The 280042-nt window shown below is 29.1% G+C and overlaps 8 protein-coding genes and 1 long non-coding RNA gene across 16 annotated transcripts; 2 read left to right on the forward strand and 7 right to left on the reverse strand.

Annotated features, from left to right (window-relative positions):
- Nucleotides 1-7559: 7559 nt before the first annotated feature.
- On the reverse strand, nt 7560-26400 carry LOC129958986 (actin-related protein 2/3 complex subunit 5-A-like). Its single transcript, XM_056071751.1, has 4 exons — nt 26145-26400; nt 19135-19207; nt 9471-9647; nt 7560-7906 (listed from the first exon to the last, which is right to left on the reverse strand). The coding sequence occupies exons 1-4, from the start codon at nt 26288-26290 to the stop codon at nt 7844-7846; spliced, it is 459 nt and encodes a 152-aa protein (XP_055927726.1). The 5' UTR covers nt 26291-26400; the 3' UTR covers nt 7560-7843.
- A 366-nt stretch (nt 26401-26766) lies between these two features.
- LOC129958240 (cyclin-Y-like protein 1) lies at nt 26767-78427 on the forward strand. Its single transcript, XM_056070540.1, has 9 exons — nt 26767-26974; nt 32920-33139; nt 46466-46540; nt 55467-55498; nt 57167-57355; nt 57614-57733; nt 60103-60269; nt 68390-68552; nt 72546-78427. The coding sequence occupies exons 2-9, from the start codon at nt 32992-32994 to the stop codon at nt 72660-72662; spliced, it is 1011 nt and encodes a 336-aa protein (XP_055926515.1). The 5' UTR covers nt 26767-26974; nt 32920-32991; the 3' UTR covers nt 72663-78427.
- A 1337-nt stretch (nt 78428-79764) lies between these two features.
- LOC129958237 (gamma-butyrobetaine dioxygenase-like) lies at nt 79765-133039 on the reverse strand. Of its 2 annotated transcripts, none has more exons than XM_056070534.1 (10): nt 132904-133039; nt 103877-104014; nt 95819-95955; nt 95058-95230; nt 94512-94711; nt 90073-90258; nt 87518-87693; nt 87294-87430; nt 82594-82725; nt 79765-79976 (listed from the first exon to the last, which is right to left on the reverse strand). In XM_056070534.1, exons 1-10 carry the CDS (start codon nt 132917-132919, stop codon nt 79895-79897), a joined length of 1377 nt encoding a protein of 458 aa, XP_055926509.1. In that variant the 5' UTR covers nt 132920-133039; the 3' UTR covers nt 79765-79894. The 2 variants fall into 2 exon arrangements, with proteins under 2 accessions (XP_055926509.1, XP_055926510.1); XM_056070535.1 differs by lacking the exon at nt 132904-133039 and adding an exon at nt 106233-106340.
- Nucleotides 133040-158912: 25873 nt separating this feature from the next.
- Nucleotides 158913-174755, reverse strand: LOC129958238 (guanine nucleotide exchange factor C9orf72-like). 4 transcript variants are annotated; one of them, XM_056070536.1, is made up of 8 exons: nt 174036-174755; nt 170562-170660; nt 169827-169952; nt 166823-166939; nt 164995-165125; nt 164843-164900; nt 163729-163838; nt 158913-159918 (listed from the first exon to the last, which is right to left on the reverse strand). In XM_056070536.1, exons 1-8 carry the CDS (start codon nt 174510-174512, stop codon nt 159780-159782), a joined length of 1257 nt encoding a protein of 418 aa, XP_055926511.1. In that variant the 5' UTR covers nt 174513-174755; the 3' UTR covers nt 158913-159779. The 4 variants fall into 4 exon arrangements, with proteins under 4 accessions (XP_055926511.1, XP_055926513.1, XP_055926512.1 ...); XM_056070538.1 differs by lacking the exon at nt 169827-169952; XM_056070537.1 differs by lacking the exon at nt 166823-166939.
- A 589-nt stretch (nt 174756-175344) lies between these two features.
- On the forward strand, nt 175345-204178 carry LOC129958604 (BTB/POZ domain-containing protein KCTD3-like). Its single transcript, XM_056071202.1, has 18 exons — nt 175345-175624; nt 176915-176968; nt 178966-179011; nt 180839-180912; nt 182676-182734; nt 184651-184731; nt 184873-185253; nt 186664-186760; nt 187955-188148; nt 189439-189554; nt 189640-189727; nt 191092-191208; nt 195287-195457; nt 196678-196833; nt 198061-198157; nt 198297-198429; nt 200737-200788; nt 202358-204178. Exons 1-18 carry the CDS (start codon nt 175569-175571, stop codon nt 202588-202590), a joined length of 2205 nt encoding a protein of 734 aa, XP_055927177.1. The 5' UTR covers nt 175345-175568; the 3' UTR covers nt 202591-204178.
- Nucleotides 204179-205655: 1477 nt separating this feature from the next.
- Nucleotides 205656-219068, reverse strand: LOC129959099 (uncharacterized). Its single transcript, XR_008783398.1, has 3 exons — nt 218797-219068; nt 210813-211000; nt 205656-206199 (listed from the first exon to the last, which is right to left on the reverse strand). It is a non-coding gene; the product is annotated as an uncharacterized LOC129959099 (long non-coding RNA).
- Nucleotides 219069-221676: 2608 nt separating this feature from the next.
- LOC129958884 (uncharacterized) lies at nt 221677-223239 on the reverse strand. 2 transcript variants are annotated; one of them, XM_056071607.1, is made up of 3 exons: nt 223112-223239; nt 222401-222899; nt 221679-221925 (listed from the first exon to the last, which is right to left on the reverse strand). In XM_056071607.1, exons 2-3 carry the CDS (start codon nt 222877-222879, stop codon nt 221757-221759), a joined length of 648 nt encoding a protein of 215 aa, XP_055927582.1. In that variant the 5' UTR covers nt 222880-222899; nt 223112-223239; the 3' UTR covers nt 221679-221756. The 2 variants fall into 2 exon arrangements, with proteins under 2 accessions (XP_055927581.1, XP_055927582.1); XM_056071606.1 differs by lacking the exon at nt 223112-223239 and having other exon boundaries at nt 221677-221925.
- An 8356-nt stretch (nt 223240-231595) lies between these two features.
- Nucleotides 231596-236244, reverse strand: LOC129958778 (uncharacterized). Its single transcript, XM_056071454.1, has 4 exons — nt 236135-236244; nt 235428-235763; nt 234271-234662; nt 231596-231852 (listed from the first exon to the last, which is right to left on the reverse strand). The coding sequence occupies exons 2-4, from the start codon at nt 235755-235757 to the stop codon at nt 231681-231683; spliced, it is 894 nt and encodes a 297-aa protein (XP_055927429.1). The 5' UTR covers nt 235758-235763; nt 236135-236244; the 3' UTR covers nt 231596-231680.
- Nucleotides 236245-244601: 8357 nt separating this feature from the next.
- Nucleotides 244602-263786, reverse strand: LOC129958489 (acidic fibroblast growth factor intracellular-binding protein-like). 3 transcript variants are annotated; one of them, XM_056070999.1, is made up of 9 exons: nt 263482-263786; nt 261090-261285; nt 259657-259783; nt 258269-258369; nt 255989-256122; nt 254101-254276; nt 252918-253004; nt 247343-247443; nt 244602-244703 (listed from the first exon to the last, which is right to left on the reverse strand). In XM_056070999.1, the coding sequence occupies exons 2-9, from the start codon at nt 261266-261268 to the stop codon at nt 244625-244627; spliced, it is 984 nt and encodes a 327-aa protein (XP_055926974.1). In that variant the 5' UTR covers nt 261269-261285; nt 263482-263786; the 3' UTR covers nt 244602-244624. The 3 variants fall into 3 exon arrangements, with proteins under 3 accessions (XP_055926974.1, XP_055926973.1, XP_055926972.1); XM_056070998.1 differs by having other exon boundaries at nt 247285-247443; nt 263205-263786; XM_056070997.1 differs by having other exon boundaries at nt 263205-263783.
- Nucleotides 263787-280042: the final 16256 nt, after the last annotated feature.

A 280042-nucleotide genomic window follows, 5' to 3' on the forward strand; every position in this document is an offset into this window, starting at 1 on the left:
CTTCATGCAGCAGTTTCATTCTGAAGATAGCAGCTATCTAGTTTAGGAATAAAATAAATTTTCAATATTTTTTTTTAAGCATATGGAACAACAATTTTCTTTTTAATAAATAACTACGTTCTTCAGTTTAGATATTGAAAAATGGCTACATAGATAGGCAGTAATAATTATTCATGAAAATGAAGTTTAGTTTTGATTTATCTGTTCCTCAAAGTTTTTTAAAAAAAGTGTTGATATTTTAATTCATGTGTTGTGTACCTTAAAGTTATGCAATAGTAATGTGCACTTATTTTAATTGTCTGGAATTAGATAAATATTTTAAACATTATATTTGGATAGTAACAACACAGTAGTTGGCATGTTAATATCAAAAAGTTATGCTATTGATATCTTTTGCATTCCAAGAGGGGGCCCCAAAAACTCATCTATATATTTTCATTTAATGCTGCTTCTGACTTTCATCAATTTACCCTATGCCATCCTCTGAACTATATTAAAGCCCTAAAAATAATTAATTTTTTAGCAGGAAACAAATTTTTGTCATATGTTTATACATATAATTATATCCTGCTTTTATTAAATATTAAAATGTTGATATTAGCAGGAAACATTTTTTAATACTCTATAATTAGCAAATTGGGAATAAGAAAAATGCAACTACCAACCTTTGTTATAAGGAAAGAAAGCATAATGAAAATATAATTTGAATACTTTTATCTCCTGTGAGAATAAAGCAGCTATTAAAGATATAGATGCTCTACATGACATTGAACTACAACATGACATTAAAAAGTTATCAGAAACATTGAAAAAGTTATTGATAACATTACACATTGACGTCATTTTATCCTATTAAACTTGCAGTGACAATGCTGAAATGTATTTTTTGTATGAGTGTGTGTTGATGAACTTATGCCTTGACATGGTATTCATGCATGCATTCTAATCTTTTAAAGTAATTTCTTCCGTTACCTTCTTTTTTATTCTATTTTTAATATGGTGAATTTTTTTTATTTCAAATTTCTTTGAAGAACTGTTTTATTTTTTCTTTCAAATTTCTGATAGAATACTGTGTACTATCTAGATAAGATTTCAGAAAATTTTCCATATTTTCTTTTTTTTTATTGTACAAATATTAGCTACTTATACAGCTGATTCTAAAATTATAGAAGAAACTTTAAGGGTAGTGCTGGCACACAAAAACAAGTTATTTTAACAGTAAGATATAAAGTGCCAAATATAAAGTAGAGCTGCTACAAGAACTTTTTTTTATAGAATTTATTGAAAGAAATGTATAATCAAATATAGTTTAAAACACAAGCAAGTCTAAAATAATGGAATGAGCTTTGAAGACTGGAATTCACTGTTACAGACACATTTTGTACAAGAATATATAGGTGGAAATGATATATTGTGAAAGAAATAATAATAAAAAAAGACATGAAAGATGATTTTTTTTTGACAATATATTTACAAAAATCTTTTTTTATGCTTCGATTTTTCAACAACAAAAAACCAACTTTTCTCTTTGACTGCTCTATTAACTTCTTAGTAGTAAATTGAATTAACACTTAATCAGTAAATGGCATTTAGAAGTTATAATAAAGTAAACAAGACATTTTTTTTCTAAATTCATGAGTTACTTATTTCATAATAAAATGGATTTAAAAAGAAAAAATCTTTGTTTTGATTTAAAAATATAATTTTTACATGAATATATAATGGAAAAGGAATTATTTATTTCATAAGAAAAATAACTAAAATAAAACTACATGCAATTAAATTTACTGTGAGTTATTAATATAATTATACACTAAAGAATTTTTTAAAAAAATGTTTTTTTTTCCAGCTATAATGACTGTAAATGGATGCACATAAACTTCTTACTAAAACAATTATACTGAAAATAATTGAGTTTTTCTTTCATTCTTTCTAGAAAATCTTTGTTCTGATTAAAAAATATTATTTTTACTAGAATGCATAATGGAAAAGGGACAACTGCCATTTATTTAAATAAGAAAAGTAACTATGATAAAACTGCACCCAATTTAATGGATTTATAAGTTATTGATATATTTATCTACTGAAGGATTTTCGTATTATTTTTCCAGTTAAAATGATTAAATGGATGCACATAAAATTCCACTAAAACAATGCCACTAAAAGTAATTGAATTCTATCTAGTTAATTATTAAAATACATTAGTAAAAATATCAGAAAGTATTAAGAGAAATTCCGTATTTCAAAAGGCAACAGATAATTGAACTTGATTTCCTGCTCATTATTTTTAGAAAATAAACCAATAATAATCATATTTTTTCTGCATATGTTTAAGTGCCAATAGAAATGCTCAAAGGCTTAAATCTTTTACTTTTTTTCATGATGAAAATTTTCTGTGCATACAGATTGAATTCCATCAGATTTTCATGGCTCAAGTGTTCTCGAAATTTGATAATTTCAAGAATAAGATGATGATACCATTGATATCATCCTGATCATACCTTTAAATATTACATGGGTTATTTTGAATAATTCATTATGTAGCCTTTAAGAGGCATATTTATTTTCAATTATTTGATTGAGTTATTTTGAAAGAAAAACTTTATTATTATTAAGAATGTTTCGTTTTTCAAAGAAAGAGGAGTTGAATAAATTATTTATTTACAAGAGATCAAAACAGATCTCTAAAAGTAGGGCTTTCAACATGTAAAATATTAAATTTAACAAAGGTCATTATATGATAAAACACACAACAAGTCATTATATGATAAAAATTAATTTCATAACAATGCAGCTCTATCAAGAGGAGCGCAACCAATTTATTGGACCAATGAAAATTGGGCCTTCCTTCTTATGGCCCATTGCCATAAGAAGAGGAAATAAACTGGAATTGTCAATGATAGGGTTGATGCAACATTATGAATGAAATACGGATAGGATCTTTTTAACATGTATGATTCAACTGGTACTTTGTAAATAAATTAACATTAAAAAGTTGGTGAAATTCTTCAAATATGTTATTCACAACTGTACTGTTCCAAAACTGAGTGTTTAATTTTCTCATTCATTTAAGCACAAATTTTCTTTACAGAGAATTCTGCCAAGAAATAATAATACTTCATTATTGCTTATGCTATTTTGATTAAGAATTCAACAGAAAAACTCAGCCTTTACCTAAAATTTGTTATAATGCAAAATAGATAAAATTTTATCAGCTTGAAGTACATAAGAACCCTATACTTAATAAACCATCCTTTTCCCTTTTGGGAAAAAAGATGCATAAAAGGATAATGGTATTATCAGGCAACTTTCAGTATTTTGTGTCTATAAACACAGGTTTTAGATTAATTCTAAGAATTGTCTTTATTACAAGAGAACTGAGCAATGGATGTTTTGATGACTCAGGTCATTTTGCATTGTCACTCATTTGAGATATGCAGTCAAGAGAATTTCCCAATTCAAAACTTATTATTTCGTCTTTAAATGTTTATGTTCTCTTTCCTCAGGCTAAAATTGTGAGGATGTCCAAGTAAGAGATGTGTTTCTACACAGCATATAAAAACTACCTTCTTTGTTATTATTCTTGACTGAATTCTTCAATGAAAAGTTCTAGATAAAGACAAAAAATATCTTTTTTTTTTTTTTTTTTGAGAAGGAGGGAAGAAGGAAGATAATTTTTAACAGCTTGCTTAAAAAACGTTTTGCATGTAATTTTGGTATTGACAGAATTAATTATACATACATTTTTTTAAAATCTTAAATTTAAGATAAAGAGAAACGATCCCTAATCAAAATAAATATTTAGATAGTCAGCATATTGAGTCTGTAAATTAACTAAATGTCATCAAAACTAAAAATAGAGCATTTTTGAAATTTTCATGATTCTTGGTTATCATATAAACATAGATATTTAGTATAAATCTGAAAACAGTTTTATTTATATTAATGGAATTTTTTAAAATATTAATCAGTTATTATGAATAGGAAATAGATTCATTCATAATAATAAGATTAAAACATGAAACTTTTTTTTAAAATACGAGTTGAATATACCTTTGATTATTTCATTTTGTGCTGGTACGAACAGAATTTCTTTTTTGCAAAACTGGTATGAAAATATTTTAACATTTTTTTCTTTAATTTTAATTTAACATGAGACTATTGTACACATGTAAATCTAATCACATTTGTTTCCAAGAAAGACATCTTATTTCTAATGACAAATAAGGGGGAAATATGTGTTTAAATCAATTTTACAAATTTGGCCATATTCTGATCCAACAATCATGCTTCAAAAGTAATGTTGCTCAGTATTTGGTTAATTCATTCCTGATATATCAATATTTGACACAATGCAAAGGAAAGGAGATTAAATACAGAGGCCTGCCTCATTTATATTCAATCAGTAATAATGTTAGATATTGGCACATTACAGTTTAACAGTAATAATTGATTTTATTTTTACTTTTTTATTATTGTGACTACATTAATGTGGTCACAATATTTATCCCTATTTTTTTGTGGTTTCTCAATTTATTAAGAGATACAGTGCTAATCAGAAGTCTTACTGGTGGCATTAATGAATTGATAAATTTGGTGCTTATTATATTTCCCATGGTTTTAAAAAGGATTAACTATGTACAAATTACACATAGGTACAGATAAAAACATTTTTTGTCGTTTCATTTTAAATAAATAACCAACTGTTACAGTTGATAAAGAAGATACTCTCAGAAACCAAAAAATTTTAAAAAATCATTGCATTAGAATTAATGAGGATTCAAAAGTGTAAACTGCTTCGATAATAAACTCTTCAGAATTGTCTTGGTGAAGGAATAGGAATAAGAAGCATTCAATAATCATCATTTTATAATTAAAATATTGCTTCAAATTTGTACAATTACTTTAAAGTGAACAAATCATTTTATCTAAATGCATATGGGCTTTTATATTTTCCCTTCAATTGGAATAGAAACTGTTTTATCAAATTATAAATTCGCTTGGTTTATAATGTAGTGTAATTTGCGATAAATATCTTTACGTAAGTAAACACAATACATAGCTCATATTTCATTTGAGGAGTTTATTATCTGCAAGTCCAAGAAGATGCATTATTTTATTACCTTTGCTTGAATACATATTCGGTATCCTACTTATCCATACTCACTATCTATTTAGACTAATTAAGTATTTTGAAAGAGCATAATCAAATTAAAAATCTACTGTTATGGATTTATAATACCATTTTCATGTTATATTAGCCTTATGATAAAAGAGTTTTAGAGATTTTTAATGGATGGCAAACCAATAAATTTCTGACCTTGGTAACAAAAATGAAAAGCAAAGTAGAAATGAAAGGATTATGGTCCTATCCTTCTTAAGGACCAAGATCTGAAGAATTTAATGTGATATCATGCTCTGTTGGAAAACTTCATAAACCCATAGAGCTCAATCTCTAGTTAATTTCTCAAGAGTTTTTTTCCCCTACCCCATACAGCATACTGATAAGTTGTTTATGTGTGCTATTACTGTTATTTAATCAGTTATTTACTATCTGCTTGTGCTAAATTCTACAAGTGCTGTTCTTTGAATGCATTTTTGTAATATTTTTATAATCTATGCTTTATGTTTTCATGGAATAAAACATCATTTCCCATTATCTAGTTAGTTGGACTGCAGGATGATTTTTGTAACACTATCTGGAATTTTAAAAATCGCCAAGTTAAAATCAGATGTTATAATATTTCAGATGTTCAAGCCAATAGATGAATTCAACAATTTGCAGGTAAAAATTCAAAACTGTAACACCATCAGAATAATATGAAGTTTAAAATATGGTTTGAATTGAGGAAAAATAAATAATCAAATTTAGTAATTTATCCAATTTTGCTATTTTGATCTTTTGTTTATTTTTATAGTTTCAGCTTTGAAACTACACTCAAACCTCTTTTAACGAAATCCTTGCATAATGAGTAAAACAAAATGTAAAATGTAATTGCTTAGCAAGCAATGTTTTGCAGAGCAAGTGACGAGAATACACCATAATATTGACTTGTATCAGTCTGTACTGAGTGTTTGTTTGGAGAACCTTTATATCTACATGGAAAAAGTTTTGATCAATAGCATTGTCGAACACAACTTTGAGGGCATATGGAGTTTCAATCCACAAGATTTTGACTCTGGCTAAGATTATGGTGATAGAGGTGGATAGCAATGGCATTGATGAGCTGGTAGAAGAATACAGCCAGTACTACTGAAGAGCTCATGAAGTTGCATTGTGTGTCACAGATAAAAACTGTAGAGATTTGGTTAGGACAGGAAGAAATAATAGATACATCAGAACAACAACCTTCCAGTGAAATAAGTAATATGTTGAGAGCATGCAAAATTATAGTATATGTTGAGAACCATCAACCTGATTAAGTAGTAGATATGTATGCTACAAATTTATTTAAGGACAATGCTATTTCATATTTTTGCCAAATTTGGAAGCATAGCCAGACATGTATATATAAAAAAAAGCATGCATCTTAAACAATAAACTATATAATTATAAATTTTTTGAGTATTTTTTTCAGAATGAAATGCACTATCCTATTTTACACAGATCTGTATGGGGAAAAAATGGTTTTGCTTAACGAGTGTTACATATTACAAGTAAGATTTAGGATCGAATTAATCTCATTATGTGAGGTTTCACTGTAATTAGTTTCTAAACTGAAAAAGAATGATTTACAGATATCAGTTAAAAAGATTTAATTAATTGAAATATTAATTTTCTTAAGTTCCTAAAAATATGCTGTTCAAAAAGATAGAACACTGAATTTTGGGCCATTTATTCATTAGCTTATTAATATTTTATTGCAATACTTCTATAGACACAAATTCAGATATTTTTATTTTGTTTCTACTGAAATAATTTATTTTAGAATAGAAAACAACCCAAATTAGACAGTAATAAGTTACATTATTCTCATTACATTAAATAATGAAAGCTGATGAGCAGCAAGTGACATCTTGGATTTACAAATTAAGATCTCCATAAATATATCAGGATTCAGTTCACAGTTTGGTTTTTCCATGATATATGACAGTATCAAGTATTATTAATCAATTTAGTACACAACATTTTTTCCTATAAAGCTGGAGCTTGCCTTTTCTTCCTAATACTGATAGGATTCTTTTAAGTCTTAAAATTTAAATACACCCAAAAAATAAAACTAAATTTTTAAAAAATGGATCATGCTTTGTCTTATTATGTCCCATTACTTATGTATTTCACATCAATTTTTTTTTTTTTTATTACAAGAACTGAATTAGAAATGACTTATTAAAAAGAGTGAATGCTATGGTTGATATCATGCATATTTTCATTCCAAATCATGGCAAAATAAGTTCACATGATTTATAATTCAAAAGAATGATTTGAATGTGATATCTGAAGGAGGGGGGGGGGAGGAGTTTGAATTTCTGAATCAAGCATTTCTCACTTTGGCTGCATATGCAGTGATTACTGGAAAAATTATTTCACACAAACTAAAATTAAAAGGCATCTTCCATTCATGCAAATATTTTTATTAATTTATTTTTTGCAAATAATATTTAGTTTCATTGTTACATAAGATATAAGAATGCATTTAAAAATTTCATTTCAACGATACAAAACTTCCTATCAAACACAACAAAATAAACATTTATACATATTACATTTTCTTTATACATTACTTTAATAAAAAATATGGTATTCAAAAACATAAATTAACAAGAAACTGACATGAAACATCATCTGTTTGAACATAAAGTTCATAGAAAATTTTCTCATCACTGTTGAAATGCGTCACAATCAAACACGTTTTTTATCAGTTAACACTCTTACAATACTTCCAATTCCACCAGCAGCAAAAACCTAAAGCAAAATTAAAAACATTTATTCATTACAAAATTTGATGGATATAAATTTTCTTAACCCCCCCCCCACATCGTTACATATTAAACTTAAAATTCTAATGAAATATATCTTTATAAAATATGTAAATAAAACTACCATGAAGGAGAACATTTTAAGCAATAAAATATAGGAACAACTAAGCTCTTTTCTCAATAAACTATTCAAAATTTATACATTTGTACCAACATCTTCCCCCCAAAAAATCCACAATTAAATTGCCATATTTTAAATATTTAATCAGAGGCATTAATATTCTTATTTAAAGATAATTCTTTATATTTCATCAACTCATAATTGAACTAAGATGTCAACATTAAAGACATTTAGACAAAATTAAGACATTCTATTTAAAACATTCATTCAGAGATTTAACTATAAAAGCATTGTTATACTACTACTTTTACTTAGAAAAAGAGGCACAAATAATGTTTCTGGTTCCTTGAATTAAAATATAACTTAATTCACAGTAAAAAGTCACAAATTAAAATGTGTGAAGTATGCTTACATGACTTGAAACTGAATCAAAATAGAACATAAAACTCTGAAATACAACCCAAGAGCAGTTGTCCACCTAATACTAATTTATACAATTAGACAGTTTATCAAACTGACTGTATTGCCACTTTCATTTGGACACCTATTATAAATTGCATATGTATATGAATATTGGCTGCATTTTAAATGCCTGGCTAAATATGAAGATAAAAATGAAGGCATGCTTAGAAAAAGTACATATAAAAGTGAAAATTTGATGTCATAAACTTGGGTGCAAAATACATTTTCTACAGAAAATGCTTACATTTTTTTCATTCTTTTATTCGGTTCCTATTCTATGTCAATCTATATCTAAAATACTGGTCTTAACTTTCTATTTTGTGGATGAAAATGATCTAATAGGTATAGTTATAAAGAATTTAAATATTTTGACAGACCACAGATTAAAAACTTTCAAACAATACCCAATCATGACACATTTGATTCCTTGTGGAAACAGACTAAATTCTTTAAATATTAAAATCATTCACACTATATTTATTAAATTTCTTTCAAATTCCAGCCTGATACTTTCTATTATTAATAAATAATAAAATAACATAAAAACATTATTTTAGATATACAACTCTACTTCAAAATTCCAAGTAAATATAAAAATAAATATTCAAACTTAGTTCACTTAATTTTATTTTTTTAAAATGTAAAATGTTTAAGAGACATTTTGCATAGTTGGAAAACCATATTCCCCATAAGTAATGCTTTTTAAACATAATTCTATTCCCTTAAATCATAAAACTACTAACATCCTTCTATATACATGAATAATACACCATAGCACTCTCAATTTGATTTTAATAAGTAATTAAACTTTCCCGAGATCTTCAAAGAAACACAAACTTCTATGAAACTCAAATAATTTTAAAGTATCTCCAGGTTTATTCCTGTGTCATATTAATGGTAAAAAAGAGAAAACTAATACTAATACTTTAGAAACTGATTACATAAAGATATTTTTGAAAAAAATTACTTTTTCATGCCAAGCCAACAGCTGTGCACTTCTGCCTTCCGATGGGTTTTCAAATCCTCTATAGATATATTTCATCAACATATCTATTTGGTCTCTGTCCAATTGGGAAACAGTTTTTTCAATATCACTTGTTTTTATTGATAGAATGACTCTTAATACCAAGTTAAATGCAGTATCCTGAAACGTAAAAAGATAGCTTGATACATAGAAAAGGGTGCATAGTGAGGAACTGCTGCAAAATTTAAGTACTTTAAAGCACCTTAACCCCAAAAATTATGCATCTTTGTTTAAGTATGCATACATAAACTGCATATTTTCTAAGCATAGTATTTTTTTTCTATTTTATTATAATGCACAGTTTTTATTGAAAAAAAAATTATTACAAATTAATTTTAAATATTTATTTTTTAAACTTAAATATTTATTTCTGTATTTGCACAACATTTTCTATTGTAAAACTATGTCCTTTTGGATTTGACAAAAATATAGAAAATATCATAAAAATGAAGGAAAAAAAAACTATTAATACCAAAAAATTAAATCAATTTTTAAAAGATTAATAATAAAGATTTGTGAGCTTCTTCAACATTTCTTAAAATTAAAATAAAATATCAGATGGATACAACATTTCTGAAAATGTCAAAAGTGATGTAGAAGCTCAGCATGACCAAAAACTTTGTATTTGATTTTTATATAAGAAACAATAATTAAGATCCAACATGGCTGGGATGGAAAGAGTAAATTCCACCCTACATTGATTCATTCTATTAAGTAATTTTGTTTGCAATCTTATACAACAAAGAACTAAAGTACTCCTATTGCTATCATCATACGACTGGCAAAACTGCCATGTAATTGATGATAGAACAATGCCATGCTCTAAATAAGTTTTTAAAATCATTTTTTTTATACAAAATAATAGTAGCGTTCACAAATGATAAAACTAAAAAGAAATTGTCTTATCGCCTCTTATTTCTAAAAGTGTAGAAAAAATCTTTTTTGAACATTTAAGGTTCCTAAAATTTAATGCAAATCTGCTTTTTAACCTATAAGTAATTATTACTAAAAAAAATTACAGAAAAAACATTATATATATTTTATGAAGAAATGAAAATTAACAAGTCCTAGTTTTCATAAACAACAGAAACAAATGCATAAAGTAAAAAACAGCTTTGCAGTTAGGAGTAAAACAGAAATAAATCAGCCAGAAGGTCTCCCCAGAACTTTCTCGCATATTGCCAGGAAATGCCTTGTGTGGCATTGAGGTACAGTAGTTACGGAATATTAACACTAGGCGTGAAATAAATATTTTTACTGATTCTATTGTGTGAACGTTGGCAAGTGTTTTGGGATTAATTTCTGGCGTGCGTGTTTGAAAGTATCCGAAAAGAGAATCTGGGTTTTAGGCGCATTCTTCTTAATTTATTAAAACAAAAATTTGACTCAAAACTACACTTACAGTTACAAAATTACATACCAAATTTGATATATTTAAGTCACTACATTTTTGAGTTATCGCGTTTACATATTTCTGAAAGTACAGACCGACATGCGGTGAAACCCTTGTTGGATTTGGCTCAAAACTGGAGAGATGTTTATACAATACATATTAAATCTGTGTACCAAATTTTAACTATTTAGACCTCTTCGTTTTGTAGTTATCATAACTTATATCTGAACAGTCGGACAGACAAACAGATTTCCTCTGTTTTATTTCTTCAAGTACATAAAAAAAAATCATTTGAAAAGATAAATGGATTTTCAAAGGAAATTAGATGCCACTTGTCAAATATTTTCTTCTTAAAAAATAGGTAAATTTTGTAATCAAAATTCATTAAAACATTTTAATCACATATTTACATCGAATGTTAAAACACTACCGTTGCTAAGCTTATATGCCTTACACTATATACATTTCCCCATGGAGGACACGTCAAAAATAGGGATGAGAAACTTCTGGCATAGTGATTGATTCTTATCCCCTTGGAGAATATAGAAAGGGTGTGAGGTTGTATACCTCCTACTGATGATGGGACATGCTTCCTATAGAAGGGATTGTACCGTGACCAATGACTGGCCATTAAGACTCAACCATAGTTTCCTCCAATGCTGTCATGGTATTCCATTTATTCAGATTTTTCCAACTGCCTTTAAGGCTGCATAAAGTAAACTTTTGTAGTTATAACTCCAGATATGTCTGACTTTCTTTACAAAGATATGAATTTTATTAAACTTTCTGAGAACTTTCAAATAGTTGAAAATTGTTTGCAGAATTGTATGCAAATCAAAAACATACTTCTTTACATTATAAAGCAGCCTTTAATCTAGCTGAATGTTTTAGGAATGGATTTTGCAATATGGGATCAATAGTCAGTTTGTGTGATATAATTGGGAAGTATTGTAGCTTTTAATTCCCTATGGAGTAATACATGTTTAAAAAAAAAAAAAACTTTTAGAATAACACAGTGTGCGTAGTATAAAACTGCTGCAAAAATGAAGGTATCCGAACACGTTAAAAAGGTCGATTTTCGCTAAAAGTGACATTTTTAAAAAATATTTTATTGGATAGACCAGTCTTTGAGCTATCCAAAACGGGTTTATTTTTGTCTCTAAGTTAATTACAAGTCAAAATATTAATATTTTCGTAATGATCGTAAACCGGAAGTGGACATTTAAATAACCGGAAGCACAGATTTTAAGGGCCAAAAACATGTTAAAAATTTGTATAAACACAAATTTAATTTAAAATACAATTTTAGTAAACTTTTAATGAAGTAATTAAACTAATGCCACTTTTGGAAATTATGTGGCAATGAAAATTACTGATGTTTTTATTGACAAACTAGAAAATTACTGCGGTATTGCAATTCATAGTAATGTGAACAATTTGCAAGAAATGTAAAGCGCAGTGATTGCGCCCTTTTTTCATTGCTTCTGAAATGCAAAACAGCCTTTGCATGGTCAATGCGCAACTGGACCCAACAGCTGGTGCAAATTTCAAAGAGCTGTGTGTAATAAATTATATTATAGCGACAAGTCAAAGGGACTCCCTCAAAATATTTTGAATGTTGTAAAACTAGAATACCTGAAATTATGTGATATAAAACAGTTAGCCCCGAACCCTCAGATTAGGGGCATTTATGTCTGCAACACATTTTAACGAAGGTTTTATAGGATTACTGAATATCCTTAAGGGTACTGGAGTGTATCCTAGGGCAGTTAGAGCATTTGCTGAGCTCGACAAAGTCAGAATAAATGAATACAGGCGGCATTCACCGCCAAATGCAAAAATTGACAGAAAAAATAAAATGATTAAAAAAGAAAAATTACTAAAAGATGAGAAGGAAAAAGGTAAAACCTATAAATGCGGTGAATCTTAAGTATGTACATACATAATTTATCATTAAAACATGTTACTGTACGCTTTAAATGCATTTTTCTCAAAATTGATTTTTACTTATTTTTTACTAACTTCAAATCAAATAACTCAAAATATAATTATCATATTACTATGAAACTTTGTGGACTTCACACTATTTTCTAGAGAATGAACTAAAATAATTTAGATTGAGCGAATATTTTTTTAATTTACAGCCTATTGTTTGAATAATAACGTCATAAATTTACTAAAAATTTTATGATAAATCTTCGACTGGCTCTACAATTTTTATTTATTATTATTATACCCATATGCTTGTATTTCATTCCCTAGAAAAAAATTGTGTAGTTTATTTTGATACAAAAAGTTTAAACATACAAGTTTTGTTCGGATGAGAGTAATAGTTTTTGGGGTAGCCAAGTTTTTTAAGAATTTGCTTAAATTTATGCTATTAAAGTATGTATTTTTAAAAATTATTAATATTTATTTCAAATATTGACATTTTATTGCTACTCTTTAATTGTCTTAAACCCAGAAATATGGTTAAAGTATGTCTATACACCATGTTTTTTTAAAAAAGTGCTCCGAACGTGTTCGGATCTTAAGGACTTTTTAAGCATTTTAACCAAAAAAAATTAAAGATTTTGTATAAGTAATCGTACGTAAACTGCGTATTTTCTAAGCATAGGATTTTTTTCCCTGTTTTATAATAATACATAGTTTTCACGGAAAAAAAAAATTAACAATTAATTTGAAATACCTATTCTTTGCATTTTAATATTTATTTCTGTACCTGAACAACGTTTTTTATTCTAAAATTAAGCTTTTTTTTAGATTTGACAAAAACATAAAAATGAAAAACTCTATCAATAACAAAAAATTAAATCAACTTTTATAAAATTAACAATAAAGATCTTTGACCTTTTTTAACATTTCTTAAAATTAATAAGTTACCAATTCATTTCGATAGATAAAATATTTCTGAAAATGCCGGTATTAACGTAGAAGTATAGCATATTCGAAAATTTTGTATTTGATTTTTATATAATCAACGACAAAATGATTCAACATGATTAGGATGGAAAGAGTAAATTTCTTTCTGCACTAACTCATTCTATTTAAATATTTTCTTTGCAATCTCATAAAGCTAAGAGCTAAAGCATTTCTATGGCTATCAACATACGACTGGCAAAACTGTCATGAAGTTGATGATAGAACAATGTCATGTTCTAAATAAGTCTTTCAGATAATTTTTAATAGAAAAAAATAGCAACGTTCATAAATGATCAGACTAAAAAGAAATTTTCTAATCGCCTCTTGCTTCTAAAGTTTTAATAAAAGCCCCCCCCCCCCTTTTTTAAACCTTTAACGCTCCTAAAGTTTAATGAAAACCGGCCTTTTAAACTATAAGTAAAAATTCTTTAAAAAAACTACAGAAGAAATGTTATATATATTTTACGAAGAAATAAAAATACTTTAGCAAGCCGTATTTTTCATAAATAACGGGGGGGGGGATTCATGAAGTAAAAAAAAGGGGGGGGGGACGTTCTGTAGTTAGAAATCAGATGCCAGAAAATGCTTTGCATTCCATTGACATACAATAGTTACGAAATATTAACCTTAGCAGTGAATAAAACATTTTTACTGATTCGGTCGTGTGATCCTTGGCAAATGTTTTGGCGATTAATCCCTGATATGCGGTTAAAAATACCCGAAACGCAAATTTGATTTTGGACGTACTCTTCTTAACTGATTAAAACAAAAATTTAACACAAAACTACACTTTTAGTCACAAAATTACACACCAAACTTGCATTAAGACAATGCATTTTTGAGTTATCGCGTTTACAGGTTTCTGAAAGTACAGACCGACAGACGATGAACCCCTCAAAACCTGATACATGTCTATACTCTGAATGTCAAATCTGTGTACCGAATTTTATCTATCTAGTTCTCTTCGTTTTGTAGTTATCATGCTAAATTATATTCGATTATATAGCCGCACAGATAAACAGACTTCCTCTAAACAGATGTTGCTCAAACTTGGAATAGAAATTTGCAAATTTGGTGTAAAGACCGTATACCAAATTTCATCCGTCTAACTGAAAGTGTTTTGGTGTTATCTTTCTCACAGACAGACAGACATTTCCGAAAATATGTTTTTCGAATTCAAGGAGGTTTGAAACGTGGGGATTCGTCATTTTTTTTAAAAGTATTTATTTTTAAGTCATTGCTTCAAAATTTAACAAAACTCATGAAATGAAGAATTTCATTCAATGAACTTCTTTAAAATTTTCCGTTTAAATAAAAGCAAAGAAAGCGTTCTTCTTTCTTTTATCTCAATTTTAACAGCTGCAGAATAAAGTGATTCAACGATTCGATGTAGCAAGGATATTATTTTGAATTCCATTATAATAGCCAGGGGGAAAGGTTTCTCTAAATCTTTCTCGCATATTCTTTCATAAATTTGTGATAGCAGAGAACGTCTTACATGGCACTGGTCTACAATAGTTACAAAATATTAACTTTTGGAATGAATTTAGCAACTTTACTAAATATATCTTGTCATCCTTGGCGAGTTATTTGGAGGTTAGTCCTAGACATGGGATTAATAGTATCCGAAAATCGAATGTGTTTTAGACACGTTTTTTTCAAATGATTGAAACAAAGATTTGAACAAAGCTGCATTTCTAGTCACAAAGTCTCATAACAGATTTGATATATTTAAGTCACTGCGCTTTTGAATTATTGCGTTTGCATGTTTAGTCCTGTCCTGAAAGCACAGACAAGCAGACAATCATGGTTGGATTTGGTTCAAGATTTGATAATTCCTACACTATACATGCTAAATTCGTGTACCAAATTTAATCTATCTAGCTCTCTTTTGTAATTACTGTGTTAACTAATATTCGAACAGCCGGACTTCCTCTGAACAGATTTTACTCAAAATTTGATAGAAATCTACAATTTTGGTGTAAAGACTGTTCACCAAATTTCAGCCGGCTAGCTCAAGGTGTCTTTTTTTTATTTTTGTTACAGACAGATGACATATACATGCATTTTCCAAAAATGTGTTTTTCGAACTCGGAGAGGTCTAACACGTAAAGATTCGTCAAAATCTTGAGTTCGAATTTTTTGTCGATAACTATATTTTCTTTATACTACCTATATGTATAAACTGTGTCCAAAACCGATTTCTCAAAAATTATTAAAACTAAAGAAAAATTCCATTGATTCAAACAAAATTTTTATAATTGAAAAGCTAAGTTTGTAGCCTTTAAACGGCGTAAAAATAATTTTTGTGCAATAATATGCTTTGATGCTGCGGTGAAAATACACTAAAACTCTGTTTTAATTTTTTAAATTAAACTTCGAATTAAAAGTTTGAGAAATCCGTTTTTAGTGAACTTCTAATGCCCTCGAAATAACTTCCCGAATTTCATGCTCCTAACTTCAAAGGCATATGTTGCGTGTTGCTGAGGGTAAACCTTTATATATTAAAAGAGGTGTAAATGGGGGGGGGGAAAGCCCTATAAGAATTATAGAAAGGGGGGGGGGAATCGTTGTAAAAGGATAGGATCTAAGCCCCGGAAAATAAAGTTTTCGAAGAACCTTTTTTTTTATTTCTTAAAATTTTTTTACCAAATACCGCAGGTCCCCCCCCCCACTTAGTGAAAACTAAAATTTGGCGAAATTGGTCCAACAAATAAAAATTTTCAAATCGATGGGAACATTAAAAAAACACCATGAAAGATAAGAATTATAGAAGGGGGGGGGGGAATCGTTGTAAAAGGATAGGATCTAAGCCCCGGAAAATAAAGTTTTCGAAGAACCTTTTTTTTTTATTTCTTAAAATTTTTTTACCAAATACCGCAGGTCCCCCCCCCCCACTTAGTGAAAACTAAAATTTGGCAAAATTGGTCCAACAAATAAAAATTTTCAAATCGATGGGAACATTAAAAAAACACCATGAAAGATATCAGAATCATTGAAAATTTAATGCTTCAAGTTAAAATTTTATCATACAAAATTTTACACGATTGATTAACATAATTACATACTGTAATTAATTACAATTAAATAGAGTGCAGATGAATACCTGTAACAAGTCGTACATGCGATTGTTCCAAAACGTCATATTAATTGAGAATGATCATAGAATGTGTAAGCATTTTTAGAATAGCTGCTCTCATGTTCAATATATCTTTTGGGCATACCAAATTCATCTTTCAGTTTTCTTATTTTACTCTAATCGGACCAATTTGCATATTCTTCTTTAACACATTAACGTTTAAATACTTACTTACCAAGCATAACTTAAATAAATTCTTCAACATTTAAAACATTAAAAATTGAAGTTCGAGCGTTTTTTGAATCGCAACAAATAAGACACAGTACTACGTATTTCCTACTGCCCTTTCCGGATAACTATTCTAGTATTTTAATAAATTGCAGTGTACATTGTTGAAGAAAAAGGGAGCAAAAAAAAAAAAAAAAAAAAAAGAATCATTAAGCGTTATCTTAATATTTGCTGGATACCCTGGGATTCCTTCTCCGAATTCCACCTGATTTGCGATTTTTATTGAAAAACGTTACCTGCGACCCTATGTGTTCTGGTAATTTTTCATCTACTTTACGCTTATTATCCTTGCTCTGAATTTGTCATTCGAATTTGACAACGTTCTTTGCGAACATCGGTAATAATATTGTTTTTTGGTTCCCATTTTAGTTTATCTTGAGTATCTTTAAAACTCCCCTGTTCTCATACTACACGCTTATATCAAATTATAGAATATAAAATTTCTTACAATTTCAAGCTTTTATTTTTCTTCCAAGTTTTAATATTTTTGGAAATATGGGTTCTAAAGTAATTTTTAGTTGTCAGTAATCCTCTAGATTACCCCTAGATAATTTCCCCTAGATCATCAATTCCGCATGTTAACAGCATAAAAAGAAACCTTTAAAAATGTTCACTTAAATGTTTCACTTAAAAAAATTCGTAGTTCAAACAGCATTTTATTTTTTTTAATTAATTTTTTACAGTTTCCAACAGTTTCATATATTTTCACCTACTAAATGTCGTTTGGGACCCCATGTTATATGGTGATTCTTTATCCTCTTGATGCCTGCTATCACCCCTCTGAATTTGTCGATCGAATTCGGCAACACCCTGTATGTATATAACTAATCAGAAGCGTTTGTTATTTTTTTTAAAAAAAATATTGCTCTAGATAAATTTAATTAAAATTATGTATAATTTTCTTCATATATAAAAATAGGAATTATAAATTAAAAACTTTTTAATTAGATCATACTGGATGTTTTATTAAAAATTGCATCAACTGTGCTAGACAATATCTTAATGTTGAATATACTAAAACTGACTGGTGAACCACCCTTCAGTGATGTACAATATTCAGAAAGAATTTGAAAGAATAAGCATAATGTTTACAGCACCAAAAATTATCATCAAGAGATTCATATTAATCTGCTAAATAGTTTGGTTTTGTGGCTGCCATGATTGCCAGCCTGACTCCTGCAGATTTTTTGCCATAAAAACTTTTGAAAAAATTTGTTCAGTTAAATTCAATTACTACAATACAAAACTTAGTTATTAACCTTTGTGGATGCACATCTGCAAGTAGTAAGCATATATATCTTAGTAATTCTAATGAAGCTTCTTTTTCATGTACTAGATGTTTTTGAAATTTCTTGAAAACTATGTGTTGTAGAAACGATGAAAATGAGCTTTATAGGAAAGGCAAGCTTACATATTTTTTTTCTTCTATAGGCAATTTTTACGTATTAAAAGAGAGGATTCTAACTCTTCACTACATATACAATCTTGGTATGGTACCTTATGTTTTTCTTCTGATTTCACAATTATGTTGTTTTTAAAACAGAAGTAGGGATACAAAAGTTCTATAACTAAAAAGTTAGTTAATTTTATATAATGAATGGAAAATATTTGTGTTATTAACAATCAAAGGGAGTCTCTAGAAGATATATGACATGTAAATTAAGTTAAGAAAAATAAATCAATACCAAAAAATTTAACAAGGAATATGGAAAGGTTAAAGGCAAGATTAAAAACAATGCTACATAGCAAAACAAACTATGAAATACTTATTTGAAATCAGAACAAAAATAGGTGATGTTATACAGAGTCACACAAAAAGTTCTTCTTGGACAATAGAATTTCATAAGTTAATCAAATAAATGAATTCTGATTCTTTTTTCAATAAAAACTTGAAAATTTTGATTTAAAAAGAAATTGAAGCTAACCTTTATACTTTGATTTTTAGTTGCTATGGGAGCAGAACGTAGTAAAATTTTCAGGGCATCAACATGCTTTCCTCTAGATTATAGTTAATGAAAATAATTTTACCATTGTTATTGAAAATACAAGTTACAAACATAATACACAATAAGTAAAAATTGAAAAATGCAAACATTATAAATCCCACAAAATATCAATGAAATGGCAGACACATATAAAAGAATGCATAGTCTAGAATAATAGTTACTATATATATATATACCATTCAAAATATGAGGATGAAATTAATTATTATGTATCTCAATTATAACATTTCATAAACTTTTAAACATAGTTTTCAATTTTTTCTGAAATGAAATCATCTTAAAATTGGAAATCCATCTAGGAATAAAAAAATTATTAGGAACAAAATAAAATAATATAATATACAACACAGCATGCAGAATACAACCATTTCCTACTAATGTAGCAAAAATGAGTATTAAAACATTACACCATTTTGTTATCTAGATATTTATTACCAGGGTGCATAGTTAGAAACCACTGCAATAATTAAGAATTTTTAAGCAGCTTAGAGCCCCCCACAAAAAAATTAAGCAAAATTTGTACATGCATACTTGTACAATGACACACATATTTTTTAAATATAAGATGTTTCCAGTTTTATAATAATAGAGTCATTATTAAAATTACACATATATTTTAGAAATTTTAATATTTATTTTATATAACATCTTCTATTATAAAATAGAGGATGCTTTTTTGTGTGACAAAAATAAATAAAAATGATATTGCAAATTGTCCTTATCAAAACATTAAGGTAATTTTTATGATTAACAATAAAAATTTGTTACCTTTATCAAAATGACGACACTGTAGTAGCAGCATAGAATATCCAATAACTTTTAGAAATGACGACAAAAATGTTTTAATCATGCTTATATCAAAAATGAATAAAAAGTAAGAGGATGCATTTGGAAAAAAAAAAAAAAAAAAAAAAAAAATTAATATTGTGTCCTATATTAAAAATGTCTTTTTCAATGTTTAACATCACCAAACTCTAATACAAACTGCTTTTTTAATCCATATATGCAAAACTAAATAAAATTTTTATACTTAAGGTTCTAAAATTACAGAAACTTGATTAAAAATTTTAAACAGAATTAAAATGATTTAACCATTTCTGACTTTAATAAATAGAGAAAAATTCATGAAGTTAGAAAGAGGCTATCTCTGTGAGAAAGGCTATCTCTTGAGTAGCTTATTAGTACTGTAGTTAGATACAAAATGGGGGGGGGGGGATATCTATTGCCAAATTCTGAAGAATATTTTTAATGCCGTGCAAGACAATATATTGCATTGCCTAATTTCATGGCATTCATTAAGTGAAGAATCTTATTCAATGAACTAAATACTTTAAGTTTTTGGATCTAAAGGAAGCATTTCTTTTTAATCATGATATAATAGAGCAAAATTAGGCGATTCAAAAATTTGATGAAGCAATGATATTATTTTGAATTTCATTACAAGAAACATTATTGCTACAAATTTTTTCCAAAACTAATTTTAAAAAATTACTAATACTACAAAGAAAAAATACAATCATTTAAATAAAATTGATAACATTTTCAGTTGATAACACAGACAGCTTTTTGTAAAATAATATGCTTTTATGTTATGGCATAAACATGTTAAAATACTGTTGATTTTTTAATTTAACTTCTAAATAAACTTTTGCAATATCAGTACTAATAATCCAATCTCTGCCAAATTTCATGTTCCTAACCATAGTGATTTCGGCTGTGTATTGCTCCGTCAGTTAAGACAAACAATTATATATATATATACAGAGAGAGAGAGAGAGAGAGAAGGGGGGGGGGGAGATTTGTAGGAGAAACCAATAAAAATTATACAACAGTTATAAGAAGTGAAAAGCAAAAACCATTAAAAAATGATAAAATCTGAACTTTGAAGAATAAAATTTCTATAAAACATTTCTTTTAAATTTCAAGTATCAGATCCCATAGTCTTTTTTTCTTCTTTATTGTAAAAACTAAAATTTGACAAGATTGCTAAAGCAAATAATCATTTTCAAAAGGCTGAGAATATTTAAAAAGTGCACCATGAAAGAAACCAAGACTGTTGAAAATTTATGGCTTGAAATTAAATTTCATCACACTGGATTTTATGCAATTGACTGCTGTAATTATGCATTACAATACAATACAGTAAAACCCCTTTGGAAGGTCGTTCAAGGGACTTATTAATGAGAACAATGATTTTATATGCACTATACAAAAAAGGCTTCATCGTAATAAGAATAAAAGCCTTTATTGTAATAAGTGTCATACATAACTTCCAGGTATATTTTAGAAGTCTCTCCCATACTTGCCATATCTATTTCTTTTGTATATCAAATACATATTTATTCTTATTTTCCACTGATTTGGAGCCAATTTGTGTATTTTTCTTAAAAAACCCCTAAAGGGTTAAACACAAAATTTCATCAGGCACTACTAAAATTAATTCTTCACCAACAAACATGCTAAAAATAAAAGAAACTTGAACATTTTCCGAGTCATAATTTTGTTGCAGTCTGTATTTTGTACTATACCTTAAAGATAACCATTTCAATATTTAAGTAGAAAGCAATGCACATTGTTGGAAAAAAAGGGGAGAGATTTTTTTTTTTTTTTAAAAAAAAAAGGTCATTAAGCATTATGTTGCTGACAACCCAGGATTTCTCCCCAGAATTCTTAATTTTCATCGGTTTACTTTCATAATACATCCAGTAAACAAAGTGTTAAGACTAGGCTTTCAGTTCATTGTATTCAATATCTGGATGGAAGGAACAGAAAGAAAAGGGGAAGGGGGAAAAATATTTCCTTTGCACTTCTTGAGAAAATTAAGCACCTTTGTAAAAAATTAGGCACTTTTAAGATGTTTAAAAATTATTTTCAAATGTAAGCACTTTTCATAACACTATGCATTAGCTGGCTAAACTGCCTATTTGCCCAACAGAAAGTAGGCCCCCAGGATGGTGTATGAAAGAAAGAGAATGCTAGAAAGGGAATAACTTGCTCTACCAGAGATTTTCTATAATTTCTATAGAAACTAAGTAAACAAAATAGCAAGAAATTACTTTTTGGTACAAACATGTAACCTCTTCTGAGGTGTTGCCATAATGATCTCTTAAGATTTTTCTGACAGTTCACTTTCCGTGTCAAGATAGAAGGGATGCTACCCCTCTTTTGCTGGAAGTAAGTTGTCCTTATAAAGTGCGATTAAACAGCATGCATTTTTTCTCTTTTATTTTTTTTTACAATTGCATGTTACTGTCATAAAACTGATGAAAAAGTTGACTGGCCTTTCTGAAGTAAAAGAAAATCTTATTCCGACTACTAAAATCTTTACAAGAGGCCCGAAAAACAACATATCTGATGACTAAAACGACATTTGGGGAAAAGACAACATACACTTTTCTAAAATTTATGTGTTTAGGGGCATTTATTTGATCATGTTTACAGCATTATTGGAAAGGCAAAATGGCCTCAAATAGTGATGAATAGATTTTTCGATATTCTTTCAGGAAAAACGTATGTGTAAATGTGGTATTTCTGTTTTTCCCACAAAATGTGGTATTTCTATTTTAGTGCGCAGGGAAAGATATGTATATCTTGCAAGAGACTGGATTTTTTCTTTTTTTCTGAAAAAGTCAACTGAAATGTTTGTTTCTCTATCTTTGCTTTTTAAACACTGGCCACCTTCAGCAATGAGCTAAGTCACATATTTTTATTATTTTGAATAATTTAATTATAACAATCAACTTTAAATTTACTGATTTAATATAACCTTAGATCAAAGTATTAATTATTACAAAAGACAAGAAATGAATCAACTACACACACATAATGAAAAAAAAATTTAAACCCATCCTAATGTACAAAAGCGTGGAGGGATTTAGAATTCATTAACAAACAGTACGTGTGTATGTGTTGTCACTCTGCAGGACATATCATTAGGGTATAATTTCTAAATGGAGGGCAGCAATGCTCTCCACTGGGCACAGGAGCTTTTGATGGGAGCAGCAGTGAGTCCAAAGACAATAATATTTTAATATTTCCAATGGTTATCTGCAGGACATCCTTAGGTATAAATTAATATATATTAAAAGTGTGTCGAAAAGCTAAATCTATCAAAATAACATAGGTGTACTATCAAAAAAGTACATTTATTTAAAGAATTGAAGCAAAAAAAAAAAAAAAAAAATTGTTCTCAAAAACTAAAGAAATAATGAAAAATGTGCTGTACTTTATTACAACAAAAGGAATTTTTATATTGAAAGAATTAAAACAGATTTTGCACTTCCGTTTTTAACAGAAGTGTAACATTAGAATTAATGATTTGATGGAAAGAGTGATTTGATTTTAATTATTGTAGAAAATTATGCATAAAACATATTTTTTTTTAAATATTGCCAAAATCAAGATTAAAACTGCAAGGTAATTATACAGTCATCATTTGAAATACTGATGAGAACTTAATGGATACTCATTGCAATAACTTTAAAAATTGCAGTGTTAAAGATTTTAGCATCAAATTGGCTTCATGATGAAACATATAGCAAACTTTATAAAGTTGTCTACACCCTATTAGTGAATAAACATTTTCAAAGATGAAGATTCTTAAGAATATATCAAGAAATTCATCATTTGAGGAGAATTTGGAATTCTATGCATTATTTTCAATTGGAAGATAATTATTAGAGGACTTGAAAGCAGAAGTAATTATTGATAGAATTGCACAATCATCTAGAAAACTAAAATGCTTATTAGTTTGTCCTTAAAGTGGTAAAACAGATATAATATAATTGTGTACATTTTAGCTGTTAATCTTTGACAATAAGAAATATTCTTTAAAAATATTAAAATTAGTAGTTAGTTTGCACTCTGTTTTAAGCTAGGTTATAAGAAATTCTCAAAATATCAATATAGTTCCAAAATATCAGTAATACATGTATCAAAAACTAACTAAAATCTAAATATTAATTTGCATGTATTTGATATCTCTTACTTTCTTTAGTATGTATGTATAATAAATTAATGTTGTAATTAGAAATACATCTAAAAAAATTTTTTTGGAATAAATTAATTTATCAATTTTAATTTTATAAATATCTGTGCATATAAGAGTGAATGATGCCTCTGTGGCTGTCTGGCATCCACTAATTTCAGATCCAGACCATCACCGATGCTATACACCCTGATACGATCACAATTATACTGAATCAGCACAAATATTCAGCCCAATGTTAGCTGATCCATTACAAGTAACAAATTTTTAAATAAAAACGGCCTAAGTGAAGATTAGTGTGCACCAGCCGATTGTCGCCAATATTGCAACCCATCGGATCCCTCTTATAGCAACCGTACTGTTGTTTTGTTTACTACTTTTTGCAATGGTTGAGTTGTACTTAAACTACAATTACATTATGAAAAATGCTAAATTAAAAATATTAAAAAAATACCGATTAAAGATTTTACTTTTGTTCTTCATTATAATTAAAATTTATTAAATAAAGAAATTTAAGCTTATAATTAAAAGTTATTTTCTTCTTTCTTTTTTTAATGTGAATACGAACAGAAAATATTTATTCTTTTGCAATTTTTAATTGTCAGTATTCGCTTTAAAAAAATCGTCTGCATTCTCACTTTCAAAGACAGCTGCAAATGGAATTCTTCGTAGTTCTTGTAATTCTTTTGGTGTTATAACGGTTGGTTCCCTTCATAATTTGTTATGTCGGGATTATTTCGAACCTGTAGAATGGATGAAGGGCGAGTTAAATATGCATACATATATATTTTACGAGTTAATGAAATTAGGAAAGGATGCTTGTTTGAAATTTTGTATTGAGAATGGTTTGATATCGAACCGGCAGAATGGATGGAGGGTGAGTGGAATATATTTTTTTACAAGTTGATGAAGGTGGGGAAAGTATGTTTGTTTGAAATTTTGTATGGAGAATGTTCCGATTGCTTATTTCTCCGTTTTTTCTTGGTTATGTACTGTTTCTGTTTTCCACACAGTCTTTATGTTCAATGTGCTAGCGAAGCTACTAGGTTCCCGCTCCTGCTGCTAGCGAAGCCGTAGGATGTTTTTTTAAGTTAAAAAATCCTGCCCGGTGCCTTCTACAGATGCTGAAGGCATCTGTAGAAGGCACCGGGCAGGATTCCCTTTGAAATCCGTTCGTACAACATCCTTCATTCTTTCTTTTCAATTGATTATGTACAATTCATGTTATCCACAGTCCTTATGTTCAATGTGCTAGCGAAGCTACTAGGTTCCCGCTGCTAGCGAAGCCGTAGGATGTTTTTTTTTAAGTTAAAAAATTCTGCCCGGTGCCTTTTTACTGAAACTTATCAGTAAAAAGTTCTAATTAGATGGCGGGAAATAGTAACCGTAACTGTTCCGCGGAAGTATTTGTTTATTTTGTCCGCCATCTTTATTGGCGACTTGGCATTGTTGGCGCAGCTGGGTGCACACTAAAATTCACTTTTACCATAAAAACTAACATCTCAAATAAATTATAAAGAAAAATGCATTCTTTTTTAAAAGGTACTTGAAAAAGCTTTCAATGAAAAATTTTTAGCATTAAAGCCAGCTTGCAGCTTTTTACATTAGGAGAAATCCCAAAAATATAATTCAGGGCTTATGCTGGATATATAAGCAGTATTTTATTTATATTACAGGAAATATCCTCCAAGTTTTAAAAACACGGTAGCAAATTTTACAAATTGTATTATTATTCGAGCACTTTATCATTTTTCTTTGCGATGCAAAATCTTTCACTGATGTTAAACTGAAAATATTTTTATTCTCGCCATTGTTGCCTGGGGCCGGAAACCGGATGAACCAATGATATTATACCAATATGAACCAATGATTTTCTATACCAAGATATAGAAAAATTGTGAAATGTAACAAATGTCACACTCATTATAATTAAAAAGGATACTGGTTAACCAAATTTACGATTTCTTGCTCATCAGGACCAGTAGGAGGCGAATGAGGTTCACTTGCTTCTTCTTCTTTATAACAATCATCGTTATACTGATCAACATCAATTTTTCTAAATGCTGACGATATAGTATTTTTAGCCATAATGAATTACTCAAAATATATGAAAAGTTATTTAAATAATATTTGAAATAGATGACACTTCTTGTAGACTTCAAATAAGATAACAATAAACAAAAACAGATAGAAGTGGAATCTTCAATTCATTTCATTTTGATGCTTAATCATAATTAATTAACTTCTATTAATAAAAAGAGTTAACATTAATCCTTTTTTAATTTCCTCTTGTATAGCTGTTTTTTAAAAACGATTAATAAAATACCTGGAATCCACGAATTTGATTTCACACATATACTTTCTTTATTCATTAAAATTTTTTCAGACAGCAGTTTAATTATTAACAATCATCTTTTATTGATTTGATTTAGCAATTAAATATTTTAATGAAAAAGTTATATATAATTTCACTATTCATTTAGGTTAAATTTCTTTTTTTTTTAAAAAACCTACGCTATTAAAATGATTATTAGGCAACATCAATATAGTAGTCGGCATTCGGCAACAGCACAGCAATGAGTGCTTTACGGAAATTTCATAATTTTAGTTTCTCTTAAAATTTTTTTTATTGGAGGAAAATGGGTAGATATTATAATCGCTGTCTTGTATTTACCTGCATCGCTTCAATATTGAAAAAAAGAACTATTTTTATAATATCTCGCTATGAGATATGTTCGAAAGTTAATTAAATAAAAGTTGTAACTAGCTCTGGTGTGTATAATTTAATGTTATAAAATTCCTTTTATGCTATTTATATTTTATTTAATTGCTTAATATATGACCATATGAAGTTTAATTTGCATTTTATTATCATTCACGTCTTGATTTTGTTTTATTTTTCTTGCTACCCAGATCTGTTTTCTATGTTTCCTTATAGCTTAGTATAGATGATCTTAAGTAATATTTAATGTTTATCCTTTTTATTTTATCTAAACTTTATTTAATTATGTATATCAAAATCGATGTATAGAGAAAGATAAATCGAAAGATTTATATCAGCACTAGAAAAAAATTGGAAACTGTAGAAATTAATGGCTTATCTTATTTGTTTATAAAATTTGCTACTGTTAAATCGCCGGTGTCAAGGCTAATCATTTTGCGGGCGCTTTTTCCGTGTTCCTGATTCTATTTCATATTATATTGTCTAAAACATTTTTGCTTTATCAAAATTTTGTCTACTTATTATTAATTGAATTATTAATATGTATTTGTTTATTCAGCTAAGAATTAACATTGGGGTTATAATCACTTCTTACACACATATAATTTAAAATATTGCCAGCTATATTTAACAATTCAGTTTTATTTTTTATAGTTATGGTACTAAAGTTTTTATCTCTTAAATTGTCTTCTTATATCTTTTATCTTTCTTTTTTCAGTCTAAGCTTTATAATTAGGTTTATAAAATTAATTCTTATATTTGTAATAATCAGGCTGCATACTGGATACATTCATAGTGTTATATGCCTGAGAATTTAAATTTTCAATACAGTGGTATGTTTTTAAAAGTCATTAATAATACAGCTTTGCATAAAATTTGATGTTTTATGTTGCTTGGTTGGTTTTATGATGCTAGTGTTAATAAAATTAAGCAGTAAATAAACAGTGTCTATATAGTGTATTTTAATACATACACTTTTGACTGTAAATCTTTTTAAATGTTAATTGTTTTTATATAATTGAAATAGAATAAAGTAATTTGTAAGGGATATGGTATTTAAAGTACAATTATGGCTGTAAAAAAATTGGTTTTACTGACGTGTATAACTTATTTTTTGACCTGACTGTTTGAAATTTCGTTTGAATACAGCATTAAAGTTCTTTGATTTAGATAATACATTAAACCGATGTACTTTTAAAATTATATTATGAATTAAAGTTTCCATGTTATTTAAACCTGTAGTTTTATTGTTATTGCTTATTTTTGAGAACATGTTTCGAATCAATTGTTAAGTCTCTCTCTCTCTCTCTTTTTTTTTTTGTTACCAAAAGAGAGCGCAATTTTATTATAATTCTTGCTATTAATTTTTTGAACCTTTCCATTAAATGATATTATATTTTTAATTGTCTTTAAACAAAATGTGGCAGTAATTTGATAATTTCTATTAACGAATGTTCTAATTTTGATATATGTACTTCATTGCGTATTTGTATCTTTTCTTCTGTTTATTTATTTATATTATTTTTTTTATTTTATTTTTGATTAATAATAAGCAAAATGTGATAAATTATATACATTTATAATTATTTTTGATTAGTTGGAGAAGAAAGATATTGAGTAGGATGATAAGAAATTCTTTCATTTGTATTTCTAAATTTCTTTGTGTAATGCAGAGTTTCAAAAAGTTTGTCTTATGATTTTGTTTTAAATGGGGAAAAATTCTTTTGTGTCTCTTTAACCATTAGAAAATTTTTTGCCACAATCCCATATTTGGAAAATTAAAAAAGAATTGAGTATTAATTAATACTAACTGGAGACAATAAAATTAAAAGCCATTTTAAATCATAACTCCTTTTCTTATGAATATAAAACAGTAAATAATGAATTTTATTATGAATATGAAACAGTAGAAAATTCTGCAAGAGATTAGAAATTTAACTTAACCAATGTTTTAATTTTGAGATATGTGCTTCACTGCTTATTTGTATCTTTCTTTTTTATTGATTCATTTATATTATTTATTTATCTATAATTTTTCCCCCTTATTATTAAGCAAAATGTGAAGAACTCTACCTAGAATTTCATTTGAAGTTTAAAAAACTTGAAATAAAGCAATAATTAAATATTATTGATAGTTTTGTAGTTATAATTTCAGTTGAGAAGTTAATTTTTTAAATGTTTAATACAAATAGAATTTTCATTTCTATTACTATTGTTTTGCTTTATTTTTTTTTATTGGTACGAAATAATTTCTTATATGGAAAAAGCATTATTATAATTGTTTTATCGATATGTAAATACTTGAGGAGAAACCAGATATTCAGGATTAAAGAAATAGTATTAAGGAAATTAGGAAGTTTAATTGCAGTTTTGTGAGCATTTTTACATTTATTATATAAAAAAATAAACTTGTGGCTGTAATAAATAGTCGTGGAATTAAAATTATTTTATTTTATTATAGTATTATTTTGCCATCTTAGAAATTGTAACTACAATCCTAAATCAGAGTAAACTTTTTTTTAAAAAATTCAACTATAGTATATAAATATATATTTAGAATTATTGAGTTACATTACATTGAGAAGGGGTTTTGTATTCATTTCTGCGCTCATGTTTTTCAGGCAAAAATGTTTGCTTGTCCAGCTAGAAAAATGAAATGATAGTTAATGGTTAATAAAGAATTGAATGACTAATTTTATGATTAAATTTTAATTTTTTAAAAATAATTTTGTTATTTTGTCAACAAATTTAATATGTTTAAGTATCTATAAGGTACTAAAAAAAATTCAGCAGCCCAATATTGTGGAATTATTTAGGAGCTATGCCTATGGTTGAAGAAACTGATATAGAATAATAATGGCAATGGTTTGAAAAAAAGCTGCTTCTTAATCTTCTAAGCAACTAATTATGTTGATTTAATATCTGTAAAGTTAATGTGAATGGACCTAACCTTTTAGTAATTAATCAAACTTGAAGCCTAAAGAATATTTTATGCATAAAATTAAAAAAAAAAAATTCTGTTCATGAACTATGTGTATTTAAGCATGAAAAAGGAGAAAAAGTTAATTTAACTTCTTAGAACAGGGATACCTAACCTGTGATGCGAGGAATAGTGGAAAACTCAAAATATAAGGAATTAAAATGAGAAAAAGGTTAGAACATTTTGATTCCCCAAATTGAGAAATGTTGGAGTTATGCTAATCTGAAAGATTGTTTGGTATCAGTAATAAGAATTCAGTTTTAGAGAATAAAATATTTTGTACTTTTCAAAAAATACCTGTTTTTTGTATTATTAATAACAAATCTCACAATAAATTTGATACAGCTTCAAACATGAGATTTTTTCAGTCTTCATTTCAACCTAATTGTATAAAAATGTTATTTAATAAAATAAAGAATTTATTGAAATTACCTTCCATTTTAGTAGTTGTTTATCTTGATGAGTAACTGTTAGCCTTTATCGTAAATTGATATGAAATTATTCCAATGCTATTTTCACTTGTTACAATGTAAAACAAACTTTAATTAAAAAAATGGAGTGATATGCAAAATCAAAACTGTTACTGATGCATTCAGTGCAGTCTTAAAAGTGTTATTAATTCGAGCCTTCTAATTAAGCTAACTTATGTCCTTAATAATGATAAAAATTTCTTTGTGTGAAGGCAGGGTATGACATTAGGGGAGGGGGTACGAAAAGAGACTAATCAAGCACTACATGAGGAAATAAATATTGAGAACTGCTAACTGAAAATATTAATGAATATTTAAGACAGTATTAATATTCATCACAGTACAAAATATAATGCATTAAATTAGCAACTCTTTTCCTTTTGGGTATTAATATAATCACATTAGAGCTTAAAATTGAATTTCAATAGCAAAATCATTTGAAAAGATTCTAAAAAGCTATAAATTTGAATAGATAATATGCTCTTATAGTGATTTTAATATATTAAGCATTTTTTTTTTTATTAGCTACTACTACTATCAGGTGAAAAAGATTTATCTTTTTGATCTAAGCAGTATGTATGGATTTAATTTTTCCTATCAAAATTTTGTTTGGAAATAAATAAAATTTCTTCCAAATGTATTTATTTCATCCTTGTATTTTACAAACCTTTTATTGTTCAATTGCTTCGGTGAAAATCTTGCAGAAAAAATAAAATGCGAATTAAATTTTTTTTAATTGACTAAATTAGAAAAAGTTCTCTCTCTCTCTCTCTCTCTCTCTATATATATATATATATACTAATTAGTAATAAATACCAAGTTAAAAGGAAAAACAGAATCAAAATTAAACCAAATTTTTTTGGTTTAATTGATTCTATTTTTCCTTTTAACTTGGTATTTATTACTAATTAGTCTAGAGTCATCTGTGTTTTAGTAGTAGCTGCATTTGCGCTCTCTAAATGCAATAGTGCTTTTTGTGTTTTTTAATTTTTGTAGTTTTTTAGTTTGATTCCGAAATAATTTTTTAGTTTTGATCCCGAAATAATTTTAATTTTAGATTGTTTCAGAAATAGGTTTTAATTTCATTATGCTTATATTTTTGATTACTTATATATATAATGTCTTTTGATCCAAAGGCTGATTCAAGAGTTAGACTTTAAAAAGGCAAAAGTATAAATGGTGTAAATACGTATTACTGCATACTTCATGATTTGAAGATATAAAAATAATATGAGCAACTGTTGCAAGAAATATATATATTAATTGCTTTTAGTTAATTTTAAAACAAAAATAATTGATAGAAAAAATATAGAGATCAAACGTATTTTTTGAAAAATGCATGCTTCTTTGGTAATATTTTTGGAAAACATAAAAAAAAAAATTATTACATTTTTTTTTTTTTTTTTGTAAATCTCTTTTTTATGTGAAATCTAACATTTATCCGATTTGAAATCCTTATGTCAGTTATATCCCTTAGTACAGATGATGCCTTAATTAATTTTTAGGCATCATCTGTATTAGTGCTACAAAATTTTATATTTATAAAAATATTTATTTCTAAGAAATTCTAAAAATGTGAGATGACTGAAGCTTTTTGTTCATTTAGTTTCTTTGTAAAGCTCTGAACTAGCACTATGAGTTCATTTCTAATGTCTGGGATTGTGTATCATCTTGTTTTAGTCCCTCAAATCAAAATTTTAACTTGTTATATTTTATAACCCGTTAAAAAGGTAGCTTTTTCTTTGAGAAAGCATTTAGTATTTTTATTAATAAAGTTAAAAGACTAACTTTGTTTAGCTTTATTGGTGGTATAAACTTAAAGTTTATGTCACCAGTTTTGAAATTTATCATAGAGTGTGGCATTTATAATTTTGTATTCTGCAAATGATTGTAATTTGTTTTGTGTGCAGTTTTATTCATTTCATTTGGTTGATAATAAATACAGTACATTTTATAAAGATTTGATTTTATACTCTCTTTTTGCTTACTCTTTCTGTTACTCTAAAAAGTGTTTGAGACTTTATAATTTTAATTATACTGTATTTCAATTAACAATTTTCTTATTTTATTTGCAAGTGTTTTTAAAGGCGTCTTTTAGATTTCATTATTTATTATATGAGCAATAAGATATGCAAGATAATATTACTTTCTACATCAAAAAAGTCTATATTCCCCCCCCCTCCTATAAATCCTTACAGCTTTTAGTAGTTGTACTATTGATTTTGCAAAATAAAATTAGACGAGAACTTTTTTTTTCTTTTCTAAAATTGCTTTATATATATATATATATATAAAAAAAATGAGATGTGAAAAAAAGAGATAGTGCACCAAACACTTCCCATTTTTAACTGTTTTATGTATTATTCTTTTTTAATCATAGATATTATATTAAGTATATACACATATTACTTCTGTTAGATAATTTTTGGTTAGTAATTTTTTTTTAATTGCCCAGGTACTGCATTTGAAACCTGGAAAGTAAATTAATGATCTTATTACTTCTGATTACATATGTTTGATTTTGAATTAAAACATTGTATTTTAGATCATTCCTCATGGAGATAGTGGGTGAGAAAGAAGTTTTCGAATTTAGGAGTTATTAAAATTTCATCTTATCATGGGTAATAGGATAACATGTTGTTCTTCAGACAGTCCTACTATCAACAGAAAATTTGGGTCTATATATCTAGATCCAGACTTATCATGTCCTTATCCAAATGAGAGTATTTCTAATCTTCAGCATATTAGTGAAAGAGAACCAGAAGGTGAGTGTTATAACCTTTTTTTAATACCATTTAATAATTTGTCACATGTAAATTATTTTTCTATAAAATTTCTTTAACATATCTTTTTATATTATAACAGCTATGGAAAATTGAGGAACTATCTGTTTCTCTGTCCATTTATTAGTTAAGTTGTATCCATTTTGCACTGGATAAGGCATAGGGTCATTAAATACTTGTAATTTGATAGTATTTTGATGAATCATTATAATGAGGGTTTTATATACAGTTTATAATTTTACTTGTCAATTTTTTTAACATGCAAAAACATTTAACTATATTTTAAATTCTAGAAATAATTTAATTATGTGTTTTACCAATTTAAAAATTAGTTTTAAACGATTTAAAACACATTAAGTTTTTAAATATATTTTGATCAGTAGAGATAATGTTAAGCATTATCTCTACTGATGATAAATTATGTGTTTGTTTGTGTGTGTGTGTATGTGTTGAGACTCTACAGACCAGATCATTTGACCTGGAGCTATCAAACATAGCACATATATACTTTGGTGGTCGTAAATATGCACCTTTTGTGTTTTCTTTTCTTTTCTTTTTAATTTCAAGTATAGGTTTTATGAACTAAAAATTAAGTGAGATTTTAGTATTCTTCCATAATAACTTCCAAACTATTGCACAAAAATGATTTTTACATCATTTTAAAGTTTAAAAAATTATCTTCAGTAATGCTAATTAAGTTGCCATAATTTTTTTTCTCTGGATTTACTTAGCTTTTAAAGAGGCTTTTAAGCATCTTTAACCACAGTATTTTCATTGTTAAAAATAATCCAAATAATTTTTGTTGCTACTATCAGTACTTCTATTTCTTTCCTCTATTTTGATGATCAATGTATATATGATACATTTTTTTACTTCTTCATATTGAATAGGTTTCTGTTTAAAGTAGGCTTAAAATTTTTTTTAAAATTGTTGTGGCTATTGCAGCTAACTTTTAATTTCAGAATTAAACAACAATGAACATTTTTTAAAGTTTGCTCATTTTTAAATACCTCTATACTCTCTTTTATCGTGACATTTCTCTTTCATGCGATAGCGTACTAAATTTTTTATTAAATAATCCACTGATATATTATGTAAATCATGAAATATATTCTCTCTTATGTACAATTTTTAATATGGAATGATTCTTCTTTTTGTACTTATGTATGTTTCTACTTTCTGTACTTATTTTTATGAAAATACTTTTCAACTTAGCAAATATGTTATTACATTAAAGTTTAATTGAATCCTGTTTAAAAATAAACTAAAAATTTTAGGTAGAATGACAGAAAATTAAGGAAGCATATAGTATAATGTACTTAACCATATAAGGCTAAATAGTTTGAGCTTCATGTCTATAAAAATTTAAAAATACTTTGTTAAAAAAACTATTAAGACTGAGTACAATAAAGATGTACAAAAGATTCAGTTAAAATTTTATGCAACTGGTAATCCTGGTGAACCAACTGGTTGTTAAAGGTGGCTAATAGATATTTATATATATTAATGTAACAAATTTTTATCATATCCTGTTAAAAAAAAAATAAGAACAGTAGGCTTTAGTAATTTTGTATTATTTAATATTTTACTAGTGCACTGTAAGTTACATTGACAAACTAAGAGTTATCTTTTCAAATTGCTTTATGTGCTTGCCTTATAAAAAAATCTATATAATCTTAATATTATAATTTTGACTGCAATTATGTCAACTTACATTGGTTTTGATAAGTTCTTTTAAGTGTGAAATTCCCCGAGAAATGGCAACAGATTGAGCACAAAATTAGAGAATTTTTGTGAGAATTGTAGCATGTAGCAATTTAACTGTTTAGTATGTGTGTGCATTGCTTGCTAGATGATGTCTGCTCTAATGTCTCTTGCAGCTTGATATCTACTCTATTGTGTCCTCATTTTTTATTTGTTTGATATAAGTTTTTGAAGTGTATCTTTTAGCTTTGAATTTATTAAAATTATGTTTATTTACTTATTGATTTAGAAATGGGAATTATAGTTCAGACTAGAATTCATATTGTGTCCCATTATTGTCAATCCAATTCTTCATCACATAAAAATAATTGCTTTGATAAAAAGAGGAAGAAAAAAATCTGTATTTTATTAAATGTTTCTAATAGAAATGTTTCTTCAAGTTTACTAAATAGAATCCAGCCCTCAAAGAAGAAACTGTTTCTGTATGCAAATGCATGGACTTTAAATTTTACTGATGTGAGAAATAATGGAAAAGGTCACTATAAAGAAAACAATTTATAGCTGACCAGAAATTTCGGAAAGCAATGATTTTTGATACTGTTGATTGACAAACCATTCAACTGCTTTCCGAAATTACTGTAAGCAAGGAGAAAAACTAAATTTGTGATTAAATGGACATTGAAAAATATCAAATTAAAGAGCTGTTATTATTTGTAGCAGATTTAAGAGAAAATAGCAGGAGAGGAAGATATCAAAGTGTGTAACAGTATAGATATTGCTATTTCTAAAAATATTTCAACATATTTTGCTTCTTAAATGAGCTTACAACAATTGCAAGAACATGCAGGTGATATGGAGTTGCACATCAACCCATCTGTTGTTCTTGCTTCAGAATTATTTTACAATCTTAACTGTGGAAAAAAGTTGAAAATATTTAAATAATTATTGACAGAAATAAAGTTTAAAGAGAGAGATGGGAATTAAAGTGTAACCTTCGTAAACAATTATAAGGTAATGGTACTAATTGTTCCAGATATTTACTTTGATGGTCAAAAATATAAATCTGCTCTGATGGAAAAGATGCAAGATTATCATCTCTACCACCATTACAAACTTGAAGAACTCATTTCAGTTTTTCAAGAACCTGGGAACTTGTATTTTTATTACTTTGTTTTACAACTTACTGGATCGGCATAGAATATCAAAATTGCATTATTAGATTTCTTCACCAAACAGAACATTGACTAATCTAAACTTGTTGCAGTTTAGTACATTTGCCTGCTATTAGTACTCAGAACATAGTGCAGAGTCCTCACAAGCTTTAAAAAGGCCCTAAATATCAAAATCCTTTTACTGGCTCCTAAAAAGGCCATAATTTTCGTTTCAGGTCCCATAAAAAAAGACTTTTTATTATTTTTTTCTGAGGCATTAATTTCCTCCTACTTAAGCAAGCTATTTTATTCCCAACACAAAAAGTTATGAAAGTTAATATTTATTTATCTTTGGTACAAATTCAAAAAAATTGGGGCTAATTTTGAACTTTGCAGTGACTGCTGAATATGCAGGAAATAATGAATTTGATAATAAATAAAGCTATCAGAGAGATCATTTATCGTGTTCTGGGATGGGCATTTGGAGGTCTTGATGAGGCATAGCGAGTATTGAAATGAATGTTTATTGGCTTGTAAGAAAGAAGACCGGTTTTGGCATCACTGAAATGATGGGTGTTCATCAAATCATGCTTAAACCTGTACATGTTAGAATGAAGCATTAAATTTTGCTGATTGCAAATTTCTTTCTGCGCTGTGTTTTAAAGTTCAGATAAAACTAAAGAAAATATGCATATTTTTCACAGCTTCTGCCAAGCTATTTATTCCAGGTATTAACTAAAGAATACAGTGAGATTTGCTATATTTGGAAATTTATTACCTTTGAAAGATTACAATTCTTCTTTTTGTACCAAATTCATTAGCCAATAAGTGTATAATATATTTTTATATAATACTTCATCTTAAAAATTCTCAACTTCCAATTTTTTAGTTTTGAAACTTTTTTTTTTTTTTTTTTTTCAAAATTAAGAATTAAGATTCATCCCCTTCCTTGTGATAAATTACCAAATGATCATTAAGATGTACCATTTTTATCTGTCTTTAAGCAAATGCTTGCAATATGTATATTTCATTTGCTTTGAAATTGCTCTATTTTAAAGAGAATAAAATAAACAGCTGGCTGTATTAGTGAGATTCTGGAACTCAAATGCCCCAAAGATTGAAAAAAGGTATTTTATCTCAATTTTTATGGATCATTCTACAGCAGAAGACACTTTAAAATTGTTTGTCATAAATAAATAGATCTGAGGAAGGTAATACTAATTCCAATGGATGGACCTGCATTTGACTGGAAATTCTTCCACATGATCCAGGAACATATCAGAGATGAATTCCATATTGAGTTGTTAAATATAGGCTTTGTGATTTGCATATTTTAAATAATGTGTTTAAAATAGGGAATAGAACTGAATGGAATTTGGATTGTCCATTTACATCTTGTTATTTATTATTTAAAACATTCCCTATCACATAAAGGAAACTATATTAAAATTTGTCCCAAAAGAAAAAGAAAAGCAAAACAAATTTACTTCAAATATAACTGAATATTTTTCAATTTTGACCAAATATGATTGAAAAATTGACAAATAACTGAAAGAACATTTTGGAATATATGAAAAATTATCTCCAGAGTGTTGAAAAGGGGAAGTTACCAAAACCGGTTGCAAATCGTGTTTTATAGCATTACAGGCTGTTAAAAATAATTTTATATCTGCTAAAATAAATTCTTTTAGCCAAAATGATAGTGCTGTTTTTAATTCTTTATCACTTTAGTGAACCTGTTGTGCCATTATTTGCTGTAGATTTAAAATATCAAAAACTGGAACATTTAATGCTGTGGGGGGGGGGAAAGTCTGCAAACATTATGAATAGCATTTATAAATTATCGAAATTTAATTACAAATACAACTATGTTCTTGCCGTTTCTATGATAAACCTTAGATTCACTGGTGACAATATTTTAAAACACTTAATATTCCTGAAAAGGATATTTTTTTTATTTAAAATTGCAAAACAAAACATTTATTTTAAAGATGCTAAGAAATATTTTAAGAAAAATCACCAATTTCAGAATTTTTAGATCCTATGTTGGATTGATCCAAGAAAATTGGCTTCTGATATCTATGACTGTTATAACGAATTAAAAAATGTATTTTCTCCTTCAGGAAAACTATTGTGTGTTAAAAATAGATGTAATTATGTACTAATTGGGTTTAATTCTTTACTAAGTAAATTTGCAACAGAAACATTAGTATTGACAGGGTTTTTTTTTGTGTTAGTATTTAGGAAAAATTAAAAACTCAAATTATGGAAAATAATATAATGCAATTTAATATTTTCTCATGGGATATATATATATATATATATATATATATATATATATATATATATATATATATATATATATATATATATATATATATATATATATATATACACACACACACACACACATTATAGCACAGTGAAATATAATCGATTCTTTGAAATATTTTGAAAATTTAAATTGCAGAGAAATCGCAAAGAAGGCTGTTTGCAAAAGGTGCAAGACAAAAAATATTTGATTTACCTTGAAAATCAAAAGACATTGAACGAAAAAGAAATTCAACTCTAAAAAAACGAAATGCTTTTTTTCATGATTTAAATGAACAAAAAATATGAAAATATGATTATAAAGTGCAGTTGAAAAATCAGAAATTTTTTTTTGAAAAATTAACTTAGAAAACCTTGTTAACAAATGATATAAAACATTTATTAATCTAAAAGTTTTTGCCGTTCAGCAAAAGAGAAAAAATCAGAATTAGAAAGTATTGAAAAAAAGGTTAAATACAATGCATAAAGAGTTCAAAGAACATTAATTTTGTATGATGTTTTCTGTGCCTAGTGCATTTCTATATATTCAGATATAAAAATTTTATGAATCCTGAATTTTTTGCTCTTCATGTTGATATGAAAAGTGCAGTTGTGATGAAAACATAAATGATGTTCAGTATTTTGAAAAATTATTCATAATTAATAAATTTTCGAAATATTAAATTGTATATTTTTCTATATAATTTATTTATTGATTTCTTTGATTATTTATCAAAGCAAACTCCATGTGGTATTATAATTTAGATAGAAATTTCGTGTTCAAATGTTTTTGTAACAAATTTGTTAAGTTAATTGTTAATAGAGCATCAAATCACTACATACCACATTTCCTTTTTATGCAGGGAAAGAGTGGGAACCCTGTAGTGTTAATTCAAGTTTTACGTCTCAAAACGGTGATTGCCAGGCCTTTCAATGGATGATTTGGGAAATTCATTCTAATGAAATCTCACTAATAAAATTGACAGAACCTTTAAATGGACCAACAACTGATCCGTAAGGATTATCTGAATCTGGTGACAAAATATTAATTATCTGCTAGCATTTGCAAATTAATGAAACTTTCCAACTTCTGAAAAAAATCATCAACAATAATTGTAGTATGGGCCAAAAGTACCTGTGGGATATTGATGTGGCTGTTTCTTCAGGTCTCTGTTCCAAGCTTAGCTAATATATGTCTTAGAAAATGGTCGCTTTCTAGATGGCTTGCAACTGCCAATTGACTGCTTTGATTTTTTTACACTAGTACAAAAGAACCGTCTAAAAATTTAAAAAGATTGCTAGGTTCATAATAAAAAATTATGCATTCATCAGGGTTGCCACGCCACCGGGAAAACACAAAGTTTAAAAATCGACAAAAAAAAAAAAAAGAACATTTTCATAAAAACTGAGAAAATACAGGGAATTTTAAGTTTCTTAGTTATTTTTTTCCCCGTCTAGAAAATGCCGTTCTCTAACGATATCATGAATAAAAGATAGTTGTCACAGCTTCTGAAATCGAAACAATACCATTCGCGATTGTGTAATGCGGAAACTGGCCAATTTTCTACTTTCACCCCCCTTTTTTTTCTTTATAGATCAATTCAGCTTCTATTTGCGAGACAGTTCTTTTTCCATTAGATTCCTGAATTGTAGCTAATGAGCATGCGCGAGACTTTAGTAATTGTGTGAAAGATTAGAATACAGCAGATTCAATCTGCAGAAGCAGCGCGGTGGTGTTAAGTCACCCATATTTGAGTTTTTTAATAGTTTGTTTATTATTTGAGAAACTTAGCTTATTCAAAGTATATTAAAGAATTTATTTAAAACAATGAGCAGCTCAAAATCCGTATTTAATGCGAATTGGACGGATAAAAATATCCTGTCTTTGCTGAATGGGTTCGAGAAGTTCTGCAAAATTCATTTGTGCGTGCTTCTCGCTTTGTAAAAAGCTAGTAAGCCTAAAGTAATAATGAAAGACAGGCACTTATTAGTTATGTATACCAAAAGAGGAAAATATACAAGACTTCATGCCAGTTCAAAACAGTCATCATTGATGTTAGTATTTAAAAGGAATACAGAAGAAGATGACACGTCAGATCCGAAAAAGTCAAATTTAATGTCCGAAAATAAGGCGATTTAGAAATTTTTTTAAATTTAGGAATAATAATTTATTAGATGCAATCAAACTGTAATGAAAGCTCCATTCATCTACACTGAAATATCTCATGATACCTAAGCAATAACTGAAACAGATTATGGATATTACCATTTCGTGAGAAGGTTTCTTTGTACAGAAAGTATATTTATTGCTAAGCCTTCTAAACAATCACATATTTGGCAACTAGGTATGCCTGCTACAATGACTAGAAAATCACAATAAACATTTTATTCATAAGTTTTGAATTATCAAAAATTTATATCTGTGCTTAAGATTAATATATACCTAATAAACTGGCAACAAAGTGAAATAACAGAGTCACCCTTGACATGAAATTTAAATCTGAAGATTTGTGTGCTCATATAGAGGAAGGTTTGCCTTTTCTACTTATTTGAGTTTTCTGCCATACCTAGGCTGTGGAAAAGTGTATGAAAGCATTCATTGAGACTTCTGATGTGTGGAAGTTCTGTTTGAGAAATCTTTGTCTAAACATTAATTGTTGGCAGGACATCATGCCATTTTTTGAGACTAATGCAGATTGCAAGCCTAATATTTATGATAAGTAGATGCAACTAGTGCATCTAAGTAGGAATGGTGCAGGCAAAACATAGTATTCGTCCACCTCATTGTGGCACATTTTGAAAGCCTCTGGAAATCAGCAAGGAATTACATATAATAGTTATAAAGGAACTTGGTATTTTATGGCAATATACAGGGTGCGGCAAAAAAACTCGGACAAAGTTATTGCATCATAGAAGTTAACTAATTTCTTTTTGTCTAAGGCTTCAGTTATAAAATATTTTATAATATATTTCTTAGTTTACGTATCGTTTTTTTTTCCCTTCCTTTTTTTCTTTTTTTTTTACAATGTTAAGCAAAAGTTCTGCTATTTTAGATTTGTTTAAGCAAGGAAAACGACAGTGTGAAATCATTCGTTTGCTTAATGTGCCTCGTCAAACAGTGTCTGATGCAGTCTGTCGTTTCATAGATCATGGCAATGATGGCCGACGTCCAGGGAGTGGACGAAAATGTGCGGTGAGCACTTTCAATAGCCATCCAAAAGCGAGTTAAACGAAATCCGAAGGTTTCCATAAAAAAGATCGCTCGTGAAATGGGAAGAAGATACTGCAAACTTTTGAGACTTGCCGCAGATCAGCGCTGGGAGAGATTCCTTTTCACTAATAAGCAGCTCTTCCCTTTCGCCAATGATCAGCTTCTTGTATGGAGACGCTCCAAACACCTCGACTATTGTTGAACATCGCCAACATCCAAAGTCGGTCATGGTCTGCAGCGGAATTTGCCCCTACTGCAAAACATATCTGGTCTTTGTGGATGAGGGCGTTAAAATAAATCAAAAAGTGTATTAGCTTGACATTCTAGAAGCTGTTGTACTTCCTTGGGCTTAAAAGCATTTTGGCAAAGTAAACAGGACGTTTCAACAAGATTCCACACCAGCTCAATAGGCGAAAAGACACAAAAGTGGTACAAGATGCATTTTCCGGATGCGATATCATCTGGAGAGTGGGTACAATACTCGCTGGATGTCAATCCCATGGATTGCAATGTATTGTTTATTTAGAGTCTAGGGCCTGCACTAAACTAAACAAAAAGTTGGACTCTAAAGCAATTCTTTCGTCAGAAATGGGATAGATTAAAGATAGACTTGTGGTTAGGGATTGCAATACCGGAGCAAAATTTTAATACCGGTATTCGGTATTTTTTAAATCTTAATACCGGTATTAGAAATTTTGGAAAAAGAAAGAAAACACAGGTGTTTCTTTTTTTTATTTGCCAGTTATGTTAGAGATTGGAAATATCACAAAAAATAATTTGTAACTTATAAATTATAACAGTATATAATCACAAAAAAGTAAAGAAACATCTTATTTATTTAAATCACAAAAAAAGTGCAAATATCACTATTCAGTTTGGGGTGCTATTACAAATTTTTGAAATATGATCTAAAAAAACATAATGCATCAATTGTACTGTCATCAAGCCTGAAAAGTAATTTTGTGTAAAAATTACCAGCTGTCGAAAACGCTCTTTCGGCATCTACGCTAGTTGGTGATACTGTTAGCAATGCGCGATATACTTTTTCCGAGTATTTACCTCTAAATCCCTCATTTTCAAATAAATGGATTTCTCGTCGGATGGTTTTGGATATAGCTGATTTCTGTATTGTATTTTGGTTTATTCATTTTTTTTTTCTTTATTTATCGCTAGTTCAATTTTTATTCAAGAGACAATTCCTTTTCACTATCGACATTAGTGTCATCATAATCTTCGATAACTGAACCGAATTCTTCTGAATGTGGATAGGTTTGTGGGTAAAAAATTTTAAGAAACTTTACTCTCTAACTTAATCAGATTTGAACTGGTTATTTTCTTTTCTTCTTTTCATTTTCATTTTTAAAATCATTAGAATTATGTAAATGCCATAAGACATTTTCTATTTCGGTGTGCCTTTCTTCTGTGCGATTTTTCAATGTAATATATAATTCTTCTGATACTAATGTGTGCTATTCTTTCAGTGACTGCAACATAAAATTTATTGTTGCATTAGCTGTTAATAAATTAGAATCTCTCCGACATAATGCCTCAATAGTCAGTTTTATTGGAAGTAGAGATGATATAGTTCTGGATATTAAGTCGAATTCACTATCTGAAAAATTAATTTACAGGTTTAAGTCGATTATTGCTTTTTGGATTGGATTTCTCAGTTTCAAAAATCGTTCCATCATTAGGAGTAAACTGTTCTAACGTGTTTTAGATTCTAATATTAACATATATTCTGTTTTATTTTCAGTTAGTGTATATTTTAGTAATATATCCTTTTTATAGGGGAGCGTTTAAATATTTTAACAATTTTTCGAACTTTATAAATTATAGGAAGCAATTCTTGATAGGTTAATATTTCATCCTCATTAGCAATATCTTCTTCAACAATTACATTGTCATTATCTTCATTGACAATATCACTCTCTTACTATTTTCAAAGTTGGAATCCGAAGTTTCTATATCCACAGTATTTGGATTCTTCTGTTCTTTATATTTTTGGTATAATACATCTGTTACTCCTAATTGAATTCCATGTGCATAGCACAACTGCTGATTTACACCAATCAACTTTCCAACTTTTTTCATAATTGTTGCTCCATCAGTCGTTATGGATACAATATTTTCTTTCAGGGATAATCCATGTTTCGCTAATTTAGATTTAAGCAATTAATTAAGCCATTAATTAGCTAATTAATTTCGCCCGTTAGGGAGACATAATAACAAAAACGTATACTATATTGCTATGTTCGCGATACCTGAACATATAGTGAAGACAATTTTAAAGATTTCTAGTAAATACCGAAAAACCGGTATTTAAACTTGTGAATACCGGTATTACAAAATTGTACAAATGGCTCAAAATACCGGTATTCCGGTATTGCAATCCCTACTTGTGGTCCATTGCTGAAAATTTCAGTAAATGTTTGTGCCTCTGCATCACTGCAAAAGATGAACACTTAGAAACTAATTAAATTTATTTATTAGTAAATGTCTACTTTCATTATTATTTGTTATATTTTGTTTATTTATTTTTAATAAGGTTATATTAAAAATTATTTGTCCGTGTTTTTCCGCCGCATCCTGTAGTTAATGTTAGGAAGTAAGGCAATGTGTCACAAATGGAATTAGAGATCATTACCCCTTAAACTATAATGATAAAATACATAAAAAAAATTTGTGGTAAGTAAAATTTTGAATTTGTTTTTGGGAATAGAAACATTCTGAAGAAACTCAGCAAAATTGTACTAGCTCTTTTGACACCTAATAATTTGATCAAATAGGATTTTTTTTTAATCAGTTCTTTTTTCTGCCCATTCTAGTGTACAATTAAACTTAGTTTAATTTTATTTTCTACTAGCCGCCTTTGGCGACCAGCCGGTTCGCCAATCTTAATGTTAGTTTAAATTTTAATAATTAACTATTTTACGCAATTCCTACTTTAATAGATTCTTCATCAAAATATTTTAAAACTTCAAATTTTGATATATAATTCACTCATAATATTATAAAGGCCTTCAGTCATAACGTAATATGTATCTCTCTCATTTTCTGTTAGCTCTCGTAGAATTTATGCTTTAAATTAAAGTGTAAATAATTAATCTGCAATTAATATAATAATATTTTTTTACTGAAACAAAGCATTTTTTTATAATATTATTATTGATAACAGAGTCATTGAGTGTTTAAACTTTATGGGCACTAAAGAATATCTTTCTTAATTTATGTAATATCTCAAGAATATGTCAACAAAATTTTCTCAAATTCATCATGAACAGATCGATTAATTAACAATGTTTGATTTTAAATTCATCAAACACTAAGAAAATAAAATGAATTGTTTAAAATAACGGTCGAAAACAGGTTTAAAAAAACTTCTTAAAAAACGATGTGCTTAAAACTATAAGCATATACAAAAAACATATAACTAACATAAATACAATTTAATTACAAAAGCATGCAACTAACCTAAAAATAATTTCAATCAAGAATTATCCGTTGATAATATTGTCGACAATCAGAACACAATGCGCATGCGAGAATTTTCAACGCCAGTTACGGTAACGCAAATGCGTGAATTTTTCTACGCCAGTTGGGGTAACGCTATGCAGATTAGAAATTTTGAATTTCCTTTATTCTGTGTTATTTTAATTCAAAAGTACTTCAGAATGAATCAGAAAGATTAATTAACAATGTTTAATTTTAAATGCATAAAACATTAAGAAAATAAACAGAATCGTTTGAAATAATCGGCCGAAAAATGTTAACCCTAGCCTCATTACTGTTGGGAAAAAAAACAAAAAAACTGAAGCCTTACTGATTTGGCGGTAGGGAAAATGGAAGATTTTTTTTGGCGGGAAAGTTAGTTTTTAATTAATAATTAAAATTCTAATTAAAAATTCAAAAAAGGGACCCCAGGTGCACATTCCCGACCTCTAAGGTATACATGTACCAAATTTGGTAGCTGTAGGTCAAACGGTCTGGCCTGTAGAGTGCCAACACACACACACACACACACACACATTGAGCTTTATATAATGTAGATATATTTTAAAATATCTACTTCCCTTCCCGAGTTTCATCATAATTAAATTCCTTTTGGATAGGTTAAATAATTTCTGAAATGTTATTCTATTTTGTAATTAAAATGTAAAGCATCTCTAGTTTTGTCTACTAAAAATGTTAGATGGTTAGCTTCATTTTCTGTTTAAATTAAATTTTAGAAAAGGAGGGTATTAAATAAGTAATTTCAAAATTTTTTGAAGAAATTTCTATGAGAGCTGCAGCTCTATATGTACCCAATTTCTGCTGAAGAATGATTTTTGCATGCTTGACAGGTATTTCTTTAAATTTATTTTTGAAATGCATTTATAGAATGTATGGTGAAATGCTGAGAATTTTAGGTTTGTGATTCCCATTTTAAATGGAATCTGGAGGTAAACTTTTTTTTTGGGGGGGGGGGATAAATGATATCCTGAATGGATATTAAATGATTCTTTTCTGTACTCATTTTGTCTGAGGTGAAAATTTAAAATATAGTTACAACAACAAATTAACAGTTGTCTTTGTAGAATGATACTATGTATGAATAAGTAAGATCATTACAAAGAAATTCATCAAAATATGTTAATAATTCTATCCATGAAAATCAACAAATTCTCAGCTGATTGGTGTTAATATTTTTGGATAAATTGTTTCAGTTTTAATTATTGACTTAATATATGAAATGAATCTGTACTTTGAAACCCAACAAAAGAAAATTTGTAGTTTTTGTGATTCAGATATTTGATTCAAGAGATTTAACTAAACATTAAAATTTTCTTAATATTTATGTCTGATATTATTATTATTATTTGTAAATAATTGCTATAAAGAAAAACCGCTTAAATTTACTTACTATTTAACTGTGTGCATAATTTTTTCCAGACTTTGATGCAGATCCATCTACTCATCCAACTGCTGGGCCAATATTTATGCAAAGGTCTAAGAGCGATATGAGATGTAAGAAATTATGTTATCTTGAACTGTTTATTATTTAAAACTATGTGATAATTATGAAATGTTTCTTGAAAATGGCAAATGATTTTAATCAATGAATTCAAGCATACATTACATTCAAAAGAGAATGGATTTCTTATTTCTATTTTAGTCTATTTCTGATTACATCTGTCTAGTATGCTCAAAATCCCTATCTTTTTGAGGGAAAAAAAATGTCATATTGATAAAATAAAAATTTATGATTTTTTGATAAAAACATTGCATTTGTTTTGAAATGCATTTGTATATAAGTAAAGTTTTTGAAATCCAGCTGAAACTGAAAAGTTGACCATTGTTAAAATATTGCTTCAATTTCAGGTTTTTTATTACATTTGATTTTATTGTCCTAAATCAAACTTGTTTCACTTTCATTCTAATTTCTTTTAAAAACATATTACAAAATATGGCAAAAAAGTAAAATGTGAAACTATAATGCAATATTATATAGTTTGTTATTCTCTTTTTATAAATTTGAATCAATTTGCAATGTTTGATATTATTTTCTATTCAGTTTAAATGTTACAACTAGCTATTGATAAAAGTAACATAGATTTTTACTTCAACTAGTTACAAAGTGCTCTCAGGCCATATCAGTCTTTGGCTTGGCTAACTTCATTACTTTGAAAAAACAGTGTATTGTGCAACATTTTTAAGGGTGTTTTTGACACTTTTAATTTTAAGTTTTTATGGAAAGTTTGTAATGTTTTCTTTTAGGTTTCTTATAAAGCTATAACTTTTGTTGCAAATAGATTATTTACATATAATTTAATCAAAGGGTTACTAAGCATATTCATATTAGCAGTAAACATCTGTGGGGTGCTGTAGGTTTCTTATATATATATGTAATGATATTTTAACTCTTAATTTCAATTTAATTAATTTTCAAGGTTCTATCTTAATTTAGCCCATAGTAACTTCATTCTAAAATATTCTCTTATTTCGTGATCCAATTCCACTGTCGCTACTTAATTAATTCAAGAGAAGCTTTGTTAAATTGTTGAATCAGCTAAAATCTAACTTTCCCACACTACGCGTGAAGAGATAACATACCGCTGATCAAGCAAATTATTTTATAAAATCTCCCTGTGTTTCCCCTACCTTGTCCACCCGTGTAACGAAAATCCCTATCGAAATCTCATAATACATTAGCACTGTAAAGAAATATATTCCCTATCAAAATCATTGGTTATATAAGACCAGGGATAAGATGTCCAAGAGCTTTTTCCTCATTCCTTTCTGTGTCGTTCTGTGTGCTCGTCGCTTGTACATATGCTTGCTTCTTCAAAATGAAATAAAACGATGTCGCGAAATTTAAAGTATCTTCATTGCCTTCAAACTGCATCATGCTTCACCACAAATAATATTACATATTAAAAAGTCGACAGGATAGTTTCCTGTGGAAAATTATGAAATGAACTAAAAGAATTAAAATTAAATCCGCTGGCCAGGCCATCGCCGCGCTCCAAAGATGATTGCTTCGGTCCAGGTTCGCCAGCTGTGATGTTACCGTGGCGAAGCTCTTTCATCGCCGTCACCTTCGGCTGCCTCCGGCCACATCGTTTCATGCAAACCGTAGTCCAGGGTCCGGTCCAATTCCCGTTGAATCCCCTGTATTCCGTCATGTTACCGCATCGTCGATGGTACCGTGCCTAACCTGTGACTTCGTCCGACACTGCTGCTTAATACCCTTGTGCTTGTGCTCCATATCGTCATGTGCGTGCTTCTTATATCTTCAAAGAGTTGGGGCTCCTTGTCATCATAAAAAAATTTCTGGCTCCTTACCTGTGCTGAATAATCAAGATCTCGACGTAATTTCCTTTTTATATCATCACCACAATATAATACTCGCCAGTGGTCTCCAATGCCAGATTGAATCACCCAAATTTCGAAAATATCACTTGTGTGTTACATTATCAACTCAATAGAAAAATATCTTTCCGTCACCTGCCGTAGTCTCCATTTCCAGTGCTCAAAATTGCATTTTTGTGATTAATTAAAAAATTGATAATTCATCAAGAAAGTGTTTAGTGTTTCCCGACTCAACGGTGAAAATCAAGATTTACGTATATTGTGTGTTTTTCTTTTCTTTTGATTTTCATTTTTGAATTTTAGAATTATTGCAAGTTATATTTTTATAGTATTATTTAAAATATTGAATTTTTAGTCTTTTATCAAGTTTATTTTTAAAAATTTTATGCATAAATTTATAATGTTTTTTATTTGAAGTATACTTTAATGTTATTAAGATCTGGAAAAATGACTGACCAAGATAAATCAAATGTGTCGAATTCTCAAGGTTCAGAAACTAAAATTGATAAAATAGAAAATGAACAAATAGCCCAAGAACCCTCCATAATCCCTTTTGATCCCAAAAATGGGATGAAGATGGATTTATGGTTGGATATTTTAACAAAATTTGTCAAGAAAATAACAAAAATTATTTGTGGAAAATTAAAAATATTGTTAAATTTCTAAAAGGGTCAGCTTCAACACATTATATAAATAGTTGTTTAAATATTGATAATTTTGATGATTTATGTTGTATATTAACTGAACAATTTATTCAACCCAATATTGTTAATTTTTCTGACTTTTCACAGATGAAATTTGATTCAAAAAATGGTAAATTAGTTGATTATTTTCATCAAAAATTAAATTATGGCAGACAGTTAGGCCTTAATCCACAACTGATTTTAGAAGGTCTGACTGATGGACTGCCAACTCAACTAAAACAATTAGTTAGCATAAAAGCTCCTAATACCCCTACAGAATGGCTTACAATAACTACTAAATTATTAAAAATGGAAGAATCTTCAGAACCAAACCCAGGCATGTGTAATGAAACTAGAATCAGAATACAGCAACCAGCAACTTTTACACCTAGGCATAACTTAAATTATAGATTTCAAAATTCTTTTATTCCTCGAGCTCACAATAATATTAGACAAAATTTTCATAATTCAATATGGCCACGTCTCAATAATTACAATAACTATAATCATAATTTGCGTTTTCAACAAAGATTACCACCTTCTCCCTGTAGAATTTGCACTCAAAAAGGGATTCCAAATGCTTATCATTGGACCCAAGTATGTCCTTTTCAACAACCCCAATGTATGACAAATGTTCCAATAACAGCCAATTCGACTTCCCCGTGCACAGAAGTTCCTCTTGGCTGTTCTCAACATCCTGGAACATGACAAAATTCTCCTTATGAGGCCCCTGGCCCAGCACGTTGACAATTATTAGTGTCCGGACACATCTCAACTTTACCAAGTCTAGCTAACTTGGACAATGTTTATAACCCTTATAGTAATATAAATATTGTTATTGACACAGGATCCACTCTTTCAATTATATCTGCAGATATTGTAAAAAAACTTAACTTGAAAAGAAAAAATGTAAACTCTATTAGAGTCAAACAAGCTCATGGAACGTTCCAATTAACCCAAATTTGTGACATATATTTAAAAATTGGCCAAATAAATAAGAAAATCAAGTTATATATTATGGATAATCCTTTACCATATATCATTTTAGGACTGCCAGATTGTAGTTTATATAAATTAATTATAGATTGTGACAAAAATAAAATATTTCAAAATGGAAAAATTATTACCAATTTGCATACCAATAATAATTATATGTCTTTACATATTGTGGAAAATAATAACACTAGTGATAATAAGGTCAGGGTAGTGAATACCTCAGAGGAAATTTTCCCACCTCTGACTGTAAATAAACTATCTGAACCTGTATTATCTCTGGTGTCAGAATATTCTCATGTGTTTGCAAAAAATAAATATGATGTTGGTAAAATAAGAATGGAACCCTCTAGAATAAATTTAACATCTGATTTACCAGTTTCACAAAGGGCTTATAGAACCTCTGCTACTGATGAAATTGAAATAAATAAGCAAATTAAAAATTTGTTAGATGCAGGTTTAATAAAAGAATCTACTAGTAATTATTTCTCCCCTGTAACATTAGCATATAAAAGAGATGAAAATAGAAAAAGCCGTATTTGTATTGATTATCGTAAAATTAATTCCCTTTGTAAATCTGAGGCAGAGCCTCTCCCTAGAATAGATACCTTGTTAGATAAATTAAGTGCTGCTAAAGTTTTTTCAGCTTTGGATCTTGCATCTGGATATTGGCACATACCCTTGCATGAACAAGATAAACATAAATTGGCATTTGTAATTACTGAAGGTTTATATGAATTTCAAGTCCTACCTTTTGGCTTTAAAAATGCACCTGCAATATTCAATAGAACTATTTGTAGAGTTTTAAATAAACATAAATTTTCCAATTTTGCATGTCACTATTTTGATGACATAGTAGTTTTCTCTAACTCATTAGAGGAACACTATGATCATTTAAAACAGATTTTTCAAATGTGTGAAAAAGAAAACATTAAATTAAAATTTTCTAAATGTGTGTTTGCTCAAGATAAAATTAATTTCTTGGGGTATGAAGTCAAAGAAGGATGCATTTCTCCTGATAATCATAATATTGAAAGTATTAAAAAATTACAACCTCCAAAAAATGTCAAGCAACTTCAAGGTTTTTTTGGCTCTGTAAATGTTTATAATAAGTTTATTGATTCTTATGCTAAAATTAGAGAACCCTTAAATAACCTTCTTAAAAAAGATACATCATGGCAATGGACAGAAGACTGTCAAAAAGCTTTTGAAATGTTAAAAAATAAATTGATAGCTAAACCAGTGCTACAACTATATAACCCTAATTTACCTCTTCATGTTTTTTGTGATGCATCTCAGGTAGCCATTGGAGCTGTTGTAAAACAGCCTGACTGTTCTGGTAAATTACATCCTGTATCTTATCATTCAAGAACTTTACGATCTTATGAAAAAAATTATTGTATAACTGAGTTGGAATGTTTAGCAACAGTAGATGCTTTTGATAAATTTTATTACTATTTACATGGGAAAAAATTCATAATTCATACTGATCATGCTGCTCTTGTTTGGCTTAAAAATGTAAAAAATTTAAGGGGAAGATTATTTCGTTGGTCTTTAAAACCAAGCATGTTTGATTATGAAGTTAAATATTTAAAGGGAACAGCTAATGTTGAAGCTGATATGTTATCAAGGCATCCTACTGCTCAATATCTCCAACATTCTGTGCATTTAATGGAATTAGATGAGATAAAACACTATCAAAATTTAGACAATTTAGATGATACTAAATATAAAAATATTAATGATGTACTTGTAGTTAAAAAGAAAAATTTATTTAAAATAGTTGTACCTTTTTCTCTTAGGAGAAAAGTTTTGCAAACAGCTCATGAACAATTTGGGCATCCAGGCACTCAAAAAATGATATTACTAAAGATATTGCACTTTTTGTTAAATATTGTGATATTTGTCAATTAAATAAAAATAAAAAGCAAAAAAGATTTGGCCTTTTACAGGTTGTGCCCCCCCCCACAGATCGTCCTTTTGAATGTCTTTCTGTCGATACTGTTGGTGGATTTAACTATTACAATTCAACTAAAAAATTTCTTCATATAGTAATTGATCATGCGACTAGATATGTTTGGGCCTTTCCTTCCAAAAATGAAAATTCTGAAACTTATATTAATATATTAAAACAAGTTTTTCAAATTCAGGTTCTTTCCAAATTATTAACTGATAGAAATGGTGCTTTTACCTCATCTAAATTCAAACATTTCCTCAGAAATTACAGTGTCACACATCTGTTAACATCTTCACATCATCCACAAACTAATGGGAAATGTGAAAGAGTTAACCAGTCAATAAATTAAAATGTAAGGTCAATTCTTCTCTTACTAAAATACCTTGGACTAGACTTTTAGAATGAGTAATCAATGAATATAATTTGACACCCCATTCAGTTACAAAATTTCCTCCTGCATATTTGTTATTTGGCACTTTACCTTATCCTCCTCCCTTAACTCAAAATCAATTCTATCCTCCAGTAGAAGAAGCCAGAAAATTAGCTAAAGATAATACAATAAAATATCATGATAAAAATAAAGTAAGATATGATGCTAGATTTATAGATTCTTCATTCAAACCTGGTGACTTTGTAATGTATGAGGAATTTAATTATCCAAATCGTAGAAAATTATCTCCAGTATTTTCAGGTCCATATGAAATAGTAACTAAAATTTCAGATGTAAATTATGAAATAACTAAACCAAATGCATTAACAAACAAAGCTACTGATATTGTCCATGTATCAAAATTAAGAACATATTATCCACCAGAAAAATTAAAATTAAGTCATGAATAATAATTTAAATTAAAAAAAAATACCCCTTTTATTTCCCATGTTTCTGCCACATAAAAACCCCACTTTGGTTGGCCCGTTGTCTCCACTCGTAAGAGTTAGTTTTCTTTTTTTCATGATGATGATGTGATAGGCGCCATCACAACATAAGTTCAAATACCTCAGTCTTATTGAGATGTGAGTATAGGGTCAACCTCACAATTAATTTCTATCTCTATTTTTATCCTGGATATGTTGTTCTCCACTTTGGAAATAAATATTCCTGGATGAGAGTAGAGAGAGAATAAGAATTACGTCCCCTTTTCTTGATGTCCTACTTTTGGGTCATTAAGTTTCACCCACTACTAGAAATTGGTGGACAAGGTTTTACTATTCACCACTAATTGACTAACTAGTGGGTTAAAGTTTTTCTTTCACAAATACACATTTTTATGTCATTTGTTTTAAATATTTATATTATAAGAGTATTTTGAATCTCATATTATTTTCAGATTCAAGTGTTATATACAAAAATTAGAACTGTTTTGATATATTACTATTATATAAATTCAATTTGTTATTCCAATATTTTACATTCAATTTGATAATTTTGGTGAGCCTTCTACTATTTAAAGACACTGTATACAAACATTCTTTAGAGACATTCCTCATCAAATAGAGACAATCTTACAGATTGAGAGACAATAGACTGAGTTTCTGCAGAAAATCATTTGTATATTGCTTATTTTAATATTATTATTTTTGGTGTTGTTGAATATTTATCCAATATATTCACAGATATCATATTATCTTTTTTGTGCTTTATATAATCTTGTTAAAAATCATTTTTATATTGTAAAGGTAAGGGAAACTCGGGTATCACTTTTAATATGCTTTTAAATTTTAGTTTCTTACTTGACCACCACTGTAAGGTAAGGCTGTATGTCGAGGGCCCCGACATACTTCCGCGTCTTGCAGTGGGGGGAAAATTGTAATGATATTTTAACTCTTAATTTCAATTTAATTAATTTTTTAAATTCTATCTTAATTTAGCCCATAGTAACTTCATTCTAAAATATTCTCTTATTTCGTGATCCAATTCCACTGTCGCTACTTAATTAATTCAAGAGAAGCTTTGTTAAATTGTTGAATCAGCTAAAATCTAACTTTCCCACACTACGCGTGAAGAGATAACATACCGCTGATCAAGCAAATTATTTTTTAAAATCTCCCTGTGTTTCCCCTACCTTATCCACCCGTGTAACGAAAATCCCTATCGAAATCTCATAATACATTAGCACTGTAAAGAAATATTTTCCCTATCAAAATCATAGGTTATATAAGACCAGGGATAAAATGTCCAAGAGCTTTTTCCTCATTCCTTTCTGTTTCGTTCTGTGTGCTCGTCGCTTGTACATATGCTTGCTTCTTCAAAATGAAATAAAACGACGTCACGAAATTAAAAGTATCTTCATTGCCTTCAAACTGCATCATGCTTCACCACAAATAATATTACATATATATATTCTCATCTTCTGATGAGCAGCCACTGCTGAAATAAATGATGGTTAAGGAATGAATATGCTTTCCTCAAGAACTGGCTCAAAATTTGTGTTTAGTATATAAAACTGATATCTAGAAATCATTTCAGTTAATGGTGACTATATTTCTTATTAAGTGATATATGTTTGCTATTATTGCTTATAGTCAACCATCACTTTTTAATAGTTATCTTTCAATAGTATTTTTTTTCTTTTGTTTCAGTGTATGTGGTATCTGTATGTTTCATTTTCTTTGTAGTATTTTTTTAAATGTAATGTTTTGGTATGCAGTGATGTAATGATAATTTTATTTCCAATGTGCGATTTTCCTTCAGGATATTTAGCTAAAGCCAATCCACTCCTAAGCTTTACATATTAGTGTGTTATGGAAAATTCAGTGCCCGAAAAATTGCAAAATCAGGGTGTTCATTGTAGTGAGTATGCAGTAAAATAGGCCAATGGGCTTAATAACAAAGAAGAGTTTATTCAACACACTCACATAAATAACAAAACATAACCAGAGTGTTCACAAGAACTGCACTTAACTGTAAATAGCAATGCACAAGCAACAAATTGATAGTAAGCTACCATATCAGCAAAAAATGTTAAAAAAAAAAAAAACTCAATTGAAGAGAGACTTCACACGACTATTCATGCCTCTCCAGTGTCTGCTGTTCTTCATTATTTACTCACTTGAACTCTTTATTAACACAATGCTCGGCTCACTATTAACACAGCGCTTGACTCAATATTCGACTTGCTGCTGAGCACACAACTCATTGTTGCCTCAATATTTCATTGGCTTAAGCTCTGTCTTCCTAGATCTTTGAAGTTTTCATGACGTTACAAAGGTGTTAGAAAGATTATCATAATTCCCTTTCGAATGGACTGTCACCGAAATTCCTGTAAATTCTGGAATCCTATTTTATTGCCAAGGTCAGAGATCATCGATCCTCCATCGATCCTGAAACCTACTGCACTGGGAAGCAACATTACAAATTCAGTATTATTGCAGGCCGCTATATTTGTGATGTTAAGAAGTATTAATCTTTGATATTTTTGTATCACTAATAATATTAAATTTATTGCAGATTTTCGTGAGAAAAGGAGAAGCCAAAGTAATGTGAGTAGGATGTTTTATTGCTTTTAAGTCTTGTTCTCCAATTATTTGCATGTTTTGTGTTTGATTGTTCCATCAGTTAAAAAAGGTTCCTTACTAGTTGTATTCCTTATAATATTATATAAGTTCGTTTCAAAGAGAATATTTTTGAAAATCACTATTGAGGCATAATTTTTTTTATCTAAAATTAATTTTTTAAAAATTCATCTGATTGGAATGTAGAAACATTGATCCCAAATTTTATAAATTAGATTTAGCAAAATTGCTAATTAGCAGAGGAAGCACATAATGAACATAGAAGCATTATGATTTTTATTAGTATTAGAAATGTGAAATGTGTATTTAGACTATCTTTCGTTTCGTTGTTTCCTTTCTGTTATAATCTAAATAAGCTTTCTTTCTCAAGAAAGTTTACTTAATTTTAATATTTTTTTTGAACATGTAAACGTCGTAAGTTTTGTCAAAAATGTTAATGTATTTTCTTGACTAATGATTTGAATGAAGATGATATCAGTAAAATATTTGAACTTGGTTCATTTTTAGTTAAATCTGTTTTGATAGATAATTTTAAATTAACTTTTTTACTGTGTATGTAATTGTGTTTAAAATGTTTCAGTCCCCTCAAAATAATTCATGCTATGTTTGTAGAATGCTTAGTTGTAGTTGATTAAAACAGGAAAGGAGGAAGAGGATGACTGAAGTTTTTTAGTTGTATTTTCATTATTTATAAATTATATCAAACCTTTTTTTAAACTTACACTTGATAGTTTGGTTAAAATTTGTGCATGTCAGAATTTATTTTAATCTAGGTATTATATAAAATATTGATTGATGATGAGAGTCGCTATATTCTAGTTTGAAAGGCACTGTTTAAGGATATTATGTGATCATCTATATTTTTGAGAATTATACTGAGAACTGTTCTTGATGTAAATGAATATTTTAATATCTCATTTACTTTATAAGCATAAATTAGAAATCCAATTATACTTAGAATAGTTTATACCTCAATTTCTATGATAAGTAGTTGAAGTATTTTTAATAATATTGCTAAACTATCTGTTTTTTTCATTTAATAATATTATAATGTTTAAATTGTGATAAATATATGAAAGTCTACTATATAATTGTTCTTAAGGGTACTGAGTACTTAAGTATTTACCCATTATGTATTGAATACATTTGTGAAATATGATTAAATGATTTAAAGATTTATGGCATTTCACCTACTTGAAGCTAATGTATCATCTTCAGAAAATGCTTCTACTTTTAAATAAAAGTTATATGTTAAAATTGTTGAAAATTGGTCATGCATTCTTAGACATGAAATCATGTATAAATTATAATATTAAAATCATTTGACTAAAATTTGTTTTGAAAATTATTTAATGCTTGTTGTCATACCATGCTAAGGATTAGTTGGTTTCCATGCTGGAATTAATGAGTTGGGAAAATTCAGAGCCATGGACTTAGAATCAGATAGTTTATTTATTATTTAATTGCTCTGCTAAAATGCTATTTATGATGAATCCTATTGTCTCTCAGATTGTTCATTGTGTTGTCCACTTTTCATACTGATTGTCAATGGTCTGTACTTTTAATTTATTGCTTCATATAAAATACAAGTTCTAATGTAATTGTTTTTTGTTAAGAATACTTTTTTCTCTTCAGTTACTGGAAACCAGACCTTTGAAGAAGTCAAGTTCATGCTCGACAATTTTTCTAGATGATAGTACTGTTAGTCAACCTAATTTAAAGAATACCATCAAATGTGTTACTTTAGCAATATATTACCATATTCGGAATCGCACTTCCAATAGAACTCTGGATATTTTTGATGAACGAATTCATCCGTTATCTGTAAGTATTATGCCAGTATGTAACAAAATATTTTGTATTTTTCTAAATTTTTCTTATATACATAATAGTTTTGTTTCTGAGTAATGTTTAATTGTTGTTAACTTAAGGAAATATTCTGAATTATTAAACTGATTTAAAATTATTTAATGTAATCCGTTATAATGAGTTTTTGATTTTGTCTATAGGTAAAAAAATTTCAGTTCTATACCAAATTGCTGATATTCTTTTAAAATGATTTTTTGTTTGTTTGTTTGTTAGAAGGATAAAATACAAGACGACTGTGATCAAAAGGATCCAGATCACCGCACTATATACAGGTTCGTTAGGACATTATTTAATGCAGCTCAGCTCACTGCAGAATGTGCCATAATTACTCTTGTAAGTACTGAAAGAAACAAATATGTGTGTATCCTATTTTTTACCATATTCTCTCATTTGTGCATGTTACCCAATGATTTATAAAATGTAACATTGAATAAGAAAAATGCTAATTCTACAGTCAAAAATGGTAACTATAGTAGATCGTTTAGGAATGTTGACATTTTTGTATACTCTATATAAATAATCACAAATACATGGCAAATTTATACACAGTTGCATTTTTTTACCCCTGTATATTTTCATTTCTTATATTTTTGAATTCTTACCAGACGTAAATCTGGTAGGAATTTAAAAATATACTGTAAAAATATTCTGATAAGAATTTAATATAAAAGTATACTTTTTTATAATATATATTATGATAAATGTTATAATTTTTGTTTTAATTTGTTATAATTTTGGTGTAACAGTTGAGTAAAAGTTGTTAAAAAATAATTATAAAATGTCATATTTCAGAAATATTTTCTATGTTTGGCTGATTTTAATTTGATAATTATTGGTAGTACATAGTCTTTTTCAAGTTTAAGAAGAAAGCACGTTTTCATAATATAAAGTTAATAGTCAAATTTTTGCCCAATTATTTTTTAATAGTCATTTTCATTAAGTTTTGGGTATTTTTTTAATAGCTTTAACTTTTTACACTCTGACTAAATTTTTGGAGAATTTTTACCATCAATTTTTTATATTTTATTCTGAAAGAAATTTTGTACATGTAGTTAAGAACTGTTCAATTGATGTTTAGTGAATTCTATCCTTTTAAATGTCAATTCTGTTGTACTTCTTTTGGATTATCAAGATGTTATTCTCAATATGTTAAAAAACACATTCTGAGCTTGGTCTTGAAGAGCTTCTTGCATTGTTTGATAATGGTATAATAATTCGGTTTTGTTCTTCTAATTAATGATATTAGAGACATATGAAATGTAATGTAATGATAGAATTTGTGCGATGTATGAAGTTGCTATTTCAGAATAATAATAATTCCTAATCGATTTTTAATAAAATGCTGTTTAATTGTGTGTAGGGATTGTAATATTAGACCAAAAGTTCAATACCAGTATTCGGTATTTTTTAGATCTTAATACCGGTAGTAGAAATTTTAGAAAAAGAAAGAAAACACTGGTGTTTCTTTGTTTTATTTGCCAGTTTTATTAGAGAATGTAAATATCACAAAAAATAATTTGTAACTTATAATTTATAACAGTATATAAAGAATCGCAAAAAAGTAAAGGAACATTTTATTTATTTAAATCACAAAAAAAGTGTAAATGTCACTATTCAGTCTGTGGTACTATTACGAATTTTTGAAATGTGATCTGAAAAACATAATACATCAATTGTACTGTCATTAAGCTTGAAAAGTAATTTTGTGCAAAACTTACCAGCTGTTGAAAACGCTCTTTCGGCATCTACGCTAGTTGGTGATACTGTTAGCAATGCGCGATATACTTTTTCCAAGTATTTACCTCTAAATCCCTGATTTTCAAATAAATGGATTTCTCGTCGGATGGTTTTGGATATAGCTGATTTCTGTATTGTATTTTGGTTTATTCATTTTTTTTTTAATTTATTTATCGCTAGTTCAATTTTTATTCAAGAGACAATTCCTTTTCATTATCGACATTAGTGTCATCATAATCTTCGATAACTGAACCGAATTCTTCTGAATGTGGATAGGTTTGTGGGTAAAAAATTTTAAGAACATTTTCTATAAACTTGATCAGATTTGAATTGGTTAGTCTTCTTTTTCATTTTCATTTTTAAAATCATTACTTTTAAAATTATTCTGTACTGAGACACAGGTAGTAAACACACAGCCAAAATATGTACAAAAACAAAACTTTTAGAAATTAACTCTACACAGTCATCGGATCAACCGCATAAAGCGCTGAAAGAGAACTTGCTGGGGATAAACATTCCAATATGGTAATTTGCCGGACTGTTTCTGCTTTCTTGATCCTTCTAGCCTCAGCTCTGTTTCTTTGATTTTTATAGTTTACATGACAGGGCTTAAGAAGCTTTTAGAATACCGTATCTTTTCTCCTAATTGAGAAATCGCCAAAATTCTAGTAGTTCCGGGATTTTTTTTCCCCCCTCGTCTTCAAGACCAGAGAATCATTACCTGATATCCATTCAGTAGTCATTAAAATATCTGTAAAGCTCTTCCTTGCCTTGAAACTGTGCAGACAGACAAAATTACAGATTTGTAACAATATTGTGGAATTCTGCATGCTCTTGATTAATTTTCTATAATACATTAATTTGAAGCTTTATGTATTACAATATTTATACTTTAGTGTAGTTGTATATATAAAATTGCATAGATTCGTGTGTATATACATTTTTCTTTCTTTTTTTTTTTTCAGGTTTATTTGGAAAGGCTTTTAACTTACGCTGAAATAGATATTGTTCCTAGTACATGGAAACGGATAGTTCTAGGTGCAATACTTTTGGCTTCAAAAGTTTGGGATGACCAAGCAGTTTGGAATGTAGACTACTGTCAGATTCTTAAAGATATTTCAGTTGAGGACATGTAAGTTATTGTTATGCCATATAAATTTATAAAGATTTTATTTTCATGTTGTAGTTTTTTCAGTGAAACATTTATAGTATTGGATTTTAATCCATTTTTTATTCTTGTCTTTATAATTTAGATTGTTCATTGCATAAACACATTTTTACCAATGAATAATTTACATGCACTTTAAAAAGGTTTATTCGGTTTACTATAAAAAAACCTTAAAGGTACTGTTTTCAAATGTAAACTGTATTTACATTTGAAAATAGTAACTGTTGGATGGATAATTGCTTAAAATATCTCATTGACAGAACATTTTCCCTACCCCTTCAAATTATATCATTCTAAATCATATTTAAAGAACTTCATCAAACATTAATAATAATAGAATTGATTTTCAGATATTTTCGTATCTTTCAATCAGTAAAGAAAATAACTTGGAACTTTTATATAACATTGGTTATTTCGTTGATTATCAAATTTCCATTTCATTGTAATCTCTAAACATGAATAAGTTGTTTTAAGAAAATATACCGCATGAAAAATAGAAGTGGGTTGCCTTGGCACTGAAAAATTCGGAAAACACTGGGAATTTAAAAATCTTCTGCCAAATCGGGAATATGCTGGGAATTTTGAAAATTTCGTTAAAATCCGAGAAAGTACTGGGAATTTAAATTCTTTTTTTTTTTTCTCCAGATCTCTTTAAACATTACAAGAATAAAAGGTTGTCACCATAGCTCTAAAAATCAAATAAAGCCATTCACGCCTGTCGAATTGCGGAAGCACACCAATTTTCTTCTACATAGATGAGTCCAATTTCCATGACTGACAGAAAAAAAAATGCAAATATTGAAATAGTGATTACAGCTACTTAAATATTAGTGAAGCTACTGAAATCGGACACTCTCTCCTCTGCACTTTTTAACAGAGTGTTTTATATTTATTAGGAATACCACTATATACATACGAGGGGTGACCCAAAAAAACGTTTGCAAGCAGCAGCATTTGGAAAGTAGAAATTGTGGATGAGAATATTGTTACCCAGAGTGGAGACAGATGGCCCTACTTGTCTTAGACCGGTCGTTTGAGCAGAGAGTGTTAATGCTGAGACCTGAAACAGCGACAATAATGGCAGGACGTCTAGGGAAGTGGTCTCGCACAGAGGTACGAGCCTTGATACGATTTCTATGGACCAAGAATGTGTCCCCATCGAACATTCATAGATAAATCGCATTTTCTCACACTTCGAGTAAAAGGATAAAAATTCCTAACACCCACACATATTTTTCAAAGATGCCTAAGATTCCTTTCTCTATGTCTAAACGTATCAAAGAAATCCAAATTAGATTCTCTTAGTAAAATCATTGATGGGGAAAATTGTCTCTTTGCTCATTTACCTCGATGTAAACAGGTGTTTTTTTTATCATCGTCTCTCCTTTTTACAAATTATGACTTCGGGTAAAATAAATTGATTCTAATTTCAAAAGTTTCTTCTTTTTGTCGATGCATCTGAAAACTATATATATAAATTTCAAACTGTATCAAAATTTTACTATTTTAAAAGCTATATCTTGTTGACATCCTCGTTTATTGAAAAGCACTGCAATAATATGTGAAAAGCGAATGTTCAATTTGCTTCAACTTCTTTATTCCAAAGCATAACTTTCCTTTGTATGTTCAGAACATGCAAAAATTCAATTTGAAATTTTCCTGAAGAAACTAAAAATTAAGAAAGTAGTTACAAAGAACAGCTTGATTCATTTAATGGAAGAAAAAAAAAACATTAAGTAATTTCTGTTCTAATATTTTGAAGTCCAAAGAATTTGCTGTTTTGGGGGTAGTCGTGAAAATAATTCTTGTATCCTCATATGGTAGTATGGCTGAGGAAAGTGGATTTATTATCATAAAGGATATGCTATAAACTTTGGAGGTGTCTGAAATGTTCCGATCTCAGGAGATTTGCTACAGTATACAAAATTAGCGCATGTGAGATATTATAAAGCTTTAGAAAAGCAGAAAAAGTTCGGGGGGGGGGAGAGTAAAAGAAATGTTGCAAAAGAAAAAAAAAATGAAGCTGGTGACTAAAAAATATACAGAAATCGGTACAGTGATAATATATAAATTTCAAAAAATAAATAAATAAACCTTAATTTTATGTTAAATAATCATTAAATGATTTATATCATAATAGTAAAAATGTTATTTGGTTTTTTTGTTTCGCCCAAGTTCTTAGTTTTGGATGATTTTAAATTATAGATCATGGGGAATGAATATCTTTTGAATTTGTCTTGCTAAATTGTAGGCAATAATAAAGAAAAATTGTTTCTTTTTCCATACGTAAATATAAACATTCATTTCATATACTATTATTTCAGGTAATGTTGATTTGTTGCTTACTTCCCTTTCCTTTTATCATGGATAAAAACTTTGAATGGGGTATTCTTATTCTTTTATAACTAACATATGAGTGCTAAGAACACGTTTTCTCTTATATTGTTTCCACTTCATCGGCAGTTTTGAGTCTTTCATAGTTGATTTTTTTCCAAACAATAATAGTTGATTCTCAGTGAAAAGTATCCTCTTAGAAAGGAATTTCTTCGGTTTTCCTTTGGATTCAGAGCCTATTTGTATTGGAACAAGTTGGTCATGTTCCAATATTCTCTTTTCTGAGTACTTTGTTGCTATTTGATGCACTTCTTACAAAACTGGCATTGTTTCTTATCGTTTATGCAAAAACGTTTGATTCATTTGTTTTTAGTTTTCAACTGAAATTTTAAGTTATTTTCATCATTCAGAATTGATTTTACACTTTCAAAAACAAGGTAGTAATGCATATCTTATTTTACACGTTATTTGCTAAATTGTAACACAGATAATTTTCTGTCTTTGTTATATATATCCTATTTTGTATGCAATACTATAAAGTAATGAAAGCTAAATGGCTATTGCAATGAAGAAAAATTACCTCAGGAGTTTTATTAAGCTCTCTTTTGATGGTCATTTAATTGTATGTTGTCCCCCCCCCCTCAAAAAAAGGGGGGGGGAGTTCAAGAGTTTGGAAAATGATTCAAATTGTCATTTTGAAGAAGTTGTAAAGCTTTTCATAGCTATTAATCTTATGATTTGACATTGCATTCCAAGACAGTTTCTTTTTTTTCATGCCTGTCTTTCTTTATCTAGTTTGTTTTTAAAAAAATAAGATTTCTGGTTCTACAAATCTCAAAAACAGGCGTTTTGGATACACTCCTTTTTGTGGTGTGACATTTCACAAGTTAGTAGGTAGGCTGTTATTAGAGAAATGAAAGGTTGAATGGTAAATGTGAAAAACCGAATTTACACTGTGACTTCTAGTGCAGATTCATTAATCACTGCATGTGACATCCAACTTGTCAATATTGTCTTTAGTTGTTAGCTGAGTAGATGGCAAACACATGTGTTTATACTCTTTTAACTTTTTAAAATGCTTACAATAGAACTATTGTGTATACCTCTGAAGAATAAAGAACATTTTATGTGCATTTTGAATATTTGATATAGAGTGCAGGAATAAGTATAATGTGATAATATGTATAAAAATGTAGTCACTTTTGAAATTACAGAAGCATTGTGTTGCAAATAAAACATTACAGTTCAAGGTCCCGTTTTGCAGAATACATGTACTTGGAATATGTAATGGAATTAAAGGGGGTGAGGAGAGAAGATAGATAGAATTTAGAAGGCATATTATTACTTCTTTTATGTTCAAATAGAGTTAGAACAGTTGATATTTAATACTGGTATATGATCTGTTTCCTGCTATGTAAAAAAAAAAAAAAAAAAAAAGCGAAATCATTATTTTTTTTCATTTTAAAATTGCCTTGAAATATTTAGTGCTGAATAATAAATGAAAATAATAAATGAAAATATTAAAACCACAATGTTTTATATAACTTTTCGAAACTTTTTAAGGCCCTAGAAAAAAATTTAAAGGTGGAATAAATGTTCAGTTAAACAAGAATTTATGCAAATTTGCCAGATGGGAAAGCAATTAAAATGCTAAGTATGCTAATGATTTGTTAGTTAGAATACACTTCAATTAAAATTAATCGAACTAATTGGCATATTAAAAATCGTATATGCTGATAGAAAAGTCGTCAATTTTTTTTTTTCTTCCCCCTGCGGGATATGCAAATTTTTTGCAATCTCAGTAAGTACGAAATTTAAAAGTCAACAACTAACTCATTTAGGGTGTCTTTAATCTTTCTCTGTGCTATTGACACCGATGCCAAGGCAGAAACGATTTTTCGATGTAGAACTTGGGAAAATCCTTGGAATGAAAGTGAGTGGAATGAGTGATGCAGCTATTTTCAGGTCTAAAGTGGTAATCAATAAATTTTTAAAATATCCTTCAAAGTATGATAGGTGCAAGGTCCCAGGAAGATCAAGTGCACTTTCAAGGCGCCAGAAATCGCCCATTTTTCGATGTGCGTATAACAAAAAAAAAAAGTCTTCTGAAATAGTTGGTGATATAAGCCTACCATGTACCAGCCGAACTGTCCACAATATTTCAAGTACCAACATAAAGGCACTGTTCGTAAAATTTCAACCTCGACCATCATTGACAAAGAAGTATAAATTAGCTCGCTTGGCATTTGCTAAAAAAATATGTTTCATTTGGAGATAAATGGGAAGATAATAGTTTTTTTCAGACGAGAAAAAATTTAATTTTGATGCGCCAGACAGTTTTAAAATATATTGGCATGATATTAAAAAAATTAAACCGTATTTTTCCTAGCAGCAATAGGGTGGTGGATCAATCATGGTATAAGGAGCGTTTGCTACTAATGGAACGTTATCATTTGTAGTAATTGATACCAGAATGAATGCTGTAAAGTATCAAAATTTGCTGAGAGATACTTTGTTTCCCAATGCCCCATTAGTTACATAAGGAGACTGGATATTTCGGCAGGTTAATGCCAGCATCCATGCTGCTCATTCAACAAAAGCTTGGTTTGAAGCAAATGAGGCCGGTCAGCTTGATTAAACCCAATGGAAAATATGTAGGGCATATTTGCTCAATTTGTTTATAAGAACATGCAACAGTATCAAAGGAAAGAATTCATCAATGCGATCAAGGATGCATGGGACAGTTCAAAAATGAAACTTTCTTGGGACTTGCTGCAACAATGACTGATAAAAGTCTTGGGGGGGGGTGAATTTGTAGGATATTGACTTTATATTTTCATTCAGATCTCCTCGACCTTATATTTCCAAGATGAAATGCCATCAGATTTTTAAATTGTCATGTACTGCTGTGATTATTTTTTACATATGTTCATATTTTTAAATTTCATTTCTAAGAAAGAATGATACAGGGGTGTTTGTGCTCCGGGGAAACCCCGGAATTCCGGGGATTTTGAACTTCGATACCCGGAAATTCCGGGGATCGTCGTTCAAAAGAAAGTAGGAATAATAATGAATTATTTATTTTGATCTGGGCGATTTTGTTTGCTTTGAAAGCAGAAAACGCAAGGTCAGCGTGTGTGGTGAAAACTTTTCCTTTCTTTCTCCAAAGGCAGTGATAATGCGTGAAAAGGGGGGAAAAACTTCTTTTTTGTTCTTTCCTTATTGCGATTTATGACTAATTCCCCCGTTTCTCGGACATTCTCTTCTGGATTCTTTTCGGCAAGTAGGCGCGGCAGAAAAAAAAGGGAGACTTCGCGACCAGATGTGCGATCACGTGACTCTGGGTTCAAAGGTCTTATCTCTCCTGGCGTGACGCCAATAAGTAGAAAAGGGGGATTTTTCGCCGTATTAGATATTTGTCATTGATCGCATCGCAACTTTTTTTTCTCCGCTCAAAATTTTCGTTTCATTTATCGATGCACGTGTAAATTTTTCGTTTCTCTTATTGAAATATTTTTTTATTTATGTACGCAAGAGAATTTCACTTCAGCATATGAAACAGAAATTACCCCTTAAAAATTCATATCTAATTAGTTTTACAGCATTAGATTCAGAGCTAAGAGGTAAAACCAGTACAATATTAGCTTTTGAAAAATTATAATCTTTTATGTCCCATATTTTTAGTGATAATGAAAAGTCAAAAGTAGAAGCTGAAATAAGGTTATACCAGAGTGATATTGATATCACCAAAGAAATGCTCTACACATCTGATGAAAGTGGAAATCAAGTCAAATGTACAATTGATAAATATTGGTCTTAAGTTTTTAATTTAAAAGATGATTTCACAAATGATTATAAGTATCCTACATTGGCTAAATTGGTCAAAGCCTGCCTTAGCTGCTTCCATGGCCCATTAGTGGAAAGTGCATTCAACTTAATGGATACACTTGTCACTGACTATAGAACCTCTCTTAAGATTGATTCCCTAGATGCAGTGCAGACTATTAAATATGATTTAATGGCTTCTAAAGAAACCTCATGTGAAAAATATGGCTCAAAAAATCCAATGACTGATCCAATTCACAAAGATCTCTTACTGAATATGAACAGAAGTTGGAAAACATATCAAGAGGACTTAAAAACATGTATTTCAGATGAGTCACCTATAAAAGTCTCTGAAAAACCTTCTACATTAGCAGAAAAGCAAACTGCTTCTACCTCTGCATGTGCAGTTCTCGAGGAAATTTCTTCAACTGTAAATGAGGAAAATAAAAGTCAATCTTCCTGCAATTATGAAGTCACCACAAAAGAAAGACAAGCCCACAAACATCAGAAAATAAAAAAAAGCAGCAGAAATTAGATAATTTTTTTTAAAGAATTAATTCAGGTAATTTAAAATATTTGCATAAAATGTAGTAGTTTATATGTTTGAAAATTTATGGTTATTAATTTTGCAAAAAAAGTAATTCATTGAACTTTTATAATTAGGTCATTCAATATTTCATAATTGTAATTTTTCATTTCTCTCCCCCCCCCCTTCTCGAAACTCCAAAATGCCGGTAGTAAGTCCGTAAAAGTTTCAGGGGATTTTTTGGGGTCCCACAAACACCCCTGATGATATTAAAGTTTTTGTGTTTAACTAAGTTGTGTATTTTTTTTGCTCATATATTTTGTGACATTATATTTTTTTCCAGGGTCTTCGAAATTATAGCTTTTTTATTTATATAATTAGTTCTAAAATTTAATTAATGAATATTTATTTACAATTCTAGATAAATTAAAAAAGACATTGTTACTTCACAAATAATGTTAAAAGTATTATAAATAAAAATCTTTTTGTTTTGTCACTAATGAAGAAAATTATAAGGTAATTTTGGAATGGAATTAGTATATTCTTCTAACTTTGAATATTCTTTAAGAGACTGCCTAGTAAAATTTTCTAAGATTTTAATGATGAACTTCTTTGAGAAAGTGCATACTCAACAAATTGTAGTAATTTACTTGTTGCTTAAACCTTGTAGCTTCATCTGCATAACTTTCTTTTCTACTGAATCTGTTTTTTGTTTTTTTTAATCAGTTTGCATTTCTCTCATTTTGATATAGGCTGTTTTTAACATAAGCACAGCTTGTGAATCATTCCATTAAAAAAACAAACCGTTTATTTCAGAACGTTTTGGAAAGAACTATGATTGCAATTTTACAAATGTGAATCAGACATGACACACTTCTGCAGAATTTCAGTATTTTTGGAATAGATTGTTATCATTATTGAGATCAATTTTAATATCTTAAGCATTTTTTATGTAAATTGGTTAATTAATCATATTTACTTTATTTTTCAGTGTTTATATTTGGCTCTTTTTTGCTTCAAGTCTGTATTATGTCTGCTGAATATTTAAATTACTTAATCATGAATTATATTCATTATCTTTTATTTACAAAATTTAGTATATCACATAAATACTAAGTATAGTATATAACAACAGTGTGATAGTACATCTCATAGTTTTCTTATTTTTGGAATTTTAGACCATAAACATTAAGCATTATGTAAAATATATATATATATATATATATATATATATATATATATATATATATATATATATATATATAATCAAAATTATGTAAATAAGATATTTGTGTATAGTTATAAAAGCTTAGTTTATCAAAGAGTTCTCTTTTATGGCTCTCTTTTAAAGTGTGAAAATAATTTTTTTCTATAATTTTGATTTACTTTTTATTTTTAGGAATGAGTTAGAGCGACAATTTTTGGAAATGTTGCAATTTAATATAAATGTTCCTGCTAGTGTATATGCAAAATATTACTTTGATTTGCGAAGTTTAGCTGACCAAAATGATGTGTCATTTCCCACTGAGCCTTTAAGCAAAGAACGGGCACAAAAATTAGAAGTAATTCTTTTTCTTTTATCTTCTGTAATATATGAATTGTTATGCCTATTGAAATTGTTGATTTTATGTAAGAAACTTATAGCAAAGCAAAGGAATATTACCAGTTATCTTTTATGCAAGTTAAAATTCTTTTTTTTTTAAGTATGAACTTTTAGTTCATGTCATCAGAGAAACAGTAGACTAAATAAGAATTTAATTAATTGAATAAAGAATGTTCTTAATCATTTTTGGGAGACAGAAAATTCGAATGGATGTATAAGGTTTGTGATATTGCGTGGTATCAAATGTAACAGTATAAAAATTTGAGTCCTTGAAACTGAATTTGATAGTTTATTATTTATTTATTTTATTTTTAACATTTTCACAAATGTGCAGAATTGGTAACCTTACTATGTACAAAAAGAGGTGATTGAAATGCAGAAATTTGATTTGTTGGCAGATTTTAATGAAGTGGAGGTTAACTGAATTTTCCAAATATTTAGAAACACTTTAAGATTTACATATATAGTAACTCGCATATTTAGGAGCTGTTATAAGTGTGGAAAGTTGTTTATATTTATGGAATAATGATTTGTTTTCTTAAAAATGGGTAGTGACAGTATCTCTAACTATTGCTTTCAGTATGAGAAATAATATTTAATGTCTTAATCTAAATAATTAAATCACGAAAAAAACCCATTAAAATATGTCTTATGCTTGGAAATCTTCAATGAATGATTCATTCATTAAAAAAATAATGGTAGAATTATATATGTAGTACATTGGTAATATTTTTTTCTTCTCAAACATTAGCACTTTTAAAAACAAAATAAAGTTAATTTGAATAATTTTGGTGAGGGAGGAGTTGACTAAATATCAGAAAAATCAAAAGCTTTTGCATTAAAAATTCTAATATAAAAACATTTTTATACAGGCTTGACATCCTGCTCTATTTGTTATTTCGTTACTAACCAGTTTCATTCACAAATCTGAGTTGGAAATTTTAGAATCTGATAAGGGTAGGGCACAAGGTGGAAAATTGAGTTTGGGAGGAGATTTAGTATAATGATAGTATACATTTAGAATGGTCATTCATGAAAATATTAAAGCACAATAGCCAGCCATTTTCGAGATTCTTCAAAGAATGTTTACATATTTAATATGATAGCAAAGGCCCTGCTTTCATTATGAGATTTGACTTTTTGTAAAACATTTTTTTTTTTGGTTTAAGGAGAAGCAGGCATATAATTTTTTAATTCATGATAGTATGGATGGAACTCAATTTTATCAATTATTAAGATTTCTTTGTGAGAATCATGACCAACGGGAGACCTAGTGTGAAGAGGAAGGCAGAAAGCTGGGGGAAGAGAACATGTGATCATATTTTGAGTTTATATCAATTTAGAAGAAGAGCATTTACAGCTATATCATTTTGAGTTCTGCACTTAGTAAAGTCATCATGAGTAAATAAATCTAGAGCAACTCAGAAGTTAAAATGAAACCTGATTTCTTGTATTTAGAAAATAATTCATTTTAGCATGCTGATAAATTAAATTTATTATATATTATATAATACAATATTTTAAAATTTAATTTAAATCTTAATTTCCTGATCCAATTCCCACTTTTTTTATATATTTAACTTCTTCAGACCTGACTATTTAAAAACTGGTTTAAAAATTTGATTTCTAGATCTTTCACCTTTGTTACATCTCAATAGTTTGTGGAAAAAAATATTTGCTGATCAAACAATTTTAAGTCCCATAATTTTAAGGTACATATAAGTTACATTAAACACATATGTGTACCTCAGGTCTTAAGCAAGTTAAAGCATCCTCGACAAAAAAAAAAAAAAAAAATCCTGGTTATTTAATAGCTATACTTTTCATATTCTAAGGCCTTATAAATGAAAAAATACAAAATTTATTATATTAATAATCTATTAAACCTTATTTTGAATGAAATTCTTTTTTTTTTTTTTTTTTTTTTTTTTTTTTAATATTACGAAAAGTAGATACTTCATTTTGAGCACTTGACTGTTCTAGATTTACATCTTGGATACCTGGATTTTGATTCGTACTTATCGTCTATGTAAAGTTGTAGATGGCTTGACATATCTAATCTTATTTCTTTTTAATTGGGAACGGACAATTTTTCTTGCTCTTTTAGAGGTATTTTCACCAGGTGGTGGTAATGAAATCTCCAATGGTCTTTTAGTTGCATTTCATCATTTAATGACCATTCTTCTATTTTGTTTTCATTCAAAGATGGTTTTTTTACTTGTTCATTATTTCTTTTTGCTGATGATAAGAATTCCCTCGTATTTCAACAGGGACCGAATTATATGCATTCGAAATTACATTAAGTTCATAACATTTTCTGCTTCATTCCTATTAGCTCTGCTTATCGCTTTGCTACCATTTTATAGTATAGCAAGCAATTGACAACTACTTAATCTACAAAATGCGTGAATGCTCGCGTCGGTCATTTTCTGTAGTTACTGCATACCGGTAATATGCAAAATAATGATCGATGCCTCCCATATTATATGCTTTTACAATAGCAGATTATTTTATATCAACTTTTTATTTCTATTATTTTGACTGTCTTCTGCCTCTTCCAGTTTGCTCATTACCTATACATGTGGATAATAGTCACGGATTTATTATCTTTCTACTTGACAAGGCACATTTGACTATCGTCTGTGACCCATTCATCCCATTTGCCAGGTTTCATAATTTTCGATACATGAGAAATTCTATGGCTTCTCCTAAAATCACTTTTTTCTAAAAGTTCAATAACCTCCTTTTGAGTTAAAGCCACTTGACGTGAAAAAAAATTGTTAGCTTATAAAATTCTGTATATTCTATACATATTGCCGGATTGAAATATCAATTACTGACTACAAGACAGCTATAAAATTAAATTTCTTACTCAAGTTAAAAAATAAATATTTCTAAATTTATACCTTATTACTTTACAGAACATAAGAATTATTTATTATAAAAGGATATACAATATATTCAAGGGCAAGAAATGACAATTTGAAAACAAGCGCTCAAAAGATAAACAGCGCAATGGATCGCAAGCAGTCAGGAAATGTGAGCGAAAACGCCCGAGGTACACATATGTGTACCTTAGTAAAATTTGTATTTTCACCGATTCTATTACAGATAACAAGATATAATTTGGCAATGACTTTAACCAGACACTTAGTATTTTATAAAAAAATATACAAGTATTTATTTTAAGAATAAATATTAAAAAATATACTTAAATTTGCTATGTTTTCTGTTCAATGCTATTTTCGTTATGTTTCTAATTAATTACGATGGATATGAAAAAAAAAAAATATCGAACTGTAGTGCTATTTATTGATGCAAAATGGAAGCTACATTCATAAATGTTGAAATGCATGCATTATTTTGACAAAATTTTACTTTACCGGATAACAAAAATGAAAAAAATTGCAGGTACACATATGTGTACCTCAGGACTGAAGAGGTTTTAATTATTTCTAACACACGCTCTAGAAAACTGATGATGCATTTTCTCATGCATTGAGTGAATGGATAAAATTCCCTAAAACCCACATATATCTTTTAGAGATACCTAAGACTCCCTTGCATAAGTCGACATATGGCAAAGAAATCCCCTTCAGGATCTCATTGTAAAATCACTGAAAGAACAAATTTCTTTCTCGTTTGCTCTGGTATCACGATGTAAACAGACGTCATTTTATCATTACCTATCTTATTACCTTTAATCTTGTAAAATAAATTGAAATTAAATTTCAAAGGTATCTTCTTTTTGGCCACACACCTGCAAAATTATCTTTACATGTATATATTTCCAAAGTATATTGGGGTTAGCATTTTGTTCATTTTTTAAACTAATTCATCGTGCCTATGTCATATTTACTGTTTGTACTTACTGATAAAATGCGAGTTGTTATTAAATAATTTAATGAGCATTTTAATTATTGGCATGTTTTTCTCATTCCTCTTTCCTTAGGCAATGTCTCTGGCTATGAGTGGGGTATTAATAGACTTGCATCGAAATGGAATGCGGAAATGGTATAGCTTAGACAACTTAACTGTTTTGCGCAAAAGTGCAGCCATTTTATCCTGACAGCAGTTGAAAGACTTACATCATTCTAGCTCAGGTGCTTGCCAAAGTGGTTTTGGAAAGATATATCTGGCTGTGATCATGATTCCACTTCCATGGCATGAAATTAACTGTTTATCAATCTTCTATGCTCTTGGAATTCTCCTTATACCATCCATGATGTCAAAATATGTCCTAAACTTTATGCACCTTTTCTTTTTATACAGATGTAAAACCATGAGTACCATTGCAATGCAATGCAATACATTAAAGCTCTTTTGTAAGTAGTATCTTTTTATATATTGTGTAAGGATAAAGTTATATAGTTATATGCTTTGTGTTCATGGGTGAGTGGTTGTATGAATGCATGTGTATGTATTAGCTGGTTTACAATAATTTATCCCCTTTCTGCATTTGGGTCATTCAAAAAGAAAAGGAAAAAACTAGTCAGTACTGGACTGAAGTTATCTGGTTGCATTACAATGTGACCATTTAGTTTGAAATAAGGTATCTTTAATACTGAGACAGTAAAACAAGTTTTATTCTTTTTTCATAGTTAATTATGAAAACGTTTGTTTTTTATTGCTAAAGAGTGGAATTTTGTCATTTTATTTAAATAATAAAATGTGAGTTTTGTTTTCTATGAATGTACACCTTTATTCAAAAATGAGCGTACACATTTGATGTAAACTTGTCTATCATATCAAAGAGCCATTCCATTTCAAAATCTTTTGTGCAAACTCTTTATTTCCAATGTTTAAAAAAAAAATGTTTTAGTTTATCAAATTGATTATTTATTTGAATAAATTATTTGATTGAGATGTCCATTTATATCTCCTGTTAGAATAAACTTATATCTCTTTGGTAATTTATTTGCATCCCAGTGAATGAGGAATTTATGCAGTTCATTAATAGAAATTTTTAGACAATCTGGATATCAAGCAAAGTTTCATCCTTATTAGTTTATTAATTTTTTAGAAATAAGTATATTTTAGTACTAGGGATTTATAGAAGGCTGTTGAGTTCTTTTGTTTCATTTTTAGACAGAATTTTATGTTTAAAAAGTCTTTCATTACACTTTTAACTTGTGTAACTCTTGTGCTTTTCAAAGTGTGTGGTAATTTTATTATTAATACTAAAATAGTTGCAGTGCTCGGGAGGTGTATTATTCAAGCTTGTTTTTAATTTATGTATGTTTCATGACCTCTGATGAAGTTAAACGTTTTGAGAGAATTGTGTGTATTTTAATGTTATTGTTTATGTTACTTTTGTGCAGTATTTAGATTGCCATGTAAATTAAGTTATTTGTGTTTTAAATTTCTTTTTTTAAATGGAAATTTCTATAGAAGCTCATTTTGTAATGTCACAAAATCAAAAAAAATATTTTAATAAAAGAAATTGTTCATTGAAATAAGGTGTCTAGTGCATCTGACACAAAATTCATGAACTGTTTGAACATTTTACATAATAGATATTTTGGTTCCATTTCATTATTTTCTGCTCTTAGAATTTTTTTTTAAATGCGATTTGCTTTCTTTTGAATATGATAGTCAGCTTCCTTAGTTAATTTTTAATTAAAAAATTGCGTGTATTCAGTTGTATTTACTAGCATTTAAACAAATAAATACTTGGCTTCCATAACCCATAACTTTTTCTTTCAATCTGTCTTGGAAAAGAGAAAACATATTTTGAAAGTTGTGATATTATAAAATTTAGGGATCTAAATGTTTATTTCTGCTAAACCTCCTATTTGTTGTTATAATTAAAATTTTATCTGTCCCAATATATTTCACGAATTAAATGCTATTTAGAGCAAATGGAGGAAACTATGATAAATTGTGCTAACATTCTTGGTAAATAAATTTTTATGCTTAAGAGTGTTTTCCTCCCTCATTATTTCTTCCCTGGAATTGACAAATGGAAATTTGATTGTGATTTTTATTTAAAAGTTTTATTAACTACATTCTTTAAAATAAATTTCATATTTTTATGGAATCACTTCATCACCCTTTATTGTTTTAATTTAATGTCATCTAAACTGATTTGTCATCCATTTCTAGAAAAAAGAATTCTATACGTTGTTAAAATATTGTAATAAGGAGCTCAAGATTTAATTAAATAATCAATCCATTCAGTTTTGAATTTTTCGTAATTTTAAAATTATTTATTTATAATAGTTTCGACTTTTTCCCTTCTCTCTCGCTCTCTCACTCAGATTTTTATCACTCAGACTCAGTTATTTGATTTAGCTCATTGGTTTCTTTAAATAACACACATATGCCGTCTTGAAAATTTCATAATCAGAGTTATCTTGATGTTGTACCTGTACTCGAAACAAGTTTTATCCCTATAAGAATGTAATTGTCACCACTTCTTCTTTTCCACTTGCATATCTTCACTTAAAATAGTTGCCTGAAATGAAATCAAGGATATCTCTTTGATCTATGATTTTTTTTAAAAATCTGTTAACTTCTTTTATTACAGTTAATTATTGAATTTCTGGGAAATTAATTACAACTATATATATTTTATTTACTATATATCGTAAGCTGAAATTCACTAATACTTAATTTTTGTGTTCCTATTTTTGATATCCCCATTTTGATTGATTGTAGTAATCTAATTATTTGTATTCATATCACACTGAAAATATATTTCTATTAATTTAAATATTATATGAGAATAGAGGCATTCAACTTTAAATATTAATCAAGGTATAATTTTTTTTTAATGTAATGTCAGTGAAGCTTAATCTACAATTCTTTGAAACTTAATGTGGTTTCAATATATGCAATTAAAGCGTCATTTGCATACTCTGTTTCAAGAAACATATATTGATCTTTTACACAAATGAGGAGCAAACTAATTAAAATCTTTGGCTTTGTAAAATTTAAATGGCATTGGTGGGTAAGATTCTGATGAAAGATTGTGTAGTTTCAGTTATAGATTGCAATTTCTAATTGTTCCCATCTTTTAATAATATTGATGACCTACAATTCTGCTATCGTTGAAATTACAAAGAAAGTTCTTTTTCCGCCTTCTTAAATAGAAAAAATTGTGTAAATGAAGGTAAAGTTCATTCTGATATTTTATTAAATTTCTTGGCTTTCATTCTCTTATCAAGTTGATAATATTATTTCTTTTCCCTGCTTATCAAATATTTGAACGATATTTAATTAGAGCCTTTGCAAAGATAGTAAATTTTTTTCAGAGTAATATTACATATATGCAAAAGTCATTGTCAATATTGAAATTTCTTTTTTGAATTAGTATGATCTTAAAGAAATGGGGTAAAATGTCATAAATGTGAATGATATTTTAAAGTATTTTTTAATGTTTTGAACTTCTATCCTCCTAATTTTTGTAAGGAATCTTTGTTATTTTGGTTTTTAATTTATTATTTGGTTTTTGTCCCAAGCTTTATATTACAAAATAAAGTTAACAAATCATGTTAGCAGTCTATCAGATATCATTAGGGTGTATATTGCAAGTCTATGATTTCTTTGTTGTGTAAAAGAAGGAGGGGGGGGGGTTCTTAAATGGAATACATTAATAGTCTGTTTTAAGTTTTTGCTCTCACTCCTGATGCTTAATGCAAAAGTTTCATAGGTTCTAGAATATCTTCAGTATAATATTAAGTTCATTAAAATCGGATTTTTGGTATTTAACATAAATTATCTCTTTGAATGGCACACACACGTTTTTTTTAAAATCAATTACCTTTTATTGTCTTGTGAAAGATTATGTAGTAGAGGTTTTAAGTGCTGACATGGTTCTCCTATTTGTAGGATCGAAATTAGCTATTACTGAGTAATTGTATATAGTATTTTATGTAGATGTGCCTATTATTTTCTTTTTTGTTTTATAAAAATGTATACTTTTTAGTAGTAATGAAAATGTCAGTAACCATTTACAAAATGTTTTATTGATTGTGGGATTATTCCTCTTTTGTTGCTTGTGTTTTTTAAAAACTTTTTCTTGATATGACTATTTTATGGCACCAAAATGTTCCAAAAACATTTTTTTTTTTTTTTATAAAATGCATAATTTATTAAAATGTTTTTTGATGTTTGATTTTTGTTGCAATTATGTGATAAATGTAATTAGTCATTATTTTTCAGAATATCCTATCATAACTGTTATCTTGTTAATATTTTTATTTGCTTTGTACAAATATAGTTTATACAATTTGGGAGTATTTTTTTTGTTTGCTTTTAACTTTTTTTTTTTTTTGTTCACTCATGTATATTTGAAATGCTGTCCCTCCTTTCTGCCCCCTCCCACACACAATTTGATGAACAATGAAATATTTTAACTAAAATATATTCAGAATCGGTCTTTTATTGAAATATATTTTTTTTTCTAAATGCTCTAGAATGGCTAGCATCAAATATATCAAAGTATTTTGTTTCTATGGGAGATAAAACATGGTAATTTATTGTTAGATCATTGGTCATATTAGTATTTGGTAAAAGGTTGCTTACATTTTTTCCTCCGTTTTTTTTTTTTTTTTTCTGTGACTATATTAAGGGTTTGAATGAAATATTTGTAATTGTTTCTGATATTCATTTTCGGATGTATGTGTTAAGTAATCACTGATGTTTTTGCAGACCTGTGTGTGTAAAGTGCCATTTCAATTTTTTTTTAAATCATTTTTTTGTATTGAGTAAACTGTGTTTGATATTAAGCAAAACTTTAATATGGGATTTTAATATTGTAAATTCTAAATATGATTAGTGAGCAACATCCCTATGCTTTCTTTTTATTTATTCTCTTAAAGAAATTGCTGAATCCTTAAACTATTTGTAAGTGAAGGTGCCATAAATGTCATTAACTCAGTGAACTGTGGTATTTAAGTTCATTTCCGTTACAGCAAAGCATTCAATGGAAGGCTCTTTAACTTCAAGTATCAATAGTTTACAAGTTTTAAAAAAATTACAGATGATTATAACTTTCAAACCTCATTTGATTTTATTTTTCATAAAGTTGAAGTTGCATTTTTTTAATGAAATACTTTGTATTTTTTCGAAAAAATACAGAAATCAAGACAAAGGTATTCTTCATAAATTATGAAACTGGTGGATTTCTCATGTGGTGATTTGAATAAATGAAAGTTGATGTAACCTGTTATTTGTCACTAATTTTTTAAAGGAGTCCGTTAGCACTTTGCAGAATTAGTTTGTAAAAGGAAATTTATGTGCCAGTGCGTTTTTGTTTGTCAAAACATTTTTATGGTTGAGTTCAAGAAGAGACATTGTCAATGTCTGATTCTTTATATAGCATTTATTCTTATCCATAGTCTTAGTCCTATTTTGGCAAAAACACTATTCAAAATAAATTTTTAATGCATTCTTTTTGTATTTATTACATTTTCATACATAGTGCTATATTATTATCTTTACACAAGTTTTGATGCTTGTCTTTCTTGGACTCACCTTTAGAAGTACAATTATTGTTAAATACAAAACATTAATATACTTTTCCATCAAATTATTTTTGGCAGATTATTATACTATATATATACAATATAGCATTTCTAAATCTAAGTTACATTGGTATTAAGTCACATTTGAAAAAATAAATTTGAAAAACTTTTGTATCTGGATTTCCCGTCTTCTCCTCACTGTCCTATTTTTTTTTTTATCTGCATTTGAACAGAAGGTTATATTCAAAAGCATATATTTATATACTGACAAAATATAATTAAACAAAAATAACTTTGCGGTCTTTTGAAAGAGTAATGCTAGAAACTATTCACTTGTTAAGAGTTGAAATAGTAATTATCTCAAAATTTCTAGCAACAAACTTTGAATCATCTTTTCTGTCATATAAATTCAAAACCTGGCAAAGAAATATCTGTTAAGGAAAAATTCATAGCTAGATTCTGTTTTGTGTTTAATCAGTAGAATATTTTCTCTTCTCTTTGTCATAAAAGAAATATTCAGTGTTATTTTGAAAGGGAATCGTGCTTGGAAAATATTCTAATATTTTTGTATTGTTTGTTAGGGAATTGTCTGGCTCATTTTTTGTTGATTTCCATAAATCAAGAAAAACTAGAGCTTGTAGTTCCTGTAAGAAGGAATGTTTCATCCAAAATGTGGAATGGGATTAGCTAATGTTTTCAAAGAATTCTTGCTATTAAAATTGAAAAGGATGTAGAAGTTTAGATACAATGCAGTTTTTTTAGATACAATTTCAGGTATTAAAAAAAGAAATACATCATTAAATTTCCCATGGTGATTATATCTATGTATTATTGGATTAGTTATAATGCAAATTATAATCCTTGCACACATGCTAGAGTCAATAGAGCTACTTCATTATAGGCAGTCCCTCATTTGAAATTAGAAGATCAATTGCCCTTTAAATAATCTGATAACTAGTGGTATAATCCACTTATATTTGAAGTTTTGTTCAATATTACTTGAGAAAAATTATAGTATTGCATAGAGTTAATGAAAGGAAGCAATTGTTTCCTTAGTATTTCCATAGTATTAAAACATTGCTTGCTAACTTGCCAATTAGTGCTTTGAAATAGCTTTAAAAATTTAACTTTTTATGAGTTGGGCGTGAATTTGTAAGCTGATTCATATGAAAGTATAAAGAAAAGTAGAAAATTCCATTGGTGAGGTCTATGGTGATAATTTGTGAGAATAGTATTCTGAATCTGACATTTTTAATATTCATAGAAACGAGGAAACCGTTTAAATTTCGTAGACCAGTTAAAGAATGAGTACCAGATAGTATTTTCCAAAAAAATTGGTTCTGTATTGACGGATAAAAATTAAAAGGTCAAATTCGTTCGCTAGTTTGATAGAATTCTTATGCTATCCCCCGTGTTTGCTTTCAACATTCATTTCTAAATTCTGATTATTACTCATTATTTGATGGTAATTTTTTTGCTTATTCTTAAAATAGATGATTGCAAGTTTTGGCCACTCAGCGTAGCTTGCGAATACGTTCTATGTTCATATATTTACTGTCGATAAATTTTTGTTTACCTGCAAATTTTATTTCATTTCAACTTAAGTGCATGATGCACTGTGTTATTTAGGCACGTGTGGGACAATTTTGAAACTTTACACTCCATAAATGCGCGACATTCAAAGAAAGAAAAACACCAGGATATTATAATTTAAAGTTTATGCAATCAAAATATTAAAAGCAGTTTTTTACAATATGTACAGGTAGATTCAAATGTTTGTCATAACAAATGTATCGTTAAGTTGTAAAATACTATACTATCCCATAAAGAATTATTTACGAGAGTCCAACTTTAGGAATGATTTGCAGCGAGTTATGATTTCATCTATATCTCCATAACAACCTTCCAAATGCCTGAAAATAAAAATTTATCAGATTTCAAAATAAAAATCTTAAATGTCCATATTCTAATTTAAATCTTATAAACACAGCCAGTAAAAGCTTTTAAGTTATTATATTACATTGGATTAAACAAAACAAAAAAATGATTTTGATTTAAAAAAATTACTTAAGCTATATAGTTTTCTAGGATTTTATTATTGACTAACTGATATATCTGGTGTTGCTCGAGATTAAAATCCTTTTATGTACGATGCTTTTAATATATAAATTCCCTTTTAAAAGAAATTTTTTTAACCAATGGGAGTTTTTTTATACAATGAGTTCCAAATAGGAGTACCTAATACAAATTTCCTTATTTTGGAATCATCTGCTTTAAATTTTCTACAAAATTAATGAAGATTGAAACTGGAATCGTTGAAAAGGTAACATTTTTAATTTTATGATGTGCATTTTTTTTTTCGTAAGTTTCTATGGAAAAAAGTCAAAATATTAATTTCTCACAGCCTCAAGCGTCTGCTATCGATGTACATCTCTTTCATTCGCTCACAAGGTCTCTACATTTCAGCGAATGCCATTTATTTTTAGGCATTATTAAACCAATACACGATAAAACAGATGAAAACTTGGTAAAAAGATATGTGTTAAAATAAAATTAATGGTAGAATCATTCTAGGTTAACATTAATTTTAGTACTCCGTTTTTTTAAATTAGTAACAATTGGAAAAAATATTGTGCAAAAATGAAATTGATATTCAAATGGTAAAATTTTGACTTCTAAGATATTAAAATTTGTTTCGAAGTTACTGCAGAAAAACTGAGTATTTAATTAACTTCTTAACAAATTGTGCAAAATTAAGCTGGAATCGGCTCAAGTTGTTTAAAAGATATGGAACATATTTATATACACACTTATACATATAGCCACAATGACTTATACGCAGAGTGTCCCTGATTTCATGGTCAAATTTTAAAGGTAAGTAAAATACATTTTAAAAACAAAACTTTTTTTTTTTTTGTATAATAATAATATGGGGTCGGAAATGAAAAATGTAATCGGGAATAACAAGAAATGCTGAGGAATAAGTGGCTTGCATCCCGTTTCTGGACATGAAATGAACAGCTCTCACAAAGCTGGCTGTGTAAACGCGAAAAAATTGTGATCCGGTTTTATCCTATTGCGGTAGCGTTCATAATACAACCTTAACACCTCTCTTTCATTACATTCGTACATAAGATGCATGTCTGCTTTCTCAGTAAGCATAAATCGCTGCATCACGTAAAAATATATTCTCTAAGAGCAAAGGATCGTTTGAATCCCGTAGACAAGAAAGCCTTTCCAACTGAATAAAATTGTTTTGCGGACTATTTGATAATGCAAACTAAATAAACTTCCATAACTATTTAATATTTTTCTTGATTGTATATCGTCTGCTCTAAGAATATTATGTAAAAATAAAGAATTATTTGTTTTTTATTGCCTTAGCATTTGCTTTTTGCGCTTACACTTTTCGGCTCTGACTCCCATATTGCTATACAAAAAATGTTTGTGTATTCTACTATACATACCCGTAAAGTTTGGCCTATTGATTCAGGGACACACTGTATAATAAGATTAGGATTACACTATAAAATTTTCCAGAAGCTTCCAAATTGATATAAATTATAGCAGTTTTATTTGATTAAAATTTATCTTCTTAAGTTAATTATATCACAAAAAATTAAATACACAAAGGGTTAATGTTGCAGTTTAGTTGATCTTTCGAACTCAAAATGGATTCAAAAAATTGTTTGATAAACTGATAGATTTTTGCTTCGGAAAAAGTTTTTTTAATAAATCACGAGGATAAAACTGTATGACAACAAAGGAAGTGACATAAAAACCTCATTATGGATGATTACATATTGAATTCTTAACTTTTTTGTTGTCTGTAATAACCACTTTAGTGCCTAAGTTTCATGTATCAAACCATGTTTTTAAATATATAAAATTGATTCATGTATGTTATATTCTGACACAAATATTTCGTGGAATTCGTGAACATCAACTGTTTTGATAATTTTTACTTAAATCAATACAATATTTCAAAAACAGAAAATGCCATCTAATCAGGTATAGCAAAAAACAGCAATTAAAGAAGCATATGTTATTGCTAGTATAATAAAGATGTCGGTTTTAATTTGAAGTTTTGAATATAATTTCCTTAAAATGCAATTTCATACATGCTGACTTATTCAGTTTTTATCAAACATTATCAATAGATATTTTGTCGTTTAGTTGTAGTTTGGGGTAAATTTTTGAAGTCAGTAAGCCATACATACAATTATATGTACTTGCATGAAAGTCGTGATAACGAAAAAGGGATAAATGGTTTAAAAAGCTCAAAATCCGTTAATCTGAAGTTACCGAATGATCTTATATGGATTTTTAAGATTAGTACTCTCGTTTCGAATAATGTGACCAACATTGGTTCATTCATAATAGCCTGATAATAACGAAGTTTGGATGTGGAAATTCACAATCTTTTTTCCTCCAATTTAAGTGCAGGAAAATATTAGGGGGAAAACACTGATTGATAATGATTCAAAAATAAAATAATATTTACAATAAAAATTTAGTTTTTCTACATACCGAGACATTCTTCGAGGATCAAAACTTGTTCTTCCATGAAGAATTCTTCTGTTGTTGAAAGCTACTAAATCGCCAGGAACTAAGTTGAAAGCAAACTGAGATTCAGGTTCCCGCATTTTTTGTCCTAATAGCCTATAAATAATATATGGTTAGATCTGCACTATTGAAAATGTGTTATAATCATTTTACTTCGGTTATTTGTATTTCCGTTCACGGTAGATATTTTTAGATTCATTCACAACCACTTTTCAATAAATTAAAAACTTAACTTTTTCAGGCTTTCATAAACTTATGAAATACGAAGCATTAAATAAAATTTCTCAGACAACGAAATGTTAGCTTTCAACAGGATTTGAGACCATGAGTCTTTTTATGAAAGCAATATTAAATGTTTCTAAAATTTATTTCATTTTCGCCCCAGTTGTGGTCCACTGAGATCTCAATATTTAAAAAATCCTGGAATATGGAAGGTTATCCTTTTTTAAAACATCAATTGCGGCAATTTATATATGCTATCATGGCCCTAAGGACGACTGATTTTTACACGAGTGGAAAACATTACGGGAATAAAATAAGTATTACTGGAGAGTTACGAATTTTTAATTTCAAGCGATTTTTTATGAACAAAAATTTTATTTAAATATAAAAACATCAACAATAAAAATTACATAAATGTAGTAAATCTTCATAATTGCGGAAAAAATTGATTATCTGACTAAAAAATTAATACAGAATATGTAAGGCGAGCGCTGCAAAGAATAACACACAAAGTGCTACGCGAACTTATTTGAACAGGAAAGAATATCATGCATAGACTTGCGTATTAACTTTAATTATAAAAGACACAGTAACATTATTCTTGCTAATACATCGATGGTGATAGCTAGAATAAGTTCATATTATATTTAATTTTTAGCAATTTTAGCTCAGTTTGATTTGTTAATTTCTGAAATAAAGTACATCTATAATTAAGCTGTTTAGTTTGATTAATACTATTTAAACAAAAAAAAAAAGATTATCGAATCGAATTAATGAACAATTAGTATTTCTTAATCCAAAAGGCTGTTTAATGAGGCAAAATGATGCATCAGTTTTGTATTTATTCAATAGCCGCAATTATTTATAATTATTTGAATCCATAACACGAAGTTTAATTCATTCCATCGATAAAACGTGTTTTACAGTATATTTAATTAAATTAATAAAATCTGCAAGGAATTTTAGAACCGATTTTAAAATCGTTTTTAATAACTATTTTGGATTTGCTTCTGTATTTGTATCTATGAAATACATTAGGTTTTCTTCAGGTTACGGAAGAAAACATACTAATGAAATTGGCACCAAGACTAATTTTGAATTAACAATAAAAAGTCTCATATGAAGTACAGGGTGAACGATCGAAAAATCAACAAAAAAAATAAGATTTTTCTTCATTTCACAATTGGCCAAGCACAAAATGCACTTAAGTTGGTGACCCCTGCGTGATTTTAATAAAAGATTTATGCTGTATTTAATCATAATGCTTGACTAGCTATAGAAGAATACAAATGTTTTCCGAAATCCCAGCATCCTTTTAGAAAGTTTGTAAAATTTTTTCGACTAGAGGATACATGTGATACAGAAATTGACATTTCGACTTATTTTTTAAGTTATCTTCATCATGCCAGTGTACGAATAGTCAGTTCAGAACTTATTCCAAAAATAAAAATTTTAGAGAATATTTCAACTTAGTAATTGCATCCATACTATATTCGTAAAGTCAATGGACTCGACAACAGTTACATGGACATTTGCAAGATCGGTGGCTAGAATTTTACAATTAGGTCCCACCTAAGTTAAAATCAAATCTTTCTTTTCACAGAGATACTATTTGGTTAGACAAATGTTGCTTTAATCCAGATTCAAACTTTAATCTTCAAAACTATCACTTTAGGAACTATAAAAATCCATTCTTCGTACAAGAGGTTAATCATCAGTGGCATTTTTAAAACATTTTTGGTTGGTTCTGTTTAGTTCAATATGCTGAATGGTGACCGATATATTCATTTAGTTTTGATTAACATGTCTGAACTAAGGAATGAATTGGCTTTGGCAGTATACGCTCTGCAGATCTTTGCTGATGAATTCAAAATGCCTGTCTTTAAATTACAAATGACGAAATCGATTAAACATGCACAAGTATTATTAAAAGAATGCAATTTTGTATAGATGTCGAAGATGTACAATTTAAACAAGTTTTTAAGCACTTCAACTGATGTATTATCTGACTATTTTTTTAAAAAAATAATGAAAGTTTATAAATGCTTCATTATTTTCCGATTCTGTCTTTTTAATAATCTTTCGTTATATGCATAATTTCAATGAAAATTGCAACAAAAGTGTTGCTGAAATACAGGTCAGAGGTATAGAAAAATGATGCAATTTAATAAATTTGCCTTATCTATCTCGGTATAGAGAGATGCATGACACTTTGTATGTTCATAGATAGATATAATAAAAATATTTTACTAATTGACACTTTTTCACTATGGGTGCTGTATAAAAATTTTAGCTTTTGCAGACGAAAAAAATAAAGTATTTTTATACATTTTGGTACGTTATTTGATAATACGTTGCATCTGGAATTATACGTCTAATTGCAATAATTAAAGAAAGAAACGCTTGTTCCACTTTTTTCGGGCACCCTGTACACATTTTAATTACCATATCTGAAGAACTATACTGTCAGCGCTTTTGAACAAAAGAAAAGTATAAGCAATGTACTAAATTTAATAAGGTTAAATTTTGCCCCAAACCTAAGTATTTCCTTAAGAGTATTGCTAACTATACTAATAATGTAGCAAGCAGTGAAATTAGTTTCTCTAAATTAAGAATCCCTTGCATTTGACTATTATACAAAATCGTCTTAATGATTTTGCCCGTATTTGCAATTGAGCGTGAAATTGACGATCAGATAAACTTAAATATGATTTTAAAAAGTTTGATTTTAGCATAGCCTATGTTATTATGACTGTGTAATAACGCTATTCTTTTTAATTACATTTAAAATGTTGTGATTAATAATTTGAGACTAGGTACTAGTATTTTTTAATTTCTACAGTTTTGCATTCTTAGTTATCAGTTATGTTATGTCACACATTTTTTCAAATTTATATATTTAATATAATTAAAAATTATTTGATTTTTAAAAAGAATAATGGGCGGCAATTTGTCTTTTGGTCCAGGACGACGTAGCCGCTTCTAGTTGGAAAATAAAGTATGTAAATGAAGAATTCATTGAGGATAGGTAAATTAAAATTTAATCCTATAATTAGATTAATTTGAATTAAACATTTTATGCGAGGATGTTTTCTGAATTTTTTCGGGAAGTGTACTGAATAATATAACAGGAAATCGTGCGGTCAAAAATTATTCCATCTGACATTCCCCCTGCAACCTCCCCTCGCCTCCTCAGAAACTCTCAATTGCAGTAGATTAAAAAAATATTTGGATGATAATTTTTAATAAAATTAAAATGTAATACTTTTTAATTAAAAATATATATTTCAGTATTTTAGATTCTAAATGCTTTCAATAACTGAAAATTCAAGATCTTCCACATATCTATGGCCGCATTTCAATGCATTTTTTTAACATCAATATTCCTCGGCTATATTTTATGTTTGTTTTCCGTTTTCTAGGTTATCCGAGATATGGAGATGATTGTGCTCCGCATTGTTAACTTTCTCAAATCCGAAATTTCAGAACTTAAGAAATCCTCTATTTTCCTTAATTTTTGTTTAAGAAAAATTATATCATTAGAATATTGACACAACCTAAAAGCTCTAAATTTTTGCAAGTTCAAGGGGAAAAGTCAAACATTTTGTCTGAGGAAATTCATGAAGATTGGAAAAAGTTTTTTTTTTATCCTCGAATGAACGGGTCGCCACTCTTTAGAAGCGACGTTTGGGAGTGAACGAAAGACCTGCCCCTGACATTTGACTGAAAAATTTTTCGTTTATGAGCATTTGACTAAACTACTCTCGATCGCGAATCACGGATTTAGTTTATCCCAGAAACAGAAGATAAAAACACTGCATTATTTTCCTTTTTCTTTGGCTGCTTACATTATTTAGCTAATGACATGAATTAATTTAAAATGAATAGCACAACTACAATTTACAAACTGGAATATAGACCTGCCCAGATTATCAAATAATAGCAAAAGAAACTTTTAAAAAATTAATTTATACATTTATTGATAAGAGAACTAACAGTGACAGTAAAAAAAAATTCACAATTTTTGTGAACAAAATTTTATCATCAATGAAACTGTTAATCTATTTTTTTTAATTGTACCTTGCAAATGAAATTGTTGATATTGATGTGCGTCTCAAAAATAAAATCTTTAATGAAACAAATGCATTCAACAATTTTTGTAAAAACTTTTTGGCTTGTTAATGAAATTAAAATATGCCTTACATATGAATATCACTTCAATAATTTTAAGTTCAGTTATTTGGATTTTTAAATGGATGTCGAAATCACAAATGGTGACTTATTTAGAAAAACTGTTCGAATCATGCTAATTCATATTTTCTGAAGGTTGAATATAATGCCATTTTAATTAACTTAATTCAGCACATTTAGATTATTCAACAACACTCCAAATATTTCAAATTTAAGTAATAAAAACTACTTTGTAGCTACAATGAACTTACTTATATGCTTCATAAAAGGGCTGCACGGCATCAGCTGGACCTCTCAAAGGAGCCATTGTCCGAGTATTGTAATGCACTTCTTTCAGGTGCCCACTTTTACTAGCACACAAGACATACTGATGATTGCTGTATTCCATCTACAGTATACCATAATTACAAACAGGTACTTCTTACATCAGAATTAAGGGATGGGGAATGGAAGGAAAGAAATCCGGTGTACTTACATTGTGGCTGTGTATTTTAAATTCAACCAGGGTTGAAGTAAGAGTGTGGAATGAAGATGGATGTTCTTTTCTAAGCCATTTAGCTATGTAGAAACCATCGACGAAAAACGACTGTCCTCCAATGCTGTCTCCATCACCAGCTGGGTTTGCTTTCAGGCAATGAAGAGCCTGTATACCTGAAGTTTGAGAAGTTTACATAAAGTTGTGAAATTATTGTACTCGAATGTCAAACAACAAAAATCCACTTAGTGTTTAAAACTTTAAAAATAGAATTTTTAGATTAAAGTCTATCGAGTCTTATTAAGAGGTTAATTTTCTCTTATATAATTAAACATCAACAAGTCATCGTTTTCTTTGTCCCGACAAGATTCTTATACAATAATGTAAAATAAACCACCTTTACTCGTCACCAAATTTAATTCTACTCCGGATAACTGTCACCCTCAAAAATGGTCAAAAATATATTTCTTCTCCATTTTGCATGCCATCGTGTTGTCTTTTTAGCCCCGCCCCTTCACTTTAAGTAATCGAAGACTATACGGGAAATTTTCTACCATACTTGTCACTTCAACAAAATACCTGAAGGTCTCTATTGTTAAGTATTCCTTTTCCATACAAGACCCAATTTGGCGATGTGAGTTTTTGGAATTTCTCTATGAACATGTAACACACCTCTGGCTGCTAGTCATTCGAAGCACACCTCTCGCCGCAATTCTGGTAGAGTAAACGTTTTTCTTGATCATTTCATTTCAGAACGAGTAAGTCCCGCTATACGGGCTATTTTCTCTCTTGCAGTATCGTGGTTCGATTAAGTTTTTAACAAACCAGTGAAACGAAAATTTACCTCGCTATCTTTTAAAGGGGAAAAAAAAAGACTTAATTGCGTTTTGAAAAATAAAATGTTTCAAAAACAGCTATTGCCAAAGAACACCATATTCCCAGGATTACATTAAACGATATTCTTTCACCATAGCAAGTCACTGAAGAAGCTGATTGCAAAGGCAAAAAAGGGGAAAGGAAATTGAAGTTTGACGAGATTGGGAAGGTTTAGTCCGATGGTTAAAACATACCATCTCACAAAATATGCCATTTTCTGCCATGATTTTTAAAGAAAAAGCCATGGAAATTGCTGAAGAGTTGAACATTAAGATTTCGGTGGTAACAATGGTTGGCTGGATTGTTTCAAAGACAGATATTGCTTTTAAAAAAAAAAATGATTAGCGGAGAAGCAGTTGAAGTTGATGATACAGAAGACTGGAAAAACAGTGTTCTCAAGGGCATTTTATTTAAGTTTAATGCTTCAAATGTTTTTAATCTTGGTGGAATTGGCTTATTTTATCGCTTTTAGAGTTATAAAATTGTGTCATTTAAGGATGAAAAGTGCACTTCTGGAAAAGCAAGCAAATAACGCCTGGTATTTCTGCTTAAAGTTGATATGAAAGAAATAAGGAACTAAAACTAGTTGTGATAAGAAAAAAACAAACATGCGGCTTTAAAAATGTTAAATCCCTCCCAGTTAAAAGTATGAAGAAAATTCAAAGTACTCGATTTTTTTTTCTTTTTTCTTTTTCCTTTTTTCTTCTTCCAAATGTAATTGCACTTCTTCAGCCTTTAAATCATGAGATATTTCGTGATCTTAAATGAAAATACAAAAATACTTGTAAAGGAACTGATTAAAGCATTGGATAAGAACGAACAGTTAGTTAATCGCATCGAAAACCGAAACTTCTATGTACATTATAACTGTTTCAAATAGTTTCTGACTTGCAGGGTTCATAGCAAATAGAGAATATAAAGAAATAGTCAGCGAAAACATTATCAACCCGGAACCATTAGACTTTGCTGCAAACAGCAAATGAAAAAGGGGGCAGCGCCAATGACGTTATTGTTTCTGTCAACATTGATAACGAGATCGCGCTCTACTCACAAGTGACTATACAAGCTTTGACATTTGAATTTTTGAAAGAAAAACACAACATATCAAGTGAAGATAGCGATTTCAAGAATATTGATCAAATGTACCCAACATAACAGAAATAATCGAAGCCTTGGAAAAAGTTCGACAGTACATAACATCCATTCAAGGTACAACAAACGAAGATTTTAGATTTAAGTATATCGGAAAAGAAAGTTATTTCCAGTAATCAGCACCTTCATCAATCGACACTGTTGGATTATTTTAATGTACCAAAGTAATTAAAGGAAAATAAAACATGGCAACTATAAAAAGTGTTTTTATTTCTCACTCATTCATTTGCATGTATTGATTTTTTTAAATCTTGTTTTTGTCAATGAATTTTACAACATTTCATGAAAATATTTCAGTTTTTTTCTCCCCAAAAATTCTCACTCCGCTTAAGTCGTCAAAAATGTTTGGTCCCTTGAGTGATGAATTAATGAAGATTTACTGTATAAAGTAAAAAAAAAAGAATGACATTAAATTTAAATTTTTACGATAAAGTGATATTTTAACCATAAAATATGCGATCTAAAAACGTGCAGGCTTCAAGAATTTATACACTTCCAAATTTGTAAAATATAAAATTATTTATTACCTGGACTCTTTTCCAAGTAATTCATATCAGTGTGCAACTCCAAATACATTCCAGTATAAGCTAGATGTTTAGGATCATTTTGTACAGGCTCACAAATGACATCAAACGATGAACCCCATTTAGTTTTTTTCACGTATGCGAAGCGTTCCATGACTTTTACAACTTCTCCTTTTTGGCAAGGCACATCTAAAAATTAGCAATCGTAAAAGCATATTATATTCTACTAGATTTTAGTATTATAGAAATTCTCTGTCACATCAGAGTTCATTGATTTTCAGAACACTTAGAATGGATAACTGAAGATCTAATAATCGAACAAATTTGATTAAAATGAATTATGACATTTCCTGAAATTCAATAATTTGTACGCGTAAATTTAATTATATATATCTTCAAGTATATAGACTATACACAAAATGCGCTCACGGAATTTCGAAAAAAAAAAAAGTTCCAAAATGTCCACCAGAGGGCGTCTTTTCGGGAAAAACATTAAATTTAACACAATAAGCGACCAAAACGTAATACAGAATCAATATTAACATTTATTGATTAGTTTCTGATCACCTTGTCACGAATCACATTAAGTAAAGGTAAGGAAAAAAATAACAGTACGTTGTTTGAAAGGGAAAAAAAAAAAAAAAAAAAAAACAGTTCAATTTGCAGAAACAAGAACAGATTAGGACGAAATTGCACAAAATGAACAATTGTTAATCGTGTCCAGGACGATGTAAGGAAAGGTGCTGCATGTGACCACCTTCATTCTCCTAATTTCAAGTGGATGGACAATGTGTGTTCAAAGCAAATCTTAACTGATCTGTTCTGATGCTTCGCACATAAAGTGTTATGGAGTTTCCAGCTTTTCCCGGTTTTTTATTTTATTACACATGATTTTTGTTCTGGATTTTTAATATTGTTTCTTTATTCTATTTTGGTCGTTTATTGTATTAATGTTTTTCCGGAAAATGCGCCCTATAATGGACATTTTGGAACTAAATTTTTTTTTTTTTTTCGAAATTCCGTGAGCGCATCGTGTATAGTCTATATACTAAATTTCGTTGCAATCCGTTCATCCGTTGCATTGTAGGATGCTGTTTATATGGTAAGTTTAATTATAACCACCGTGTATTTAAACTTCTTTGAGAAAGTTATGCATGAAGGTATTTATAAAGATTTTTCAGTAATTAGATACAAGAGTGTATTTTAGAGCCTTTAATTCTATTTATTTAAGAGGAGAAGGGAAGTAAAGACAGTGTGGTTTCGCTTAAGGGAAGACAACCCGGACAATTTTATGGAGCGCCATATTTTACCAATTCCGGAAGGGACAAAAGTTGGCTAAGAGTTGAGAAAAATACTCATTTGTTATATATTATATTAAAACTAACTGAATTTCGCACTCGCATTCAAATGACCCCCCTGGTCACCGATGACCACCACGGATGTTAACTTGTTAATCGACATTTTACAGATCAAATTTTTCTTCCTCTAAGAATTAATAATTTGTGTTTATATTGTTTACTCCTAGAAGCTAAAAATATTTACAACCTTTATTCTAAAGAAAACAACCATAAAAAAGCAGTGCATTTAATTAAATAAACGAAAATGTACTATCTGTGTATATACACGCTTCATAAGAGAACGAAAAATCTCAGTATCAATTTTGTGAGATTTTGATATCAAGGTATTTAAAAAATCCTAGAATATGTTAGGTGATTCTTTTTTTTTTTTTTTAAACAATCATTATGGCAATCTATATATGCTTCCGTGGCTCTGAGGACGCTATTTTTACGAGAGTCGTAAACATTCCGGGTATAAATATGTGTATTACTGGAGAGTCAAGAATTTTTATTTTCAAGCGAATATTTTACGAAAAAAAATTGAATTATTTTATTTAAACATGAACATATTAACAATAAAAATTACATAAATATAGTAAGTAATAAAATAATATAGTAAATCTTTATAATTTCCGCAGAAAAACTAACAATTTGTCTAATAAATTAATATAGAATACGCAAGGCGCGCTTTTTTAATATTTTATTCGGAGAAACTTTGTATCTGGGAGTATGTTTAATTGCAATAGTTAAAGAAATGCTTGTTCCACTTTCTTAGGACAATCTGTGCACGTTTTAAATACCACGTCTAAAGAAATTGTACTAAAATATTAAGAATTTGCAATTGATCTTAACTGATGGAGATTCTGTTGATATAAATGAGGTAGGAATAAAAAAATTTTAAAAATCGGGAATATTTACTCTTTGTTCTTAGGATTTTTTAAGAAAATATTTTATTTGAAAAAACTCTGCATTTGGGAGTGTAATTGCAATAGTTTAAGAAATTTCCACTTTTTTTAGGATACTCAGTACACGTTTAAATACCATGTCTAAGAAACTCTAATAAAACCTTGTACAAATTTGGAATGCATTTTTACTCACGCGGATTCTCTTGACATAAATGGGGTAGAATTAGAAGTGGAATTCAACAGTCTTGTCTTCAAATCACTAATGACGAATTCGCTCGAACATGTACAAGCATTATTAAAAGAATGCAATTTTGTATAGATGTTGAACGTGTTCAGATTGAACAAGTTTTTAAGCACTTTAGTTAATGTATTATATTATCTGACCATTTACAAAAAATTAATGAAAGTTAATAAGATCCTTATTATTTTCTGATTGTACCGTTTTAATAATCTTTCATTATAAGCATATTGTCCCGAAAATTACAATTTAAGTGCCGCTCAAATATTGGTCAGAGGTACGGGAAAATGGTCTATCTCGGTTTATTTTAAAGATAAATGAATGAAACTTTTTATGTGCATAGATAGGTATAATAAAAATATTTTACTAATTGACACTTTCGCTATGGGGCCTGTATAAAAATTTAATTTTTATAACTTTGGCTTTTGCAGAGGTGGAAAATAAAACATTTTTATACATTTTGGTACGTTATTTGAGGAAACTTTGCATTTTGAAGTATACGTCTAATTGCAAGAAATAAATGCTTGTTTCACTTTTTGACACGTATATATTTTAAAAGGTATTTTCTTGTATACCTTTTAAATAGGTATACAAGAAGATAAGGTATTTTCTTGTATACCTTTTAAATACTATGTCTAAAAAAACTCTACTAAGTGTCTGCGCTTCTGGATAAAAAAAGTCTAAGCAATGTACTAAATTTAATAAAGTTAAATTTTGCCCCAAACGTTAGTATTTCCTTAAGATTATTGCTAACTATACCAATAACTGTAACAAGTGGCGAAAAGAGTCTCTCCAAGTTATATCAAGAATTTCTTACATTCGAATATTTCACAAAATTGTCTTAATGGTTTTGGCTATATTTGCGATTGAGCATGAAACTGATGATCAGATAAACTCAAAATATATGATAAAAAAATTTACAGAAAATAAAATGAGGAAAAAAGTGTGTGATTTTAGCATATTTGATATTATTTTTTTATTTGTGCAATAATGCGATTCTATCTAATAGCATTTAAAAAGTAAAGAATGCTGCAGTTAATAGTTTGAGCTTCATTCGCACATTCCAAAGCCCTCCGCGCTTTTGCGCATACTTCAGAAACCATTTATTTTATCAAAAAAGTAATGAGATGAAAGGATGGGATTTTTATATTTGACAATAAACTTAACTCAGCTTATTTGCCGAATTAGGAGGTGTGATAATCACCGATTTTTCTGCTTACCATCCCTTAGTGAAGTACAATCGCCGAAAACTGCTCATCTCGGGATACTGAAATTAACAGTAGGCACTTCTACTGTTTTGCACTTCTTGGTTATCAATTTTATGTCATGTTGTGCCATATGCTTTTTTTTAAATGCATATGTTTAATGAATTTAAAACTATCTGACTTTTATTTAAAAAAGAAATATTTTTTAAAAGGCATAAGTTAAGGAGCGGCTGTTTGTCCGCATCTGCGTAACCTCTACAATTAGTGCTGATTAAATAAAAGTGTTTGTTTAATATTTGAAAAATCAACTGTATTGTAGGCAAGAGTTTAATCCATTTTGAGATTAGAAGCTAAGAGTTTGTTCAACTAAGAAGGAGGAAATATTGATACTCATAGCAAAGGTGAACGATACATTCGATATGCAGGGAATATTTTTCCTTATATCGGTTTACAAAATGCCTTCTTAATCTGATACTGAAAGTATGTGTGAATTCTTAAATTTTCATTTCATTAATATAAAAAGTAATTGCCTGCGCTATTAAGTAACTTGAACACATTCTTGCATACACAAGTATAGGCAAGAAGGGCGTTATTTTACGATAAAAAAAAAGGCAACCTTCTATATTTCCATTTCGTGTCATATTTACTTTAAATATTCCTTTGTACTCTGCACTATGAGATCAGTTTACCTTTCTGGGACATTTTAATTTTTCTTTTATTTATCATGAGTTATTTTTTATTAAATTATTAAAGTTACCTTTCATTATTGCAATACCATATTTGTACATCATTGTCAACCATTTCTTTAAACCTTCTTCAGTCTCCATAACTTCTTTATAACTAATTTCCGGTTTCAAATCTCGTATTACTTCTCTATTCCATGTTGTCAATGGCGGCAAATTGTCATGAACAGTGTCATAGCTATCCAGTTCAAAGTCGTTACCGTGCTTATGCAACCTGCAAGTGATTTTCTGCGTTAAAAGCAACAGCCTCAATCAGTTAACGATAAAAAAAATTACTAAATTCAGTTCTCTAGTTCTATTTTTAAATCTTAATATTTAAAAGAATTTTTTTAAATGAGAGAATGAATTTATATTCAAAAATTAACATAATTAGTAATAAAATTTGGTTACAGAAATCGGCAAGAAGTTAAAAAAATATTATAAAGATAGATGCCAGCTAGGTTTATTATAAGGGCTAGGCTAAAATTATAAAAATAGAAATAATCAAATTCTATTTCGTGCTTTAATTTAAAATTAGCGATGCGTTAGTTGAAAATTAGAATTCTTTGGAAATAGCTTACCAGTCAGGATCGTACAAACTAACATGTCCGTCAGGCCAAATGACCTTCAATTTCCCACTATCTGTTACATAATATGATTCTGGTTTTATGTTAAGGTCAAGGCTGACAGTGTCAACCATCTTTTGTTTACTTTCAGAATGAATGCAGCTGCTACACTGACAGTTGTCTCTGAGCTAAGAGAATAAACCAAGAATATATATTATTAAAACAAAAGCTGTAATGCGAAATAGAATTTTAAATCATACATAAAAACATAGCTTTTGAGGCTCACAATTATGTAAAACGCTCTGTTGTTTATCATTTTATCTTCTGCATGGCTTCTATACTTTTAATTATTCAAATTCCGAAATAGTTTTTGTTGTTGAACTTCGAGAAGAATTTCCACAAAATACTGTTCATTTAAAAAAATAGATTAAAATATCTGAATTCTAATTTAGGATACAAACAAAAAATGATGAAGTAAAACAACTCCTTTTGTTTTTAATATAGAGGTTCCTTGGGAATTATTAATCTTATTTATGTGCATCTATTGTATTTTAAAAATATTTCTTAATATCTAAAACAATAAGTATTTTTTGCAGAATAGCTGCAATATTCACCGGCTCACAACGTAAATATTTTACACAAAATTTTTTGAAATGTAGTACAAAAGTTTAATAAATGCGTTTTTTATTCGGCAGCTTCCTGATAAAAGTTAATGATAATCAAAAATATATTTCAGTACGTTTTTTGCTTATTAAAAAAATAACGTGTATACGCACCCATATGTAATAAAAGTTGCAAGCCAAATTATCTTGGAAGCCAACTTTCAAGGAATGGTGCGACGTAGGGAAGGTTCTCATGATAGTTGTATTATCTTCATCCGCAGCAAAAGCTGCTGTTGCTCCGGCTCTTAAACCTGTTGCAAAGGAAATAAAAAAAATTATATTCTTCCATTCAATGCTACTATTGTGCACCGAAATAAAAGCAAACACAAATTATTGCGCTAATTTCCTTTTTTGCGATTAAATTGTAACCAAGTCAAACTATATTCTCCCACTAAATTTCTTAATGGATTTACGTACTAGATAAGAAGGGGGGGGGGGGTATTGTAAAACTAGATTTTCACGTTTAAATAAAAAGCTATTAATCCGAGGGGGAAAGTTTAAATGTTGTTATGGTGTTAAAAAGATCTATACAATGAAATGGGCATTCGGAATGTCGAACATTATGAAGATATCGTACATTTTGCACTAACAGGGTAGTAGCATATAATTTTTCTATAAATGCTACTGACGGAAAATAAGCATTTGAATGACAACGTGAGTACGTTTATATCGAAGTTATATCTCGAAATTAAAATATTAATGCTAAAAGTGGGCAAGAAACAGTACATAATTTGATATGCAGAAAAAGACTGTCGAGTAGATATTGGAGTTCTAAAACTTATAAAATAGTAAAACAGACTAAAATTTAATATCGGTAATGTTTCTTATTATGTCTAGGGACTACTAGACTAGAAATGACGGATTTGAAACAGTTCGAGAGCCAGACACATTCGTTTAAACAACAGATAGCATTTTTCCAAAACCTATTTTGTAAGCAACTTTACGCGTTTCTGCAAAATAAGTTTTAAGCATTTCATTTCATTTCATTGATTCGGTTCGGTTCAAACTGGATAAATTGCAGACAGAGCTTGGTGTAATCATTGCAAAACATGAATAGCAAATTGAAACAATTTTTCATTCCCGTTTTTAATACAGAAAAACAAAACCTTTGATAATCACACTGATAAACTTATATAATTTCATATTAAAAATTATCATGGTCATCCTATAATACAAATTTAATTAGAATTCATGAAAATGTGATTGGAACATTTATTCATTAAAATAAAATTTCAAAATCCAGTACATAGTGATTTTAATGAATTTTAGGAAAACAGGGATCCATTTGGATCGAAAATATTTTAAAATGTTGAAAAAGAAATCATATTTCGAAACAAAGATAATTTTCGATAGAAGAGCAAGCAATAAGGGTTGGGTCGCGCGATATCCTTTCACGTGAACAGAATCTGCCGATAAACACGCTTCAAAAGGTCATTTTCCTCTATTCCAGTTATCTTGAGTAGAGTAGACATAATCTTATATAGTAAACAGTTGAAAGTCCAAAAAGCCGTTAGAGCTCTTTGAAATTCTGTCTGCAGACGAATCAGGTCACTGTCTTAGTATAAGCATTCATGTGTCACTGATCTGATATCTATAAATTCGAGGCTATCAGAATCAGTAAAAATATGATTTTGAGTGCTTTCCATAATGAGTACAAAATATTGCATAATTCATTCTCTGATTGAGAATAAAGATATCTATCTAAAAATAAAAGTATATTAATAGAAATCTTATTCGTGCTTCTTGTATATGCAGAAAGAGAAGTTTTGTTAAAGCGTTAGGTGTTTCGAAAATTTATAAATATTCAACTACTAGTATTTAAATTTGACAAATGGATACTACAATATGGAGTAAGTTTATTTTTCAGATTTTCTCTGAATTAATTTAATTTCCGATGGAAATTGGGCTGTAGCCCTGGGATGCGATAATTCAAAGGCACCTAAAAATTTAAATCATTCAAATTTTAAACTAAAAATATTTTACCTAGTTTTAAACATCTGAAAAGTAAAATTATGATTACGGCTTGTAACTAGATAGTCATCGATGTTGTAATGCTAATATCATTTCAAAATATATTCATTCAAAGTCAATATGCGAATATTTTTTTTGTATATTTATAATATAATCATTAAAATGAACTATCACGTTAAAATCAACCTAGGGCGATTAGAAGTGATGAAAGCTGGCTTGCAAAATACTGTTTTGAAGCCAGTATTTTGCAAGTACTTGCCAGGCCAAAGTAAAGCCAGTATTTACAAACTAGCGCAAGCTAGTTTGCAAAATTGCAAGGCGCTGATTGGAGAACAGGTGACTTTATTACTCTTGCCTCCGAATTATTTTATAAAAGATACATATTTTTGTTGGATTATTTGCACTCAAACCAGTATTGAAGATTTTGATAAGGTCTCAAATAATTTTAGTACATTCAAATTTATAAAGACGGCTCTGATCACTGAGTGAATAAGCAAATTAAAGAATAATATTTAAAATGCAGATTTAATAAAATACAGACAGTAAAACTAAATACCGATTAAAAGCAATGTGTAACACGTTCTGCAGGGACAATCGAGCTTAAATTCTCTAAAAGTAGTGCCTGACAACCAAATTAAAATTAGAAAGTTAAAATTATACAGCTTATATACAGTTGTGGCAGATTGCTATGAGCGAAGATCGAACCTGCAATGCTAGGCTCCGTAGCCGCGTAACATAACCACTAGACAAAAGTGATCACCTCTGTCCAGAGGCTGTTAACTGGCTTATGAAGCTAGCGTCACACAGTAATGCTTTCTGGACAGCTCTGATTCCAGAGACGTAGCTACGATGGGACAGGCAGGCCAAGTGCCCTGGGCGCCTTTACTCGAAATCGAAAATTTAAGGGTTAAATTACTTGCATTGATTGAAAAATTTTGTTTTTAACTCTTATTCCTCAGAACTAAAATAAAGCTGATTAAAAATAAAAATGAAACTTTTTAATATCTTGATTAATTCACTTACCTCGAACTTTCCCAAATCAAATCATTAAGTTTCGTATGCTAAATTCGTTTCCGCCCTTGGCAATCGAGTTGTGAGCGTTTAAAAATATTTTTTTATTAATAAGCAAAAGCAGATTATTGTCTTAATATAAACTAATGATGGAAGTATTCATAAGTAAATGAATATGAATTTAATTTTCATTACACAAACTGAGCCAAATTAAGGCATGCAAGATCCTTTATAAAATGAATGTCTCGGAGGATGGGGGTCTACCAGTCATCAGTTTTCAAAGCCGGATTTTTTAATTATTATTGATTCCAATCTCTACACAAACATTTTTTAAGAAATATGATACCTATATTAAATTTAATTGGGGGTCACTTTCAAGACAGCCAATTGCAATGCCACGAATAAAAATTCAGCTCTTTGCAGGCGAATGGCACCTTTGAAGATGGTGCATCATTTTGACGTTTTATTCGTTTATTTTTAATTTTGATTGGTAAAAATATCAACAGAGTGGTAAGAAGATGTAGATTATTTTTTGGGAAAATTCAACTTGAGACTTATATAATATATATATATTTCAGAGCAATGAACAAGTCCTTGTATGTAGGAGAATAATTATGGATGGAATTACTTTTCTGAGAGCAAAAAGTTAAATTGAAAACTAATTTCAAACAATATTATTAATTTTTTTTAACCATCTAAATATTCTATTACAAATTATTGCTGGTTTATGAGTCATTCAGCCAATAGCAAAAAAGCTGGATCTGCAAGCAAATTTGAAAGCATGAAAAAAATACTATGAATGATGTTCTAAAATTTAAACTTCACTTGATTTTAATTTGAATGCGTAGTCAGCTTACTTAGTAATCAATTCAGCCCTTGTAAAGACAAAATTAAATTATCCTGAAAATGCCACAAAAAATAAATCCTTAACCCTCCCCCCCCCTCAAAAAAAAAGGTTGGAAGACTCTTTGATTACTTTGCCTGCCGGAATCGGAACTTTTGCGCTCGGTAAATCATTCCCTACCCCTGTTGCTGTCATAGGTTTACTGGGATTTGGACCTTTGGCAAGAAAACTTGGCGCGGGTGACGGTTTTTAGTTTTCCATAGCTGCATTTCCGGTCGGGCTTATTGGTAATAATGGAATGGCGATAATTTTTGTAAAAATTTTATTTGATCTTTCATTTATGAGATCTTGTACATACATTTATCTTATCATTTATCTTATTATTATTAATAAGAGCCTTGTTCATTGCTCCGAAAAATTAATATATATGAATTTTCCCAGAAAATTAATCTACATATTTTTATCACTCAAAATTTAATAAAATAATTAAATAAAACGCCAAAATGATGCACTGCCTTGAATGGTTCCTGAGAGGAGAGATCTAAGTGCTAAGTGTAAATATATTCATGTCTCAAAATTTGTTAAATAAGATTCAAAGGTTAATGTAAAAGGATAAACATGTAAACGGATTACAAAGGGTAATTGAAAGGACCTATGAAAAAATTTAAAATTCTTAATTCATCGGAGCTTTTATTGACTCCAGTAACATAAATTGTAATTTAGTTCATTTAGACCATTTTGTTAGTAGATGCGTGCCCCTGATTAAAATTGACTGATGGGCGCTGATTACAGTGACTATCCAATAGATATATAAACCCTGTTTACTTTAAATTTAATTGTTTGATTTAATTAATAATATAGATATTGTAAAAGTTCATAGAAATCTTTTCCTCCATTTACTTTTTAGAAAATATATTTCAAATTTGTTCGCTTCATACAGACACTAGCTGAAATTTACACTTTTATATATTTAATTTACAATAATATTTGATTTATGTTTTTAATTTGAACTTCTTTCAATGTGATGGCAACAGGTGGATAACAGCTAATTTTTTCCCATTGACGTGCTCATGCAGATTAAATTTTATTTTTATTTTGTGCGAAGTACATTGTTGAAAAATATGGTTAAAATGTTTCTTTAAAAACACGTTAAAAATCGAAACTTAATTTGTAGATTAAAGCATTGGTAACATTAAAAAGATAATTTTTTTAGCTTTATCTTGATGCAAAAATCAATTTTGTGTTTTAATATTTTCGGAAGTTATAGCGTTATGATTTTTAGAAAGTGTATCCATTTTTAAATCTTGTTACTCGTTAATGTAACAAATTATTGTATGTATAAGGGTCAATGTCAGTGAAATGAATTAATATTAGATAAGTATACTATCTGTAATGCTCATAAACAATGCAGATTGAGAAAGTTTTCGTATTAGTTGAAATTTAAACACTTTCGTTTTTCAAGTTCCCATTTTTTGTTGAGATTACTGAAAATTAAAAAAGATGCATTGCGCAAAAAGCGGAATAGTATACGGTTTTAAGAACAATAGTAAATGTTACATGTCCAATAGAATTTGAAGTTAAATATGCTCTTGTGAGTAAGCGATCAATGACAAGTTAAGTAAACTTTAGCAACCATAAATCTGAATTATAAAACTAAGTTTGCCATTGCTTTCATAAAAACTTTAAAAAAAAATGCTTTTTAATGTGTATTAGCATTTGTGTAACAATATATTTTGCAACTATTTTTCTTCAATTCATGGTTATATAGGAGTAATCATAATTTCTATTTTGAAAAAAGCAACATTACTACCAAGTTATTCAATGAATCTCTCAAAACTTTTTTTTTAAATTTTAATTACATACAAATGAACAAAAAATGCTGTTAAGCTTTCAGAAATGCGGAACAGTCTTGACTATGCTGAATGTCAGAGAGATAAATGTTTGCAGTTAGTTTATTTTTTTTTATTTCTTTATTTTTGTTAAATGTAAGTGACCATATTATGCATATTGTGAATGCATATTAAAAAAAGAATTATTTAGAAATTATATTCATTTTTTTTAAATTCACCTTTTTATTATTTTCATATTATTTTTTTATGTAAAAGTAAAAATTATAACAATTCCTAGATGAATATTCAGTCTGAAATATTCCAGAACTTTAATACGAAATAACGAAATATACAAAAATTCAATTTAATTTTGTTCGTTTCTTTCTCAATTAAACCTATTTAATATTTTTTGAATAAATAATTTACTTATAAAATTCAAAAAAAAATTAGGGACATTTTATTAAAATTCGCTGTTAGTATTAAAACTATTGAGAGAAAGGATTGAGCCATTCTTTTGGGATGAATCCGAGGTCTTACAATTTCATAGGCACATAGATGTTGGCCGATTCTCCTGGATTGAAAAATTAATAAAAGCAATTATTGATAAAAATAAAATCGTGTCAAACGAAATACTATAAACATTGAATTACTCCTTCTAAATTACAGAATTCGGAAATGTTAATTAACAGAATTATAGAGAGCAGGTAAATGTCCCAAAATCGAAGTGCTTCAATAATTAATCAGTGATGAGTTCTATGTTCTAAGAGCCCTTCTAACATTCACGCGGGCCTCAGTATGATTTTCTGTGCAAGCAGAGAAAATCTAAAATATCCAACTCAAAGAGTATTTTTTCCCAAACAAGTTTGGGTGACTCATTAACCCCACCAAACCCCTCTCGTGATGTACAAAGACAGTGACCTCTTCAGAGAGTAAGGGAAAGTTTTATTGGTTAATCGTTTTATTGGGGGTGGTTGATGGGTCAGTTGACCGCACAGTTTGGCGTACATTGTAAAATCGCCAAATCTTACATGCAAAGATAAAGTTTATAATGTGGTAGTCTTTCTTGACACTTGAGCGGAAAGGGGGAAATTTATCGAGCGCAAGTGACATAGAAGCGAAGATGAATTAGAAGCAGCGGCATACTTAAGGAAATTCCTCAAATCTTTCTGGTAGATAAAAAGTTTAGGTATCTAAGATATGAATTCGTTTAATTTGTAAAAATTAGTTCCCGTAAGGATGCTATTGAGTGATAAAACAATTAACAATTATAGTGTTTATTCCTATGAACAATAGATTTATCTAGGTATTTTGATTGTATAAATTGATGCAGACAATCTGAAATCTCGTACTGAATTAAACTAATCTACATTCCATTGATTTTCATGTTTAAAAATTTAATACTATTATAATTAATTATAAATTTATCATGCAGAATCAGAGATCTAGAAGAATAAAATTTCTTTGCTAAAAAGAGACATAGTAATAAAATGATTCCTGAAGAATATTTCATTTTTTATTAAGCTGAAAAGCAACTTCAGCTAGGCTGTTCTTTACGTTTCGCAATACCATTCTTGACTGTTCCGAAACTCTAAATGTTTCGCAAGAGTTATCAGTCAGCAGACTAAGCTATAGAAAAATAGTAGCTCAACTTTCTGTTTTTCTATTTTATCTATGTTATCAGAGTTGCTGCTGAAAAAGTTTTGATTTTTTTCCAGTTTTTTTCTTATTTAATCACCGTTTCTAAAATTGTAACATTATCAAATGATAAGAAGGTTGTAGATCTCTGTATTAACAACAAAGTACTAAAAACAGTTTCCGCCATTACTATGAATTACTTCTATTCATATCAAGTTTATATCCGTAAGCAGATTTTATTAGTCTTTTTGTTCAATATTTACTTTTGGAACTACATTTTTTGATTTCAACATATAAGCTTGTTTATATATTTTTTAGATCTTGCTTCATTTTTTTTTTTGTTTATCTTGCAAAATCTTAAGCATTCTTTTGAGAAATGGCAATTTCAAATGGTTATTTGAAGATTTAGAATTAATGCACTAATACAAATATCTGATGTTATTCTAGCAAGACTTGAAATTAAAAAATAGAAAGATCAGAAAGTTTAGTATGAGCTATTATTATAGTTTGCTATTCAGCATCTGTTAAATTATTAGTTTTTATAAAAAAAATATTTATCTAACTGGTCTTTTAATGTGTCTGTGTATGTCTTAGGCTTAAAGAGTGCATGCAATCCATTATTACCGTAGTAGCGCCAATCGAATGCTAGAGGTTATATATGTGATCTTGATGCGAGAGAGAGGGATAGCATTGTTATTAAAAAGAAAGTTTTGAGAAAGCCATTGCCGCTGGTTTGTCTTGCCTTTGCAACTTATAACTTTCTATAATGAATAGGTATGAAAAAAAAATTCCCATTTATATAAAATAATTTCTCCATTGAGAACATATATAAAATTTTAATTTTCGAATTTTCTGTAGGAAATTCAAAGAATAAATTCTTACCTGTATTTTGAATTCGTCTAGTTATGCTGAGTTCCGGGTTTCTGGCCGATTTCAAGAACCCTCGAAATGTTGGTTGAACAGCCAACCGACACAGATTATATATACTTCTTACGCTCATTACTAGCCTGGCGCTTAGATCTGCAAAATAATTTATAGGAGTTGATGATTTTAAATAGATCATATTTCAATATAAAATAAAAAAATCATAGAAATTATTCTGGCATATTTTATGGATATATATCTACAGCTTTGATACGCACAGATATCTAAAAGCGTCGTATTTAGACCATCAGTTTTGAATTAATCTTTCATAGCAGAAATATTTGTCCCAATGGACTGTAGAAATATCTACGAACGTGATTTTTTTAATGTCCAATTCAAATCTTTAGCACCGGCCTTTTCGAAGAGCCTTAATCTTGCAAAAGAGATTTATCTAAAATTAAGCATGACTCATTGGAAAAGTATGTTTAGATAGGTCATCAACATTTTTAGATTTTTTTTCAATGAGTTCTTTATTTATACAAATTACTTCATCAGTAATAAGGAGAAAGCAAATCAATCCAAAGTTATCGCCAGGACTCAAGCACTCGTTAACATCAATAAACATTACTCAGTATGCTTGCACTTTACCATCTATTGTCAGATTTCAAATGATAATTTCAGTATCATTATTTTTATTACGTTAAATAATTCAAAAATATTTTACTGGGTGAATTGCTTTTTCATACGAATTAATTAGGAAGATGTATAGTATTACTAGAGGACATTCAGAGAGTTCCCTAAAAGTTTAGCACATAATGAAAGATAAACTATGTTCTTGTCTTTAAGTTTGGCCCAACGGCATCGCTTCTAGTCTCAACTGACAAATAGTTTAAATTATCAACACAAATACTTTTATTAAGGTAAAAAGAACATTGTTGAATTACATGCAACAATGAGAATAGAAGGCTGTTATAGCCTTTGTAGAAATGCAAGAAAGAAGTTTTTCAATGGGCATTTTTTGAAATAATGCTAAAAATAATTATATTCCTACTACCATAATGCTGCAAGCGAGACAAAACACCAAGCAACCAAACCACTCTTAACGCAAAAATTCTATTAGCATGTTGATTGTAGATGACAAGTAATGCGCGCTTGTGGTGTCCTTCTACATAATTAGATTACCTTCTCTCCTATAGTTAAGAGAATACATATAATTAGGTAAGAGCTCCGATTAGTAAGTCATAGCAGCAAATATATTAAGATATATATTTGATCTTCTGATTTCCTAAACTTGCTACCGTCTTTGAGACAACTGCCTTTTCATTTCTGCTGCTTTAGCCAGTCAGGTATTTAGTTTCATATTGAGTTCTTTAAGGATTAAGGAACTAATTTATGAGTTCTTCAAAGGAAGATAATTACATTCCAAAATAGAATAAATTCTTTATCTGCTATTTAATTTATAAATATTTTAAGTGATTTTAAACAGATTAATCCCTCAAGAATGTTTCTGAATGATAAATTTGAGTTTGAATAGAGTTATCAGTAACACAAAATCAGTAAAAGGAAAAATGCAGTTTTTGAAAAAAAATTCTTCAGACGTAGCTTTTATCAAATGTACAGAGAAATGACTACCTTGGATTTGCCATCCAACATGCATAGAAGATTCTAGCTAACTAACGTGAGTAAGAGTTTATAGAGCCTTATTCATTGCACTGTGAGACGAATAAGGCTCCCTAACATCTAAAACACATAATTGAAACGAAACTCAAGGGGAGGGGGAGTGTAATTAAAATTAAACTTGGTGGAAAAGTATTTCATTTCAGAATATTACAGTCTGCATATTTTTAGTCGTTAAAATACATTTTAAAAATAAAAATATACAGAAATGCCAGTTGAGTGATAAGATATTTTAAATTCTTTAAATCAATGCTAGAAATTTTATAACACACTTGGACACTCTTAAGTTCTCCGCTAGAAAAATGTTGGTGGAAATCCAATAAGTTATATAGCTAGACTACCAATAAAAATGTTGCAAAAAAATCCAGAAATTACTATAAATGATTTTTAAAAATCAATTATAAGCATATACAATAATGATAGTTCGAAATCTTTCATGAAAACAGAATAAGACAATTTAGAGCCAGGACATATTTTAGGCTTTCCTTTTAAAAAAATTACTTAAATTCCAGCATAGATTTGAAAATCGCATTAATAAATTAAAAAGATACTTTTTAAAGCCAGCAAATATTTTGAGGCAAATTTGTTTAAACTTATGCTTTAAAAATTACCAAATTTTTAGTAAAAATTTATTAGCTAATTTATTAGCTAATAGGAAGCAAAATTAAACTAAATAGAATTTGATATTGGAACTTACGACAAGCTTCAGAAAATATTTGACTGCTGAGTAAAGCGATTTTCTTAGGCTGAAAGTGTGATAACCTTTGCAGGGTGCGGCTTTCTTATTAATGGAATCTTATCAGTTGCACGAGATAAGTGATAATGTGTGGCCTCGTACATCTGTTCTAATTGGTTGATTTTTTCTGACGTAAGGAAATATATGCTATCATATAACCAGATCTGGGCGAATTTGCAGCTGGCAATAAAAAGATAAGATTTTTGTCTTATTTTAAAATTTGAGGATAGAGATAAGATAAAGGCACCCCCTCCCAGTCTTTCTTGATAAATATGTTGAGAACAAGCCATCAACATAAATATATCTTCAGTTATCAAGATGATGCAAGGTGTTTAGAAACATCCCTCGGTCACCAGCCGACGAAAACCAGCTTAAAAAAAATGTAAGCTTCAGTTCTATCTACTTCGCTCCTAGCCGGTGACATCGGTTATTTCTTTTTTCCTTTTTTCCCCCACATTTAAATGAAATAACTAAACAATATTTTCAAGGAAGTTTTTATTTCTTGAGTTCTAATTTCTTTGCATTCTAAATTAAATGACACGTTATGCACGAATTATTTATTTTTATTTCGATGCATGTAATAACCGAGGAAGTTTCAAAGTAAACAAAATTTTTATTAATTAATCCTTTTATCATCAATTTTAATCAATGAATTAATTGCTACTAATGTCTTTAGCACTGATTTTAATATCACAAATTTTACTATATCGCACTTTATTCCGATTCTTTATTGTAGCCGAAGGGTTAAGACATACTTTTATTTCAACAACTCGTAATACAGAATTTCAAAAATATTGATAAACTGAAGGCTGTAGCTAGAGAGGGATTAAACTCTTATGGGACTGTTAAGAAAAGTTAGTTTCAGTCCCATTTTTCGTTCCAAATTTCCAACATTAACAAATTTTATGCTAAAATGAACCAACAAAACATTTAATTGCAGATCAGCTTCAAGAGTGTTAGTTGCACGTCTTTCATATGAAACAATTTATAAGAAATTTTAATCAAAATAACAAAAAAAAATATTATAAAACAGTTTTAACACATTCTTAATACTCAAATACAAAAATTGCCTGGATTGTTGGATTATAAATCAGTCAGCTAACTAAAAAAATAATTGAATTATATTAATCTCTAAGCACATTTAAAAACATAACAAGAAATCTTACTAATAATCTTCTGAAAATTAAACGATATTTGACTTTAATTTGGCATACTTTTTTTTCAAATGAACCGAAAACAAATTAAGATTATCCCGATGATACCACAGAATTACTCCCCCTAAAGTTGCGAGGCTTTTAGCAAGTCTCTTATTTTTAGCTTATTAGATAATCCATCCTTGTCTATAACATTTTTGAAATGCATTTTTAAAAAAAATTTACTGAGGAATTATTAAATTAATAAGTACTAAAGGATTATTAAAAGGCGAAATGGGTGCAGCTCGGGTCACTTATGTTTTTGACTTCAATCTAGTTTAAAATGCCGTAATTTCGATGACACTTCAGGTCGATTTTGGACTCAATACATACGATAGTTTGCAATATATTCTATCCTTTTCAATACAATTTGATAGAATTCAAATTAAGAATATTTAAGATGCAAATCCTATGGAGTTTTCCTGTAAAATTAGTATCTAGCCAAACTACAGTCGAAATCAAACAAAAAAGGCTAATAGAAACAAGTAATCTGTTCACAGTTCATTATACTTTAATTTTCCCAAAATATGTGATTTTTTTTTATAGCAAGACGTTTTGATTATGCCCTGCAAACACTCCTGGGAAGACAGAATTAATAAGCTGAATAATGTCAGCATGTGATAAAATAATGTCAATATAGATGAAAATTGGTACAATTTAATAGAAAGAATATATCAATTTTATTGGAGTCTTTATACTTCGATATATAACAACCTGTGTATGGGGAACAAACTAAAATAAATATATGCAAATAAATAAACTGCATTGTACAGTTGCAGTATAGCCATGAGATCTAGTACAGAAATTCGTCATCTAGTGGTCATGATGGGGAAAGTCTTTAATAAATCTTTCAAAACTGTCATATGCCCATAAATAAAATATGCAACAATCAGTCATTCAAAGAGACCCTATTGTTGGAGTATATTTAGCTGAAGCCTCGACGATGGAAGCAACACATTTTCAATGTGCATGTATAAAATAACAGCTGTTATTGTAGCTTATATGATAGAAAAATGCCTTTCCAAACCACATTGACGGACGAAATAGAAAGCTTACCGACAAACGAATGTTGGGAGACTTAATTGTCTGAAAAAAAGGCTGTAACTAGTCCTGGATAGCATCCGAAATGAACAGTCATCTCCAATGTTCCATTCTCTATGCCGTGAATGTTTATGATTTTGATGATATCTAGGATTTCTATTCAGAGAGTATGTGGGAAGTAGACTCACCGAGGCAAGTCACCTGGTCCGATCAGCCGATATTTATCCTATTTCAAAATACTGGGAGCGGAAATGTGCAGATGGTTTGTTATTGCAATTCTAAAGAAAACGCTTAGAGAAGAGCTTAATCTTGCCAGTTGTGAAATTCGGGGATCTCCCTTCTTGCACGGCATCTTAGCTTTCATGTTACTCTGTATGTGAAAATCAAAGTGAATCACTATCCAAGCATTCTGGAGCAACATGTTCAAACTTTAATCCCTAATGACACTTCTATTCGCATTGATAGGTGTATTCAAGGAGGGATCAAGGAGGGAGATAGCAGTTGTTCTAGATGAGTTTAAGCACGGATGATGAAACTAAACATTTCGGCTGAGCCCACATTTTACGGATTTGAATGCTAATGAATATTTGAGGAGGTCTTTGGAATACACATTTTATGCTTGAATACCATCTTCAATCACTAATTTGGAATTTAAAGCTTCTAATTCCTTTGAATGCTATGCATGATCTTTAGGCAACAATCTTGCTCCGCATACAATATGCACTTCAGTTAAAAAGGAGAGGAGATTCAAACCCTCAATTAATAAAGATTTGTCCTCATTCCAGTGGCTATCGTTTTATTTGCCCCCTAATTGCAGATGAATGCTGGCACAATTGAAAAAGTACGAGTTGAATAAAGTCACAGAAAGTAATTCTGAAGCAACAAAAAAAGAGCAATGGCAAGTTTGTGTATTCAAGCAACAAATATTGCTACAAATATTTAATACAGGTAAGTTACAGCCTAGTACGTTTTTGAGTTACGATAGTGTTTGTTTATGCAGGCAATAATCTTAATAAACCTTAATACACCATTGAAACAAATCCTTTCTACACTTTCTTTCCAATTGCTTGCTTAAAAAGTGCATACTTAAATTTTCTTGATAAATGTAAAAAGGGCGGAGTAAGTTTTTTTAATTCTTATTTTATTATAATTGTTTAAACATCACAAATATCTTGAAAAAAATAATAAAAAATAAGAGGGATAACTCTCGAGAGTTTTAAAAATTATTCGCCTAAAAACAATTTAATGTAACAATTTGAAATTTTGATGATGTATTCGTTGTTGTGCAGTCAAGATGAAATATTCTAATTAAAAAATGAGATTATTTATATTTATACCAATGGAGTAATGAAGGTAACCAGAATAATGAAAAGATGCTCTAGTTTGACATGAATTCTGGAATCAAAGTCGAAGCAGAATCTATTTTTTTTTTTTTTTCTTGTTTGGTGAGTCAAACTTTTTTTGCAATATCTTTTCTCTTGCTTCATGGCCCATTTTTGGTATCTTTTTTTGAAATAGTATACTGTTTTTCCTGTAAAAGGACCCAATTTTTCTTTCGTAATCTCATGGAAACAGTGATAAAACAGATTTTAGATTTAAACCTCACCCTGCATGGAAACTATCAGTGATCATTTCAAATTAAATGTGTTGGTGAAATAGTAGAACGTATTAAAATGAAAATCCTTGTATTAAAGTAGCAACAATGAACCCATTTTTTTCAGAGAGAAAACTCGTATTAAGTGAAAGATTTCAGATTTGTTTATACATCGTTTCTGGATTTTGTTAGGTAAATATTAAAATGTGTTCGATCCTGACTGATTTAAAGTGAACCAAGAATAAGTCCATTACAGCTTATGACATAGAATTGGGTTTCCAGCCTAAGACTAGTCGGGAAGCCAAAATTCTGTCACGAGACCACCACTGCTATCATGCATCTGGAGTCAGTAGTAAATAGTAGTGGAAAACAGGCGGAAACGTAACTTGAAATAATACTAGGCATGTCTGAAATGCTAAGAAATAATTTTTAGTATCTCCTATTGCCTTTTCTTCAGAACAGAGTTTTATTTATAAATTGACAATTTACGTCAAATTTCTTTGTCAATACGCAAACATTTGTAATTGAATAGAATTATGTAAGTAATAACTAATTATCATGGAAATATAATTTGAGCTCATTAAATAGCCTTATCAATGTAGCATTTATTTATTAGGATTACATTACACACGAGTAAGATTACAATATTGATTTCAAAAATCCATGAAGCACTGAAGAGAGAAATGTTCGGTGGCAAAGTATTTTTAGATGCTTGGGTCTTGCACAGTTTGCAGCTTTAGATGATACTTTCTCAGCTGCCTGGAACAGTTACAGTTAATGTGACCGGCGTGATTACAAACCCGCTTCTGAATCTAATCTGTAGTTTTTTAAAAAGTTGTGGATTGAGTTGTTGAATCTCTAGCGTTACATTTTCATTTTATGGATTTCGGATTCATCGTTTTAAACAACTGCATCTAAGTGCGTGAAGTTTGTAGTCCAGAATCAAACTAGCAGCAATTATTTGTTCAAAAAAACTATTTAGAATGCCATTGCTAATTTTGGAAATTAATAACTGCAGGGGAAAAAAATCAGCATCAGAATTTTTTTTCTGCAGGGTTTTAGGAAGACAAATTTCAAAATACTTCTTTGTGTTAGACTCGTTGTTGTGTAAATATGTTCGTTTTTCATCTAATTTTGTAAACCAACAATATCGAAAAATACTGAAATTTATCGTTAACCTGTTAACTGGGTATGACGAAATATTTCAAAACAAAACGAATTAAATGCGAGTTAATTATCCGGTTAACAGGTTAATATATCAGAACACTGGAAAAGTCAATTTCTACTATCACATGCATTTCTAATCCACAGAAATTACCTAAGGGCCAGAAGATTAAGACACCTTATATCTTTAGAGACTCTACTGCAAGGGAAGAAATGCAATTTCAGAAATTCATACGTTTCAGTGCTCATGGTTCTTTTTCGCAAAAATTAAGCAAGACAGGAACTTGAGAGAGAGTTTCAAAAGCATTCATCGAGAAAAGGGAATGGAGAAGATGTGGATGGGCCTTACCAGTTTGAATTAAAAATTGTGATAGAATAAAGAAATGTTTGAATAATTTGTTTAAAATATCTTGCTTCATTTCTTCAATGCAAATAAAGGTTATGCTGGTAATTTTTTCGAAATAAATATTTGAAAACCTACCATTGATCTTCTGCTATCCTTTCGTGCAAGAAGGATATGTACGAATAAGCCTAAGTATTTTCAAGAACTTTTAGATAAAAATAAACAATGCGAGATAAACTACAATTACTTCTTATTGATAAAATAAAAAATATTGCAACAATGTATGATCAATTAGATAAATTATCATTCATTATCATAATTTGAACGCATTATCAGAGACTGAAAAATGATGGATAAAATGAACTGGAAATGGTGAACAAATAACTAAATTTAAATCTACGTTCTCTTATAGCATACATATTTGCATTACTTACATTTATTTTTCTAAAATTAACTTTAAATGATTTAATAAATAATTAAAATATTTATTAAATATTTTCCTTGAATTAAAGTTTATTATAAAAATATTGAATAATTTTTCTAATAATCCTCACATTAATAAATAAAGTTACACAACAGAGGTGTAAAAATTTTTAAAAATGCACAGTGTAATAGTAATTATGAATTTATAAATTATTTGAAAGGTTAAATTTTATTTGAGTAATATAATTTTAGGCCATTTTTTTTTCAAGTTTTCAGATAACTCAGAGATCACACAACCTTTTATGGATTACTTATTCCTTTCCGATTAAGCAGTTTCTATACAAAACCACAATTTGATTCGCCTTTTGATGCATTTTAATAATATTTGTTTTTTTTTAAAGAAAAATAGAATTTTCCTTTTAATTTCGTATGTTACTCTCTAAGTTCTTCTCGTCGTTAGAATTTTTCCTTTAATCATATTTTAGTCTCTATGGTGTTGAATACATAATTGTTTATGACTTAAGCTAGCATTGAATGCTAACTTATTCACTCATCCCTTTGAGGGGAACTATATTAAAAATTTCTCCTCTTAAATAAACGCATAAGTGAAGTTTTATGCCTGGATTATTTTTTTTTTGCCTTCAGTTTTCTAATAAGGGGGTTGGACAAAAAAGTCCCACTGTCCATTAAGGGACTAGAGTATTTTCCGAAATTTTTCTATTACTGGTGCCGCCATTTGTTTTATGCATGCCCCATCATCTCTCGCTTACACTGGGAGCAAGAAACTTGTTTCCTGGTCTATTTTCTTTAAATGGCTGGAAAGTATATGCAATTATAATAATATCTGAAAATTTTTCGCACAATCAGTTTCCAAATCTGTCTTTCTGCTATAATATTTTGATGGATGTCATCTTTGAAAGCTTCAGAAAAAGATGTCCAGCCGTATTCCGTTTATAAAATCTTACCATTCTCCAGGATTTTTTCGTTGTCATTACATGTGTATGTAATTACTGAGTTCCCACACAGAAACCAGATTCAAAAGCCTGTTAGTGGATTTTAAATTCAGCGTAAAGAATAACTTGAGATAGCTTCATATTATATACATATAATCCATTCCCACCCTCTTAAATCGACTTTTATAGAGAGGGCACAACGATCATATGCTGCTCAGGAATAACTACTTTCACAAAAAATTTACAAAGTGAAAGCTGAATAGAAGAATTATTTTCTAATCTAGACACTACGCTGGAAAATATTTCAGTTCGCATTTTTAGACATTTCATGCGACAGAAATCGCCTGAATTAATTTTAAAAAATTTGTTTAAATTTTGAGATGAAATTTGATTGAATTTTTAATATTTTCAACACATCATCATTTCTGAGAAAAAAGAATTTTAGCCATACTATGAATTGAAAAAATATACGTGGGGCATGGTTGCGATTTGAACCTAACTTATGTTCGAAATAAATGAAGAGGAATCCCAACCGATCGAAATTGGTGACAACGAAACAGGGTAAATCGCCGCTATAATTCTTATCAGTAATAAATCTTAATATTTGCTACTATGCAATATTTCTCACTATTTACTACAACGTATAATATATTTATATTTTATTATAAAGCATATGTTTCATTTTTCAAATATAATTGAATAATGCAAGTTTTTTACTTGTGATTACAAACACTCGTTTTAAAATACATGGATCTTTGAACGGAAAATGCTTTTATGATTGAACATGTGTACATATATTAAAAATTAAAAAAAAAAAAACATTCTGTTTTAGGGCGAAAGGCGGCTGATATTAATAGCATGATTACGATTCCATCTCTAGAAACGAACTTACTCTAGTACTTTGAATAGAGATAGCTATAGCGATTACAGCCATATAACCCGTTTTTGCCTGACGAAAAAAATTGTTATTACTTAAGAAAATACATACAAAAGTTTCATATTCTTTTATGACTTTATACTTCCTTGTTTTTCGAGGCAGGTCGACATTTTCTCAATGACTTTTGAAAAATTAGCTGGAAGGAAAAGCAAAAACTAATTCGTGAATACAGTGCCTTCACGTATCAAATGTATTGAACGCCTTTTGTCATAACTGAGATGAATAAGTGGGAGTGGTCTTCGCAAAACATTTTTGCATACTCTCTAATAAAGGCATTATCCCCCCCTCACAAAAAATTGTGCACCTTGGATAAGGCAGAGAACGTCCTGGATGACATTGGTGTACACTAGTTACGAAATATTAACATTTGCGTGAATTTAACATCTGTACTGAATTTACCGTATAATCCTTTCAAAGTTTTTTGACGATTCATCTCTGACAGGCTGTAAATAACATTCGAAAATCAAATTTGCGTTTTAGATGCGCTTTTCCCAACAGACTGAAATCAGAAATTTGACACAGAAATAGTCCATTTTGGTCGTTTATTGTGTTAAATTTAATGCTTTTTCGGAAAAGGTGCCCTCTTGTGGACATTTTTGAACTTTTTTTTTCGAAATTCCGTGAGCTCATCTCGTGTATAGTCTATATACCAAATTTCGTAGCAATCCGTTCACCAGTTTGCGTTGTAGGATACTGTTTATGGGGGAAGTTTAATTATAATCACCCTGTATATATGTAATGATACTTCTTAATTGAAATTCTAATTAATTTCCTATTTTTTATTGGAAATTAGCTCGTGTTACTTTATTCTGAACTCTGCTTTTATTTCCCGATTCAAATCCCACTTCTTTTATTTAATTATTTCTAACACGGCTCTAAAAAAGTAATGACTAGTGCATTTCTCGTGTCCCGAGAGAAGGAATAAAAATCTATAAATACTAAGGAATTGTTTCAATGATACCCAAGATTCCTCTGCCTAAGTCGATACATACCAAAGAAATCCCTGAAAGAATTTCTTAATAAAAACACTGAGCGGAAAACTCACATTTTCTGCTTGTGTCCCACTGTGAAAGGATGTGTTTTTTCAGCACTCATTTCATTGTACAAATCTTGCTATCCCTTGGGAAAATCAACTGAAGTTTATTCCAAATGTATTTTCTTTTTGATCATGGATCTGCCAAAAGTATGTTACACACACGCATATATGCCTATAATATGTAATAATTTCAAATTAGCTATGCTCTAAAAATAATTTCCTAATCGCTTGAACTCAATATTCATTGCAACTTTAACTGCAAATTTGAGGCGGGCTTTTAATTTTCCCACGAAATTAAAACGCCTAGATTAGTAGATTCCTTCCAACACAATATAAGATCGAATTTCTTTCTCACTTTCATCCTCTCTGCTTACCTACTGTTCGTTTCAGTATCCTGAAATGACCACTTTTTGATGATTTTGTCTCATTAAGGAGTAAGACGCAGAAGGACGAGTGCATTTTAGGAATTCCTCGTCATTCTTTGACCTTGATTCCCGCACTATTAAATACTCTTTCGTTCATTTATTTTTCACGTGTATGTGAGTATCATGTCGTTTCTGACTTTATTATTATATTTTAATTTCGTGTACGAGTAATCCGAGTTTACTTTATTGTTAAATGTAAACATCTTCTCCTTTCATCTTTCCTTTCACCCCTATTTTAACGAATTAAACCTATCCTAGCGCATGCGCAAAAGTACGGAGGGTTTTAGAACCTGCTGGCAAACAATACTTGGTTCGTTACTTTGCTTTTGCCATGGCGTGGTCAAAGAAATCTTAACAAAAGCCAAAAATTGAACTATATCTATGAAATTTTAAAGAATAAAACACGTTAAAAAAAATTCAGCGACTGCTTCTTCAATCCAAGTTTTACAAAACTTTGATAGGGTTGTCATCTGTGTAGTGAAATCCAAACCTCGGAATGTGGAATATATTGTCTGATGGCACCTCTCAATCTTTCGGAAAAATTCGATCTCATCTGCAGTTTGAAAACTTTTTCAGTTTTCTGTAAATCGTGTACGATATCGGAGGTAACAGCTTTTACTGCTTGCTCTACATCCCTCAACCTGTCACTCTTTCTTTCTAGTGAGCAAAGTTTTTTCAAGTTAAATCTATGTTTAGAACTGCTCTAATCACGCTTCATTTCAGTTGTTTTCTATCGTATCAAGGAAATTATATTGATATCAAAGAAAAGTATGTGTAATTGAACTCTAAAATATAATCTTCAAGTATTAAGTGAAATAGTTTCATCAACCTTCAAAATCTGGTGTGTCCATGCGATTGAGTAAATACTTTTAGAGCGGAGTTAAGAAATTGTCACTTTTTCTAAACTTTTAAACAGTTTTTTACTTTTTCTTCTTCTTCTGGTTAGTTTTTAACCTTTCAGATTTTCAAGGTTAACGGGAGGGATCGGAAACTTACATTGCTATTGAGGGTATATTGTCAACGCTGTATTGAACTAGAATTCTGACATTTCCGACAGTAAACTCCGCAACAAATAGAAGCTACGCACTTTTACAGCTTTTCTCCAGAATTAATTTTAAACTAATGAATTCCATATTATTAGCATTTTTTTCCTGGAATTTTTGCTAGGAATTCGTCAATTCAATTTATTTCATTGCTAGGAATTCATTAATTCCACAAATATCAAATTATATTCTAGGTTTAGCAATTTATTATATTCGTAGTTAATAAATAAAATTCATTTGAATAGTTTTCAAAAGAAAAAGTATATACAACTATTTTTGTTTAAGTCTTAATTCAAAAATATTTAAAATTTTTCTCATCTGAACTGTAAACAATTCCTTTTACCAACTTCCAATTGGAAACAAAGAATAAAACTCTGAAAAATAGGCTTGTGAAAGTAGAGTGACAGGATCTTAGTTAGAAAACACCTGTATATAAGAATCTGTATATAGGAAATAATAGTATTAACATTTTTCAGGAAACCCGAATGTATCGACTATATTTTATTTTTCGAGAGTTTCTTTTTTTCAGCCTATATTACGACACATACTGTTCGTTTCCGGATCCCGAAACTAGCACGATATAACTTCGCTAGGGTGATACACAATAAGATGTGAATGTTTATGGATCTGTTTGGTTTGTTCTTGGCTTTCGTCCCGTTAGACGCATTTTCTTTCACCTCATCTCTATTTTGGCAAAATTAACGCACCCTGGCGCATGCGCAAATTCAAGGAGGGTTTCCGTATTTGATAACTGACGGTAACTCATTCACAAATGTGGTGCAGATAATGCAGATGCGATGAAAATATCAAAATTAACAAAATTGGAGTACTGCTTTAATAAAATTAATTCTACTGCTTTAATAAAATTAAATCTACTGCTTTAATAGAATTAAAATCTGTAAGATGATTTTTCTCTTTTCCCCCCCCCCCTTATAGTGCGAGAACGTATTTATCAATTAAAAGAGTGTGGTGAATAACATTTGATGAGTTCAGCCTCTTAGATTATACTTTTAAAAATGAATGAACACCTAATTTTTTTACTACTTTTAATCTGAATTCCCATAATGAAATAAGCTAAGGTAAAAAATTGTTAACTCTTATAAATGTATCAGGGAAGTTAGTTTTCCTTTGTTAGAATTAATTAATCTCCTAATTAAGGGCTTAACGACGAGCGTAAGGAACCATCGATGCCCAGACAGTCAGTCTTGGGGGCAATAACGTGAGAAGGATAAATAGTATCAGGAGCATAATTTTTATTTTTCGCCCTTTCCAATCTCATGTGCCAAATTTTGACTTTGAAAATATAAAAGAAACTCATTGTCTTTTTAGCGCCTCAAATGGTTGGCGCGTGCGTATATATTTAAATGTTTACACAAAATGTCATAGTATCTAAAAAATGAAGTCAATTCATGTTCACCGATACACGTGAAACGTATCGCATCAATTTGTAATAATTTTAGAATCCATGAACATTTTGTCAGGGGAGAGAATTAACATCAACGTAAAACAATTTGCATTGATATTTGATGAGATGCGTAATTTCATTTACTACGTAATTATAGCTTCAGGTTAGCTTCCATTAACAAAAACGCTATTAAGAAATAACAATTTCAAAACTTAAACATTTCTAGAAAAAAAAATGTTTCAGATAAATTTTCTACTAAGCAAAATTCACCTGACAGCTATATTAATAATAATAACAAATCAGGAAATAGAATCAGATTTAGAAATGGATATATTTATTTGAAAAACGTATCTTTATATACTTTATTTTTGTCAGAATTCCATGAAAGCAATATTCAATATAAATGATTTAATGAGCTCTATTTATGCTCGTTATGCCACTGCTCCAGTGTACAAGTGGCTCCCATAGTACCCATTTTTCATACTCCAGTTTTCATCAGTGACTTATCGAAAGTCGATGATGCCAGGTTATTATCTGCTATTATTTTAATATCCATCCCCTTAACATATTTATCCATTATATCCATTTCCAAAAATTGATATTAATGCACAAATGTGTTGTCTCCATGGCACTCCCTTAAGCAATTATACAGCAAATGAAATTGGGAGGTATAAAAATATACTACTCGTTATTTATCCTTGTCGTGTCTCTGTTCCCATGACTGGCTTACAGGGCATTTATATTTTCCTTATCCCCTATTGCTATGCCATTATTTAAAAGGTGGATCACTTTAGTTCTATTTACATCCTACTTTTAAAGAAACAAGAGTGCAATTTTGGGATGGACTTCGTAATTTTGAATCGAGATTAAGAGATATCACCTCATCAAAGATTCACACCACATCAGCGGGATCACATATGTCCTCAGTGAATTGAAAGTACACCAAGTCCACTTACACGACGATTCATCGATGTCATTGGGTTTCGAATATGGAGCCCTCCAGCTTCGAAGCAACATTTTGGGAAAATAATTTGCGAAGAAACATTTTGCAGTGAAATCTGCATCTTTTAACCACTTTTTAAAATATAATAATGAAATGAAATAACTCATTGCATTAAATATTTAATTTCAAATCGAATTTTCAATTCAGTTTTATAATATTTCTAATTATGAGATTCTGAAATGGTATTTGGGAACGAAATGAAAACCTCATTGGGAAATGAGGTTTTCATTTCACACTTGGTTTATAAATTTTAAACATTTTCAATAATTTCAAACATATAATAATTTGCAGAAAGTTTTTAATTTATTGCAGTTACTGAAACGAAATTTATGTTTACATAGTCACTAAATGTAACTAGCAACAATATTTATACAAAAGTTGATTATGTGAAGAACAGTTTGAATGATTAACAATTCTATCCTAGCAACGCTGTTTTTCCATTTGATTAAAAATACTTTCGCAATATTATATTTACTGTTCAATGTTCTAGAAATACATCTAAAAATTTTTACTGGAAAAAAAAAGCACAAAAGCAATATTTTGTTTACCCAATGAAAAAAAAAAGCGACAATTTTGTTTTTCAGTTTTTGGATTTCATTTTTTTTCACTAAAAGATGAGTGTTCTATTTTTCTGCGTTTTTTTTTTTTTTTTTTTTCCGAACCTTCAAAGGCATTTCACAATCAATCATCAATATATCGAATATCACAAGACTGGTTTGAAGCGGTAATTGTTTAGACTGATTTGATTCCTCAAGTTGCCCCATTGCAGAATGGATTACTGGTTATCGTTCATTCTTCTCATTTGAATAAAGATATATCGTGTAAACAAAAGTTTTTTTCAAGTGTTTTCGGAAATTTCAAAGTGATAGTAAATCACAAGACAAATTTTTGCGATTTGATAAAAATCATCAATCGTCACTTTTTACAGAAATTCGAAGTTTCTTCAATAATAAATAAGCCTTGTACCCAAGGGATAAACTTTAAAAAAAACTATTAGTTGTTATCATTCCTTTCTTTCATGAAAATTTCTTCAAAATTCCTTAACCAATTCTTTTATCTCAGTCATTTTATTTCTTTCAAATCTACAGCAATTAATATTTAGATTTAAAACCACAAAAATTTATTAACTACCAAATTACATCTTTACTTTTCTGATGAACTTTGAAATTTCTTCACCAAAATATGAGCTTCTTTGTTATAAATCTATTTGCATTAATAAAGCAAAAAGTGGGACTGGAAAAAAAAATTCCTAAAAAATTATTTGTGCAAACCGTCCTTAAAGCTTACGTGAAACGTTAAATATTGGATAAGTCAAAATGAAACCTTATTTTGAAACTTTATCGCGCAGCAAGTAGTTATATTAATTTGAAAGATCCATGTTTCAAGAAGTAAAGTATTCAAGTTTTGAATGCAAGTATTAAAGGTGTTTAATATGTGATCTAAATGGAATATAACAAGTTGATACGAAAATCTTTCAAAACCTTCTGCTCTTAATTCTAATTGTTGTTACTAACAAAGATGATATTATTAACCTCTGTCATCGTTATCTTCTACAGACTGCATTCGAAACTTGAATACTTAACCTCTCGTTAAATTTTCAAATAAATATACCACTAACACAAAAAAATTTAGAAATCGGTGCTATCATTTTGACTCGCCCTGTAATTATAACTTTGTAAACATATGAAGTAGCAAGAATTAGAAAGGTTCGTAGATCTAATCTTTGTCTTCAGAAATTTGAACTTTTAGAAATTTAATTTAAAAATGATATTTTTTTTTTTCAATCACTGTGACCTAGGGCTTCAATAGGTAAGAAAAGAAATAACGTTCTTTGTTTGGCTACTTTTAATTCTTTCTCCATATAATGGAAATCTTGTTTAATTTTTTGGGGATAAGTGGGTAAAAAACTGTTCCCATGTTATGCTTAGTTTTTTGGATGTGGGTTATATTTTATATTTTTTGTGGGACATATTTTAACCCCCCCCCCTCGAAAAATTGAAATTACTCATAGTCATACAGTCCTGCTCATAGTCATTTATTTAAAATTTTTCTATTCAGTGGCCAATGTTTTGCACCAATGGTAATTGCGTAAATGAAGGGAAAAATATTGCACAAATCAAAACGCATTAATTAGATGTGTGGGCTGGTGCGATTAAGGTTGGCGTTTTGTATGATGTAGGGAATTTGCATTCATTCATTAATGTGTTGTTTTATTATGAGTGAATAAATTTTTTTTATAATAAAAGCTATTATTTGATGTTTTACGCAAATTTTGAAGCTATGAAGTGGTGGGATTACATACGTCCCATTCTGTAAAAAAAAAGGACTTACTGAAACATTTTTTTTCTCTCATATTGAATAAAGTTTTATGTTAAATAATCGAAATGAATGTTTCTCCTACCTTTTTTATAATAAAAAATGATATGCAACTAGAATTCTGATTTCTTTCTTAAATCGCGTGCCTCAAAGATTTAAGGCTTCCCTCTTATTGCGGGTCCCAAACCTTTTCAGACAATAATAATAGATTTTAAGTGAGCGAATTACAGAACACGATACACTTTCTCTTTTAATGAAGGCATGAATTCAGCAATAACTTTCAAAAATTAGTAATTTTTATGTTAAATTTGAATAATACCACCTTCAAAATTTTCCACAAGTAATGAGTAGATTAAAACGTGCCAAATATTTAAAATCATAAATTTTAGTTAGCGGGGAAAAAAAAAAGGAAAATCAAGAAATAAAGGTGAAAAACAAGTATTAAAAGAAATCAATAAATAATTAAACTGTGGATTCTGTTGCTTATTTTGTCTATATTGTTCTGGAAAATTCAAAATCTGATAGGTGGGTGTATGGGGAATAGTCTATCAAGCTCAATAACAAATAACGATGCTTTATTTCATTAGAATGTATGAACTTAAAGCAACAAAACACAGACGAAGCGTTCACAAGAGCAACACCTGCAGTAAACGGCTGCACACAAGTTGCAAATTGCTAGTATACCATCATAAAATCACAAAGCACTCAGACGGAACTCGCTCAACTACTCGCTTGAGCCCCATACGACTGCTCTTTTCCCACGACTGACTCCAGCTCTGTCTCCCAGCTTTTTTTATCGCTTTTGGGACAGGGCAAGCAAATTTCTAGAAAGATTGTCGAAACTCGTGTCCAAATGAAACTATCACCAAGATGCTAGAATATTAGGGCCCCATCAGTTTTGTCTCCAAAGTAGTCTCCAGATGATCGCCAAATTTGTCACGAAGATCTGTGGTCATTGATCAGCTTCCATTCAGCATCAGTTTTGCAAATAGTTCTAACGACTTGGCTTACCGCGTTAATCCCAGTATTGCGCTGGGAAGCAGTATTACAAATTTGAAATATATATCATGTCAAAAACAACAAGTATAACTGATAGAATGGTTTAAATAATGTACTCATTCAATAAACAGCTTCACTTTGCCTTCATCGGTTGCAGATTTCTTTGAAAATAATGTTATGCTTAGAGATGCAACTCAAACGCTACGCTATTTTATTTCATGGTTTAATTGATCATTATACTTTTAGCTACCTTTTTTATCATAAAATAAAATTGAATAGCTATCAGTGAATAATTTTATTTAATGTCCAAAAATATGTGTATTATAAAATATAACAAAATAAAATGAGTTAATATTAACAACTCAAATAGTAATACATGTTACGAAAAACTTAGTTTGAAATTTGATATAAAGAAGCCAATTGCTTCTCATGAGATACGATTGTTGTGTTCTATTTTCTTTATCAATACTTTTTAAAATTTTGAATGATCTTAAACAATTCATACAAGATTCTTCAATGTTATTTGAAAGAAAAAAATTATTGATTGAACTCTTCTGCTCTCCCAATTATTTCTATAATTAAACTTCCTATAGATGTTATTAAGTATTTTGTATCAATGGCTTAGCTTATCTAGGCAGATGAGGCAGGCCACCCTCGGCGGCACTTTTTGAGAGATGCAAAATTTCACAATAAATAATATAATTGAACATGCTGATGGTCTCGATATAACGAACTGTACAGACTAAGCACGTGATAATGTTGCTGCTAAGACTGGAAGGCATTCAGAAGTTCAGCTAAGAAATATATCCCAAAGTGAATTCGTACCTTTCTCAATTCGTTAAATTTATATTTTGTTTACGTGCTGCCTGGATTGAGAAGAGTTCAATAACTTATGTAGGTAAATTAGAACGTTGGAATTCTTATTTCCTCATGTCGCATATAGTTGAGAAGTTCTAACAGCAGCTTCTGACAAAAGTTTAAAAACTGTTCAGGATATGCGGTAGAGCACAAGAGACGATGCCGTAAATAAGACACGGCATTATTATAAAGACATTTTGGTCTCTCTGAGTCAGATGAAAACTTAAGCACAAGAAGAGAAGCAGGAACTTTGCTAGTTACGATGCAGTCATTTTTCTTCCTTTGTTTCATGGGTCTCTGGCAACCTGTTCAACACGAAATGAATAATGCAAAAAAATATTTACAAATAAAGAGGCTCGAATAACACCGTGCGTTTCGAAAGAGTTTTGCAAAGAGTACGATAGGAAAACTAGTGGAATGACAGAAGGCGCGATAAATTATTCAAAAGATATGAGTGAGGACCTTGGCCTTTCCATGGAACCTCAGAGGCACAAAATGAAAAGGCATATTTTTAATAACATAAGTAGAGATACCAACTTATCGCATGAAAATAAGTTGGGATGGAAGTTGTATTTTTATTTTCGTTAGATAAAATAATTTTAGAAATTCTTGAGAGATTTCAGCAGCTACTGAATTTGGTAGGAACTTTTGCCTGTCTAACGCCGCCTTTGCTACTAGATCTGGATGACACTGAATGCAATTTAGATTACGCATCTACCGAATTCAATGACTGACAATACGACTTCAAGCTCGAACGAGTTCGATCACGAATTTTCTTAGTTGATACAGGAAACGTAAATAAATTAATCTAGATGCACTTGGATCATTATAATTTACTGAAAAATCCAACCTGGAAGATAATCTGCCCAGTATAATAATAGCACTTCGAATATTACTCACAAATGCCACAACCAATGCTAGCTGTGAGAGAAGCTTTTGAAAATTGAAGCTGACCAGCATTATTTAAGATCAACAATAAATACTTTAAGGCTAATTGATCAGGCTATCTTGTTTATTGAACAAGGAGTATGTGATATTATAGACATTGTTAGTGCAATAAAAGATTTTGCTCTTAGAAAAAATAGACTATATAGTTTTAGTTAAAAGAAGTTTTATTTTTAATTCTATTAATTTTTCAATAAAAATACATATCGGATAGGATAATTTTAATTCTAATTGAAAGTTGATTTATGTTTTATATTCTGTTTGCCGTTATTCGTTATGTGGTCTTAATTTCATGCAATGTCCTGTCAAAGCATATCATAAATGCTGTGTGTATATCAATAAGTGGTACACTATAAGAAATTTTGTAACAAATGTGTTTATAGTATAATAAAGCAATGTAGACATGATTTCTTTATTCGTATATTGTACAATAATAAATTTATTCTTGACAAAAAGTTCCATGGAATTTCTGTAAAATTTGGAGCTTTTTGGATTTAAATACCTAAATAAGGTGGCAGAGAATTGCCCTATACCACGGGCGACTGAAACCTAAGCTACGCCAGTATTTTTTATGCATTTATTTCGATTTCTGTTCGATATTCACCTCCATGATATAATTATATGAGTTATAGTTATGTAGATATTTTTGAAAGTCAACATCAGACTACTTTTATAACGGTAAGAATATAATCCGATGATCAGCGTGTCCTCTTTCTCAAAACATATATCTAACCCGATAAAATAACACTTTCATTGAAGGCAAATAAAATAAATGAATGATGTATCTAAATTCACATGGAAGAAGCTAAATCAGCCAGCATCAAATTAACCGCTTAAGCACCAGATTATGAAATTTTCATTTCAGCAACAGGGATTATTTTTCTTAGAGTTATAGAAAACTTACAATCTCGAAACAGATGAAAGATAATTTGCAATACATTATATACCATAAAGTCCACAAGCAAGAGATCAAGCACCAAGAGGATTCTGCAATAAGTGACCTTTAAAGTGTTCATCTTCAAATAAAATCTGTTACAAATGATCTTTCATATCGATTCAAATGACGTCGCAGTCATATGACAAGCGTAATTATATAAATCATAATACATAGTTTCTCGCTGCCTTTCGTTGCGTACTACTAGTTACAAATGCAAGATGCGCAATGAATTCGAAAATTATAGTGGCTTTGCGTATATAACAAATATCACTTGGGTATGAATTGATCTAGTAACAGAAGAAGTTTTTAAATCAAGGGTGGTCAAAAATTATTTTAAACTACTGTAATTATCTTTATTATAAAACATAGATAAAAATTATTATACGTTTTCCTTCGAGGACTGAGAAAAATCATACAAATGGAAAGATGCTAAAAAACTTATATAATTTCACCAAATAGAAGTGATGCTACTTAGTTAGCTCGCTGGAAATCATGCAGTTTCAGGAGGTGTAATCACATCAAGATCATAATTTATGAAGTGTCCCAGGAAATACAACGAGAAGCTTAACTTGGAGAAGTATAGAAAGTACACTCATGTCCAAAATTAAGGTCACAAACATAAAATCTGCGAAAAATGAAAAACTATTCACTGTGTTGCCACGAAATTTGGCACAGAGGTACACTACAATGGAAGAAAGAACATAGACACATAACAACATGGAAAAGATTTTAATTGGGAATTAAGAAACAGATTATATCAAAAAGTGTTACATTATTAATCAGAGATAAAGCTTTTATCTCAGGGAAAGCCTGTCTAATATGGAGTATGACCACCGTGCACTGCTATACAGGCTTCACAACGAGCTTTCATACTGTTTATGAGGGTGTCAATAAATGCTCACCATTTCAAGGAATCGTCTAAACGATTATAAGAATTCATTCTCAATGGAAACAGATTAAATTTTTTGTTTTAATGCAATATTCATAAAATTGCTGGCAAAAATCCCAGATGCCTAAACGGTCTAATTTCAGTAGTTCCTCAAAAACTAACAACGTTTTTCCCACAACAAAGGTTAATATCGTGTTACCGGTCCTTCACAATATACAAAATATAATTATAATGGTAGCTATTTAGAATTACTTTGAAAAACATTTTTGTGACCTTAATTTTGGATATGAATGTATATAAGGTCATAGGAATGCAATGCATAAGAACAAATTCAAGGTGTATGTCTAACATTGTGGCAACAAAATACTATATCGGAAAACATTGTACCAAACTAGTATGCAGAAGATGCTTCATGAGTCTCAAATATATCTAACAGTTTTTAGCTCTTATATATCTAATAAGGAACAAAATGATTTGAAGGATCAAATGAGCCCACGCATGAAAAAATTTTGAAATAAAAGAATAAATTTTAATAACTATATTTTTATTAAAATAGATCTATTTAATTTATATATATATTTTTTACTGTATATTTATTATGTTTTAAGCACACTGGTACTTGGTCTTTTTTATTAATTACTTATTTTTTTGTGTGTGAGTGGGATCTAAATGAGTGTAAAGTTATCTATTTTGTATTGTGGATATTTATGATATTCACTTCAGTTTCCAGATACCTTCATTTCTTTATTTAAATAATGATATTCTCTTTTACTGTCGCTTGTATTACTTTAATATTCCTTCAAACCTTCGGTTCAATTAAAAGTCTAAGAATTAGTTTCAAAAAGTTCTTTCATTTCACTTTAGTTTCAATTTCTTCCAAATTACTGAAGCAAAAGTCTCTCCAACATCAATTATGTTGTGGACACCAATTTTAAAGACCATATGTTTGTTTTTTATACACTTTCATTTCACTTCACCTATTTCATGCTTGTAAATATGAAACAATGTTATCGAATTTTCCCTCATTTAATTATGTACTGGAGGTGTATAAAATTCCATTTGCGAGTTCCCAATGAAGATACAATATTTTAATACTTTTAAAAATTCTTATCATTTAATCAATTGATTTAGTTCATTTCTTTTTGTCCCGCACAAGTAGGGCCACTTGAAATACATTGATTTCAAAACTGATTTGAGAAAAAAATTTACTTCAAAATTACAAAATATTAATGATAATGAATTATAAATTGACTAAAAATTAGAAAATAAACAAAACAAAAAAGTTCTACATTTAAATATATTTAAAAAATGTGTTCTTAGAATAAGTTTTTAATCATTTATTTTATTTTTTGATTTGTGTTTATATCTAGCTGTCCTGTCTCACACGTTTACAAATGAAGCAATACGATATTCCTTTTCAATGAAGAGTTTCGTTCAAGGCAATTCAAATCCAGGATTCCGGAACCGAAAATCAGATGAAGATTTTAAACATCTGAAAACATCTTTGCCTCCTACTTTTTTAGATAGAAGTAAAATTCTTTATCGTTCATTTGTGACATGAGGAACATGAACAAATTAAGGTCTGAAGTACATTCTGAGTGCGATTACGATATCATTGAACAATGCCCAATGGGTAAGAAAGGTTAAATAAGTCAAACACGTTGAAAGTTTCAAGAATGAAGAACGCTGAATGAATATGCAATAAGCAATGATGAATAAGCAATTTCGAAATAGATCCTTTTCTGTAATGTTATTTTAATTTCTCTAATCTATTTCAATTTTTCTGCTATTTTATTTTGTCAGTTCCATTGTTTCGTATATGAGTTAATTATAAAATTTTCTAATAATTGATTTACTGCAATAATTTTTAAATTGATATTCAGAAATAACTGAAGTTTTTGGGCAGAAATTGACCAGCACAGGAAACAAAAGAAATTTACGAAGTTTAGGTTTAGAGTCTGAACAGAGCTGATAATTTTAGAATTAAAACTAAATTTCAAATGTTTGAAAAAATTTATTTAAATTCGAAATTTGAGCTCCTTTTCTCTCCAGGTGTAAAATATGAATAAACTACCTCCTTCCATATGTAAATTTTCTCTTCCACAACTTATCCTAATTTTGAATTCAGTTGTGTGAGATTGCTTGAAAAACTTATTAAATATTTGTCTAAAAACTTAAGGTTAGGTAACTAAGACACTTCAGCAAATTAGATTTCTAGCATCCATATATAGATGATTTTGCAGCTTTATAAGAGATTTTCTGCTTGAAAATAAATATTTGAATTAGAATATTAATTAGAAGGTTTTAAATTTAGAAATTTATCTTATTTCAAAACATTTTCAAAGAAATTATAATCCATGCATGTTATTGGATTGCTCAGATAACATAAGATGGGGGTATTATTCTGGCACAAGATTCTTTTATAGGATAAACTGCGCTGAAGCTTAAGGTTTAGAATAATTGTAATTTTTTTCCGAAAGTGAATTAAAAACCATATTGATGGAGTAAAACTAGAAAAGAAGAAATCGAAAACAATGTAAGTGAATAAAATCAAATTTCATGTAAAACACTCTTCTTTTAAGAATGCAAAGATGTTGATATATGCTCTTTGAGCAATTAGGTATGGTTGATCAAAAATATCTGAGCTAAAATACTAAAATGTAAGAATTTAGACCTGAACAATCTATTAAAACATGTCGTATAGTTAGAATGTCCCTACAACGACTGCAAGTTGATGAAAGCTCTGAGAAAAGTAGATATTTGTAGGATAGTCCTGAATAACCAATCTTTAAACAAGTTAGGATGACATCGTATATGCAGTTTAGAGAAGAAATACTTGGTGTTATTATAGGTTTCACATTGTAGAATTTGTTTTCTGTAATTAAATTCCATTAACTTTGAAAATTTTGAAAAACCCATTTACGAAAACATGTGCTCGCACATCAGCATAAGAAAGTCATGTGCAGATTTTGCAGCAGAATTGGTTGTCTCATTTCCCGAGATACCAACATGGGCAGGATTCCAAGAAAATAAAGTATCAAAATCGTTCTGCAATAGATTATTGCATAGGTATAGAATTTTAAGTATGAGTGAATGATATGGAATAGAGCTAGTGACAGCTTGCAGAGAACTCCAAGAGTCAGAGTAAATAATGATCTTTTTGACACCCTTATTTCTCACATTTTGAGGAGCCAGATCAATGGCAGTTATTTTGGAGGTGAATACAGAGGAAAATGTATCCGTTAGTAAAGGCAAACCCACATGGCTATCGAACTTTGACCGTCTCTAAACATCGGAATGTAGTCACAGAACATTTGTCGGCGAGAGTAAAAAATGGACCTAAATACCAAATCTGAAGTATCTGCCTTTTGAAATTTTGGAATGGATGTAGTACATTGATTTGATATTCAAACCCCGGAGGAAAATGTAGAAAACTTTCAACTACATCTATGTTATAGAAGCTATCTGAAAACAATTGGCGTATACGTATTCCCAATGGGGGGGGGGAGATACAGGAAGGACGAGCATTGAATAAACGAGTATGATTATGATTTGAAATGATTTTCTGTAGAGAATGAGAATTGATTAATGATTTCTTAAAATTCGAAAGAAATTGCCAATAGAGAGTATATTCCATATGCGAAATAGCGAAAGTTCCTGATTCTCAACATATAAACTGTTCATTGGAGACGTTCTGAAAGCACCATAGCACAGCCGAAGGGCTTGGTTGTACACATGATTCAGACGTGAAAGGTAGGACACCGTGCCACTATACATTACAGAACCATAATCTAATTTGGATCTGATTACACTATGATAAACACGTAAGAGACTGCTTCCCAAGCTGTATTGGGCAGAACTTGTATAATTCTAAGTGATCGCAAACACTTGTTCCGCAAGTAAAAAATATAAGGAATAAAAGTCAGGCTTTGTCAAATATGACACCAAGAAATGCATTTTGTTTAGAATACATTTTGTTTAATTTTAATTAATAAAATCTTTTTTTTTTTCAATGTTCCATTTTGGGTAATTTCGTGAATACTCTGGATGAGGTCCTGTGCAGCTGACACATTTAAATGTGTTTGACTCGCAAGAATTTGTGTCATGACTGGTCCCTGAACATTTCGCACATGTTGGTGTACCACCACAATTTGCATGAGAGTTAGGGATGACGAATATTTTCAGAGCGGTTATTACGTAACCAATATCAAAAAGTCACAAATACAAGTGATCAATACTTTTCAAAGAAGGATGTGATTCAAATCCTTGATACGATCTTACTGATGATATTTCGATTACAGGTTTTAGATCACGATAGAAAGTAACAATCGATATCACTGAAATTTGCCGGAGTGGTGACTTCACTGAAAAGTAACAATCGATACGATCTGTCCAATGGAAGCTCTCGAAAGAAATCTGATTGGATTGAAAGTGAACGGACCGGTTATTGGAATTATCGTATCGTATCATTGAATTGCATATCACTGAAATTTATCGGAGAGGTGATTTCACCGGAAAGTGCGAGGCTTCACCGGAAAGTTCGAAGTCACCGCTCCATTTCACGGGAGTGACCGATATTCGTATTTGATGATGCGCTATTCCATACAGATCATTTTTAATTGCTCGTGACATGATTGACTTTGATTACATGTACTCTGTTTACTGCTGGCGCCATCTATTGGTAGAATATAGGACTAAAGTAAACATTTTAAAGAAATGACATATTTTTAACTCACCTTTTCCAGAAAATGGTTCACTCTAATAAATAAATTAAATAAATAGTTTTGAGAAAAAAAATAAAATTTAAGAAGTAAGCTGAAACAGATAAATTAATTCAATCACACGTTAATTAAATTAGTAAATTAAGTATTAATTACAATTAATAAATTTTATATTTAATATTAAGTAATAATTTTTAATTAATAATATGATTGAAATAACAGATATTTGGAACGCATATTTAAAAATAACAATAGCAATATTATTTGTTATTCAAAAAATCATGGATTATGCATCTCTAATGAGAGTGCCCGAATCGTTGACACTTAAAGCATCTAAGAGATTCGGCACATTTTTGTGTACATTGCAATGTACATAACTAGCTCGGCAAGATTTGAGTGTTTCTGGGTTTGTGAAAGTCAAAACGATGTGCTAGGTAGGTATTATACTACTATCACGCCTGATATTTATTCTACGCACAGCACACACCTTTTGATTGGTTACCTCTGCAACAATTTCAGATTCAGTGACCGATTTTAGTGTCTGATCTGAAATAACAACAGGAGAAAAGTTCAGAGATTGTTGGGGGGGGGTGACCGTTATTTGTAAATTACCAATTGAGTTAATTTGCAGCTTGGGAAGGATTTGCTGCATCTATTAAAAAATCGCCAAAACGTATTTTTTGATGTTCCTTACTTCGCCAATTGCTGACATGATAGATTTGTGAACCAAAAATGGTGTAGTGTGTATAATGATGAATTTAGTATCAATAGTTACATCTATGTGATTAAGAGGAGCCAAGATCAAAGGAATTCGAATTCCGACGGCACTATCCACCATGGAGCCCAACAAGAGAAGGCGACCACCGGCTTTGGGTGCCCCCAGCCTCGGTGCTTCTTTGATGCTGGCCAAGACCTATGTGCTCAGGGTCACTTCCGAGAACGTTGACCCCCCCCCCCCCCTTAACGCTAAGCCAAGGAAGTTGACTACTTTTGCTTGATCCCTAGCAATACTAGCCATTTAAGTGACTAAGTTACCAGCCGAATTGATACACCGGAGACCAACAATGTACCACCTATCTAGCAGGTTGCTATGCATGGCCAACACATTGGGTTTTTGACTGTCCATGAGAAGCATGAAGCAGACAGAGTAGCGACAGCTTCTCGTGGAGAGTTACTCGCTTGCCATAAAGGAATGGAAGTAAAAAGCTGAAAGCAGGTATAGAGAAGGAGAAACTTAAGGGGAGGAAAGATCTCTAGGTACCTTGGGCTTGGGACACCCGTACTGATTTAAAGAAGGTGAGCTCCTGAGGGCTTGAATTGCTCTGAAAGTTCCCATTGGTTACCAATAGCTTGAGATGATTACTATAGGGGTTCTGAATCGCTATTATTAGCCTTTTAAATGAGGCATATTCTGAAATATAGCGCTTTCGTTAGTTTGTATTTATTCATTATTAACATTAATTTATTTTTATTTGGTATCAATGTAAACATGGATAACAAGAAAAGTTTGTTTATGGTATTAAATACTTTTTTTGCTGCCGTAAAGGCAAGAGCTTTTAAAGCTACGGGAAATTGTATGCTGTTTACGGAGACAATGCTGCAAGGGAAAGAACAGTGCATAAATGGTTTGTGAGATTTAAATAAGCGAATTTCAGCTTTACGACTGACAATATTCCTGTAAATCATCCACGATTGTTGATGAAATTAAAGGCGCTGAATAAATCCATTATCATTCAAGAAATTCAAAATCTTTTGAAATATTAAATTCACCCGGTTTTTTTAGCATTTGATAATTGTTTGATCAAGTAGATAAATTTGAAATAAAGAATAGACAAGATGCGCCTAGAATTGGCAAATAGTAAAGGAATGGACGATCTTGCACCTTTCTTTTACCAGAAAGAAGCTAAAATGCGTATGCCCTTAGAGACCTGGCATTAGTTGTTGAAACCTGACTAGGAAGTCTACCTTAACCGTCATATAGACCTGACTTGGTATCTTCAAAATACCTTTTGTTTTGCTTCTTGTAAACTCTACTTAAAGTGAAATATTTCGGTTCTTTGGAGAACTACAAACCACACCTTGAGCGGACTTCCAGATTAAATTAGGAACGTTCTATGTGACTGCAATAATGCAACTTCCTAAAAGTGGAAAAATTTATCAAATAGAATGATTCGTATATTATTGAATGAAATTCTTTATTAGCGATTTTTTTTCTTTCAATATATCCCAAAAGTCGGTGAAGACTTTCAGATCAGCCTATCGCATCCTCCTTCGGATCATTTTGTTCTGCTACTCCTAACAAAATCAATTGCATTTCCTCTTCTATTGTTTCAAAGTGATTTGCATCTGCCGTATGATAATTTTCCCATGAATTAAATAAGATGATTAAAAGTTCAGTATTACTCACCAATGAGGGATTTCATTCAAGATTATATAAATCCTCGAACAGTAATTGAGTCGAATATTCCAACAACTTCAAAATATCCACAAACTTGCCTCTTCCGTTACTTTTGGTTAGAGTGCCACTATAACAGCATTCAAGCGCAACCTAATGGTTAGAAAAAGGGTTAAATAAATGAGATATCACAATAATGCTGAAAGGGTTTGCGAACAAGGGTGCAATATGAAATAATAAAACGAAAATATGAAATAAAACGAAAATATGAAATAATAAAACGAAAATATGAAATAATAAGATGAAAGAGGTGAATAAGCCATTTCAGAACATATCCTTCTTGATGCGGTTTCATTTTCTGTTGCATGGATACCATTTTTATTATTCCGTGGTTGCAGTTTAGTACAAACATTCTGTTAATTTTAAAATTTCTATAAATTTTTGTTTTACATTTAGAGTATATGTCCGAAAGATACCCATATAACTTGCAAAAGAAAGAACTTCGGAAGTTGATTATTTTCTAAAAATAGTGTAGAATTTAGTTTTTACAAAAGTAATTAAATTTTTCAATCGCTTTCGTTCACTAACTACAAAAACAAATTGCGTTCAATATTCCAAAAGAAAATAAAAAAAAAACAAAGAAGTTTAAATTCTATTTAGATTTTGAAACTAAAGCCAATTTCAAAAGTGGAACCAAATTTCAAATTACAAATGCTTTAAAAAAAATATAAAAGTTTCGTTTTATTTAGAAATTATGGAAAAACTACCCCCTACCCTCCATATACAAATTTTCTCTCCCATAATTTATTGTAATTTTGAGTTCAGTTGTATGGAATGATTGGATTTTTTGAATATTCATTAAAACCACCGAATTAGATGCTAAAGATTATTCAGTAAATTAAGCTATTTACATACATTAAATTATTACGATATGGCTATTATTCTAGTGCAAGGTCTTTTTCTAGGATAAACTGCGCTGAAGTTTAAGGCTCAGAACACAATTGTAATTTTGTTCCTGAAAGGAAATTAAAAATCATGTACAAGCAATAAAATTAGAAATGGTAGAATTTAATTACGTAAGTGGAAATAAAATCAAATATCACGTAAAACACCTGCTTATTTTAAAAATGCAAATATATTAATATACAATTTCTGTCCAATTAACTTCTTGCGCTATAACGACGTGTCCGATACTGTACCGAGTTATTGAATTTTTAATATTTAAATCTGCAACTAAGAAAAAGTATTAATTTAAAATATTAATTCAAAAAACTTCAATATCTCGATTGTCCTTTTTGCTATTATAAGATATGAAATAACAATAAAGTCCCAAATAGGATGGGATGTTTATTGTAAGATCGCAATAAATGTCCCCTCGTAGCCCAAGAAGCTTGAGCATAGTAAAACACAAATATCAGAATTAAAATGTTTAAAACGGAACGAAGGTGAGGCTAAACAATCTATTAAAACATTTCGTATAGTGCCCCAATATTGTCTCAAATAACAATCAAAAACATTTGAATATTGTAACATCACAAATAATTTTCTATCATTTTCGATCTTGAGAAAATTCTTTCTGCAAATGTGATGATAATTAGTAGATTTAATATAATTTTCAGAACACAAACAAAATTTAGATACCAATGAATAATTTTTAAATAAATATTGCTGTAAACTCAGCGAGAAATCAATACATGCAATATCATCTTGCAACACCGTATTTAAATCATTGCACCATTTGAGAAAATTATCTTCAGTCAGTTTGTGAACATTATCCTAATAATATAAAATAAAAACCTTATGATGCCTCAAATTCTTGATAAATTTTAGATCTTTCTGTTATGATTAAATTAATAAATATTTTAAGAACACAGATAAATATAATATTCATGCAAAAATTTCAATTTGTTTTGACTCCTAAAAATTAATCTAAGGGTTTTTGCTATTATATTGTTTTTGTAATAATCATGATCAAACAAAAACATAAAAACGATGCGTTATTCAGGATGATGAAACGGACTCGACTAGGAAGAAAGAGATCAATGATGCTTGAAGATGAAAGAGAAGAATAAGCAGTTTTAAAACAGATCATATCCTAATGCTATTTCATTCTTTTTCCGAGAATGACATTGTTCTTTGCCTCGCAAATGGACAAATCTCTCGATATATAAAACGCTAATGTACGTGGCACAGAAATAAATCTTATTATTTACTGTAGAATGGCAACAGTCAAATGTAAACAAACAATCCTGCAAATTTTAGACCGCTTCATTGTACGTTTAAAAAGATGTACTGAATTAGCACTTGGCTTAGTTGCGGCTGGAGTTGCAAAATATTTTTAGAAACATACCGGAGAGGATTCGCCGTGTCACCAAAAAGTCCATAAAATTAGATAAAAGAAGGGGAAAAAAAAAAAAAAAGCTTCAAACAGAAAATTTAATCGAGCACAAAAATAAACTTAACTGCCGCCAGATGACTAATCACTATAGCTATTGCAAAACAATTAATTTTAAAGATATTAACAAATCCGTACAACTTTACCTTAATTTTAATAGTAATTTTTAATTCAATTGATAAATCATGCAGGAATGTTTTTAAAAGTTATGATGGAATTCGAACTCATTCATCAAAACATTCAATCGCGTACTTATAGCTTCGCAGTAGGATTTTGATTTCCACTTTTATTTCATAATGTATGCACTTTTTAATTTGCGATAAAGTTATTCAATTGCATTCATATTTTTCCGTCTTATGAAATAACAAAAAGTTTTTAAAAAAAAGTTTCATTCTATATTAATCATTTAACAATCTAAAGAATTAATAAAAAGGGCGAACAAGATGTTCATTAAAGGCGCCTAGTATATTATATAACACTAACGTATATGTTACCGTAATAGCTATTATTGCTTATTGTTGAATGAACAGTCAGATGTAAACAAACCGTCATACAAATTTTTCATTGAATGTTTTTACAGCGGCATTCAATTCATGCTTCGCTTAGATAATTAACAGAGCTACAAAATATTATTAGAAATTTTCTGGAGAGAATCCGTCATCACAAAAATTCTATTCATTTAGAGGAAAGAATATGTAAAAGAAATCAATATTATAGAAATAAGCGTCAAACAAAATTTAACCAAGCACGAAAATAGGTCTAATCATCGACAAATGAATAATCGTTATGACTGGTCTATGGAAATTGATGCTCATATCTTCCAAAACTATTATTTCATAAAAATGGTTTGTGCATTATCTTAAAATTCTAAAAATTACCTGTTTAATGACATCAATTTTATTTTCGTACAATTTTTCCCCCTTCCTTTTTTTTAAAAAAATTATTAAATATAATTTGGTACACAATCTGATTTTAATGCTATGATGAAATTCTTCATAATTATTTCATAAAAATGGTTTGTGCATTATCTTAAAATTCTAACAATTACCTTTTTAATGACAAATTTTATTTTCGTACAATTTTAAATTATTAAATGTAATTTGATACACAATCTGGTTTTGATGTTCTAATTCACCTATCAAAACACTTAAATGCAAGCGTTTGTCAATGATAAAATTAATATTTAAAAAACTCTTTAAATATTAATGTCTTGTTTTTAATATTAATGTTATGTCTTTGTCTTTCTATCGACATTAACTCCGAAGTAAGATTTTCCCTTCCGCTTTTATTTCGAGCACATACACTTTTTGATTTGCATCCATAATAATTTCTAGTACACTGGTTCAATTAAAGGCATGTCTTTTAGTCGTATCAAAGAACAAGGGGAAATTAAAACAATTTTCATTTCATATTAATCGTTTAATATTTTAAAGTCAATTTGAGCGAACAAGCTGGCAAGCTATACATTAAATTCTAAAATTTCTCGGAATTTTAGTTTTATAAATAGTGCACAGGTCCACAGGATATCATATAGCTCTTGCAAAGGGCAGGAATTTGAAATTTAGTTATTTTCCCAAGAGGATGCAAAAATTCGTTGACTTATTTGACACAACATGTTGATTTTGCACTGAGGGTGGATGAAATTTTCGTTTTCCCAGTACTCTTTTACGATTGATGCCCCCCCCCCAAAAAAAAAAAATCAAAGTGAGCAAATTATCGCCTCATCATAAAAAAATAATTTAGACGCTGAAAGTTTAGATAGTTGAAATAGTCTAAAAATTAGAGTCTGAAAATTTCCCTAACTTTACAATCCCAATCCCTAACTTGCGACAGCTTCTTGGTAAACTGTCATCTGTCGCAGTTTTTCTTATCCTGTTACATTTTCATAGTTCCAACCCTTATGAAATAAGGAAATGGCGGAGGAGGGGGTGAAATTTTCTTTTCCTTATATCTCCAGACATGAAGATCCATCTTTGCCAGTCGGCTTGCTGACAGGGATTTTTTTTTATATTTCTTTTTGGCTAAATGTAATTGAAAATCTACTTTTTCCCTCTACTTCACACTTTTGGAGATGGTCGCTTTTTCAGCTATATGACACAATCCCTCATCAATGGTCTATTTTTTTATATATATAGCATACAATCTGATATCATAAGCTTTATATGGATGAAATGATAGCAATATTTCAAGGTTAAAAACACACCTAGATTTGTAGTAGATACACCTATGGACTTGAGATTATTTAGTTGGTATGTACTGATATGATTATCAGTTTTTTTTTCCTGTATCTATATTTGACACAAGAAAAGCTGACTATTATATCAGAGAAAGATCAAAGACTGATATCCACGACTACAGTTTATTTACAAATATTTGCAGGTGTCACAAATATTTCGAAATTCTGCTATCTTTCTAGATTCTTACCGAAGCACTTCGACTTTCTCGTTCACCTCCTTTCTGAAATTTGTTTTTCTTCAACATTTTTTAGGCATTTCTATTGCTTAATCTTATGGCGTGTGTAGTAAATAAAATACCACATGCCCTTGCTGCCAAAAGAAGCGAGTGCAAAACTGTGGTTTCAGTCAATTGCAACTAAGATATTACTTTTTTTTTTTTTACTTTCTCGCATACAATGTATTGTTGTTGCTTCTAATGGCACGTGTCATAGACAAGCCAGCTGACAAAGTCAGCGATTTTAAGCCGAGAGAGCGTTTCTTGTTTTAGTAGCTCCAACTAGGACCAAGAGTACATCTTAGGTACTCACGCACCACATTCTCTTACACAACTCTTTTTACACATTCACACTCCTAACAGATAGAACAGATGAAGTTCTATCTGTTATCCGGGGACTCGAACCCGGGAAGCCCAGATCACAGGAAAGATGCGCTACCCCTATGCCAGGAAGCCGGTATACAATGTATGCAAAGAGAAAGTAAAAGTATTGTAACAGTTAGAAAATTCTAATTCGAGATTTTCAGGAATTTCCCTACCGGAGTCGGGAAAACAAATTTTTGGAATTGTGTCCGTCTGTGAACACGATAACTCGAAAACGCTTTGAGCTGGATAAATGAAATTTTGTTTATGACTAACACGAAATTCGTAGATTTCTGTCAAATTTTGGGCGAAATCCATGCGCAAAAAGTTTGTCCGCTTGCCCGAGTGCAAGTGAAAGCGATAACCGCAAAACGACGAGAGAAAGATGAATGAAACAGATTTAAGATCTTAAACGTAGATATGCATCAGATTTAAAACCACATCCGTAAAGGGATTGACCGTCTGGTGGTCTGTACTTTCAAAAGCATGTAAATGCAATATCTCGGAAACGTATTGACTTCAATAAATGTCATTTGGTATATGAATTTGTGACTACAATTGTAATTTTGTGTAAAATTTTGGTTTCAGTCGGTAGGAAAAAGTCGTCCAAAATACATATTCGGATTTTCGGTACATGTGTATAAAATGAATCCCAGTGATTATTCGTAAAAAATAGCCAAAGATAGCATTCTAATAGTCGCCAACGGCCTACAGTTAATAATACTCAAGACCATTTATTAGAGAGCATGCTAGAATGCTTTGGGAAGATCGCTCTCCATAGTTTAACTGATGTAAATTTGAAATTGCGAAATTCTATATTTCTTTACAACAAATACCCTTATTGAAATCTATGAAAATTACAATGATTTTTTCCTTATTCTTTGGGAAAATAAATCTGATAGATTTGGCAGGATATCGTTATTTCTTCATGTGGAATGAGAATCACTTTTTCCCTATAGCCTCGTTTACAGCAAGTACGGAAGAAAATAAAAATAAAATTTTTTTTTTAATGGAACTCAAACTCAATGTAAACTAAATAGACACAATTCAGCATTTACAATTATTTTACGACTAGAAAATTTAGATTTATTCACGTCCCCTCTTAAAGCAACACAAAAATTATTTTGTAATTTTAAACTGTGGTCAGATGACAAGAGCCACATCTGGCATTCCTTCTCCAGACTTTCTACGGTATTGCGTTTGGCCCTTGATTTAGCAGGCCCACACACGCGACTGATCTTCTGCGGAATAGAGAGTCCAACCTGGAACCTCAGATTTCGAAGCTGAGCTCTAATCACCAGGTTATTGCGATCTTGTAAGAAATGCACTGATCTCTTAGCTTACTTTGCTTTTAGTCTGGGGAAAGACACAGATTAATGGATGAAAAGTCGCCGGAGAAGTAAGCGGGGTTTCGTTTCTCCTGGGAGTATACTATATTGGAATTACTAGCATACTCTGGATATCTAGGCTAGTAATTACTAGCCTAGATATCAATAGAAATTGACGAAACGATGGCAGGAACTAAGGGAAAACCTAATTGCCATCACTGGCTACGATACAATCCCTTTTTCAGAAGATATATCCACTTTTATGATAGTATGTAACTCAACTCCCCCCCCCCAGCTTAATGTACCTCAAAGAAAAGTGAGAACCAACAAATATGATGGAGGCATGACCATCCCAAATCTGTGATAATTTCCTGTGATATATAATAATAGTGATGAGGCTATATTGGCTGCATTTCCTATGACGCACCCGTCTCTTAAGGGGGGGGGGTCTGTGCCAGTGTCGGCAATTGGGTGCAGACCACAGTTCTCGTGTTAAGTCACAGCAGCTCGGCCATTTAAAGTTACCGGGGTGCCTAAGCACAAGAAGAGTTTTCATTTATGGTTGTTTTATTTTAAAGCGTCCCATTTTATTAAATGATTTTTTTTTTCAAAGCGAATGTAAGTCATCTGTGCTTGCTGGTTTTATAACAATAATCAACATTACTTTACTCACTGATGGTTAAATATGGCTTTATAAACAAAGTAAGTGACTGTCAGCATACGAGACACGTTATTTTATAAAAGCCTGAAAATAATAATTGAACAGGGTGAAGATAGAAAAGTCCTCCTCCCCTAAAAGTCGAAAATCTAAGTATTCGGACCAAAATGGGGGGAAAAGGCAATTTCTTCATATGAAAATAACACGATATTCTTTAAATAAACGCCATTTTAATCTTCTCCGCCTTGTAAGTAGGAAAACAAATTTAAAATTTAAACATTGCTTAAAATTGTTCAAAATGATTCATGTTTGCTTTAAAAAGTAGAACAATTAGCCCTTTTTTGTTAAATCTAATATAAAAATGATTTTAAAAAACAATTTTGTTTTTGAAACGTCTTGGTTTATTATTTCTTTTAAAAATCCAAAAGCCAAATAACTTATCTGCTATGTTCTATGTATGCTAAGCATAAAAATTACAATGCTGAATTTAAAATATAAGCATAAATTTATAATGTATATGACTCGGTTCGGAGAAAAATTTTTTTAAAATGTTAAATAGTATACCACTTAATAAGGAAAGTATATATTTAAAACCTAAAAATATACTTTCTTAAATACATTTATACTTTTAAAGTTTTAAAACTGAGTCATCATTTATCAAGCACTTTATATAAACCTTTCAGGATATAAACCACTATGCTTGAAAGAGTTAAAAGTTTACAAATAGCGAAAAAAATACAACCATTACCAATAATTTTTGAAAAATTGCCTAGTTAATGAAGTAACAAAATTTTCAATGTTAAGAAAAAATGCCATAATTTAAAAAAATGAATATTTACTTTTCACTTAACTTATATATACCTCTCAAACTATCCATAGTGGAATAGACCACAAAATAAAAATTTTAATAAATAAGTAATTTATGAACTTTCAAAGTTGTCGATTATTTTTTGTTGAAATTGCTAGATGCTTTGAAGTGAAAGCTGAAACGGATCATGTTTTACATTCACTGTTTTAAAACTTTTGGCTTATTACACTCTCAATGTTTTCTGATACCTACAAATCGAATTTCATTAAATTTATTGAATTAGTTTTGAAGTATATTTTTCGATAATTAATCATAGCAAAATATTTTTCAGAAAATAAATTAAAAAATATGCTACTAATTCATAAAAATATACTGCAGACATATGTTGTATCGAATGCTTTTTAACATTATTGCTTGAAATAAGTAGACAAAGAGTTAATATAAACATTTTAAATATTTTGAAAAATTTTACAGCAAAAATAGGACAAATCATTCACTTCCGATTTGAAAAGATCACTAATTCCAGTTTCATTTTAATCTATCCTGTTTCATTAAAACATCTATAACAACAGTTCCATTTTATTAAAAATAAAAACTGTTTTTGAATCTATAATGCTGGAGTTTTATTCCTAGATCGTGAACTAAAATTCGAATTTTTCATTAAGAATTATTCGTTTTTTCTACTTAATAGAAAATGATTCAATGGAAGAAAGGAGGGAAAAAGGGGAGAAATTACAACTCCAATTTTTAAAAATATGTATTGAATTTCTTTTGAAGTAAATATTTAACGTTACTATTATTATATAGTTTTTTTAGTAGAACTGTTATTTTACTAATTTGCTTTGTTCATTCGCAGTTTCATTCATCAAGAACATAAGATAAATTAGTTATCTGCTTGCAGAAATATAAATTTTTTTATTTTTTTCTCAAGGAATTTCCTCAACTTGTGAAATGTTGTATCATTCTTTTAAATGGTTTAATTTCTTTGCTTTTTAATTAGATATCTCTAGTTTCAAGGATGTGTTATATTGATTCTACTAAAACCCATAAAATTCTTGAGGCAATATGAATACGGATATATACTTTTTGTATCAAATTATTATAACGATAATGACTTAATTTTAGCTTTTTCAAGTTTTAAAAATATGGCAATATAACGCACATATAATGCAGGGACACAAGGGTCAAGAGTTAATTGTGAAAAGCATTTACTTTTGTCAAAAATCTGTAGCATTTGACGAAATGACATCTACAAATTAAACGAATATTAACCACTGAATAGCAAATTTTTGATTATTTTTTGTTGCTAATTAATGTGCACATTTAATATTCACATTCGTCGGATATATCTCAAATTCGTTGCACAGACTGAATTTTACACGCCACTACGTATTTTGCATGAAAAAAAAAAAACGGTTTATCAGAACAGCGTAAAATAGTGTACTGTTAAATATCAGATGACATGCACGGTTACATGTGACTGTAGCATCAAGAGAATTGATGATAAGTAAAGTGATCTTTCAGGATAAGTTTCATGATAAATCATATCTGAATTGCTCTAGACAGTTGAAACCTGAAAAAATCGGAATTAATCTCGGATTTAAAGACGTATGACGAGATATCTTATTGAGAAATCTCTATCTTAACTGTTTTCTTTAAAAAAATTTTTTGCAAATAAATCATATTTATACTATCAGCAAATTTACCAGAAGGGTTGTTACCCGATGGGCTTAAATCATGGCCTTGATTCGTGGCGTTTGCGTCATATCAAGTAAATATACTTGAAATTGGCCAATATAAAATATTTTGAAGCTCGTGATAGGAACACACTTTTGTGCTCGAATAAGATTAGATAATACGTATTTACAGTTCGCGAAGTTTCACCTCTAATTTCTCAAGTTCGGGAATGACATCATTAAACGTGAGATAAAAGAATTTTATAAAAATTTGTTATCAGAAATTAAGATTAGAAGCAAGATAAACATAATGCTTGTCTTGATAATTACTTCTTATATGACAACTTAAGGAAGAAGTTCAAGCTTTGACAGTTTGAGTTATTTCTTAGATAAAGAAACATTGCCCTTATAAATTGAAAGCTACACAGACATACGGCTGCACACTTAAGTGTTACATAATTAAGACTGACCTTTTCCATAACGTTTTATTCGTTTATAAATATATCTTATATATACTTTAATTATGGTCTTCGTGTATAAGTACTTAGAGCTCAATTAACCCTTTACACTCGGATGGTAATTCTCACTCATCATTCAAGACGGTGCATCAGTTTGACGTTTTATTTGTTTATTTTTTAATTGTTAAAAATAATTACAAAATGGTACGAAGATACGGAAAATAATTCGGAAAAATATAAATTAAAACAATTATACATATATATTTTCGGAGCAATGCACAAGTCCTTGTCTTAAGTGAATAAATATGCATCGAATTACTTTTCCGAGTGTAAAGGGTTAAAGAAAATGTATTAGAACAAGCGGAATACAATTTCAGGTACATTTTATTTAAACCATGGCTAGAGTCAACAAGAGGTCGGTTGTGAACAGTAAAGCACACAAGATCTCTCTGAGTACCCCGCACCACTTACTGATTTTATAAAATAAACAGCGGGAATGATCTCTCCAAAGCACCGTTGTATATTCTTTCATGGTATCATCTCGCTCCTTCCCTTCCCACATAAAACTGTGGACATTGGGCAAGGTCATGAATTGCACTCAATTTTTTTATTTTCAGAGTCCCACATGTAAAACTTATTGCTTCGAAGTATAAAAAAAGATGCAATTTAACTGCATGCCGTTGGCAAACAACAGTTATGAAATATTGATATTTGACTTGAATTTAGCATTTCTACTGAATTTCGTGGGATCTTTGGCGATTAATCGTTAGCATGTGGCTCTTACTCAAGCACTAGAAAATCGAATATGTATTTTCGGTATCTTTTTCCCGAAGGAGAGAAACCAAAGTTTCACATGGAATATATTTGTAGTCAAAAGAAAACATTCTAAATTTCATTGATTTAAGTCTTTGCGTTTCCATGCGTGCGAAAGTATTGGATATGGATCCCCATTTTAGCTTCTAAACATGAGTACTAAATTTTATCTATCTAGCTCTTTACTTTTTGCAATTAATTTCATTTCATTGTATTCGGAAAGCTGGATAGACTTCCTCTGAATGGATTTTGTTCAAAATTTGATAGAAATCTATAAGTTTGGAGTAAAGTTCCTATATCAGATTTCATCTGTCATGATAAAAGCGTTTTTGACTTATGTTCATAAACAGGCAGGCATAGTTACAAAAATGTATTTTTTGAACTAGGGGATTTCTGAAATGTGTAGATTCTACAAAATCTCGAGTTTGAATTTTTTGACGATTACAATACTTTTTCTTTGTATACTTCATATAAGAGAAGTAAGTCATATCACTGACTCTCCAACCCGCCCGAAGCCACACGGATAAAAATACTGAATAACCAGACCGGCGCAACAGCAACACTAGCGGGAACTGTGGTTGAATCCTAAGGGCCATCACCGGCCACGGTACAGCCCTTCCCGAAGGAAGTACGTGCCGTCATCGATGGGAGGAGCCCACCTTTTAGTGTACCCTCCAGGGTGGCGAGATCTAACCACCATACCGGAAGCAACTCATTTTCATTTCGAGGTGTCCCCCCGGGGGGTTATATAAGAGAGGTAAAAATGCCTACATCTATTTGTTTCGTTTTTATTCGAATTTATATACATTTTAGGTGATTTATGAACATCGACAAACATCTATCATTTTAGGTCGGATACTTTGAATCTCATTTCAAGATTGAAAATAATAAATTACCTCAGATCCAGCATTAGTTAAGAACGATTTACCTTCTTAGGCATTTTATCTACAGAATCCGGAGTAAACAAAAAGAAAAAAAAATCCCTGATATTATCAATAATGTTGCCATAAACATATAGGAAAATGAAACTTGCTTATTCAAGTATATTATATCAAGTAATTCTTATAAAAAGTTGGATTTTATAGGTTAAAAAAAATTAGTGATCTTTCATCATCAGTGAGATAAGAAATGCCAATTTGTGCAAAGCAATAAATAGAGAAATGCAATGAATAATTTTGTTGCATAAAAATTGTTTCAAATCAACTCTGCACGAGGCCCCGCTTTTGTTTGGGTCAGCCCTGATCATAAGGAACCATTCTGTGGAGAAAAAAAAAATTCGAGTGTTCGCCACCCCGCCTCCCTCAACAGGGGAATAAGTGAAAGCTGATTTTGAGCAGTAAAATAGATATAAGGCATAAAAACTTAAAAGAACATTTTAAGTGATTAATATTTAACTCAGAAATATTCATCCACAGTTGCGTCCCCCCCCCACCTCTACTTTTGCAAAAAATGAATGTAAATTATTTAAATTTTCGTCCGCAGGATCTTACTTTTAATGATTTGTGGTTGAAGGATAATTTAGAACGACTTATGTACTCTGTAAATATAGATAATTTAGCGTGCAATGCATGTACAAATTGCTTCAACCAATTCCAGTATGTATATATTACACTACGTAAAAACATCAGTTAATTACGCACCTTCGCCGTGCTTACATACTACACAGACTCTTAAGGATTCATTTTATAGCGAGATTAAAGGACATTAATTATTTTTTCCTATTTAGATATAGTGTATAATTTTTATTTTTAGACACAAGTACTAAACTATGTGCATTTTAAAAATTTATCCATATTTAAAATTAAAAAAATTAAAATTTTTAAAAAAGTTTCCATGTTTAAAATAAGATTTTTTTAAAAAAATGTTATGTGCAAATTAAATATTTATTTTGTTTGGAAAGTACATTCTCGTATTTCATAAATTTTTGACACTTCCTAATTGAAGATTCTTTTCATGCGGTCTCTCTCCACTGTATAAAAAAATTTAAAGTGCTGTAAAAATTATATTTTACAGCTAATTATGAAGATTCTGAATATTTTTTGTGCGATTTGTTTAATGCAGTCCCATATACCGCAATAGAAAGTATGATTGCAAATAATCTCATATTCAGAAAAACAATGATACAACATGTGTAAAGGAAACATATTGACCTTTACACGTTATGAAAGGAAAGAGGCAAAGTTGCAAAAAATACGGTCTAAATAGTCAAATCAACAAATGAATAGCAAAAGTGTAAAAATGCTACTAAATGTTTCAAGTGAAATGCAACTACTGAAGAACTATTTCTATGCTTATTAAATTTTAGTCAATCGCATAAAACTGTCATTTTTATATTTTTAGGTTACTTTTTAATATTAGCCTGCATTGCCACTGAAGATTCTGGTGCAGGAAGTGTAAACTTTTTTTAAAAATTTTTTTCCTTTAATAAATTAATTCTCCATGTTCTAAAAAGTATGCATATAAAATTATCTCGTTTTTCTCCAATATACTTTTTGTAAATGAACTCTAAACTGATATACTTCAAAGCTCTACGTTTTTTCACTCAGGAACTGTACCAACCCTCCTCCCCTCCGATTTTCGAGACCTTATATGCGGCATATAGGCAAACGAATAATAATAATAATAATTGAGGACGAAAAACAAAATTTATAATTCAAGACATATTCAACTGAATAAAGAATTATAAATAAAAATAAATAGCTGTTCAACAGATTTTAATGAAATGTTTGAATTCAAGTTGATATTTTTGAACCTTTTTTGCTACTAAATAATGAAAAATTTGAAAAGAAGCACTAAGTTTTCAAGACTTTACTTGGAATCCCTGAAAATTTAACTATCTCTGGTCATGTGATTCTAATATGAAGTCACACTTTAATTAGATTTTAAATAAATTTTTGAAGTGAATTTTATAAATATTTTTTTAACTTGAAAATTTATTTTCTTTGTTTTTCTCCCCACACTTTCAACTATCAAACCTTCCAAAGGATTAAGATCCATTGACCTGAAGCTATTTTTTGCTCTATAATTGAATGAAGATTCATAGATCAGGATGTTGGGAATGGAAAAGCGCCACTGGAAAAGTATTAGAGTAAAACAAAATCAAAATTCTTGTTAGTTTTTTTAAATGTGCCGTTTTAGTTTCAAACGTAAGAAATTTAAAAATAAATTGTGTTAAAACCCAACGTAATTCATTAGTAAATCAAAATACTGAAATTAAAAACTTTTTTTTCCGTGAAACATTTTGTAGAATGGAAAATTTCCAGTTATTGCATCTGAAGACAAATTAGATCTATTTAATTATTGAATTCGTCAATTTTAATTAAAAAAGTTATTTTACAATAAATTTTCTTCTGGTAATCTTATTCTGAATTTCTTTTATTATTTAAATCAGTTTTAGCGCAGCTGAGTTACAAATCGCGTGTTATAATGACATCCTAAAGTGTGTATTGTAATGGGATGAAAAATTGATTAACTATTATAGACAACCTATATTAACAACCTAGATTAACTATTATATACCAGTTTTATAAATATAGTACTAGATGCAGACATTCTGAATATTCTGCAGAAATTTTTTATGGAGCATCTTATTTCTCAAATTTTCTAACTTCTCGTATCATGCATTTGACGGATAAAAATTCGGTTTCTCAACCTAGATTAACTATGCTTAAAAGTTACTATTCGAGAATACATTTTACAAAATACATCTAATTGTTTAGTTTCCATTAATTAAAAATTCGGTTGTTGTTCTGCTAAAACATGTCATATTGTATAGGCCTACGTCAAAGCTGAGATAGCAAAGATTCTATTTAATTATAAGCAATACTTATGATTATTTTCATTCAGAATTCAGTATCCGAAAATGAAGAATCATACTCATGATCCTTCATTTTCGGGACCTTATTATTAAATAGGCAACTACCTAAGGGCATAGAGATTTTTCCCTTTGGTATTTTCAGAGTAAATTCATTTCAGCGCCTTTATTTAATTTACGAAAATTCCGGGTTTGAACTTATTGAAGTAAAAATCAAATATAGCTTACATTTTGGAACATTTCTCAAGCCCCATTCTTAATCAACTACTTTGATATTTTCATATTATGTTGCCTTGTAATTTAAAAATATGTTTAATTTTGTTGTGAAAATTGTTTATATATTTCATTTTCTTTTTACGCAAGGTACTGAAACCCACTTCTCTTGAAAGTGACCCGCAATTATTCGCTTCTTTATTTCTGTTTATCAAAATTTTATATTTAAAATTGCTTAACCAGATACTTTTTATTGATTTTAATTTAATCTATGTATAGAAGTTCGGTAAAAAAAAGGGGTACCCCCTGAAATTTCACTGATTGTGAACTTCTAGAGAGTTAATCTAGTCCTAGACTTTTCACATACACATTTGTAATAAACTAAAACGTGCATTTCAGGTATATTATTATCTACCATAGCTCTTAAAACTAGTCGCATATAATTTTTAAGTGTTTATAAAAATAATAACAACATCAACGTTTTGCCAAAGGAATTTTCTCTTCATCTTATATCTCTATGGTAAGAAAGTAAAAATAAATTTCAAAATTGATATATATTACCTGTTCTCAGAAAGATATACGACGATCAAAAGCAAAAAAATAGGTATCGTCAATTGTTAAGCATAAAAGAGTTTCGCATCCGGAGAGGAGATTCTGCATTTATTAGTTACAGTTTAAAATATAGCTTCGGTATTTTCATGAAACATTCTACCGGAAAAGTGGCCTGGTGGTAAGGTTTTGACTTGGATTCGAACCCCGATTCCACTTCAGAATCATTATATAAAAAGACCTGGTGCATGTTAAATCCATCGGAATTGAAAAACATCCAGATGATGCTGTGCGGTTTGAGAGACAAGTATCATTCTTATCATCTGACCATCATTCAAAACTATAATATTCGTCCCAGAGTAACTTTGTGTTGGTTCAAAATGAGACGTAAATATAATTTAACTAAACTTAGGAGAAAATTACCGAAATTTTGTGTTTGTAATCCAGATGAGACTGCTAGTTCATGAAATACAAATGCATTCGAAAAAAGCCCAGCCTTTATGCACCAACACGAAAGTTTCAGTATTTTAACAAACGACGTAATATAAATACATGGTTTTATAACAAAATTTAAAAAAGGTATTCAAGTGTGAAATTCCTATTATTTCTTTGAATATGTATACACAACACAGCAGCCAATTTTTGACTAAAGAAGAGTTTAAGTGGTGAAAATGATGAAGATTGTATTCAAAGGAGGACTTTTGATTAGGCAGATTTTGTAGTTACATAGGATCGCTGAGCCGAAGGAGCCGTAGGCAGGTCGATCAAAACAGTGTTATTAGCGTCCTTATTCTGTAGTAATTAAATTTATATAAAAACACTTCTATGAATTATAAAGTATTAGAATAATATTAAGATTTTTTATCACGTATAATTGGTCAGATTCCTAACAGTTTCATTACAATCATTTTATTATTACAGTGTTATTATAATCACCCAGCGTATGCTTAGATAATATTGCTGTTCATTCTCGGATTCAAAAACCAGAGTTCTTGCGCATTCTTCGGGAGTCGTTTATTTCCTCAAAAAAGGGGTGAGAGGAAAGCTGAAAGGAGGATATATATACAATTACCAATAGGGTGAAATCAGAATATTCCCGGAATTAAGATGCGTAATAACTGCTCTCTTTCTGCGTAGCACCCCTTAGTGAAGTACAGTCGTCGAAACGTGCTGGATCAGTACAAACGTAGATGCTGCACAGTCATGAGTCATAATAAAAGAAAAATTACATTTTCACAAATTATCATCTAAAATAAATAAGAATGTTTATTAAGTATATTAAATTATCAGCATGTTTATTAAGTCGGGTCAGTATGTTTAGTCAGCATGTTTATTAAGCTAATAAAATGTAAAAGAGGGACCTCATACTATGCATTGCTTAACGCTGCAAAATGTGTACATCCGCCACTGATGACACTATTTACAAAGATAGAGGAGAGTATAAAACGAGTACTGTCACTGAAAAAAAAAATCAAAATAATCTATCTGTAAATACTAAAAGTTTGATTTTCGTTTTTTAATCCCTCATGCGGAATTCTCGAAATCTCTCTAATTCCATTTGATTTCCTTGAAACAAAAATTGCATCAGGAGTATTCATTTAAATTAATACCTACCCTATAATTAAAGACACTTTTGGGTAATTCCTCCTCCCTCCTCCTCCCAGGGCAAGCAACCCAGCAAATTATCACTACCTGAGAATTCTGAAAAAATTTCCTTCCCATGAAATGACAGTGAAACAAGCTTTCATTTTTATGGAGCCATCTAGTGATAAATTTTCCAAACAAACTTAAAGTCGAAGATTATTGTAAATAATGAAATGCCTCTTTGAATTACTGGTTAATTTTTTTTGTTTTAGTTTAATTTTTTAATTTTTTAATTTTAGTAATTTTACTAGAATATCTATTTTCTTTCTTTATTTTTTTATATGCATATCATGGAAAAAATGACTAAAGTATTGAAATTCTTAAAAAAATGAACCATAATTATTAGTTCATTTTCTTCTTACTGACAAATGAAAGCAATTAATTGTAATATATTACATCAAAATACATATTCTGTTAAAAATAACACAAAAATGTATTATTTTACAAGACTTGTCAAGTGTAATAAAACGTAACTAGTTATGTATCACTAATATCCCAATATATTAAAAATAGTGATTACTTATATTTTAATTGACTTTTTTCATATTTCAATAATTACACATATTGTTGCCCTAACATTTTATTACTTAACACATTTGTAATTGGAAGTAATATTCTAATTTACATATATGAATTAGCTATTCAACGAACAACAAAATTTTTATTTCATATCTGTAAAAAGAAATTGTTATAGAAAAATCTCGATTTAGCAGTTTTTTAGAATGATTTTCTGCTTCTATTTTATTTACAGCAAAAATGCCAGAATACTTTTAGTTCGTAAATTCTGGCATAGTGAAGAAAATTATAGCATGTTTATTTATGACGCATGTAAAATTACCCTCATTTCAACATTCGTATCTATGAAATAGAATAAAAAGAAATCTCTATTCAGAGAATTTCAAGAATGATCTGCGAGATATTACACAGTTTCGTAAGGCACTTCCATAAATTGGTTTCCCATGGAGTATAATACCGTGTACCTTCTCGACAATTCCATTGTATGAGGTAGCAAGAAAACATTTCAGTCTTTTTTCGCAATTCTTTCATAACAAACGGGAATGAATGATATTTCTTTTTCTAGTACTTGAGTTGTATCAACAACAACGACTTATGTATCTTAGCAGAAATTGGCTTATCTTTTTCAGCCCATTTGGCGCCGTCTTTTCACTAAATGATGACTTTTGCAAATAAGAAAATATTTAGAAAATATCGACGTGAAAACAAATAAATATTCTGAGAATATTTCGGTGTGTAAGATGGAGGATACTTGAAAATCTTCTAGATTTATATCAATTAAAAAAAATTAAAATGACAAGCCAAGACGTATTCATAAATAGAAACGCTTACGGGATAAACATGTAGAGAATGTTTACATATGAAATAAAACAATCATCACATTTTTAAAAAATTTTTTTGCCTTCTCGAAATATTTTGAAGAAATAGTTGATAACAATCTGTAGGCAGATTGTCAAAAAAAAAAAAAAAAAAAAAAAAAAACATGTAACTTGTGAAATCAAGAGATAGAATAAGCATTTGTGATCAGAGGATCAGAATTTTAAGCCCGGATTCTTTCAAAATTTATGGTGAATATATTAGAAAGGAATGTTAGAACAATATTTTTAGAATTTAATTACCAGTTTTAATCCCTTATAAGAGGCGATCCCTTATAATATAGAATAAATATAATATAGAATGATTCCTTATAATATAGAATAAATATAATATAGAATGATCCCTTATAATATGCAATTATGAAATTCATTACAGGATAAAAACCAGATAATACTAAAAATGGAAAAGTTTTTTAAAAACACTTTTTTCTTTCTTCTTAGTAAAGAAATGAAACTTCAAAAGATTACATTCTTTTGTGGCCCTATGTGACGTGTGATGAAGGTAAGTGTATGATTCCTACTATGTCCGAATATCTCTAAAGAAACCTACGCACGATCATTAGAATACAACTGAAAATGACACTCGTCATTCACTATTATTCATCAGTCTATACAGGTCGAAGCTGATCGATCCCTGTATATTGCAATTGGAATCAATGGTATACAGAGGTGAGAGGTAAGTGGTGAAATGGTCATGCAAGAGTAAATTCCTTTTTTTTCTTTTTTCAGTCGTTTGTTAATAATCTTGTTGGCGACTAGTGTCCGATATCGAATGGTTGATAGCTAAGAATCTGGAGTTGAAATAATCGATCTAACAATTACTCTTTTCTGTTTTGCTATGTATAGATCAATCACTACCGTTCTGACCCCAGTAACACACATATACTGTACAATATTGTTTGATATTAAACAAGATTCGCATTATTATATAATACTATTGAATAATATAATATCGTATAATATTGTGCATTATGCTATCCTACCTGAAGATGATGGAATTTACAGTTGTTCATCCAATTCTGCCTATATTATCAATAATCCGTTCGCTTCGAACCAAATGTTGAAAGGCTCTTCAATTTGTCCATCCGAATTCATTCGATTCAATGGTAAAACCTCTTTCGATCTCAAATTGAGCACAAAATAATGAACATTGTTACCGATGAGATACATTATACTTTCGAAATGGAACAGAAATTCTACCCAAAAATTCGAGAATCGTTTTTTACTTACATCTGCTGGATACACAGATTCGAAGCACTATAACAACGATTATTCATTTATTGATTGCCAAATTTTAAACATTTGCAAGCTTAGTTGAAATGCCTTCGCCAATGAAATTCCGTAATAATTGGCTTATTCTTTTCTGGGAATGGTAGTTTTTTGGAATTTTGGATTGGGATCGCATAGCCCTGCCTCTCGATTCTGAATGCAGATAAGCTAACATTAAATTGAATCAATTATTAAAATAAATTTTAATCTTGAAATCATTCGTTATGTTTACACATGTTGAACAGGGCCTGCTTAAATTCATTAAGAACTCTTAAGTAATGTAAATTTTGGGGTTCTCATTTTCGCTCTAGAACTTCCGTCATCAGATATTTTTAAATGATTTTTTAATTCCCTGTATAAGCAATTTTACTTAGCGAATTCTGATGAATGGATAATACATGTAATAATTGTCCCTTTCGATAAAGTTAGTTTCAATATTTGAAAATTATTCACGATGTAAATTTAAAAGCAGTTCTAAACGAAATAATAATAATAATAAAAACTTTTGAATACAATTTAAATACTATTTAATTACAGAGTCAAAGCCCTTTAAAATTATAAATTTATAATTTTTTTTTTTAGTTTTTAAATATCATTAAGCTTGCAATGGTTAATTTATTAGAAATATTAGAATAGTGATATACATTTAAACGATACTTCATTTTAGTTAGAATATGTTTCAGTGCATGTTCCTTGTAAAATAATTGAACACATATATATGTAATGATATTTTAACTCTTATTTTCATTTTAATTAATTTCCAAGATTTTATCTTAATTTAGCCCATGCTAACTTCATTCTAAAAATATTCTCTTATTTCGTGATCCAATTCCACTTTCTCTACTTAATTAATCCAAGAGTAGATTTGTAAAATTGCTGAATCGGCTAAACGCCGATACTTTCACACGCTCTGCGTGAAGGGATAGAAAAATGTCCAGTAAGCACATTCTTTTTAAAAGATCTCTGTGTTTCCCTTACTTGTGATTGACATGCATCAGAAATCCCTATCAGAATCTGAATAATATATTAGTACTATCAAAAAAATATTTTCCCTATTAATATCTCATGTTATTTAAGATGAGGGATAATTTATTTCTCTTTCTTCCCCACTTCTGTTTTTGCGCCGAGCAGAGAGCGGACGTGCCTTGTTCGCGCCTTCTTGTAAATATTTTATGCCTTCTCGGAATGGATTAAAGCGAATTTAAAAATGCAAAATGTCTCTTCTATGTCTTCGAAACTGCATTCTGCTTCAAACAAAATTAATGCTTATATATATATATATATATACTACAGAATGCCATCTACCGCATTTGTGAAATTGTGTTTACAATATCATATATATACAGGGTGTCTCAAAAACCTTGACCACGGCTTTTATTCCTTAACTATTAATCACAGACTGTAAATTACAAAGTTGCGTAAAAAAAGGTGTAAAATATTGTGAAATCGATTAAAATTTTCAGGGGATTAAACTTTAAAAAATACAAAATTTAAATTTTTATATGGACCTTGTACAAAAAAAATTCCCCGTGAGTAAAATGCGCCCCATCCTCTAATAAGGTCATGTACAAAATTTCAGAATTTTATCATGAAAACTCTCAAAGCTATGTTAAAACAAAGTTGGTGAAGGGTCAATCACAAATTAAAATGCAAATGTTTACAGCTCCAGTGCAGATGACGCCGTCAATAAAAGCCGCGCTCAAGGTTTTTGAGACACCCTGTATATATAATGTAAAAGGTGAGTCTGAAATATTCTAAACATAAATTAGTTTAAGTCGCACAACAATTAATCTTTTTTTACTCTTTTATTTATGATTAGAGAAAATACAGTAAGAAAGAGAAAATACTGTAACAGCAATAAAATTCCATCTCGTGATTTAAACAAACCACGTTTTAGCCTCAAAACCCGAAAAAGTAATTATGTCTGTTTACGATAACATAGAAATGCATATTTCGGATAGTTTAATTAACGGGTTAAATGTCTGTCAACGGCAAACAAATATTGTAATTATGTATCAAATTTTGGACCTAATCGGTCGAGAGAAAATTGTTCTTCTGTACTGTTCTAAAATATACATTTTATTCTCTTCACTAAGCTAAGAAGATAAACATAAAATGAACCATATTTGAGCAAGTATGTAATTAGTATTGATTAGTAGATAATTGTGAGGGAAAAAAAATGTTGGCCAAATAGGAAAAACTTGGGGAATCACGTCACTTAAAGCAATTTTTTTTCTTTCTATATTGTATAAAATTTTAAATAAGGGCATTATTCAGTTTTACAATTTTTTTACACATTAGATAAATATAGATTACTTAAAAACTTAACATAGTGGCATGATTATCATAGAACCAGGGTAATTTCGTCACACTCTTGGGGTAATGATGTCATTCTCTTTTAAACTATAAACAATGAATTTCAGATAAAATTGAAAATATTATATATCAGTTAAACTTACATTATCATATTTCACAATTGTTTTTATAAACATAACAAGAAACTAAATGTTTTCAGTTCCTCAAACATGGCAAATTTATTTCAGAAATAGATTACATATTTTTACAGTCATTAATGAAACTGCTTTGTCTGATAAAAGTCGCATTCATAATTCTCTGCACTTTAAAGTCTGCATCTATCCATTGTCACGAAAAGTGCGCTGGTAGCGTATTTTATCTGTACCATGCTCTCTGCAAATTACACAAATCTTAGCGTCCATTGAAAAAAATATCAAAAGCATCATCACACGACAATTTTCCCATCTAAACTCAGTAGAAGACATTTAAGGTGTTATTCTACAGCTATAATTTCTTTTCTAATATCTACTCTCAAAGTGGTCCGTAAAATATTAAACCTTAAGATCGAAATTTTTATTGACTTCCCCATCCAACAATTGCTTTAAGTTGTCCATTTTGCCTTCCCATTAGTTCTTTTTCCTATGCTAGGCATCTGAAAAGGTAAGCAAAAGTTTTTTGAGATGCATAGATTTATAGGATTATGCCTCTACTGTGGCGGTATGCCTCCAATTTTGATGGCGCCATTACTCTGGTAGAACAATATGGTAGATGATCCTAATTCTCTACAAAGATGTTTATGCACAAAAATTGTGATATAAAAATATAAATGAATATTTGTAGACACATATTATAATAGAATATTAGTGCTTATACATAGTAATCATGACTGTAAATTTACATAAAAAGACGTTATTTATGTATAAGCGACAAATTATAAGAAAATTTTAAAGAAAAATGTTTTTTCACAATAAAAAACACCTCTCTATTCAGAGCTTTGATGAACAGATAAATTTCCCCTCTCGCTCACTAATATGCAATACGTATTGGGACTTCCTTACCGGCTAAGTTTACTGCGTGCATGGCACGATGGCATTACTCCGTATGGCGCTATTCCTCAGGTCTTTATATACATATTTTATATATATTATATTTTTCGGCAAAAGATACACGAACTCTTGTCTCCGCAGAAATAGTCCTTCCTTTATTAGTCCGCCGACCTACTAATGTTTATAGTACCTTATGCATTTAGTCTGATGTCAATGACATATGCATGACGCTTTTCGCCATAGGTACTATAAAAGGAGAGAAATCCTCATTTCTTTGATTTCAATGCATAGTTCAAGAATTCGTTTCAAGTCTATTATGAATCCACCTAAATTAGTTTTTATTTCATTCATAGGGAGAAGATGAAAGACAAAAGAGGAAAAGATGTTAACATTCTATTTATCAACACAGTAAAACCCGATAATTAGCAGGATTAAGTGGTGCATCAACTGTAGGCAATCTGTAAAACTGAACTAGCCACAGGAACAATAACTATGCAAGTTTCGAATTAGAATAAAATAATGTGATTGAAATAAATGAGGTAAAAAAAATCGAAAGAAAATGTACTTAATGTACGTAAATGTATGTAAGCACGAAAGTCAAAATCTAACAAAGAATTCCGGAAATGAGCTCATTTTCTTATCCCTCTGAGCGTAAAATAGCCCCAAAACGATATTCTCGGATTCTAGAAGCAAACAGTATACTATTGTGTTTGTTTGCTTTCTTCTTACAAAGCAATTCATACATCGTTGACGTCGTTCATATATAAGAAAAATAAATCTGAAAAATAGCATACAACATAGCTCATATACGACACACAGATATTTTACAAAGCATACATCAGACGGTTTTTTAATACTCTGTTGAAGCTTCATTATAAGCCAAAGTACTTGAGATGCAACAAGTAATTGTACAAGTATTTGTTGCACCCTCACTCCATGACTTTCAGAATCATCTAATCTTTTTGAAGAATTTATGAAAAATGAAACTTGCCTTTCAAAATTTCTTTTATTTAAGAATTATTAACTAACGATGTATTAAGTTATGGTAGATAACAATGTTGAAAAGTCAAATTTTAGAGAAAATATCGAATATTTATTTTATTCAATATTTATAGTTTCTGAATAGTTTTATTAATAAAGCCATTTAAATTTTGATCCCGTGTTCATTCTCTGTGAAGTTACATTCACTTTTATATTCTCATAATTTAAGTTTTAATGCAATTTCATATTTTAAAAAGCTATTTTCTCAAATTCTAAATTTTGGACAAATTTAAAATATAAATTAAAATCAAATGCATATTTTTGTTTAAATTTGCTACAATGATATATCATTTTGTTTTTGCAGTTTCTGGGGCATAGAATACATAATCTGCTCATTTGAAATGATTTTATAGTTGCTTTATAGTTTCATTTTGTAAAAAAATTAAATTTCATGTAATTAATCAGTTAATCCATGACAAATCAAAGATAAACAGAAATACAGCTATCTCTTAATTCATAAACTAGTTAATATATTTATTTCCAAAATTCTGAATTTAAATTCTTTTAATCTCTCTTTTGTAAAAATTCAAAAGTAAATCATTTTATAACATTTTCCAAATTATCTACACCAAACATAGTCACATGCCTTTAGGGAAAAATATATATAAAGATTATCGCTCAAAAATTTGAATTCTAAAACTCTGAATAAGTACAGATAAACAAAATCTTAAAGAATTTTAGATTTTACCTTTGAAAAAAATATTGATAAATATTAATTTCAATTAAAAAAAATTATTATGAAGACAAAACAGACAAAAACCACTTTGAAATTCAAAAAATAAAAAAAAGTATGTAGATTAGTAAAAATTTTACAACAGAATTTGGGGGCCCAGAAATCAGATTTCGTTTTTGAAATAACTGTGATTAGAATTCTGTTATTGCTAATAGATTCATTCATTTTTAGTTAGATTAGCTTCTGCTTTGAAGAAACACAAGAGAATTGTAAAACAAAATTCCCCTTGAACAGAATTTGAACCTAGTGCAGATTATGTCAATTAATTAACAAATATAAAAAAAAATAGAGATGGGGGGAGCAAGAATTTTCTTCTCTGATGCTATAAAGAATATACAGTTAAAAATTATGAGATGAAAAGTACAATTATATAGTAATTTCTGCACATTAGCATCTCTTGAATTCATTCACTACAAAATATCAAACGAATTCTATGCATTGCAGGAGGAAAACAGAGAGAGAGTGCTATGCCTCAGATTAATTTGTAAAAAACTAGAAATGTTTCAAATCTCCATGTTTACACAAGAAAAAAAAAGTTAATTTGAAATTTTTCTGTTCATATATCTAACTTGTCTGTTCGGCAAAAATATATAAAACTTTCAACTTGTTTTTTTTTGTGTGTGTGTCTGTGTAATAACTCACAAATACTTCATTTCTCAAATTATGGTCTTGAAAGCCCAACTCAGATTATGGAGCTCTAATGCTTTGTACCAATAATACCTCCACAGATCGCCCCCCCCCACACACACTGCTTTGAAAGGTAAAGCAATCCCTAACAATAAAGTTTGAAAATTAAATCTAAATTCACTTGCAAAATTGACAATAGGTTAAGAATTTATTGAATTAATTTTTAACTATGCGTTCTTCACACCATTCTTTACCTTAGCAACTATCTTGTATTTCACTGGCGATATAGGGAACACACTAAAATAGACTTTAGCCATATTAACTATGCAGCTTTTGCACTCTTATCGTGAATTTAACTAAAAACTACCATACATTTTAAAATCATTTAAAAAAGTTGACATTAAATCATATTAACTATAAAGCCAATAGTCATAATAAAACTAACTTCAAACGAAAAATAAAATACTTTATTGGAATATGATTAACGATTATCACATAACAAAATTTCAATACACAACTATAAAAAATACATATATGAAATTTCATCTATTTTCAAATGGAATGTGGTATAAGTCTTTTTTTTTTCAGTTGGTATGATCTTGTTACAAAATTATACCTTAATTGCTATATTTGTCAACATACAATATTCAGAGTAAACTTGATAAATAATAAAGTAAGTACTAATAATAAAGTCTTTCCTACCCGACATTCCTTTTTATATTTCCTACTGAGTTAAGTACTACAAAAGCAAAAACAAACAAACAAAAAGAGCTATGTTTTTAAGTATAATTGCAGTAAAAAAACATAGCAAACATTTCTGACAATAAAACCTTAATCATCAGAAAAATAAGAACAGTTAATCATATTGATTTCACTACCAAATAATTGCACAATGAGTGATTTTAAGTGTTATTCAATCCTTTGGAATGCAAACGACTGCAGAAGTATCTTCTATATTACAGTTCTAAGGAAATTAAGATAACGAACTGATGCCAAATTAAATTAAGAGTAAGATAATTTGTTTCCTCTAATTTCAGTATAAGTAGTAATTTAAGGTACAGTGATAAAAATTAAATCTCATAATAATAATAATAAAATATAATAATTTATCATTTAAAAAGACTATAATTTATAAATGGTGTAATTTCTAATGATATCAAAATGATACTGCATACAGAGATTTTAGAGTTACATTAAAAATACTCTTGTCTCATATAGTAAAAGAAAAAAAAATAAAAAAAAAAAATAAAAAATAAAAGCTGAATTTTGAAAGCTTAAAATAAAACTTAAAGTGATTAAATGGTACAAGTAAATATTTAAAATGAACAAGTATAAGTAGTCCTAAATCCTGGTTTTAGTCTCTCGGCGATTCCAAGAAATATTTGAAGGTCTGCAGAATTATTCACACCAAATAATGTCATAATTTCACTTTCAGCTAAAGTTCCTTTACATTGCCTACAAAATATGAAAGACAGTAATTCTACAATAAGCAGAAGTAAACAATTAAAAAAAATCAATATTTTAATTAATGTTTTTTGCCATGCAATATCAAATTCACTTTTGATATTATGAATTTATAAATGGTACGCATATATTTCATTCCCTTCATTAATATCATGATACAATGACAGTGTATCGCAATGATAGTGAAAACTGCAAAGTATAATAATAAAAATGAGAAAAATTATGCAAATGTATATGACTGAACTACTCAAAGATATTTCTGGATTCTTTCTCCACTACCTGTCACAGAAAATATTCACACTTTAATATACAATTGAAATTCATATAAAATTAATTAATATGCATTTTATTCAGTTAACTATAACATAATTTATTAAGAGTAATAAAACATTTACTTCACAGTTAAATTATTGCTTTTCTTACAATTTTATTATAAAAGTAAGATTCATTCATAATAATGAATCTTATTTTAATCTAAAAAATACTTTTCCTAGTAATTACATAGGCACCAGGGAAAAAAAAAAAAAAAAAAAAAAAAATCCATGCTAGGACTAACAAAACAAGGATATTTTCTTAAATTCTACAGTTAATTCTTGAACGATAAAAAGGAAAATATACATTATTAAGATAAAAGAAAAACTCTGCACTGCAACATTGTTTTCTAAAATAGAGACTATTTATTTATATATAAGTAACTTAAATCTTAGCGACTATTATGCATACATACATAAAAGAGGATGGATAAAAATACAGAAATAGAATATATATGAAATAAAAGAATAGTAGAAAGAAAAATAAGAAAATTTCTTCTTTCTTTCCACGCTTTTTCATTTCTTTAAAACATGTTTTCTTTGAAATATTCATTTCTTAAAAATGAATGCTATGCTGCAGCTTTAAAGGAAATGCAGTGGTTGATCAAAGGCCAAAACTCAGTTTATTGTAAACTCGAAGAATTAAAGATGAGTCTTAAATGCAGTTTTTTGATATTATTGTCAAAGAATCTGAAACTTGACAATTAGAAAGAAATATGATGCCGCTTCGCTACAGAAACGATAGCAAAGATTTAAGGTTTCTTCGTTAAAGAGGAAGAAAAAGGGAATGGAGACTTTTCAACACTTCATGAAGTGCGTTTCCAATTTGGAACTAAACTAGAGAATAATTTGAGCAGCAGTTTGAGTTAAAGTTACTAATGCCTGAGAAGCAGGAGAAATTTGCGTAACTCAGATGTTAAAGCACCTTTTAAAATTGATGTTTCAGTGGCTAGAAAATTAATTCTTAAAAACGCGGATAAATTGAATTTTGTTAATATATCTGAAACTTTTAATAAAGGAAGCAGCCACTATATTAACGGAAAACATATCCTTATTCATTTTCTTCATGGTTAAGGAAGTTCATTTTCTAGCAATTATTAAGTTTTCCTTATTAAATCCATGACCGAAGAGCAACACACTCAGCAGAGCAAACAGATAGCAGAAAAATGAAGGCGTGGAAGTACAATCACAGATTATTTAATTTCAAAAGAAAATTTTCCTAAATTTTGCAGAGTTAACATTTATTTTAGGTACTTGTAGACTGTTATTGTTGTGTTGTGACGTATGGCACTTTATAAGCCCGCCAACATTTAAGCCGAGTGAGCGTCTCTTGTTTTTTCAGTATCGCCAACTAGTGTCAAGAATACGACTCAGCTATTTCATGCGTCACATTCGCTTGCACAACCCCTTTTTACATGGGGGCATGTTCACACACCTCACAAATAGAACACGCCCAGAACACGGGGAAGACGCGCTATCTCTATGCCAAGACGCCGGCACTTGCAGACTAAAGAATGTGGGAAACTGAACATAATTTAAAAATTAAAGTAAAGTTTGAATTCACGTGTTTAGAAAATAATAATTTCACAAATGTGGATAAATTGAATATATATGTATATATATATGATTCACAAACATTCGTAAGGGTATTCTTCTATTCTATTCTGTTTAATTCTTTTTTAACCCTAAAGTTAAACAGCTAATGCTTTTATCAGATCTTTTAATCTGGTGGTGACATTGATTTTTGTTGTATAAATGAAATAATGTCATAATGAATTTGCATTTTAAGTGCTAATATTAAGTGTAAATTTCGTTTAATTGTTATTGCAGTTATGCTATAATGAATCTGCAAATGTAATATTATGTCGAATTTCAAATGAACAGCCGTGGAATTGGCAGCCTTCTGGTGGTGTAGACCTGAATGAGTGGTATGATGATTGGGTGCTCTACTGCTTGCACATACCTCATGGTGTCTCATTCAGATGATCTGGTATTGGAGTTTTGTCTTCGATCCAACAAATGGTGCATATATTTCTCGAATGGATGGAATTGCTTTGTGCGACCATATCTCTGTTCCATAAAGATTAATTTCTGAAAAACCTTTCTCCTTCAGAACCCACTCTAGTTCAATTTCTCAAAGTTTATTTTTTATTTTACAAATAGTACTTTAGAGTCAACATACTTATTTGACTAAGCAAAATGATTCAGAAAAGGTTTCAGGGTAAAACATAATTTCGAATTATTAATCTAAATTAATAATTCAAAACAATAAATTCACACTACACTCTTTTTTGATTATTTGACGCACACAAATGCTACGCGCAATTTTGTTCCATAACCATTGTTCCACAAACACTTTCCCATAATTGTCAATATTTACACTCTCACAATATTTACTTTAAGATTTCCAGCTAGTCTATTTACTGTAATGTTTGCATGTTCTTGGCAATGAATGGGCATATTTCAAGCTTGCAATAAAATCGTTCGCGTTCAGAGCAATTTATTTTAGGTCAAGAAACAGTACCTTCGTAATGAATCTTTAATATGACATATTTGTAGTAGTTCCTCTTTATTAAGAACCAGATAGTAATGGTTTAATGTTTTGATTACATAGAACCATAGTTCTTATGCCCCTGAATCATGGTGCTCTTTCAGATATGATTTTTTTTAGCACACATAAGCAAGTTTAATTTTGGGCTATTTCATCATAATTCATCAAAGGCAAAGTTTCATAATATTAGCAAATAATTTCAGTTCTCTTAACTTCAATTTTAAATGAAAAGTAGAATTTTTAAAAACATCTGCTAGATTGTTCTGCAGTTCTATTATATATACACTACCAATCAGTATTTTTTTTTCTTTCATTTTATCCTAACTCCTTTTACATGTAGAATTAATAATAGCTATATTTTTTTCATTCAAGAATTCCTTTTTCCTATGTCAAATTCTATGGGCTGCTTTTCTAACCAACAATAACTTTTATTTTACTTGCTTACATACATTTTTGGTACTTCCATCAAACATTAGTAAATTACTTCTAGAATTTTCTGAATTAATTCCTTTTATTTGTTTACATAATGCTTTGCTTTTTATTACCTTAGGTTTATCAGAATATTCCTTGATTAATCAGAAATTAATATTTATATTCATGTTGCACAAGTGACATTACAAAAACTTCTGCATCTTCAAAATAAACTTTTTAGATGCTGTAAGTTCACATTTTCAACTCAGCAATATGCATAGCTTTTAAGAAAATGTGTATTAAAAGCTAATGATTAAACATGACATAATAAACATATTAATGATTTAAACAAAGTTTTTACAAATTTGACTTTGACATTCTTCTAATTTGGATAAAAATGAAGCTTTGAACTTGCATCAGAAGTATTACATTTTTACTATCTGAAAATTACATTATTTTGGTTAAACTATTATACAAAACAACAGAATGGTTCAACAATGATAGATTTTTCCAAGTAAACAAAATTACCTGTAGCCATCCATAACTTTTATAAAAGATGCAGATTTGGACAACAAAAATGTGTTAAAATTTTCTATAAAAATTTCAGCATCCCCTCCATTTTGCTGAATAAATGCCAACTGAAAAAGTTAATGCATACTAATTAAAATATAATTGTTTCAGAAATTTTAAATCAAAATAGAAATTTTAACTTAAACATTATATAACAGACCATTAAACATTACATATCAGATTTTTGTATAATAAATGGAATATAACATTAATTACTGCCATGTTTCAACAAAAGGAGAAAATTAAATTATTTAATAAACAGGAAGAAATGAACAGTTAGTGAAATTTTAATGATAATATTAAATTAAAAACAAGCATACCATTTTCATCAGCTGTACCTTTTAGGTTAAACTAAAATACATTTCTTTTATAAGTTCAATTTTATTGATTTTTCTCAAAAATTGTTATACTAGCAATAAATGTATGGCTATAATGTATAATACATGTCTGTGTGAATACAAAGATCTGGAACCATTTTGAATTTTTTTTCTATATACAAATGCATGCATATTTGTACTTAGCTATGGATGTATTAAACTAAAAACATTTTATCCTAGAATTCAATTCTGAACTGCTCACTACAAGATACAAATCCTGGAATTCCTAAAATTTCATATAATTCAAAAAAAAAAAAAAAAAAAAAAAGATTAAAAAAAAAAAAAAAAGAAAGAAAGAAATAAGGTGAATGTGTATATTAAGATGCTTTAGGAATTTTTTTTTTATCAGAATATGTTCAATTTTTTTTTTCCATTATAACTTCATTTGATTTCTTTTGCATCTTACTTTGTACAAAATATCAGACAGTAGCATGGTTAATAATGATAATAAAATAAGTTTTTTGCTGGATAAAAGTTATTAATGCTTAAAGTATTTTAATACTAGAACATTTTATTTTAAATCAAATTTTAAAGACAAAACACAAACCACTCAAAAATCATTTCAACATATGTCAAATATTAATTGCAAAGTTAATTTTATTTTGATTTGCAAATTTAGATTATTCAATTTCACTAAGTTCAGCTATCAAAAGGCAGGACAAAAATAAGTCACAAAATATTCTTATCAAACTTACATCATTTAGGAATTGAGTGATTAGCTGCCCAGTTTCACTTACAATTGAAGGTGAATATCTGCAAATTTACCATAAGTTAAAAATATTCAGGAGAAAAGTAGGTGGAATATTTTTTTGCAGGCAATAAAATAGAAGTACTGATATTTAGTTACCTGCTCATATTATTAGGATCTTGAATAGCTATTGTCTGCCAAACTTTGTTCAGATCAGTGTCAACAACTGTTAGGGAAAGTGATTCTTTAAATGCCTTTTCTAACAAAAATTCACTTTCCTTGTTTGTGTCCTATAAGAAATACACAGCCGAAATTATAATTAACACATAAAAACCCCTAGCAAGAATCACTAAATGCATGTTGATTCAAAATTTTAAAAAATAATTTTTCATTTAAAATATAACAATAAAAACAAAAACACATCATTTGATAAAAGCTAGAACATAGGCACTTAAATTTTCCATTAAAAAATAATACAATGTAACAAGAAGTAGTAGTTGCTTTATAAACATAAGAAAGTATATTATTTAAGTTTAAATAGGATTGTATTGAAAAGTAAATGTTACAGAGTTTTATGCTGTATAAATTTTGCATAAAATTACTGTTTTTCAATGAACAATATGTGACTAGTATTTTAAACCAACTGAAGAGAATTTCTGTTGGATTTTTCATCACATATTTGAAATTCATGTTTGCTAATTTACTCAGCCTTCTCAACATATTCAGCTAGCACAGGCTTCTTCAAAGAAAACGTTTACACTTGGGAGTAAAATTGATATTCCTTTGAACAGTGAGTTCAAAAGAAGTGTTTCTCTAAGGAATGTTATCAGTTTTTGGTAATCTTTTCTATCTACAGTTATTCAATATATAAAATGACAATATGATAAGCAGGGTGAAGAATCACTAATGATGACATATATCAAATACCAATATATTTTTAATACAAAACTTCTTACACTAATACAGCAGCACTTTTGTTTATTATGGGAAACTGGGAAAGTTTGTCAATGTCATTAATAGATTAATCAACTGATTGTAAAAAAGGATTAGGCACTCAACATATTGAATAACTCTCTATATATATTATATAGAGTTATTATTAATATATTAAGAATAATGTATGATGTTCAAATGATACTTGATTTTCATTTTAATAAATTAATTAAAGATATCAAGTCTTGAAATATCATTTTTTAAAAGTAATTTATGATTATTGCAACCTAAATATTTTGTTCTGTGATCCTATTTTGATCATAATGAAGAAGATTTTGATCAGAGGTGCAAACATCTTATATTTTAAAATACATTTGTAAGTTGAGAACCACTATTACTAAATCATATATGTTTTATTTTTCAGAAATTGATGGTAAATTAATGAATTTAAAATGTGATGGTTACAAATCAAAATATGATTTTTTCGTTTTTGAAATCAGCATACAACTAAAACTGATTTAATAATAATAGTGAATATTCATAGAGGACAGAGGAGCAACAATTTTCATTTACTTAATTTTAGTCATGAATAAAATGTGAAAAGAGCTATTTAAAAAAGAATTCCATACACAATGTATCTGAAGTTGTTACTGAAAATTTAAACTTCATCATTAAAAACAAACAAACAAACAACAACAACAAAAAAAAACCCAAATTCCATTAACTTTTTATCAGAAACAGCTGAAAATGTAAACAAATATGTGGAAGAGATATCTTTTAAAGTTTTTTTTTTCATTGAAATACCTCTATTATTCTTTTTCATCTTTTGAATATTCAAAAATATATCACTTAAATAGATTTCATAACTTTGAAACAAATATTTAAAACCATATGTTACGAAAATTAAACTATCAGCTAAATATCCGAACTGAGTCTGATATGATATATATATATATATTTAAAAAAGAAACTTTCACTCTATTACAAATTTAAGTGAATGGTCAGTTTCAAATAGTGCCATTGCACTTCTAAAAAAACATATACGTATATTTACTTTATTAGATTCCTGAATAAATATTCCCTTAAAATAAGGTTTTGGTGATATTTGGGATGTGCCTTTTGAAGAAAATGGCTTTTTCGGAGAGCTAAATAATGATAAAGCTTTCAAAACCTAAAATAAAATACATAATATTTTGAGGCATATTCAAAATTTTTAAAAATGATTAAATCATTATTACATTTACAACAGTATCAATTCAAAAATTAAAACATTTAAAGAAATGAAATCCGATTTTAAAGAAAAAAAAATATCAAAAATGACTTTAGATTTAAAATATGATCAGAGTATTTTGAAAATGAGTTTGATGTTTAAATATATTTCTAACAGAACCTCAAAAAATCGTTAGAGAATGAGTAATTTTACTACCAAATAAAGTTAAATAATTTATTGCCCAATAAAATTTTGAGAATGTATTCAAGTAAATTTTTCACTGATAATTAAGGAATTCTGTTTCAAGAACATAGAATAAAAATATTATTTCTGAATATCATTGATGAAAACAAACAGTTTAAAACTGGGTCTCGTATTTGCTAGAAATTATTTCTAAAACTTTTTTTTTTATTTCTCTTTTACTAACAGAAAACAATTTACAAGTAAAAAAAGTGTTTCACAATGGTATTACTTGAAAACTCAATACTTATTATTTGTGTTAAAAATATACCCAAACCTTATCTTTGCTAAATCTCACCTTCCACAACACTTATTCCTTTAAATAATTTTAATTAACGTCATTTCACTTACAGCATATGAAAAGAATATTCATACGCAAACAGGTAGGAAAAATGTTGTACCTCTGACCGATTTTTAATACTAATTTTTTTTATTGGCTTTCATGTAAGTTCACAATTCTGTTATGAATGCTGTTTTGAATTCTGTTTAATTCTGCATCCATGACATATTTTAAAGACCAAAATTTTGGAAACTTTGACTATGGGATGCTGTACTTTTGACCCACACACATTATAAAACAAACATAAATGAAAAAATAAATTTTATTCACATACAATGCTACTAGTCGTTTTTGATTTATATACATAAAAAGTTTTATACATATAAATTTATTTAGTTTTATATTTATAAAAAAACTATTTACAAGAGTTAATAGTTTTTACAAGATTCATTTCTTTTAAAATATATTCATTATGTTATTATTTAATAAATGTGGAAAGTCTTTACTGAACTTAATAATTTGAGACAAATTTACCACTACTTTCATAATTCATTTTTTACTTGACTTTTTTTTTTCCTGTTAAAGCATCAGTAGTCCCTTTCTATGTTTCTTTTTTTTTTTTTTCAGGGGCATCATTTGATTTCCCTGCTTATAAGACGAATTTTTCTGGACTATTTGTGATTATCTTTGATTTAACTTTTGGTTTTCCTTTGCTTGCTCCTATTCTTCTATGAGCCTTAGGAAAGAGCCTCATACTTTCAGGGGATATCATTGAAGAGATCAATGGTAAATTTGACTGACAGAATTTTAGGTTTAGGTCAGAATTTGTATTAACGAACCTGTAATGGCTGAACCATGCATAAACTCTTTTAGTTATAGTTGAATGCAGAAACTCGCCAATAAAAATATTCTTATTAAAAGGAACAAAACCTATAACATTTAATCTTTCATGATACTAATGGGAATCAGATTCAGTAGTCCCATTTAGTCACATCATATATGGTAACAGGTTCACCACTATTACCCAGTGTTAATATCTAGTTGTTCTTTGCTCGGTTATAATAAGTTTGGAACGTGTCAAATATATCTTGTCAAATGGCTGCATTCGATAATTGTAGTGAGGATGACCGATCCTGATAATTACACCATTTTTTTTTCTGTCATGTCATTGCAGGAATAGTTATGCGAGTTTCAGGATTGTCAAGTAGTAACAGTGCCGGTGTTTCAGCCCTTGGTTGGATATAATAGAAAAAGCGCTTAAATAATTGATGAAAAGTAGTCTTCTTAAGCTATCTGAAGATCGAAAAGTTAGCCTATAGGAAGATAATTGTTACTAAAAGTTATCTAAAGATATTGAGCAATACAGTATATAAAATGATGAAGTATACTTACAACTCAGAAATATTTCAATTAATCTTTATTTCAAGAATAATCTTTTAATTCACACAGAAATGAAAAAAGAAAATTTACTTCGGGTCCCAAAAACATATTACCTTCTTCCTATTACAATGTTTTTTTATGATTAGAATGGAAATTTCTTGAGATAGGCCATTTAACCAAAGGTCAAATAGAGAAGGTATACATGAATTATTATCTTCCTCATAATCTGAGAAAGTAATGTCGGATGAAATATCCCTAGTTCCCTTTAAATAAGAAATATCGTACCTGTGACCTAATTAAAGAAACAACATAATCTTGGTGATCAAAGGTACAATATGGCACATCTTCATATTTAAATCTCTATAACAGATTTTCAGTTTGGGAAAAAAAAATTAGAGATTGCACAAAATAAGATTATTAGTCTATATATAGTACTAATATCAAAGAAATGTTACAAGCATTTCTTTAAAATAGCAACAAATTAAATTAAATAATTAGTTGTTAATCTTTATTCTGAAGCAGAAAAACCTTCAAGTTTTGACACTTGTTGCCAACATAGGCAGTAGAAGTAAAACACTCTCTCCTAAATTAAAACAAAGAGGCAAGACCAACTGATCTCTTGATCAAATGGTTTAAAAAATCTTATACAAGGAGGCTTCTTCTTGTCATACATGAATCAAGAATTTTATTTAACATCTGGCAATTCAAAGAATATTTTAAAGTCACAACAAATTATTTACAATATTCTTACACAAAATTTTACAACATACATCAATTATTTTTTTTTTAATGGAACAAATGCATTGGTTTTTATAAAATTTCTATTTGGTTAAAAAACAGTAAGTTTTTGTCTTTAAATCTGAATATATAAAATTTACCAGAAAATAGGAGACAAATAATTGTTAACTGCAATAACATAGTAAACTGATATTTGACCAGTATTAATACCTGATTAACAGAAACTTCTGAACTACCCAAGACAACACAGCATTCAGATGTTTGCAAATAAGATGTAAGTGCCTTAGATATAATGCTCGAGTTTACAAAACTCTGAAATGATGGATATTTCAGATTCTAAATGAGAATAAAAATGATTCATGCATTAAAATGAGAAAATATTTCAGTTATAAGAATATTCTGTTTAGAAATGCTAATTAATGTCAATGATTTTATACATGTTTTTATATTGAGAAAAATAAATTTATGAATACCTGAAATCTACAACTAGGACAAAACTCTTTTTTCAGAGCAATCTAGAAAAAAACTTGTTTACACACATGCTAATCTAGTTTTATAAAAAAAATGATATGATTAACAGATCATATTTTGAAAGAGTTTTATTTTGTCCAAATCTTTAATTTTATTTTTTGATAGAAAATTAAACATTTAGAAAAATGGCAAATTCTAAAAATCTGTTAAAAATAATTTATATTCATATTTCGAAAGGTATTAAGCTATTAATAATAAATAGTTACCCATAAAATATATCTTTATAATATATATTAAATATAGGTGCATATGTAAGCATTTAGGTGCCGATATATAATTTTACACATAAAAGTTTTTACAGATAATTGCATATAATTTAACACTAGTGGCCAAGGCAGAACAATAAGAATTTTAACTGATAAACAGATTATAATTTCAGTCGTTTTCTTTAAAAAATAGTACATAAATATTTACCTGTAAGCTCACTAAATTCTCTTCAGGTAAGGCACTTAGCTCTAAAATGATATTTCTTATGATCTCCTCAACTGTCTTCATCATAGAATCGAAATTAATCTAAAAAGATGTCAAATTTTGATAAAGTCTTTCTTTCAAAGTTATTATAATATACTGTAGTTAGCAAATTAGGTTTACAAGAAGTTGTGCAGTGATGAAGATGGATAAAATTTAATTCACTAAAACCTTCATAATTGACAAATTTTACCTTTTAATTTGGTTTTCCAAATTTAACACAACAAATAATAGAAAAACAACATCTGAGGAAGACAATTTCCCAAGTTTGTAGGAAATTTAATAAATATGCAGTAATTTTAGAAATGTTTTCCTTTGGCAGTGGGGGGGGGATTCTTTGCTAGAAAAATAAACAGTAAATAAGAAGTACATAATAAGCAATTTTCTAAAAATATACATATTAAAAAAAATCTCAGCTTAGTTCTTACAATTCCTTTAAAATAAAAATACAATTTTATAATATATTTTATGATGGAGTCTTGCCATTAAACTACTTTTTATTTACTTTAAGTGATTTCAATTAATTATTATCACTTAAATTGAACAGTTTGTAATATGTATGTTAAGAAAAATGGACAAAAAAGTGAAAACAGAGAATAAAATCAATGTATTAATATATAACTTTTATGCTCTCATTGCTACAGGAGCACTAGTTGTAAGTAAAATTGTAATCTTTTACACTCAGCTAATGTACCTGCCTTTATTTTCAGTAAGATTAGCAGATTTATTTATAATCCAACCCGAGTAATTCAACTTTAAAGAAGTTCCACAAAATTTATGATAATAAAATATATCGGAGGAAAATAAATAAATAAAACCAAATGATTTAAATCTAGCCAAATGATAATGTTGCTAAATAATGAGAAAAGATAAGAATAAGAAAAACATAAGAAAAAATTACATAATATTAATTTATTTTTAAATCTAACAAAGGATTTTATGGGAATTAATCAAATTTCCATAAAAACTCTACGACTGTTCAACAATCATTGTCTGTAAATAGAATATGTATATTAACAAATCATTCACTGTTCTAATATTTTTATTAAACAGAAACATAAAAAGCTATTAATAATAAAGAAAAATCAGAAAACAAAAAATAAAATCAGATTCTATCTTCATGATGACATATAAATAAATGATTAGCAAAATTGATCCACCCAAAGTTTAATTAAAATTTCCAAATTTTAAAAATGAATAAAGCAATTTCCCTGATTTAAATTTTTTGCAAAGAGTTAATGTTTTTAAATACTTTCAATAAATTAAAAAAAAAATAGAATGAATTCTTATACTAAACTATTGTTCTGTTTCTATCACAATAATTTCCTTGAAAATATAAATGTAAGGATTTCTTGTGATAAAAGAGCATTTCACCATTTTTAAGTTAGACCTTCATAAGATTTTATTTTTAATTAAACTAGATGCAAAACTATAAAGGCAATTGATTATATTACTTATGAAAGCCATCATTACACCGTTCATGAATCATATACATATCAAAGTTTTTGAAAAAATGACATTGGAAATAATACATCCATATTTAGCGAAGAGGATTAAAATATGGTAAAAATGATCTATCAACTAATGCAGACATCAATTTTTTTATTTTTTTAACATAAAAATTAAAAGTATATGAAAGATAAAAAGTATCTTTATTTTTCTTTAAAGAAAAATAAAATAAAAATAATTTCATAAAAGTGAATGAAAAAAAAAAAAAGAATTTTCTAGATAAATATGCCTTTTATGTAAAAACGGTTGCAAGCTATGGAAAGGTAGAAGATTACTAGTACACAACAGCTATTCCAAAGAGTAGAAAACTGATCTATAGTATTTGTCAGAATGAAAAACTGAGCATAAACTAATGGCTATGTTAATAGCTAACAAGTATTACTAGCTAACCACTTTTGGATACTAAGACTAGTGGTAATATCTTTGGTATCAGTGGTATCGGAAGTGAAGCGATATGATGTATGAAGGATAGAACCTGGGACCTTGTGGTTAGCAGTCCAGTAACTAAACCATTTTACCAAAACAGCTGTTCGGGTAGAAGCACTGTTACTGGCTTATATGCTATTCACCAAAGTACTCTCCCTCCAGTGAGTCGAACGATATGGATGTTGAGTGGTGATGTATTGAGTTATTAGTAGTAGCTGTTGTCATAATGGGCCTATACCCAGTTTGAATAGCACCAAGTGTTATGGCGAGCGTGTGTGGATGCTGATGAGCCAAGTGTGTCTGGCGACTTTGGTTGCTGCGTCACGTGAGCCTGATGACTTTTTTGGTTTGCTGCGTCAAGTGAGTCTTTGGTTGCGGGTAGATGGCACCACAACAGCTGTACGAAGGTTGAAGGTTCAGCATCTGAGGTCACCAATGAAACGATAGGTGAATGCCCTAAGGATAGAACCTGGGACCTTTTGGTTAGTAGTCCAGTAACTAAACCATTTTACCAAAACAGCTGTTCGGGTAGAAGCACTGTTACTGGCATATATGCTATTCACCACAGAATAATCATGCAAACATAAATCCTTCAAACAAATTTCTATCATGTAGCAAAGAAAGGAAACATTAAAAAAAATCTATTATGTATATATTGTGATGTATATAATAGCTGAAAGAAATATTATATATTGCTATATCATGTGAAATGCAAATTAACCTGTTAATGCCCATCTTAATATAAAGTACAGATTGTAATAAAATTCTTTTAAATTATGTTAGAAAGTCTTAAATTAAGTTGACTATGAAATAAAATTAAACTTTAAAAAAATGCCTTCTTATTTTTATTTTTTTAACTATAAAAAAATGATCAGATTATTGTTTTAAAAACTTATTACAGATTTTAAATATATATATATACTTCCAAATTACTTGCATTATCACACATACACACAAAAAAAATCACATTTCTCTCATGGGTTTATATGCAGTTGAAAATGCTTAAAGAGTGTGAAAAAATATATCAACTTTCTAAAGCAAAATAAAAATAAAAACTGGAATGTGTTTGGTTGAGACATATAAGTAACTATACCTGTCCTATACAGAGGATACCAGTGTTAACTGGTTAAAGAAATTTTTTATTATAATCCACTTATTTAAAAATATATCACAATACAAAATAAATGTGAAAATAAATATAATGAAAATTCTACCTAATCATGTATTTAAACCTAAAGTTCATAATAATGAAGAGCAATATTATAACTAGCTTTCTGCCACGAAAGGGAAAGAATGGTTATATTTCCATTCAATGCTGAAAATGCATTAAAATGAACCTAAGTCACCCATTTTAAGCTTTAAAAAATAATAAGGTTAATTATTAATTGCTATATTAAAATAAAATAGATTATAATCAATATACAATTCAAAATATTTTAAATTATCAACTAATACTAAGAATTAACAAGGAAAAAATTATTTTACCAAAGAATTCTGCATTACATCAACTGCTTTTCTAAGTTGATGATCAATAAACATATGATTTTTTAAAACAAAATCAAGATCTTTACATTTGAATATTGTTCCAAAGCACAAACAAGTATCTTTAGTACCCTTGATATCATTAACACAATTCATCCATGTATTCACATGAAATACAACAGTTACAATCACTTTATACTCTGATATATATAATCTTGAAGCCCATTCATCATAAGGTTTGCAAGAATCCACTTCACTAAGGAGTAACTGTCCGCACATAATGGAGTATATTTCCATATCAGGCGAGTATTTAGATTCAGTATGAAGAATATCCTTGTTGTGCTTGGAAATGTTGAATTCATGCAATGTATTGCAAGGTATTTCAGACAACAAATTATTTTTACAATCATTAACAAACCACAGTTTTTGAATTTGAGGTCCCATAATATGATCCCAAGATGACAAAATAACGGCTTCCATATTCAAATGCTAAAAAATAATTCAATATTTTTTGTTAATTCAGAAACTGACAACCTTTGCTGATCTTTGGAAATCTACTATTTTAGCAAGTTTCTTTATACAAAAGAATTATGTTACTAAGCTGCAAGGTGACAGTCAGAATGCAAGAGAGGGGGGGGGACTATTTCCGAATACCATGAATTAGTAAACGATAGCTCTTTTCGAAAATTTTGAAAAGGAAATTTCCATTGTTGTCATGATGAATGTTACATTTCACTTCATAGAATATTGGAATCTGTCTGTCGGTTTTACCACAAATACGTAAATACAGGTTTTTTTTTTTTTTTTGCTTAAATAATGCTGCATTAAAAACGCTGAATGAATTTTACAAAATATTATAAGATAATTCACCTTCAGAAATATGAACCAGAAAATTTCATCTATAATAATAATAAAAAATCTGGAGAAATAAGCCTCATTACGGTTTGTCTGGTATCTTTTCGGAACTTTTTTACTGGTTAGTAATAATTGATTTTGCTTACTAAATAATTGCTTTTAAGTAGATTAGTCATATTTTCATTGGATTATTCTTTATTTTAAAAAAATTATAACAATTTATTTTTCACTACCTTAATTTTCTCATCCAATCAGCATAGTGAATAATGAAACTTGGTAAAAATAAAACTCTCCCCTTTTTGTCATAAAGCCTAAATTATTTTGGATATTTTTACAGATTGAATAGTAATTAGGTGTTTTACATTTGTTTCGCAGACCTAATATCACAAATAGGAAGAAAAAGTTACTTTTAAGACACATTGCGCAAATAGTGTGCGCACTTTAACAAGGGTGTAGCTGTCTGCAGTGACTGAACTAGAGTTTCTTTTTATAATTATTTCTTTTTATTTATTTTCCGTTTACATTTAATGAGGTAGACGAGACGGTGCACTGCACGTTAGAAACTGTCAACGTCGCGTGTTAATCAATGCTAATAACTCTTGCATTTCGTCTCTTATCTACTTAGAAAAAGTATCTGTGATATGTTTTATTAAGGCGATATTTTTTATTGTATAGGAAATAATGTGTCATTATATGTTACCAGGAGATATAATACGATTAAATGTTGGAGGAACAAGGTAAATATATTATGTGAATTAAGATGTAGGAATTTACTTACTGTTAATAAAATAAAATCTAAATTGATAACTAATTTTTTTTCCCGTTGAAAGGATGATTTTGTTAGTTGAGCATCTATTAAAAAAATTTCTTTAGATTCGATTAACTGTTAAGCAGATTTTTTTAGTACTTTGATTTGTTGAATTTTTACTAAAATATAGATAATTATTCTTGCATGTTTTAAATATGTCTGATTTGAAGCATTTTTTTTTTTTTTTTTTTTTTCATTTTCATATTTTAATCTAGAATTTGTAGATAATATGTATGTACTTAAAATGACCCAGTTTTTCTAAGATATTTAAAATTGAAATTTATATAGGAACTAAGGTTAATGTAGTTCATTAATCAATGAACTACATTAACTTTAGTTCATTGATGTATGAGCTAATCTGGTATATGATATTTCAAAATATATTTTAATATATGTAATATTTTGAAAAATAGCATGCAAATATGATATTTCAAAAAATTTACAATAAGTTTCATATCAATATTTTGTTAGATAATCAAATAATATATGTGTTATGATGATTATGATTAATCAGTATGATTAATTATTCTCCATTATTTTAATTCATTTTATCATACTAATCTGTAATTATACATGCCAACTGATACATTACATTGATTATAACATAGACATATTCTGTTGAGTTTCTGTTTTACTTGTCATTGTGATGGTATATGAAATTAGAAGTTAATGCTAGCATAGTTTGAACAAATCTAGCTTTGTCATTTTTTAAAATCAATTTTTAGCATTGCAAAAATAATCAATGCTTGATTGATTTTTTTTTTTGAAGATTTATAGTGAAATTTTACCTGCTTTATATTGTTGATTGTCTGAAAATGTTATAAAATGAATTAGCTTTATTTAATAAAAATTCTAAATGCAAATAAAATTAATATATCACAAATTTTGATTGATGAATTAAGATGCTAGTGATTAATAATTCTAAGGTCACCATATATGTATGTTGGATTTTACCTATTATAATATTCTGAAATAACCTACTATTTTATTTATTGACTATTAAATACCGGTTTACCATCATACTTTATTATTATTTTTTATGTATGTTCTTGCTAGTTTGCTGTAATCAAAATTTTAGTAATGGTGTTCGTGATTGATTTGTTATTCTTGTCATATTTAATTTAATGGATTTTTTCATACTTTATAATACAAAAAATGTTTAATTTAATATGTTAAATGTTAATAATAAAAATGTTAATGTTAATGTTCTGTAATTTAGGTTAGCAACATCCCGACAGACATTGACATGGGTACCCGATTCCTTTTTTACAAGGTATGTTTTTAAATATTGACCCTATACTTCTTATTTGTATTTGAATGTTCTTGATGATAAAAAAATTTAAATACAACTTGACCATCATCTTGGGTATAATATCACATATAAATTATTATAATCTGTTAAGTTAATATATATCAAGATATGATACTTGGGAATAAGTTGGGATTTATTTGAGCATTTAAAATGACTGTGCAAAATATAGTAAAATGGAATTTCAAGGTTTTAGCAATTTCTCTTTGAATTGTATTTCCTGTTACAGATCAGTAATTTATTATTTAAAAAATGTATTAGTGACAGTAAGGAATGTTGTGATTGATGATGGTTAACTCTTTAAATATCTTTTAACATTCTTTTATTATTACCATAAATTTATGATCCTTCCCTTTAATTACTAAAACATGCTTAGAAGTGCCAGCAGCAACATTCTGATACTACTTGTATGGTGTCAGATTAATAAGAATCTTTTAACCAAATGATGATTAATGAGAGAAAATAAAAAAAATCTACTAGCTACTTAATGACCAACTGTTTGCCCACATTCTATGTATTTAACATCAGCATTGCTCCCCCGCTCTCAGCCAAGTTCTAATTTCGAGAGAAATCTCAGAAGCTTCTTTATTGTACATTCTCTGTGGGAAAGGAATGCTTTGGATGGATTTTGCCATTACAGCCATTGAATAGAATATCTAATGCACTGACTTCACTGATTTTTATTCAAATGAAAACTCATGACTCCTGGATACATCATTAAATAATATCTGTCCCCTTTCATCTCCATTTTCATGTGATATCGCAATATAAAACTTGGAGGACCCTGTTCATAATAATTGGAATGATTTCACCAACATACATATAGCTTTGAACATATAGCTCAGCAATGAAAATGTTCTATCATTACTATGCAATCATAATTTAAAATAGCATTTTATTTTGTTTTACTAGCATGCATTACGTCAAAATGACCATATTAATATATTAATGAGGTTATTACAGGTGGCCAGAATTAATGTGATTAATTTTGTCATGTCAAATAATTTTGATGAATTTATCTTTATTATCACAACATAGATAATAATAACAATGTACTTACAATAATGTAAGTAAAAAGTGCACAATAATGATAGAGCATTCTGTTTGGTTAGCTGTACTTCGAAGGGTCGAAATTGTCAAGTTAGTGATGAAAATTAGAGAAGTTGTCAAAGCTGAGGGCTGTGTCAATGTTTTATTTTATATCTCTTGAAGTTGTGAGGAAGAGCATTGATGACGTAAATTGGCAAAATTGAACCAGTAGTTCAGGTTGTGTGGCTGGTTCATTGGCTTTTCTTGTTTACAACCTCCATTCCTATTTTTAATAGACATTGCAATATAAACATAGATAGAAGCCTGAACCTCTATATCTGGACAGATTTTGCCACTTTGAGGCAATCCACAAGAATAAGACATTTGAATCGCTTGTCACCGTATCAATTATTTTGTCAAATGTGATAAAAAAACTTTTTAAAAAAAGTAACAATTGGATATTTGGCACTCTGCCAACTTAATATTGTTGACATTCACTACATTGATTTTTTAGCCGAGTAACCAAAAACTATCAATAAAATACAACATCAGATTCACTCAGAAACATACTGGTTTTTCTGCCATTGAGTGAAGACTGCAGGCTGAATGGATAACAAAGGAATCGGACACTTCACTGACTTAACCATTGTTAAGAAGATGAAATTCCCATATTTTGAGTGTCTTGATTTTATAATAATTCAAATATAAGATTTAAAATAACTGATTCTTTGATATAAAACTCTCTGAAGCAATAACGATTTTTACTGATGAAACTTTTCATTTTTCGCTGATGGGGACAAGCAATCTCCAACAGGGGACAGTTGCTTCCCTTGTATCATCACCTCTTAACATGCTTGAAAGAACTTGATTGAAGTTTTATTCTGAATTTGTCTTATTAGATAGATAACAGAATTTATATTTTTACCTTCCAGTATGCTGAGTGGAAGAATATCGACACTAAAAGATGAAACTGGTGCAGTAAGCATGAAATTTATTTGATTTTATTTTGATTTAAGTGCATAAATTTCATTTGCTTTGTAATTATTTGTTGCTTTAATATATTTTCAGTAATTGAATTATAATATCCTAGGTATCCTCCTTCATTAAGTATTATTAAAAAAATTTGACAATAAAAAAAATTGTCTTAAAAGTCAGTATGGTTTAAAATTATTTTTAGTTTGGTTACTCAATCACCAATTTCATCCTATTTGATAAGTGCAATATAATTATATTAATGCATGTTTATTACCTGCTTAGTCATCCAGTAAAATCATAAAACTATACTGTTTATGAATGTGAATACAAATTATAAGCTTTAAAATCAGAAAGGTGATATTTTTCACAGGCAATTTTTCTTCTGAAAATTTAATTAAAAAAATTGCAACAGCTGATGTTTTCTGTATAATTTTTGTATATTTCTATCAATAAAAAGTAATCAGATGACTATATTTTCTATACTTTGAATGTGTTCCAAAATGAATTATTTTAAAAGAAGTTTACATGACAGTATGCATGCTAAATAAGTTTAGTTGTAATATAACAAAATAAACCAATATAAATGATTTGAGCAAATTGAATGCTTATGCTATCATTGCTGTTATAATTGATATAAATATAATTATAAATTATCATTTAATTGGAAATTCAATTATAAACCAAGACTGATGTATTGAAATTGATCTCATTTTATAAAAAAATATTAATTTCGTTTTATATTCATCTGCATTTCAAAAAATTTTTACGTCTATTTATAGAGCATTTAAAAAAGATGAGGAACGGGATTTTAATTTTACACTACAACTACCTCGTATTTGATGTTTTCAATAAAATTTAAAAGAAATTTACTGAAATCTGTATATTAAATGGATTTGGGTGTTAATGGTTAAATAACAAATAATTTTTTTTTTTCTGTCTGTTGCTTGTAAAGTGTTTTTCTTTTTTTGAAAACTTCTTGTGGTTATCTTCTTTAAATTAGAACTGTAAAAATATTCATGCTATTTTTATAAGACCTTGAAAGAAGTATTTATTATTACATGTTAAGTCACATGTCAGTGAACAAGTTAATTTCTTTAGTTTTGTTATGTCATTACTAATGATTTACATATGCATCTTTGTTATTTGTGGAAATATATTGTATTTTTAAAATAATAAATAAAAAAATCTCAGAGAGTGAACAATTAAATTTTTTCTGGTTATGTTTTGTTTTATCATTTTTATTTTGCATCTTAAGTAGGTAATTTTAATGGAAAAAATGCCATTATATTTATGTGGTTATGACGTTTTAAGTTCAGTCTGGCTTATATTTAAATGAATTAGTCTATTTTTTAAACAGACTACATTCTGTTTTAATTTGCCTGTGCATTAGAAATTAGATTAACTTATTGACTCTGAACTATATTTTCAATGTAGCTGAAATTTATATCAAATATTTGCAGAATACATTATTTTCTGATTGTTGTTTTTTAAGTAGTCTGTTTGCTTGGTAAGCAAAAGAAATGGAGAAGAAAAATCATTACATGTATTAAAATATTACCCATATTATGTATTTAAAGTGGTCTTTATTGAGACATTTTTAAGTGAATAAATTGATTTTGACTTTTAATGGTATCTTTTAAAAATAATAATTGAAAATATGTGTTGATGTGAGCATCTTGTTCAGATATTAACATGCTGTTTAGTCCAAAATTGAGATGAATCAATCTCAGAAAGAATGGGGGAATTATGAAAGTTTTTTTGATGCTTAAATTTTTCTAAAATTTAGTAGGTACTCAGTTTTTATATTTAATTTTTTTTTTCCTGTTGTAGATATTCATTGACAGAGATCCTAAATTATTTAATATCATTTTAAATTTTATGAGGACAAAAGATGTTGATTTAAGGTAAGTTGTTTTTTTAGAGTGTTTATAATAATATTGCAGTAATTATTATGATAATTTTCCTCGTGTTTATAAATTATTTTTGCTTATGAAAGTATTTAAAATAGAATTACGATTTATTGTTTATTGAAACTACTTATGAATAATATACACATTATTTAAAATTATTTGTATTTATCATGATCAATACAGTATTTGTCCTCTATTGATAAGAAATTTTGCTTGTATCTTAATAAAATGAGGATTTGCTTCAAGCTGGTTTATTGCTAGAACTAGAATAATTGTCTCTGCCATTTCAATGACATTTTGAATTTTAATTTGAAATAGAACTTGAATGCTTGATTATGCTAATAATGTAATTTCAAAAAATTGGATGATGTTTATACATAAGAAAACCTAAATTCTTTAATTTTAATAATATATGTCATAATTTTTTTATTTGATTTTACTATATATTTTTGTATATGTGTGATTTTTGCTTTTTTATACGAAGTATAAAGAAAATATTGTAACAAATTCGAACTTGATTTTGACAAATTTCCATGTTTTAGATCACCCTGAGTTCGAAAATCTGTCTGTCTGTGACAAAGATAACTCCAAAACAAATAAGGCTAGACAAATGAAATTTGGTTTACTGTCTTTATGCCAAATTTGTAGATTTCTATAAAATGTTGAGAGAAATTCTTTCAAATCTACCTTAATTCTTTCTGCCTCACTGACTGTTCCCATATTAAATATCATAATAACTACAAAACAAAGAGAAATAGATACATAAAATTTGGTGTACAGATTTAACATCTATAATGTAGACATCTGTCAAATTTTGAACCAAATCCAACAAAGGGTTGGCCATCTTTTGATCTGTTTTTTCAGAAAATGTAAGCACAATAACTCAAAAATGCAATGACATATTTGTCACATGTGATATGGAATTTTGTGATTACAAGTGTAGTTTTGTGTTCAATTTTTGTTTCAATTGGTTGGAAAAAATGTGTCTGAAACAAATTCGATTTTTGGGTACATGCCAGGTGCAATCTAGGGATCAATTGCTAAAAAATTTGCCAAGGATCACCTGATAAATTCATGAAAAATGTTACATTCATGCTAAAGGCTAATATTTCATAACTATTGTACACCAATGTCTTTTAAGGTGCTCTCTAGGATATTAGAAAGTATGCAAGAAAGTTTTAGGGAGACTATTCCTGTCAGTTAAATTTTATGTTTTAGTGTATGTATTTTTAATTTAAGCAATTTCCTTTACAAAAATAAAATGGTGGTCAACTGATTGACAATATGATAAATAAGAGCTTTTTACAAATGATGACACAAATATTTTCAATGTCAGCATAAACATTAAAAATATTTGTGTTCCAAATTTTTTTTTTTACTTCAAGTTTTTTGCTTAAGATGATAATAAATATAAAGATATTATAATGAAATATTTTTGACAGTTTATTTTAAAATGTTATTTTTTCTTTTTTTGGTAACTAAGCTCAGGATTTATTTTTGATTTATGTGCTTAAACCCATTTTCATCTTCCTCAAGTTAAGAAGATTCTTGTGAACCGAAAGAAAAAAGATTTAGTACTGTCATTTCTTGAAAGAAATCTCTCTCTCTCTCTCTCTGTGTGTGTGTGTGTGTAATACATATAAGCTTTGTCAAAATCATCAAGTAATATCAGGTGTTAGAGATTTAAAAAAGTTATTATTAAGTAGTTTTTGTTGTTTATTACTTACCATTTTTTACAACTGTATTTTATTTTTTAGTAATGTAGATATAAGCACTTTGAGGCATGAAGCTGAATTTTATGGAATATCACCTCTTGGTAAGGGTATTTGTTAAATTTATTTTTATCGGTAAATTAAAATTTTTTGTCCATTTTAAATGAATAATTCAATATATTTTTTTGTGGTTACAGATTTTTCAGATGTTAATATTGCAATATATGCTGGTAATTACATGAATCATTAAAACTGTATTATAACTGAAGATGCACAAGTACTTCCAAAAATTTATCAGGAGTGTGTATTTCATTTTGAAGTGTTCTTGAGGACAATATTTTTATGCTTTTAATGATGTAGCAAATTAAATATCTTTTACCTATTGATGTACCTACATAAAATGATGCCCTAGACAAATATTCCTCTATCCTCTCTTTTTAACTCTTCTCCTTTTTAAAAATCTCAGTCTGCATATCCTTCCTCTGAAACTTAAGGAAAGGAAGTAAAGATCAAAATTGCAACATTTTTGCATTAATATTATCTAGCTGCCTTCTGTGACCAGTTCATTCATCAAATTAATTGTGCTAATTTCAATTTTGTCAAAAATATTTTATTTAGCTAATGAAATAATTTAATGTTGGATATGCTGAAAGTATCAATTTCTGCAAAGAACTAAGAAGTGAATTAAATAATGTAAAAGGGGGGGGGTCCCAAAAAATGAAGTACTCTTTGAGCTAAATTTTGTTCCATAAATATCATGAAAATGTATTGCATGTTTTTTAGCTAATGATTTAGGCTTTTACATTTAACTATAAAAAAACATTGTACTGAGTGGCATCCTAAAAGATATGTGATTTAATTAAGATAATTTATCATTTTGTTCAGATATAAATTTAATTTGAATCACAAAATTGCTGTATAGCTTTAAAATGTAATTTCAACAGACTTAGAAAATTTGATATTTTCTAATAATTAATAAGACCTTATTAATAAGACATTCAAACAGTTGTTTGCCTTAAATTTTTTTTATCCTGAAAAATGTGAAGCTAATATATTCTGTTGATATCATACTTTAAAATGTTCCAAGTCACATAATTCACTGAAAGAAACCTCCAGTACAAATAATAACGATCAAATTATGTGCATTCTTTAATACTGATAAACTATAAATAATTATATCTTCTTAGAATGGATTCCCTTTATACTATGATAAACATAAGTATTTTGTGATATTCTTTACTTTTGTGGAAAGTAGTAAAAACAATAATTTGTTTTAAAGTTGGTATCTGATGAATATAAATATGGAAATTTTAACATTTTATCATGTTTACCATCAGACACCCTTTAGAATTGATCTCCTCTTCTCTAAAAACATCTGAGGATGGCCAAGTATATCCTTATTCCTGAATGAGACACATATCTTTTAGAAAGTTCAGAACAATCTTGGATTTTACAGATTTGATTTTGGTTGTCAAATTTCTATAATAAAAAAATTACCCGAGATTTTATTTTGGAAAATCTAGTATGAATTGATTCCCAGATTATAAAAAGTATGGTATCGTTTGTGTTCTCCCACATTTAATTAGAACCATTTTACTTGTTAAGACTTTGGGAAATAATTTTTTAAAAAAATGAACATGATTTTCTCTTAAATGGAACTAAATGATTTCTCAATTTAGTCCCCCTAATTCAATTGCAGTACTTAATTTTATACTTAAAACATTCATATTGATAGCTCTGATCCCTTTTCATCTTTTGTTTCCATTTCTGTAATGAACATGTTCTTCAAATCATCAAACTACTTTTAAGATGTGAGGATAGAAATAATGATAATATTTTGATTCTTTAATCTAAATCACTTGCTTTAAAAAGAAAATAAAAGCTAATATTTAACATATTTGCACTAGATTTATTATAATAACTGTTAAAATTTGAAGGTGTTTTTTTTTTTTTTTCTTTTTTTTTTTTTCTATCCTATCCATGTTGTAGTTGCTGAAATGTTTTCATTTTAACATTACAGTTAAAAGATTAATACTATGTGAAGATCTCAATCATTCCTCTTGTGGTGATGTTTTGTTTCATGGATATTTACCTCCTGCAGGTAATTAGGATACTTTTTTAAGTATGAAAAGTGCATTGATTCTATAAGTAACTTTAGCCTGCCCATTTGGTTTATTCAAGTGGATTAATTCTGTTTTTTAAAGAACCTTCTAAATATTATATAAATGTGATTCATTTCTAGCTGTCCCACCTAATGATCACCAGCTTCCTAAAAATACAGACAAAAAAGAATCACTTGCAGCTCGAACAGATAATCCTAGTTCATCTTCAGCAACTTCATCTGGTAGTGGAAGTAATTCTTCTACTTCTGAATCAAGGCCTGGTTTAGTGTTTCGAATTATGTCCGATCATTCTCATCAAAGAACTGCATCAGTATCATTATCAAGAACATCTGAGGGTTGGCCTGCATCTTCCTCTTTATCTCGCAGTTCCTCAGATATAAGAAATATTGGTCGTAGACATTCTAGAGCATCGTCTTTAGACATGCGTCACTCCAGAAATTCTTCTGCTGATTTGAATAAAACTTTTAAAATTGACTTTGGTTCATTTTTCAACACTCATGGTGAGTGATTTTTTTCTTCCTATCATTTTTCGTCACAGTAATGCACTACTTAAAAATGTTATCAATTATATTAGCTATTGAACATAAAGATTACTTTATTATGCACCTAACCCTTGATCAGTAAAGCATGATTTTTATTGCAAGTGATTGAATAAATGCAGTAAGCCTTCTATTTATATGTAGTGCTTGAATTTGTTCAGCCAGTTGGGAAATTGAAACAATGAGGAATTCGACATTTTATTGTAATGACCATTGATAAAAGGAATGCAGTACTTGAAGAATGGTTTTTTAATTTTTTTTTATTATTATTTTTTATTTTATTTTAGCCTAGAATTTTAAGATTGAGATAAATATTGAATAAATATTTTTTTTTTATATCAGGTAATATGTACGAAGTTCTGTAAAGATTTAAGATTATCTTTTATTATGAGTTATATCAAATAATTTCTCCTATCTCTCTGAAAAATAAATTAATGTGGGGATGCTGTCTGAGAAAATTAGTAGCAGATCTTTGATACAGATACAACAAAAAATATGAGTTATTGTGCTAATAAAAATTAAACAAAATAAAAGTGCTTTTTGTGAATGTTACATATGAACCTTCTTTAATTGATGAATATTGCCATTTTCTCTCTTTTTCAAAAATGCGTTTTTTGTAGAGTTTTTGTAAGTATTTGTTTGTTTTCAAAGCACAATGTGAACATTCATATTCTATGATTTGTTGGGCATTTTTCATTAATTCTAGACAGATAGATACAATCGTATATTTAAATGATTCAATCATTACTTTTTGTGTCTCTTACATCTTGAGTTTGTAAAAAAAAAGAAAGAAAGAAAAAATCTTGAAATATGAAGTTATAGTAATTTTAATTATCTACCAGAGAGTTGTGAATCAAATCTGTTCTGTTAAACAATTTTGTTTACCATTATTTTGAGCTTTTTTTAATTTCTGTGTATTTGCAAAATTACTTCTTGTTTATATTGAATCGACATTTAATATCATTTATTATTTTTTAAAGAAATATTTTGCCATCTTTTTGTAAAATAAAGTCCTACCAATTAAATTTTATAAATAAAATTGAGTGTGGCATCATGCCAAATTATACTAGAAACTATAAATCTTTATTTCTTACTTTTTCTACTAAAAATTCTTCAAAGTAATTCAAGATATAATGAAAAATAAAGTAGGAAATTTGAATCTACAATATGAGTTGCAGATAAAATTTTTGGATATTAGAAATTTTTTTAATTAAAAATAATACTAAATAAATATTTTTAAATATTATTTTAATATTTATGAATGCTGCCAGTTTTTAAAGACATTAGCATAAAATTAGTGTTACATATTTTGAATGAATATCTCTGAATGAAGTTTCGGTTTAATGTAAGGTAAGTTTTATCTTTTTGTAGGTGCTTACAGCTGGGCAGATCCTCTTCGTGTACGCATTGTTAAAGGTCACCATAACTGGATAGCTGTAGCATATGCTCATTTTGTTTGTTGTTATAGGTTTGTTTCTGTTTTTTCTTATAATCTTTTTATATGCATCTCCATATTATTTTTTCTATGTTCTTCTTTTAATTTGTATATAAAAGTCCAATTACTGAGTTATAAGCTAAACAAATATAATGCCTCTAAGAGGGCAGAATTGCTTTAGTTATTAAAATTCTTCGAATTTCTAATTAGTTGAAATGATTAACTCTTATATAGGATATGTAATTTGTGTTGATATTTTGCCAATTTAAAAAATTGTTTGACCTGATGTTCAGTTTTAATTTTTTTAGATTTTTGTATACACAAGATTTAAAACCGATTGAAGTAACAAAGGTCTTTTTCCTTTTACAAAATTTATAGTTGTAATATATTTATTAAATACACCTACTCTTACAAAATGGTTGCTAAAATTGATTTTCTGAATATTACAAGCAAGGTTCAGGCATGCAGCAAAGAAGTTATAAGTTCCATGTGTAATTTTTTTTCTCATGTCTAAAGTTCAGAAGTAAAGTTGAACATCTTAATTTCATTAATTTTTATTTAAGTCATTTTTGAAAATACAAAACTAGAAATTTAGCTTCTGATATGCTTTTAGTATTTGAATAAATAAATTTCTATCTTGTTTAAATTGAATCTGTTTCTAAAGATGTGTCTAACTATAAACTGTGCTTGTCATCTTTGTGACAGATTTGCTTATTGGATGCATTCTCTGAACTTATTATAATGCAGCTTTTCCGTTTTTATTAAATATGATGCTGCATGAATATATTTTATCCATCAGCTTTATGCCTTTTTTCATATTGTTTAATTAATAGATTTATTGGATGCATTCTCTGAACTTATTATAATGCAGCTTTTCTGTTTTTATTAAAATGATGCTGCATGAATATATTTTATCCATCAGCTTTATGCCTTTTTTCATACTGTTTAATTAATAGATTTATATTATTTGCATTGTAAATATGTTCAACTATTTCACTTTCCAAAAAAACTTATTCTCAGATGAAAATTTTTCAATTGAAATTGTTCTTTATAAAACTTTATTCATTTGCTTTTGAGTTGTTGCAACTTATTTATGCTCAAGAATATATCAGTTTAAAAGGTAGCAATAAATTTTTGTGATAAAGTTTTTGAATAATTAAGCAATAAATTTTGGAGATAAAGTATCTGAGTAATTAAAAAAATTATTTACTTTTTGATTGTTCTCAGATTACGAGACTCTGCTGGGTGGCAATTAGCTTTCATGAGTCCATATATAGAGCCTGTTGTTGATAGAATAGCTTTGAATGCAAAAGTTATAGTTTCTAATCCTGCTGAAAATAGTACAAAAATGTTAGCAATATCATACAATACACAAGTGAGGCTTTGGGGGATTTCAGACGATGGATCAAAATCTGACATTGGTAAATATTAATAGTTTTTATTTTTGCTGTCTTTTTTTATTATTTTAAATAGACTAATGCTTAAACTACTTTTAAATTGACAGGAAAAAGTAAATTATAATTCCTGTTATTAAAGTAAATATATTCCTATTATCTTCTTATTAGAACATTAGTACTATGTATATTTTTATTAAATATCATGCTGCATGACTCTGATTACTTTGAACTCTGATTGCTGATTTACTCTGAAATGTATGTTCAGAGTAAATTACATTTATAAAAATAAATTCTGTAGAAGGTACTAATTTAGACGATGTTCGACCATTTCAATAGCTTTCTCGATGAAAATTGCCTATCAAAGAATAAGACTAGAGGGAAAAAATAGTTCAAGACATCTGTTGGGTGACTTAAAAATAATGAAATTCAAAGATTCATAACTGGCCAGTTTTAATCATGAAAGAGTGCACCTTTCTTTTTTGTTATTTAAAATAATAGTGTTAAGAATATTTTATTTGATAGGATAAATGAAACTAGGAGATTGTATAAAAATATAGATAGATTGTATAAAATTTAGGGGTACATTTATTGAATTAGACAACAAAAACAAAACTTTTTATCTTTTCAAGTTTTTTATTGGTTGGAAATTATGTGTTATCTGAACTGGTTTAGAAATGAGATTATGAATAGATGCTCTGTGAATACATTCAAGTTGCAGATAATTTATAGAAAACTGATCCCACGTTGATTTCCAGAATTTGTTTACTTTGCATTTTATATGCTGTCTCTAAGTTTGGGAAGTTGAAATTAAAGTAATATTTACTAGATTCCTTCTGTATTAAAGATAATAAATAACATACTCTACTGTTTCTTTTAGGGAAGAGAGGAATTATGTGTGTGAAGAATCTTATCAAGCATTTGAATTTCTTGTCTTGACTCACACTATTTTTTAATTAAAATTTATTCTGTATTCTTGATTTTTCTTCAAACAGTGTTTTGAAAATTATTCCATGCAACAAATTATTGGTTTGCAGTTCTTTGATTCTGTATTTTACTCAGCATGGTTTTTCTGAATCTTTTGCTGAAACTCGATTAATAAATGGGATCATGATTTTTTAAAACGATCATTATATTGAGTATAATTAATAAATTTAGATTATGTTAGCAAATTTTTGGATTATTTGATTTATAATTTTTAAAAAATAGACTTTCTAAATTTTTGTTTATTTTATGAACCTGAACATTTTATTAATTATTTAAATGATTATACCAAAATAAATTTTATTTAAAGTTATATGCTTTTCTATCATTTAGGGACATTCCAGTTCACTGTCTCTGTGGATCACTTATTTTTCATAGGAAGTCAATTGGTAGCTTTAAGTCATACTGGTAAAGTAGGTGTGTGGCATGCAATGACTCAGCACTGGCAGGTATTAAAAACTTTACTGATGTAAATTTATAGCATAGGTATGCTTGTTATTAAATTTAGATTTTTATATTATTTTTATATTTCAGATTCAAGATGTGATTCCAATTACTAGTTTTGATACTGCTGGCTCATTCTTATTATTAGGATGCAATAATGGATCTATATATTATATTGGTAAGTGCTGATTTTCAAAAAATTCCTGAGGATTATGGATCTATTTTGAGCTTTTGGACGGTAAAGAACTTCTCATAAGTTAAAAGGAATCTGTGTCAGCGCTGACTTGCGGCCCGTCTTAAAAGTTTTCGGCATTTTTGGAGCCGCACGAGTTTGTTTTCTTCAGTCAGAAACTGAACATTTTGGAACTTGTAAGGTTCAGTCCAAACTCTGTTTTTGTCATTTGCTGCATTAATCGGTATTCCCATTTCACGAGCGATTTTTCTTGGGGGAACCCACGGATTTCGTTGAACTCACTTTTTTATAGTCTTATGATTATTGGAAGTGTTCGCTATACATTTTCGTGTACTTCCTGGACGTTGACCATCATTGCCAAGTTCTTTGAAACGACAGATTACATTAGACACTGTTTGCCGAGACACATTAAGCAAACGAACGACCCTTTTTCATTGCTTAAACATTTCTAAAATTGCAGATCTTTTGCTTGACTTCGTAAAAATGCCCCCCTCCCAAAAAAAAACAATATATAAACTAAAAGATACATTATAAAATATGTTATAATTAAAGTGGTAGACAAAATGGAATGAACAAAAATTAAAATGAAATTAATTAACTTCTATTCTATGATGTAATAACTTTGTCCGAGCGTTTTTGCCACACCCTGTATTTATTAAACATATGTGATATTTAACTAATGACAAGAATTTAAATTCTTTCCGTCAATGTGTATCATGTAAAAAAAAAAAAAAAAAAACTCCATTGTTTGAAGGTTATGTTCAACTACAGTTATTTCCTTTATGTTATTTTATTTCCTTTCGGAAATAAAATCTTTAATGCATATATTACGCTATAAAGTAAAAAATTTAAGGCATATTTAGTTGTTACTAAAGAGAAAATAATTAATCTTTTTTTAGAATTAATAAAAGTTCAGAATAATTTGATTCAAAATACATTGTATCATAAATAAGTCAATATATGCATTTTCTTTCTGATTTATCTGCAGCTTTAAAAGAAGGAAATGTGTCTTAATTTTTAAAGTACATTTATTTATTATCTAATGAATACTATGATTTAAAATGTCATTTTTATTGCATATGAAAGATATTCAAATATGAAAGTATGATGGTCCCTTTTATCATTTTGAGTTTGATGCAGAATAGTTTCTAATTTGGGTGAACAGTAACAACATGAAGGGGAAAAAGAAAAAAAACCCATGGTTGGTTTTCCTTGGTTTTAAAACCGTGAAATCATGGTTACTTCATTTAAGAAATTAAGTGTTACTATTGAATTGTTTTTTTTTTTTAAATTCCTAGTTTAATTTTTTTCCCCCTTAGACTAATTTAACTCTCTCGAACTTATTTCAGATATGCAGAAATTTCCTCTTCGTATGAAAGACAACGATCTCCTTGTCACAGAGTTATACCATGATCCATCCAACGACATTATTACAGCGATCAGCGTTTATTTAACGCCTAAAACTAGTAAGAGTCATAGTGATTTTTTTCCCCCTTTGACAGTTCTGTTTCTCTTTTGAAATTGAAAGTATGATAAATATCATTAATAATACTACAGTGATCGTTCTTGCTTTGTTAATGTGCTAATTATTGTATTTTGGCCAGATTAGGTGCTAAACTTTATTTTTGCCTAATGCATATTTATTTCTCCTATTAAATTTTTTTGTTATCTCTAAATGAACTAAGTTATTTTCGTAACTGATAATATATATATATTAAGCACAGAAGCATCATAAAATTTCCTTGTGTATTTTTTTATGTACAAATAATAAATTTTTATTTATTAATATGTGTATATAAATTATTTTGTATGAAATTATTGTTACTTAATTTATAATGTTTGGAGACAGCTTTAATCGTGTTATTCTGTCTGTGAATAAGAGTATTGTTTAAAATATTCTTACTTTTTTTTTTTTTTTTTGCACCCCAGGAAGAAATTTTTGATGTAGAGTTTTAATAAAACATTAGTTCTTAATATATTAAATTTATAACACATTTACTTGTAGTATTTAGTAATTAATAAAATCTTTACATATGGTTTACAACTTTTAACTAGTATTATCAAAAATTTTCGACAATAATAAAATAAATTATAGTATTAATGTGTTGCATGGGCTTGTTTGCTTTCTTATAAAAGGTTTAATATTAGTACGGTATTTAAAGCTGCAGGAAGTGGACTATCTTTAAAATTTTTAAGAAATATATTTCAACTTTGTTGTCATTGTTTTAAAATTTGCTAGCAGATAAACAGATTGTAGCGTTTCTGAAATCAACTGAAACCTTTGTGAAGCAAAGTAATAATTATATAAAAGTGAAAAGAAATTCAACTTTACTTAATCAACAAGGCTTTAATACTTCTTTTTTCATTTTATTTTTAATATTCCATGATAATTTTGACCTGCTGTTTTCAGGATAACTTTCTTAATATTATATAATTTCGAATTAATAGCAAAAACATTTTTGCAATAAGACAAATGTAAAATAATTAAATTACATAATCCATCTTTTTTAAAGTAGGTTATGTTTAACGATCATAAAAATATTAAGTATCGAAGTATCTTTAGAACATCACTGTATCATGAGATGAAAAAGAAGAAATACTATCCGCTCTCTTCAATAATTTATCTTGAAAACCGGCAATAAGTTTATAATCAAACAGAATTAAAAAGTGTGTATGATGTAAAATCAGCAGTACTCCCTCTGAATATACAATTTTATTATCGAGATTCATTTTCTTCCCCCTTCTCCCCATTATGGAGGTGATCAAGTATAGTATATCTTAAAATATTCTGCTGGTGACCATATCCAGACCTAGTTTGGATGTAGTTATCAAAAAGTATTTCTTCTTCAAAATTATCTAATTTTCTGCTTGGGAAATTAATTAGTATTCCGATGCATTACAAATTTATCATCACCTGCCCATCTTTTCAGTATTTATAGGTATCCTTCCCGTACATGTTTGAATTAGAAATGACAGAAATGCTACGAGTTTACCATTTTTTTTTCTCTCTCAGTATCTAGAAATGGTGATCTTTAGCACTATATCAAATAAATAAAAATTTTGCAGCTATTTAGTTTATTTGAGGAAATGGAGACAGTTTATCAATATCACTTATTGGCGAACAACTGATTTAAAAAATGGCCAGACTGTATTAGTCTGTAAGCAGGTTTAGAAGCATGGCACGCGGCTTGAAAATAATGCTATGAAATTTAATGATGTAAGATTTCCTTTTTATAGTTCGAATAAAGATATCGTATCTTAAAAGAACATATTTTAAAAATGTTTCCAGATTATTTTTTTTTATCACAAAATAGTTCTACATCACTCCAGATGGAACACCATCCGCAGTTTGAGAACATTTCAACTTTCTTTACAATTCACTATAAAAATGTTTCATGATAAATATATACAAATAGTATAGAAGTGAATGATAAATATATACAAATAGTATAGAAGTGAATGATAGTTTTGTATTTTTTGCAAATTGTTGTTATTTTTATATCATTATAAGTTTAAACATTTTTTTCTCCTGTCTTCCATATTGTTTGAAACAGTTACAAATCCTGTTACAACTACAGCATAGGAGAAATACTTCTAGTATTTGTAGCCAATAAAAAGTATTTACACTCATGTCCATAAATTAAGGATAATGCAAGTTCAGGAAAAGAAAGAGTCAGAAGCAAAACAAATGTGACTTATTTGTAAAGCCTATTTATTAAGCAAAAGATAAAGAGCAAAAAAGATGCTATATGTTTGATATCATTAATAAAAATTGCGATTTTTTGCTCCCTGGAGCAAATTACCTACTTACAAAAACCAATATTACATGGTTGGTGCATAGTATGTCTCCCAGACGATGCAATACAGGTCCGTAAAACGCCTAGGCATGCTGAGTATCAAATTATCGATCTGATCTTGGGGAATATTACACCACTCATCAAGCAATGCTTTCCGAAGTTTCGGTAGACATGCAGGAGGTAGTTGACAGGCTGCAACTCGTTGGCCAAGCATGTCCCACACATGCTCTACTGGATTCAAGTCCGGTGAGAATGCTGTCCAGTCCATACGGATGGTATTCGTTTACGATGGTGAGGAGGGGCGTTGTCATCCACAAACACCAATTCTGCCCCCATGGTGCCCCGAAACAAACGTACATGTTGTTCCATAAGATTTGGCGTGTGCAGGTCAGTTCTGGAACCTAGAATAATTCCTCCCCAAACAATCCTACACCACCGTAACGGTGTCGTTCAATGATGTTCTCTTGGTGGTAACGGGTACCTGGCACTCTCCGTATGAAAGACCTTCGAGAATCAGACTGCAAGCTAAACCTGGACTCGTCGGAAAACATCACACAAGCTCACTGTTGTGGTGTCCACAATGCATGCTTTCTACTCCAGGCTAACCGCAGGCGACAGTGAGTTGGAGTAAGTGGGACACATATGACAGGCCTACGAGCATATAGACCAATCTGCCGTAAGCGTCTGTACACGGTCTGCCTTGAAATTGTCGTTCCAGTGGCTGAAGAAAGCTGACGAGACAGGTCTGATGCTGGACTCCGTCTGTTTCTTTTGGCAGTAACTGCCAAATACCGGTCCTCATTCGGCGTCGTAACGCGGGGGCGACCTGTGCTGTAACGTCTACTCACATTACCATCATCTTGGAATCGTTGCCAAAGCCTGGAGATGACACTTTGGGCGATTCCAACTTCTTCAGGTACTTCCAGCTGAGTATGCCCACATACCAGACGGCCGAGAATTCTACCACGTAAAAAATCGTCTAAATGCGTCCTTTGTGTCATAACTATGCGGTTATTGCACTGGAAGACTTATAAAGCGCTTGCGAACTATTTTACTTCTTTGCCTGTATTCCTTATACACCACTCTCTTACACTCTCGTCATTGTGACGTACCATCGGTGTCATCTGGTGGCTTCCTGCAATTTGCGTATGATATTTGAAGATGTGTGTAGTCATTTTACGAGTGATATATATATTTTAGAGTTCGATTTCCGCGTGGCTCTGAATTATCCTTAATTTATGGACATGAGTATAAATTATGATGTGCAGTTTTGAATTGATTTGTTGCTTGACTACATTCAACCATCTTTTTTGTATCTCCTGTTCTTATATTTCTAAAATTAGTGTTGTATATGACAGACATTAATGTAGAAGCCTTTTTAAAGGAATTTGATGTTTTAGAATTAAAAATTGTTTCCATTCATGCTTAACAAATTGTACCTATTAAATAACGTTGAAAATTTATTATAGAATTAACTAAAATATTGATATTAAATCGTACATATTTAGAATAATCATCGTAATACTTATATATGTATATATAAGTTTCATAAGTAATGGCTTGACTAGACTTCATAGTGTATGCTAAATACTCTGTTCATTCTGGAAAAATCTCATTTATTCTTTTATTTGGGACATGTACACTTTTGTGTTCGTATAATATGCTAATAGATAAATCTATTAGCTGATATTTTATAATTCTGTGTAATTAAGCCATTGAAATCTGTTTGAAAAAAATTGTTTTTTAGGTCTTTGTGGCAATTGGATAGAAATTGCGTATGGTACAAGTTCTGGAACAGTTCGAGTAATAGTTCAACATCCTGAAACTGTTGGACATGGTCCTCAATTATTTCAAACTTTTACTGTCCATCGAAGTCCTGTGACTAAAGTTGTTTTATCTGAAAAGTTTCTTATATCAGGTTTGCACTTATATTTATTTTATTCTACACGTGCTAAAGTGAATGAATAACAATGTAGGGATTTGTCTGATGTAGCCTGACAAATATTATGACGTCATTATTTTGACTTTGATTTAACGAACTGTTTCACCATATCTTAAATGGAACTCGAAGTTATCATTAATTATACTTAAGCTGTATATATTTTCCTTATTTTATCATGTTTTGAATTTTGAGTGTCTGTATTTTTGATTATTATCCATGTTCTGTAAAAGTTTGTTAGTGTGATGGCAACGTTGGCGATAAGTTTTGGTTTAGAATTCTGCGTCATATATATAGCAATAAAAATGGCGACTCGGAAGTCGGAATTTAGGGAGCTGTCTTTTTATCGTGAATAATGGAATAACAAATATTTAGAGAATTATTAACATAGCCATTTGAAAGCTGTAATCTTGGAAACTTGATTTCTTATATCTTCACAAAGTTTCACCAAAAAGCTGAGAAACTGTTGCATGTCTTATGCGCCTTGCTATAATAGATGAATATTGAGCTTCATTGTTGTGACTTTTGGATGGCCGCAGTCAAAGTTTCTTTTCGATCTGATACTCTTTATTAGATCATGATACTAGGCATTGCATTAAAGTCTGTAATAATCTACATTTGATACTGTTCTGTTTCCAGTCTCGATGATTCTGCTCCATATTACACTATCCAAGCATTAGTAATAACTCATAAATATGCGCTTTAATATTTTACCATATATTGTGAAAAAAAATGCAGAATTAAATGAAGCATAGAGAAATTGAAATGTATGTTTATAAACTATTCTCTCCTAAATGCATCATTCAGAAGTGTTTGCTAGCTTATACGCACAAAATTAAATATTTGCAATTTGATTTGGTTTACGAGTTTTGCTTTCTATTCAGTAATTTTTGAAAAATCTAAAAAAAAAAGTAGATCTCTGGATTTTGGTCAACAGGGCACTTGATTTTAGAATAATATGTAGCATACTTATCAATAGATGACCTTCTGCTATGTAAAGCAAATTCTAAATTTCAATCATCGATGCATATGGTTAAATATATATGTATAATATAGTTGTAATAGTTTGCCTTGCAAATATTTTTGTCAGTTTTTTTATATGGTATTTTTTACATTGTTTATGTATTCATTAAACGTAAACATTCTACTAATTTGTTGGCATGTTCTTTGTGTGTTCATATATTTTCTTGTTGCTTCAGTATGTTCTGAATACAATCATGCAAGAACGTGGAGTGTTACTAGATTCCGTGGGATGATTTCCACTCAGCCTGGTTCAACACCTTTAGCTTCCTTTAAAGTAATCTCTCTGGAAGAAATGGAGCCGAATATTAGTTATAGTGCTGGAAATGACAGTGGTAAGAAAATGTTCTTTTACTTTTTTTCAAAAAATAATTTCTAGTTTTATTTCTACCATTTTCTGTGTTGCTCCTTTATTTAGAAATAGGGGTGTATTTAATTAATAATTTTGATTCATTACAGCACTTTATGTCAATCATTAATATCCTCTAATCTTGTTACATAGTTTTTGTTTGAGTGTTAATGTAGGAACTCTGGTATCACTGTCAATGCTATGTTTTTAATCTTTTGTCAAAGATAACCTATTTTTATCTTTTTTTTTTCAAATTTCAAAAGTGTTAGTGAGTTTAATATGTCGAAAAATGTGAGTGTTATTGAACTCTGAAATAGAAATATCAAACATTTGGGATGGAATCTTTGTTGAACTAAGAATGAAACTTTTACTTTTTCTTTCTTTAAAATTGCCATCGTGTGGGCAATCTTTGTAAGGAAAGAAAAATCATCATCATATTTGTCTAGTATTCTTTGCTCTATTTTGTAATATTTTCGTTGTATTCTCTGATTTATTTTATATTTTTGCATAAGATATTTAAACTGGCATCAAGATTTCATTTCTTAGGTGTTTATTTATTGATTTTCAAATGGTGTCGTAAAAATTTGATGGGAGTTCGATGTAACAACTAATTTCAAATTATATGTTTCAGCTTGTGGTCAATTTCCTAAATTTTTTTTTCAAAATTCGTATTCGTATTTAGATATCATAGAAGAGGGTAGAGAGAGAGAGAGAGAGAGTGAATAGAATGCTTTCACTTATGAACAAATGCATTATTACGGTTTCTGCACATCAAACTGCTATATAAACTAGTGAGAATTATTTTATTGTATAAAATATTTAAGAAATCTTTATATTTTTCTATAAAATATTCAAGAATGAAAGATGAAGAATTATTTTAAAAGCTGTAATTGTTAATTTTTAAATTTATTAATATTATTGGTCTTCAAAAACATATTGTTCTAAAATCATTACGAAATGATGAAATCATATTGAAAAGTATATCTATCGTCATTTTGTACGATTAAAGTAACAATTTATGACGCTTAGCTTAGGTTACTTTGGAGTGATTCCTTGAATAGCATACTATAGAGATTATTGTATTATGATTGCCATATTTAATGGATAACTCTTTCCGAATTGCGCTTTTTTTTACCGAAATTTTAATTTTTTTTTTTCTTGCAACTATCTCACAAATTTTCTACATGTTAAATATTTCATTGTAAATTGACAGGACCATATGGAGAGCAAGATGATGAGCAAGTGTTTATTCAGAAAGTTGTTCCTGAGACTGATCAGCTTTATGTTCGTTATGCATCTACTGGGAAAAGGTAACTGGGAGATTTAAGTTATTACATATTTTAAAGTTTCTTCATTCACATCTAATTTGCAGCAAAATGTTGCAGAATCAAATGTAATTTTGTGACGAGATTCTAGAATTGAAACGTGAAATGTTTATTTAACTTCTAGGATATGCATTATAAAATCTGTAGATGGTACGTCAATAACTGCCTTTTGTGTTCATGAATGTGAAGGGTCCAATCGAATGGGATCTAGACCGAGACGATATATTTTTACTGGTCATAGTAATGGAGCTATTCAGGTATATGCTTAATATTATGCAGGTTAAGTAAGTTTTGCTTAATGTATATTATCATTTATTTTTAGAATAATGCATTACATATTTAATTTAATATGCTGAACAATTTTATCTGAAATGAATTTAAGATGTTGTAATTATTGATAGATATGTTATGTGCGATTGTGTTTTGACAATTTCTTAAATTACTGGCAGGAGAAGTCCAATTATTGGTTTAAGATCGTAATAACTTCTCATGTTAAGATGTTAAACTTTTAATTAGAAGGTGTGTATTTTTCGTAGAATTGATAAAATTCTTTTATAAATTGTCGAAATCGCAGTATTTGAAATAAATATAATAATGTATTAAAGTTTGAAGGAATTATAATATTTAGACTTGTTTGCTTCAAAACCTTAAGTAAATTTTTTATAATTTCTGTTTTAAACCGTAGTTTTTTCATGACTCCAGTAAATTGTATAAAATAATTGAGACAAGATTTCCACTTTACGTAAGGAAGAGAATAAAAAAGCATTTTATGTTATTCTATTTTTAAAAATTTTAATAAATTTGGCTCTATTTTGTATATTTTATTGTATAAGGGTCATTCAAAATAATTTCTAATTATCTAGTAAGGAGGTCAAAACATTAAACAAGCATTGATTGCATAGGAATAAGAATTCTTAAATGGAAAATAGAGGTGCACTGTTTTAGCTAGAGAGTTGGCTGAAAGAATCAGTGAAGGTTGTAAGTTATAACAGGATTGTGTTGAAGGATGTATTGGTACATAGACAGAAAGATGGTCAGGATGCTTAGGACAATGTATTTGCTGTCGGGCCATTGTATAGGGGATACTTTTTCACTGCAGGTACATTCTAACCTGTATAATGTTTGTATGACTGTTTAATCAATTGTGTAAAATGGAAATTTTCATCAAACGAAGTTGCAGTTCTAGAGCTGACAGAATGCTGTAGATACGCATCTTGAAAGAAGTTATTTTGGATGAAATTCATAAATTCTGGGGATAAGTATTGAACTATATGTACTCATTTAGATAAGTTGTACCTCCACCATATATTGTATTATACATGAAGATAATTTTCGCACTCTGCATGTGAAACATATTCACTTTCTGAATATCAGAAATTCTCTATATCATGTTAGTTCTGCACGTTGGTTTTCACAGCAACATTATATCTTCTTTTATAAAGTGACTTTGTACTGAAAAACATCTGAAATGTGTGGAAATTTTGAGTTATACATATGCTTTTCAGTATCACTATATAATGAACATATATATATATATTGGACCATACATATTCACATAAATGGAACCAGTGTTTATCTCGTTGCTGCTGCTATGTCACCATTATCTACTATGTCATCTACTTTCCCAGGTATTACAATGCATGTTCAAGAAAACCTGAATTCCTGCACATTTATTCTATGACATTCGTAAGTATCTGGATTCATTTTGAAGCAATGGATTTGTTGCAAAGAAGGGCAGCTTTCGAATACCATCACATTTACCCTAATGTCCCATAATGATTTTTTCCTTTTTGGTTAGTTGATAAATACCCCTGATGACATGAATTGTTGCAATAGATGAAGTTAACCCTTTGTGGTCCAACGTCCATTCTGAAATATGTAGTTAGATAATGATTGCTATAAAAGCCATACAATAGCAAAAACTCTTGCACTAATTTTTAGGAATTGTATACTTTTGAGCTTCCTAAACGAATCCTTACACTCGTATATATATAATTATGTATTTTATTTTCGGACCGAAAAGGGCTAATAGTAATAGCTGGGAATGTTTGCTCACGTTCATTGATCAGTGCGACCACATTCATTTGTCCACAAAAATAGTTAATTAAAATGGCATTTTTGCATTAATTTAATATTGGAACCTGTTATTCCATCAATGGTATTGTTCTTAGTATCATTATCATTCAGTGAATTTTATTGTGGTTTCTCTTTTTGGTGGGATTTTATTTTAAAAGTTTAATTAAACATCTTAAAATGTAACTGTGCTTTGTAATTAAATTGTAATAATGTCTAATTGTAGCTAAAGGAAAAAAAAAATTAACTACTGTGATTTCACAAGAGAAAGTAGATATCTGAAATAGCTTTGAATTAATTTAGTTATTATGAATTGTCTATAGTTGTAGAGACAATTCATAATAACTTACATTAGACATTATTAATACATCTTTATTACATTAATATTACATGATTTAATTTTAATAGTAATGCAATATTAATGCGTTACATTTTAGTTTATGTTAGTATTAGTTTTAGAAATTCTTTACATATATATATATATATTTTAGATGTGGGATCTCACAACTGCATTGGATTTAGCAACAAAAGGAGGAGAATTATGTAAGTTACATTTCTTATTAAAATTAAGTATAGCAAAAAATATAGTTGAAAAGCTATATGATCTGAAAAAGTAAAGGCTAATGTACTAGCTATTCGTTGATTTTTTTTTTTCACTCAGTGCTAATATTGAGATGACTAACATAATGTTTGACTGCATCTCTTAAACAAATGTAAAGGTATTTTTTTTTCTTAAAATTTTGTAATTTTGAAAAGCTTTTTTTAAAAATATTCGTTTAGATGGACTATTCAATGCATTTCGTTGTTAGTTTTCAGACACCTTAATTTCCTTAGAGGAAATTTTGTCATGTTTTTCAACTTGCTTACAAAATTAGGAATATTTTCATTTACCTATAATTTGTTTTCCAGTTTTCTTTATTCGTCTTCATGGATATTTGTGATGTTGATATAAATATCGGAAATATTCTTTTTTTTAAAAAAACAAACAAACCTAAGCCTATTTAAACAGGCTTGAAGCTCTATCTTTCATTAGTTAAAATAAACGAAATTTGAAGAAACTTTCTTTTAAGTATTTCAGTGTTAATAATTTCAAGAATTACTACAATTTATAATTCAAGAATTATTTCTGTAAATTGTGTGCAAATTAATGTATCATTTAATGTATCTAGCTGTGTTTTATACTTCCATCATGCATAATTAGAAAATTGTGAATTATAAAATGATGATGTATTAATAACCTTCTCACCTGTTTAGCATTTATATGTGACTGCTTGTGCCTGAAAATTTGATTATGCCTAAGTTAAGTCAGTTATTTTAAATAAGTGAAGTTTATGTTGATTTCCCTGTTAATGTTGTGTATACCTATATTAGTAAAGATATGTATTTTCTTTTGGTTACAAAACATTTCTATTTCCGAATATTAAGAAATTTGTAATCTATGGTGTTAAGTATATTCCTCTTTATGGAAAATATTTTTCAGATCTTTTTGAACCTTATTTAGTAGATTAAATACTTGAGCTATTTTTTATGCAATAAATGGAAAAAGAGTGTCATTGTTTTATTGAAAAAAAAAAAAGATGTTATGCACTATCATTAAACAATCAACTATCAGTCAGTTTAATGATAGTGTAACAAGTTTTAAAAAGTTCTCTCCCTGATAGTGGTTTTCTAGATCATTACAGTTATCGCAAAATTTGTTTCCAAATAACTGTTTATAATCACACTTTCTTGTAATAATTTATACAGTGGTCTTTAAATATATTGGCTATAATTCATAGCTGTCTGTTTCATTATTTCCTCTATTAAATCATTGTTTTATGATGCATGCAAACAGATTTAATTTCTTTATGTGCCAATAGCATTAGAAGTGTGTCGTGTGATTTTTTTATTTCTAAAATAATTGATATAGTAAGTTAATTTTCACTTTTGGATTGGTAGTATTAAACATTCTTAAATCATTCTTCATACAAGTACGTATCACAGAATCCGTATCAAATTTACATAAGTAATATTATAAGTGTTAATGTTAAATCAAGATTCTGTGTTTCATTTTCTTATATTCTATATGCGGTACTTAAGCTGTTCAGTGATAATTTTTTATTTACTTTTTAGCTTCCAATTTAACTGGAGGACCATCTCCATTGGAAATGATTCGCTTACTTGACCAGTGTGATCTTACTAACTCTCATTGTTCTACTCCTTGTATTAGTCCATCAGTCGGAAATGCAGGAACAAGTACGCGTTTGAAAGCATCTAATGTTGCATTTTTATGCCATCAAGCAAAATCCTTGTCAGAAAAAGAGGCATCAGAAGTAGATCAAGAAGAAAGAGTTGTGCATTATTAGCTCAGTCTTTAAATTGATGTGTTCAAAAATATTTTTATAAATGCATTATTTATGGTTTTGTGTTTAATAGAATTATTTATAAATGTGATATTTATGTAATGACGTAAAAATCTACTTTCTATTTATCGTATTTCTGTTCTATATAAGTTTTGTATTTTAAATAAGCAGAATATCATTATTTTGTACATCAAGGCTTGTGATAAATGAAAGATCTTTTCTAGTACAATTCATGTGCTGTTGGACTTTTTTTCTATTAAATACTTTTTAAACTGAAAATGAACCCTTTCTAAATTAAAAGAAATTACATTTCTAAAATTGCATGAATATTTTAAATTAATCTAACAAAGTTAAATAAAACTGCAATCTTCAATATTTATCTGTCTGTGCAATCGGTTGCTATACCCCTTCCCTCTAATGTTGAAACAAAATATTGCCATCCTTTGCGTCAATATTTTGTCCTCTACTATGTTAAATTTTAGGTCTTTCCTCAATTCAAGAAGAGCATGAGTAATTTTCTGTTAGGGATTCATGAATTAGGCCGCGAATATTACAAAATTGCCTGTCATTGGTCTGAAATCAATTTTATTAACTAAACTGAGGGGGAGGGGAACAACTGCAAAATTTTTACCTTTTGGCCTGAGAATTGAACAATGACATTTTATTCTGTTTAGAAATAATTAAATGAGGTGTTCATTAGAATAAGAGGGTATTGGTGTATTAAATTCAATTCTCTGTGGCTTTTAATGTTTAATAAAGTCATTGAAATTGCAAAAAGCTATAAGTGTTTCTATTCTGATGTATATAAAGCTATTGACCTCAAAGCAAAAAATATATTGGTTAAAGGTATAGACGTTTCCCCCTCCAAATCTCTGTACATGGAGGGACAAAATTACTTATGTGTAATGAATAATATTCATATTTAAATCTTTGGCTTGAACCTCGCGACTAACACAAGTTAAAAGAGAAGAGCACTTTAGTTATTTAACCCTCCCGTTGAAAGCGACGGCATGCAGTACAGTACAGTATCGTTTGAGAGGAGTGGCATATGGCATAATTTTTCTGTCTTCTGCTTCAAGTTTACTCCTATTTATCTTCGTTTTTTTATATATATATTTATTCAGGAATCGAACTGAAAGCCGAAAAAGGAGAAAAGAATTTTCTTAAAATGAAATCCACAAAACTGAAAAATTGCATCATGAGTTGGGTTATTTTCTACATAAAAATTGAAGGAAAAATTTAGAATTTACATATGATGAATCTTTTGTATAAAAAGAATATGAGTAGACCTGAAGATGATGAAAACGAAAGCGAAAACATTTTTTAAGCCTTATTCATCCTAAGATTGCTCAATCTGAAGAAGATCTGTTCTTAAGATTGCTCAACATCTTTCGAATACATGCACTGTCTTGCCCAGATGATTTTTGTTAGTGAAATCAGATGCATTGTACTCGGGAGATTTAAACAAAGGCTAAAGCAATGGTTGTGTATTATAACACTCAAACACTTTATATTACTACTTTCCAGGTTTTGCCGGTTTTAAATTATTGAGAATGTGAAGCAATCATCACCTACTTTATAATTACGGTAGGATTCAACTGCACTTATATACAAATGTGACATGTTGCGAAGTTTTGCATCATTTTTTATTATTCAGAAGAAATGCAGTTATTTAAATGTCTTTAATTGATCTTGCTTGTTTTTTCAATGAAGGATTGTTTCGGAAAAAAAGAATTGCAGACTATGTATGCTGAATTGGTTTAAATTTGCCTTATAATAAAATTATAATATTTCTGTCTACAATAATTAATGCTCTCTGCAAACTATTTGTTTATCCGTCTACATTTCGTCAAAAGTGAGAAAGGGAATTCAGCAGAAAGCATATTTCCACCATTATTTCTTATGATTATGTAAATGGCTGTTACGAAAAGAATTTACGTAACGTATACTTCTTGGGACAGATACATTTCCATTTTATTGTTGATCTGGTCTTGTAAATTAGCGCAGTCCAGAATTTTCGCAGATAGTCTTAGGAACTAAATTCTCTTAATTTACAATATACGATTGTTTCATCTCAGCTAGCCCTCATATAGTTTTCAATTTAGACGCTAATTTGTCTAATCAATCAAGTGGACAAAGATAAACTTAATAATTATTGATAGTTTTTCTTTGAATTTTTGAGCTGTAATGGTAGTAGCATCTGTGGGAAAATCATTTTTAATGATTTTGCCAATAATCTTTTAGAAGTAGCCCTTAATCCCAGTAGAAGATTTTTTCTGACATCACAAAAGCTGTTTTTGCATTGTGTGGATTGCGAAGAGGTGTTTTGAGATGTTGATTCCACTCATTTCAGATAAAGTCAGATCATTCTAATTGTTTCATCTGATCGAATGTGAGGCAATAACAATGATATTCCCCGGTCTCATCTGTCTATTAAAATAAAAATTCTCAATTTTATCAGGATGCTAGAAGAAATTCACTGTCATTATGCTTCTGCCTAATTAAATATTGATCATATTCTTCGACCTTATATTTCAAGGATTAATGAGTACCATGTGGAAGTTCTTTTTGTATTCATTTATATACAAGGATTGCCCCAAAGATAAGTTAATCTCTCCTAAGTAGTAAGATAAAGAGAAAAGTTACTGGTATTTCACCAAGCAAATATATTGTACAATAAAAAGTTGCTTCAGAAAAAAAAAAAAAAAAAAAACTAGATGAGTTTGTATTTTAAAGCACTCCATTCAAAAATTTAAAATAATACTAATTAGTATTATATTGGGCAATAATAATCTTGAAGCTTTACTAAAATTCTAATGTCGTTAATTTATTATTTTCATGTCATTTTAATAATTAAAAATCTTCTGACCTATAACTTTAAATAGTTCATTATTTTTTATTTATCAGACTAAAAATTTTGCATTTTATAAAAGAAATGGGTTACTTAGACACTTTAAAAAAATACTAATGATTGTTAGCACACACCTTTATTTTCAGTTCCAAATGGTTCGTAATTTTTTACGAAAAATGTGAAATCTATCTCAGCTTGTGAAAGTTCATGATTTTGATATAGCTTTCGTCGTGTTTCTCTTAGAGCACAAAATTGGGCATGGTTTTAAAATGTGATGTGGTTCTTTTGAAACACCCTTTTGTTTACTTAGTGGTACAGAATCTTCAAATACGAAAGATTCAATACTTATATTTGAATCTTTACTCTCATCTAAGTCGATAATATCTTCCTGCAAGTTGTCATGAAATGTATGAGGAATATCAAGATTGGGGTTTCTGTAATTATATTGATACGTCTTTAAAGATCTGAAAGCTGCTGTTGTAAGGAATCCCAGAGCAACCGTTTCTATTATTGTCCAAACCAGAATGGTAGCAAATGGATCAATTGCTAAAACCGTTGATGAACTATCACTAGTTGGCTCAATACTAATATCTACTGACAAAGTTCGATTAGTAAGATCTAATGACGGATGAAGATGACGCATTTCAAAATTATTTATATTATGTGTGGCGTTCATAACAATAGTTGCTTTCGCTCTCCTTCCGAAGGTGAGTGGGTGTGCTTTCTCGATGAAGCCCTACTTCTCTATATCTTTCATTTACCTAGAAAAGTTAAATTTTGATTTTAGTTTATGCATAAATTTATAGTATATTATACAAAAAGAGCATTTTTATAGATAAATGTTAAAAAAAAAAATCATGTAGTTATAATAACTGCGTGAGGGGGGGGGGGAGGATTAGCTTTGAAATAATTGTAATATTTTAGAATCAACGCATTTGTAGAAATAGTTATTACTATACACTTAAATCGAAGCAAAGCAATTTTTTTTCTTCATGCATAGTATGGAATGCATAACTTAAAAGAATTGATTTGTAAACAATTCACTCCACCGCTATTTTAATATGTTCTGTCATATATTTTCAATATTTTCTTCTAAACTTCCTTAAGCTAATTCTTTCTTAAGATTTGGATACTCCTCAGAGAAAGAGTGAAGTGGAGAGGCATTCCATTTGTATAAATGGAAGGATACAAGAACCTCTTCCTGATAAATGAGAGTATAAAAACTTACAGGATTTATAATGAAATTTCATTCATTTTACACACCCTATAAGTTATTAACCTAATCTCGAATTCGTAAAGGAAAATACTTAATTTTCGTTCTCTTAGTTCGCAAGTAAGTTGTTTAAATTGAGATCTAAAATCTTTATCTTGAATATTCATGTGAGACATTTCATAGGCGAATTAATGTTTTTTTTTTTTTTTTTTTTTTTTAATATTAAACTCTTCAAAATCGGGAATTTTACATCCAGAAAAATGTATTAAATGCGGCAGCTCTGGTGGTGTCTCCATCATATGACATGACACAAAATTACGAGGTCTACCCCAAAAAAGCTGTAGTGTTACATGGGGGTTAATATAACTAAGCTTATAAATCATGTAATTCATTTAAAAAAATTAATTACATGCTTGAACATTCATTGTATGCATTATATATATGTAAGCATAATTTTATGTAAATCAGAATGCAGTTTTGAAGACAGTGAAAAGACTTCTTGCATTTTTAAATTCTGTTTAATCCATCGGGAAAACATAATTATTTACAAGAAGGCGCGGACATGGCACGTACGTCACAACGCGGCATAAAAGCGGAAGTGGGGAAGAAGAGAAAAAAAAATTATTATCCCTTGTCTTATATAACCTGAGATTTCGATAGGGAAAATATTTCTTCATAGTGCTAATATATTAATAAGATTCTGATAGGGATTTCTGATGCATGTCAATTACATGCAAGGGAAACACAGGGATCTTTTAAAAAAGAATGTGCTCACTGGACATTTTCTTATCCCTTCAAGCGGACCATGAGAATGTGTCGGCGTTTAGCCGATTCAGCAATTTTATAAAACTTCTCTTGAATTAATTAAGTAGAGAAAGTGGAATTGGATCAAGAAATAAGAGAATGAACACTATGGGCTAAATTAAGATAAAATCTTGGAAATTAATTAAATTGAAATTAAGAGTTTAAAATATCTTTACACACACACATTATATATATATATATATATTCAAGCCCGGCCATCTAGAAGAGGGGAAGTGGCAATGCAACCACGCCCCATCAAAAATTAAACGCTCTCTTTTGTTTTTTTTCACTGAAAATTATATAATGCTGGTTTATTTAACAATGCTAGCGAAAGTTTAGTGATCCTAAGACATAAATTGCAGTACGGTAAAAGGTAGTAAAATAATGTTATTGCGAAGGATGCGGTAAAACAGCATAGTCATAAAGCCCCCCCCCCCCCCCCCGACAATCTTCAGATATGGTCAGTTTTGTTGACCATAGCTATTCCTTTCGATGATAATTTTCAATCCTCTAAGAATTTCCTTCACACTAACTTTTTACCCCACCGTAGTTGTAAGAGAACCACAACCACCGATAGATCCATGGTTGTGGTCAAACACGTGGCTTTAAATGCAAAAAATTGCTTAATTTATTTAATTATGAGGTTACGCACCAAAGGTACTGCAAGAGTTATGCATCGTGTGCTACGAAAGTCATCCAACATGAAACAAGCATATTTAAATGAATGCATTTTTCATCAAATTCGTTCAATATTTATTTTGAATCCTTTTATCCTTTAAAATCATTTTAGGACACCAAAAGTTTTTTTTGGGGGGGTGGGGTGGGGGGGGGGCACGGCTCGGAAGTATTTTTTAAGTTTAAAGTGCTTAGAAAGAATTAAATTAATTAACGCGTGTAAATTTATCACATACACATACACACACATATATTTTTTATTTGAATTGCGGCTTATGTATAATAAAGATTTTCAATGGAGGTGGGGGTCTTTATTAAATTACCCCCTCCGCGTTCGAAGCAAGGATCGTCACAATTCGTTGGCTTATTGCTTTCGGAACTTGATTAAGGTATTTTTGTGAGCAATCATAGTTTTTCTTTCTATTTCACTCCGTACATTTTACCATAGATGACGTTAGTATCAGAAAAGAACTGTATAGACTTTTATGAGATGGAATGATCGTTTTAAGGATATGAATTGAATTATGAATGTTTTGAAGCAACATAAGAGTTAATTCGAAATAGACCTCAATTTTGAACTGTATTTAGAGGAAGTGGGAGAAACCTGAACTAACATTCCGATCTTCAGTTCCATACTAACGGGAGGATATTCAATCCTCGAAGTCAAATTTAAAAAACACGAGGCCCACACGTATACAACAAATCTTTTGTGGAATTCGGTTTCGAATCTGGAAACCTCCGGTCTTTAAGCCGAGACTTTACCACCAGAGCAATACAGTTTTCTTTCGGGGTATGAATAATTGCTTATTTCAGTATACTAATTAAATATAACTTAGAAGACATAGGAAACTTAGAATTAATAAGTGAAACAAACTAATGGCTATTTTCGTAACACGAAATGAGAGAACGTTAAATTTAAATCGATATCTTTGTGTTAAAAGAAAAGAAGTAAATTCAATTTGAAAATATGGTATCGAATTACATCAAACATCAGGTTTGATACACCTAATTTTTAATTAATTAAAATTTAAAAAACTGACTGGATTCCTCATCCTCACCTTTCAAAGTAGGTTTGTGCCAAATTTGATATATTAGGTCTTCCAGTTTGAACCGTAATGATTTTCACATCATGCAATTTACAAAAAGAATGTCAAACATGCATAAATCCCAATAGTTGCCCCATAAAGGCAATGTCAAATTTGTTGAGAAAATTGATAGAAATGTTGATTTCTTTCACCCAAGAATGAAATTGAACTGATTTTTAAAAAACCCTGTTCCATTCTTATTTTTTTTTTCATTTATTAGAAATTAATTTAGTACAAGCAGCATGATGGTTATTTTGAGACCGACCTGTGATCAATACCTAAACCGGCACTTTTTTCTCCAAACCCTTTACTCCACTCAACGAGAGAATTGAACGCACCTTTAGCCTCAGAATAAACATCCGCAAGACTAATGTACGCTTGATTTTTAGTGGAATCTGGTTTTGAACCTGGAATCCTTCGAAGCTGAGATCTTACTATCAGAGCACTATGGCCCTTTCAACAATAGGAAAATTCAAAGATTATTATAATTCAATTTAAAGGTTATTATATTTCAAAAATATTTACTGTTGAAAAGTCCAAAATTTCATTAAATTTAGAAAGTTCTCCAAATATTGTGTAATATCGTGCAGTCAAACAAATCGTGTTTTATTCAAATATAAAATAAATTTCTTCATAAAATAAAATTTTAAACACAAGGTATTTCGGAACAACTTCAAAAATCAAAAATTCGCAAACGAATAAAGATGCATTTTGCATAGAAAAGGTTTCTCTCTCTTTCATGGAACAAAAAATTTATTCGTTTCCGTGTTTACAGTTTAAACCAGCAGATGGTTTTGTAGTTATCGGAGCGATGCATCACATGAGTCAATGAGTGACTTAAAAATGTTCATTAGGTCGTCTTCCATACAAAAATATATTTTTCAGACAAAGAACCATGGCTTCTTACAGACGTAAATATTTCTGTTACTCAAGCTCTGTTGAATTCTCGAAAATGATACTTAATACTAAGAAAATTGTGGAGAAATTTAACTGATAACTGCATTCCTGACTGGAGGATGACATTATACATTTGTCATTCATTATCTTTTCTTCATTATCTTAGATAATGCATTACCCCTATAACTGCAGAACGATCCAATGTTAATAAAATGTAAACTACGAACATCGGATCATAGATTTTGATTTCGTGGGAAAAGTAATTTGATTTCACTTCTATCCTTTCCACACAAACTACATCTTTTTATTTTCATTCATTTGTGAATTATTGTTTTTCAGATTTGATCAGACTTTTGAATGTTCTTGTATGTAAACAACTTTATGCTAAAAGATATTCTTGTAACTGTGATGACAATTCACGAGATTTATTTACCTATCGATTCATGCTATTGATCAGATTTTCAAGAGTTTGCTGTACCTAATTCTGATTTTTAAACACTTCATTCAAATTTCAGGCCGATTTCTCTCTGTGAGTGCAGTGGTAAATAATAATAATAAAACTTAAACATGTCGGACAGAATTTCAATTATTATAACAAACTTTCGTAGTAAATTTATAAATTAGAATAAAAACAAAATAATTTTAAAATTGATTTAGCATTAGTTTAATTCAAGACTAAGAATAACTCAAGTTTACTTACTTTTGATTGCCTTTAATGTATGGACTGATAGGTATACTGAATCAAAATCTTCTTTTTATTAGAATAAAATACTCTTCTTTTCTTATTTACTGGTATGGGCATCAGTAGCTGGTTTCCGGCTAGGCAGCTGCCTAGAGTCGTTGGCCTGATGTAGTCATGGATATGTTGATTAAACTAAAGTTATTAGCCTAGTTGTCAAATAAATAAATTTGTAAAAAAATACAAATTCTACACGAATCATAAATTATTAGGACAATATAAACATTTAGTCGAGTATAACTTGTTTGGTACCTACCTGTTTCATTACGTTCACTTAATTGTTACAGTATTCATAAACACCGAACGTGCGCATAAATTATATTGTGTACAAACATAAATACAGTGCAATCATGAGACATAATAAATAAATAAAATCATATTCATTTTGACAAAGTTATTAAAATAAAAAATTAACACGTTGAAAAAGTTAAAAATGTGCTGAAATGTGAAACTAAATTGACCAGTTCAACAAAAGAGGAGTTTCGTAATGAGCACGACCCAGGTCCAAAAAATGCCTTAATCTGCAACCAACAGGCATACAAATTCTGTTGAAAAGCATGATTGATTACTCTGCATTCATTGCAAATTTTGGTAAGGCAAGATTATCTGCACTTCATCAGCAGTAAATTTTGCTGATGTACATTTGATTCATCAACTGCAAATCAGAGGTGGCGGTAGAGATTTGCCAACGGGGGGGGGGCAAGACAAATCCGACAGGGGGTAAGCACAATATCTCTAATTTGGCTTCAAAATAACTCATAATAATTAATTTTACATTTAATTAAAAAAAATCAAGTATTATTTAATTTTTTTTATTCTGATGCTGATCCTTTTTTTCATTGTTAAAACTTTATAAAGGTTTTTGTAAAAAAACAGGATCTCAGTTTCTTTTACTAAGCATAAAAAAATTGTCAATATTTGAGGCTATTTTTTTTATGAGACTCTTGAGATTCAATTTCTCCGCGATCTAATTTTAGAAAAAATATAGTCATATTCCATTCTAGATTGTTGTATATAGTAGAAACACAGATTGTACCAGAATGACGTGTCATGCTAAATGGACAAATGCATACTCTTACTATTTTATATCAGAAGCTATATAAAATGAATGTTGAAAGAAAAGTTTTATAAAAGTAACTGTTTTAGAAATTCAGAATACTAAATAAAAAATATTCGACGTTTTCTCCAAAAACCGATTTTTCTGCTTAGTCTCCTACCTAAAATATTTGTTAGATAAGGATTGCAACAACGAGCAAGAATTAAGACGTGTTTTGAATCCGAGGAAAATAAGTGCGCGTACACAACAAAAATTTACTATAGTTCGGACACGAACAATATAGAATGCAGAAAAGATACAATATGTTGTTTTTTAAGAAGGCCGGAGAAAATATTTTGTAAATATACGTACAAACTTATTATTTAATATAAGATATAAAAAATATTCTAATGAAAAATGGACTGCTTAAACGTTAGATACCCCTTGTATTTATTTTTCTATATATATATTTAGACTTAAAAAAACCAATGCATTTTATTTGAAAAAAAAATTAGATCTTGAACATGAATTCACTTATCTTCATTTTTATTTATGTACTTTCTGACTATTCTATGTACTGTTAAGTACTTTCTTAATTCGAAGTTATTACAAGCTAATATTCCTGCGAAAAGGTGAGTTTTATCCCCTCAGTTGCATTCATAGGATTTTTTTAACCCCTTCATATACAATGGCGAGTCTAACTCGCATACAGAATTATTTAATTTTTAATTTTAAATCTGCAATTAAGTGAAAGTATTAAGTAATTTAAAGCACTAAAATCACTTGAAAACGCATCATTACCTCAAATGCCCTTATATTTTTTTGGAGATTAAGATAACGATAATTGTCCCAAATAAGATCTGCCATCTAATTGGGAAATTAAGTAAATTTGTATATCAAAGGGTTAATGCGTTATTCATGAATATTCCAAGAATAACTATTTTAATCATCTTTTTATCAAGACATCTTTATTCAAAGTCTATTAAAAATTTAGGAGCATCTGAAATTATATACTTTTTGCTGATAATAGTAATAGAGCAAAAAGTATATATAATTGATACGTTCTCCGATTATATAGTCTTAATATTGAATGCAGAGTTTTAAGCATTTAGGTAGTAATTTAATTTTTAAAAACATTAGTGCATACTTGAATAAACTCTTTTAGTGTAGCTGAAAAGCTACCATACCAAAAATATTTTTTTGTCGTCAACTGCAGTCGGTAATATTTCTTTAGTGTAATAATTGTAGCCTTATAAATTAGATTGCAAAAGAAAACAGATATTTTATTGTTAAATGGATTTAATTTACAATTATACAATTTACTTACTCCAGTGATTTATAATGAATTCACATAATTTGGTTACAGCAAAATAACTCTTTTTAGCATGCATACTCACAAGAGTGTCAAAAGAAAACAGTGTTTTTTTGTTTTTTTTAAAATTTAGTTTAACCATTAACTAGATTTTAGTCAGGCAATTCTCATAGTGAAATGAATAAACTAAATTTATCAATTCGTTACCGAGGAAGTAACAATTATATGAATAAGATGATGATTAATTTTAGAACTTGGATTTGAATTATGAATTATGGAAAACATTTCTTTAATAATTCCACTGGCAGGTAATCGAAGTGCCCGATGAAAACAATTTTTTTTTTTTTTCATAATCTATGATAAAATCTCCGCCTAGGGATAAAGATTAGTCGGAAAAAAATGGGATGTCGTATTCATTTGCCAGATAATTGACTATTCTGCTAAACATAGTATAAATTATATGCTGAATGGACATTATGACATTTAACTAAAATGACTGAGAATTTGGATTCGTCGACATCCCTTCGCTTAGTCAACCGATCAAAATTTTTTGACAAAATGCGACATGTTTTATGTTTTATACACATGTCGTCTTGTCGGTTATATTGCCAAAAGTAGTGCAAATTAAAAGCTTGATGAACGACATTTGAATCAAATGCCTGAAAATCTGTTGATATATTCTTCGACATTCATCATATTTAGTTCATAGTCGGCCGCCCAAAAGTTATCGGCAGAATGCAGCATCTTATTCACTTGTCGGATATATTGCCAAATCTAATGCAAATTATAAGCTAAGTGAACGACATTTCAATCAAAAGTCTGAAAATCTGCAGATTTAACATCTTCGGCACTCACCGCATTGAGTTTAGTCGACCGACCAAAAATTGCTAGCAAAATGAGAATACCACCTTGTCAATATCTTATTCACTTGTTACCTTGTCGGTTACATCCATTGCATTCAGTTCTAAGTTTGGCCTATCAAAAATTGTCCCCAAAATACGGCATATTATTGACCTACCCCCAATCGATTTTACCAAATATAGCCAAAACACTTTAACCATTACTTGGATATTTCGATTGTTTACAATATATTAACTTTAAGGTGGATTTTAAATAATCATATTCGATAATGCTCAACTCTCTACAACCATTATGAAATGGTGAACACTTTTGCCGACGAAACTCTGAATTTCTCGCCGACGGGGGGGGGGCAAGAGGCTGCCGACAGAGGGACAATTGCCCCCCTGCTTCCGCCGCTTCAGCTGCAATGTATGATTGAATTTCTCTATATCAGTTGACACAACGCTGAAAACAATTCTAAAAAAAATCACTTAATTCAAGATGTACATTTTTTTTTTTATGGTTTCTCTTAATTCGTTTTCCTTAACTTTGTATTTAAATTAAGTACTATGCAATATAATAGTCGACATAACAACCATAAAAAATAAAGTTTTAATGAATTAAAAGACTGAAATTAAACATTTTTCACTGTATATAGATATCTTATATTTTTTCCTCTGAAATGTTTCCTTATTCTTCAATAATTTTAATTTTGTTATTAATTATATTAGTTTTATAATTTTAATTTTATTATTAATTATATTAATTTTATAATTATTTTTTTCATTATCTTCTTCTCATTAGCTGAATATTATTATAAACATTAACATATTTTGCTTTATGAAATATTATTTATATTTTGCTTTATGAAAGTTAATTTTGGATAGATCTCACTTGAAATTAATACGAATTATATCATTATGCAAATTATAAAGAAGAAAATGCAAATCTAAGTTATTTTTCTTGACTGCTTTATTAAATCATAAGAATTAAATGGACCATTATTTATGAAAGGATGAATTTTATAAGAGGAATGAGGCATCGGGCAAATTGTTAAAAAATTATCCTTTTCCCTATTAAATCCTTTTCTTTTTAACTTAGACAAAAATTCACATTTAAAATGAAATTAAATTGCTTTCAACACATTATTACAAAGATTTGTGTCACTACAATGAATCAATAACTTCAGATTTGCAAGTTCTCAATTATGATATCAATTATTAATAGACAAAATAATCAGAAATTAACAGAAACCAGTAAATATATAATTACAGGGAACATTTCGATTACACTAATTAAATAATGGGAGAAGATATTTTCTACTTTATCATTAACTGGTTAATTAACCTGGGTCATAGCTATGCGAAGATAAGAAAATGTTTTTTTTAGAATGAAAAGCTAATACTCAAGAGAATCAAACAGTGCTGTTTCAAATTTATTGATGAATTAAAAATTTCCCTTTTTAAAATCTCAATCTGACAGTGAAACTATTTTTAATTTACTTCATATCGCGGTGAATAAGATATAACAAAAATAATCTTGATCACTCGGAGATTCAATGATAGAACATTCTAATACGTTAAATGAAACATAATTTTAAACTGTTCTGGATTTTTGATGATTAGATTTGAGTTGCCTTTTCGTCAGTGATAGATTTTCATTCCTGCATATTAGGCAGCTGCTTAGGGCCCTTAGTTTGAGAGGGGACCACAAAAAGGTCGATTAAAAAACGTTTTTCCTAGTTGCCAATAGTAAATAAATAAATTTATAAGAAATGCAAATCGTAAAATATTAGCATTTTATCAAGTATGATGATCAAATTCCTATATGTTTCATTTCGTTGGCTTAGTTCGAATATTGATAAAACTGAACCTCTGCTTCTACAATATTGAGTACAAATGTGGATATCGAGAAGTCTGTTGTCATAATGCATAAATAAAAATCAACACATTGTCACAAAGTTAATGAAATAAAAAAGAATATAAAATAAATCATTAGCATTAGAAATTAAAATAATCAGATTATTAAAAGCAGAGCATTATAAACTATACTGTTTAGGGCCATGAATTACCGAAATCCAATTCCTGCACTTCACTTAATTTTAGCTTTCATATCAATCCAGTTTGGGGAAGTTTAAATCCTTATTAAATTTAACTTTTTGCACTTGGATGGTGATTCGCTCATCATTCAAGACAGTGCATCATTTTGACGTTTTATTTGTTTATTTTTTAATTTTAATTGTTATAGTACCTACAAAATGTTAAGAAGACGTGGAAAATAATTCGGGAGAACATAAATTAAAACAATTATATATATATTTATTTTTCGGAGCAATGAACAAGTCCTTGTCTTAAGAGAATAAATATGCATCGAATTACTTTTTAGAGAGCAAAGGATGGGAAGCCCGTATTTATATGTAAGCGAAGCTAGTCCCATATTATCTTCGTCTTTTCAACGATCAAGTCCAGAGTGGTATTTGATTTGATATATTGATTTAATGTATCGCTTTGAATCTAAGTATTCGCAATTAAAAAAAAAAACTCTAAATAAGAGGTGAGAAAAGATTAAACAAAAGGAGTGAATAAGAGGTTTAATCCATGAAAGCAGGTATTTTGAACGGATTGATTGATGAATGAATATTTTTGTGAAATAAAGGGTGTAAATGGAAGGAAACGATGACAGTTACTTCAAATTTGATTTCAGAATAATATATTGTATAAAATATGAAGATAATGACTTTTGGTATTAAAAATCCTGAAATTCGTTCAAGATATCTCAAGACAAGACCATAAGAAAGTAATAATCAGTCTTATATTTCGAATGTAATAAATATTTTTCGAATCACTAAGTAATATCAAATTTTACGTCTTGCAGATTATTGCTTAGTTAAATTCTTTACGTGACAGACCTAGTTGTATGGAATAAAAAATGAAAATCTTTTTATTTAAAATTATGTTCTGATTATTAATAATGATAATTCTAGTAATCGTTTAAAAATAACAAAAATGTAAATGATTAACCAGAATTTTTTTGATATTCAAAGAAATTCTTTGATTTTTTATAAAACAAACTTCTACGGTTTGCTTATACCGTTTATGAGGCAAATGCATTGTTCAGTTTATTCGTACATATCGAATGGAAATCATTTCGAGAAATACATCGGATGTGCAATGATATTTAAGCTATAAGAGACAATTAGTTTTCGTTAATTTCAAAGATAATGTTAAATATTTAATTAAAAATTATATTAAAACATCTAAATCACTTAAATAAAAATATTGTGACGAATAAAACGTGAAAAAGATTCGGTTTACTTTTAATGAATTTTTAATATATCCGACCAGATTCGGAGGCAATTTTTCAAAAAAAAAAGTTTTGATTTTTATATCATGTCTTATTAATAAACGGACAAAATGATGAATAAAAGTGAAATTATTTAAATATATATGAAGCTTTTGAAAATAAAGCATATTTTGATGTAAATTTTTGCATTTATTTGCAAAAATTGGAATTGTTCTAGAGAAATAAAATTGGTGCAGTTTTTCATTTTTTTTGTAACATTACATGTGTAACATATTTAGAGTGTAACTAATTATTATCTAAGAATTATATCCAAAAAAAATTGAGTAATATATGATTTGGGATAATTTGGGATTTTTCAACGGTATTTACACTAAACAATCAAATTCACTTCTAGAGCATTCATTATATCCATAGATCATTACATTCCACATAACATACTGAGAACTAATTATATATTTCATTCAGATATCTTCATTATTTTTTGAGATATGATGATACTCGTACAGTAGAATTATGATAAAACCCTTTCTTCAGAAAATGCATTTAAAATTTTTAAATGGTTATAAGTAAGCATCTTTTACATGTCAAATGTTTGATATAACTTGGCTTCTAACTAATATAGATATAAAATTAAGATACCACTGAAAACAGAAATGAATCTATTTTTTGGAACTTCAAAATAAATAAATAAAAATGCGACTTATCATCCAAATGCCTGTTTTCAACCTAGTCGAATACTCTAATAAAGCATTTTATTAAATGAAAATGCTTCGGTTTACACCAAATTCCTTAGTAGCACTTTTTTTGTGCATTTTAAAACAAAAAGCTTATATTAAGGAAAAATAAAACTTATCAATATTTGAAATTAGTACGAAAGCAAAAGAAGCCGCTTTATCAGTTACAAAGATATAACAGCTAGCAATTGATGTAATACTAAATTATTAAGTTGATTTTAAACGAAGAATATTCGCTTCGATGTTATAATGCATGAGATGAATCATCAACTTGCTGAGAAAATTTCTTTCTGCAAGTTATCCAATAGATCAAGCAATTTTACACATAATATTTTAAAAGTTCTATGTACAATATGGAATGATTAAATATACTCACTCTTTATAAGTAAAAATGATCTGACAAGCGTATCATAAAAAAGCTATTAATTTTAATCATTATTCATGTACTTGAATCAATAACAATACCAAACGATTGAGATGAGAGGTACATATTTCTTCGCCTTCATCTTTTTAAAATTACAATTCACTATTCATCTTTTAAAATTACAATTGAGAAAATTCAACATATAAACATATATTCATTCTAATCATTCCTGAGAGCATCTTTCCAAAAGGAATGATTTGAATTTAAATCTAGTATAATATGGGACAAGCCTACTTACCTCTCAAAATATATATAAGGTTAATGCAATATTAAATAAATTTCGGAAATATACATACCAAATAGAAGTATTTTATGAGGCAACAGCTGCACGTTTCACTACTTCTTCCCCATATCACGAAAATGTTTATCATTCTTTCGAGCTCTCAGCTTTTATGCGTTACAGTAGAGTGATTCTTTGCAAGTCGAAACATTAAACCGGAATCCTTTGTCAAAATGCAACAATTGTTAAAATTTTATTTCTACTGAACATCTGACCTATTTTCGATGAATTAAAGTCGTAACGATTCAAACTCTTTTCATATTTTTCTTTTCAAATGAAAATTTGAAGTATACAATCCGAGTCTTTGATTTCTAATAAAGATTATAAAAATACTTGTTTTTCTGAAAAATATAAAAACCAAGATTTAGTTGTCTAAGCATTCTAAATATTTCAAGGTACCCGGATTTAATTATTTTTCTTTGGTATGATATATCGAATTCATTGAGAGACAGGCAATTGCGAACTCAGTGTCTCTATGCGACTATTAAAAATTCGTATAATACTGTCGTAAATTCTAGTAATTTAATTATATATATGGTTATCCGACTGTATAACTCGGGTATTTTATGAAATAACTAATCAAGCCTGTTAAAGTGTCTAATAAATTAATAATACTATACTTCACCTAGTTATTCTGTCAGTTGTGCAATGAAAAAAATTAATATAAAATTATTTAACTGAATCTTGCAATATAAAAAAACGTTTATACTAGGACATATCATTAGTTGCATCCAAGATTGACACCTGGAATTTCAATTATCAGATATATTTTTTAAATATCATAGTTTTAATATACAGACTTTAAATTCGGAATTTAAAATAAATTCATATTGTATATCTTTGTATGCTACGACGATTCATGTCGGATATTTAAAAAACTTTAATGGGGGGCGGATCATCATTTTATTTGATAATTAAACCATAAAATACAAATTTTAACCCCTTGGCCTACGAATTTACTTCCTAAATAGATGACTCATCCTATTTGGGACATTTACTATTATCTTAATTCCTGTAATAATATAAGGGCAATTGAGATATTGGAAAATTTTAAATGATTTTGGCATCTTAAATTATATAATGCTTTTACTTACTTGCGGATTTAAAATTTAAAAAATTCAATAATTCGATAGTCGAATCACACTCGTCATTATATGCAAAGGGCTGTGACAACAATATTAAGCACCGCTTGTAGCCTCTTTCGTTCCCAGTCATCTGTTGTGTAGTAGTGGTAAATAGATCCAGGGACTGGTAATTTTTTTTCTTCCCTCATAGATATAAAAGCGTTAATATATTGTCGCCATGGTACCTTAAAGACAGGCACAAGAGGAGTAAATGGCCCGAATACCAATCTCCTGCAGCGCTAATACAGACTAATAATCGAATTAAATACATATTTAATATAAAATTCTTTAAGTGAAAGTAAATGGATATTCGGACACATTTAAATAGTATTTGTCCTTTCCATTCTTATATGAATAGAAATAATGCAAGTCCAAATTAAAATGTAGCATCAAATTAGGAGTAAAATTAAATTCGCTGTTCAATGAACGTGCAGAGACTTAATAGTTCCACTTACGTGAAACGGAAAACATTTTTTTTTTGACAGCAATTTTATAAAAGTATACATTTTTTGTCCCTTACCAGAAATATTCCTGTATACCCGCAATAAAGAGGCTACTCAAGGGAAAATAAACAAAAACGAGATCTTTGTACAGCGACACCCGTCTACATACAAGATAAGCCACCTCTCAGACATGGGCGATATTGGGAAAAGGTCTATCTCCCTGACGAGATTAGAAAAGTTACATTGGTTCTTTATAGAAATCTTTCTGAAGAACAAAATTAGATATACAGCGTTTCATTGAAAAAGTATTGAAGCTTATGAACAAGATTGGTTCCAATATGTACTGTCGTGAATTAAACGAAACTTTCCATTCGAATCCGTCGACATCATCCAATCTGAAGTGTTTAAACTCGCTTTATAGCATTGATATTTAAGTCGCTACTGTTAATGCCCATTTTCTGAAAGGTATTAGGAGCCAACTCTGTTGAAAGACTTCGATCAAATGGTAAAGAGTTTTTCATCCGTTTGCGGAATAAGAAAAACCTTAAGTCTCTAGCGATTAAAAGCAGAGCACGTTTCCCTCTTATTTAGTAGAAACTAAGTATACGGCTGCCTCCAAGAAAAATTGGGTTTTCTCAAACAATTTTTTTTGTATACGAATCTTATTTTTCCCTTAAATTCATTTCATGTAGAAATTGTTGTGAACACTAATCAGACATCAATGAACCGGAAACTCCACTTTAGAGAATTTTCTAGATTTAAATTCAGAAGTCACTGCAATTAGTATTAACCCTCTATTCGGCCTGCATGACGATATATTCAGAAATTCATATGAATTAAACATATTTAGATGTTAAGGTTAGAATCTTAACCAAATCTCGACGAGACCATAAAACGTGCAGCACATGAATCGGATTTGATTGTCAGAAGCCTCTATCCAACACTTCATTCCATAATGATACATTTCAGTTTCAAACCTTTGAAGATTTCAGCTTTAAATGTTCATTTACAAAAAGGCGACTATATGCATAAATAGCCAGACCTTTTACTCGCGCACTATTTAACCTGTCGCGTAATCCAAGCGACATCGGAAGTACATTTGATGGCAATGCCGATTACTAACGCAGGTCAAGATGTAATCGCACTACACGAGTGTCAGCAATACATAACTATGCTACTACAAATAAAGAACACCGAGAAATTTTTAAAACCATCAATTCAAATACTGGTTTTAATCAGACTGCAATTTGTTTTCAGAAATTCAGAGCGTGAGGGGTGGGGGGAATGAAGCATGCTTAGAATCAAAGTTTATTAGTAAAAATTGAAGTATGCTTAGAATCAAACTTCTTTATTAGAAAAAAAAATGGTCTATTGTATACAAGTTTAAATTATACATAATATTTGAGCTATCAACTTCGTCCTCTAAAGGCTTTTACAAAAGCCTTCACCAATCTGTACGACCTTCTGTCACAAGCTTTAAAATTGCGAGCGCATTTTTCAATGCTACCTTTCTGTCCTTGAAGCAAGACCTGCTTGTACTTGGATGAAAGAGCGTTTTTCTCCAAGATTCGTAGAGAACTGAAATGAGAATACAGAGGATTAAATTGTGTTCAAACATTAATTTACAGTTCAGAAATATTTTGAAAATAGCCACGAGTTAACTTCTGAACTTCGTTATCCGAGTTCAGGAGACTCGGATAACGAGCTTAGAGGCTTTTCTAGAAATTTTAGATAAGAACCCAATAGCATTCGATGAATAGGCTATAGACAGTCTGCATGAAATTAAGCTACCCTCGTTTAAGAATATAGGTTACACAAAATACATTTCATACAAGATTCTGTACATATAGCAGTGGCTAGATTTAAACAGGCACTTTTTATATATTTTATCGGGTATATATTCGCCGTATCTTTCATATTTCCAAATAAGAGTTATCATTGACAAGTCACAGCAAGTACCTTGCACCGAAATTCACCCCATTGCTCCAAAATTTACATTAATCGATATTACTAATGGTTTATTAGCAGCTTAAGAAATTCACTAGTTCCTTACCTCATAGCATCTTTTATGTTATGGCCCAGATCTTCCAACACTTTCGGATTAGCACCCACTTCACAAACTAGTCGAGAGATGCATTTATTGGAATCCACTTTATCCAAAACAGCGAAGAAGTTTTCAATTTCTGTAGGAGAGGCTTTACGGATATCGAAAGTTTGTGGAATATTTGGACCTCTTCTTTTCGAGAAGTCTGCACTTCTGGGCATCAATTGTCCAAGTCCAGCTAATCCACTACCCTTGAATTGAGGACCAAGTAGACCTGCTGGGAGACTTCCGACCGAGCCCAGGCGTACAGCACCTAGCAAGTTTAGAAGTCTTCCTCCTACTGCCAATTTAATGGCATTCAATCCAGCTGGACCCATAGAAGCGGGAACTCCAAGGGGAGACATTAGTTCTCCGGGAACAGTAAGTGACGCTTCTGTAGAATAAAGTATAACAGCGAAACAGAGCAGGATTTGATACATGAATCCCATTGCGATTCGAGGAAAAGTACCTGCAAAATAAACGAAATGTAAATTCTAATTTGAAGAAATCGGAAATATGAATGAAACCTTCGATTTCTTTTCTATATTTTAAACGGAAATACAGAGAAACTCATCTAATCGCTATAGATATATGTGCTGTTAAATAGAATCGTTTGCTAAGCTTTTATGCAGTTGCTAAACTAATTAAGCACAAAAACACTTTAAAGAAAAATCTACATACCACTCACAATAGACTTTAGAGAAGGAAGGCAAGGCTCGTCTCTAAAGGCAATGTAGACTTTAAGTTGATATTTGTACTAAACATAAAGCTTGCGCACTTCGTTTGCGCATTTTAAAATAAATTGCTAGGTGTTGCCTGCTTTTCACATAAACAATGTATTTTCTCATTTAAATTATTTTTTCAAACCAATTGGGGCATTAGTATGATGTGCCATCACGTCAAGGGCGAAGACTCGAAATTAAAAGTCATTGATTTTTATACTGTGATGGTATTGAGTATTTTTTAAACCATATAACCCAAACTAGAATTAGTAATTTTGCTATGTTATTTCAACTCTTATATATCAGCTCTTAATAATATCTTGTGTAATGACACTTTTCTGATCAAAATATGGATGAATACACTGAGACTTCATGTCTTCTCTCCACGCCTGATCACAAGGCGATCCTAATTCTTTTAATAGCTCCAAAATGTAGCATTGATTAAAAAGATGAGTCCATGTAACATTCGTTTTGTTAAGTAAATCGCATACAGCTAAAAGTGAAATTATGGATTCAGGATGGATTACAAATAATTCTGTTATACTTACAAATTCGTTAGATACTATATTTTGATAAATGAGAGATTAATTAAATCATAATTTTATGATTAATGAAATTTTAAACAACCAGATATAGAGCAGTAAATTCTTTAACACCTTAAATTCGGAGGATCACACTTTCATTATCCGATCTGTAGAAGATTAGTTATGTATGTGATTCCCATGTCTTTTAAGGGAATGTGATGTTAAGTGAAAAAGGATGCGGTGCTGTTCTCGGTATCTGACCACAATTCGACCTAATAAGGTCTGTGTCCAGTAACCCTCATGTAGCCTCAAAATGGGATGATAAGCTGAAAAGTCCTTCTCGGTTAAAAAAAAAATGACAAATAATAAGCTTTTGTGAATGTATATTCGAATCATCCATTAATATACTGCTTTTTTTGGCAAATTTATTTCTAAATCAAATTTTTTAGACTAACTCCGATTATTGGGTAATCAGTAACATGGTAATGGTACACATAGAGGTCTGACCATGATATTTTTTTTCGTTCCTTGCATCATATTTGAGGCTCAAAAATTGGAATAAAAGCATTAATATTTTGTGTTATATCATTAAACTAATTGTTCATTGAAATAAATCTGTATATTACCCCCATTTAGGTTAAACATCTATGATAGTAGTCCTTCCTACGTCACTGTGAATCATAGCAAAGTGATAATAACATGGCAGTCAGATGCTGGAACATCTGAGCAAAAAATTTAACATGTGTTTTTAAGACATATATATAAAGCGAACATAAGTATCGTAACAAATAAATAGATACAAAAAACAGAAGGAAAGAGAAAGCGTTGACAAATCTTTTCTTATGAACTAAATAATCGCTTATTCAGAAAATTCCTTTAAAAATGTATATGAGCTCTTTTAGTTTTTTTATTTTTTATTTATCGTATTTGATGCATAAACGCTCCGAAAGCTTTGAATGATCTAAAAAGGCGAAAAGTGAATGGTTTAATTTGTCACCTTTGTTCGTAGAGATTGAACTAATTTTGTTATCACTCGCTAAACGAAGCGCTTTGTGTCATCTTTCATCTATCGTGACATATTTCTGTGTTTGGAATTTTTATCATACATTTAATTCTTTTCAGCAGTGCATGCTCTATGAAAGAACTTGGAGCTTTTCTTTGATCAGGCAGTCAAGCATTAATTTCACTGCTTTATAATGAATGTCTTAGAAAAGTTCATGTTTCTGTTTTGTATAACAAAAGTTTTAATTGCACGCATTTTATCTTTTTCCATTCCAACTAATTTTCTTTATCCATTATCAGATGCACAATATTGGATAACTGTGGAGGGTTTTATTACGCCGCTAAAGGCATTAAATTGTTTTATTTGAATGTACAATTAAGGATTTTTTTTTACTTCCTTCAAACCTTTCAATTGTATCTACGTTAAGCAAAATCACTTATCAAATGATACTTTAGTATAAATTAAGTAACAAAATTTTTAATATCAAGCAATCCTTTGGGGACGTACAACTAAGTAGTAGAGCTTATGTTTAATAATCGAAGGATCATTCCGATTTCATTGAGAATTCCACTATATATGTAGATTTGATGCACTTTGACTCTACGGGCCGCATATTCTCACTTTAATATGGTGTGAAAGTATGAAGAGCAAATTCCCGACCCAATTAATTACTGCTGATGCGCCATCCGATCAAATTGAAAATGCGAAGTCAATCCCTACTACTTGAAAAAAAATTGCGTCTAATCCAATGATTACAGAATGACTAATGTCATTTTGAAATTAACTCCTCATTAGTCACAATTGTTTTCTTAATTAAATAGTTTCAATGTATATTGCGGATGTAAAATCTATTATTAATCTAGTTTTGATTATTTTTCTTAAATAATTAATCCTAATGAAAACGTAAACAAGTATTCTGGAAGAAAAATTAAAATTGTAATGCTTTAAAAGTAACATCAGATTGAGTCGCATCTATTAAACATTCCGAATAATAATGAGGTAAGAAAAGAGTAATTACTTAACCATTTGACTGTTTTCCTTTTTTTATTACCAAATTTTATTATAAATGTATTGTCTTACTGATTCAATTACGAATTCATAGAATGCTTGAAGTGTTACGGATTATTTATGATTTTAGTATCAAATTACAGCGTCTTTGAATGATTCAGTTTCAGCTTATAATTTTAAAAGGCTATAATTTGATGCCTGTTTAATGTAATAATGACGATTAAGGGGCTAACACTAGTCTGTCGATAGAACTTCTCCTTGAACATTTATCAGCAGAAAAAGAAAATAAATACCATAGACGGATAGAATAGAATGTGAATATTATTTTGATGGAATAATCTTTTGAAGAATATTGTAGATTGTTAAGCGCAGTTTCAATTGTGGCAATTTAAAATTGAAGCTAAGTTTTAGTCTTGCATAATAATTTATCAATAAGCTTTTTCACTTGAAGATTAAGCTATACCGATAGTGGTGTAGCGACGGCAAATGACCCCGTAAATTATTCATTTCCACTTTTCCTTTCTCGATTTCTGAAACATAATATAAAGCAAAAATTGTTTTCTGGCATTCCCAAAGATTCGCGTCTAAGAAATCTAAAAATGGCGAGGCAATTTGCAAAAAATAATAAATTTATTTAGAAAAACAATAATGAATAAATAAATGAATAAATTATTTTGGAAGAAGACTTGTTCACACTCGAAGTTATTACACATCATGACGGACAAAATAGTATAAAGGATAATGAAATTACAAAATGAAGTAAATGAAATTTTGGCTTGTTTCCCAAGATGTTTGATTCCTTCTACTAATCATAGGATACCTTAACAAATTTTTAAATTCTTTGAATTTCTATACTAACTTAACAAGAGTATAATCAGATCGGTATGCTTTCGATATATCGAAATTAAAACAATCAATTATATATCGTTCGAGAAGTAGAACGTGTCATTTAATTTAATAGAAAAAACTTGATTATTCAATTCAGAGATCAATATAATTAAACTAACAAGCGTACGTCAGCACTCAAACATTGGAAAAGATGCACTTTCATGAACTTTTCAGGAAACCCAAGCTTAGTAATCGAATAAAAATGCATTCAATTGAAGATTATCATATTTGCAATACTAATGTACAATACATTAGTCATTTTTATTAAATTAAATGACAACTTCTGCTTCTGGAACGATACATAATAAATTGTTTTAACTACGAGTCCAACAGATACTTGATATATTTTTGGATATAATTTAATTGTTTTGAATAAAAATAGTTTCTGTGATTTACTTCTAGTTTATAAAAGTGATACTTCGGTGCCTAAGTCTGACTCTGAGCAGCCTAAAAATGTGTAAACACCCATTCTGAAGCTACTAAAGAGCTAGTTTGAGACAGAGTTTAAAATTTTAATCCATAGCCACATCACGCGCATGTCACTTAAGCATCTGCTTAAATATATTAAGAGCAGTTGCTATTCACCGCATTCAAACGAAGCTCGATTGCATTTCAGCCAGTTGTTAACTGTTTCGATTTCTTCGGAAAATGCGAGTCTAAATTGTGTCGCAAAAATTTAGCTATATTTACTTCTTATTACTCCTGATGAATAAATCCGTCATAACGCAAAATTTTGTTCTTTTCTTTGACGAGTATACTCGTCCAAAACAGTTAACTGGTTAATAATGCATAAGTCAGATTTGGTAAACTGTTTAATGTTACGTTTCGATTTTATTATAAGAGACATTTTAATTGTGTGTGGTTCATCTTATAGCGGTTTCCATTATTTAAATCTAAACAAATTACGACTGTTTGTACATTATTAAAAATCTTTACCTGTCATTTTTCTTATTGAAGTTTGGTATTTAGCTGAAACATTCATTTAATAGAAACTTCATTTTTTCTCATATAATTTCGCTGTCTACGCTATCATGAGGCTTTATACAAGAAGCAGTTCAAGAAGTTGCAGAAGTATGCAGAGTTAAGGGGACGCTGGGCTCTATTAGGCACTTCTGCAAATTATTCATTTAGGGTTGTGGAATTTTTTATGCATGTATATTAAAATCTTCAAATTTCTAAAAAATACTTTTCAAAACGTAATATATTATTTTTAAAATATTAAAAGATATATAATTTCTAAAAATTTCAAAATATTCCAGGTGACTTAATTTTTAGTTTTTTAAAAAATATTTTTTCCTTATTACTCTATATAAATTTATTGCGAATAAAACTGTTTATGATTTTGAAATTCCAATTAAATGCTTTTTTTTGGAACATTAACTGAATTTTCTTAAGAATTTTATTTTTATCTGAACTAAGATTGACTTTTAACTATCTAAAATAACTCGAAATATAAAATGCATACCCTGTTTTCTCCTAATTTTTAACTGAATTCTTTATTAAAAAATTAAGTATCTTTAATTTCAAAGATATTTAAATCTAATTACAATATAATTTTGAGAAAAATCATTAAGATGTACTTTTTTTTTCATTTAGGCCCTTCAAATATTTATTTTATTGTACAACGCATTTTATAGCCTTATTTTAGTTGAGTATAAACATATATTTAAGCTATGAAACGATAAAAATAAAACTTCATAGGTTTTTTCTCGTTTTTGCTTATTTCAGTGTCCACTGTCCCTTTAATCAAAAACGCTGGATAAAAATAGACCTCAATTTTGAAAAAAATTACATTATATATTCTGTCAAATAAAGGACCATCTACCATGAATCTGGTAGTATTGACTATTAATATCATGTATGAAAGGATTTTTATATCTTCAATTTAACCCATTCAAGATGGATTGCACACACAGTGTGAAATTTAGTGCTGTCCTCGTCCTCTGCTCACAGTTCAACATTAAGAAGCATATCTCCAAATAACCGTAGTAAAACTTCAAGATGGGTTGTTTATTAATAAATCAACTCGAGTATTGAAAACAGAAATCATTTTATTGCGTTTCGGCATATGAGTTTGAAGACTCATTTTGGAGTTCATCATGTGAAGCAAATAAAACCGAGGATCTGAGAAAAATTTTTATGTACTTAATCCGATATCTGGACATAATCTTAACTGTTCGAAATTTTAATACGGCCTAAGAATACGAACAATGGTAAAGCGACGAGAAGAGGTCTCGAAATCAATATATTAGTTAATTTTACTTTTTAAAACCACATATACCAAATGCAGGGAATAAAATGCTTTTCTTGGTGCCATTTTACCCTTCGGATGTCGCAATTAATCATCATTAAGGATGTCATCCTTAAATGAACGCTTGTTTCTTGTGGATATAAAATCTATGATATGACCCTTCATTCAAGAAGGGATACAAGGGGAGGATCATAGGAGTCACGACCCCTCCTGAAGCTTGTATAATATTTTGCAGTCTGGAAAAAATGCTGCCTTAAGGTTGGTCATATTTCATTAAGTTGTACACGATTGTTTGGTAAAATATTAATTATTAATTTATATTTTTTGCGGCTTTACAAACTCAATTTAATAAAAACAACATTGATACACAGTCCATTTCTCGTTAAGGATTTAGGCATTATAAAGTCGAAACTTAGATTAGATTTAATGTTGATGGCTGACGGTCACGGAAGCTTTAAATACCGATTTGCACCAATATCAGCTCTAATTTTGCATTTAAAATGAAGTCGTATGGCTTATAGCAGCACAATTTAGTCCTAAACGCCTTTCTGTCCGATTGCTTTTATTGATGGGTGGTTTTTAATTGACCACCAAACCCACCCAGAAAATTTCCGTACACAAGGCCATATTTGAGTTTTGCTCACCTTCCCACTATAAAAAATGTATTCGCCCCTGCCTTCGGTTCTTATTCCTCTTTTATGTTAATACTAGTTAATATTCTGCAAGGCAGATTCAAATGATGTGTTAAAAGCAGCTAATAGTTATAGATATGTATTGCATTTTGCGACTAACTGAGGATTAACCTTTTCAAGTTTCCCCAGAACAGCTGCAATATAACGAGTTGTCTTCCCATGCAAAATCTATGATTCACATGCTAATCACTAGACAAATGAAAACATTTCCAATTTAGCATTTTCTTTTTCCGACTTTACATAAAATACACATGACTAATCACTTAAATTGTCTTCGAATTGTAAAATTAAACGAATGCCATTGTATTACCCAAAATTGCTGAAAATTGGATGCTTTCGTCTACGTTAGTGTAATCGCCACTGCAGAGCTCTTCTGGTCCATTATATATTGTCAAGAACTAGCATCTTCGACACTGTTCCTCTTCATCTCCCACTTCAGATAGATTCTGGGAACAGAGTTTCATACATTCTTTAAGCCAAACTCATGCCAATATTACCCCTTTATGCAGATACAGAACGAGCCTTCTGTAAGTAAATTATGTCCAACCATAAATATATTCACTGATTTGTATTTCGAGATTTAAAAGCTTTCGAGAGAGTATTTTTATGGTAAAATTTAAAGTGTAGTCAATATTTGATACGTCAGTCGATACAGTTTTCAGCAATTCAAGCGCAAAACTCTTGAAATTGTCAGAGGAAATGGATGCTTAAATATCTTCAAATAAAGTGAAAGAAATCAAATTAGACAATCAAACTCAGTTGACGAAAAATTAAAATCATACCAAGTTATTTGACATACAGAATCGACTATCTGATCTTATTAGGGTAAAAAAAGTCTGAAACTACTAATTCTTTTAAAATCTGCCAAGTTCAGAAAATTTAACTTCGCTGGAATGGCGTTAAGCATACCAGCTTTGTTTTTTTTAAAAAAAATGTTGGCATCGGAAATAAGCAAGCTTAGGGAGAATAGGACATAATATCAATTGAAAGGTAAACAGAAAGTTTCAGAAGCGGTGCAAGGTATATCCGAAACAGAAGCCCAGTTAAGCCCTTTTGGTAAAATCGAGTATAGCTCGTCATTGGTTTTTCCATGCCATACAGCGCAATGACGAGCTATACTCGCCATGCGACTGAAGTTATTTGATAATTTCCAGTGTATTGAATTCGGCAGCATTTTTATTGCTTCCGATATAAATCCTTGTTTACCATTGGAATTACTTGTGTAAATTACGGCGAAATTGTTTAGTCGGTGGGATTTCATTTTCATAAACATTTAGAGTGAACATCGATTCGGTCAACATCGTTTTAATAAAAGAAAAACTTGAAATAAACAGGTAATGGATAAGTAGGCAAAACTGAGATCAAGGTGATTGGAGGGATTCTGGAGAATCGGAAATAAGCACACATTTACCCGACAGTGATTGCACTGCACTTGAAAAACAAGTAACTTCAAAAGAACTAATCTCAACCTCTTCTGCATGGACAGCTGAAAATTTCCAGCTCAAAAGATTAAGAATGCTTCATTACCAAAGTTAATAGTAATTCGCATGTTTAACCAAATCAATTCAGCGAGGTTTGCCCCCTCCCCAATCTTAAATTTAATGAACATGATTTCTTAATACGAAATATTTTAAATCGAGATCGAGTTTGCGTTTAAAAATAACGGTTGTATAAGTCGGCTTAGAGTGAACGAAAAGAATAAGCACTGCAAGTTGCGAGCTCAGGAAATTGTGGATATCATTCAGTTTTCGAACAATGAAGTATTCTGCGAATCAAACCATTTAAGAGAAGCGTCTTGCTAATTTTTTTTAAAGACTTACAAGAGTCAATACCCGACATTCATCGATCTAATCAACAATCGTAAATTTGATCACGTCACAGTTCAGAAACCAGAAGTCCATGAAAATTAGTTTTTAGAAAGCTAAACTGGTCCCATAGACTAGTCACAAGAGAATCAACGAGAAATATAGCAACTGTTGCAAGAAAAAGCTATAGTAGAGTTCTTTGATGTTACTGGGAGATACCGTATCGACAGTGCTGTAAACCACGAGATAAATGAAGCGCTAAAAAGACGCACTATGTGATGAAAAAGTTTTAATCAATTTATATATACATCAGCATTTTAAAAACCAGCTGCTTTGGTTTTAAGAAACTATCCCAGTTCAGGCTTCATTAGATGGTTCTTCGTTTTGTGAATTTTTCATTAGCTGGTACGATTCTTCATCACATGAAGGAAATTGAGACTGACAAGATGACAATCCTTCTGTTCGGCCTTTCTGTAGGATTTGGTTATATTCTTGAACTTTGCTGCCTTCTGGAAAATCCGTTAAAGACCTGAAAGAAATTGTTAATTCGCATCAATCCACCATTGTGTTCAGATAAGATTTAAAAGCATTTCTTTAAAAGCCAAGTTAAAATATACATTTCACAGAAAAGTTCTGAATGGATGTTTAGAAACATCTCTTACAAGATATCGCATTTCTTGCCATCTAAACATTGCCTCTTCAACTGTATCTTTTAAATTAAGCAAATTATCTTTAGTAAATCAAACTTAATTCTCGTAAATTCTTAGAGAAAATTCAGTTTATTCGAAACTCGCGGTTATCAAAGGCATACTTGAACTTTAAAAATCACCGATTAAAATGACCAAGGATTTTAATTATAATGGACAAGTTTAATTGTACATAGGAAATTTTAAAATCCAGATTCAAAAAGCTTTCAATTCGAGATCCGGCTAATTTGCTCCGTTAATGTTAAATACATTTTATCGACAAGACAATTTGCCACAGTTTACACAAAAAGGAGCCCAGATTTTAATCTCGGATTAAACTTCTAAGTGGAAGTTGTTTGGCTAATACTTGTTGGCATTAGTGGTTTTCCTTATGGTGCAAAAGTCAAATTTTGCGCTAGTGTAAAATAAAGGCTCATCACCTTTGCAGTCGCATTAAAATCATTCGCCTTGACAAACAGAATAAGATTCTTAATCCGTTGCCGCAAACGACGGCTATAGCCATCTGGCATACTTCAGAAGAAACCTTGACGATTTTGAATTTGTAGCAGTGAGTTAAAGCAACCAGATTCCTTATTCTAAGAAATCGCCTTAGTGTATTGGAAAATTATAAGCATCTACTTACTGGAGTTTGCAAAATTGAGGAAATTGTTAAACCGCTAGTTAGCAGCTGGAATATCATTTAAATACCTATTTAGGAATTACTCTTAGAACCCTTTCATTTAAGTTCATCCTGCAGACTGCATATTCAAAGCGGATTTCTTGCGACCTTAAAATTTAGTCAAAAGGGCTTTTTAAGTGTCATTACGTATAATACTTGCAACATTAAAATCGCAAGAACATCAAGCAGCATGACAAACCTTTATTGCCATTTCTCAAAAAGGAGTTTCTAATCGGAAGTATACAGACTAATCTATGTTAATCTACTTTTAAATTCAGAATGCGAATCGTTATATCCAAGGGTAGTAAAATCTGTAATGGGAGAGTCATCTTGTAAATCCTTGTCATCCATTTAAAGACTATTTGAATGTTAAGTTTAGGGTGCTCGATTTTTTCCCCGTATAAGTATTTTCTTCGAGTCGAAGATTTGCCTACGACAAGTCTTGATGCGCTTAGTATACCGAATTGCACATTCCCCGTTAAGCGTGTTCTACCGCAACCGAATACTCGAGCCACTGTAGTGCAGCGCAACTGCAGACAATTCAGACACCCTCCAATTCCGATAAATATTGGAAATCAAAATTACTACTCATCCTTTCTCACGAGAGCTATTCTACGATTAAGTACAGAACAAACGTCTGTAGCGTCTCGTCATGGTGTAGTTTTTATGACCATTTCGAATCGAATGTCTTCATGAATGGCAGCTCATGCTTCATGGTCATACGCTTCCCTTGGTCAGTGACGACCAAAAAGACACCTTGATGTTCAGTATTTTGAATGTCGACAAATATCGGAGAGATCTCATTAATGCTGGTCATTTTGTACAAATAGGGACAACAGTTTCATGAATTACCCTTTCATTCGACAAACTAATGCATATTATATACGATTATTCAATGTTCAAACGCTCAATCATGGCGGGTGAACTCAACTTTGTTTCTACATAAACGTCACATGGAGTAAATCGCAATCATTTGGCATCGAAGAGGTTAGCGGACCGTAACGGCCAGTTTTACAAGCATATTTTCTTCTTAATTGACAAGCCAGAAGAACTATAAATCTTGAAGCCAGCAGAACAAACGCTTTGTAAAAAGTTGCAGAAGAGATACGAATGTTGCGCGAAATTTTAGTGATAAACTAGGTGGACAATTCATTATTCCTTCAAGATTAGCTCAAGTGAAAATTAAACCTGCAAAACTCATCCAACAGACTACACATTATGAAATTGGTAGAAGCAACTCAAAAATAGGAACAGTAAGAAGTGAAATGCTATAAAGCGATTCACAAAGTTAGACGTTACATGCATGGGAAAGTCAAATGCTTGCATTCAATATGCAAGTGGTATTTTAGAATCTTAAAGATCCATTATGTATTAATAATCCATTTTTTCTACTGAAGAGGGGAATGCAGAGATGGGGAAAATTATGGATGACAATGTGAACCGTTATATTTAATTACATTTTAAAAGTTTATAGTTAAAAAAAATTAACAAAGTCGATTTACTAACATTCATCTACTCGATAGGTTTCACAAGACAATTTTAAGTAAATAGCCAGGTTCAAAGTAGCCAAATTCATTCTTACCCTATGATATCACTAACTGTTGTTCCAAGCATTCCAGCACTCAATGGATCAGCCCCCATTTCGCAAACAAGACGGGAAATGCATTTATTTTCATCCGTTTCGGCGAGAAGGGTGAAGAAACTTTCAGCTTCTTCTGTGTTAATTTGTGGTTCATCTTCATACCGAACTTCACGATCAGAATCCGATTGAGAATCAAAGTTTTCGTTAAAGTCTTGCTCAAATTGTTGCTGCTGTTGTTGGAAAGTTTGTTGAGGTTGGAAGGGCATGTTTTGGGGAGAAAACTGTCCTGGTTTCTGCTGGAAAGGCATATTTTGAGGTGGAAATTGTCCTGGTTTCTGCTGGAAAGGAGGTCTGTTTGGTGGAGAACTCCAAGATGGTTGACCGAATTGTGGCTGGAATTAGAGAAGTTCAGTCTTTTAGTTCAAGTTAAACTCTACCTAAAACTGCGTGGTCTTAAAAATTAACAAGTGAAAAAGATAGTTTCAATCAGTCGAGTTTTTTTTTTAATAAATATATCTCAACTGGCCTGCCGATTTCAGCAAGCATCAAAGAGACTTCCTGTATATATCCTCTAAACTTTCACGAAGTAAAAATAGGCATGACAATTCTTGAAGCTGTTGTACAATTGAATAGAATGAAGCTGAGGAGATCCTTATACAGCCGTAAGAAAATTGGACAGACATTGTTTTTATTCGGATAAAAAGGCCCGAATTATTAAGTATTCCTTTTGCTGTGGAGACGCTGGAAAAACAACCTCAAACTCACTTTGAATTGAAATGTCAAGTCATAATACTAGATCTTTATAAACCGTCATAACTAAACTAATTGTACAGTCATTATAACCTAGTTTTGGTTCCTTATCAAATTTTAATCTACAGAGCAAGACGCAATTCTGCAATGAAATGGAAATGGATGCGAATGATGACAGATTACTTACCATAAATTCCCAGATACTTTTATTAGAAATATTTCAAAATATCCAAATTAAACTACAGTCAAAAGATTCCGATTCATTTTTTTTGTAGAAGCCCTTCAACCATCCGCCCCCCCCTCACACTCACATTTTTTACCCACAGTTTTTAATACCACTAGGGAAACTCATGGTTTGAAAAATTGTATTCTACTGATCAACGCAACTCTGAAGAAACAGATCTTACCATGAACGAGTTTTGAAACAGACCACCTGGGAAACCTGGAACATTCCCGAAGTCGGGAAACAATCCACCGCGGTTAACTCCGGCAAATGGACTGAAGAAACCTCCGCTTTGAAGAAGATTTGATGGTGGAAATTCTACCGGTCCTTGGGGTGATACTTCCTCTATGATGGATGCTGGTTTTGGTGAACGTCGTCGAAAGAAGCCGAAGAATCCCACGACTGGTTTGTTCATACCCATAAGCGTCAGGGACAAGGCAGCCAGAGACGAGAAGGCAAGAGCTTGTACTCCTGTGGCAGCAACCGCTAAGACAGCTAGAGATAAGTACTTCATGGTTACCTGCAAGTAAATAAAATAAAGCTAAAATAAGGATTCGGAGGGGAAAAAATCGAGATGACAATAGGCGTGGCATCTTCAGGAAACTAGATTATGCCTACAATTTTTGCATTTAAATGGAGATTCTTTCAGTAAAGAGAAAAATAAATCCAAGAGAAAACAAACTTCAATCAAAGTTGGCTGTGCTGAGAGAGCTCTCGAGCTTTAAACTAAATCATTCCCGAATATTAAATGACACACCAAACTTGCCTTTAAATAAACTTATAAATCAATCTTTATTTAGATTTTCGCAGTATTGCAGTTTGTTTTATATAGACAAGAAAAAAATATATTAACTTTTACTGAGATTAAAACTAGTACTTAACAATACTCACTGCGTAGTAAATAAATTTTCTTCTAATACTGTGAATTAATGAAGAGGAAGTAGCAGTAAGATCTGGGATTCAAGCTTTATGTAAGAAGCATGGAAAGAATGACGCTACTTAAAAGTAACCAAAGAAAGCAAATTAAGTACATTTCGGTTAAGTTGTTAACATGCTGATGTATGCAATGCATATTCAGTTAGATTTATAATTTAATTTGATAATTATTTGAACTAAAATGAAAAGTTAACAATACAAATTTGAATTACTATCATTCATTTGGTCATTTTGAAGCCGTTTTCGTAATTTATGACATAATGCTCTAAAGATAAATTCTAATTTTATATAAGATGATTCGAATCTTTAAAATATGACTGTTTCGAATCTTTAAAACATGACTTATAACATTAATAACTTATTCATTTGTGACAATCTTGTGATCATAATATCTAAGTATAGAACCTTGGTATTAAAACAAAGTTTTTAAATATCTGTCAATTTCTCATTTGCCATTCTAGGTCAATAAAAAAAAGTGTAAAACTAAACAAAATATATAAAATTACCTTCGAGTATGTTAATCTGCTATCCTGATTTGACACACATTTTCATCAGTAAAAACTAAGCAGTTAAATGAAATCGAAGATTTGGATGATTGAAATGTGAGTGTAGTTATTGCTTCGGATGCTACTGGAAAAGTTGGTACCCAGATTTCTTCTGTAAATTCTTAGTGCTTTTACGCAAGGCTGGCCTTAGACCGTTTGCTCCCGATTAGACCCTATTGCTAAGAGACCCCATGCCAGATTGTCGTCTACTGTCAGCTGATTTCAGTGACGCAATTAGGTTGGGGCATGCAGAAAACATGCCCTGGGAGTAATCATCGAAATATTCGAACTCCAGATTTTGACGAATATCCATGCTTCATACATTCCCGAGTCCGAAAAATAAATTTTTGGGATTATGTCTGTATGTCGGTGAACACGATAAATCAAAAACGCTTTGCACTGACTGGACAGCTGAAATTTGGTACATAGAATACGACCAAATTTATAGATTTCTATTAAATTTTGAACTGAATCCATGCCAAGGAAATTTGTCGAAATCATTGAACGAGTACAAGTGAACTCAATAGCTACAAAATGCTAAAGGTTGGGTAGATACACAGGTTTAACATTTAAAACATAGATGCTTATCAAATTTTGAACAAAATCCGTCAAATAGTTAACCCTCTGTCGGTCTGTACTTTCGTATGCAAACGCAGTAACTCATAAACGCTGACAATTTTTAGTGTTCAGCAAAAGGCGTTTAGTTTGTTGTAGTTTAGTTATATTAACGTCCCCTTTTAAGAGCAAATACATATGTTCTCGATAGTTTCAGTAAAAGTGCTAATTTCACACCGAAGATGTTATTTCGTAACTATCATTCACCAGTGCCATGCAAGGTATTCGCGACCTTACCCATGATTCCTAGTTTTATGAGAAGGAAGTGGGATAAGACATTTATTAAGAAATATGCGAAAAGTTTCGAGGAAACCACTACCGCTGGTTTTTAATTGATATATCAGTGCAAAATATACCGGATCCACTTTCCTCTTTAACACGTTGACCATATTCGTATGATAGCAAAAACTTTCAATTTAGTGTATAACTTGATAAGAGTAAAATGTTTAACTTGTAATTACTTAACTTTAATATCTTCTTGTTTTAACGTTTTTCTTATTGTGTGAATCGTATGCGATTCACACTTACTGTCTAATTAGATATTATCTTCTATATTACAACTAAGAGATAGCAAAGAAGTAAACATTTTATTTGATAGTTGGTCTGAATCACAGACATGAATCATGGCAGCGAATGGGTTAAAAGGAGTTTCATTTAAATTTTAACATATTTGGATTAGCAACTTAGCATCCAACTGGCAGTACTGGTGTTATATGTGCATAAGCTAGACATTAAAAGCAATCTATAAACAACTAATGATAGCATAAAAGTGACAACATTTATGTGGAAAACATGATTTGAATTTATTATATTATGGAATTTTAATTTCGAAGTTATGGAAGCTGGAAAATGGCTTTCTTTAAGAGATTCTATTAAACTGGAAATTGTGATATAACATCTGAAATTTTAGAAGGTTTGTAAAGTCTTTCCTTAAGTGCCGTATGCTGATATACAGCGAAGCTATCTAGAATTGTGTATACTTCGTACAGCGTTTTTTACTTTATGTAGCAACTATGCTTGTTGGTAGGCAGCCAACAAGCATAGTTGTTGGCATCTTTTACATTGAAGGTCATTGATCATCATTTACATTCATTCTTCCTGTCTTCAGTGAAATTTTAACTTTACGTTCTGATGCAGCGAAGATTGCTGAATTTTGCCTTCTAAAATATTATGAGGAAAAATTTAAAGCATTAATGCTTATTGTTGCTAATAGAATATACTCAGTTGTTAGTTCAATTTACAGCATACACTGTGTTGATGAAAATAAATTATTAATTAATATTTTTCTTTCGTGACTACGTCTGTTTTGTTTTGCTGTACGATTGAGAATATCATATTTTATTCTGTAATAATGAAATGAAAATTGCTGTTTGAAAAGCAAGATATTCAAGTCTGTATTTATCCCTTTTTTTTAAACTCATCTAAAGGCCAAAGGTGTCGATGGTAAGAAGCTTTTCTTAGCCATAAATCATTCTTAAAACAAAATATGTTTTTTAAGGAATTTTCCCCATGATTAATTCAAGAAGTGAAAAAAAAATGATTTAAAATCTATTAAAAAAAAGCATTTAAGAGCCAAATTCTTTGTCAGTAACATTAATTGATAACCCATCTAACATATAAATTAGTGTGCTTCAAAGTAATTAAACATTTAAAATGATTTTTGGTTTTAAGTAATTGTGTTCAATACAACAGAGAGAATTAATTAACTGTTCCCGGTTCAGATATTTTTTATACAACACATTATTAAATGCTATTTCCAATTTTTTAAAGATATATATAATCTTCACATATTATATGATGAAGATCCTTCTCAGTATTTTATTACATGTCACTAGCTGCTTTCTGTACATATCTTAGATAAATTTTAATAGAATTGTCAAACAATACATGAAGTAATATAATACCCTGGTCCACCAATTATACTTGATTTGAACAAAAGTGGACAGCGAGGTTCAAGCGCGAAACCTGAATCTGTAAAGTGGTTTCTTAATTGTTTGTTCACTATATTATCCTTTTTTTAAAAATATTCTATCGCAGATTTTTATCATAAAATGACCTATCAGATTTTTAAAAAAATTAATGAGTAAGGCTGAAAGCAGACAATTTGCTCTAGTATCATTGAATACAGCAATACTTTTGCAAAACTATGAGCAGATACGCAGACAAATAATACAATTTTGATGCAAATATATTCTAAATTATATGAATTTTCATAAGTTTTGAATGATTCAGATATCGTTTTCGTACGGCATGAATTTAAATATTTAGTCAAACAAACCAACGACAAGTAAACGATGAGTGCTTTTATCCAAGCACAAAAACAGTATTTTATAGTATAAGCTAAATCAATCTAATTAAAATCTTTAAGAGAAAATATTTAGCAATAAATGTACTAAATATTACCAACTTTTATAACAATAGTTCTTGGTGTTTCTCTTCTGTTTATGGAAATTTGCGAGAAAACGCATAAATTTTGTTCCAAAATCTTTATTTGTTTTACCTGTTTCGTAGTTTGATTTCTGATTTCACAAATTATTGTGAAATGAATTCATTCCCTAAAAGATTTTTTTTTTCTAGTGTCATGTCCAGGCACGACGTGCATGCTCATATTTTGCTGTTGAATCTACCTCATATTTTGCTGTTGCCACCTCATATTTTGTATTACAAGGCCTATTAACAAGTCTACAATAAGTGATAACTCAGAAGTACTAGATTTTTTATTTTTATTTTTATGAATTGAATTTAAAATTTAATAAATATTAGGCTAAAACAAAATACTTTTATTTTTGCTAAGAAATGATACAGATAGATACTTATAGAAGAAAATGATACTAAGAAATGATATTTATATTTGCATTCAAAAAGGAAATATCTATGTGATTGAGGTTCAGAATAGGCGACGTACTATCACATATTCGTGGCTTATTAAGATTTTTTCTTGACATTGAAATGAATAAGGACCAAAACAGAATGATGTACTAATGAGCGACATACTAAAAAAAAAAAAAAAAAAAATCGTAATATGATATTTAATTCGCGATATTTCGGAGACGACTTAAAGCAAAGCCAATGTTTTAAATGTACGATTTGAGCTCTTTAGCAATTTATGTTTTATAGAAGGATTATTAGCATGCTAACCCCTTGTTCCATATTATATTTAAAGGTATTAATTGTAATTCTATTGCATTTTTTAACATTTGTTGATCATTGAATTTTTAATGTCAAAAAGTAAGCGAATAAGATTAAAAAAAAATTAAAAAAATAATTTCCAGATGACAACAAAAATTGAATGCCAATGAATGGGCTACCAATAGATTTCTTTTCATCTAATATTCATAGTTAGCCTTTCTGTAATTCAAAAAATTTTTTGGCCTGTAAACACATTCTTGAAGCAATTTCAAATAAATATAAGTGTGAAGAGCTTCTGTTTAAAAGTAACAAATATATTAAACCTTTTTCAAACAGAATACAAAACCGAATTTCACATACACACTGTTTTATATTATAGATTCTAAAATTTTCTTCCTCGATTCTTCTTGGCCATCAAATAATATATTTTTATTTTTTTTATTCAATTTTATTTGGAACCCATTACACAGAAAAATAGTCTTGGTTTTTGCATGTGGATACATAAATCAAATAATGGAAACAATTTATATATAATATTTTGTTTAACATAAAAAAGTGAAAGCCTTTTTTTATTTGCAAAACAAATCTAAAATCATATTGCATATAGCTGTCTTTTTACAAAAGAATAGACTATGAACTTACAAATAAACAAGAAGTAAAAGTTTTATTGCTTTTACATATAAATACATATATATGTACAATCGTTTGAATGCATCAAAATGCTTCACAGATTAACAAACTTCAACCTCTATAAAGTAATAAAAAAAACCAGGTACTTTCACACTAAAAAATTCTTTCTTCATCACTTAAAATACTGCAGTTCAATCACACATATTTTACATTAATTCATTGACACATAGTCATCTTTATCTCAAAATTTTAGCAGCAAAAACTACTAACTACTTAATGCAATAATAAAAATAAAAATAAAAAAAAAAACATTTTCCTGCTTCATATTCATGTAGATTTCCCAAAATTTTAAATTAGCGGTTGTTTTTCTCTAGACTTTTTTTTTTTTTTTTTTTTGCAGACACTAAGAGCATTGCAGAAGTCTGCATACTGTATGATACATATTAACATTAAAATTAATAATATGAAGAGATTCGAGATATTTAATTTTAAATCTGAAATGTAAAGAGCATATGTTAACATATAATAAATAATAAAGGGATACTTGCGATAAATTTATACAGAATAGAACACTCAAAGATAAAACGTGGGAAATCTTATTGAATTATTGAGGGGAAAAAAAGGCGACACAGAAATTCCATGATCTATTGAGGATTCTAACAAAAAGTGAAACAAGAGTTGGCATTTATAAATTATTTCATTATCTTGTATGGAATATCTATTTGCAAACATATATATGTAAACATATTTTAGCAGATGGTTGGTCAAGAAACTTTCGAAATTTTAACTTCCATTTATTTCATCCGGGGAGTCATAATAATTTGTACAGAGAAAAAACGCTAAGAGATAAAGTCAGTCTGCATCGCGACACAAGAGTAAGAGACAGAAATTTGTCCCTTCAGTGATTCTACTATGAAATTCTGATAAGGATTTCTTTGCTAAGTGTCGATATAGGAAAGGTAATCTTAAGCATCTTTAAAAGAATATTGTAAGCATCAGAATTTTATCCCTTCATCCGGAGTGGGAGAAAATGCTAAATCTTCAGTTATATACAGCGCGTGTTAAAAATAAATAAAAAGAGGAATTGGATCGGGAAATATGAGAATATTTTAAAATGAAATTAACATGGGATAATTTAAGATAAAAACTAGGAAATTAATTATAATTTAAATTGAGATAGATCATTATACAGGGTGTTTATAAAGTCCCGGACCCATTTTGATGTTTAATAACTCGTAAAATAATAAAGATATAAACAAACTTATGGCATTTATTGATGGAATAACTCATATTTTCCTTTTCAGGTTTGAATATTTTTACTTTTGTAAATATCGTCTGCACGTGTGGTTAATTTCAGATAATTTCATTTTCCAGTCTAAATATCTGTACTTTTCTAAATATTGTCTGATTATTAATTGCATTTTTCTCTCTTTTGTTTTTGGCAACTATTGCAATGTTATGTTTACTTTTGATATGTTTGTTCTATGTAGTACTTTTGTATGTGATGTTTTATTCTAGCGGATATTAAGGAGAATGCATACACCACAAGAGAAAGCACAGATTTTATGGTGGTTCATAGAAATGAAATCGATAGTGCAAGCACAGATAAATTTCAGAAGAATTTACCAAAAAGATCCTCCATCCAAAAACAGCATCTTGTGGTGGAAAAAGAATTTTCTAGAAATTGGAAGTATCGAAGATAAGAAACGTTCCAGACGTCCTTGCACAAGTGATTTTGATGTTGAGCGTGTCAGAGAGACATTTTTACACAATCCTAGAATATCTGCGAGATCAACGGCAACAGAATTGGATATCCCAATTTCGACGGTGTACAAGGTTATTAAGAAAAAATTAAGACTGCATGCATACAAAGTTCAAATTGTTCAAGTTTTGGAACCGAACGACAGGCCTAGGATGATGGCCTTTGCAACAGATATGCTAAGGAGGATAGAAGAGGCTGCTGATTTTCTGAAGAGCATAATGTTCTCCGATGAAGCATCCTTTCATGTTTCTGGCATTGTTAATCGCCATAATGTGCGCAAATGGCTTTGTGGATGCCGACATGCTTGTCGCTACCTGGCGTGAAATTGACTATCGACTTGATATTCTCCGTGCGACGAAGGGGACACACGTGGAAGTTCATTGACAAGGGTCATGAAACTTTTTGAGTCTATTTAACCATTTATGTTATTAATTTAAATCTATCTTCATTATTTTATGAGTTATTAAACATCAAAATGGGTCCGGGACTTTATAAACACCCTGTATATACATTATAAATAATAAATACGTAAATTTTAAATTTTTTTATGAAAACCATACATATTATAAAAAGTAATAATATGCTTGAATAAATTACTTATCTCAAACGAGTTAATTATTTTTAACTTTTATTTAGTTCAGTAACTTAAAGGAAACTCGAAAAATATAAGTAACTCAACGTGTTAGGATAGAATAGAAAATTTATCGACAACTTTTGATACGAGAAATTCGATAAAGAAAAAAAGGAAAGAAAACACTATTCAAAGCAGATGGAATTTATAAATACCTGGATTTGAACTAGACGACACAAATAAATACGAATAAAACAACATTATAATATATATAGCAACATTACAGTAAAAATGAAATGCAGCATTTTACAAAACAATATGGCTATACAAAAGGATGATTGTAAATAATGTTGTGTTCTGTTTTGTCGATTGGTATTTCTCGATTGTAGAAATTCAATGGCTTTAAATAAAATAGCACCACGAAATATATTGATTAGTTTTGACTTCAATAAATAAGTAGTTTCGGTCACTTTTATCCATGAAAAAAAATTAGTCCAAAGGTTTTAAGCATTATCATGACAGTTTTTCTGCAAAAGATATAAATAAATTGATTAATCATAAGAAACGTTTCGCTTAAATATATACTTCTAACTAAACAAACTTTACAAAACAATTTTGTTACATATAAAAAGTAAATCAAATAATAATTATACTAATCTTTTACTAAAAATAATATAAATTAGTATAAGGCTATATATAAACAAGTACATTTGGAAAATATATGAATTTTATATAAGGATAGATTACTTTTAATTCTTAGAAGCTCCTAAATCTAATCAAGCAACAAGAAAATCTTTAATGACGGTTATAATGAAAACAGACCACAGTTTATGTATACTATGCACATAAATACACCTTTTCAAATAGTATAAAAACATTTTATCAGAAAAGAAATTTCAAAAACAATTTACTATATGAACAATTTCATTAAAATCTTCATTGTTTCAAAATAAAAGTTTTTGCAAAGCACTGTTTTTTAAAAATAAATAGTGCAGAAATAACTTGTAATAAAAATTAATGTGGTGCAACTAAAAGTATGTTTTAGGAGGGAAATAAAAGCTCAAATGGATTTTATTTAAGAACATTACTCAGTCAACAAAGATCTGAAACTTCTTGCATAATAATCTGAACACATAAAAATACTGCAATTTTCAAAGAGTATTTTATTACCTGCAATAATATTAAAACTTATGTCAGTTATGGAACATTTTCAAAATAAATCTGCACATAGTAGACATGTATCTCTCCCAGACTTCTAATAAATGAGGGTCACTGAAAATCAAGATAAGATGGTTTTTACTTCATAGGGTGAGATATACATAGCAGAGAAAAGTATAAATCAATGCTGTATACAGACAATTATGGATGAATATACAATTAAATTTCAAAATCACACTGCAAGTAATAATTTGAACATACAAAAATGCATACACTATGATAGCTTATAGTCCCAGAACTTGATAAACTATAAGATAGTTTTACTTAAATATATTAAAAGAACAAATGTTTTGTACAATACAAAGGACCCCTCCCCCCAAAAGTCATAGTAGTTATTTATTTCCCTAAATATAAACATACATCTCCAATTACAAAATTTCAGTAAATAAAGTGAGGAAATATATGAAAACACATTGCTTTAATAAAGTTGCTAATAAAAAAGTAAAAAAAAAAAAAAAAAAAAAATTATATGACCACTATTTGCAATAATATAAAATGGCTCTCTTGCATTCATTTTGACAACCAAAATTTCACGTTTCTACCTACAGAATTTGCAGAGATATGCCTATTTCTAAATTAAAGAGAAATTTATCACAAATTTAGATGGAAGTATTTGCTTTAAAAAGTGCAAATTTAATCAATGCAGAAAATTATCACATGTAAATATTTATCACATGTAAATATTTATCATTCAATCACATTGACTTGAAAGTAATTTGATAATGTTCACTTTGATTGGTTGATAGTTGAAACCTCAATTTAATAGAGAAGAAAAGATAAACTTGAAAAACTGGGTGTTAAAAATACTGCAGAAAAGTAAAGCAACTCCGAAAAAGAAAAGAAAATATTTTGACGCAACTGTGTTCGTGACAAAGCACTTCTAAATGTTGCATACTTTAGTAGCGAGGCGCGATTTTAAATGCTGATGATTTATGCTATATGTAATTGCAATGCAGCTGCATGCATTTGAAAGCATCTTTAGAAGACTGCGTTTCTGTATACATATATCCTTCTGCACAAGTTTTGTAAACATTTAAACTAAAGTATTTATTACCTGACAATTTTTAAAAATTTAATAAAGAGTTCATCCATTAATAAAAGTTTACGAATTATTATTTTCCGATTCCACCTTTTTAATAACTTATTGCAATAGGTGTATTATCCTTGAAATGTGCAACGTAACACTTGGTCAAACACCAGTTTGAGGTATGAAAAATTTATTTAAGCCAATACACTTACCCTCTAATTACTTAGCAAATTTTTTTGATAGAGTGTGAAGCTTTTTAAGTGCACAAGTGAATGCAAGAGAAGAATTTTGTTTAATTATGGTAGCTGTATAAAAACGTAATTAAAAAAAAACTTTCGATTATCAATCTTTCCAAAAGTCAAAATGTACTTACAATTGCTCACTTTATTTAAGAAACTTCGTAATTGTAAGTATATGTCTAGGCAAAATATTTAAGAAAATAAATGCTTGTTCCACTTTCTTGAGACACTGCACATCTTTTTAAAGAAAAAGAATGATGAAAGGGAACAATTTTTTCAAAACATCGAGCTAAGTATTTTTATAAGTTTTTCCATAAAATAGAAAAACAGAATACGATATAAATATTGCAATAATTAAAAAAAAAACATTTCATAAATATATGGCACATATTTCCGCATTTAATTTCACGAAAGGATGAAAATTTTATTCTCAATTTTAAAATACTAATATAATTATTTTAATTAAGTATAAATAGCAATCATTTGTAAGAAAATATTTATTTTATAAAAAAGGCAGTATACTAAAATAAATACAAGTCATCTTTATCTGAGATAATTAATATTAGATATATTTTGCAGCTGAAATATATGGGATTGAAAATACAGTACACTTAAAGAAAGGGGGAAAAAAACCCCTGCAATAAGTGTTTTTTTTAAACTTTTATTATGGATTTAGATACACTAACCGTTAATTATGTGTTAGAAAATGCGCAACAAGAAGGTTGATTAACAGATTTGTTACTTCTCTTTCTAGCAACAAAGAGAAAATAATTTACTGCTTTCAGCTGTTCGTTTATTAAGAATCAATTCATTGTTAATACATTTGCCATTGACAAAAAATGAGGATCATTTCTTAAAATGCAGAAGGCAAGAAAGAGAACACTTCCAATTAAATAGCATTATGAGTAATATGACAAATTCAGATTTACATCAAAAATCATAAAAACAAATTATCTGCTTTAAAAGTTTGCCAAACATTTTGAGTATGCATGCTGCAATTCAAATTTGGATTACGTCTAAATTAAAAAAGGAGATTCTTTTCAATATGTAATTAATAATAAATCTGGAGGAGAAAATTATCTAGGAGTGTATGTATTTTAAAAATAAACTTATATCATTAAACTGATTGTTACCTGAAACGGAACTATACTCTATTAAAATCCTATATATATATAAAACATTTATTATAATAAAAATTTAAGGCACAGTACTACTTGGCTTCCTTTTGCACAATCAACATTAATAAAATATACAGTGAAAAAACATGAAAACTTTTTATTTCAAAAAATTAGCAAGCCTTTCATCATACAAGAATAAAATCAGCCAATAATGCAATGATTATTTGCTTCGATTTAAATAACTTTCTTACCACAATTATTTACTTTAAAAAATTAATATAAACTCCAAAGGAATAATAGCAATTCAACCTCTTAAATAATTGAATATGAGATGCAGCAGCTGTGTAAGTTTCCACAAAATTTCTGAGATCTTTATCAGACCAACGACTTTGTCGAAATGGCTCAATAAACTAAAGAGAAAAACTATGAATTAATTAAAAATAAATACAAGAATTGTATAATATATTGGTAGATAAAAATAGTAACATCAAGAAAAATTTACACTTAGTCGAGAGAAAATAAAAGACATTTATGATAATGAGGTAAATAATAATTTCGAGTGCATAGGTGAAATGCAACATGAGTAGTGACTCAAAGAAACAACCCACCAGGGCCTGTATATTAAGTAAATTTCAGTTTGTCCATAGTAAAATAAGGCTTTTCCGTGCATTTATCCCAAGAATTTCGGAGAAACAAACGACATGAATCAGGTTATCCTTAATATGAGTATGATTTTACAAAATATAAACTTTGTTTTTATTTAAATATTGAAGCCTTTCCATTACTTAAAAAAAAATCAATTCATCATTTAGTTTTTTTTTTAGTTAATCTCATCATAAGAAATCAACATACATCTTAATTTTTATGGCGAATGAAAAAGGTTGTTTAACCCATCTGTTTCTTAAAAAAGTAACTGATTGGTGAGACGCGAATACCGTTAAGACATTTTAAGCCAATGAAATTATCTGTGTTTATTAAAAGGAAGAACTTTTATTTTCAGGCGGAAACAATTGCCAATCGGATAGAAGACTTTTTGCTACTGTAAGAATGACAGAGTGATGGACATTCTTTCTGTTATGAAACGCCTGATGTAATCAAGATGAAATAAGACAAGCGCATTATCACGCTATAATATCTGGAAATAAAGGCTAAAAAACAATGCTTTTTCATAAACGCAGTTGTTAAGTGGAGATCATTTCATAATTATGTGTAAATCAGTTTATGGATATTTTAATAATATTCTCCACTTAATTAAAGAAATTTATGAATGAATGCTCAACATTAAGTTATTAAATATATGAGTAATAGGTGCTAATTAATTTACTTACTTTGGCGTTAATCAATTTACTGAATAGTAAGAAATGATAGGGATGATTGGATCTCTATTTCATTTACTTGCAAACGATAACTACCGGTAAAGACTAAAAATAACATTAAGCATTCCAACAGTCAATTGGTCCTGCAATCTAATTTTATTTCGGCTGAATGAAAAAAAAAATCTTTTTTCTGAGGAAAGCAAAAACGTTTGATCTGAGAATAAATTTAATATTTAACTAATTGAGATATTATAAAGGTCGTTAAAGCTTGCACTTCATAAAAAATAGATTTAGAAATGCAAATAAATTTAGCATACGATCCCTCAAAAAGTAGGCGTTGGAAATCGAGTGTGGGAATTTTACAATTTTTGTTAATATTTCGAAAACTATTTGGGGTATGCACACACTTTTTTCGATTCCGGCGTTTTAGCATATCATTTTCTCCCACGTAAAAATTTTACAATGTTACAATTCACTTTTTCCCACATTCATCTTTAAAAATGTATGAAAAATAATGTTTCAGTTATTTATGCATTTATTTTGTGATTTTACGTGTGCTTTTACGAAATATGATAATTTTCTTTTAGGTGAGCGATTTTTTTTTCAGAAATATACTTAATTTCCGAAAGTTTGCAAGACTCATTTAGCACTGGAAACATTTTTCCAAACCAACTCTCGAAATTACCACCAGAATTCTATAAACTTTTATTGAGAGGTTAATTTCACGACGACAAATCGATTCATTAAAAAATGATAGCTGTAATGGAAAAATTTCGAGATAATAGTTAATTAATTTGGTTAATCAGTTTGTCTATCTCAACATACGGTCCACTCGAGTCATTTCCACCAACACCAAATTTGTGAAGATGCGGTAATAAATAACAAAGTTACAGAGGTGTTCTATTTTTTTGACGACTATACATTATTAAATAGTATTCTGCATTGTGATTATCCACAAAAGTAGTAGCGCTTTAGTAGAATTAACAATAGTTGTAGAGAAACGGGAATAAGATAAAAACTCTGTATCCCAGTTATGTTTCACTCATGTTCAAAAGGCAATAAATCTGGAGATCAGAGCAGTAATAGTAGAATACTGACATCTTTAAAAAGAAGTTGGTAAGAAACAGCGTTTAGCATTTACATGCAAGAATAAACTTCTAAATATCCAATGATGGAAGTATCATGATGGATTTTGTCAGTATTCTGATGTATAGTTGTGAATTCAGGGTTGTTGAGACGGCAATTAAAGACTTTTTAAAATCATAACACACAGAACTGGCCAGCTGTATTTAAATGACAACAGAAAAAAAAATTTCCTCTTTTTAATAAGTGTGGAATCTCATTTATACTAAGATAGAATAGGGAGACTTCAGCGAAAGCAACTACATTCTATTCAGACCTTCAGTCATTTCTTTCCCAGCACCATGATGATGGCTCATAGGGAGCCTATATGTAAACCAAAAACATGCCAAAAACGCCTAGAGTTGAGACAGAGCAGTTCTTGATATGATTCCTATACATCCATGAAATGATTTCACAATTTACAAACATTTGAATTTGCCTCATTGATGCATTCCATTTACTTATGCTTACTTTTTATGATAAATTAATTAATTATATTGATTTTTTCTTTTACTAATGACCAGATGTATTTTCATAATACTGCCTTCAGAAAATCATCCTTTCTAATAAAAGCATACAGTTGCACAACAACTTGCATTCAGTTTCTTGAAATTCTCCTTCTTGCAGCCATTGCAACTAAATAATTCTACCTCATCTATTCATAACATTAAACACAATCTCACTATTGTTTTATTTAACCTGTATACCTTTAAGTAAATATTGACAAAAACCTTTTAAAGCTCATATGGTTAACTACAGGCCTGACACGAATGGTAGATTGTCATATAAGTTTGCTAATTTTAATATTAATTTGTTTGAATATTTTGTAGATTCTTCGAGTACTAATTTCTTGGTGTAAGAATTTTACATTGCATAAATATCAGACAGCAACAAACTGTCCCAAAGCTCTTATGACACCCTTTAGAGTATGATTAAACAAAGGATCCCAAATCAAAATACAATGCATGACCATAACCCGTTATAAAAGTTAGATGGCGTTTCTGAGTGATTGCATTTAAAGCACTTAATTTAGCAGTGTTTGAAATCTCTACCACTAAGAGATGGATTTTTCCATGAATTAAAAGAAAACGAATATGCATTACATGTATGAGATTATAAATGTATATGTAAAGGAAGCCCAAATAATGCTTCATGCATATTTACTAACAAGATATATGTTAGATCCTAGAACCTCTCAGCATCTGAAACTAGTGAAAATCCGATAGAAACAAGTTTACATGTTAGCAAACACCACGGCATGAAAGAACTTCCAACACAATGGAATATGGGTTAGTTACAGTATGAAAATATATAACATCATGAATCCAAAATTTCCAAGATGATAGATTAATACATAAAGTTACTAGATCTTTCATACTTAGAATATTTTTGTAGGATTATATGATGAATTCATCTACAATACCAGTTCCGTCAATTTTGATGAGGATCATATATCCAGCATTTCTGTAGCTGCAGTAAAAGAAATGCCTAGTGTTTCTACCAATGTATGCTGATCAATACATTAATGGTATGCAGCTTACATCAATTCTGGTGAGTGTACTTTTCAGTAGTTTGAGTAAAGAGTATTCTTTAAACTTATTTATTTATTTTTTTAGCCATTCTTGTATTTTATCATTTCAGAAAAACCCAGCTCCTGTCCTTGAAGCAACATCTTTAAGTTATAGTTAGCCATTATCAAGGTGAATTTCGCATGTCTACTACTAGAGGTTTGCAGTAAAATTTTTGAAACATCCTTTATAATCAAACAATTTTAATTAACCTCAAAAAACAGGCGATCACTAATTTATATCTATTCATATTTTTATTTACCATTCTAGGAATTACACATACAACATAACTACTATCATAAAATGTAATTTTTCCTGAATGATTTTTTTTATTTAATGCAACTAAAAACACTGAGAGTAAATAATGGATAAAATCAAATACTGAATTAAAGAAAGCCAGCTGAAAAGATATGCTTACATTCAATACAAGCCAATAAACTGATAACAGGTTACTAAAATATATGTATACAAGATGTAAAAATTAAAAATAAAAATTCTTTTAAATAATGCACTGACTATTATCTTTAGATTGTTCTAAACTCGGAAAATAATTTCTCCAGTGGGAATGAAAGACTATTTATAAAACTAAGATACTTATAAATAGGAAATGTGAAAGAGTGGAAAGATAAAATGTAAGACTGAAAATTTTTTATAAAAATTTCATTACTAAAAGACTGTTTCAATGTACTGCATGTAAAATATTTTTATTTTGTAGTGAAATCTATCAGAAATTTTTTTTATAATGTTAACATAAATTTATTTTCTATCAAAGAAATATTCCAACTGTAAATTAATATACACATTCAAAAGTTTTAAGTTAGAAAAGATTATTTTTAACAAATTCATGCATGGACTACAGTGATATTTTGAAAAAAGAAGATAGAATCCATTGCTTTCTTTTTCTTTCAAATGCGTAATATTTTGAAAGCACGACCCTCATATTCACACTAATTAAATCTTAATATGCACTTTAAAATCACCTAGAGACCTATTAGGTACTTTTTATAATTATCAAATCATAAAGAATGAACCATTTGATACTATAATGCGAAAACCAGTGTTTGAATATTATTGGCACTTAAGAAGACAATTTTGAAATTACAAATGATATTATTTATTTATTTTATCTAAATGGTAAACATTCAGCTTCCTTCCCTTTTTTAAAACGATAAAAATATTTTAAATTTACATTAAAATATAGGATTTATAATTAATAATTTGTGAAATACACAAATTCTTTATAATAGATAATAAATTAAACACATTATGTTTACATCTTAAATGTCTTATTTGATTAACTCTGTAAATCAGAGAAAAATTTCTTTATAAAAAAAGAGGATACACATAATTTGCAGATGATTTCAACAGTCAAATGATATTTAAGAGGTAAAGATTGATTATTGGTAAAAGAAGCTTATTTGCTGTTTCATGCCAAACATGATCATGTTGAATCGGGTTTTTTAATTTCATGACTCCGAGAAGTTAAAAGCAATCAACCGATTTGAAATTTACTCCCCCCTCTTTTTATTTAAGTAAAGAAAACAGGAAATCTTTCAAAATGTTTACAGATTAAATGTACATAAAAATTTAACAGTGAACATTCTTTATAGACATTTTCTGACCTTATAAGAATGTTTAACAATTCGAGTAAAATATTATTATTATTTATTTATTTATATTTTTTTATTCATATAGGTAGTTCTTTATAAACATGCAAATGATCCTAGAATTCATGACCCGACACTGATAACTGGACAATAAAATATATTTTAAATCACTTTTTAAAAGAAAATCTTCATCAGTTTATTTAAGAATTAGAATTTATGGAATTAGAATTATATACGAAATATATAAATACAAAAAGGTGATGAGAAATACCTTTTCCACAATATCCAAAAAGAGATCTCTAGCTTCTTTACTGTGGTTTAATCCATATGCAATATTAACAAATGCTCTAGTAAAAGACTAAAAAAGAAATTTAAGCACAAATATTGCAAAACTGATTGAAAATAATTTTTGCAAACAATATTAGCTTATAAATGAAGCAAGAATTTCATGCAATAATTGGCGCCATAAATTTAAAACAAGATTCTCTCCATATAGAAATTATTTTTATAAGAAAAAAATAATAAACATTAAATAAATTAAAACTTTACAAAGCAAGACAAAGAATACAGTATTAATAGCTACACTTTTCATAATCATCTAATTAACAGTTAAATGTTATGGTATCAGCATTCCCATGCAGTAAAATATGAATTGTATTCTTAATCGATAAAATTAAAACACAAAGAAGACAAGACACAGAATACATCATTTTTCAATTATTACTATTGAATAGATGATATACACAGATAAAATCTTAAAATCTAATGGCACATAAATTTAAAAAAATACGTTTTGAACAAAATTTATCAAAAATATATACATAATTCCTCAATATAGAATACAGGCAGAAATACCATAAAAATAAGAAATATATATTTCATATTTATATGGTATTTCTGCCTATATTCTTGTACTGTACTGACCAACGGTACAGTAAAATACAGTTGGACTTCTACAGTACACCTGAATGACAGAAAGGATATCTTAAAGAGCTGGATGCTTTGTTCTGTTATATTTTGCCTTAAATACTAATTTCGGAAAGTGCCTGTTAAATTGAAAAATTCTTTAATACTTTTTAAATACAGAATCTCAATATATAACGCATTCAGAAGGGTTGACCATTAAGAGCTCCTCCAAGAGTAATGCCTCACCATACAATATGTCAAAGAAATCAAGAAAAGAAATTTTTAAAAAAATCTGAAAAACTAAAATACAATTGAATTTCTATATATAATTTATCAGCAAAAGGCAAAGGAAAAAAATTATACCATATATGTAAGAAAATAATTATTTCTGTGAATTTTATTTCTATCTTTTCAAAACTCATTTAATAGCAATTATCATGAATTTGTCATCTTGGGTATATTCTGCAAACATACAATTCTTTGAATTTTCCGATTCCTTGAAACTTTTTAAGGAATAAGCAAAAAATAGAAATTCATGCAATGCTTACCTTAAAGTTTGAATCCAAATCCGAATAAATTCTATCTGGCAATTTTGATCTCATTATTCCCAAAACGTAAGTTTTTAGTTCATCATAGGAGTCCTTCTCTAGCAATTGCTTTAAATCCCTTAAATCCTGCAAGAATTCACGATCCATTTCCATTGCCGTTTCTTCAAAACTGCAATCTTAAAATAATACAGCGTTTGATTTTTTTTCTCAATAACATATAGAAAATTAAAAATAAACACATTCAAATAATAAAAATGCCAAATTAAATAACTAGCATATATTAAATATGTTGCAGTTAAGCTATCTAATCAGTATAGCACAATATTGAATAAATATTGACTATAGTATATTTCAATGATTAAAACTTATTTGAATCATAGGAAGTGCTTAACATTTCTTTTTAATAATGAATCTGTATAAAATTATTAAATCGGTTATAGTAAATTTCTTTTTAATACACCATTCTTTTTAAACTCATAATATCAAAAAACGTCGTATTCATTTTCCCCTCGTACACAAAACAACGGATGTAATAAAAATTAAAGATAAACATGTACATTTTCGTTTTTTACCATTTTATCCATATTAAATATTTATAATCAAGAAGAAAACATGGGAGTTTTATAGCAATATATTTCATTCTTCACGATATTGAGGAAATGACACAATTCCTAACCATTACCAAGATTTTTTATTTGTAAGAAATGTGATTAGACTAAATGGGAAGGAATAAAACAGAAAAGGCTACGAGAAAATATCTTTAATTTATATTGCTATAAAATTGAATATCAGCGGTTTCAGAATCATCCTGAGAGTATAAGAGACTGAATGGCTCAGAAGTTAAAGTTAAAATTCGAGTGATTAGAAATTATTTTTAGAATGCAGATAAATTGCCATTATATATATATATTCACACACTCCAGAAAATTATTGAAGCCTAAAAGACAAAGGAAAAAATATGTAAAACAAACGCATGTGCAGTTTAGAAAGGAAAGGAAACGTCTCTTGGCAGCAGGCAAAAATCGAGCGGGGAAGAAATGAAAATTTTCGTTCAGTAAAGACTAAGAATTTTATGATTTAAAGCAAAATTTCAGAGAGGATTCACTCTTTAATAATTCGCATTCAAAAAAATCTAATAATTTTTGTAATTTCTTGATATATTTTTTTTGTTTATTTTTTTACTAACAGGCAATGTATATTATTTTTTATATCAAACATTATCAAACTACCTGCCATAAATATATCATATTACAAAATTTCGTTGGAGTTCTAAAATTATCATCTGAAAAATGTTGCAGGTTTTCAATACCAGCCTAAAGACAAAGAAAAATAGACTCTCCATGCAGGAGGGATGACCGCTTTTGAGTTCATTAATCAGAAGTATTGTCGAATCACCTGAAGCCTGAACTGTGTTTTAGGCACTTGTGATAGTTGTATAATCTCAAAGTGCACCATGAAAAAATAATAATTATAACAAAGTTCAATGAATCGGATTTCACAGAAACAATAATAGAGATATGTTACAACTAGATATTCAAAATTTACTGTTTCAAAAAGAGAAACAAATAAGTGAGAATGCAAAGTTTTGAAGGAATTGCTGCCTAATGATTTAAGCATTTGGTTAAGCATTATTTAAGCATACAAATGAGTAGGTTCGTTACATTCTTACTGTTTCATACGAAGGACTTCAGTTAAAATTTTAATTTCAATAACTTCATTTTTTTTTCTGACATGCTATGTAAGAAATTGAAATTTTTATGCATTCCAAAACATATTAACAGCAAGACATAAATAAATTTATTAAAAAATTAGTAGCAGGCAATTACAAAACTTGTGATCAGGTATAATTACAGCCACACACAATAAGGAAATTCATAGTATATCCAACCTGGTTTGGGGCAACACCAATTGCACATCATCCAATTAGCACAGTATAAAAAATCATCAAAAGTTAGATATTGTAGTTTTCTCTTGCTAGTTTCAAAACGGTTGCTTGTTAAGTACATAATGGCAGCATACTTTCTATAAGAGAGAAATTTTTTCTTAAAAAAACACATCTATTTTCGCAAATCAGGAAAATTACTATTAAAGTAATGCTATAAAAGAATAAATTTCAAGACAATGTGACTTTTCTGCTTGTTTGAAATGACAAAAACACAAGTAAATGAAATATAAGAACATTTTGAATCATCAGTGAAAATAAGAATTAAATTTCGTAACACTTTATGATGATGTATAAAAAGTCACTGATAAACAGGGGTCGCATTAGTGTTGTCAAAAGTTTTGAAGGGATTTATGTTAGTCCATGTAATTTCCATGGTGCAAGATATTTGAAATTGGGCACAACCAGACTAGGAATCTGAGAATATGTTTAAAAATTATTTTGCAATAAAGCATATATTAGTCTCAAAAACAATTACAAATGCAACTTTTTAGATGTAAGAAGATTAAACAATAAAATAATTCATATTAACAGGCAATCATATGATAAAAAGCTGGCAATGAGTTACTGAAAATTAAGCCTAAAGCAACTGGTCAAAAGTTTTGTACGTTTGGGTTATGCCAACAATGCATAGTGGTAAATTTTAATGATGACTAAGTATCCTATAAACCTAAATGTAAAAATAAAAGTTTTTAAGAAGAGTTATTTGCATAACGTTTCCTACAGATTGGAAAAGATTTTTTGAACTCAAGAAAAAAGTAATGTAAGTACAGATTAGAAAATGAATCGCAAATCTAACTGCATGCCATTTTCTACAGTATATTGAACATTCCTTGAGAAAGAATAGTTTTAAAGATACGCGGGCACTACTAAGCAAAACAATTTTTAAGTCATTCTATGTAGAAGTTGAAGAATTTGACATTACAAAAAATGATAAATAACCAAGGTGAAAAAGTAAATTTTAGAATATTACCATTGCAAGGCGCCGCTTTGATGTTGCTCCTCTTCCGAAAGCTTGGCGAAGAAAATTAGCTTCCAAGCAGGGAGAAAGGGAGGGGAGAGAGATGCAGCAGGAAAGGTGTGTGGAGGCAGAAAAGAATGGTGTGTAATTTTTGTGTGTATATATTTGTATGCAATTGTGTTGTGTCCCATTAACCAAAAGTATCAATAAATAATCTTGGGACAAATTGCAAGTTTTCCTTGTCTCCGATCATCATTCACGAATTTACAAATATGTTACTTGAAAAAGAACCCGCATTAAAGATATAATATTGAAAAATTTAATTTCATTCATTTTCAATATTTTAAATTTATAAATTTAGGAAATGATCTAAGAAATGACATATTATTTTAATAAACATATAAGAAAATTGTCCATAGAGTCACCAGCAATAGTGGAAAAAAATATGAATTTCATCATACAACTTAAGGAAGATAGCACCACCAAATTTTTCATCCTACCAGACCAAGATATTTATCGTAATTTACTGATTAATTTATCCATTAAAGTGAATACTGACTTTTTTACAAACATAATCAATTCAAAAGCAAATTGTCTTACAACACGAATAGAATAATTTTCACTGAAAAATTAAGACTATTTTCTGAACATCACATTTTTTTGCTATAACGAAATCAAATAGAAATATTAGCAATAGTTGGTGAATGGAGCCTACTACAAAAGATGCTCACATTTCACAGCCATCGTCTAGAAAATAAGCAGAAACTGTATAAATACAAAGTGTGAAGTATTAAAAACATTTCCAATTACATTACATTTCTGTTCAGAGTTTAAAAAAAGGTTTTGACGTTTATACTAGCGATGTTTGACAAACACCCTTAAATATCCAAAGACGTCTTCAGACTATTCATTCGATTTCAGTAAAGTGGTTAAAAGCGTCTGTAACAAAGAAAGGGATAATGAGGGTATTTTGAACTCTTGATATCTGAAGCAGGGAAGGAAAGGCGAGGAATGTAAAAAAAGTTCATGAATAACTTTTAGTTTAATTAGAAATCTACAAATCACAATGAAATATAAAATACAAAAGAAAGAAAATAATGATATCCCTTTATACTATTAACTAAATAGTTCTAAACCAATTTGATACAAGTTAAGTTTTTCAGGCTTAAATATAAACAGGTTATTAAAATTACAATTGCTATATAAAAGGAAAAAATAATATTACATGTCAGGTAAAATAGATAAAATGCATACAAACAACAAACCTAGCAAGATTCTCAGACAGAAGAAAGGTGGCACGAATGCTGTCAACCAATTCGCAATTGCTATCTTCAACAACTTTATACACTCGCTTCACATTATCAAACTGAAAAAAAAAAGTTTTATTTTTAGCATATTTAAGATATTTAAAAAGCAATCATCACTAAGCAAGCAACACAACCTACCTAAATTTGTTAAATTTCATAAGAGGAATATAAGTAGAAAGTATTTAAACCAAATTACAAAAACTGTATCAAAATAATGGTTAACAATGGTTTGATGTTGGAAGGCTAAGAAAATTTACATGCAGATATATGCAATTAAACTGTTTTAACATCTAACATTATATAGGATATTATAGATGAGAATCAAGTTTATGGAAATTATTTCTGTAAAAGCAATGCAAATATCTGATTTTTCCTTTATTTTTCAGATTAATCAAATAGGATCTTGTAATTTTATTTTTTCAAAATGAAATTTACCAGCCAAATCATTCAAATAGTGATGTAATTAAATGAAGTGAATTATTGAAATAGAATTAAAAGAGTTGACATAAAGAAAAGAGAAAAAAAAGAAACTTGACAGCAAATCTTATCTTTCACTATTTGAACACGATATTTCTAATACTGGAATATTAAACATGAACAAAAATGAACAAAACAAATAGGGATCACTAATTGGCATCATAATATTGAAAATATTTTTTTTAATGCTTCAGTAATTTTTTTTATGACCGGTTTTTAAGTAATTTTAAAGGAAGTACAGTACATAAATTGCCAAATTAAATAAACATTTTTTAATTAAAAAAACTACTATTCATTCTGATGTAGAACCCTATTCTTCCAGACACCTGTAAAAATCTACATCTATATTTCATAGTCAGGTCGGCGAGTTTTAATCCTTCAGAAATTATGATGTTTAATCCTTGAAAGATACTGAAACTTAAAAGAACATATTTTATCTGAATAAAATATGTGTCGGAAAATAACACTCCACTAACAAAAGCAGAACACAGCATTTTAAGATTTCTATTATGAAATATAACATGGTAAAACAGAATAAATTAATAATAAATTTCTGAAAATCATCAAATGAACAACTTTTTTTTATAAAGTCCATGACACATTTTTTTTTTCAGTTTTAATAAAGAATATTAAAATTTTACATTTAAAAATTCTCAGAAATACAAGAATTATCAGCATGAAAACTTTAATGGTACAGAGATGACCAGCTGGATGTACATGCTAATGTCTTTTGCAAACTCAAACAAACTAAAAAACTCTTCTTTAATAAAGTCAAATATAACAAACACAATTAATACAATAAATTAGTGACTAAGGCAAGAAATTAAAAATAAAAAGCACTAAACATGACATAGATATTGTAAATATACCTGTCTCCTACAACTCTTTACTTGAATTCCAGTTTTTTCACTAACATCATCCAGATCTTTTCGATTACGGGCAGACAATTTTTTCCCAAGAAATTCTCGTATGACAGCATTATCAAATTCATAGTACCTATAAAGAATAAAGAGAAATACATGCAGATAAATGAAGTGCCACCAATGTTTAAATGTCTACTTCATCCTTTTAATAAGAGTAAAGTGCTTTAATGATAATCATTTAAGCAAAAAGATGAATTAATCGCACCAATAAAATGCTGCAGGAAAAAAAAAAAAAAAAATAGAAGAAAAATAGTTAGAAATAAAAATGAATTACCAGAACAAGCTAAGCACTAGGTTTGATTATGCTGCATTCAAGGGGAAAATGCAAATATCAAAATAAAAAAAAAATATACACATAATTATTGTAAAATGACAAAATCAAAACATATTATAATGTGATGTTACATAACACTATCCTGATTAAATATAAAATCTGAAAAAATGTATCAGGAAAATGACTCTAATTTAAAACTAGCTGTTTTGGTCATCAATCTATTCACTCCTTTTAGAGTTCAAATTTTGGTTGAACCATTTTTGAACCTCACTCTTACACTAAACATAATGATCAATTTAACTAACTTGCTTTAGGTTGCCAGTATTTTTTAAAAAATTTAATATTAAATATACTGACTAATTTAAGTCTTCTTTAGGTTAAATATAGGTGTCACTTCCATGAACTGATATGCTTTTTGAATTCTTGTCAAAATATGTAGAGTTTAATTGTATGTACCTATATTACATTGTTTCTTATTTCATAACCAGACTTCAAAATAAAAGTGAAAAGAACTTGAAACTCTTTATAGTTTTCAATTTATATATATAATTTCAGAAAAAATTACACCAATAATTTCCTTATTATCTAAAATTAATATATCCCATACTGAATGTTTTAAATAAAACCATCTAATAAATAAGAAAATTATAATAAAATATTAGGAGGATTCCACCTTAGTGTATCTCTGAAATTGCAATCCCCCTCCAATCTGTGCAAAAATGGGAAAAAAAAAAAAAAATGAAATTAATAATTATGGCTTTGATACTATTTTTCCCACTCAAAATTATTTTAATTGCAATAAAATATTGACATATGAACAGTATTTTCAATTGATATTTTCAGGCAATAAATTAAAAAAACAATTATTTGAACAATTTTTAATGAAGGCCACAGTCGTATGCATACAAATAAGTACAATGACAAAATTGTATATCAGGCTAGTTTTTTTAAATACGATTTTAAAGTGAAAAAAGTTTTGAAGTTTCAAAGCATGATAATAGGATAAATTCTGATACCAAAGTCATATGTGTAGGATGAATATAAGCCTTGCATAAAAATGTTATGAATTTTAGCTCCTTTTTATAAAGATATAATAAAATCATACCTCTCTATCAACATACGTTGAATGCTTGGAGCTATCTGAAAAATCCATTGCTCTGTTAATCGTTTTGGATAATGGAGAAGTCTTTCAAGCATTTGAAAAGTTCTGTAGTGGTCCAACACATCACTTAGTAGCATGCCATAATCAATATCAAAATCTTTTAGTGACCCATTTATTAGCATACTAACTACATCAGATGCTGAAAAGAGATAATTCCATTTAGAATTTTATAACTAAGAAATTAATAAAACTCTCATAAATATTAATTATTGCAACATAAAAAATATAACAATCAAGTCCTGGCCAGGAATTCAATTTTTAAGTAACTGGTCATTTTATGCTGCAATATGTATTTATATGTTATTTCAACACACAATCAAACACCACAAACATTGTGCTTTCAATTATATTTCTTTATATTACTATGAATAAATTATTTCTGAGGCGATTTTTTTCAAGAACTCTTATTCCACGCTGCTGAAGCTACACTAATATGGTACCTATATATACAGATTATGTGGTAATTTAAGAAATCAATCTTAATCTTTCAAAGGGTGAATTTTAAGATTTACAATCTCTTGATTACAGTTAAGAAGAAATTTTTTTTAAAGCATATTATTTAAAGTATACGATTTTTTTTCAAAGTACTTTATATTTTAAAAATAACTAATGAAAAGGTGCTAATGATCAATGGATTTTCAATGGTAACATAGAGTAAATTTGCCACAATAATTGTTAAAAAGCTATGCTCTATAGAATTTACAGGAGTGTAAATTAAACATTTTTAAAGCAAGATGTATTATTTTGCTAGACAGACATTTCTATACCTTTCAATTGTGGTAACTGTAAATTGATTTTGTTGAGTAGAAAAAAAAAAAAAAAGAAAAAAAAATCAAAGAAATATACTTGAATATGATCACAAACATGGTACATACTTGGAAAAAAAAAAGAAAGTCAATGAGAAGTAAAATAAGTATAAATAATTGAACAATAAAAATATTACAGAATTATTGCATATATGAAAATTAATTGATCTCCAAATTGTTTAAATTCAACCCTGAAAATCTAAAATCCACACATCCATGGAAATGTATCATATCAGTGTATGATGAATTGGAAAAAACAAATTTTCATATTTATGTCATATTATCAGTTAAAGAATTTACACAAAATTAGTCAATTGATCTATATTCAATAATTTATAGGTAATAAAATAATATGAAGAAAATGGAAAAATAACTAACTATCCATATATTTTCTAACAGTTAAAAAGAAGCATTTCCATTTAAAAATAATCCAGAAGCCACTTTTAGACACAAGAATTCTGACAATCTTTTTTCACACAGCCTGGAATACAAAAATTTTGAAATACCTTTTATTTTTCCCAAACTATTCACAAGTAACATTAAATAATTTGAAGAAATGTTTAGTTAAAATTAGATTAAAACATTTTCTGAAAAAAGAAATTTAGAACTGCAGACTATTAATTTAACATAACTTTAAAATTACACAGATTTTATTTTTCATAAAAAAAAACTAACAAGTCTCTAGTCAAAAACTTTTTTTTTATTAAATAAAAAGGCAATATAGCTTTGAATTTATAAATCAAAATCAGAATTATTATTTAATTATCATTTTATCATATTAGTGCTATTTGTTGTAAATTCTTTGTTGATAAGTTCTACCATTTAAGCTGCCAATCTGGCAATTATTATCAATTAGATTTAGTATAAATAGGAATAACTTCAAAAGTAATTCATGAATTAATTTTATGGAGTGGTAAAAAAACTATGTTTAGAAAACGGAAATTGAAGGATGGTCAAAATAAAAGAAATGAGAGAAATAAAAGAATATAATTATGTTAGCATACTGTAAAAAAATATAAAAAATCTTTGTAAAAAAATGTTTGCTAAATTGTAGGAAATTTTTCTCTCAATAAAAAAATTATTAAGAAGAAATATGTGCAATTTAAGCAAATTAATACTGTATTATTTAGATTCTCAAAAAGCTGAAATCCACGGAAATGAGTCATATCTGTGTACAATGAATTGCTACACTTTAGAAAATGAAAACACAACAAACATGTGATAATAGTTCAATTAGTCACAATTTTCTTACCTTGTTGTCCTGACAACCACATCTCATATATTTCCGGATCTAGCAAAGTGTTGTTTCCAACAAAAATATCAATATCAACTTCCATGTCATAAAAATAATAAATTGTTCAAATAGAAATCATAGCTATATAATACAAGAAGACAGCTGATAGGCAGAAAATTTCTGATAAAAATATATTCAACAAGCTGCATCGAAGATATTAAATCATTTTTAAAAGCAAAATTTGAAAATTCACAACCACATAAAAGGAAAACTCAAGAATTTATATGATGCACACCCAGAAAGCAACGGCATCACATCATCCCTCTTTCCCCCAGGAGCAAAAGGAATAAAAATGTAAATAAACATTCAGAAAATGGAAGTAACAGCTCCGCAATTGGTTACAGCTTCTATTTATTTACATCCACATTTATTTCGCAGTTACGGAATCGGTTACATTCACATTTATTTCACTAATATATATATATAAATCATTGCTGTCCTACAATTTTATAATATTATTGTGATAACTAAAAACATAATAAGTTAAGGAATATGAATCGGTGGAAGAAAATTATGGGTCTCTTCTCAGTAGTTTTAGCCAATATTATTTAAAAATGAATGGACCTGTATAAGCTTAAAACTGTGATAGCTCAAGGCAATCGGGCTGTTTGCTGAAGACTTTCCTACAAACGAAACGCACGAATAGATAGTTTTCATTGGAAATCTTCCAAGAAGGCAACCTACCCTTTTTGTTGAAGAAAAGTTACACTTCTGCCTCAGGAAACACCTGGGTGTTCCAAAGTCACTTTAGCCATGAACAAAAGATACCACATTTCCTTCTTTATTATAAGCCTTCGGTTCATTGTTTGGGCTAGATATACTAGACCAAGTGGGATTAAAACCAATACCATGAAAAGTTGGAGAGAAAGTGGCGAATTAGGAGGCAGGACTAGGGAGGAAATACCCTTTCTTCCCAGCATTTTCCTAAATTAGAAGGTCAAATCAATTGATTAAATTAAAGCAAAAAAGATACGATGATATTTGTAAAGATGTCTGGAGAAAATATTCCATAAATTTAAGTACATATAAAAGTTATTTCTTTATAAATGGCTTAATAAGGTACGAAAAATGCATATGTAAAAAATTGAACTACCAAAAAATTAAACTCCTTATGTACTTATTTATATAGATTTAGTAAAAAAAAAAAAAAAAAAAAAAAAAAAAAAAAAAAAAAACACGCATTTTATTCAAAAATAATTAGATCTTATACTTGGGATTGCTCTCTCTTCATTTTTAGCAACTGTTCTTACCGATAAAAAAAGCTTTTATCCCCTCCGAGCTATTGAATTCTTGTATATTCTTAAAAAAATTCTCTGAATTGCATGCAATGATTTTCTAGTATGCTATGAATGAATATTCCATATACAAGTTTTTGAATTTTCCTTTTATAAAGACACCCTTATCCAAAGTCTATAGAAAATTTAGAAACATTTGAAACTATAATTTTTTCACGAATTAATTAGAAGAAAAAAAAATTAAACCCGATTGCATAATTATAATACTGAATACAGAATCTAAAAAAATTAGGTGCTTATTTATTTTATAATTTTAATGTATATTTGGTTAAGCCCTTTTAGTGTAGCTGAAAAACTACCAAAGCACACACACACACACACACACACACACACACACACACACACACACACACACACACACACACACACACACACACACACACACACACACACACACACACGTACACATTTGTCGTCAAATTTCAGTGGGTAATATTTCATAAATATATATTTTACAATTAAATAAATTTAATTCATATTTGCACAATTTATTTAGTCCGTTGATTTATAGTGAAAGAATTCTTCTTAGCATGTTCATATTGCAATAGAGTGTCGACAATAGTTGCTTATGTTTTTAATGAATTTATTTCAGCCATTAACGAGATTTTACTCAGGAAATTATTATAATAAAATACAGCATAATGAATTAATAAACCTCGCAGATTAAATACCGAGGAAGTAACAAATGGACGAATAAAATACCGCTTCTTATTTGAAATATTCAGTAAAATTTTAATAAGAAAAATAACACTATCGCCCTATATAAGTGCTCTAATATTCCTAATAATTTCATCAAATGGTGACAGAAATAGTGAAAGAAAGTAAAAACTCAATTTTTCATAATTCTCGATGAAATCTCAGCCGAAAGATCAATAACAGTCGTCAAAAGTGCTATATGCAAAGTTTAGAGCAAACTATAATCTAAATGGTTGACAAGTTTATCAAATGCCTGCAACTTTCTCGACTTAGTTTCGCTGATATCTGTCGCATTAGTTTCTTAGTTAACTGACGAAAAAAAATTTGTCAGAATGCAACATCTTATTCACTTGTCACCTTGTCGACTATTCTGTTAAATGTAGTTCAAACTATAGGCTGAACGGATAGCAATTTAATCGGATGTCTGGCAATCTATTAACTTAATATCTTCGATACCAATCTCATTGATTTCTTAAAAAACAGTTCACAAAAGGTGATATTTTATTCAGTTGACGCTGGGTGTCAAGGAGATAATTCCGCGTCGGTCCCTTGAATCGCCTCTTGACATAATATCAGCATATCATCTATAAACCGAATTTATTTCGATTAATTTTCGTTGTTGAAATAAAAATTGCATTTATTTCTGAATTATATTCGTTATTTAAGTACTTCACAATTTCCAGAAATCGTAAGAAAGTAAGTCCTTAATGTAGAGGATTTTGTAAGAGTAACATAAGAGATTAGAGAGTTTTGTAATTAGACATAGGTAAGAATTACCAGTGCTTTTTGATTTTAAAAAAAGCAATGGTAAAGTAAATTGTGCTTATTTTGCAATTTGAAATCCAGTTTCTCTAAAAATTTCAAACGTTTTTATCTTAAATTAAGTTAAAAAAAACTTTAAAACATTTAGATTTACAAACGGTATAATGTCATTTGCAAATTTTAATGTTCTAGAGTTTGACTCTGCAAAATTAGTGTAGCATGAAATTTTGGCTTTCATTGCTTTGTTCTACAATGCTTCATGCAATGAGATTTTAGGAGATGTTTGAGATTGTTTTATAACTAGAGAGAATTTCAGCTTTGAGATATTAATTGCTATAAAATGTAATCTTAAAATTATTTTGAAAAGATAGTTCTTGAATTGAATTTTTTAGAAAATCTAACAACGTTCTCATTAAGAACTTCGATTTAAAATTAGGCAGACAAAACAGGAAGATAAGTAATAAGATTTTAAATTTAAATAATGAAATATGCTCCTCATGTTCAATATTTATTGTAAACTCAAGTAAACAAAATATCTTTTCAAATAAGGTAAAATCTTTGCTTGTTATACTTGCATTCACCTATGCATTATAAAAGTTAATTTTGAATGTACTATCATCTTAATTCTCTCTATATTATTATCAAGTGAATTCATAAGACCCTTTCCGATGCGAGACTAATTATATTAAAAGAAAAGACGTAGAAGAAATCCTTTTTGCCATTAATAGTTAACTTAAGCTTTTGTCTTGGAAGTCTTCTTCGGTATCTTATTTATAATGTAATTTGAATTCTTAATTAACATTAATAATATATTAAGAAGACATTTTTAAGAAGACATAAGAAGACACAAACAAAAGAAATCAGCAAAAGGAAGTTTTGCCCATGTTCCGAAATTTAAAATTAGCTTACAGTTCTTTAAAATACTTCCAAAATAAAAAAAAAATTGAAGAAAAAAAGGTCTAAATTCGGTCAGAGATTCTGGGCGTGCGCAGACTTATTCCTTCCGATATACACATGGGTTTCATGCAGGGATTTGCACCATTATAGAATATATACAAATAACTAGACATATGGCTTTAAATTCCTTCCCCCCACCGACTCGTATGCTGTCTTGTGATCGGAGCGTCAAGCTGACAACCGGTGGCCGTAAGTTCATTACCGACTCTTGGAATTCGCTTTATTTTCACGGTTTCTTATTTCATTTAACTTTTCTTAATTTTCCGGATTGTGAAAAATATTATTTTTTTTTAGAGTTGTAATATTTTGACAAGAATTTAAAATGATTTTAATCTTTTATTTATAAATACTTCCAAAATGAAAAGATTGACGAAATAAAATTCTGAATTCGGTCAGAGATTCTGGGCGTGCGCAGACTTATTCCTTCTGATATACGCTTGGCTTTCATGCAGGGAGTTGCACCATTATAGAATATACATAAATAACTAAACATATGGCTTTAAATTCCATCTCCCAATAAATTTTATGTTGCTTTGTGGTCGGAGTTCAAGCTGCCAATTAGTGGCTGTTGGTTCGATTACGTCTCTTGGAATTCGTTTTATTTTCACAGTTTTTCATTTCATTTCATTTTCTTTTAATTTTACGTATAGTGAAAATTATTATTTTTCTTTTAGAGTTGTAAAATTTTGACAAGAATTTAATATGATTTGAATCTTTTATGTAGTAATGAGTCCTGCAATCAAAGTACATCAATAGTTGTTACTTTATAATGAATTTTTTAAGATCTTAATAATTACACTGATTCCTTGCAGCTGTAGAAAACTGTAGTTTAATTCGCAAAATCTGTTTTAAACTTATACGTATTAGGAAAAAAATTCTATAGTTTCCACAGAGTATGAAAATACTATTCATCATCATTCTCTCGTCAAAGTTTTATGACCTCTGCCTTTCAAAGAATTTGTAAAATTGCGTTCATAATTTATAATCACATTAATTTGGTACCATGTGTAGTTTAAATCAAACTGTGAAAAAGATAAAAAGTTTGAAGCGTATTATGACTTTGGGAAGCAAGGAACTTGTCTTTTAAAGAGACACTGTTCCGTAAGCACAACTCTCTGTAAGCCGTGAACGGACTCTAGTTGATGCTTTCTTTCTTGATAGAGTAATTACAGCTGCTTTCTCCATTGATGCTGGTTATCTTTCTGTTTTTAGTGCGTATTTCAATAAGTTTGGTTCACATGCTTTATTTCAACTTTTTCAAAGCTTATTAGAAACTTTTCAATTTTATTTCAGATTTCTCCAAAGAATACATTTGAACCAATTGTTTTTTCTGTTCTAAATGTTGTAAAAGATAACGAAATGGTAATTTATTTATATGTAACTATTAAACACATGCACTATCTACCAGTAAGTAACTGGACACCTGTGATAAAAGAGATAAACACAATTTATTCATATTCAATAGTTGGTAGAGCCTCCACCTGAGGCAATTATAGCCTTAACCCTCCGGGATAGCTTTTCACAAGTGTTTGGATGATGGGCAATGGTGTTTTCTTCCACTCGGCTTGAAGAAGACATATACGTTCTTTCACCCATTTTGGACGGTTGTTGTATCCCTCAATTCGGTGATCCAACTGATCCCAAAGGTCTTCTATAGGATTCAAGTATGGACTTTGGGCAGACCACTCCAGTCGGTTCATACCATTGTTTTCATACCAATCCATGGTGGACCTTGAAACACGGCATAGCGTTGTCATAAATAACAATGATCCACTCGTAAAATGATCCAACCGTGCCACAGCGTAGGAAGCACATTATTTTCTAGAATAGTAGGAGTCGGTGTTGAGCTTATCATGAATTGGGATCAAGGGTCCTACTCCATATCACGAGAAATATCCCTAGACCATAATTTCACCTCCATTAAACTTTACTGTAGACACAATGCTTCTGTTATAGTCTTATAGCTTCCCTTTCTCCTTCCTTAATGAGAATTAAAATCTATTTTGGTCTTCAAATATATTCCATATTTCAATGGTGATATTTCACCTCGATTTGCCTTTTCAAGTCACATCAAGTTTCGTGTTATCGACTATATAAGAAGAATCGTCTTAGATAATTGTTCCCATATCATTTGAAAGCCGCTTTTATGAGAATTATAGCTATGTATGTAAATATAGTTTTTATTTGAAAAGCTGAAAGAAAATCTTGACTTATGATTTTTTTTTCCTTTGCTTATATTTAGTGTCTTCATATTCATCCGATGTTAAAGAATTCAAAATATGTCCTATAACTGAAAATATAATAGAAGTTTTTTTTTTTCACTATCTTACAGTTGGAGGTTTTGATTTCTTTCTGCTACGTTTTTTTGCATGGCAATCTTTTTTTTTTCAAATATTTCACTTGTTTTAATGGTAGCATTTCCAGTTACTGTTCTTCGAAATCTCCCTTGATCCATTAAAACTCTTATAGCTATAGGTTTGCTAATTTTGGAAGTACAAATTAAAAAGTCCTTGCATTTATATCAAGAGGCATCGAATACATTTTTATCACTGAATCTCTAAATGTTACCTTTTTAGATGAATTTGCTTCTCTTTTCTTCTCAAAAGAATTTTAATAATACAGTATTGTTTATGATATTCTCTTTTTTAAGTAATATTTGTTAGATTAAATATTGAGCTTTTTAATTAGGAACATTCGAAATCTTTTATTAATGGCAAACACCTTTTAATAGAGTTCTTGTTTGGTTTTCTTAAAAGCCGTGTATATAAATAATATCTTATAATGTTTGAATATGTTAGTAGCATATTATCTGTAAAGGTTTCAAGTGCACTGTCAAGTTATCTGACAGCTTTCGAGGCATTTCTGTTTATCTTACGTAACACGAATTCACAATTAAACGTAATATATTGCACAGAATTCAAAATATGTGGAACAGGTAACAACAAACTTTATGATATATGTAATATATATCTAACAATAGAGAGAACGTACTAGGGAAAGCAATCGTTCTGATGCAAGTAAGAAAGATGGCACACAAGCAGTGCGCTCATGAAGGGAGAATCTCTCGATTTTCAAGATCAAGTTAAGCGTCAAATTTATGATATCTCTGATATTAATTACAATTACTCAAGGTTTAAAATCAGAGCCGTTATACTTTAAGATTACATATGTAGAAGTTTTGTGACAAATTAGGCGAAATAGCTGAATTTTAAAATTATTTGAGCGTGGAAATTACAAATATTTTCCGTACTTTTTGCTAAATTATTTACCAATTTATGATGCATGGCAAGTGAGTAAACAATATTGTCATGCCTACTTTTCAGATCCCTTTCTAGAAATATTTAACTTTCAGACACAATTATTTTCGACGCTGACAGTTCATCAGCGGGCTTGTAAAGTGCCATAAGTAATAACAACAACATTATTTTCGAGATCTTCTAAGGTATTTATTTAAAACAAATTATAAATATAATTTTTCAATTTTAACATATTTTGCATATTAAATACTCTTTCCGATAGGAAAGAAAGTCTTAAATTAGGATTTTATTTGCGTTTTAATCATATATATATTTCTTCATGTTGTTTCTTGCCCTTATACTATTTTTGAATCCAAGGCTTTTTTAACAATTGAATAGGATTAGCTCTAAGTAGTACAGTAATTTTCAAAATTTTAAGGAGTTGAAACTAATGCATTTTTGAAAATTTTGTGGGTGCTAACAATAAAATAATAATAATAAATATCAGTAGCATAAAGCAACCCATACCCAGTTTTATGTAATATATTATGTAGCATTTGAAAAAGTATTTGTAAAATAATATTTGTATTAAATATATGTATAATAATATTTGTATTAAATACAAATATTATAAAAATTAAAAAAAAATACAAATTAAAAATAATAATTTAAATTCTAGATACAGTTTACATTAAATCCGAAATGTTTTGGAATGACAGTAATAGAATATTAGTTTACATGAAAAACAAATATAATATAATTCCAAATAATAATAATAAAAAAACTGTTTAGATGATACCTTGTCATCTTAACTAAAGTTTGCATCATAAATAGGTATTGCAATAGGCAATTTTTCCAAATGTAAGATTTTTAATATCATGATTCTGATTATTTTCATTCCACGCTATTAAACTTCCTCTTTCCTAAAGAGTAAATAAACTTTTAGCATTAAAATCTTGGAGGAAATACTGTTCTGTGACTTTTTCGTGGAGGCACCAGTTTCGAATATGAACAGAGAGAGTCAACTTTCATACTTGCAAAATTATTTTAAAAAGTTTATGAAGCGAAACTACTTAAAGCTCATTGCTAAGGCATATTTATATTAAGGATGCGCTACATTAACAAATACCTGAAATTTTTATTAACACTGTAAAAACGAGAGGGGGAAATATTCAACACTTGCCATAACATAGAAGAAAGAAAATTTGTTTTGGAATATATGAAATAGATGGAATTTAGGTTATCTTTAAGAAAGTTATTAAATAAATATCCTTAAAACATTTCATTTTAAATTAAATAATAATTACTTTCTTTTTAAAAATTGTTTTAAAATTGATATTAGAATTTTGAGCGGATTCAAAAAACATTTTTAAAAAAAAATCTGTGTTTAAATAATCAATTTTCATTAAATGTATATTTAAATAATTAATTTTTGTAAAGTGTTTATTTTAAAAGTTAATTTTTATAATATGTATATTTAAATAATTAATTTTGATAAAATGTGTATATAAATAAATAATTTTTATACCCGTTCTAAGAAATCTTCCATCGAAAGATGGCGTTTTTCGATGCAGAACTGTTTTTTTTATATATAGATTTCGATTCAAGCTATATTTCTAAAAATCATGTAAAGTCAGAAATATTTATAGGCATGTGTTACATTTAACATTTCTGCAATGAAGTTTTTTTCGAGAAGAGAACAAGTTTTTTTCAGAATTTTGCGAATTTATTGTCAAGAATGCTTGATTAATCATTTTTATTTTAACGTTTCTTTTTTTTTCTGGAGCAACAGATTTTGTTGCTTCAAATAATCTTTTTGCTTAATTTCATTTGTGTGTTGAAGAAATATTTACAAAGGCCATGAGATTGACTTTATGTAAAGACTTTTGCGATAAAACTCTATTTGAATAAAATCCATATCTCCTTTTTAACAAACTGTATTAAAAGATACAACACAGTAGCTACTTGATATTCTCTAAAGAAAACTTTTAATTCCTCATCTACAGAGTCAAAATAATGTATGAATTATAAAAGTTGCAAATTTATTTTTTATAAATGGCACAAAAATTTGATTAATAAGATATGAATTTCGATTTTATTATACTTTTGTATTTAATGAAATATCAGTTTTTTTCCAAATAATAAATTCTTCATTCTATTTTACTGAACGAAAAGAGGTTTGGAAAAATCATCACAAAATTTGTTCAAAAATAACGCTAGTTAATCCGTTTGTATGAAATCTGAAGGCAATATTTTATTTTTAAATTTATATGTTCGAAGTATTTTGAAGCATAGCATAGCCGTCTGATCAATACCTTTTCTCGGTATGTAAAAAGCTATAAACCTTTATTTATTCTGAAAATAACATGTACTGTATCAAAAACAAGTGTTTCATTCGTCCCACATTTCTGTAGAATTTTCTGCAGACCTGAAATTTTTATTATTGTAAATAATTTTGTAAAGCAAGCACAGTAGAGACTTGATATTCTGTGAAGAAAGTTTTTTATTTCCAAATCTGTGATATCAAAATGATTTATGAATCATAGCAGGTGCACTTTTATTTTTCAGATGTTGTATTAAAACTCGAATAGTAAGACATGAATTTCGATTTCAGTATGCTTTTGTCATTAATGAAATAATTTTGTTTTCCAAATAAGTAAATTCTATTAGAGTGTCCCAAAAGTTTATTTATCATCGCACTAATGAATGGACTTATCTGGCTTTACTTGAGTAAACATGCAGGCTCATCTATTAGCCGTCTATGTTATCGGTTTCAGTAGTCCCAAAGCTCTAAACTGTCGCAAAGCCGGGATTACACCCCAAAAAAGTTCTTTTATCCATTAGGTGGGATTGGAAAGGAGTAATTTTCTATGAGTTCCTTTCCTAAGGTGAAACAATAAATTCTACGAAATACTGTCAATTGTATCAATTAAAAGCTGCCATAGCAAAAAAAAAAAAAAAAAAAAAAAACGGCCAAAATTTATGACTTGATTAGACGTTGTTTTTCATCATGGCAACGGGGGACCACATATTGCATTAGTCTTAAGATAAAAGCTCTTACAGTTTGATTGAGATGTTTTACCCCATCCTGCATATTCTCCAGATCTCGCTCCATCTGATTATTACTTCTTTTAGTCCTTAAAAAGTTTTCTTCACGATAAGCGCTTTAAATCCATTAGCGAAATAAAAGCGCACCTCTAGGATTATTTCTTGTCCAAAACACAACAGTTTTTGAAAGAAGGCATAATGAGGCTTCCTCAGAGATGGAAGAAAGTGATAAAGCAAAAGGGTTCTTATATAACAAAGTAAATAATATCTTAAATAGTAAATATTGTGTATTCATTTCATATTAGAAATAGGAAAGAAACTTATGGAACACCTTGATACTTATTATTTTATTGAACGAAGAGATGTTCTAAAAAATCAACGCAAAATTTGCTCAAAAGTAATGTTATTTAATCTGTTTGTATGAAATCTAGAAGTAATATTTAATTTTTAAATTTGTGGGTCCTAAGTATTTTGACACATAGAGTAGCTGTATGAACAATCTCTTTTCTTGAAGTGTAAGAAAATAAATTTTTTTATTTATTTTGAAAATAATATGCATTGAATCAAAAACAAGTATTTTATTTTCCCTATTTTTTTGCAGAATTTTCTACAAAAGGGATATTTTTTTCAAAGGATTTTCATTCCTTTTAGAATTTGTATTGCGACAAAAGAAGTTTTTATATTCAGTTTTATTCACAAATGAAACAAATTTGTGTTGGAAAGAGTTATCACATTTTCATGAAAAGCTCTTGGGGGACTTTTTTAAGGTTTTCGTTTTCTGAAAAGACTCCAAATTTTGTATTGATTAAAGAAGAAGAGTTTCATTCAGACATGTAAAAAAAAAAAAAAAAAAAAAAAAAAAAACCTTTCAGTTTGAAATTTATTCTTGCTTTATAAGGTTTAATTTATATAAGTCTTTATTATATCAGATTAGCTATTGTTATTAAATGCATATTTTTTCTCAGAAACAATAAGTGAATATCTCGATAATCATTTAGCACAATAGATTTAAGTGAAACTAAAACAAATTTCAAGGCCTTTTCTTTGTAATCATATCTTGTGAAACATGTTATTTTCCTAAAACTGATCTTCTAAAGTAATTCCTAATGAATGATAAATATATTTCCACGACCTTTAAGAAGTTCTGTAGGAAAAGAAGAGAGGTTTGTGTAATCTTATTACTATTTAAATGAATTTGTATCGACTGCATTTTGTACCGATTTGTATAGTATTATTTCCATTCGTTTTTGCTTAAGACTTTTTGTTATCATCTTCATATATTATTGATAAATTTATTAAAAGATTTTTATAACTTGCACTATGTCATGAAAATGAGACATCAGTTTAAAACTGTCTAATAGAATTAATCGTTTTTTTCCTTCTGAAAGTTGATTCTTTTAAGCAAATAAGTTTAAAGGTTGGAAAGTTGATTCTTTCAAGCAAAACATATACCTGTAATTTCTGATAGTGAGATTTCTAGCCTTCCTCCTCAAACAAAAAGCAAATGTTAAGCATTAAAAAAAAATTTAATTAATGTCTTTAACTGAAGAATAAGTCAAGACATCTGTGTTGCCTATATTGTTAGAAATTTCTGCATTTTTTACTTATTGATGTATATGAAGTGAATTTACAGGTACATGAGTTTATTCAATTTTATTCAAGAGAATCGCTCTTCAGAAACATTTTAAAAGCGTTTTATTTTATATTAGGATCATTGAAAAAAATATCCAAATGATTTAATGATTTATGACTCACTTAAACAATCAATAAATACTTTATTAAAAGGGAAATAAAAATATAATAAATATGACTATATGTATTTCTCATACTATATTAGCATCTAGTAAAGAGATTGCAGAAAATAATTATTTATATATAATCCAGATTTTTTCGGTTGCATTGGGTAATAATTTATAAGTGGAACCTTCTAGATATTTTCTCAAAATAATTAAATGTTTATTACAAATGAATATTTAACTTACTTTTATAGAAATATAACCATTCAAATAATTGCAGAAATATATTAATTGCATGGTGCATTTTTTTTACAACATGAATTGTGTTTTGAATAGAAAATCTGTTTTATATACTATTTTTAATTTTTAATAGATTTTAACTCATGATATTAAGAAAACATAGAGCTTTATAAAATGATGCCTTTTCTTTTATTTCTGAATATTTATGGAACGGATATTGCATAATTTTCATTAATTTACCTTTTTAGAAAATATATTCATTAAATAAACGCTTTTATTTCGGAAAATTTCGAGAGTTTGATGTTTAAAGATAATTCATAAAAGTGGTATTTTTATATTTTAGTGATTAATATAGCATAAATAATGTTTTTCATTCTTTCTTTTTGAGTTCTTGGAAGATTTCAAGAATAAAGGAAATATTGCTAATTCAGATGTCAATTTTATTCATTAAGTCATTCGATAAAATACTTAATTCTTCGAAAAAAAAAGTAGTTTTAAAATAGTCTCACGAATTTTTTTCTTTATTTCAGAGAACTTCAACATCAGTGTTTGTTCATTTCTTTTAATTTCAATTATTATTTGTTAGTCAAAATATATAAATGAATAAATATTTTTTTAAAGAAATTATTTAGAAATATTTCATGTTTCAAATTATTTATTTCATCTAGATTAATGAATATTATCCAGATTAATTAATTAAAATCATTCATTTCTCATTCGTTTGTACCCAGATCATGTTGCTGTCTAGGGACATATAGATGCAATATGAGTGCAAGCGATGCCATGTATTGATTAGTAAAAGCAGATTACTCTAGTAAAGCCAAGCATTATACTGGAGTAAGTGGAAGATGTTTATCATTTACAATAACAAGTTCAGTTGCTGTTATTTTTGTGTTTTTGTGACTTAGAATCATACTATTTTTATTTGGGTCATATTTAACATTCATATTAATATTAATAAAGATTTCCAGAGTTTTTGAAATTTATTTTATAACTTCTTTGAATAGTGTGAAATTAGTTATTTTAGGTGGTATCCCTTTTCTAAATTAGGTTTCGTTCCATGTTAGTTATATTTCCTGAACCCAAACGATAAACTGATATTTTGACATTAAAGTAATAAATGATAAAAACATTTGTATATTTCCTGAACCCAAACGATAAACTGATATTTTGACATTAAAGTAATAAATGATAAAAACATTTGTATATTTCCTGAACCCAAACTATAAACTGATATTTTGACATTAAAGTAATAAATCATAAAAACATTTGTAAAACATTATTGTTTAAATTCCTGATGTTATCTCTTTTCTCAAACATTCTCGTTTTAAATTTACTTATCATTAGAGCAATCAAGTACATTAATATTATCTTAAATAAAAAAATTATCTTTATGATAAAAGTCATAAATGTAACCAGTGTAAGATTTATCTAGCCTTGTGCGAAACCATAACTGTTAACTTATTACATAACTGTCTTTTGCTTAAAAGTTGTGAACGCAAAGAAAATGATAATCATATATGGATCATGTATCAGGTAGACATGTAATCTGTTATTTGGAATTGGCAGATGTAAACTGAGCTTACAAACTGTTCCATTATTTTCCGCACTGTGACCTTCTGCTATTAACCACGCTGTAACACCTGCGCATGGTAAAAGAGCGTCGAAAGTGTTTTAATGTCAAATGTTTTCAATTTAATTTACATTCGATGAGATAGATACTCTTTTGGAAACTCATTTCGAATTGGAAGACTTGTAAAAGACAAACACAACTGCTTTATCACTTAAAGCAAATGACAGAGATTATAACGGAGGGGCATCCATGGATGCATCTGCATCTGAAGAAAGAGACAGGAATTGTGTTTTTGGCAACAAGATGACAAGTCAGTTCAGTAGAGAAAAAAGGTAAAAGTGATGATACTACAAGGTTTGTTTCACTTCATTTTGAAGGTAAATTTTTAATTTTGATAGGATGCTTACCATTCTATTGCTCTGCTGAGAAGTTTGCATCGCTTTTCTATCCAGAAAAACAATTCGATTTCTTTGATATAATGTGACAAGTACGTAAGTCACGCACAAGTATGTTTGAATTAAGAATGTCGTAATTAGCCGCGTCAGCTAACTACAGTTTAGCAAAGCTTTCTTAAATTAACATGTCATGGATTTCTATTTTAACAATGACATAAATTCCAAAATTTCCCTCTAATTTAGAAAAAATATCTAATATAAATTATATAATTCATTTTCATCAATTGCTTACTGATTAAAATAAGCATTACCCGTTTTATGTTTTAGTGTACAACGAAAATATAATTTTCTCGGTTGCGTTGTCAGTTGTGAGGACTACTTTTAAATGTTCATTTCTTTGAATGAATTTTTGTGCTGTCATCACTTAGTATTTTTCAAAATCAAACATTACATCAAAAAATATTCAAATGTACAAAAAGTAAAAGAATAGTATTCTAATTGTTGCATTTCTATTCAATAGGAATTTCCAAAATAATGTAGCTGAAGAAAAGTATTCCTCTCTGTGCTAATCACAGAAGTTTATAGTGTTAGTTTGAGTAGGAATCTTTCAAAGGCTTCATCTTTGAAGCCCGTACAGGCATTAAGTATTCTAATCTAATTATGGAGAATTGAAACATAAAAATGCCACTCCAGTTTGTTCTCGTTCAGAGGGAGAAGTAAAAATAGTGAATTTATTTATAAATAAAGCTTAAACATTTAATTTAGAGGACAAAATTTGATTAAAAAAATTACTTAATTCAAAACATGACACTTTTACATGGTATATATTTTAGATTTCCACAAGTCAATAAGAATGAAAGCAGTATAACTGGCGTGAAAGAGATAAGATTGAGAAACTCTGTAACTATTATATAATAATAGTAGAATAACAAAAACTAGAGATTGATTAAATATATTTGTCCGATTGTTGGATAGAGTAATCAAGTGCATAAGATGTCATTTCAAACTTTGGACTTTTCTGTCAGAATGATTTAGCCTACTAAAATCAATAATTTTTTTACATTTCAAACATTTCATATGCTTTCGAATCCTTTTAATAGTTCAGTGTTGAAATGTAACTTTAAGATAAATGTTTAATGATCTGGTTTGCTTTGTTGCAAAGTTTCTTCCCTTACAGCAGAAAAAAAAATGAAAATTTAAAAATTTTAATTAAGCTTTTAAAACTTTGTTTTATCGTGTTTATTATTAACACAGGTCTATCAAATAGGAATTCTTATCCGAAGGCCGTAGAGGAAGATTATCAGTTATTTAAAACTACGAATGTGTACTAATAGAATTCATTTCTAAGTAGAATGAATTTATTAAAAGATATATAGCTTAAAAGATATAAAGTTATATAAAAGATATACATAATTGCTATTGAGTTACTTCTGCAAAAATAATATTAATCAATTCTTATTAAACATTTTTTATTTTGTTGAAATTCTGAATCTGATGATTGGAATCTTTTAAGAGATGCTTCAAGCAAATTTTTTCCTAGAACATTTTTATTGAATTTTTACCCAAAAATGAACAAATCAGTTTCTAATTTTAGAAATTGCCAAAAAATTGTTGAAGGAAACAATAAATTCATTGCTTAGTTTGGAAACTGCTTAGATTAATATAAAGTCCTGTAAATGAGCTGAGCCCTAAAGCTTATTTCTCAAGAACCATGTATGACCATGCTGTGCAGATAAAGACAATAAAAACAGAAGAACATTCATTCATTCATTCATTCTGATCTAACGCAGAAATGCATAAACAATAGTTTCTCTCTGCATTAAGATAAACTCAAAATCTACGAATGAATTCCTTGAGAGGCAATAGAAATAATTTTGACACTAAGTTTGTTTTCCTACAAATGAGTTCGGACATTTTTATGTTGAGGCGCACAGTTCACTTATTTGTTTAGAGACATAACGTTTTGAATTAAAGACGTGGTTTTAAGTCTTTTTTTTCAAATTTATTTTTGCAGAAATCTGATTTTATATATTTATTTATACATAAATATATTAGAAACAGATTCTGTGATAAAATAGTTATTTGACGATGATGATTCCTAATTAAATAAAAAATTTAATTGTTGTATTAAATATATTTTTTCCCTTTGTCTTTTCTTTTTGTAATACGAAGAGTGAGTTTCAGAAACATACACTTCCTTTCGATTGAGTTTGGTGACGGTATGATGAGTTATTTCACATTCAAGTGACACACAAAATATGTGCTATGGCATTTTGCGTTTTAAGTCCATTGCACATCTTACTGGAGGAAAATAAGAATCATGCCAGATGACGTTTATCATATGACTATGATGTCATGGGAATCTTCTACAGCAAATCTTCGTGCTTTAATAATCTCAAATAAAAATGGCTATCATACAAGCGTGCAGCTGATGTATATACTTACTTTTTGCATGCATTAAAAGTCTTATACACTTCATTTAAGTTTTCTTATTTCAAAAGTGTTGAAAAGAAAGGTTTGTAACATTCTAAAATCCATTCTACATAACATTTGCACAAACTTCTTTCCATAAAATCCTCAAATACAAATATACTCATTAATCGTCATAATTGAAATACAGATGAATAGTTTACCTTAAAAATTGAGTATACTATAACATCTGGAAAAATCATCTATTTCAGTAACTCTAGATATCATTTTTTCTGACTCCATAATGATTTATATAAGTAAATGATTCGTTAATTTTCATATAATTGTTGGTCAAAATATACATATTAAGTGACAGAAACCGAACTATCAAGAGTCTTGTGTGAAAATGATCATTTGTATTGATATTTTGAATGTGGAGTGCTTTTTTT

This window comes from Argiope bruennichi, chromosome X1 (assembly GCF_947563725.1).
Source record: "Argiope bruennichi chromosome X1, qqArgBrue1.1, whole genome shotgun sequence".
NCBI classification, from domain to species: Eukaryota; Metazoa; Arthropoda; class Arachnida; order Araneae; family Araneidae; genus Argiope; species Argiope bruennichi.

What these genes read in the sequence shown, in the direction of transcription:
- LOC129958604 (XM_056071202.1), top strand. Translation starts at nt 175,569, where the DNA reads ATGTGTCATTATATGTTACCAGGAGATATAATACGATTAAATGTTGGA. An exon ending in TGGATCTATATATTATATTG is followed by an intron (nt 189,728 to 191,091) that starts GTAAGTGCTGAT and finishes AACTTATTTCAG; the next exon opens with ATATGCAGAAATTTCCTCTT. An exon ending in TATGCATCTACTGGGAAAAG is followed by an intron (nt 198,158 to 198,296) that starts GTAACTGGGAGA and finishes TTTAACTTCTAG; the next exon opens with GATATGCATTATAAAATCTG.
- LOC129958238 (XM_056070536.1), bottom strand. Translation starts at nt 174,512, where the DNA reads ATGGAAGCCGTTATTTTGTCATCTTGGGATCATATTATGGGACCTCAA. An exon ending in ATGTAATGCAGAATTCTTTG is followed by an intron (nt 170,661 to 174,035) that starts GTAAAATAATTT and finishes ACATCTTTTTAG; the next exon opens with ATTAATTTCGATTCTATGAT. An exon ending in AGAATTTAGTGAGCTTACAG is followed by an intron (nt 169,953 to 170,561) that starts GTAAATATTTAT and finishes ATTCTCATTTAG; the next exon opens with AATCTGAAATATCCATCATT.
- LOC129958237 (XM_056070534.1), bottom strand. An exon ending in GCAACTTTTATTACATATGG is followed by an intron (nt 95,231 to 95,818) that starts GTGCGTATACAC and finishes TTATTCTCTTAG; the next exon opens with CTCAGAGACAACTGTCAGTG. An exon ending in AGTTTGTACGATCCTGACTG is followed by an intron (nt 94,712 to 95,057) that starts GTAAGCTATTTC and finishes AATCACTTGCAG; the next exon opens with GTTGCATAAGCACGGTAACG.
- LOC129958240 (XM_056070540.1), top strand. Translation starts at nt 32,992, where the DNA reads ATGGGTAATAGGATAACATGTTGTTCTTCAGACAGTCCTACTATCAAC. An exon ending in AAAGGAGAAGCCAAAGTAAT is followed by an intron (nt 55,499 to 57,166) that starts GTGAGTAGGATG and finishes TTTTCTCTTCAG; the next exon opens with TTACTGGAAACCAGACCTTT. An exon ending in AATGTGCCATAATTACTCTT is followed by an intron (nt 57,734 to 60,102) that starts GTAAGTACTGAA and finishes TTTTTTTTTCAG; the next exon opens with GTTTATTTGGAAAGGCTTTT.
- LOC129958986 (XM_056071751.1), bottom strand. Translation starts at nt 26,290, where the DNA reads ATGGCTAAAAATACTATATCGTCAGCATTTAGAAAAATTGATGTTGAT. An exon ending in ATCGTAAATTTGGTTAACCA is followed by an intron (nt 19,208 to 26,144) that starts GTATCCTTTTTA and finishes ACTATAATCTAG; the next exon opens with AGGAAAGCATGTTGATGCCC. An exon ending in CTAAAAATCAAAGTATAAAG is followed by an intron (nt 9,648 to 19,134) that starts GTTAGCTTCAAT and finishes TTTACGTTTCAG; the next exon opens with GATACTGCATTTAACTTGGT.
- LOC129958489 (XM_056070997.1), bottom strand. Translation starts at nt 263,289, where the DNA reads ATGGAAGTTGATATTGATATTTTTGTTGGAAACAACACTTTGCTAGAT. An exon ending in CAACGTATGTTGATAGAGAG is followed by an intron (nt 259,784 to 261,089) that starts GTATGATTTTAT and finishes TATTCTTTATAG; the next exon opens with GTACTATGAATTTGATAATG. An exon ending in ATTTGGATTCAAACTTTAAG is followed by an intron (nt 253,005 to 254,100) that starts GTAAGCATTGCA and finishes TTTCTTTTTTAG; the next exon opens with TCTTTTACTAGAGCATTTGT.
- LOC129958884 (XM_056071606.1), bottom strand. Translation starts at nt 222,879, where the DNA reads ATGGGATTCATGTATCAAATCCTGCTCTGTTTCGCTGTTATACTTTAT. An exon ending in AACATAAAAGATGCTATGAG is followed by an intron (nt 221,926 to 222,400) that starts GTAAGGAACTAG and finishes TTCTCATTTCAG; the next exon opens with TTCTCTACGAATCTTGGAGA.
- LOC129958778 (XM_056071454.1), bottom strand. Translation starts at nt 235,757, where the DNA reads ATGAAGTACTTATCTCTAGCTGTCTTAGCGGTTGCTGCCACAGGAGTA. An exon ending in TGTTTCAAAACTCGTTCATG is followed by an intron (nt 234,663 to 235,427) that starts GTAAGATCTGTT and finishes CTCTAATTCCAG; the next exon opens with CCACAATTCGGTCAACCATC. An exon ending in ACAGTTAGTGATATCATAGG is followed by an intron (nt 231,853 to 234,270) that starts GTAAGAATGAAT and finishes AATTTCTTTCAG; the next exon opens with GTCTTTAACGGATTTTCCAG.